Source organism: Phyllostomus hastatus, unplaced genomic scaffold (genome assembly GCF_019186645.2).
Source record: "Phyllostomus hastatus isolate PE091 unplaced genomic scaffold, TTU_PhHast_1.1 phas_scaffold_555, whole genome shotgun sequence".
Taxonomy (NCBI): domain Eukaryota; kingdom Metazoa; phylum Chordata; class Mammalia; order Chiroptera; family Phyllostomidae; genus Phyllostomus; species Phyllostomus hastatus.
In genome coordinates this window covers 3,745,737-4,020,173 of record NW_025334036.1, presented here as the reverse complement: position 1 = coordinate 4,020,173, position 274,437 = coordinate 3,745,737, and the positions used below count along the sequence as shown (strand labels likewise).

General features: G+C 59.8%; 6 protein-coding genes, 1 long non-coding RNA gene and 1 other non-coding gene across 15 annotated transcripts; 4 read left to right on the top strand and 4 right to left on the bottom strand.

Annotated features, from left to right (window-relative positions):
- Positions 1-7,202: 7,202 nt before the first annotated feature.
- ACAN (aggrecan) lies at positions 7,203-31,629 on the top strand. The gene is made up of 17 exons (XM_045825038.1): positions 7,203-7,278; positions 9,019-9,402; positions 10,184-10,358; positions 10,891-11,018; positions 11,406-11,699; positions 13,097-13,489; positions 14,249-14,423; positions 14,894-15,021; positions 16,288-16,581; positions 17,399-17,614; positions 18,169-21,267; positions 25,420-25,533; positions 28,498-28,656; positions 29,115-29,197; positions 30,059-30,203; positions 30,764-30,946; positions 31,493-31,629. Exons 1-17 carry the CDS (start codon positions 7,203-7,205, stop codon positions 31,627-31,629), a joined length of 6,183 nt encoding a protein of 2,060 aa, XP_045680994.1.
- An 8,974-nt stretch (positions 31,630-40,603) lies between these two features.
- MFGE8 (milk fat globule EGF and factor V/VIII domain containing) lies at positions 40,604-53,548 on the bottom strand. Its single transcript, XM_045824923.1, has 10 exons — positions 53,403-53,548; positions 51,478-51,626; positions 48,521-48,643; positions 47,993-48,124; positions 45,927-46,108; positions 45,330-45,485; positions 44,519-44,663; positions 42,514-42,698; positions 41,418-41,573; positions 40,604-41,298 (listed from the first exon to the last, which is right to left on the bottom strand). Exons 1-10 carry the CDS (start codon positions 53,456-53,458, stop codon positions 41,161-41,163), a joined length of 1,422 nt encoding a protein of 473 aa, XP_045680879.1. The 5' UTR covers positions 53,459-53,548; the 3' UTR covers positions 40,604-41,160.
- A 23,416-nt stretch (positions 53,549-76,964) lies between these two features.
- LOC123809688 lies at positions 76,965-80,192 on the bottom strand. 2 transcript variants are annotated; one of them, XR_006784062.1, is made up of 4 exons: positions 80,085-80,192; positions 79,098-79,295; positions 77,963-78,507; positions 76,965-77,476 (listed from the first exon to the last, which is right to left on the bottom strand). It is a non-coding gene; the product is annotated as an uncharacterized LOC123809688 (long non-coding RNA). The 2 variants fall into 2 exon arrangements; XR_006784063.1 differs by having other exon boundaries at positions 79,116-79,295.
- Positions 80,193-80,434: 242 nt separating this feature from the next.
- On the top strand, positions 80,435-141,360 carry ABHD2 (abhydrolase domain containing 2, acylglycerol lipase). Of its 5 annotated transcripts, XM_045824741.1 has the most exons (12): positions 80,478-80,568; positions 83,963-84,033; positions 95,141-95,241; positions 97,778-97,977; positions 120,285-120,460; positions 121,944-122,111; positions 126,441-126,624; positions 130,045-130,137; positions 131,303-131,413; positions 132,533-132,602; positions 133,768-133,852; positions 135,689-141,360. In XM_045824741.1, exons 4-12 carry the CDS (start codon positions 97,784-97,786, stop codon positions 135,883-135,885), a joined length of 1,278 nt encoding a protein of 425 aa, XP_045680697.1. In that variant the 5' UTR covers positions 80,478-80,568; positions 83,963-84,033; positions 95,141-95,241; positions 97,778-97,783; the 3' UTR covers positions 135,886-141,360. The 5 variants fall into 5 exon arrangements, with proteins under 5 accessions (XP_045680696.1, XP_045680697.1, XP_045680699.1 ...); XM_045824740.1 differs by lacking the exon at positions 83,963-84,033 and having other exon boundaries at positions 80,435-80,568; XM_045824743.1 differs by lacking the exons at positions 80,478-80,568; positions 83,963-84,033 and adding an exon at positions 94,159-94,180.
- Positions 141,361-143,793: 2,433 nt separating this feature from the next.
- Positions 143,794-154,309, bottom strand: RLBP1 (retinaldehyde binding protein 1). Of its 2 annotated transcripts, XM_045825100.1 has the most exons (10): positions 154,138-154,309; positions 153,562-153,638; positions 152,702-152,765; positions 151,946-152,223; positions 151,573-151,701; positions 150,265-150,469; positions 148,263-148,441; positions 147,280-147,438; positions 146,352-146,462; positions 143,794-145,977 (listed from the first exon to the last, which is right to left on the bottom strand). In XM_045825100.1, the coding sequence occupies exons 4-10, from the start codon at positions 151,955-151,957 to the stop codon at positions 145,819-145,821; spliced, it is 954 nt and encodes a 317-aa protein (XP_045681056.1). In that variant the 5' UTR covers positions 151,958-152,223; positions 152,702-152,765; positions 153,562-153,638; positions 154,138-154,309; the 3' UTR covers positions 143,794-145,818. The 2 variants fall into 2 exon arrangements, with proteins under 2 accessions (XP_045681056.1, XP_045681057.1); XM_045825101.1 differs by lacking the exon at positions 152,702-152,765.
- Positions 154,310-157,333: 3,024 nt separating this feature from the next.
- FANCI (FA complementation group I) lies at positions 157,334-188,457 on the top strand. Its single transcript, XM_045824722.1, has 38 exons — positions 157,334-157,360; positions 158,707-158,809; positions 159,872-159,944; positions 160,198-160,328; positions 160,725-160,881; positions 160,961-161,018; positions 162,365-162,406; positions 162,757-162,880; positions 163,537-163,622; positions 165,181-165,307; positions 166,707-166,796; positions 167,445-167,581; positions 168,735-168,915; positions 169,354-169,441; positions 170,819-170,949; positions 171,271-171,341; positions 171,561-171,675; positions 173,108-173,230; positions 173,334-173,402; positions 173,628-173,729; positions 174,682-174,849; positions 174,927-175,048; positions 175,611-175,775; positions 176,413-176,592; positions 178,040-178,206; positions 178,518-178,594; positions 179,457-179,573; positions 181,575-181,626; positions 182,211-182,338; positions 182,430-182,498; positions 182,680-182,773; positions 183,051-183,235; positions 184,141-184,194; positions 184,280-184,339; positions 185,872-185,943; positions 187,152-187,247; positions 187,515-187,631; positions 188,324-188,457. The coding sequence occupies exons 2-38, from the start codon at positions 158,726-158,728 to the stop codon at positions 188,387-188,389; spliced, it is 3,978 nt and encodes a 1,325-aa protein (XP_045680678.1). The 5' UTR covers positions 157,334-157,360; positions 158,707-158,725; the 3' UTR covers positions 188,390-188,457.
- On the bottom strand, positions 188,242-202,778 carry POLG (DNA polymerase gamma, catalytic subunit). Of its 2 annotated transcripts, none has more exons than XM_045824724.1 (24): positions 202,599-202,778; positions 201,964-202,062; positions 201,141-201,833; positions 198,418-198,613; positions 197,496-197,660; positions 197,250-197,396; positions 197,006-197,085; positions 196,211-196,393; positions 195,962-196,116; positions 195,719-195,845; positions 194,783-195,019; positions 194,157-194,268; positions 193,873-193,959; positions 193,479-193,586; positions 192,954-193,114; positions 192,472-192,525; positions 192,267-192,384; positions 191,800-191,935; positions 191,465-191,711; positions 190,829-190,951; positions 190,531-190,699; positions 190,202-190,410; positions 189,165-189,325; positions 188,242-188,714 (listed from the first exon to the last, which is right to left on the bottom strand). In XM_045824724.1, exons 3-24 carry the CDS (start codon positions 201,758-201,760, stop codon positions 188,638-188,640), a joined length of 3,672 nt encoding a protein of 1,223 aa, XP_045680680.1. In that variant the 5' UTR covers positions 201,761-201,833; positions 201,964-202,062; positions 202,599-202,778; the 3' UTR covers positions 188,242-188,637. The 2 variants fall into 2 exon arrangements, with proteins under 2 accessions (XP_045680680.1, XP_045680681.1); XM_045824725.1 differs by having other exon boundaries at positions 191,492-191,711.
- A 227-nt stretch (positions 202,779-203,005) lies between these two features.
- On the top strand, positions 203,006-203,078 carry TRNAR-UCG. The gene has a single exon. It is a non-coding gene; the product is annotated as a tRNA-Arg (tRNA).
- The last annotated feature ends 71,359 nt before the right edge of the window (positions 203,079-274,437 follow it).

The following is a 274,437-nucleotide window of genomic DNA, read 5'->3' as shown; positions in this document are numbered from 1 at the left end:
CCTCTCATTGACAGGGGCTCCCCCTCTCACATCATAGGGCTGATTCGCACATCTCCCCTCCCGTCCCACCCCACACCGTGAGCCCCTAGGTCAGGGGGGCGGGGATTCACACGGGGCCATCCCAGGACCCTGCCCCGTGCCTGCTGGGAGTTTTCCACATGGTCGGAGTTGGACAGAGGAAAGGAGGAAGGAGAAGCCAAGAAGTGCTTGGAACTTCTCCAGATGAGAAGCAATTAATTATCCCTTCCCCGTGAGGGCCAAGAAAAGAATGTTCTGCTCTTCAGGGCACGCGCCGCAAGAAGGGACAGCGGTGTCGCTGAGGGACGGCCGTGGGCCGAAGAGGCCCTGCCCGCTGTCCACTAAGCCCACTCTGGACCCTCTTGCGCAGGACAGGCTGACCTGACAGAGCAGGGAAGGTGCCATTTCAGGAGGTCCCCGGGGCCACCCTCTGGTGCGGTCATTCGCAGGACTCCCAGAACTCAGCGGAGCTGTTACACTCACAGAGGCGCTTTACAACAAACAGCACGGGCATAGAGCTCAGAATCTGCAAAGGGAAGAGGCACGTGGGGCAGGGTCCAGGAGACACCAGGCCCAGCGCCTCCAGCTCGGCTTTCCCGGGGAGCCCTGTGGACCGTGCTGGCCGATGTTACAGCCCACGCAGGGTACCGCCCGCCAGGGAAAACTCGCCTGAGCCTTGCAGTGCAGGGTTGCACGGGCGGTTGGTCACGCAGACAGGGCTCTGACCTTGGTTTCCAATGTCTCCAGAGGTCAAGTCGATACCACGTGGGCCCCAGATCTGCACCATAAATCACACTCTTAGCATAGACTATGCAACATGGCCCAAGCCCCGCCCCCCGGGTAAACAAGGGCTTAGAATTTACCTTCCGGAAGCTGGATCCAGCTCCCATTGGCTCCCAAGAGAAGCATGACCCAACAGGAGTGATGTGCGTGTTTTCTATGATGCCTTTCCCAGACCCGAAATCAGGGCATGCAAACCAGGGTCAAAAGAATGAGGTTTGACTCCAAATAACCCATTTTCTGTCTTACTTGGTCTTGGGCCAAACTCCAAGAACCTGAGCATCTGCCCCAAAAGTTTGAGAGATTAGGCCAGCCGCCCTGTTTCTTTTTAGTTGTGCCCCGGGCACCTGGTCCTCCACTTCGCCCAGGAATTCGGCTGTGACCCCCCAAACACCTGATAGCCCTTTCGGGCACACGGTCATTTCCACCAGGACCCTCAGCTTCCAGAAACCTTTACCAAAGATTGTTTCTGAAGCCTGGGCTCCGTTCCCGCCCAGGGAGGCCACCGAAGTGTCCCTCTGGGTCCACAGCCCCTTCCCGGATTCCTGCAGCCAGCAGCCCTCTGCCCTGCCAGGTCAGCGGTCAGCGCTGAGCAGAAGAAACTCGGCCCCTGGCCCGAGCTCCCCGCCCCAGGAAAGGTGCTGTGCCCGATGGAAAGTTTGGGCTGAAAGACACTCCTTTGCAAACTCCCGGGTACGCTATTTACACAACGTCTGAAATTAATTCGAGAACCTCTCCAAGTGCCCGGGCTGGAACAGGAGGCTGAGAACAGGAAGGGGCAGGTCCCAAGCAACAGGGGTTTTTCCACAAAAAGAACAGGGCGAAGCGAATGTCCCCCGGCGAGTGACTCAGACGCCACTCATGGCGCCACGTACCTTTCCACTGTAAACTGCGTTCGTGGGGCATTTGCCGTGGAGAGCAGGCAGAGGTGGGAAGCCCGGGAGTGTGGAGCCGAATTCTTCCCTCCAGTGCCCAGCCTTGCCCGGGCGCACGCTTCGGGGTCAGAGGTGGCCACGGCGACCCCACTCTTAGGAAGCACCGCCCCCAGCCTGCCTGCCTTCCCCGCTGCACTGCTGGACTCAGCCCCACTCCCAGCGCCTTGGAAATGCAAGCTTCCTCAGGCGCCAGCATGGCTCTGAGTCCTGTTTTGTCCCTGGGGCTGTCTCTGGGGTCCCCCACACCTCCCTGCTTTGCCCAGCCTGCCCGCACCCGCTCTGTGAGACCTCCACCTAAGTTTTTGCCGTAAGATGCTCACTGTTGCCTGAGAGGAGAGGGGGCTGGCTGTCCTCCCTCAGTGACAACAGAGATGCTCTGAGAGTGACAAGCCTTGTGTCACTGGAGAGGTCGGTGGTAGCTCTAGGATCCTACCTTACAGTCCACAATTTCATTTGAACCTACATCCTGTGCACACCCAGGTTTGGGGGCAAGTGCGGGAGTGAGCACAGTGGGGGTGCCCGTCGTTGGCTATCGTAGATAGTAAACGACCGTCCACAGGGGGCAGCATTTACATTAGATCCCGGAGAAATTAATAAAATGGGAATAAGGAAATCAATTATATGAAAAAAGAGAGAAGAGATAAGGAAGAGAAGGAAGGGAGAGAGAAAGGAAAGAGAAGAAAATGCAAAAAAGAGGATTGGCATCCACAGAAATGACCACTGGCTTCCTGGCAGTGAAGCCTGTGTTGTGGTCCCATTTCACAGACGGGAAAACTGAGGGCGCGCATGAGTATCCCTATGACTTAGGGCAGAGAGAGACCTGGAGTCAGCTCCCTGGCTCCCTCTCCCTACACCGTCCCGCCACGTCTGCTGAGCAGATGTGGCAAATTAGCAGGTGCCGTTGGGGTCCCTCTGGCCAGCTGTGACCTTCGTGCGGGATCCCCCCGCCTTCCCCTATGCCAGGTTTAAAATCCCGCCTCAGGTGCACGTGCCACTGCTTCCCCGCACGGGTGTAGGGTGGCCCTGGTCCGTGAGAGAGCAGAGACACTGTTGGGAGCTAGGCCTGCAAAGAAGTGATGGGCTGGAGGCTGATGGCTGGGGGGATGCGTGACCTTGGTCCTTTCCAATCCCTCCCCCAAGACTGAAGTCACTCGGTTACCGGCAAATCTTACTGGTCAGCCAGGGTACCAAATGCCAAGGTTCGCCCATTCGTCCAATGCATAGATGGCAAACACCATTTTTTTTCTCGTTGTGCCTGGCTCTGTGTGAATTAACAGGGAGGGGTGTTTTTTTGTTTTGCTTCGTTTTGTGTGTGTGTGTGTGTTTTTTTACCTTGGGGCTTGATTTTCAGCCTTGAGGGGGTCACAGCCTGCGTGATGAAGCTGGCGCACATTACGCACCATAGAAGCAGCCCCAGGAGAGCCGAACCTAGGGACCAGGCCAGCTGAGGCTTCCTGGGTGACCCAGGAGCCTGCCGGGCCAGGGCGGGGGCAGCGCTCACCTTCCCGTATCCAGCCACCATTGGCTGCGTCCGCACTGACGTAGCAGGAATGGGCGGGGCCCCGGAGTATGACGTAGAGACGAACTCCACCCACCCTGCCCTGCTTCGAGGCTGGCAAACCCGGTCAATGCCCCAGTGCCCCCTGGGACTCGTGTAGGGCGGCCCACCCACTGGAAAGGGAGGCTTCGTGAGGCAGAGAAGGAGAGGCGCCCGTTACCCTTCCCCTGGGTTTTTTCTTTATTTAGCACTAGTTCCTTCAGGAGCGTGCTGGGAAGCCCTCTCTCAAAAAGCGGGGGCAGCAAAGCCCTCGTCTTCAGTGCCTGCTGAGTTCCAGGCTATGTCTGTACTCCCACCAACTTCAAGCTACCAACATGACATCGCTGAACACGCAGTCGGGAAGGAGTCTCTCAAACGGGCGCCGGGGAGCTGGTGCAAGCCAGCCCCAGCACGCCTTTGGTTCTGGGGACCTGGGAAGGAGAGACCTTAGTGGTCACACCGCTAGGCTGCCCGTAGACTGTGTCCTTCCCCAGGTCACCTGCTGCACAGACGCACTGCAGGGATCGAAGCAGCCATGCACAGCACGAGCAAGCGATATGCATCTCTCTCTAGCTGAGAGGTACTGAGTACAAGACAAGAAAGGGTTACTTCAGACCCTGGCCAAGTGGCCCAGTTGGCTAGAGCATCATCCTGATACACCAGGGTTGCAGGTTCGATCCCCCATCAGGGCACCTACAAGAATCAACCAATGAATGCATGAATAAGTGGAATGACGAAATTGATATTTCTCTCTCTCTAAAAAAACAAAACTCTGACCTTCTGTGGCTCCAGGAGGGGAGGGGAGTGGAGCTCTGGAAGCCCCCTGAGGAAGAGCTGAAGGAACTGGGAGCATCTTCACGGGAGAGCCGATGGGGCCCCTGAAGGTCTGCCATGAGCCCCACGAATGCCACGAGCCCCACGAAAGAGCAGCGGCCATGTGCGGCGTGGTCCCCGAGGGCCGAAGTCCTGGGTGGAAATTATAATAGGGGGTGGGTCGTTTGGATTCCATCTCGGAAGGTGGTGGGCACGGTGAGAACTGCGCAGGCCCCTTGGGAAGGAAGGACCCCGTTCTCCCCGAGCGGAGGCTGAAGACCTCAGCTGCATGGACAGGATCCCTGGTGGGGAGGTCGAGACGGGAAAACCCCAGTCATCCGCTCTGAAGGAACAAACAGTCGTTGGGGCCACCGCGTGACGTGGAAAAAGCCAACAGGACGCCGAAAGGTGACAACTCAGTGACACCCGAGTGAGCACAAGGCCAGACGGCAGACCACCAAAACGCAAGTCACGGTCGCACTGGGATGGAGGGCGACGGTGACCGGTTTTCTCTACGTCCCCAATGTTCAGCGATAGCGTGGCAACACGGTTTTTGAAACCAAGGCTGTTTTATTCTTTCTGGAAAGTCATGGAGTCCGGCCCCTCTTCCCAGGACCAGGAGCCCCCCCACAACCACTGAGCTCTCTCCCGGTCCCCACCTTCGGAGCGGGAGGAGACGGGCGGGGACAGATGGATGCCCACAGAGAGCCAGGCCCTGCGCTGGGGACCGGGCCAGAGGGGGCACCGTCCCCGCCCCCAACGAGGGCTCGGACTGGCGCCGAGTCTCGCCCGGGCTTTGAAGCAGCCCTGGGGCTGGCTCCCGTGTTATTAAAACAGTAAGTGGCTGAGCCAGGACCCGGGCCCGGGCCTGGGCCTGGGGACCGTCCCTGTGCTTGAGGAGGGGTTCCAAGCAAGCGGGCGAGCTGCACATTCAGTCCCATGATTGGATGGAATGAAGGCCATTGCTGGGGCCAGGCTGGCGGGTATGGGACAGAGTCTGGCGGATGAGAAGGGGGAGGGGTTCCCTGTCTGACTCTCTCTCTCCCTCTCTCTCTCTCTCTCTCACACACACACACACACACACACACACACACACACAGCAGCCTTCACCCAGCAGCATTCACTTCCTGCCCTCAAAGTCCTCCTTTTGCTCCATTTCAGGCGCCCCCTCCCCCTCCCCCTGCCCCAGGTACACAGCTCCCCTCGCCACCACCTGACCGTGCTCCCGCGGAGAAAGGTCTCCCTGTTGACGGGGCTGGCAAAGCCCGTGTCCTCGCATAAAAGCCTCACTGAGTCCCGGAGACACTTGGAAGCCAGACAGAATGGAATTTCTCCCTATTTTCTTTACAGCTAAGAAAACACACACGAACACAAGAGCATATTTATGGCGATATTTCTATCCCAGAGTTTGTCTTTACCAAAAAAGAAGAAGAAGAAGAAGAAGAAGGAAAAGAAATAAAATGAGTTTTTCTGCCCACTCCCCTGCCCACCCCAAACCCCGTTTCGGTTCTGGTGGAGGAGAACGGGGAGGAAAACAGAGCAGGCCCAGGCCCCGCGGAGAAGAACCACAGCGTCCGGGACAATGTCACGTTTGTTCGGAGAGCGAGGGGAGGAACGCGACCCCGAAAACACACACCGCGTCCCGGGGAAGGGTGTTCCGAGGGAAGGAGGACAGGCGGGCCTTGTGTCTGGACACGGCCTCCCTGAGGCTCCGGGGCGAGAGGAGCCCGCAGGTCTAGCCCCGTCCCCAGAGTCGGGGGGGGCGCCACGTTGCCCTCTTGAGCCTTCCGGGGACGGTCCCCCAGCTGTGAATGGGCACGCCGGGCCTGAAAGACCTGGAGCCCCGGGTCATTTCTGAAGGCGGCGTCTAGGGAGGAAAGTCCCCGAGGCGAGGCGGCGGGCTGCCGCTTAGGCGTTCGGGGTTCTCCAGACTCCCTGCGTGCCGGGGAGACACGCGGTGCGTTCATCTCTCCGCACACGCAGCCCCTTCGCCGCTCGCAGGGCGTGTGCGCGTGGAACAGACGACTGTGGTGGGAAGATCACTCAAAACGACGGGCAAGCCCTGGCTGGCGCAGCTCAGTGGACTGAGCGCGGGCTGCGAACCAAAGCGTCTCAGGTTCGATTCCCAGCCAAAGCATCGCAGGTTCGATTCCCAGTCAGGGCACATGCCCGGGTTGCAGGCCAGGTCCCCAGTGGGGGCCATGTGAGAGGCAACCACACATTGATTCTCTCTCTCCTTCTTTCTCCCTCCCTTCCCCCATCTCTAAAAATAAATAAATAAAATCTTTTAAAAAAATCGACAGGCAAGAGTCACCCAAGAGAGTCCCCTGGAGTCCTGGGCCCTGCCCACCCCTCCCCCATGCATCCCTGGGATGGGAACCCCAGCCTGGCAGGGAGGCATCGGCCCCAGCAGACGGTGACTGAGCCCACAGCGACACCTGCTGGGCCATCAGATTCTGGTGGAGCTGAGATCGGGGACGCCAGGGGCCACAGCCTCAGCTGGGGGCCGCTCCATTCTTGTCTGTAGTTGCAGCTGCGCCATGACACGCAGGCATCTTAAACCAAGAGCAGCGCTCCAGGACGGCAGAGGAGGGTGGGGGCAGTGCCCATGCCAATGCCAGTCCGCCCAGGAGCACAACCAGTAAAGGTCACTGGGCACGTGTCACAGAGGCGCAGGTCCCAGGGGGAGGCCCAGGGGCCTGCTCCATCTCGGCTGCCCACTAGATCCTTCCGGGACGCTTTCCAGACACCCGAGGACCGGACGGCAGCCCAGGCGATGTCCACGGGCCACTGCAGTTGAGAGCCAGCAGTCTGCTCAGCCCCCCACGGCTCCGCTGGGCTTTCCTGGGGTGCGCCTGCAGCTGTCCGCTCGGGGTCGGGGTCCCAATCACACCGCAGACACCCTTCACGTTGTGGTGGTCACAGATTTGTAGGCCTCACGTGACAGTTTTCCGGCAGGTGACTGCGGGGACCCCGTGCAGCCTCCCTAGCGCCGTGTGATCTCGTGTTCTTGGGCGTGACGTCTCTCACCAGGTGCCGTGTGTCCGGGAAGCTCCTGGACCTCTCACTGCACGGGAACCCCCAAGTAACACCGCTGCCTCCCCTCTTGCAGGTGAACTATGACCACTTTACTCTTGGCGTTCGTGACTCTGAGGGTCATCGCCACCGCAGCAGCCGTCTCCGTAGAAGTTCCAGGTGAGGACATTCCCGCGCCGGTCTCGTTCGCGCGGGAGGCTCTGTGGGCCATCACGCCCCCGGTGTGAGCCACCCCGAGGCCCGAGGTCGAGAGGTTGAGAGGTGGCTGCCTGGGCGGGGTGTGGACAGAGCTGGGATGGGAGGCCAGGGTGAAGGCCGCCCCCTCGCAGTGCAGAGCAGCGGTGGGGAAAAACGGGGCCCAGTTCCCCTCCTCCCGCCTGCACCCACATCCCGACGCCAGACTCTAAGGAATCTGAGGGTTCTGCGTTTGCGTCTGGCTTTCCGTTTTGAGAGGTATCCGTGTCCTGGCTGGCGTAGCTCAGTGGATTGAGCGCGGGCTGCGAACCAAAGCATCGCAGGTTCCATTCCCAGTCAGGGCACATGCCGAGGTTGCAGGCCATGACCCCCAGCAACCGCACATTGATGTTTCTCTCTCTCTCTTTCTCTTTCTCCCTTCCTTCCCTCTCTAAAAATAAATAATAAATAAAATCTTTTAAAAAAAGAGCTTTAGAATAAATACACAACTTAACAGAAAGGTATCCTTGTCAAACAGGAAGATAGAACATATGTTATTTAACAGTCTGTTCACTTGATTTATAACTGGTAAATATTTAGGCACAGGGTATCTGGGGGTGTCCCTTTGTCCTCTCGCTCGGGGACCCACACATGCCCACTCCCAGCCATAACCTGCGGTGGTCCAACCCCCCGGGCAAGCCAGTCCCCGGAGCCGTAGAGACAGCAGAGCTGGGCGTCACCATCGCCTTCGGCGGCGATTCCCGGAGGACCACCGCCTGTGAACCCGTGCTGTGTCGTAGAGCGTGCAAGGGGAGGTGTCTGTGGAAGGGCCTGGTGGGGGCTGCCCAGGACATCAGAAGGTTAGCGCCGGACCCCAGGCATTCCTGGCTCCCCGCTCCTTGCCCTGTTATGTACCCACCACCCACAAATATCTGAAGCATTTCTGAGTTCAACCGGCACCCCCTCCCGCACAAAGCGTCTCCTAAGCAAATGACTCACCGTGAAAGGTGCCGTTTTTTCTTTTTTCTTTTTTCCAAAAGCTGTTTCCTTCCCTTTCCAGGAAGACCTTTACATCTAAAAGCATTCGGTAAACCGCGTGTCTTCCCTGAGAATGCTCCGTGATGTTTTATAGAGTCCAGCCATATCACACCCGCACCCCGTCTGACTCTCTGCAGACTTCAATGTCTGGCTGTCTCTGGTGCATCTCCCACTAGGCCCCCCAGTGCCCCAGCAGTGGAGGAGAATGACCTGTCCTCCAGCAAAGCCAGGAACCAAGCCCGAGGCCGACCTCCGTCCATGGGGCCCATCTCTGAAGTTTTGACTCTTGGCTTTAAAAGTTTTGTGGGGGGTTTTTTTCTTCCCCATCCTAATCTCTCCACCCCCAAATAGTTACTCCCCCAAGTCTGTGAGTCAAGCTGCCACTCCAGGAAGAAGGGCTCTGTTTATCCGGTGGCTCCGCAGCCCCCAGGACACCTTAGTTTCAGAAGCAGAGAGGTGGTCTCGACTCTGAAGTTCGTCCCGCCCTCCTCAGGGACCCTCCCCTGGCTCCGTGGCAGACACCGGGGGTCTTGAGGAACGCTGCTCTGGACAGGGTGTCGAGAGGATGCCTGGGAATTCCAAATCGGGCACAGGAGTGTCCCCGACACAGGCGCACGGGCTCGCTGGGTCGTGCCTGGGAGGCTGGGCGGTCGTCTCTGCGCTCTAACCAGCCTGTCTCCCCCGCAGGCCCCGACAACTCGCTGAGCGTCAGCATCCCCGAACCGTCCCCGCTGCGGGTCCTCCTGGGGACCTCCCTCACCATCCCCTGCTACTTCATCGACCCCATGCACCCCGTGACCACCGCCCCCTCCACCGCCCCCCTCGCCCCGAGAATCAAGTGGAGCCGCATTTCCAAGGAGAAGGAGGTGGTTCTGCTGGTGGCCACGGAAGGCCAGGTGCGGGTCAACAGCGCCTACCGGGACAAGGTCTCGCTGCCCAACTACCCGGCCATCCCCAGCGACGCCACCTTGGAAATCCAGAGCCTGCGCTCCAACGACTCAGGGGTCTACCGCTGCGAGGTCATGCACGGCATCGAGGACAGTGAGGCCACCCTGGAGGTCGTGGTGAAAGGTGAGACCGCCCCCTGACTCCCACCAGAGACCCTGGTTCACCTGCAGAAAGAAACAAATGGCCTCTTCCCCGTGGGGACCCAGACGGGCTGGCTCTCCAATCCCAGACCCTCCCCCTGCCCGTGTGTGCACCTCCGTCGACTTACTCGACTCCAGGTGTAACGGAGAGCTGGGAACACCATTCCTTCTGGACTTCGAGGGAATTACATACTTCCTGGCTGCGGTCACACGGGGATGACGGCTGGTGCTTGGCCGAGATCCTGTGGTTGTGTGGCCTGTGGTCATTCGTCCCCTGTTGTGCGGACAAGCAGTCTGAGGCTGAGTGGCTTGCCTGAGCTGTCCCCGGAGGTGACATGGGCAGCCCCCGGCTCTTCCACCAGCCGTCTTTTCTCTCCCCCAGCCCCCACCCCCATTCTCAGTCCCGGAAGACACCCTGGTGCCCTTTCTCTCTCCCTGGAGTGACAAGAAAAAGGTGTAAGGAGGCAGCTTGTCGTTCCCTTTAAAGAACTTCCTGATTATCAGAATCATCCTAGGTGTTTTTAGAAGGTGCCTGGGGAGGTAGTGAGGCCCCTGTCACTGGAGGTATTCCAGCAAAAGCAGGAAGGCCGCCAGCGAATGTAGGAAGGGGAGTCATGCCCCAGGTCCCCAGTAGGGGGCGAGTCAGCTAGAGGCCTGCACCGGAGGGCCGGGAGGTCCCTTCTGCGACGGCCGTCACTGCGTGAGCCCCTGCAGGGACAAGAGGCCGTGCCTGACGTGCTCGCTGGGCCGCGCCTGGCTGGCAGGCGTTGTGTTCCACTACAGAGCCATCTCCACGCGCTACACCCTGGACTTCGACAGGGCGCAGCGGGCCTGCCTGCAGAACAGCGCCATCATCGCCACGCCCGAGCAGCTGCAGGCCGCCTACGAGGACGGCTTCCACCAGTGCGACGCCGGCTGGCTGGCCGACCAGACCGTCAGGTGAGCCCCCGGGCTGGCCGCGGAGAGTGGGGTGGCCGATGAGCTGGAGCGTCGACCGGCACCGAGCTGGTGCCAGCGTGACACCATGGCCGGCCCAGGTTGGCGCTGGAGGGATGCCCTGGCCGACCCTGCATCGGGCACCCGGTGTCCTGCGGTAGAGCGGGTGGCTGCCAGCAGCTTTGCCTCTTGGGAGCATTCTCCGCACACTTCACACATACACATCGTCATTCTCCTACAGCCTAAAATATTTACTCTCTGGCCTTCTACAGAAAAGGTTCGCAGGCCCCTGAAAGACCACGTGGGGTACCGAGACATACCCAGCAAGGGGGCTGCCTCTAGTCACCAATAGCTACACAAACACACACGTCAGTAACGCTGCAGGAAAACCTGCCGACACAAAGAGTCCCCACCCCCAGGGCAGGCCCCGGCAAACGCATCAGGAGGTCGCCGCTTCCCCCCATGAAGGGAGAGGACACGGGTCACAGGCCCCCTCTGTCCCCTGGTGAAACGCCCCACCGTGTGTCCCCGGCAGGTACCCCATCCACGTCCCTCGGGAAGGTTGCTATGGAGACAAGGATGAGTTTCCGGGCGTGAGAACCTACGGCATCCGCGACACCAATGAGACCTATGACGTGTACTGCTTTGCGGAGGAGATGGAGGGTGAGGACGCCCTGGCCCCTTCCCCGGGAGTCCACGAGCTGCCCCCTTCTCCCTAGTGACACTCGGATTCTGGGACAGGGCACCGAGCCAAGGCGCCCCCTGGGCCATGCCCGGAGGGGCGGGTAAGAGAGGAGGGAAGCCCCCAGGTGCCCCAGGTGCCTCCGTGGCCTCGGGTGCCTGCAAACTGGTGCCACACCAGAGTGCTTGTCACTGGTCCCTCACCTGGGACGGCCTCTCCCAGCCAGGACCCCCCGCAGCTCTGCCCAGCCACCCATGTCCCAAGTCAGAACGGGCTCCAGACCTGGAGGCCCCCCCGTGGACCTCCCCAGGGATGGGGGAGGCGGGGGCGGCGGGAGGTCCTCACCCTGCCTGCTGTGTCCATCCCAGGCGAGGTCTTCTATTCGACGTCGCCGGAGAAGTTCACCTTCCAGGAGGCCGCCAACGAGTGCCGGCGGCTGGGCGCCCGGCTGGCCACCACGGGCCAGCTCTACCTGGCCTGGCAGGGCGGCATGGATGTGTGCAGCGCCGGCTGGCTGGCCGACCGCAGCGTGCGCTACCCCATCTCCAAGGCCCGGCCCAACTGCGGGGGCAACCTGCTGGGCGTGAGGACCGTCTACCTGCACGCCAACCAGACGGGCTACCCCGACCCCTCGTCCCGCTACGACGCCATCTGCTACACAGGTGCGGCGGGCGCCTGGGGGCCCGGAGAAAGAGATCCGGGAACGGGGAGCTGTCTTGTTTTTACCGTTTCAAAGGGCCCCTGGATCCCCGAAGCCCATGTGTTAGCAACCCCCATTCCCGCTGGTTCCGAGGAGCTAAGGCAGAGTGGCCGGAGGCGGCAGGGTAAACGGGTTACGAGCGTGAGCGTCAGTGCCTGGGTTTGCTCAGGCTGGAACCTCAGCTCTGCCGCCTGCTGCTGCACAACCCGGGAAAGCCACGGCCCTGAGCCTCGGTTTCCTCAGCCGTCTCCTAGGGAGGTGGTGGCACCACATGGGAGATGGGGGAGCCCAACAGGAGGCCGTGCCCCCCTGGGGTGTCCTGTTATCTGCCCTCAGAATGGGACTCACGGAAAAGAAGGGAGGGAGGTTTCCGCAAAGGCTTTATTTGGAAAATGTAGGCGAAACATTTTTTTATCTTACATTTGACACAGTCTAGGTAATAACCACAATCGAATGAGAATTCTTGGAGGGACAAACAATTGAATGAATGCAGAGTTGCATCAACTTTATGTTAAAATTAGCGGCCGTGGAGTGATGTAGCTCACTTCCTGTTAACTCCCACAGCCAGGTCTTAACGTGAAATAACGAGGATGTCTGCCCTGGCTGGTGTGGCTCAGTGGATTGAGCACCGGCCTGCGAACTAAAGAGTCACTGGTTCGACTCCCAGTCAGGGCACATGCCTGTGTTGCGGGCCAGGTCCCCAGTAGGGAGCGCATGAGAGGCAACAACACATTGATGTTTCTCTCCCTCTCATTCTCCCTCCCTTACGCTCTCTCTAAAAATAAATAAATAAACTCTTAAATAAGAATAAGAATAATGAGGATTTCCCCCTAAGCCTCTCTCAACCTTTCCATGGTCTAACCACCCTCTCTGAGTCAGCACACGCTGGTGGGTTTTCTCTTTATCGGTGATTAACTGGCTCGTTTCCGCCAGACCCTGAGATTCCCATGAGTCGTTCTCTCGTCTTTCATCCATGTCACGAGCTCCTTCATCCTCAGCGCCGTCTTCCCATGTCCCTTTATGAGAGGTTTACGTTGTCCCATTGGCTGCTCAGCGAGGTGCCCGGGGGACAGACAGGTCAGGAGGCCGAGGTCATGGGTCAGGAAGAGACGCTGGAGCTGCACGGGTTTCACAAGCAGCGGGACGATTGGTCGATGCCTCGCGCTACGACAGCTCCGCAGTCTTCTGCCACCTGGAGACCGTGGGGCCCCCTGAAGGGAACCGTCGCCCAGACGAGGGGCCAGGCGCACAGTGGGTGCTCTCCCTCCCGGTGGGGAAGGAGGTGGAGCTGGGGCTCCCCTCCCCCCTGTCAACCCCCGGCTGAGTTGCTAACTGGGGCTCGTCTTCGTCCCCGCCCAGGTGAAGACTTCGGGGACATCCCGGAAAACTTCTTCGGGGTGGGCGGGGAAGAGGACATCACCGTCCAGACTGTGACCTGGCCGGACGTGGAGCTGCCCCTCCCCCGCAACGTCACCGAGGGGGAAGCCCGGGGCAACGTGATCCTCACCGTGAGGCCCATCTTCGGCTCCCCCACGGCCGCGGAGCCCGAGGAGCCCTTCACGCTGGGTCCTGACCAAGAGGCCACCGCCTTCCCTGGGGCCGAGAACGGGACTGGAGAGGCCACCGGGCCCTGGGCCTCGCCCGAGGAGTCCACGCCCGGCCTGGGCCCCTTCACCGGCGAGGACCTGGTCGTGCAGGTGACCGCAGCCCCGGGTGAGGCCGAGGTCCCCGGGCGGCCACGATTGCCAGGGGGTAAGTGCGCCCTCCTCGGGGGGGAGGCTGCAGGGGCAGGTGGGAGGGACTTGGCCTGGGGATCTACACTTTCACCTGCACCTGGGACCGGGGCCAGGCCTCTCTCCCTCTCAGAATGCGTTCTCCTTATTGATGAGACAAAGGGGATTGGCCAGGCCAGGGACGCGCATGCTCTGTGGCCACAAAGCATTTCCTTCACGTGAAGTCGTAGGTGGGAACCAGTGTGTATGTCAGGCAGGTAAAGGTGCTCGTAGGGCCCAGGGGAAGTGGAGGAGAAAACCAGGGTTCTTCTATCCAGGACCCTCCTGGCCCCGTCAGGCACCTCCACAGGACAGAACCACTGAAACCCGCCACACTCGGAGACTGGCGGGGGGGGGGGGCATTCACGGCGCTGACCCTCCAGGGGTCCACAGACGACGGCCCACAGACCGCATCGAGCTCGCCACCTACTTCTACACAGCTGTGCACTCAAAATCATATTGCATTTTTCAATAGTTGCAGGACAACTAATAGTTGCAGGGAGTCATGAGAAGAAGATTTTGATACGTAATGAAAACTACATAAAATTCAAAGTTTGAGGTCCGCATCTCCTGGGAGTGGGATCGGAAGTAGGGAAGGAAGGAAGGGATGAAGGGAGGCTGCTCCTCAAGAAGCCGGGGTTCCCTCCGTGCCCACAGAGCCGTGGGGACCGGGCCCTATGGCATCCTGAACCTGCTGTGTCTCCTTCTTTCTTTCCCTCCGCCCCGCCCCCGCCCCCAGGGGTCGTGTTCCACTACCGCCCGAGCTCCACCCGCTACTCGCTGACCTTCGAGGAGGCCCAGCAGGCCTGCCTGCGCACCGGGGCAGTCATCGCCTCGCCCGAGCAGCTCCAGGCCGCCTACGAGGCCGGCTACGAGCAGTGTGACGCCGGCTGGCTGCAGGACCAGACCGTCAGGTGAAGGGCCCGCCGCCCCCAGCCCAAACCCAACCTGGGGGTCAGGCGAGGGGAGCCCCAGCCTGGCCCTGCACCCGAGACACAGCGGGCACCTGCTGCCCCTGAGGGTTAATTAATTAACCAGTGTCTCCACGGCTGCTCCCTTCATTCCCGCGCCCCCAGAACCGAGGCAAATTCAGAGAGGGTGAGGAAGGGCCCCAGGTGACATTGCGTTCCAGGTCATTTCCCCTGAGAGACATAGAGAGGGAGACCCCATCCTCAAGCCCCCCAGCCCCTTCCAGTGCTCTTGCATGCAGTGGGCTCCCCTCTGAAGCCAGGGGCACCCCAATATGAGGCGCTGTTTCCTGGTGTGCATCCCCCTGGACAACCGCATACCCTCCCCGCCTGGTTCCCCAAGTGGCCTAGCGGCCATACCCTGCACCCCGAGGCCCTGAACAGGCCCTCACCTGCCCCTCCTGCCCTCCTTGCAGATACCCCATCGTGAGCCCGAGGACCCCGTGCGTGGGGGACAAGGACAGCAGCCCTGGAGTCAGGACGTATGGCGTGCGCCCGCCGTCGGAAACCTACGATGTCTACTGCTACGTGGACAAGCTCGAGGGTACGAGTCCTGTCCCTGCACTTCGGGCCCTGGATGGGCAGGGGGCTGTCGGGGGAACACAGGAAGGAGAGAGAGCTCCACCCTCCGCCCACTCCCGGCTTTGTCTTCGGATCAATAAATCCCTTGTTTTAAAGATTTTATTTATTTTTAGAGAGGGAAGGGAGGGAGAAAGAGAGAGAGAGAGAGAAACATCAATGTGCGGTTGCTGGGGACCATGGCCTGCAACCCAGGCACGTGCCCTGACTGGGAATCGAACCTGCGATGCTTTGGTTTGCAGCCCGCACTCAATCCACTGAGCTATGCCAGCCAGGGCAAATCTCTCGTTTTAAATGCCAACCTGGGCAGAGTCCCGACACCCACGGGCAGATCCATGGCCCTGAGGGAAGGCGGGAAGCACAAACAGGCAGAAAAACCTCTTCCCCAAACATTGTCCGAGCTTGTTGAGCCGCAGATCCTCAGCTTTCGCTTTGGGTCATTTTATTTTAACTCTCGTGGAAATTGCCAAATCGCTCTTCCCCGGACCCCGGCTTGGGAAACACTGGTGTCCTGGAAAGGTGTCAGCGTTGCCACCTGCTGACTGCGGGGCCTGAGGAAGCGATTTAGCTGTTCCAGGCCTGGGTGTGCTCGTCTGTGGAGCAGGCCTGACTGACCCCTCCGGTCAGGGGCTTTTTTTTAGTATGACATGGGGTATGTGTGAAAAGTGCCCAGCACAAGTAGGTATTTATTCAGTAAACTCGAACTGCCTTCCCCCAAGTCAGACGGGCCCCCAGGTGTCGTTCCGGGGGCCAGGACCCAGCCCGCAGCAGCGGTCACTGGCCCGAGGGGAGGCCCCGGGCGGTGGGGTGGGCCCGGCCCCGCGGCATTCACGGTGCTCTCAGACAAGGGCTGTGGTGCAGGAACCACAGGGGGTGTAAGGGTGCCCCGGGCGGGGGTTCCTAGCTCAGCAGGGAAGGGGTGCCTGGGTGCGACTGGGGAATTTAGAACGGGCCATGGAGGGAACGTAAGGGACCATCCCTTCTCAGTTGAGCTGCCGCTTTGCTGGTTTTAGCGCTGAAAGTCCCGACTCCTAGGACATCCCAGCTGGTCACCCCATTTCCCAGCGGCCCAGGAGATCCAAGGGGGAGTGGTCCAACAGGGGCATATTTTCGGGCTGGGTGGAGTCTTTAACCCGTGCTGGGGCAGGGGGTTTGGGCAGAGGCCACCCCGCCCGCCCATGGGGTCACTGCAGGGTCACTCACGCCGGCCGCCGGCCTCTGCCCCCCGCAGGGGAGGTGTTCTTCGTCACCCGCCCGGAGCAGTTCACCTTCCAGGAGGCCCTGGAGTTCTGCAAGACCCACAACGCCACGCTGGCCTCCACCGGCCAGCTCTACGCCGCCTGGAGCCTGGGCCTGGACAAGTGCTACGCCGGCTGGCTGGCCGACGGCAGCCTCCGCTACCCCATAGTCACCCCTCGGCCGGCCTGTGGCGGCGACAAGCCAGGCGTGAGGACCGTCTACCTCTACCCCAACCAGACAGGCCTCCTGGACCCCCTGTCCCGGCACCACGCCTTCTGCTTCCGAGGTACGTGGCCGCGGGAGGTCCGCTCCTCCAGTCCCCGCTTCCGCCCTGGGGTGGGGGGACTCCCTGGCACGGACCCCGCCTGGCTCCTGTCCGCTCTCCCTGTCCGTCAGAACGAGGAAAAGGTCAGTCCCTGGGTGGGGGGGTGGGCAGGGCCAGCTCTGGAGCTAGCGGGACCTTAGGCTCCCACTCCGAGGCAGACGCATCCTCCCGAGGTTACCCGGAGACACGTCGAGAGGAGTGAGGGAGGCCTTAGGCTCTCAGATCAGGCCGACTTGAAGTTCAACTACGACTCTCGCTAAGCAGCCGTGTGACCCTGAGCGAGTCACTGACCCTCTCACTTCCTCTGCCTCATCTGTGAAATCGTGATATAATCGTTGCGTTCAAAGAGCTGCCACTTACAAGCCACTGGCTCTGGGGAAGCCACCTGATCCTGTGCCTTTGTTTCCCCATCTGTAAATGAGATCATGGTATCTACCTCACAAGGCCGTGATGGGATAAAAATGCTTCTGTGGGCAGAACGCCTTTAAACCCTGCTTGGTGATATGATACCTGATGTAGAAGAGAGGCCCCCAGCCCACCCAGAAATAGAGTGCCGATGGTGTGTGAATATTGACAGTGTGGTCGATGCCAATAGCTCTTATGAATGGGGGAGGTCAAAAGTGACCTCACTGGACTGCAGGAGGGAGTTGGGTGGAGGCCCAGCGAGGTTCTAGCCCAGGTCTGGCTCCCCTCAACGTGCCCCAGTTGCCCTCAAGAAGGGCCAGCTGGGATCGGCCCCTGGTAAGAAGGAAGGCTCACCAACCCGCATTCCCTGCAGGAGTCTCAGCTGCGCCCTCTCCAGGAGAAGAGGGGAGTAGCACGCCCACACCACCCTCGGGTGTGGAGGATTGGATCACGGCCGACGTGAGGCCGGGCGTGGCCGCTGTCCCCTCGGGGGAGGAGACGACGGCAGTCCCAGATCTGACCACTGAGCCAGAAAACCAGACGCGATGGACACCAGCCTACACCCCCGCGGGCGCTTTCCCGCTGCCAGGTCCGTGTGGCCTTCCCTGCCGCGGAGGGTTTGGGCTAGAGTGTCAGCATCCGGCATCGTCCCAGAGTCGGATTCGGGGGGCGGGGCTTGGAGCGGCGTCTGAGGCTGTGCCTGTCTATCAAGCCACTGGGTGATGGCTGGTGCTGCTGGTCTCCGGACCACGCTGTGAGAACCGTGGGTTTAGGCAATTCAGGGGATGATGTGGAGGAACTTGAAGGGTGACCTGGTGGCCCTCAGTGATAGTCAGGGCGCCCCCACATCCGGTGGGGCGGTGGACGGCACCCCTTCCGGTCTCCAAGCACAGCCCGAGGGTGCTGCTGCGGAGTTCGCTGGTAGCTGCCCTTCCCCTCCCCTCCCTCCCTCCCTCCTTCCCTTCCTCCTCCCTCTCCAGAGATACTGTGCAAGGTTCCAACAGGAAATGCCTGCGCACATGTCTGAACTCTTGAGAGAAAAATTTTTGCCAGGAAGGAATGGGATGCAGCTTCTTTGCAGCAGCTTGAAACGGGGTAGCATCACTGAATCCGCACCTCGTCTTTCTCCCTCCTTTCCTGCAGGGGTCCCTCCTACAGGGCCTCCCACCGGCGCAGCCACCGAGGAGAGCACAGGCAGCCCGTCTGCCACGGAAGTGCCCTTGGTCTCGGAGGAACCATCCCCCTCGGAGACGCCATCCCCCTCGGAGATGCCGTTCACCTCTGAGGAGCCGTCCACCCCCTCACCCCCAGCGCCCAGCGGGATGGAGCTGCCAGGGTCGGGGGCCACATCCGGGGTACCGGAGGTCAGCGGCGACTTCACAGGCAGTGGAGAAGCTTCAGGACACCTGGACTCCAGTGGGCAGCCCTCGGGGGGCAGTGCAAGTGGGCTGCCCTCGGAGGACCTTGACTCCAGCGGCGCCCCCACGACAGTGGGCTCGGGCCTGCCGGTGGGAAGTGGACTGGCCTCGGGGGAGGAAGACAGAATCACGTGGTCCAACGCTTCTCAGGTTGGTGGGCTGCCCTCTGGCGGTGAGGGTCTAGAAGGCTCTGCTTCTGGAGTAGAGGACCTCAGTGGACTTCCTTCTGGAACGGAGGGTCTAGAGACCCCTGCCTCTGGAGTAGGGGACCTGAGTGGACTTCCTTCTGGAGAAGGTCCGGAAGTCTCTGCTTCTGGAGTAGAGGACCTCAGTGGACTTCCTTCTGGAACGGAGGGTCTAGAGACCCCTGCCTCTGGAGTAGAGGACCTGAGTGGACTTCCTTCTGGAGAAGGTCCGGAAGTCTCTGCCTCTGGAGTAGGGGACCTGAGTGGACTTCCTTCTGGAGAAGGTCCGGAAGTCTCTGCTTCTGGAGTAGAGGACCTCAGTGGACTTCCTTCTGGAACGGAGGGTCTAGAGACCCCTGCCTCTGGAGTAGGGGACCTGAGTGGACTTCCTTCTGGAGAAGGTCCAGACGTCTCTGCTTCTGGAGTAGAGGACCTCAGGGGACTTCCTTCTGGAAGAGAAGGTCTAGAAACCTCTGCTTCTGGAGTAGGGGACCTCAGTGGACTTCCGTCTGGAAGAGAAGGTCTAGAGACCTCTGGTTCTGGAGCTGAGGACCTCAGTGGGTTGCCTTCTGGAAAAGAAGACTTCACTGGATCCGCTTCCGGAGCCCTGGACCTGGGCAGAATACCCTCTGGAACTCTAGGAAGTGGGCACGCTCCAGAAGCGAGCAGCCTGCCCTCTGGATTCAGCGGTGAGTATTCCGGAGTGGACTTTGGAAGTGGCCCGTCCTCCGGCCTGCCTGACCTCAGTGGGCTTCCCTCTGGGTTCCCGACCGTCTCCCTGGTGGACACCACGCTGGTGGAAGTGGTCACGGCCACCGCGGCAAGTGAACTGGAAGGGAGGGGAACCATTGGCATTAGTGGCGCTGGAGAAATATCCGGGCTGCCCTTCAGTGGGCTGGACATCAGTGGGGGAGCCAGCGGACTCCCTTCAGGAGCCGAACTCAGCGGCCAGGCATCTGGATCTCCGGAAATCATCAGCGGGGAAACGTCTGGACTCTTCGATGTCAGCGGACGGCCGTCGGGACTTCCCGACATCAGCGGGGGGACATCTGGGCTTTTTGAGGTCAGTGGGCAGCCATCAGGGTTTCCGGGGGAAACGTCTGCAGGGACCGAGCTTAGTGGGCTGCCTTCCGGACTCCCAGATGCCAGTGGAGAAGTTTCGGGAGACCTCTTCGGCAGTGCTCGGCCGTTCGGCATGACCGACCTCAGTGGGGAGACGTCCGTGGTCCCTGACCTCAGCGGGCAGCCCTCGGAGTTGCCGGGCTTCAGCGGGGCCACACCCGGAATTCCTGACCTGGTCTCCGGCACCCCGAGCGGCAGCGGCGAATCTTCTGGCATTACGTTTGTGGACACCACTCTGGTTGAAGTGACCCCCACGACGTTCAAAGAGGAAGAAGGTTTAGGGTCCGTGGAGCTCAGCGGCCTCCCTTCCGGGGAGACGGATCTCTTGGGCACCTCTGGGGTCGGGGATGTCAGTGGGCGGCCTTCCGGAGCCATCGACTCCAGCGGGTTTACATCCCAGCCTCCGGAACTCAGCGGCCTGCCGAGCGGAGTAGCCGAGGTCAGCGGAGAAGCCTCTGGAGCCGAGGCGGGGAGCAGCCCGCCCTCGGGAGCCTATGACGGCAGTGGACTCGCATCGGGTCTCCCTACGGTCTCCCTCGTCGACAGAACTTTGGTGGAGTCTGTCACCCAGCCTCCCACGGCCCAAGAAGCAGGAGAAGGGCCCTCGGGAGTTTTAGACCTCAGTGGGCTGCAGTCCGGGCTGGTGGAGCCCAGTGGGGAGCCTCCGAGCACCCCGTATTTTAGCGGGGACTTTTCTGGCACCGTTGATGTGAGTGCAGAGTCTTCAGCAGCCACGGGCAGCAGCGGGGAGGCCTCAGGATTTCCGGAAGTCACTTTAATCGCTTCTGAATTTGTGGAGGGTGTTACTGAGCCAACCGTTTCCCAGGAACTCGGCCAGAGACCCCCTTTGGCACGCACCCCCCCGATTTTTGAGTCCAGTGGAGAAGCCTCAGCATCGGGAGACGTCAGCGGAGCCACACCGAGGTTCCCTGGGTCTGGAGTAGAGGCGTCGTCAGTCCCGGGATCTGGCCTCGAAACATCTGCCTATCCTGAGCCTGGGGTGGGGGCGTCTGCTGCTCCCGAGGCCAGTGGAGGAGCTTCGGGGTCCCCCGATCTGAGTGAAACCACCTCTGCCTTCCCTGGCGCAGACCTGGGCGGGGCCTCAGGCCTGGACGCCAGCGGCAGCACCCCCGCCTTCCAGGAAGGACCCACAGAGGGCTCGACGCCCTCGGGAGTGAGTGGCGAGCCGCTCCATGGGACCAGCACCTACGACGTGGTCACAGAGACATCGGGCTGGGCTTCGGCCACAGCCACGGCTTCTGGAGACAGGACCGAACTCAGCGGAGACCCATCCGGTCACACCTCAGGGCTGGATGTTGTTATCGGCACCGGCGTCCCGGAGTTTGAACGGACCCCACAGACCCAGCGCCCCGCAGAGGCGCGTCTAGAAGTCGAGTCCTCCAGCCCCCTGCACTCAGGAGAGGAGGTGCAAACAGCCGAAACAGCCACCTTCCTAACAGACGCGTCCACCCCAGCCTCTCCAGAGGGGACAGAAGAATCCGGGGCAACCACTACAGGTATTGTTGGCATTCCCCCCCGACCCCCCAGTAAACGTGTTTGTGCAGTTCAGATGGTAGCATAGTAGCGGGAGGCGGTGTAGATTCAAGGTTCTGAGCACCACTCCCCCATGGGTTAGCTGTGCAGCCACAGGCAAGTTTCTTAACCTCTCTGATTCTCAACCATAAAATGGGACTAGTCCCAGGGAAGATGCAGCAACGTGTAAACATATATAAAACAAGTACTTAGCATCTCAGTGTGCACGCGGTATGTGCTCATAAAGATCGGGGAGTGTTGCCGTTACAGCGATGTTACATCACGAGAACACATATGTGGGGGCTCAGTTACGTGGACTTGGTACAGAGGGAGGGAAGGATGGCGGGTTACACGGTGCCAGAGATGACACCCCCACGCCCTTCCCACGGAGCGAGTGTGAGATGAGACAGTGTAGCTACTGGTGACATTTATGCCCAACTTTGTGCCAAATTCAAACCAGCCCAGCTGAAGGAATGACAAAGTGTCATTTCGGCTGAGTGGTGACTTTAGTCCCTGCGTCCCCACCTGCACCCCGGTACCAGGGACTCCTCGGCCCTGTAGTGATTGTCTCACCCCCACCATCCCAGCACCGGCACCAGGAGCTGACCCTTTTCCACATTTTGCTCTGGGCTCGCTTGCATGTCCCCCAGCGCTGAGAGACCTTTCCCAGTCAGAGAGCCCGGCCCCCAGAAGCCGAGGCCAGGTACCCAGGAGGGCCCTCAGAAACGTGCTGACCCCCATTCAGCCTCCTGAGCTTGGGGGACCACGTGCCCCGACCTCGAGGTCTCAGAGGCTTCTCCGTGTGCCAGGATGCTAGCTTCTCAGAGCTCAGCCTCTCCCTGGGGGTTGCAGCCCCCGCCAGGCCCTGTGCTGAGGATCCCTGTGGTGCTGGGACCTGCCAGGAGACGGCGGGACACGCCACGTGCCTGTGTCCCCCCAGCCACACTGGCGAGCACTGTGACATAGGTAAGCCCCTCCTTGGGGAGGGAGGGGACTCCTTCACCCCCAGAAGGATCTGCAGGCGCAGGCAGCGACCGAGGTCCCCCGAGGCTTGGGATCCTCAGGGAAGAGGAAGGAGAGAGAGGTGCACAGTGACCTGTGGGGGCAGAAGCCTCAAGAAAAACAGGGCAGGTCTTCCCAGGGCATCTGTTCCACCTGGCAGTTTAAGAGAGAGAAAAAAAAAAGTCCGGCTGAGTGATGAAACTGGGAAGTAGTTGGTGCTTTGTCCAGCCACGGATTGTTTGAGGAGCAGGAAGCAGAATGCACTTGAATTTTGAAGATGAGACTTGAGACTTCACAGAAATGTTGAAGGAGGGAGCCGGTTGTGCCCGGCAGCCCCTGGTGGGGACGCTCAGAGGGGCTGTGGTGCATCGTGGAGACCAGACCTCCCCAGAACGTCCCCTACCCGCTTGGGGCCGGGCACGGTTTGGGTCCCCTCCTTGCCCTGAAGGAAATGACACAGACTGTACTTGTCATCGGGTGGTCAGCATTCTCAGCTGCAGGTCAGGGGTGACCCGGCGACACCCTGCCCCTGAGCACGTACCACCCAGGGGTCTCGGCTGGTCCTTAGCTGTGGGTCAAGTAGCCTATGGGATAGGTGAGGCTCTGGGGGGGATCCTCTGGTTGGAGGTACCCCCCACCCCCGCCACACCAGATGACTAGAACCGACCTGCGGTTCCCGTAGGGCTGCTGGGGGCGTGATGTGTGTGCAGACACAGCTCCGGGAAGATTCTGAGTGAGACGCTGGTTCCCTCTCTTACCTCTCTTCCGTCACCTGGTCTGTGTGTCGCCCAAATCTGCCCCGTCCTCCACCTGCCACCACCCTGTGGGCGGTCCCCCACTCTGCGTTTGCGCACAGTAGGGCCCAGACAATGCCTCTCGTGGTTCCAGAAGCCGGGCCACGTCCTAACTGCCCTTCGCAGAAAGAGGTGGCGGTGCAGGGCCAGAGTGGCCAGTGGGGACACCCCGCACGGGACCCTCGGCCCCCTTCTTACTGCCGGAGCCGCTCTTGGCCACCCCCCCCCCCACTAAGCTGCCCCCGGGGCTCCCCCAGGCTGTGTGGCCTTCAAGATCGCCGCCCCTCCTTCCCTCCTCACCCGTGACTCCGGGGCCCTGTGCAAAACCGCCACCTTCCCAGATTCTGGGCCTTGGCCAAACGCAGAAGGAAACACGATGCTGCCCCCTGGGACCTTGGGCCGCCTGAGGGTGGGCGATGTGAAAAAAGCTGCTGGGACACCTGGAGGCCACCTGGCCTGGCCTCCCTCCGGGCCTCCACCTCTCCTGCCCTCTCCTCCGTGGCTGGCGAGGGCACCCCCCCCAGTCCGATGTCTGGCTCTCCTCCCCACAGACCGCCCCTGTCCCCTGCTCTATACAACTGCTTTGGCGCCTACATTTGCCTAATCCCCCCCTTGCCCAGTGCTTCCCATCTTCCGTAATGACGCTAATGGACAAAAGAGAACCCGGAGCTTTCCCGTAGCAGGACAGCCGCCCCCAGCTTCCCTGCCCCCGGCCCACCGGCCTGACCTATTGCTGCTACTGCTGCTGCTGGGAATCCAAGTGCATGCTGGGATGTCCGTCAGTTCCTCATGCATTCTGGGTTTGCTTGGGACCGGCCCAAACGGTCGGCCTCTGGTCCACGGCGTGTGCTCCCCCGAGATGACGTGAAGAACCAACCGCGTGGGGAGAGGAGACGCCTGGGGACTTGAGATTTTCCGGGCTACGCCTGGCACAGACCCAGCTCCTGTCCAACCAGACGCTGTCTGCTAGGCCCCAGCAAAAAGCATCCAGAAGAAAGTGCCTTCTCACCAGAGGACTGGCTTTAAGGCGTCGTCTGTTCTTGTGGGTAGCGGGCCCTGAGGCCCAGTAGGGGACGCCCCCAATGACGTCGCGTCCGGAAGGTTGCGTGAACACAGAGAGAGGCACGTCCCAAAGCGGAGCCCCGGGAGCTGGTGGAACCCGTTCACGGCAGACGTTCATGGATCTCCCGGGAAGAGGAGCTCCACGGCCCCTCGGATCCCATTCCCAGGGGACGCAGCCCGGGAGGAAAACCAGCAGGAGGCTTTGGAGTACAAATGCAGAGTTCTCTCCAGCTTCTCAGAAAGATGCAGAAGGACCAGATGAGGCGATTCAGTGCTTACTGTGGCCAGTGGAGGAACATGGCAGGCAAAGGCCAACGACTCCCCAGTCCCGGTCCCGTGAAGACATGGGATCAGGAAGAACAGAAGGGACGAGCATGCCTGGGAAGGAGAGGCCGACGGGCGCCTGCCTGTGCCCCAGGCCGGTGTGGGCGGGCGGTCACTCACTCAATACCCGGAGGGCTGCAGGCGCTGCTCTCTCCCACCACCCAGCCCGGAGCCGCCCCAGACGTGCTGCCTCCCCGGAGTTGCCCACGTTCCGAGCCCTTACGCTCAAAGGAGACTGCGCAGGGGAAATGCTGGGCTGGGTTTCCGTCGCTCCCCCCACCCAAGAGAACAATGCTGGATTCATCTTCACAAGATGCTCTAGGATCTTAGTTACTAAAGGCGAGACCAGTGTCTGCAACCCCCAGAGTTTCCGTGAATCCCGTGCAAACACGCCCCGCTGCCACCCTCTCTCGGTTCCGCCCTCTGCCGACCGCCCACGCACTGCAGCGCCGCACAGTCCTGCCCCGCTCCCGCGGCGCACAGCCACAGAGGAGGCGAGGAGGAGGAAGCGTCCTAACCAAGCTCCAAGCACTTGACTTCTGGTGGCCTTGCTCACCGCTGTGGCGAGCCCGTTCAAACCCCATGGCTTTCTGAATCCCTCACGAGAGAAGGCGTCTTGGAGGAACTCTGTGCACACTCTCGCCAGCGAGAGGCATCTGGCTTTAGAAGCACCGAATCTCTTCACCCGCTGGGCGGCCAGGCTCCGACGCTCCACGGGCCCGTCGAGAACCACATGCATGCACGAGACCCCCGGTGGGCCTTTGGCTTCAGTACTCCAAGACGGCGGCGGCAGCAGCAGCAGCAGCAGCAGCAACGGTGCTTAGGAAATGCAGCCGCCCCTCCTGGGGCTCTGGAGAGCCGCAGGGCTGGCCGGCCGCCCGTCCAGAGGCTGCGGTGCTTGTGAGGCTGGAGGTGCCGGCGGGCGTCCTAATGGTGGCCCTTGGTTTCTTGCAGACATTGATGAGTGCCTCTCAAGCCCTTGTCTGAATGGAGCCACCTGCGTGGATGCCATCGACTCTTTCACATGCTTATGCCTTCCCAGCTACCGAGGGGACCTGTGTGAGACCGGTACGGCCGTCTCGGCTTCAGCTAATGTGACTAACGGCTGCACACTCCCCCCCACCCACCTGCCGGCCTCCTCCCTCACCCTTCCCTTCTAACCACAGGCTCCAGCCCCCTGCTGGGGCCAACTCAGGAGCCACCGGGAGCAGTCTGCCCCGCCCCCCGCCCCCTGCCCCCTGCCCCTCATGCACTCCCACTCCTTCTCTGGCCGTTCCCCGTGAAAACCCACCTCTGGGGCGTGGGCCAGTCTGGCCGCAGGAGAGACGTGCAGCCCAGGCCAGCCTGCGCTTCCGAATGTAGGGCTCTCGGGGGGACCTTGACCACGCTAACCTGCTCCAGGGCTCCCAGGCCGGCTGACGCCGCCGTCCAGGCCGCTGCACACGTCAGACTGAGAGGACCGAGCGCAGTGAGCGCTCCTGTCTGGAAGGAAGCTGTGGGTGGGGGTAGCAATTGGCTCTCACTCCGGATGGTGGCCACGGAGCTTCCTCGTATGGTCAAGGGCATGTGTCATTGCTGCTTCATTGCCTACAGGACCGTGGCTTCAGGGGCCACGGTGCCACGCTGGCCAAGCGGCCGTCCTCTTCTCCCCTGGCACACGCTGCGGTTTGTCTGCCTGAGAGCCCCCCCCACCCCCGCCTCACCAGCATGCTCGGTCACGCATGAACAGGGACCGCTGCATGCCACCTCCTCCTCCTCACCACTGTGACAGCTGCCGGTCAATGCCACTCGGGCCCGCACTTCTTCCCTCCCCTGCGCCAGGCAAAGGGCTGGCCAGAGAGAACAGAGGCTCTTGGCCCGGGGCAGGGGCCGAGTGCGGCCTCCTGGGACTTGCCGGCCCCTCTGCTTCTGCATCTGGGCCGGGCTCTGCCCAGGGGGGCTGCGTGCCAGGCCACGCCCCCAACCCCCTCTCCAGGAGCCCCCAATCCTGGATCCCACCTCGGAGTGGGGGAGGCGAGACTCAGGGTTGCTCGTAGTAGCTGGGGCCCGCACGGAACTGGAAGTATGCAGGGGCTTCAAACTGTTTTTAAGGAACTTTCAGGCTGGACGTGCCAGAAACTTCCAGCCAGCAGCGGAAGCCCTGGGGGCCTAGGCTGTGTGGGGGGCAGGTCTGGATGGCTTGCTCCTGGGAGGCACCGCCGAGGTCACACGCCGGGGGAGGGACTTGAGGCATCTGCAAGAAAAGACCTGAGTCCTCCTCCTCCCTGCTGCCTCCCACGCTCCACTCTCACCCCAAGACCCCAAGACATTGATGCATGGGATCGTGGCTGGGGTGGGAAAAGAGTTATAAGGACTTTCTTCCCAGGGTGCCAACGTATTTGTCATCAGAGAGAAGGATCTGGAAGCTCCCTTACAGACAAGGGCTCTCGGGTGCCAGGCTGGGAGAGGAGGTGCCCTGTGGGAGGGCACGCAGGGCTATCACAGGGCGCCGCATCGGATGGGGCAGGGAGATGGCGCCAGAGCCGCCCAGCTGGCCCTGGGCCTGGTGCCCAGCTACGCAGGGCCGCATCTGTCCTCCCGTTCCAGTCCTGAGCCCCCACCCCCACCCCACGGGTCCTCGTGCCTCAGCTCCCTTCCTCCCGCTGCTCCCAGCCCTCCCAGAATGCCCCAGGGCCTCCATCCCGCACCGCCCGCCCCACCACACCCACACACACACACACAGCCTCCAGCTTTGCCTGCCCAGCTCATCTCAGCCCGCAGACCCTGCTGGGGCCCAAGAACGGCCCCCACAGCCAGCCCCGGGGTGAGATGGGGGCCGCCTTCCTTCTCAGGAGGCCTTGGCCTGAGGGGCCCCCCTGCGGCATCCTCCTTAGACCTCCCGCCGCTCTGCCTCTTTCTCCTCAGCCTGCTGGCCTCCCACTCTGTCCGCTCTTCCCGACTGTGTCTCTTCCAAACCTGCCTCGCCTGCACCCCTGCCCCTCCCCGCTGGGACGGCCAGACTCTCCAGGAGGCGGCCAGGCAGCCTGAGGGGACCACGGCTCTAGGCTCAGCCCTAGGGCCCAGGGGGACAGGGAAGAGAGGGTCCTGGAGTGCCCTCCGCCCGGGGCTGTGCTGGCAGATGTGTGACCGTGGGCTCCAAGGGGCGCCCCGGCCGGTACAACACTCCCACGGGGCCAGCGGAAAGCCTCCGCGGTGCTGTCACCGCGGGTGGAGTTGGAAGGACACTCACATAGTGGCTCTCCCACGCCTGGGCGAGCGGCTGCAGCCTCTGCGTCCTGGCCCCTAGGCTGCCCTGGAGCCCCAGCCAGCGGGTCCTCCAGAGCTCAGAACCCACTGCCAGCGTAGCTCTGGGAGGAGAGAGCCTCCTCCCCGCTGGTCTCCTGCCTCCTAGGAATAAAATACCGGCCGGCCGGGACCCCCGGCGTTGCCGCCTTGCCCTCCAAGGGGTGTGCTCAGCCGGAGCCGCCCCTGATGGACGGACTGAGCTCTGCGTCCTCTCTGGACCCAGAGCAGATGCATTCCTGGTCCTCTGTGCCCACGGCAGGCGCCATTTCTTGCCTCCAGCTCTGCTTGCTGCTGCTGCTGCTGCTGCTGCTGCTGCTGCTGCTGCTGCCGCCGCCTTCACGCACCTCCCCCAAATCCCCTCTCTCCCAGAGACCCCCAGGGACTTCAAACCATGTTTTGCCTTAAAGCTCCACACCTCCCCCCTTCCCACCTCCTTTTTCTCGGCCAGCTGAACTCGGCCAGGCCTGCGGAAAGCTTTGGGGGCAGGGGGTGGGCGGCGTGGCATCCCAGAAAGACAGGGTCCCTGGCATTTCCCACAGGATGGGACAGTCTCTGGGGCTCCAGGGACCAGGCCCAGGCCTCCCTGGCCTCCAGCTCCAGCCTCCATCCAGCGGGGCCTGCCCTCTCCTTTGAGGGCGGGCGTTGGAGGCGGGCAGAATGCGGGCATCGGCGCTGTGCGCGCGTGGCAGCCGCCACCTTCCGCCCTCCGCCCGGCCCCGCCCCTCACGCGCCGGACCTATGTTGCAGACCAGGAGCTGTGCGAGGAGGGCTGGACCAAGTTCCAGGGCCACTGCTACCGCCACTTCCCCGACCGTGAGAGCTGGGTGGACGCCGAGAGCCGCTGTCGCGAGCAGCAGTCCCACCTGAGCAGCATCGTCACGCCCGAGGAGCAGGAGTTTGTCAACAGTGAGCCTGGCGGGGTCTCCAGAGAGGAGAGTGGGTGGGCACACGGGCCAAGGGGGTCGCTGGTCCGGAGCCCACAGGCCTGGACCCAGCGTGGCTGCAGGGGTGGGGGCCAGGAGGGGGGGAGGGCGCTCTGCGGCCTGAGCTCCCTGAGCGAACAGGAAAGAGGAAAGGAGTTTTGGGGACCAAGGAGTTTTGGGGACCCACGGCGCCCAGAACAGCCCCACAGTGCCTGTCACAGCCCCAGAATAACCGGTGGCTGCCACTGGCCCGTGCCAGCTTGGCGAGGGGTTCCGAAGGCGCGGAGACCCCCGTCAGGGCCTCGGAAGGAGGCGGCACGCTCCTCGGAGCCCACCCACGTCCCCCCCCCTCCTCCACCCCCTCTGCCTCCATGAGCCCAAGTCTCTCGGACATCCCCAGGGGGCTCCGGGCCACACCCAACACCCGTGCCCTCTCCGCAGACAACGCCCAAAACTACCAGTGGATCGGCCTAAACGACAGGACCATCGAAGGGGACTTCCGCTGGTCAGATGGGCACTCCTTGGTGAGTTCTGCCAGGGGCTCCGGGCACAGTTGGGCACCCCAATGACGGTGGGGGGGGTGATAAAGACCCCCCAGACAGAGACGCATTCAAACCACATGCAAACCCTCCCCGAGTGAGCAGCTGCGGGACTGGCCCTCGGCGCAGGGAGGGGGTCTGCTGCGTCTTGGGCGTCTCCCTGCCTTCGGCCGCCGGCCCGGGGCTGGGAGAGCTGAGCGACGGAAGGGGAGGGAAGCGGACGGCAAGGAAGGAGCGAGGGCAAGCCACCCCGGGAGCCGTGTGCAAGCGTTAAGGGGGGGGCTCCCTGGAAACAGAGGGCTCGAGGCTGCTCAAGAATGCAGACAGACAGACAGCACCACAGACGCCAGACGGACAACACGCAGAGTGAACGCCGTCTCTCCGTGAAGGACCTCCGGGGAGGCTTCCCCGGAGGGGTGACCACAGCCAGGGTCACGGGCGAGGGATCAGTTACACTACGGGAAAGGGGCGGGTCTGTCATCCCAGGGCCGGGCCAGAGGGAGGAGCCCGGGGAGGCTGGGTACACTCGGCAGCTACGTCTCTGCCACCCCAGTGCTGCCCAAGCCAGGCAGCCTGCGTGCCCACCCCCTGCTGGCCTCTGTGGAGCCGGAGGGATGACACCAGCTCCTTAACAGGGACCGTGACACCTTGTCCTTGCGAGGGGCTGAGAAGGACCACAGCTGGGGCAACCCTGACCAGGCTCCCAGCAGCCTTTGCACCGCTGCCAGAAGACACAGGCGATGGGGGCGGGGCTGGAAAGGGAGGGAAACTGGGGGTCAGCCCCAGCCGTGAGGCCCCTGCCTGCCCTCACTGCTTCCCCCCCCCCCCCCCCGCCCCGGCCCACAGCAATTCGAGAACTGGCGCCCCAACCAGCCCGACAACTTCTTCGCCAGCGGGGAGGACTGCGTGGTGATGATCTGGCATGAGAAGGGCGAGTGGAATGACGTGCCCTGCAACTACCACCTGCCCTTCACCTGCAAAAAGGGCACAGGTGAGGCGGCCTGGGAGGGGCCCGGGGGGCGGAGTCACCACGCTAGGTCCCTGCTGTGTGAGGGGATGAGGGCCAGCCACCTTGTCTCCTGGCTGCGGATGTCACCTCACCGCCGCCCAGCAGACCGGAGCCGTTCGGGGGTGGGGGGGGCGTCTCCCACAGCCGGCCTCCCCGGCAAGGGCAAGTCCCCTCTGGGGACCATCCGGGTCCCATCATCCCCCGAACCAGGATGTTTAGACGGTGTGCCTGGCTCTCGCCCTCTTTCCCTGCCTTCCCTGCCTCCCTCCCTCCTTTTCTTTTCCTCCTCTCCGTAAGACCCTCCTTGCATTCCCTTCCGGCTGCTCTAAGTCGGCCGGCAGCCCAGCCGGCCTCCGGACTCTGAGCGCGGCCTGCCAACGCCCCTCGGTCGGCAGCCGGGGCTCACGGCCGGGTGTCCCGGCTCCAGGCTGTCTCACCGCAGCCGGAGGGGGCCAGACACTGGCTCGTCCTCATGGGCAGGGGCGATCACAGGAGACCCCCCTCCCCCCAAGGCCCCTCTCTGAAGGCTGTCCGCCCCGCAGTGGCCTGCGGAGACCCCCCCGTGGTGGAGCACGCCAGGACGTTCGGGCAGAAGAAGGACCGCTACGAGATCAACTCGCTGGTGCGGTACCAGTGCACAGAGGGCTTCGTCCAGCGCCACGTGCCCACCGTCCGGTGCCTGCCCAGCGGGCACTGGGAGGAGCCTCGGATCACCTGCACAGACCGTGAGCATCATCCCTACCGCCCCCTGCTGGGCGGGGCCCAGCATTACAGCCCACCCTCCTGTCCCCCCTCCCCAGAGTACCTGGGGGGTCCTAAACCCACACGGGCAGCACCGTCTGTGGACAAGGTCACCTGTCACTGCGCCCCTGGCCCCCCAAGGAAGGAGAAAGCAGGCAGCCCACTTTCCTTTCCAACACCCGCCCGAAGCCCCTTAGCCCAAGTCGGTTCAAGAGCAATCAAAAGCAGGAGGCAAGCCCTGGCTGGCGTAGCTCAGTGGATTGAGCACGGGCTGCAAACCAAAGTGTCGCAGGTTCGATTCCCAGTCAGGGTACATGCCTGGGTTGCAGGCCATGACCCCCAGCAACCACACATTGATGTCTCTCTCTCTCTCCCTCCCTTCCCTCTCTAAAAATAAATAAATAAAATCTTAAAAAAAAACCCAAAAAAACAGGAGGCAGAGAAAGAAAAAAGCCTCAGGCTGCCTCCACTAGCCCAGGTTCCCGCAGGGAGGGCGGCCCGCACAGAAGGGGCCAGACGGGTGGGGCGAGGCTGGGCCGGCCTGCTCCATCCCAGGGCTCACGGAGACCGTTCTCTCTCCCCCCTCCCAGCCGCCGCCTACAAGCGCAGGCTACAGAAGCGTAGCTCCCGGCCGCCCCGGAGGAGCCGCCCCAGCGGGGCCCACTGAGAGGAGCGCCCAGGGGGGACGCGCCCAGGATGCTGAGCCCAGTGGCCTCTCCAGCCCGACGCCCCACTCGGACGGTGTCCCCTTCCTGCCGCTTTCTGCCGTATAAGGAATTCCATTAAAGAAGGACGAGATTCAATCCCACACTGTGTACGCACCCAACGACCCACCCGCCCGCCACACCCCCCCAATTGCCAAGCATCTGACTTTCCCCCCAAATGCCAAAGCCGAGCCAACGTATTGTACCCCGAGGACCGAGTCTAGAGACGTTTCTTCATTCTCCCGATGTGCCTTTCCGGGGACCAGTGCAGGGACAGGGGGAGCAGGGAGGGGTTAAGTTAAATAAAGAAGATTATTTTTTGTTTGCTGACTTTATCGAAGAGCAGTGCAATCGTCGGTTCTTTGGCCTCCAGGGAGAGCTAGGGAGGAGGGAGGAGGGGGCAGGCGCAGCTGGAAGGGGCGGAGGCCCAGGGCGTGAAGAACTGGGGACCACAGCTGAATGTACGGGAGGAGGAAGGCCGCGGCCTCCGCATGGGGAGGCGCCAGGGGGCGGGCGGGCGGGTGGGTGGGCAGGAGAGCGCCATGGAGGACTCTTTCACCCTCCCAGGGGTCCAGCTCCCTCCAAGGGTCCCTCTTCCAGGTCCTCTCACCCGGGCTGCCACCCTGACAGGTGTCATCGCTCTCGGCAGGGCTGGGTGGGGGGACACTCCCTTCCCTGTGGGAGGGCCGCCCGCCCACCCCCTCCCCTCCCCCACCCCCCGGGACCGTGCAGGCACCAGGGTTCCGTGCACCTATTTATATTTTTGAAAATTGAAGATGATGATGATTATAATAATAAAGACATTGGAAGAGATCTATTTCTTTTCCCTTCTTTTTTTTTTCTTAATTTTTATTTTATTTAAGGAGAGGGTCACCATGGTCTAGGGTCGACAAAAGGGGTCCTTAGGAATGGTGGCTGTGGAGACAGGTTTCGATCAACTAACCCCAAGCTGGTGTGAATCCCGGCCGTTCAGAGAGCCCGGGGCAGCCACCTCTGGTGCGCTTTCATTTTATGAGGGTGCAGGTGGGTTTGATGGAGTGTGTGTGTGTGTGTGTGTGTGTGAGTGTGACAGTCGCCGGGCCACTGGGTGTCAGTCACACTTCGCCCCCATGGAGGTGAGCCCCGCAGTGCGGGGCAGAGGAGGGCTGGGGTGGAGGAGAGGTTCACAGCACCAGGCACAGTCCGGTCAAGCCCACAGACCGAACTGGGAACAACACACAGACTCTTTCCACCGAGAGCAGGGGGGGAGGACAGGGGCGTCCGCCCCCCTTCCCCGGGATCTCACACAGACGCCTGCGGCCCCCACCTCCTCAGACGGGCAGGGGACTGCTACAAGGCTCAAAGCCCAGCCCCGAGTCCCTGCATGTCCTCTCCCCACCCCACCCCCGGGGGCTGAGGTGGAGTGAGAGCTGCAGCCACCGTGCCCTGGCCCCCGTGTCCCTGCCCCTCTGGACACCAGCCTCCCCGGGGCAGGGAGAGGGGCTGGACCAGTGACAGCAGAGAGTCCTCGCGAGCCCACGCAGCTCACACGTGCCACAGGACACGGGCAGGATGATCCCCGGCCCCGGGGGAGCCTTGGGGTGTCCACCGGAGCAAAGGGAGACTTGGGGATCTGTTGGACTTATACAAATAGTAAATTTTTGTTTAAATTTTAAGTTGAGAAGTATAAAAACCATCGGAAAATTGCTCCCCCCCCCCACCAATAGGGAAAATGAGCCACCCAATAAACACAGCCCGTGAGGCTTGGGCCCTAGCCAGTGCGGTAACAGCAGACCCTGTACTTGCAGCTCTGAACGTCTGGGGAGCCAAAGCTCCGGACGCCCGGCTCCAGGGGCCTGCAGGTGGGCGTGGGCGGACCACAGGGTAGCGGGCACCGCCGTCGGCCGGCCAGCCCGCGTCGCAGCGGTCCAGGCCACGGAACTTCCAGGCGGCGAAGAGCTGGCCCACCTGGGCGATCTGGGCGCCGTCCTCCCAGCAGGCCACCTTCGCCTCCCGGAGGGTCAGCCTCTCTGGGTGCTCCAGGTAGGACACCTGCCCAGTGGGAGGGCGGCGTGGGAGGGCTAGGGACCGCCGCAGAGGACAGCTGGGTCTGCAGCCAGGTCAGCCCGGCCAGACATCAGCAAGCAGACCCTTGAAGATCTGTCTGTGCCCAGGGAGCCACCATGCTGTGGACATCGGCTCGGACATTTTGAGGGGCACCTTCCCACGCCTCACCCTCTCTGAGAGCTTCCTCCCACCTGCCACGGGGCGGGGGGTGGGGGGCCCTCCTGTCATGTCTGAACTCCCCCACCCCTTCCGTCATTGCACTCTAGGGGGCGCCCCGTGCAGCCTGGACCAATCAGCGTCTCCAGCTGGCCTAATCTTTGCCGGAGAACCTAGATGTGTCCGGGAGTTTTCTAGATGCTCAGGTATGGCTCTGAATCACTTTCTGTTTTCCCTTGACTGTCTTCCCATGGAATGAGCCGCTTCTGAGGGCAGACTGGGTTTTATTTGTCTATGACGCCCAGGGCCCACCCCGCCCAGGCCCCAGCCGTGCACAGGAGCTCAGGGGCGCTCGCTGAATGAGTAAACGGATGATTGGCGTGAACAGCAGCATCCAAGCCCTCAAACGCAGCCACACGTGCTTCCACATCTGCAGTGCTGCAGGCGGAGGTGCCCCAGGGCAGGAAGAGGGGGCTCAAAGCTCCCCACACCCACCCACAGGCTGTGCTCAGCCACCCCACTCACCCTTGAGGGCGGTGGCGAAACAGAACACGTCGTAGCAGTGCGGGCGGCGGTGGCGCAGCCGTAATTTGTTTAGCCCCGGCTGGTGTGGCTCAGTGGATTGAGTGCCAGCCTGCGAACCAAAGGATCACTGGTTGGATTCCCAGTCAGGGCACGTGCCTGGGTTGTGGGTCGGGTCCCCAGTAGGGGGTGCTGACTTTCTCTCCCTTTCTCCCTCCCTTCCTCGCTCTCTAAAAATAAATAAATAAAATCTTTAAAACATGTTTTTTTTAAAAAGCTCCTGCCCCAAGCTATGAAGCTGGGAAGAGGCAAAATTAAGATTCAAACTCACGTCTGTCTAACCCCAAAGCCCCTTGGCACTGGGGAGAGACCAGGGGAGGTCACCTTTTTAGGCTGGATCCTGACTAAGGGGCAGCACTTGGGGAAGAAGTGAAAGAAGTGATCGTCCTTAAGTGCACCGGGGTCCATCGGAGGGGCCGGCAAGCACAGAGTCCCTGAACCATCGCTTCCACTCGCCTTAGGGGTGAGGCTGGTCTGCCACAGGGGCCCAGATGGGGAAACGGAGGCTGGCTCCATGCCCAGTCCCCTCATCCCGGCCTGGAACCTGCATTTCACCGAGGGAACCAGGGCACGTCTTGCTCACCCTTCGAAGCAAAGAGCCAGACCGGGGAGGCCACCCACCTTCGCCATGTCCGGGCCGTGGGGACAGTGGGAGTAGTAGAAGCCGTGGTAGAAGGGCAGGCTGGAGGGCAGGGGAGCCAGAGCAGCGGGCCCAAGAGCAGCGGGCCCACGGCATTGCACACAGGGGCAGTGCCAGTGCGTCCTGGGCAGGGCTGTGGCCCAGCAAGCAGGAAAGAAGAGAAAAATAGGCCAATTAGCCCTGGCTGGTGTGGCTCAGTGGATTGAGCACCAGCCTGTGAACCAAAAGGTTGCTGGTTCAATTCCCAGTCAGGGCACATGCCTGGGTTGCAGGCCAGGTCCCCAGTAGGGGGCGCATGAGAGGCAACCACACATTGAATTGATGTCTCTCTCCTTCTCTTTCTCCCTCCCTTCTCCTCTAAAAATAATAAATAAAATTTTTTAAAAAACAATCTGACCCTAGGGTGAAGTCATCTTCTTCTTAAGACAGGGGACAGTCTTCACAACTTCATCTGACTCCTAGTTCTTTTTTTTTTTAACCTCACCTGAGGATGTGTTTATTGATTTTAGAAAGAGGAAAGGATGGGGAGAGAGACACACACACACGCAAACATCGATGTGAGAGAGAAACATCGATCGCTCACCTCCCAGATGCCCTGACTGGGGATCGAACCTGTGTATGGGACGACTCTCTGACCAACTGAGCCACCCGGCCGGGGCCTGCCTCGTAGTGTTACCAGAAAACTTTATGTTGTTGAATTCTATGAAGCAGCTAAACAAGGCATGCAGGCGTCCTGCCCTCTGCAGATACATGGCATCCGTGAGCCAGGATGGCGAGAGTCTGGGTATCGAGAGTTGGGAGAATTCGGGAGAAGGAGATGCGGTACTGTGCGATCTATTTCGTTCCTGAGTTCTGGGTGGTGGCCAGCAAGAGTCTGTACAGTGAGGGACACCTGTCGTCACAGTAAAGAAAGGTATCTCCAGGACTCCTGAGTCACCATTTACCTTAAGAAATTCACACATCACTAAGGCTTGACGATCTTAAATTGCGAGCAGTCTTGTCGCAGTCACGCCATGACATGTGGTGCTGGGGAAAGTAGCCACTGGACCGGTGTCATTCCATGCTATCCTGACACTGGCCCCCTGTCATTCTCACCAGTCCCGAGGGAGGTAATTCACGGCTCAGCAACATGCCCTGGTGTCCTCCAGCAGTTCCCTCAGTCAAGGAGAATTTTACTCTCCCCGCTTAACCCACAGGTGAACAGAGGCACAGAGACGTGGAGCCACCACGCCAAGGCCACACAGCCAGGAGGCAGGAGAGGCAGGACTGGGTCCGGCATTTTGCAGCCAGCCGCCCACAGCGACCTGTCATATTGCTTCCTGCTTATCGACGCACCTTCATGGATGTCACCGCCCAGGAACCTCGAAACGCAACAGTTATTATTCCCATTGTACAGACAAGAAGACTGAGGTTCAGAAATACTAGGTTGCTTGGCCGCCTGGATTAGGTTTTGGCTCCACCCACTTACTAAGAGTCTGCCCGGGGCTTGAGTCACTGAGCCTCACTTTCCTGGTCTGACGATGGGAGTCGTGACAATAACCACCAGGAAATAAGTGTGTGAAGGTTAAGGGAGGGCGGGTCTGCAGAGTCATAGACTACCACCAGGTAGGGCGGGGGCAGCACTCAACAACAATAGTCACGTTACTGTGGGGAACAGGTTACAAAGTGAGCTTTCTCTCACTTTCTCCTCTCTGCTTGTCTGGGAGAGAAAGCAATTCCCTTCTTTACAGGTGGGGAAACTGAGGCCAAGGCCTTGCCTTTGGCAAATAGATGGAAGTGAGAGAAAACTGAGGTCTCCTGATGGACCAGCCTTCTTTGCTTTTCCCAGCGCTACTCGTCTGGGGACCCCTCCACACACCAGAATAAGCTGCACCCCAACTTGGAAGAAAGACCGAACCCCACCAGCCTTCAAGTTCCCCGGACACCAGCAGAGGGCAGCATTGCCCTTCGGGTGTTCAGCAGTGGGGAGGAATTTGACCTCGGAGACCCAGTTTAGACAAGGCTTACCAGAACCTTTGAAACCTGCGGCCCCGGGAAAGTGGAAACCGCAAAGCAGAGGCCGGAGGTGACTCCTACCAGCCTTCCCAGCCCGCTGGGCCATGCAGGGCCCGGAGAGGGGCCATGGCGCCCCTCCATCACCGGCCCCTGCAGCAGAGAGCAGGCGCACCCCCGAGGGTCAGCGCTGGCGACCGCCGTCCGGGCCGGGTCACAGGCTGGCCACAGAGCTGAAGGGAGTCCAATGACCCTGCTGTTTCCTCCTGGCTGCTCACAAGCCTGGAATTTCTCCCAGAGCGACCCATATTCCACCCAGGCCTCTACCCTCCGTCCTTCCTTCCCCTTCCGGTCTCACTGTCCCCAGGGCAGAAACCCCAGAGGACTGAGGCCTGAAACCACGGGCACCCAATGCATTTGCGCTGGGAGTGCAGGTCCGCCCGCCCGCGGGGTGTCCCCAGTGTGGCCCCGACTGAGCGTCGGACGGATGCCCCGGGTCAGAGCCAGCCCAGGGCGCGCTGTGCGGGCGGCTGCAGGACCCCGACGGGACCAGACGCGATGGAAGGAGTCAGGCGGCCCCCAGCGGGGAGGGGGCTGGACCCGGGCGGTGGTCTCAGAGGCCCCAGGACGCGCCCTGGCGGTGCCTCCTCGCGGTGCGCACGCGGCACAGCTCTCACCTCACTTGCGCCCCGGGCGCCCCCGCCGGTTTCTGCAGCCAAGAGCCTCTCAGCCCTCTCGCCTGGCCACTACCCCAGGAGGCATGCGGTCTGCGGGAGCCCCGAAGGCGGGAGGGAGGAACGCACTGTCCCCGCACAGCTCCTCAATACCCCAAGGGCTCAGGGGGCTTGGGTTTGGGGACGCGGGCTAGCCGGATTAGAGGAAACAGGAGGATTGGGGTCCTCGAATGGCCAGAAAGGAAGCGGCTGAGGACAACCCACCCACCCCCCCACCCCAGCTCCCGCCGGGCCTGCCCCTTAAAGGAACACACGCCCCTTTCCCTACGAGGGTTGGGTCCAAAGGGAGGAGGTGCCACGGCCTTGAGCATGCTCCAGGCTGCAGACCAGCTGGGGACCACGCGCACACTGCGAGGCTGCTGGCAGAGGTGCGAAGGGAGTGTCCAGGAGCTGAGGCCGTCACATCTTGGGGAAGGAGGTGAGTGGGGGAATGGAGAATTTGAGGGGGCAAATCCCATTAGGATGCTCTGGTTTGCCCTAAACAGTGGGACTAAGCCGGGACAGCCCTCTGCAGGTGAACGAGGAGGAGGGAGGGTTCTGTATGCCTGCCTTTCCCCACTCGAGACTGGCCATCCTGAAAACGCCAGCCAGACCCTTCCGTGTCGGACACAGAGATGCTCCCCCTCGTGGGTAGGTGGAGCTTGACTCAGTGGCCCTGGAGTCAGGAGAGACACAGGCATCTGGGCAGCCACCTCCCAGGACGCCTGTCTGAACAGGGTGTTTTCTTTCCTGTCCAGACCCACAGGGGTCCCGGGCCGGGCAGTTTCCTCAGCAAAAAAGCCTAAAGCGAGCCATGGGGTCACTGAGCCCAGAGAATCCTCCTAAACACGCCAACACAGCTCCACGCACGTGCTGCCTTCCTGTGTGCGATGCGCATGCGCGGCCGGGAGCCAATCAGAGCAGAGCTTCGGGGACTGGCGACGGGCCAGCGCGCAGAGAAGCCGGGCTTGATGGGAGCCCAGGAAGAGATGACCGACCGCGATGTGCAGGATGGATTGGAAAGGGGGTAAGAAGTACCACCTAGGACACCTTTTTTTTTTAAGATTTTATTTATTTTATTTTTAGAGAGGGAAGGGAAGGAGAGAAAGAGAGAGAGAAACATCAATGCGCGGTTTGCTGGGGGCCGTGGCCTGCAACCCAGGCATGTGCCCTGACTGGGAATCGAACCTGCGATGCCTGGTTTACAACCCGCGCTCAATCCACTGAGCTACGCCAGCCAGGGCCCAACTAGGTCACTCTTATAAGCATCTCTGAGAGGGCCGGCTTCGCCTAGGTGCTGTTCCTCCTATTATTTTTGAGGCTTTGGGGATTTCAGTAGATTGTCAAAGGTCATTCCGAGCCAGGCTGTCCAACTTCCGGCCGGGCCCCCTAATCACCCCACTACATTTAAACCAGGACGGGAAAGGAGACTGGGCTCGGGGGAAGGGCAGGTCAACCAGCTGGCGGCCACAGGTGCAGGGAGAGGGATGGACGGCCAGGGGAAGCCAGCTTTGTCACAGCAGAGTTTAATGTGCCAGCTGGAGGCGGCGCTGGCCAGCAGGTGCATTCTCAGAGCTGGCCTTGGCAACTGCAGATGGGAATTAAAAAAAAAAGGGAATTCGTGGAGGTGATCTGTTAGTGCAGGAGGCTGCCTGGGGAGAGGAGCCGAGGACAGGAGGGCGGAGGGGGAGGGGAGCCCGGTCCAGGTTCCCCCCTCCAAGGCAGCGAACGTGAGCGGGAGGAGGGCCTGAAAGGTGGCGCAGGCTATTCCAGAGTCCCTGCGGGTCTCCGCAAGCACTGCCCACCAGCCCACATGGCCGGTCGCCCGGTGAGACGGGCCGCAGAAAACCTCCAACACCACAGGGACAGGGGCACACGGACAGATGGGAGTGACGCCGGTTCCCCTTCGCAGGTGAGACTCCCGGGTTCTCTCCAGGATGCAGCCAGAACTGTCCCGGGGCAGAGCTTCGGGGCGAGGTGCCCCCGCCGCGGTGTGCTGGTTGGTGCCCAGGGGAGGCAGAGCAGGGCTGGGGTGGGGACGCTCCCTGGAGGGAGTCCTGCGGCCAGCGGCCATCCAGAAAGGCTGACTCTGAACCGTGCAGCCCCACAGAGAGCGAGCTCTGAAACTGGAAAGGGTGGGCCCAGGCCCCCCGCCCCCCTCCGGTCTTTGCAGACCTCTTCCATCCCTTCTTCCATCCCTGCCCAGCAAAGGAGCCCTGGCAAGGGTGGTTCTCTGGAAGGAATCGCCTCCAGACAGATTCCCCTGGTGGGGCTCCAACACCCTCCACCACACCCTCCCTTTGGCAGGTGGCTGGTGTATATCAGGGCGTGGCTCCCAAAGTTTGTCCCTGAAAATTTGCCTGTGTCCCAAGGCCTGGAATGCTAGGGGGTCTCATTTGCCCCTTTTCCAGCTCATTGGTATCCCCACTATAAGACTCCCCTTCCCCAGATTACCAGGCACCAGCCTGCACACCCCCCTGCCCATAGCCACATCCTGGTGGCCCCGGCCTGGGGGAGGGCTGGAGGGGACCCCTGGGGCGTTTCTCCCTGTCACAGAGCGAATATGCCGACCTCTCAGAACCAGCACCCTCAGCCAGGAGGCCCTGCGCCCACTCAGCAGAGTGCTGCCCACCCCCACCCCCATGGGGTCCCCCAGGAGCCTCCTCCTTCCTCCAGCTGTTAAACTGTCTGTAGTCTGGCAGCTGATGAGACCTCGGGGGCTGTGGGAGGACAGAGGATGGAGGGCGGGGGGCCAGCACAAAACAAAGCCCATTTCAACACAGCGACAATGGACCACACAGCAAGTGCTCTGGGGAGTGACATAAATATATTTTGGAAGCTGCCAGTGCGCTCGGACCCCGGTGCCCACCCACGCCTCTCCACAGACCCGCTCCACCCCCTTCTGTCTTTCCGGGCTGCGGCACAGGGGTCAGAGGGGCCTCTAGGGAGATGGGGTGGGAGTGGCCTCGGGCCAGGCAGAGCACAGAGAGTGGCAGCGTCACCCCTCAGGGCTGGGTGGGAGGGCTGTTATCTCCAGCCTGGCCCCTCAGGGCCTTCCCGCAGGGCCAGGGGGACCGGAGTGGGGGTGGGGTGGGCTATGGAGGACACAGAGGTGCAGGCAGCCCACACCCCGGCCTCGCTCTTCCCTGTCCGTCCCAGACCTACTACTCCGCTCCCACAGCGTGTGGGCTGGGCGCCGAGGGCAGGTGGGAGGTGAGGTGTGAGGACAGAGGGAGGGACAGGTGACCGGGGCCCCCGCCAGGCACTACAATCAGGAGGGGGGTGGGTGGAGGAGGGGGCAGCAGGTCCACAGAAGGTCAGGGGGCGGGAAGGGGCAGCTGCCCCGGCCACCGGAGCCAGAGCCACTAACAGCCCAGCAGCTCCACGCGCAGGGTGATGCGGTTGTGCCAGGACACGGGCAGGATGCGCACGAAGCGGGCCAGGAAGGGCGTCTCAAACACGTTCTTCTTGTGGGAGTTGTTGTCCAGGTTGCCTGGGAAGACCTGGGGGCGGAGAGGGCGTCAGGAGGACCCCCGAGCGGGCCCGCCCACCCAGAGTCCCAGGCCCGACGCGCAGGGCACCCCCCGGCGTGGCGCGGGGCGGGCGGCAGACAGACACTCACCTTGCTCTCTTCGGCCCCCTCGTCCTTGTACTCGGTCCAGGTCAAGCCATCGTCACTGTGGGCCACCTTGTAGGCTGCCACATACTGGATGTGGCCGAAGTCTCGGGCCCCCTGCGTGATGATGCCGGTCACTTGTTTCTGGGAGCCCAAGTCGATCTACAGAGAAAACAAAACAAACAAAAAAACCTGCATTTTCTTTGCTTGGACCCTTTCCAGTGCAGTGGGAAAAGGCAGACACCCAGAGACGTGAACTGTAGTTTGGGAAAGGCTACTTCACTTGGCAGGGCCTCAGTTTCCTCATCAATAAAATGGGCATAAATACCACCGACTGTCGGACCAGACACAGTGAGGCAATGTGGGGCAGCGGAGCTCCGGCTTCGGAGCCGGGGCCCTGGCCAACCCCCCCTGCCCCCGAGGCCCCCTGCAGGAAGCCGGCTCCACAGGCTGATGCTGTGTTCCTTGGGGCCCAGAGACAGACGCTCTGGCCCCAGTCCCTGACCGCCCTGGGCGGCCAGCCACCAGCCCCTGCGCACGCAGGGCAGCCTCGAGGCCCAGGGGGCAAACTCAACGCACCGCCAAGCAGCAGGTGAGCCGGGCAGGTCCTCACCCCGCCAGGACCCGGCTTCCTCCCGTGGAACCCGAGTGGAACCCCTGGGGTTCCGAGATTCGCTTGTGTTTCCCAGTGTAGGCCGAGGGCTGTCCCCTGGGGTGCCTCAGACACCGAGTCAGAGAGCACGTGCTCTGTGCTCCGGCAGAGAGGTCCCGAGGTGCCTGTCTCAGGTGTCCCTCCTCCACCCGGGCCTGCTGTCTGTCCGTGGGCCTGGCCTTGTCACCCTGTGCTGGCCAGGGGAGGTGGCTCCCCCTGACACACACACACTCACACGCCCTTCCTCCATCCAAAGCAGCACTCAGCATCCCCCTCCGCCTTGGAATTACTTGGAATTACAGAATCGGGAGGAAGGTGGGGCACTTGGCAGGAAGAAAGGGAAAAAACAAGGCTTTTCGGAAATTCCCTCGTGGGGAACAGAAGCCTGGGCTGTGAGGAGGTCAAAGGCCAGGCGGCCTCACCCGATCCCGCCCAAGGGGCCCGGCCCACCTGCAGCCACTCGGAGGCCGAGTTTCTCTCCGCAGTCCAGGCGTTGAACTTGCCCTGCTTGTCCAGCCGCGCGTAGAAGGGGTACCAGCTGAAGGAGTTCACGCCCCAGGTCTTGTAGGTGCTGGAGGCCGTGATCTGCCCGTCGGAGATGGTGTAGTCCTTCAGGCCCAGGGGCTCGGAGCATCCTGCCAACAGGGGGCTGTCACTCAGATCTGGGGTCCACGGCCCCCCAGGGGCGTGAGCACAAGGCGACGCGGGAGAGAGAGCTGTGTGGATCCGACCGGCCCCTGACATCCTCTCGGACGACAGCCAGAAGTGCCTGCGTTTTAGAGCCAAACCACCCTCCTTCCTCACTGCCCGCCCCACCCGCTGCTCCCCCTAGCCGGCTGCCCTCAGCTCCCACCCCCACCGCCTGACATGTCTCCTTGGCACCAGGGCAGGCCCTGATCCACCGCTTCCTACCCTCCTTCAAGGCCTGACTTGTGAGACACCTCCTCCAAGAAGCCTGCCCTGACCACCTCCCTTGGGCAGGACTCGTCCCTCCTCTGGACAGATGGCATGTCCTCCATCGCTCCTACAGTACTGCTGAGTCCTGGGACTGTCGTCCAGCACGTGAAGAACAACCCTCTCATGGACTCAGTGCTTACTTCAGTCATTTTTATCTACCACCCAGAGACCTGAACAAAGAGATTGGCACCCCCGTTTACCAGATGAGAACACTGAGGCCGAGAGACAGACGCTGTGCCAGGTCACACACACGAACCCCTGATCGCCACACTGTGACATCACCTCCACACCGTCCACACGCCCACCCAGGGCCATGCTGCCTAGTGGAGGCCCATCGGAGAGCGCGGCTCCAGCAGGCGGACGGAAGTCAGAGCCGGAAGGACCCCCCACCCCTGCCACCTTCATTCTGGTCTTCACCACGCTGCTGTCTGTGTCTCTGGCTTTCTTTTCTTCTTCTTTTTCCTTTTCTTTCCTTCCTTCTTCTTTTTTTTTTTTTACTTAATCCCTTAACCTTTTGCACCCAGAAGGCAATTCCTTAACTTCCCACTTAAATGATTAGGCTCAAAATGTTGGCAGTGACCCTTGGAGCTCATACTATAAAACATAAAAAGACTCAACCCAGCCAGGCACACAGAACTCGGCTCTGAGGGCTCCTGGGTGGTGTGGGAAGTGGGAGACCAGGAAGAAGGGCCTCGGGGGGCAAAGGGGGCACAGAGGGTGGGTCTTGGTAAGATGAGCAAGGCAGAGTGCGATCTCCACTCTGCAGTCTGCCCTCCAGTTCCGCCAGTGGCCAGCAGGTGGCACTGTGGCCGCAGAAAGAGGGAGCTGCTTCGTAGCTGGCAGCTGGCACCCTGACCACCCGCCCCCCACCCCCACCCCGACCCTCCCACCCGGTGAGTTTTTTTCCTGGCTCACAGGAAACCTGTCCCTTTCTGGTCCCCCATTCCTCTCTCTGGTGCTGTCTCTGGCCACGGCAGTAGGAAGCGCCAGCTCCAGCCCTACGACCCTGGAAGCCCCATGGTTCTCTTCCATGCAGGCAACAGGAGGTTGGGGGCAGGGAGAGGAGCAAAGAACCAGATGGGTGGGTGTTCGAAGCCCTGGGATCTATACCAAGTTTTAATACCTACAAGCTGCGCGCCCTTGATACATAATTTATCTGGGCCCCGCCACCCTCACTCACTCACCAAGCATTTACCCGGGCTCTGGGAATGACGGCCAGCCCGGCCCCCTGCTCCCCTGGAGCTGACATCTGCCCGGCGGCAGCACGAACCCTACACGCTCCAGGAGCTCGGGGCGCCGATGAGGATAAGTGAAAAAATACTTCGAAAACGGAGGCGGCGTCTCTCTTGCTCTCTACCCACCGGAATGCCGTGGGTCGGCAGAGAGAGAGCGCCTGGGCAGGGCTGGGGGTCCCTCTGGGGTGCTGGGGCCGGCTGAGAAGGGAGGCCGTGCCCGAGGCTGGACCACAGCCCCCCCGCCCCCGGCCGCCCGCACTCACCGTTCAACTCACAGCCGAGGAGCTCGAAGCGCAGGGTGCAGCTCCAGTGGCAGGTCACCGGCACCAGCCGCACGTACTGCGCCTCCAGGGGGGCGTCCAGCATGTTGGTCCTCAGGCCGTTGTTGTCCACGTTGCCCACAAATATCTGGGAGGAGGACGAGGTGGGTTGGGGGAACGGTCAGTGTGGGCAGGCCCCTTCGCCTCTGGCCCGAGGGGCGGGGGAGGGGGCCGAGCAGAACCACCGGGGGGCTCGGCCCGCCTCTTGCCCCCACCTGATATCCTCAACAACCCAGGGTCCCCTGGCCACACCTTCCCGGGCCATCGGTGCCTGGGCATAAACTACCCTCTCTGTCACACGGGGCCACCTGCAAGTCACAGGGTGCCTCTGTGCAGATCAGGAAAAGGCACTTGACTGTGACGATTTTCCCACAACACATGACGTCTACGCTGGGAATGGTGCTCGCCTGCTTGCGGCGTCCTGGCGCTGGGTGTGAGCTGCACCTCTGTGCTCGGGGGCCCCTGCAGGCTCAGCCCACACCCCAGCCCCACCCCCCCACCCCCAGCCACGCTTGATGGGCCTCTGAAGCCTTCTGAGGCTCACGATCCCCATCGATAAAGTGGGGTCATTACTTGTAACCACAACTCACGGAACAGTCTGGGCTTCCCTGTCTCTGGGGGACCAGGCTGCACCTGAAGAGCCAGCTCACGGCCATCCACCCAGGGCACCCTCGCCCTGCTGGGGGCCCTCAAACAACGCCGCAGCCCCAGGCACGCTGACCACAGTCCCTCCTTAGGGCCCATGTGGCCTCACCTTGTCTCCAAAGCCCCCGTCCGCCTGGACGAACTCGAACTTCCTCCCGTTGAGGCTGTACGCCACCTTGAAAGTCTTCACGAACTCGGCGCTGCCCGCGCGGCTGGCGCCCTGCGTCACCACGCCTGTCACCCGCATCTTCCGCATCAGGTTCACCTGGACCCAGACGGGCGGGCGGACAGGACACTTACAGCTCCCTCGTCCCCTGTACCCCCTCCCCTGCCCCACCCGGAGAAGGGACAAAGCAGGCAGGACAAGGGACGGAAGCCTTCCCATCCCGCCCCCGCAGGGCTGTGGACCCAGGGCTCCGGGAAGCACCTGAGGACAAACGAGGCCCCTGTCCCCGCCCCGGAGAACTCGCCCAGTGCAGACAGGCCCTGCACAGCCTGGGTCCGCCCCCCGCCCCCCACCCACCCACCCATTCCAGGCACCCCCAGGCTGCCCTCCACCAGACACTTCATCTGAGGGAACCTGCTTGCTCCCTTGCTACGGGGACCCCCATATGAACCCTCCCATGGTGGCCCCCAAAGGCAGGCACGCCGTTGCCCCTGCTCCCCTCCCACGGTGCCACCCGCTCCGGGGCTGTCCCCTCCTCACCTGGATCCAGGGCTTCTTATCGTAGTTGCTGGCCGTCCAGGCGTTGACGATGCCCGAGCGGTGCAGGCGGGCCAGCTCCGGGGCCCAGCGCTGCAGACCCATGAAGCCCAAGAGCATGGACGAGGCGGAGATCTGCCAGTTGGCGATGGCCCCGGTCTCCATGCCCAGCGGCATTCTGCAGACTGCAGGGAGGGAGGGGGGTGGCAGTCGGCCGGCCCCCCGAGCAGGTGGCGCCCGGAGGACAAGAGATGCAGACGGTGGGGCCCCCGCTGAGGGCCCAGAGCAGAGAGCACAGAGGGACACGGTGGCCCCAGAGGAGACCCCAGGAGGAGGCGGTGAGGGGGAGGGCGGCGGGCAGAGTCACGGGGGTAGGACCCAGGCCTGTACACATGATGCGGCTGTGACAGCAGCCTCCCGCCAGGAGGGCCACCAAGCCCAGCCCCGCCCTGGCTGCCCAGGTTGGCCCTGGGAGGAGGGGCCCCTCAGTAAGGCCATAAGCACATCTGTGTGGGGTTTTCTAGAATCCCACACGGCAGGGGTTTCCTGGGTGGGGCGTGAAAGCCATCCTGTGTTGTCTCGGACGCCCCTGCCCTGTCCGCCTGCCGGTCCTGACCCAGCCACTGGGAAGCTGCCCCAACCAAGGCCCCTGTCACCTTCACCATCACCCTGGCAATGCGGTGGGGGGGGCGGGGGGAGCCATTCTCCTGGCCCCCAGGCAGAGAACCCAGCAGCAGTGGCAGATCGCCCCCCTGCCCTCCCCGGGCTCGCGCAGGGGCAGTGAGGTGTGAGTGGGGCCGGATGCCGGAGCCCAGAGCCGGCCAGCGGCCGAGCGGAGGTCTGAACCAGGTCCGGCCTGTCCTCACGCCCCATGTGTCCGCACCTTAGGGCCCAAGCGTGCATTCTCTAGGCCCGTGGGACCCTTGTGGGCTCCCGGGAAACACGGCGCGTACCACCAAGGGGCCTCGAAGGTCTCTCCGAGGGGCTGTTCTACCTCTGTGGTCGCCTCCTGCCCCTGCCCCAGGTGCCACCAGCCAGGAGGCTAGGTGGGTACTTCCACCTCAGGCACACCCACGGTTACCCCGGCTCCCAGCACAGTAATTAGAGGGCCCACCTGGCTGTCGGCTTTGGCGAGCCCCCCGCCATACCCCTCCCACACGCCGCTCCACCCCGGGCGTCCAACACGCTGGCCTCAGCCCAGGGCCCCGGCTCCCAGCCAGCTGGCCCAGGCCTCCCTCCCCCTTCTGGAGGTCAGCAGGGTCCCCGGATCTGCCTGAGGGGAACCGCCTGCGTCCTCGGCCCGAGACACTCAGTGAGAGAGAGGCCCAAAGGCCCGCAGAATTCTCCCCCGCCCCCCAACACCCGGCCCTGGGCCTGGCTGCCGGCTTTCCAGGAGAGCCCTGGCCTGGGGGGAGGGGCTCCCGAGCGGCCGGGAGTGAGGACGCTGAGAGCCACGACCGCGGGCAGCGTCAGCTGGGCACCGTCCCAGGACCATTCCGAGGCTGTGGCCAGGGGGATGACCGAGCAGGCCAGGCCAGGCCAGGCCAGTCAGCCCCTCTGCACAAGCCCGGCCCCTGACCGCTGGCTGGGAGGGGAGGGCCCGCCAGACCAGGGCCCTCTCCCTGCTCACCAACCTCGGCCGGGGCCGCAGGTCACACGTGGGCCGGGAGCCGCCCCACCCCGGGACTCGAGCTCCATGTACTGACCCCCTGGGCCCCAAAAGGTCAACGACATGTTTGTTTTCCCCTCTTGGTAGAAAAACCCCAAGACTTGACCCTCATGCTATTTGTCTGGTTCACGGGGCCCCAGGCAACCGCACTGTCGGGACTGCAGGGGCCCCCATCACCCTCGGGGACATCAGGCCCGGCCTGCAGCCCCGGGAGAGAGGGCCAGGCAGAAAGAAGCCAGGGGAGCAACCACGGGACCCCGGCCAGTCCCTGGCCTCACTGGGGCCCGGCCCCACCTCCATCTCCCCAGGAGGCCCTGACGCAGGAGTAAGGCCAGACTCGGCCCAGCGGCCGGGACTGTGGCTTGGGGCTGTGCACCCGCCCCCCCCCCCAGATGCTCACCGGTCTCACAGTGGATGCCTGTGTAGCCTTGCGAGCACTTGCAGATGTACTGTGTGAAGACATCCCCGCGCTGTGACTCATCAGTCACCTGGCATTCGGCATCGTGGTGGCAGGGGTTTGGGAAACAGGCACCTGGGGAGGAGGAGGCAGGTGAGATGCGCAGGTGATCAGGAAGGAGCTGGGGACAGAGGCAGACAGCAGCATGCACCTAGCCCAAAAGGACCCCCTGCCCAAACTCAGCCCACTGCCCGTCTCCCTCCACCATCCCCTCCCCTCCCCCCCACTCTGCCTGAAGGAGCCCAGACCAGCCTGGCACCAGGGTCGGTCGTGTGTAGGTGCATCTGCCCCCGCAAAGGAAGCACCCAGCTTTTCAAGTGGCTCGGGAGCTTCCGGGCCAATGCTGGCTGACAATGGACAGCTACTGGGGACACTGTCCCCTTCAGGCCAGGCCAGTAGTAGCTCCACCCAGCAGCCTGGGCCGCCACTGGAGCTAGAGGTGGGGTGGCGGGCGCAGCCCGGGGCGGGTACCTGTCTCAGTCTCGTTGCAGGTGGGGCCCGAGAAGCCCTCGGGGCAGAGGCAGTAGAAGGGGAAGTTGTGCTGGCCCACCAGGCAGGTCCCACCGTTCAGGCACTCGGGTTCACACAAGTCACCTGTGGGGGCAGCTCTGGCTCAGGACGATTTGTTCATGCAATAAACATTAGGCGGGGAGGGGCAACTACCAGGAACGTGCGAGCTGGGCCCCCCAGACAGAGAAATCAGGTGTCGTCCAGGCCCCAAGAAGCCTCGGGAAAGAGGCGGACAAGCCAATGGGAGCGACAGGCGCCAGGCGCTCCAACAGAAGCCTGCACGAGGGGCCCCTGGAAGTGTGGTTTGTGCCGAGGAAGCTGCGGTTTCGCGGAGGAGGGGACAGGCGCACTGGCCTACGAGGCAGAGTGGGAGCGTGCCACGCTGAGGAGTGAGGGAAGAACACTCTAGAGCCCTGGCTGGCGTAGCTCAGTGGATTGAGTGTGGGCTGGGAACCAAAGTGTCACAGGTTCGATTCCCAGTCAGGGCACATGCCTGGGTTGCAGGCCATGACCCCCAGCAACCGCACATTGATATCTCTCTCTCTCTCTCTCTCTCTTTCCCCCTCCCTTCCCTCCCTAAAAATAAATAAATAAAATCTTTAAAAAAAAAAAGAAGAAAAAAAAGAACACTCTGGAGAAGAGCAGCAGCAGCAGAGAGCGTGGCATGCTGGGAGAACAGTAAGACGTAGCTGGACAGGGCGGCCGGGGCCAGACGGCGGGGCCAGCGAGAATGACAGGGTCAGACTTTTCCACCTGCCCACCAGGCGCTCGCGACCTTCTCTCCTCCTCCCCACCACGGTCCGCCAGGAAAAAAGACGCCAGACATTCATTCCCGAGCCTGAGGCGGGGAAGGTGGGACCTGGCTCCACGTCGGAGAAGGGAGCTGTCACCTGTGCAGATGGGACCCGCTCGCCGGGGCTGGGGAGGCGTTTTGTGGCGACGAGAAGATCCCTCCGGCTGCTGGGGGGCAGTGGGACAGGACAGGACCGGGGAGGCGGGAGGCAGGACAGCTTCAGGAAGGCCACCCCAGGCCTCTGGGCGAGAGGGAGCCAGGAGGAGGAGAGAGGAGGGCAGGCGGACTGGAGAAAGGCTGGGCCAGGCCCTCGGAGGTGGAAGGAGGGCTGGTGGACATTGCAGCTTCCGGCCGGGGGCCTCCTGGGAGACCGGTGTGCGATGCTTCCCGGGGCCCTCGGCCCTGGTGACCTGGATGAGCCCGGCGCAGGAGGGTCCTCTGACCTCAGCGTCCCCGAGGGCTGCCCGAGACTCCACGCCCGCCTGGGGCCACACGTGAGAAACATCTTTTCTTCCCCGCAGTTTCGCCCTGCGGGGCTGGAGGGCCCCCCGGAAACCCCAAAGCCCCAGAGCTGGGTCTGGGCTCCGGGGAAGGGAGTACCGTTACTGAGCAATGGAGCCCTCAGAACGCCACCGCGGTGCGGGCCTCAGGAGCTTAGGCGGCTCCCTCCAGAAGAGCTATTAGTCACTGGCTTTAAATAGCAGATTAATCCCCTCGCCTGACCTGGCTGACGGTGGCTCAGGCCACGGAGTTTTGGGAATGTCCAGCGTCCCGGGCTCCTATCCCAGCAAGGTCCGAAGGCGGATCCTCCTCCTCCTCCCAAAAGCGCCCCACCCCAAACTGCTCCAGGGCAGAGCGGTCCAGCGGAGAAAAGGGAAAGGTGTCCCTTCCTGGCCGGCCTTAGGCTGACTCACCTGCGGGCAGCGGTGGTGGCCCGGGTGCTTCCCCCTCCCAGGAAAAGCCTGATCCCTCCCTTACTAAACCACACTTGGGATTTCAGGGTCCTACCCTCTGGGCAGATGTCACCAGAGACATTTTATCAAGGCTCGGGCTGCAGGGTCTGAGAGGAAGGGAAAGGGACAAGACCCAGCCGCCTCTCAGGGCTTCCGGGAGAGCCACCAGCTCCCCAGTGCGGGGGAGTCTGGAGTGCCCTTAGAGGCTTCCGCTCGGGGCGCGGGGGGTCAGGCAGTCTCAGGGCGCAGGGCCAGGCCTCCGCGGGGCTCCACCCCCTCCCTTGCTTCAGTCAATGCTGCTTCCATGAGAAAACGATGGAGGGGTGCCCGAGGAGTCCCTATCACCCTTCCACCCCCTTTTCCCAGCCCCGGAGGGGGCCTGTGTGGCCCCACGGTGAAGGGGATGGGGCATCCCCCGGACCCCGCCTGCTGCTGGAGGCCCGGCGCTGCTGGGAGGCCTCCTGGGCGGGGGAGGAGGCCCCAGGAAGATACTGCACAGCAGGCCAAGGCCGTGGAAGGAGTCGGGGGCCCGAAGCTGGCCGCAGCGGGAGGCAGCCCGCTTCCAAGCCCTTCCCCAGGCTCCGTAGACGCCTCCGTGGCCCCATCCAGAGCCTCCCATCCCACCCGCTCCCCAGCCCTCCCTCCTCTTGGCCACTGGACATGAGGGCGGGCGGAAACGGACCGGCGACCAGGGCTGGCAAGGGACTCGCAGGAGAAAGTTGGCTGAAGACCTATCAGTGCACGAGTCGTAGGAACTTACGGTGGGGAAGGCGCCCACGAGTCTGTCCCGGTCCAGTGGCCTCACTTTACAGGTGGGCAAAGAGGGGCCCTACACGGCGGATCCCTTCGTGATGGGTCAGCCACCTCCGTGGGGATGCCCGGCTGTCACCAGTGTCCCGAGCCACCGCCCAACGCTCTAGCCTCTCTCGCCGGCCGAACTTTCCACCTCCCCGGGGCAGAGACAGCGGGAGAGACCGCAGGAGAGACGGAGCACAGCCGCCCGCCCGCCACCCCACCGGGGCGCAGCCCGGGAAGTCGCCCCTCTGCCCTGCCGGCCCCGGCGGCGACTCTCCGCCCAAGTTTGTCAACAGCGGAGGTGGAGGCAGGGCGCCGCACCGAACTTCCCAGCGCAGAGGAGGGGCGAGAGCGCGGAGGGCGGCGCGATCACTCACCGGAGCCAGCGAAGAGGCCGGAGGCGCAGAGCAGCACGCCGCAGAGCGCCGCCAGCGGGCGGGGGCCCGGCATGCTGAGGGTCGGGCTGCCGAACGAGGTGCGGGTCTGGGATCGGGCCGTGCGGACCGCGGGGCTCTCACTCCTGCTCCTGGACAGGAATAAATCGGGCAGCGTTGCACCTCCCACGGGCCCACGGGCTCCGCCCAGGCTGCCTGCGGGAGGCGGACTCAGGGCGGGGCTGCACGCCAGAGTGAACCGGGGGGACCCAAGGGTCCCCGCCTCCCGCCGGGCCACGCCCCGCGTTGCCGCTGGGGCCGGGAACCAAGCCCCCAACTCTAAGCAGGCTAGACAGGGACGGGCTCAGATGGGGTTGTTTGGGTTTTAGTAGTTGTCGTTGTTTTTCTGAATTATTTTAGACTTAAATAGCTAAACCTTACTCATCATAATGAGATGTACGAGTACAACGAGCAAGGCGTACCCCCCACCCCCACCCGGCTTCGCTTATCAGACGGGCAAGCAGCGAGGTCTCGGTCGCCAGGGCCGGGCGGCGGGGAACAGGCCCCAGCACGCTGCGCGGGAGGGAGTGTGAATCAGCTCAGCTCCCCGCAGCCGCTTGGCCAGACCCGTCCAAGTGACAAGGGCTGAGACCGTGAGACCCGGCGAGTGGACTCGCAGGGATTCATCCCACGGAAACGCACGTGTGTGAAATGACACGCGTGCAGAGAGGGCACAGCATATCATGCCTGTGACATGGGGGTGAAAAGCGAAGGCATGTGTCAGAGCGGGGGTGGGGGGGGCCACCCAACGAGATCTGTGGGGAGAAGCCTCGGGCAGGACACCCAGGTCCGGGCTGAGCAGCTCAGCGGGTGGTGGCGACCGGCGGAAATGCACGGCCTCTGGCGTCAGCCGTCTCACCCACCCCCCACCCCCCGGCGCGGGCGAGCTCCTGACCCCCAGACGTGGGCGCAGTGCCCGGCACACAGGAAGCGCGTGCCCTGAAGTGTCTGTGGGATGAGCGACAGGACTGTCCCCGCTGGGCAGAACCGACCGGACCGAGGGTGGGGAGGTGCGTGCAGAGCAAGCAAGTGCACACAGGAGGAGGAGGGCGGCCCAGTGACCGCGACTACATACAGTGGGGGGGGGGGCCCATGGGGGGTGGCCAGAAAGGGCCCCCTGCACCTGGAGGGCTCTCAGCAAAGGACCCGGGTCAGGAGGACTCTGTAGAGGACCAGGGAGGAAGGGGGACCTCGAAGCTCAGCGCTGTCTCTCAGACGCCGGCTCATGATCACTGCCCAGCGCCTTCCAGCTCCATCCACGGAGAGGCTGCCTGGGCCAGCGCCTCTGCCGCCTCCTCCTCCGCCTCCGCCTCCCAGCACCCGTGGGCACAGGCATCCCCTGAGCTCGCAGGACCGCACAGCGGCCCCATGCCCACGCCCTCCCCTCCCCTCGCACGCCCGCCCTCCCTCCCGAAGCCACCGCGCCGAGCGGCACGCGGTGTGATCTGGGAGCAAACGTCCCTGCCCCGGGACCGAACAGCCGGCTTTTGTTTACGAGCCAAAGGCCAGGGGCCAAGGGGCCAGCGCTGGGGAATAGACACGCTTTTAAGTTTCAAAAGGCAGAAGTGTTTTCTCGCGGAAACCAAAAAGGTGGGTCAGGTTCTGAGGTTCCTTTATGTGGTTTGGGGCTTCAATTAACCACTGTCCTGCCTGGTTTCTCTGGCAGCTGCCCCCCGCCCCGACTAATTTTCCCTCCTCTGACGCCGGCAGCCAGACGCTCGGAGCCAGCCAGCGGTCTCCCGTCCACCGCGGAGCGGTCTCCTGACACACCTTCTTCCCGGTGCGCCCGCCAAGCCTGCAAGCTAGGTGCCCCGCACGGGGCAGCTTGCGGCCGGCGCCTGGATTCCGGCCCCGGCTTCGCACCTTACCTGCCTGACGGCCTCTGTCTGCCAAGCTGCTGGTCAGGAGCCTTCTCTTTCTTCATTCAGAGCCCATCTCCCTTCTCCCTTCCCCGAGAGGCTAACGACATGAAGCGGCTTCACCGCCCCACAACGGCTCCAGAAGCCTGCATCTGCTGTGGAAAAACAAAAAAACACGCCGACACCTGCGTCGGGTATTGGGTTTGCACAACGGAAAGGAAGTGAAAGGAACGCCCCAGGAAGGTCTGTTTTTGCAGGGCTCCACTCAAAGCCTTTCTAACCGGGCCAGCTGGACATCTGGACAACCCATCTCCAGCCCGAGCCCAGAGCAAGGCCGCTTCCAGGGGAACGTCAAGTCCTTGCTCGGAAACGGAACACGGGAAGGCCCGGGGCGAGAGCCCGAAGCTGCGCAGGGTCGGGGGGGGCAGCAGAATGCAGGCCAGGAGCCTGTGTCTGGCCGACCCCCCCCCCACCAGCACCAGTGGCCTCCCCAAATCCTCCCCCCTTCCCATCCCACAGCTGGAAGTGAGGCAGGTGAGGAAGAAGCCAGGGAAATTCCTCGGCAAGTCAAAAGGGGGAAACCGAGGCGGGCAGAGGCGCACACTGGACGCGAGATTCACAGCCAGAGGATAAAGCACAAGGTCTTGTGTTCCCTGACGGAAGGCACTTAGGAGCAAAGGGTTTACGCATTTCCAGGCCGTGCCAGGGCCAGCTGGCCTCGGTCCCCGTCCCTCGCTGGCGGCGTTCTTTAAAGGTGGAACTGGCCAGAGAGTGACCCTGACCCCCCCAGACGCTCATTTTGATGAGTCAGCATATTGAAGCCGATGACTGTTGTATGGAGACCCTCCCCTGAGACCGCCCCTGAAATTCCCGCCTTTGGAAATGAGGATGCGGGGAAGCCCGTCCCGGCGGTCCCAGGAGCCTGCCTGCGCCCCTCCTTTTCTCGGCCGTGTGTGTGTGTGTGTGTGTGTGTGTGCGCGCTCCCCTTCTCCTAAACTCCGAGGGTCCCCATGAGACTTGCACCCGGGGAGCAGACGGCCGTCCCAGGCTAAACCCCCAGGACCCGTCTCCAGGGCCGCCTGGCCTCTGGCTGCTCCGTGAGTCCACGCAGCCCCAGGTGGCTCACTCCTTTCCTGCGGCGCTTCCACAGGCCGGAAGGAGCCCCGCCTGGGCTCTCCCCTGCTGCTGCTGCTGCTCCTGCCCCAGGCCCTTCCTGTGTTTCACCGCCCCCAGCTGTAACAGCCATTCTCTCGAAATCACCTGGGCTCGGACTGTGAAATCTTTCCTGCGTGAAGTCAAGAGCCCACACACCAAAGGCTGGACCGAAGCAGTCCCACTCTGGCCCGGTCCCTTCCTGGTGACAGAAGAAACTCTCTTCGCGGGCCTGGGGGCCTTTCCCACGCAAAGGACCCCCGACCAGTTCGGGAGCTGGGAGTTGTCCCTCTCTTAGTCACTGGCCCCCTGTTCAAGCCGGCAGTTCCCATTTCCTTTTTTTTTAAAGATTTATTTGTTTTTAGAGAGAACGGGAGGGAAGAAGAGAGGGAGAGAAGCATCGATGTGTGGTTGCCTCTCACACACCTCCTACGGGAGACCTGGCCCGCAACCCAGGCATGTGCCCTGACTGGGAATCTAACTGGCAACCCTTTGGTCTGCAGGCCCGTCCTCAATCTACCGAGCTACACCAGCCAGGGCTTATTTCCCCACTTCTTTCAAGAAAAAAGTCACCCTCTCAATGAACTGAGTTGTCAGCTATTTTGCAAGGTTGCCAGTGAACAGGTTGGTTGGCCCAGCCTCCCCCAGATTCCAAAGGTACCCCCGAGTCTACAGGGAGCCCGGCCCAGCTGCGTGGGGCAGCCTCCTCAGCAGAGAGGGGACACTGGCCTACACCTCTTGCCTCCAATCCAGCAACCTCCCTACTGCAGTCATTCATTCATTCATTCATTCATTCAAAAATAGTCACCAAGCAAGCGCCAGGCTGCATGGTGTGAGGACCCACTCAAAACCCCAGAGTTGGTATAAAGAATATTTTAAGTGGAAGACATTTGAGATTCAACAGATACAAAAAGCACCTTTCCCTGTCTGAGTAAAAACAGAAACTTCTGGGTGGAGGGGGTTGGGTGGAGGCAGGCAAAGTGGGGAGACAGCAGGGGCATCTGCAACAGTGTCGACAACCAAGGAAAATAAAATAGGAACTTCTGGGAAATGAGGACAGCCGGCCGTCCACTCTCCCTTTGGGGCTGGCCGGCTCCCTGGAAAGAGACCAGGAGTCCACCCGCCATGAGCCCCTCCTCTGGAGGGGTTTCCTGGCCCCGGAGGGGACGGAAAGACCACTTGTATCTCTAGAGGCACAAACATGATCACATTCTCGTGTCCCCTTTTCCGCTCCCGAAGAAACATACTCGTTCTTCACAAAGACGCTTTTTACTCCCGTTCCCTTTCCCCTGCAGAGTTAGACATATAAGCCCCTAACCCTGACCCCTACTTTGAGTTACTCCTCCTTGAGTAATTCGGTGTGTCCATAAAGTCTTTTCTCTGGCTAATCTGCTTTTTGTACATTGAATTCGCGGGCCCTCACACAGATGCAGAAGCTAAGAGCGGAGAAAACAGGTTTTTCTGCCCCCAGCAGTGATTCGGACTCCTTCTTGCTTTGCCTCCGGTTCTTGGCAGGGCCTGGAGCCCCTAATCACCTCGCCTCTCACCCGGGGCCTGGGCCCGTGGGGGCACCTCAGCTCCGAGCCTTGCTCCTCCCACCCCACAGCCGGCCCTTCCTCCCCCAGTGCCCGCTGACCTCGGCAGCCGGCCTCCCGGGCACATGGGCTTCGGGCCAGGAGCCGCTCCTTCCCCAGCACATCCACAGGTCAAAGGTATGTGTCTTTTTGGAATTTAGATTCCAGTGCCTGTTTGTCTTTCTAGAATCTAGAACGCTGATGCACGCCCTGGGGGCTCCTGCCAGACCCTTTGGCGCACCGTGGGTCTCCCCAGCCAGGAGACGCGCAGAGAAGCCCCTTCCTTTCTCTGATAATCGAGCTCAGCATTGCGAATGAGACGCCCGCGCGTTTCCAAAGGGCAGACATTCACTCTCCAAAACAGTGTTGCCTGTATAACCCGCAGTAGGAACAGGGCGCTGTAACCAGCGCGGCTGCCTCTCGGATACTGAGGAAGCTCTTCACACCGCCCCCGCCCCGGCCCCCACGGCCTGCGGGGAATGGGAAAGGGCCCCCAGGATCCCAGCCCCAGGCAGGCCGCTCTCCTGCCACACACGCAGACAAGCGGCTGAAGCTTTGAGATGACCACTTGTAAAGGCGCCGTCGCATTCTCAGCCCTCCCCCCGCCCCTCCGCCACGCTGGGGGGGGGGCATTCTTTCCGGCGGTGATCTCCGTGTTTGGGAATGTGAAGTTGAGATGTGTGAACGTGTGAGACATCCGTTCAGTTGGAAACAAAACTCTTCCGGGAGCCAGCTGCCCCGGGCCGATAGAGAGGTGTGAAAATCCTCAGCTCTAAGGGGGCCCTCGGGCTGTGAAAACGGGGCCCTCCCTCGGGGGCAGGCCCAGGGAGAAAGCAGAACCTCCGTGTCGGCAGCTGCGGGCTCTGCCTGGGGCTCCCCCCATCGTCCAAGAACAAAGGGCAGGAGGGAACCGATAACGTAAGAAACGTCCGAACCTGTAAGGCTTTTATGAGCTTATTGGAGCCAAACTGCCAGGAAGCAAAACCTCGAGGGACTGAGGAAGTGCTCCAGAGAATGGCAGTTTTGCGTCTTATTTTATACATTTCAATCAAAGGAGGAAGCCTATGGGGGTTACGTGAAATCCACTGGAGAGAGATTAGGGACGGGAGAAAAGAGACCGGGTGGGAATGGATAAAAAGCAAACACAGAATAGACCCCTACTTCTTTTGCATTTGTGGGTAAAGGATAGTTAACAATTAACAAAGGACTGGATAAAAAGTTAAAAAAAAAACACAACAGAATAGACACCTACTGCCTTTGCATTTGTGGGGGAAAGCACAGTTAACAATTAACACGATCATGATGACAATGAGACAATGAAGGGTTTTGTGGTCGGGGCTCCGGGGACAGAGACTGTGCCCTGAGGGGTGGGGGAAACCACCCCACAGTCAAAGGCACCTCATCCTTAGATGCAGAAAGACAGGCTGAGTTAACGTACAGAGTGACCTCTGTCAGGGCAGATACTCGCCTAGGGGAGGGCGACCCTCCCTCCAAGGCTCGCTTTCAGTTAGAGAGTTTTAATTTCAGGCCATCCTGTGTGGTTGCTTTTGATCTCTGAGTTGGGAAGGCCGCCCTGCGGCCTCCCCAGCGCTTGTCGGGCTTAGTTCTGTGGCCCCTCTTTGGTCCACAGAACCGGGAGGTGCCGAGTGCCTACTGGCCACAAGGAAACATCGGGGTATGCAAAGGCCCTGGGGTTCTGAGGCCTCCGACCGGGGAATGACCCTGTGGCTCTCCCAAACGAGGACCCACATCATGTGTGGGGCCCAGTGCAAATGGAAAACTCGAGACCCTGCGCTCAAAACGCAGCATGAATGTCCTGATGGTGGCGGGGAGCTGAAAACCAGCGCGGGTCCTTCTAGGTGAGGGGCCTTCTCCCGGGACGGCACAGGCCTCGCACCCATGAAGCCGCCTGGGGCGACCTCGAGGTTCCTTCCCTTCCCTCCGATTGCCGTGCTTCTCCAAAGGCTGACGTCAAAGGACATCTTTGTGACCTGCACAGGGCCAGGTGCCTAGAAGGGGCTAAAACTTGTTTTGTTCCCACATCCTTTCTTTATCCGCAAGATCGTTACAAACGTTACCGAAAGCTTCCCATTCGCAAACTCTTGATTAACTGGAGTCCTGCCTCTGTTTCAAAGAGGACCCGTCTTCCAGCCGCTTCACTCAGTACCCTGTTTCAAGTCACAGAGACCTGGGGCTGCCGACTCCCAGAACCCGCATCCCTACCCCAGGCATCAGCCCATTCACTCCTCTCGCTTTCTTCCACGGATGGAATCCTAGCCACGTTTTTCCTTCCAGTTATAACTCTCGAGAAGGTATTACAGATCCTGCCCCCTATCTGGAAAAAAAAATCCCACTAGTCAGTCACGAGTTTCAGACGGGCACAACGTTACTTTCCCTGGGAGGACAGGCTCGGGCGGAGACCCACGCGGCCCTCTTCCGCTCCGGGGTCCCTTCCTATCCCCCTTCTGTCCTCTCCACCCTCCCTTCCAGCCTGGCTCTGCCCTGGCAGCCGCCCTGGGTGGACACAAGAAACGTCCAAACATGCAGGGAATTTTTATGAGGTTATCTGAGCCGCACTGACGACACTTGCCAGGAAGCGAAATCTCAACGGCCTGAGGAGATGCTCTGGAGAACGGCAGTTTTGCAGCTTATTTTATACAGGCTCCAGCACAGTTAACAACCACCCCCCCTTTTTTATTACAAACTCTTTTATTACAAAACCATAAGCATGCAATTCTCTAACAATATCACGCTCAAGCACACCATGTGACATTTTAGGTGAAATGTTCAAATGGAAACTATGCCTTCTGACACCCACATTATGACCCGACCAACCGCACTCAGGCAGGCCTTACTTCTGCCGGACCCTGTAGAATCGAAGGAGGAGCCATAAGGAGGATAACATGAAAGCTATTGGTGGTAGTCTAAGGGGGTGGGAAAAATCAAAGCAGGGAAATCGCTGAGACTGGATAAAAAGTAATACAAACAGGCACATACCTTTTTTACATCAGCTGGGAGAACAGCTAATTAACATTTACTGCACAAGAGATGGCATTCGGGGAACAAGGTAATAGCAAGGGTAGGAAGAGGCTAGGGAAAGTCCTTGGCAAGTGGAATGGGGAAACTGAGACAGGCAGCTGAGCACAATGGCCAAGTAATTCACGGCCAGGTGTGGATGGTCACCAGGGCGGAGGGCCCCCAGTGCCTGGCAGGGCGCAAAACTGGAAAAAGGAGCTCACCCCCAGGGTAACCTCTTCCCCTCCAGCCTTCCTCCCTGGAGACAACATCTAGGATACAACACCCAGGCCTCAGTTGTGTTTCAGCTCCAGGCCCAGAAAAGCAGCAAAAACCATGTAGGAGATGCCAGGACCAGCTGCAATGGCTGATGACCCCCTGCCCTACCACTGGCCAATCAGAGGCGACCATGACCCTGAAAGGACACACGTGGAGAACTGGTGGATATTCTGCCGAAACTCTTCCCCAGACCTCCCCTAAAAGTCCTGCCCGCAAGAGAGACAAAGGCCTCAAGACAAAGGACTGCGGGGAGCACCCCACGCCACTCCCTTTCTCCTTGTCTTCCTCCACTTCTTCACAGGCACGCATCTCCTAACCTCGAAGGAAACGGGCAGCTGGCAGCCTGTCCCAGACTAAACCCCTGAACCCGTCCCCAAAGCCCCCTTTCCTCTGACTTCCCAGTGAGCCGAGGCAGCCCAGCCCAGGCTCTCCTGTTGCTTCTTCTGTGCTAAGCTCCTCCTTGTTTCCCTGTCCCCAGCTTTAACAAATGTATCCTCGTAGTCACCGGGGCTCATGTTGTGAAGTCTTTCCTACACAAAGTCAAGAACCCACAAACAACCAGTGGCCCTAGGCAGACCCACTCAGGGCCAGACCCCTGTCCCGTAAAGGGGGGGTTCCGTGGTCTCATGCTTTGGTGCATGGTTGTGCCCCCAAGGAGTCTGGAAAAGGCTGTTACTTGACATTTCAAAGATATGTCATCTTAGATGCACAAAAACAATACACAAGCTCACCTAAGGTGAAGACTGACTTTTCCACCAGGGGCTGGTGTAGCTCAGTGGACTGAGTGCCGGCCTGTGAACCAAAGGGTCGCTGATTCGATTCCCAGTCAGGGCACATGCCTGGGTTGCAGGCCAGGTCCCTAGTAGGAGGTGCATGAGAGGCAACCACACATGGATGTTTCTCTCCCTCTCTACCTCCCTCCCTTCCCCTTTCTCTAAAAATAAATAAATAAAATCTTTAAAAAAGAAAGACAGGACCAGCAGCTGGGACTGCATACTTCACACCCCATGTCTCTTCACGTGCCTTCCTGCAGAAGCTCCAATACTTTTCAACTCAGGGATCCCAGCAGAACTCTGAAAACCCATTTTCTCTTTGAAGTAGCAAGTGGAGGGAGGCCCCTTTATGGCCTAATCCCCCCCTCCCATGAATGTGAGGAGAGGGGGTCGCCCAAGGCCATCCCCCTTGGAGTGACAGTCCCCTACTTGCTTCCCCATTATTGTCCTGGGTGACCCCCTCCGCCACCACCCCCCACCCCGAGAATTGGCAGCCTCTCTCTCGCTCATTCCAAACACCCTGACCGCTGTCCCTGCTATTGAAATCTCCCTCCTGCAGTGCCTCCCTCCATGAGGCCGCCACCAGCTGCCCACTTGGAATGGGTTCTGACATGCGTCACGCTGCTCGATCACCAAAGTGCAGGCCTTGCATCCAGAACACTGGGTACCCCTCCTTGCCGTCCCCCAGAGGTCAGGCCCATTGCTGAAGACCCCTGGGCCATGTTTCTCCAATGCCAGGTTTAGGGGCCTACTTCTCCGAGGGGAGGACTGTGGACCCCAGCATCACAAAGCCCTAGTCTCTTCCCACTCTGCACGTATTTCTGCTCTTCCAGTAAAACTTCTCCCATTGGAGAACTTGGCTGTTGGGCACCCTCGCCTCCAAATCTCGTAATTGTCCTGCGGGCCCGGAGAAGACAGATTCATTAGACGTGAACCTCGAGAAGGAATTTATCTGCTGAGATGAAACTCCCCCATGGTCAACTGAGGGCCCAGATTTTATAAATCATGAGAGTCTTTACAGGGGCTTCTCACATATTCTGTGTACCTGGAAGGATCTCTGAATTCTCGGCTTGCCACGGTTTGCCCACTACTTCAGGACCTTTGAGTCAACTCGCACAAGAAGTTCCTGGTTTTGTCTTTTGACCAATGGACTTCGGCCTGCAATGTCCAATCAGAAGTGCACTACTATAGCCTCATTTGTATCTAAACCGACCAATCAGATCGCGTAATGCTGACCAACCAGGACGGCGCAAGACGTCACCTACATAAACCGGAACCTGGGCCTGGGCGGGAAATTTCCCTACGAAGGGCAGCCTCCCCTTCCTCTCAGCAAGCTCATTTCCGGTTTCTATCATAGGTTCTGTCTTCTCGTTTCCCCAATTGACTCCAGGACTAAGGCCTCTCAGTTTCTTAATAATTCTTTTCGGGAATCTTGGGAAGCCACCGTTGGGAGGGCGGCTCCGCTGGGAAGACCGCTCAGAGCTGTCAGCTGCGGGCAGCTCCCGGGCACCCCGCACCCCCCTCAGCCGGGCGCTCGGGCTGGGAGAAGGCGCCAGGAAGCACGCGCACCGGAAGCTGCCTGCGGCCTCCCCGCGGACCTTAGAGCCCCTGCGGACTTTGAGAAGAGCTTGCGACAGGTAGGCCGCTAGTGGGGCCCTCCGTAGGGAAAAGCTAAAACACACGTCGAACCACCGCGGGCGTTCACACCTTCACCCCTCCTGTACGTAATTTAAATTTGGGGTCTTGCCCGTAGGAAGACTGAACACCAGATCTTTCTTTCTCTTTCTTTTCATTTCATTCCTGTTCCTTTTTAAATCGGTTTGTAGAACAAGGCAAACTTCTGATTACGGAACACGTGCTCTTCTCGTCCCGCGAAAGACCCCCGCTCTGTAGCCCTAAGGCGCCTTGTCTCACCCTTAACTCAGAACGTCGGCTCTGCCTCATTTCCCCTTCTGTCTCTAAACCTGTCGCGCCGGTGGGCTTCGCACGCGTCCGTATGGAGTTAGACTTGGTCATTTCGTCTTGCACATCTGTTTTCGTGTCGTTTCGACTGTGGCAGTAGCTGAGAGAACCTCGGAAGGTCCAGGGACATTTCCCCCTTAGCCCAGAGCCCCGCCCCGCACGCCAACCCAGGAAGCGCGTCGGCATGGCGCATGCGCATCAAGAGTGCCTGCCCAGTATGGCCGTTAGATGCAGGCGTGGGAGCAGATGTACATCCTCGGGGAGGCCAGCGCCGCAGGCCTTGGCAGGGACCACAGCAGCTGCCCATCGCCAGCAAGGCTGTCAAAAGGAAGTGAGGCGTGGGAGCAGGCCCACTGGAGGGGCCACCCCGGGACCCGCTGGGCTGCCATCAGGTCTTGGCAGGAAGAGGAAACGTCTTTGCTTTTCCAGAGAGTGAAGAGAAAGGCAGCATGGCCGGGCAGGCCAGCTCCTGCCAGTCTTTGGGGGCGGGTGGAGAACAAAACCCTCTTTTTCCCTCCAGGCCCTCGAACTCTCTGCCAGGTCCAGCCATTGGTTGGTTCTTTCCCAGCTCTCTTGGCACCGGGCGGTGCGGCGATCAGAGCTGCCCGGGACGCATTGAGGAGAGGCCCTGAATAGGCGCATCCAGGAGGCCCCCGGCAGCTGAGGCTTCCTCCTGGAGTCCGAGCCTCACGGGCTGTGCATTCTGAGAGACCTGCATTCACCGCGCGGGCTCCGTCATCCCTGGGAACGGCAGGGTCCTCCCGAGTAAAATAGGGCGTCTTGTCAAGTAAAACGGAAGATGCGGAACGCCTGGATAGTGTGCTGCCATTCGTAGCGGGTGGGAGGGCAGACCTAATATTTACACATGCCTGCTCGTGCGTGCCTAAAGAGTTCCTGGAACCATATAAACAAACAAACAAAAAAAGGCTGTTTGGGGGGCCTCCAGGAAGCGAAATTGAATGGCCGAGGAGTGGGGGAGGAGAGAAACTTTATTTAGAGTATACCTTGTAGAGCTTTAGAATTTTGAAATTCTTTTTGGTTACCTGATATTACGAGATAGAATTTGAATCGGGAACAAAGCACCAGGGTTACAGTGAGCACCTCACTGGATTGCTGGGAGGATAAAGTCACCACCCTGTGTCTTTAGGGTACAGTTTATCCAATTTTTAAGCCCTGGTTCTGTATACCAGATTACTTGGCAAAGTGGCCATAGAGTCAGGCTGAGAGCCTAGGATTTGGCTGGGGTTCGAGATGCCGTGAGGCAAGAGGTCCCGATTCAGGTTTCCTTTCCAGAGCCTCGGGTACTCAAGGGGTCTGAGGGTGTACCTCCTGGGTTCTCTGTACTCCCAGCTCAAACCGTCCATCCTGGCAAACCAGTTCTCCTCATGGTCTTCTCAGCATTCCCTCTTGCTGCCGTCCTCCCAGACAGAGCTCCAGTTCCCCCCAAAAGGTCTCGGAATCCCCGTCTCAAGAAATGCTTGAATGCAAACAAACGAGCGTCTATGGTTGAAAAAGTTCGGGGAATTCTGCTGACCCACATGCGACCTCCTCCTCTCCCCTGCTCATCCAGGAAATATGCAACCTGATGAGTGGGGGTGGCGCAGTGGCTAAGAGCACGGTTGGGATTGTTTTTTGTTGTTGTTTTTGTTTTTTAAGCAATTTTCGAATACACACGAGTACAGTAAGTAGTAAAACAAAACCTTTGACTGCGTCGCTCACCTTTAGCAATCCTCAACATTTAAGAACGTGGGCGAGGAAGGGTTTGGGAAGCGACCTGATGTCGGAATTAAATCCCACCACCAGTTAGTGCCCGGCTCTAGACAGGTTCTATGTCCCTGAGTCTGTGTTCTCACGCATTAAGTGGGAATGTTGCCTCAAACCTGCAGGGATTGCTCCGGAGTAAATGACATGGTAGTTCTGAGGCACTAGCTAAATGCCCAGTGAGTGCTCAATCCGTAGTAACAGTCGTTGCTGGAAGCGGGCTGGTGTAGGCTGAGAGTGTGTGGATTCGGGAGCCAGATTTCCTGAGTTCAGATCCCACCTCCCATCGCGTCCTGTGTGTGACCTCGGACAAGCTTCTGGCTCTCTCTGTTCCCCAGTGTTTTCATAGCAGTACCTACCTCGTGGACGTTTTATTAGGGAAACTTTTCCCTTCGTCCCGTCTTGGTTGTTCAGCTGGTCTAATGTTGCAATCGACACAGAACGGATTAACAGGAGAAAAACCTTTAATTTGGCACGTAAGGGAGTCCCAAAGAGATGAGGGATCCTATCTTTGTGATCACAGCTGATGGCTTTTATACCTTTTAGACAGTAAAACAATAAATTTGTGAAGAATTGATAAAACAAGGCATGTAGGTTTTTTATAGTCTTCTCAGCCTGAATTGTCTGTCTCTGGTGATAAGGATGCCTTCCCCCCTCCTGGTACAGGGAAGGCACCTTCCCACGAGAGATTTATTTCCTGCTTTCACGGGGAGAAAGGAGGGCGTTCCTCTTCTCTGAAGCCCCGAGGTGCCTTACCTCGTCCTTAGCTCAGAGTGTCCTTCTTGCCCAGGCTGTTTCTCAATAACTTAATTTGAAAATAATAAGCCAAGGTGGCACATTTGGGGCCGGCATGTGTTGCTCTTTTTCAGACATTCAGAGCAGTGGGAACAGGGCTTGGCAGGTAGCGGGGGCTCAGCAAAGGCTGTTTTTGTTGCTGCTGACACACCCTGCTGAACTGTATCTGGTTTGGCGTTTTGTGAGTCCCATTTGCATCTGTAAGCACCTTCCTCCTGAGGCGGAGTCTCACGGTACCCCTTTGGGGAAACGAAGAAATCAAGCCTGAGGAGTCCCCCGTTCACCATCGACGTTGCTGTCCTGTCCCAGCAGACCTTTCAGACCCGCGGCCCCAAGAGTTATGTGCCCTGACACGCTGGCTCGGTGTGGGGGTCATAGATGGTTCGCAGGACCTCCGGAAAAGCTTTTAGGTTGAGTTGATGCAAGCTTGATAAGCTGGAGTCACAAACCAAGGGGAGGCTTCATGGTGCTTCTCCCCCACCAGAGCCGAACAAAGGGGATCCCAAATCTTGAAGACTTTTGAACTGCTCTCTCACCCTTCACCGGGCGCCCTGCCACCTGGAAATCCCGGAGCGAGATTTATGGATGAGTTCAGTTCTTCGTCCTGACCTCGTGGAGTGAACACACCCAGGTCCTACTAGGAGCCAGGCACTGGGATGATCTGATGCAGCGTGCCCGGTTTTCCGTGGGGCACCTTGGGCTGGTCATCACATCTGGGCTTTCTTTTCTTAAATTGTCAGCACCCAGAGGATTTCCGGAGTCCCTTTCAAATGTTTTTTGTGTTTATACAATTCTATTTTTAATCTGAAGTTCTGCTATTCTAACAACCTGGTTCTTTTGTCCAAACAAGGGAAGCAAGAGAGAAGTCAGGCCCCATGTCTTCCGAAGAAGAGCGTGGTCCCCCTCTCAGCCGGCATCTGCCCACCCCGACTCTCACATCCTGATGTTTACAGCAGCCGAAACCACAGCACTTCCTTAGCTTCCAGACAGTGTGGCCAGGTCATCCCGCTGACCCCTTGCTTTGTTTATTAGGGGAAAAAAACCAAAACAAAATACCAACTATCAAAATCCCAGACAGGGTGAACCTGTAACCCCAGGGAGGGCAAGTGCCCTGAGGCTGTGCCAAGAGGAAGTGCCCGCGGCCCTGAGGACAGTTGACCTCCTTCCAACTCTCTGACTGCATTGTGATGAACTGCAGACAGAGCCCCTGTTGCCCAAGTTCTCAGCTTTTCACAGCTGAGTCCAGGTGCTGAAGGTCAGGTATCTGTGAAACACTTGTGTGGAGAGGCCGAGCAGGTAGAAGGAAGTTTGGGTCTGAAGCTCATGAGGGTTGCAGAGAATGGCATTGCGGTTTGGATGGGGAGAGCTAAGGCTGTAGGAGGGAATGCGATCATCCAGAGGGGAAGCAGTGAGTGACAAGCAGTGCTCTGGTTGGCTGCTGGGGAAACTCGCGCACTCCACAGATGAGCAGATAAATTCAAAACAAAACAAAACAAAACAGGGACATGAGGGGCCATTCATCTGGAAGTTCCAAAAATGGAGAAGAAAGGAAGAAGACAGAGAGGACGGAAATAGTGGAAAGTATCTGTTCATTGAAACAAGGCATGACTCTTCGTATTGAAAGAACTCAAGTGTGAAGCAACATAGGGACAAAATAAACCCCAACAAAACCAGACACAGTGAAGGTATTACAGCACTCTGAGGGTAATTTACAGAAGTCCTAAAAGTTCCCGGAGAAGGAAAAACTAGTCAACCTGCTAAAGGATAAACATCCAGCTCCCCTCAAACTTCTCATCAGCAATGGTGGACTCTACAGGATATGGAAACAATGCCTTTCAAGTACCCAGTGAATAGTTTTGATCCTGTAATTGTATGCACAACCAAAACTCCTTATCTGTTTTTCAATTCTAAATGATAGCTTTTTATCATTCTCATTCTATAAGTAGAGTAATCTTGGTTGTAGATCCTTGCTTTTCATCACTCTGAATACTTCTGTGAGAAGTCAGCTGACAGTTTTATGAGAGCTCCCTTGTAGGTAACTATTTTTTGTCCTGCTGTGTTTAAGATTCTCTCTTTGTCTTTAACCTTTGTCAACAGATAATATTTATGACAGAGGGTGATCTTTATCTTGTCCTCAATAAAAACGGGGAAGCCAATAAAAAAAACAAGGAAAAACAGAACATTATGTCAAGATGTGACCCAGATATGAGGTAAGCTATTTACTTTTTATTTAAATGGAGGCATAATGGACATGTGGAGAAATGAAGAGGCAACCCAAAGAATGCAAGAAAATTCTTGCAAATTACATGTCTAATAAGGGTCTACTATCCACAATAAAAAGAACTCTTATAATTCAATAACAGAAAGACAATTGAATTTAAAAATGGGCAAAGCTAGCCCTGGCTGGTATAGCTCAGTGGATTGAGTGCGGACCTGCGAACCAAAGGGTCGCCAGTTCGATCCCAGTAAGGGCATGTGCCTGGGTTGCAGGCCAGGTCTTCTCTGAGGGGCGTGTGAGAGGCAACTACACATTAATGTTTGTCTCCCTCTCTTTCTCTCTCCCTTGCTCTCTCTCTAAAAATAAATTTATTAATTTTAAAAATAAGCAAAGGATTTTAACAAATACTTCTTCAAAGAAGGACATGAAAAGATGCAAATCAACCACAATGTGAGACTTCTTCCCACCAACTAGGATGGCTGTCACCAGAATACAGACAATGAAAAGTGTTAGTGTTACCATACGACCCCCACAAATCCACCCTTACTGTGTATATTGGAGAGAAGTGAAAACATGTTCCCACAAAAACTTTCACATGAATATTGGTAACATTATTCATGACAGCCAAAAAGTAGAAACAATGCTAATGTTCATCGACTGATAAATAGATAAACAAAGTTCCATTATATTATACAATGTAACACTACTCAGCAATAAAGTAATGTATCCTACAACATGGAGGAGCCTGGAAAACCTTATATTAAAGAAGTCAGCCACATATTATATGATTCCATATAATGTTCAGAAGAAATCTACAGAGACAGAAAGTAGATTACTAGTTTCCAGGAGCTGTGGGGAGGGAGGAGTGGAGAATGACTGCTCAGGGGTACAGGTCTCTTTCTGGGGCACTAAAAATATTCTGGAATTAGTGGTAGTTGTTGCCCAACTCTGAATATATTAAAAGCTACTGAATTGTACAGTTCAATAAATTTCACGATACATGGAAAATGAAGGAAGAAGCACAAGAGAGAGAGGAAGAAAGTGAGAAAGACAGGAAAATAGAAAGGAAAAGTTTGAGGGAGAAGGGAAGGGAATTCATGACTCAACAAGGCCCTTTGTTGTCTTAATGGAACAGTCTTTCATGGCACAGAAGACGTTTTGCATAGCGCACCTAACAAGTGCTTCCTGACCCAGCAGAAGCTCGGTAGCTGCTTCTTTAACAAGAAGGCAATGGGTTCTGCCGACTTAGAAGATAGCATGGGGTTGAGGGGGAGTTTCCATCGGTGTGTTAACTGCCCCGGGCCACGATCTGCCTGTTGACCACCCTGGGCCGTGGTCTGTTGCCCTGGAAGGCTTTTTAAGGGACAGGTGGTCCTTGGCTTGGCTTGTGCAGTGAGTCACCTCACCAGTGACGACAACAGGGCAACGGTACAAAAAAAGACATTTCCACTTCCTGGGCAAAAAGTCTCCATGGTTTCGGGGAGTGAGTTGAGTTGACATTTTCCTAACGAGTGACTCATTCTCCTGGAGGCAACTCCGTGGGCACTTTCTGGGCACCCGTTCACCTGGAAAAACTGGGGTTGCTTCTGTCCTAAAGCAGGTCTGCTGCTACCTGCTGAGCAGACAAGCAACCCATTATGAGTAGAAATGGCTGCCTTCTCTCCTTCATGCTTCCCTGATCCCCACATGGTCTGGGGCCCCTGGCCTCAGTGCCAGAATGAACAGAAGGAACATAGATTTGTCTTGGTAGACAAAGCAAAGTGCTGGTTCGGACAAAGAGGCCCAATTTAAACATTTAATGAAGCTAAAAGACGTCCTTATGTGGCTACTGAAGCTTAACCACAGAGGTGGAAGGAACTTCCTGGCCTTTCCTGGTAGCAGAAGCCGTGAAATGCCCCAAGCATAACACTGGGCATGGCAGCTTTGTTCCCACTGAATCACTGCTGGCCACGGGCCTTGGTCTCTATCTGCACACTGGCCCCACCTTTGGCCTGTGGATGCAGTGAGGGAAATGCGACATCCCCGTTTGAGATGTCCCGCTCCCCAGTGCCCTCTAGTGACTGATGGGGCCCACTGCTTTCTCACCTCCCCTCAGCCACCCAACTCTGGTTTTCAGATCCGAAATGAAGGACCCTTTTTTTTTTTTTAAGTCAAAACACTTTCCTGGCGGTATCACACCCTCACATGCCCAAGGCCACCTCACCATGTACTCAGGACAGTCAATGTGCTTTTAATATCCATTACACGAGGAAATGTTTTTGAAAAATTGCAGTTACATAAGCAGATAAAGCGTGGTATTTTTCTGCTCACTAGGTCCTTGATACGTGTATTTATATCATGTATGCCCCCAGTCCCCTCGCTCTATGTTCCGGAGCTTTCTAGCCTTAGGAGAGGGACCCAGTAGCCAGTCTAGGCCACTCTGACCCTTGTGTTCAAAATTGACTGTGGCCGTGGCCACCGCTGTCAGTATTTAGACTCTCACTGCCCAGTGCTCCCTTCGTTGGGGAGGTTCCAGAGGCTGCCTCCTCTTTAGCAGGGGCTGCTTGAAATTCCTGGGGGAGGGGGAAGTGCTGTGGGGAGTCACGTGCACTCTCAACTGCCAGGGCTGCTGGCAGAGGGGTCTCCTGTCATGTCACCTTGTCATCCTGTGACTTGTAGTCTCTCAGTGGTGGCAGCACTGACAGCGTGTTGAAAAATGTGACAGCATGTGAGGTGGCGGGCTCCTCTCATGATGTGGTCGTTACGATCGTCACAGCCCTGCATTTTGTGAGTTCCTACTATGTGCAGAGCACTTTCTGGGAACTTTGAAAAAATGGAAAACAGTATCTTTGTCTTCCAAAAACAGAGTCTAATGGGGGTGAGAGAGCAGTGTGATGACGTGAGTATGTAAGAGAAAACAAAAATGCTATTTAAGTCCATCAAACCAGTTGAGCACATTGCATAAGGCACTTTAAAGTTGCCTTAAAAGAACTTAGTTAGAGCCCTGGCTGGTGTAGCTCAGTGGATAGAGCGTGGGTTGCTGGTTCGATTCCTAGTCAGGGCACAGGCCTCGGTTGCCTGCCAGGTTCCCTGTAGTGGGCGTGGGAGAGGCAACCACACATTAATGTTTCTCATGATCCCTCTTTCTCCTTCTCTTCCCCTTTCTCTAAAAATAAATTAATAAAACCTTTTTTTAAAAAAAAAGCTTAGTTAGAAACTTGTGAGGGCAATAAGAATAGGGAATGGGGCAATATTAAAATAGGTAAGGTCATGCCTATATAACCAGGATGTTCTACTGCAAATACCATTTAGTCAACTTAAATGCACATAAACAAACCAAAAAAAAAGTGTTTATTGGGTCATCAAAAGGATAGAAAGGGTAGGAACAGGCCAGCTTCAGGGACAGCTGGATCCAGGACTCAAATACCAGGAAGAAGTTCCCCTTCCCACCAACCCCCAATCTCCGGGCTCCTCTCTGTGTGGCTTACACAGAAGGGCTTTCTGTACAAAGCAGGAAAAGGGCCCCAGGCAGATCTGGACCCATACCTTTGGCTCTCTACCAAAGAAGAAAAGAAGTCTTTCTGGTCCCACTCAAAAGGAAAAAAGCAAAAAAAAAAAACAAAACAGAGCAGGACTTGATATACTCACCCTTTTGGGTAGAGTGGGGTGGGGTACTTCTATTGGTAGCCCATCTCGAGCCAAATAGTTGGAATATGGAGAAATAGCCTCTGGGAAAAAAAAAAAAGGGGAATGGTGGTCTTGGTAGACAAAGCAAGGGAAACCAGTATAAGCCATGTGATTGCTTTTCTTGAATGAGGGTCCACAGTTTTAACCAATGGTCAAAGGGATCCCTAACCTGAAACCTTGGCTCTAGAAGTAACCTTAGTGACCAACCAGGTTCCACTGTCCCATTTTATAGAAGGGAAGATGAGATGCAGAGGTTTAGGTGATTTGCCTAAAATCACACAATTATGAGGAGATCCCATATTGATTTGATGGAAGTTGAGGAAGGGGATGTGTAAGAAGGAAGAGTCAAATGCAAGTGCAATGGTTAGAGACAAGACAAACATTTTAAAAATAATGGTAGTGTACCATAAGAAGAGCATAGAATGAGGTGAGGCTTATTTAAAAAAAAAAAAAAAAAGCCTCTAAAGTCAACAAGGGCTGCTTTGGTTAAGCTCCAAGTCTCCATTAGTGTTTTTAATCTGAAGGATTTTTTAAAAATAGATTTTATTTATTTATTTTTAGACAGTGGGGATGGGAGGGAGAGAAATAGCGACGTGTGGTTGCCTCTTGCACGCCCCCCACTCAGAGGCCTGGCCCGCAACCCAGGCACATGCCCTGGCTGGGAATGGAACTGGTTCGCAGGCTGGTGCTCAGTCCACTGAGCCACACCAGCCAGGGCTAATCTGAGGGGTTTTTAAGAATGGGTGGGCAAATGTTCTGATCTTCTAAGAGGAACAAGCTCATCCCGGGAATGACAGGCTGGTGACCTGGACAGGGCTCCAGCGTGGGCTTAAGAACAGGCCATTCCAGACAGACCTCATTTCTGTGCTTGAGAAAGTTCTCACCCTGGCAGATTCCTCAGGGGAATACGCTAGACTCTGTGACTTCTGACTTGTTAAATCTGAAAAGAATCTTTAAGGATCAAAACAAACAAACAAACAAAAAACCCTAGGGGTGGCACACTAGTGGACCTCCAGAAAATTCAACCCTTGGACATTTTAAATAGATGAGGGCATTTCCCCTTGAACCCGAGCTCCTGGCTTCGTGATGACACTGCTGTCCATTCCTGCCCCTCGGTGGGTGTCACTGCCCTCAGTAGGTGAAGCACACACACGCACACACCAGTTCACCGCAGACCCTGCCACTCCCTATTGCCTCACCATTAGCCAGCTTCATTGGTTAGTGTTATCTGTCTCTTCCAGTGGGCCGGTGAGTGTGGGGTTCCGACCTAATATACCCTTCATTACTTTAGAGAGACTCAGAGGGAAGAAGTGGGGTTGGAAGCACTTCTGATTCCTTGGAAGGTGGGAAGCAAACGTGGGCTACAAGCTCCCATCCACCAGATCAACTCTGGAGAAACCCTAGAAGCTTAGATCTGCGAGACATACCTAAGAACTGGGAGTGCTCCCAGGACAACCGAGTCTGCTGTGAACAAGTGTGAGCGTGGCGTGGGTTCGGAGGATCAGGGGCTGGGCATCCACCTGGGTGGGGGCAGAGAGGGCTGAGAGAAGAGTGGGGGGATGGCCTGGCAGAGATCTTTTAAGTCTAAGTCTTTCTCTTCTTCCCCTCATTGATCGGGACAGTCACTCATCGGGACACTCTGCGTGGCAGAAGCCAGGAGCAATTAGCTCAGGTTTCAGGTGGGGGTGGGGTGACATCAGGGCCCCCCAGTGGGACTGCTAGGATGAGCAGCCGGGGAAAACAGTGTGGGCTGAGCAGCTTCCCTCAGACATTCACTGGAGGAGAACGAGACGTCTTAGAGAGAGTGGAGGGAGCCAGGCTCCTCCTCCTCCTCCGGCGCTGGGCACAGGAGGCAGGAGAGGTCGTGGGTCCCGGAAGGAGTGCAGACCTGGCCTGGCCTGGCTCCCTGACCGACCCCAGAAGCCACACACTGGACCCCCTGGGAAGGATGGCAGGAGAGTGGTCTAGGTAGGGGGCTGGTTTAGGTGAAATGCACAGAGTTTCGGGGTCTGGGGGCTGCGGTCCTGGACTGCTCAGCAGTAACCAAGGAGACATTTGTCCCACAGGATGGGCATTGAAGAACAACCGTGGGGCGGGGGCAGGGGAGTAAGCTTCCCATCGCCATGAAAACCGCGGTTGTTGCCCGAGTTTAGCAGAGGAGTTGATTTATGAAAAGCAAAGTCAAACCTCTGTGCACCTGGATTTGCAGACTGAGATTTCCAGCCGGTGCACCTGTTCTCACATTATGAGTCCCGGGGACCCCATCTGTTCCTGTTCTCGGTGATCGCACTAGGTTCCATCTGCTGGGGTAGAGGGTGGAGAAGAGAGGGCTGGCTTCCCTTCAGACACCAGATGACGGTTCCCCCGGGAGCCCGGTCCCCAGGGAGGCAAAGGCAGGGTGAGTCACAGCTGTGGGTCCAGGCGCAGACCGAGGGGAAGGAAGCTGCCCAAAGGTGTCACAGCGGGGGACTTTCCGCCCAGTCTAGCATCACCTGCTGAGCACCTACCTCACGCCTGGTCCTCGGCTTGGTGCTGGGGCGTAAGTAAAAGAAAGAAGGTCAGAAAGCGTAGCGTCAGAGCTTGCTTCACAGTGAGCGCTTCATAAATGCCTTGTGCTCTTCTGGAAGGATGCAAAGATGAGGAAAACAGTTTAGCCCTCTGAGGATCCTACGATCCTGTAAGAGGTCAGGACTCTTGCGCGCAGTCTGTGTAACCCAGGTGAGCAAGGTAAACGCTGTCGCCCCGGCCCAGAGACCCAGGGGTTCGAGGGAGGGGGAGAGCAGTGGCTGAAGCGTCCCAGGAGAGATGCCATGTGAGGGCTGGGCCTGTGCACAGGGGAGGTGGGAAGTGAGGAGGGGGCCAGGGGACCGGCCCGTGGGAAGCTGTGAGAAGACTGAGCCGCAGGAGAACAGTCTGGCAGCCCCTAACCTCCAGAGGGAAGGTTCTTGTGCAGATCAGTTGTTTGGAATTTGGAATGCTTTTTCCCATGGGAACAATACTGTATGCTGGCCAAGTTCTTCAGCCAGTGGATGGAAACGGATTTACCCCACGCCAGTATTCAACCAACAGGTCACTCGCTGCTCTTCCCTAGATCAGGGCTCAGCGAGACAGGAGTTCTGTGGCATGAGTCCTTTCTGGGGGCTGGGGCTGCTTAAGGCCAGGGTCTTTTTTCTGGGGTTCAGTATGGTTTAGAAGGAGATTAAACTCGGAAAATCATAAAGCTAGTTTTAATTGTATTTAATCACAAGGCTACCAGCTAACAAACATTTATAATTACATATTAAAGGAACAGTCAGTTTGCAGGAGGGAGGGATGACTAAATAAATCAGCAGGTAGGCTAGTTTTAGAATTTCATAGTTGCCCACGCAGCTGTGTTTGATACAGATGCCTTTGAATCCCTAATACAGTATGACTGGTGTTCTTTTTTTTTTTTTTTCAAATATTGTATTTCCAGAGAGAGGGGGAGGGAGGGAGGGAGGAGGAAGACAGGGAGAGAAACATCAATGTATGGCTGCCTCTTGTGCACTCCCAACTGGGGACCTGGCCCGCAACACAGGCATGTGCCCTGACTGGGAATTGAACCGGTGGCCCTTTGATTCGTAGGCTGGCGCTCAATCCAGTGAGCCACACCAGCCAGGGCTAACTGGTGTTCTTATAAAAAGAGGGAATTTGGACACAGACACACAAAACGCAGGGAGAAAATAAAACGTAGAAACTCGTGTAGCTGCGGTGGTGGAATCAGGGAGGGGGCCTGTCTGGTGCCTCAGGCTCACAGAGGCAGGCCTCCTTGGGATCGTGGACCCCTGCTGCTATTCCCACCCTGGCCTCAGGGTGGCACTGCTCCCTCTTCACCGAATGCATTGATCGTAGCCATTCTGCTAAGTTGGAAACCCAGCCTGAACTTTCCAACAAGACATCCCTAAAAGCTGAACAATAACGAACACCAGAAAGAAAATAGACTCAAGACACAATAAGTTAACACCCAAGCTTGCCAGGTCTCAACTCAACGCAACCCAACTGTGGTTAAAACTCAAGCCTGCAGCTCACAGCCCTTTTCCTGACCACCAGGCACCCGAGCACGAGGACCCCCAGGACTAGACCCTCTTTTCTGCTGTGGACCCCGCTCATGTCCAGTGATTGGCACCAGGGTAGACTTCACCTGCAGGCAAGATCACAGCGGCCAAGTCTTTCTCTCGGCGCCCTCAACAATATCTCAATAAAAGCTGCAACCCAAGTGCATGTGACCATTCGAGGTCTGCAGTAGGGAGGCGTGGAGGTAGGAGCTGTCCTCCCGAGAGTACAGAGTGCCCTTTCTCTCTCAAGGGACAGATAATTCCAGCCTTAATGCAACCCTTCGTCTGCCCAGGCTCCAGCTGATGGGAAAGCTCGCTCCCGAAGCAGCCCAGTGAGAGATAAGAGCTCTTTGCCTGAAATGAAAAATTCATGAAGAAAGACTAGGGATCGGGCACTCAGATAGCTCTGCCAAGCTGCTCTGGGGACGTGTCAAGGAGATGGAAACACCAAGTGGAAATTTTCTCTTCCGTCCAGCATCTCCCATCGCGCTCCCCTTCCGTGGCCCGTGCGGCTCCCTCTGTGGTTCCAGGTCACACCTCCTCCTCCTCAGTCTCATCGAGCCCCTGGGCCTGCACCACCGATGCCCACGACCAAGGCCCATGAGTTTCATACGGATGTTTTCTCTTGTCTACTTCATTGTTTCAGGTCTTATGCTTAGGTCTTTGATCTTTTGAGTTAATTTTTGTACATGGGGACAAACAGTGGTCTAGTTCCATGCTTTTGCGTGTGGCTTTCCAGTTTCCCCAGCGCCATTTATGGCAGAGGCTTGTTTTTCTCCGTTGCATGTTTTGACTCCGTGATCAAAAACTACTTGCCTCCGTGATCAAAAACTACTATGTGGTTTTATTTCTGGGCTCTCAGTCCTATTCTGTTGGTCTGTGCATCTGTTTTGCTCCCAGTACCATGCTGTTCTGATGACCATAGCTCTGTAGTATAATTTGAGGTCAGGTGGTATTACACCACCATTTATAGAAAGTGCCCTGTAGAGGTGTAGCATTGCTCATCTTTTATACTGTGTTTTTACTGAGACTTTTCAACGTGTAGATATGTTTAGAGACACAAACACCATGTGTCACCATTATCTACAGTATTCAGCGCAGCAACATAAGCACAGGTTTGTGGCACAGGAGCGAGAGGCTGCATCAGAGAGCCTAGGGGTGGAGCAGGCTGTACCGCCTAGGTTCTTGTGTGTCCACTCTGAGATGTTCGCGCAGTGAGGTGATTGCCTCAGTCACCTGTTTCTCAGGACAGACCTCCGTCATTAAATAGCACATGACTGGGTTAAGCGGGCACTAGAAAGATAAGGGCAGGGCGATGGAGGAGATGCGCAGATGCCTGGAGCCTGCCGTGCACTGTGCTGGAGTAACAGCCGAACGCTCAGGCCGCTGAGAGGAAGCCATGAACAGAGGAACACAATAACTGGCCGCCATCACCGGCCCTGTCTGCCTTTCCATCTTCCCGCCCACTGATTCTGCGCTTGGGCTCCGCTCTGCACACACCAGCTTGTGCTCTTCCACCTAGAGACCCGTGTCTCTGGTGTCCTCACCGCCCGGAATGCCAGCCACCCCACCCCCATGCCAGTCCCAACAGTCTAAGCCAGAAGAAACTGTTCCCGCCTCTGAATAATCGTTCATGTCATTGATTGCTCTCTGTTGCTTAATGTTCAGTCCTTTTGGTTATCTCTCAGAGCGTGTCCCCTTTGTCCTGTACGGGGATGGGACTTTGCTCTATGGTTCTGTCTACCTCCCTGGTACTGTACATCTTGCTCGGTAAAAATATTTAGTTTCCTGTTAATTAATTCAAATGTATGGTAAAACAATACAGGGATCTGTGGTACGATGCAAACAGCTTTAAAAATAGCTCCAATAACATGAAATTATATAGGGTATTTGATGCCGTGATTTAATGACAAGTTTTATGGACTCCTTTTGAGTTAACAGCATGAAGAACTCAATTCTTATCACTGTAATTAAGGATGACGTCAGGAAGAGGAATGCATGGTGACTAAGAAGTCACCCTTAGCCAGCCGCCCGTCTGACTCTGTATGTATGTGATTATAAGACTGGAACAGCTTTTTAGCACCTGTGTGTGTGTGTGTGTGTGTGTGTGTGTGTGTCATAAGCATTTGCAGTGCTGGGCCCTATGTATGTTAGTATAAGTATTACCATGTAACTCATATTTTACCATCCAGACTCTGAGACTGTTTGAGAATGAAAAGGGGTGCTATTAAAAATTTGCCAAGGCGATAGGCATAAACCAAGACTGTCCTGGACATAAAAGCACCCTATGGTTTTTTATTGTAGGCAACTTAACACGTAGGTGTAAGGAAGCAGCCCAAATCACAGACTGAGGCGATTACTCATCTCTGTGTTGAATAGCCAGCAGGAAGCTTTTCTAATAACAGAAGGAGCCAAACCTTTGAATTTCATCAGTTTGTCCCTGTAGAACTAGTGCATGCTGGGACCTGGAACTTTCCAAACTCTGACTCCAGTATCCATAGGAAGCTGGCCGGGAGGCCGGGTCCTCAGCCATTCTGCACTCACTGCTGGTTGCACAGAGGCAGCACGGGGTGTGGCGATGAAGTGACAGTTGTGGATTTCCCAGAGCCCGTGCCATCTCTGGCCTTCCAGGGGGTTTCGTGAGCCTCCAGGCCTCAGCTTTTGGTACTGCTCCCCCAGCCTCGTCCTCTCCCATTTCTCTCACGGGGGTTCAGTGAATGAGGTCTGGTCTGGAAAATCCGAACTCAGTCCTCGGGACCCTCTTTGGATGAGGGCATTCCAAAGGAAAAAGTGTCTCACCAGGTGGTAGATGTTCCTAGTTAAAAGAAAAAAAAATCCTCCATGTGATGGGGGGGATGGGTGGATAGGAATTTTGTGTCCAATTTTGCTGTGAATGAAACTATTTCTAAAAAGAAAACATATATGAAAAAAAAATCTTGAATCCTATGATCACAACTTCTGGTAACAGAACTTAGAAAGTGAGTTAGCGCCTTAGAGAAAGACTGAAATGGGTTCCTGGATGTGCCAGGCTCTCTCTGATGCACTTGAACTCATTTGCTCCTCACAGCACCCCATGAGGGAAGCACAGTTCCTGTCACTGGGATTTTAGAGAAGAAGGTGGGACACAGAGAGGGGAGGTGCTTGCCCAAGGTCACAAGGCCAGGACGGGCAGAGCCAGGATTCAAGCCCCAACAGCAGAGGTTCCTGGTTGTTCTCCATCATCCCCTAAGGATACAGATAAGTGAACAGGAACTAAGGGAATCACTGATTTTGCACAAAGAGAATAAACAGAGCACACTACCTGCCACGGCCACTGCTGCCTGCTCTCCTCCAGGGACTTCAAGGGCTTTCTCGAGGGTTAGGAAATCCTGCTGAGAGTCCCCAGGAGAGTTTAGAGCCGGTTCCACTTTGGTGAATTCCTTCATTCCCTTTATAACACGGCACTCACACGCTTTGAAAAGCCCTTCATAGCCTCGTCCCAACTACTAGTTATCCCACACCAAGCCTCGCTTAACTCGAAGGCAAAAATGAGTCCATTTTGTCTCCTAAATGGCCTCCCACAGCAATGCTTTATAGAATGAAATAATATGATTCCACTGAACATGGCAAGAGCCCAGGCAGAGGGGAGGAAGCCGCCACCAGAGACAAATAAGAAAGTTGGAAGTGTTGCAGGTGGTCATGCGCCATTCCCGAAGCCGGCAGAGCTGCAAAGGAGATGTGCGTGTCCTTCCTCCTCCTCTGCTCGGGCTCATCCTGTGCTTCTCTTGCAGCCTCTGTGACACGCTCGCGTTTCGAGTTCATGAACTGGATGGACCGGAAATCTTGGCTGAACCTACGTTCCTAGACCTGGGGGAAAAATCAGTCTTCTCAGTGGTAAGTCCATCCGCAGTTCACTCCTCACATCTGCTTTCTGCGGCTTTGAATCAGGCTGGCGGAATCTTCCCCAGTGTTGGGAGCTATCTCATGCCTTTCAGTACCTAACAAGACGCCTCATTCTCCCTTACCAAACACAGGCAGGGGCAGCCCGGAATCGGGCAAGGCCTGCTTCCCTAGCAGCGGTGCAGACATGGACGTCCACCAAACAGAAACATTTAAAGACCCAAGAACTGGAAAACGGTGGAGTAGAACCAAGCACACAGGCACACTTTCAACTGGCAACAAATCTGAAGCTCTTTTCTGGAAGCCCAAACTGTTTTAACACAGAGAGTCCTTCTCTAAAATCCTTCACTAGTGAGGCCTGGATTTTTCTTACCCAAGATGGAATAAATAAATGCTGAGGTGAATTTTTTTTTTAGCTAAACATGACAACTGAATTAAAAATAGAGCCATGGCCAAGGATTCTTTCTCCTCCTCCATGCACATGGGTGCGGGTCCTCTCAAAGGCAGACCTAAAGGGTTCGGGGCTAAATTCAGGCCTGAGAGGCTGTTCCGCTCACCTTCCTGCACGTCCGCACCTTTAGAATGGGGGGATGGGCTCCGGGAGTCCCTGGCAGACAGATGTCAGGCGGTGGTTTCTGGTCCAGTGCTGATGGGCCTCCAAGGGGTTATTTGGTCACGTTCCATGAAACTGGAGCCATTGGACACTTGAATGGCTGAGCAGGATAAAGGAAGCTCTGTTTTTCCTTGTCATGAGTCTAAAACATGTTCGAAAAAATTTAACATTGTGACAAATACCACTTCCCTCCTCTGGCTAAATTGCTCCTCCCATCCTTTCCAGCCCTTTTGTGCCCTGGCCGGGTGGCCCTGCCTACCCTAAAGGGGTTGCATTTCAAGTCAGTCAAGTGTTCTATTCTTGGTAAAGCCCATGCCATTGCAAAAGCAGTTTCAGGCTCATAGCATTTTAGCACTGGGCCTGGTTCCACAGTGAGTGAGTGGGTGAGGAACCAGTCTTGACTAGATGCCTCCTGAGAGCCAGGCACTGTCATTGTTTACAGAGTTACTTCATCTTACTAACTGCGATTGTCACTCCCGGTTGCCAAATGAGGAAATCGGGGTGCGTGCATAAAGGTTGAAGTGACTTGCTCAGCAGCCTGTGTGTGCCAACAGCGGGCTCAGTTCGAGGTCTGACAACAAAGGCTACATTCTTTCGGGCTGCCTCCAGCCGAGCGAGGGTCGTCTTCAGGACTGAAAGGACAGTGGGACAATGAACTGAGGTCCACATTGCCCAGCACGTCCCCATTACTCTTTCCTAGCTGCCCGGCAGGAAGGGGCCAGAGGCCGCTGTCTCCACATCCTTTCCTATCCTTGACGTTTGGTCACTCACTTTCCTCCCTCTTCTCTCCCCCACTGGCCGGACACCTAATTCCGCCCCTGGTGCCCTGGGCTACAGGTGAGCCTGTTGTTCGGCTTGGAGCCATCAGATCCCGCAGGTGAGCTTCAGCTGGCCTCCTCCTCCTCCCAGCCCAAACGACCCCAGATCTTACACTGCCCTCCCAAACCAGCTAGAGGTTCCAATTGCCTCCGTCTCGGCATCCGCCCCCAGCAACATCAAACACAACCCATCTCTTAGTCCTCTTCCCTTTGCCCGCCCCCGGACGGGCTTTATCCAATAAGGTCTTGGCCCACAGGCCAAAGACGTCAAAAGTAACCAATTGTCTTTGCTAAGGCTCCACCTTACGCTGAGGAGCAGCACCTCCGTCCAATGGGTTATCCTCCGGGTGTGTTGAGAGTTCGGGGCTCGAAGAGCAGCGGCTGGGCTGCCCAATGGACAAGTAGTTCCCGTGGTTAGGGGCGTGGCAGAAGCGGTTGTCAGGGGCGTGGCAGCAGTTGCTTGGGCGGGGCCGGTAGCCGCGGGAGCTGCACTGGCCAGGGGTTCCGGCTGCATTTCCATGAGCGCCGCCGGCAGCCGCGGAGCTGTAGGACCCCAACCGGGGGGTGAGCTGGGCCTCTGTAGTCAACCACGCACAGGTAAAGCCATAGCCAAGCAAGCTCCACTAAGCAGGGATCGCGCCTCGGATCCGGATCCGTGGGGCCAAATCCCTGAGCCCCTTAGTCCTCTTCGTGGCTCGGCCCATCGCGCTCGTCGGGGATCCTCGGGGCCTGTCATCTGGCGCTGTTGGGGGGGCGGGCGGCGGGCGTGCGGGTCCCAAGGTCCAATTTGCAAAGTGGGAGGAAGGGAGGCAGCTGGGACCATAGCGTTTGGAATATGAGTTCCTGAAAGTCCTTTGTCCCCTCCTGCCCCAGGTACTGAGGTTGGGAACATATCCGACTGTGGCCAGTCTGCCATCACTCCATCCGTGCTCACTCTTGGGACCTCTGGGTGGGGGGGGTGTCTGCTCGCCCAGGTAATGGAGGTCTGGGATACCGCACCTGGAAGGAGTGGGCCACAGGGCCTGATAATGGCCCGGATATCCAAGGGTCCTCTGCGTTTCTGGGCTCCGGGGGTGCACCCAGAACCGATGAGTTCAAGTTGTAGGAAGGCAGCTTTTGACCCACTTGGAGGCGCATTTACTGAGCTCTCTCTGCTCGGGCACTGCTCTAGGCGCTTCCTGTTCCCCACAAGGAGAGCTGTCCAGTGCCTCGACCTTGGAGGTGTCCAGGCAGAGGCCAGATTACAGCCACCTTTCAGGGATGCTTAGAAAGGACTCCCGAGGGAGCACTGCATAACCCACCTGTGAGGCCTTTCTCCACTCACAGATGCATTCTGGGCGACCTTTAATGTCTAGTTTGAGGGTACTTATGGGGGTACCTCAGTTTGGGAGTGGGTGTTGCATTCACCCACAATAGATTGTGTAGTCTCCACTCTCAAGAGTGGGTATTAGAAAAGAGAATGGGCTATACCAAGAAGATATGGTTTGTTTAGCCATCGTGGATCTCCTTAATTTGAACTGTGGACTGCCCGTCTTAATCTTCCACTTTCTCTCATTCAGCTTGCCAGTTTCATCTACATTCCATTAACGGGATTTGACTCCGGTTCCAAGAACAGGCTCATGAGAGGGGGCTGGGGAGACTGCAGGTTTGGCAGAGTGAATGTGCTCCGTGCCCAGAGCTTTCTGAGGGCCATTCTGCTACAACCACATTGCGTCCAAAAGAGAAACCGTACAGTACCGCTTCACTACCCTCTGTCACGTGCCTGAAAAGACAGGACGTAATGATCTTTTGAAGGTCAAGAGGCAGGGAACCTTCATACCACTGCTGCCTGTTTTAGGATGAATTAACCTTTGAATAAGCAGTCAGGAAGCAGATCAGTCCATGTGCAGCAGGGACTTGAGGCATTTTAGAAGAAACTAGGGCCAGGGGAGGCCTCAGGGCTGAGTGGTCGCCACAGAGCCGTGAGTGAAGGCTGATACGTTGATCCTGGATCCATCAAGGTAGTGACTTGTGCTTCACTCCCAGCCCAGTGATTTCAGGCTTGGTGTTTAAATTCTGGGGGAGTCCAGAGAGGTCAGGGGCATCGATTGTGGTGCCATAGTTTTGGTGCATGGTTCTGGATTCGAACCCTTGCTCTGCTTCTTTCTAGCCGTAACCTTGGGCAAGTGACTTACCCTCTCCATGCCTCTGTTTGCTCACCCCCGAAACAGGAATAATAATGGCCCTTACGAGGCTGTTTTGAGGAGTGCGTGAGTTGCCGTATCCGAAGCATTTGAACCACGTCTGACACGCAGTAATAACCACTGTAGATTTTCTCGGTGTAACGTTCCATTGTCCTTTCATACAGTTTTTCGTTACATCTGCCACCCTGTATTTTCTACCAGGAGCTTATTTTTTCCCCTGCCTGCCTTCCTACAGTTCATTACACATATTCAGATTTTACTGTAGCGCGGATGTCAGTGGGGTTTTCCCAGTCACGTTGCCTTGTGTTTATTTTTCTGCCTTTTATTGAAACAGGGCTCTCATTTTTCTCTGTTAGCATTCTCCTTGTGACTGCACTCCTTTTAGACTCCAGATCTGTGTTATTCTCTTTAAAAAGGGGCACGGGGGAACCCCACAGAGTGACAGTCCCGGGTGACACCAGTTTCCACGCAGTCTTTCAAACCTCTCTTCCCTCTGCCCGGCCCTCCTTCCCGGTTGTCGGGGTGATGCAGCTTGATTATAAATGCATGAACATTTTTAGATTAAGATTTCATGAGCCACTGTATTAAGTGCTTTTCGGAAGTTCAGGGATCATGTGTCAAACGCATTTAAGCCCGTTCCTTAGTCATCCGAGCAGGGGGAGCCCAGCAGCACCGGCCTCGCCGGGCAGAAACACAAGTGTGTGGCTGATTCTCGCCGGCGATCCCGCTTGTTCACTGGATTTCCAGCGTTTTTTGTTTTTTTTTTTCTGCTCATTTCTTCAGCTTGAAATAAACCAGATGGCGTGTGCCATGGAACAGCAGTCTTTTCCTCTCGTTTTAGGTGGGGAGGTGCTCTCTCTTTCCTCGTTACTTTCTTTCACCTTCATTTCCTTTATCGCCTCCGCAGCTTCGACGACTGCCTACTGTTTGCCCGCCGGTTCCCTTTTAGTTAGAGGTGCCCGTCACCTTTATTTCTTCCAGAACCCGGTCACCTTTGTTTTTTTCCTTCTTTATTTTTTTCATGTTTTCTGGAATAAACCAAAGAGTATTGCAGTTCATTGATTGGCACCTACGTAAGAGTGGGTTCTGAGTTTTGGTTTTTTGTTTAGGACATTCTGGAGCTTGGCCATCTTAGAGTAATTGCCTTGTTTCCATTGTTTGTGTATTTAATAATGGGTCCCTTTCTCTCTCTCTCTCTCTTGCTGTCTTTTCTCATAATGTCCTGGTGAAAGGGCTTCTCATTTACTGTTATTCTCTAATTCCCTACTCACACCTTCCTCCTGGTAATCTCTGGCGGTGCCCACAAGGAGAGAGGGTTCCCCACTGCCCTTGTCCAGGACATGTAACATTTCTTTGGTTCCATGGAAGACAGGCTCAGAGTCTGTCTTGTTTTTTTGCCTGACGCCTGGCTCTTTGAAAAGCCGTAGCAGAGACAGACTTCCAGTATAATGGGGTTCCATGTGGCAGAACTCGGCCGCGACCTGCTGCTTCGACTAGTCCGACTTCTAGCACAGTGTGGGATCATTTTCATCTCCGCACATTTGTTTTTGTTGCCTTGGTTCCAGGGCGTCGTGTCTTTGTATTAAACGTTTTCCATTTGTAAAATGGCCGGCGTGGCCAGGAGGCCAGACCTGTTGTTGCCCTGGAAGCTTGTGCCCTGGACCCGGGCGGGCACGGGCCTCGCTGCGCGAGGACCTGTCCTCTGGTCCCTTGCAGTCCAGTAGCGCACAGGTAAAGGGCTCGTCACAGAAGTGAAACCTTGAGGCCCTTGGATTTGCCTGGTTCTGTTTTTCCTTTGTTTTCGTTAGGCGGAGGTCCATTAACTTCAGCAAACTGAGCATCTGGTGTGCGCCAGCGACACAGCTGTCCAGATTAACAGGTGTGTTTGGTTTGCTGCATAAAGGCCATTTTGTTTGCATTTTACATATTAAACATTTTTAATGTTTTTAATTCCAAAATAAATTTTAAATAGATAATACATTTTACATGAAAAGCACAAAAGGTTAGATAGTAACTATGTCTCTGTCCACGGGGGTCCTGCCACCCAGTTTTTTTGTTGTTTTTCGTTAGAGGCAACAGTGTTACTGCTTTTCTCCTCCTCCGGGGTGTTCCATGCACAGCCAGGGTGTTTTATACGTCTGTCAGCAAGTTCGTTATGGATACCCCTTCCCTTTTATGCCCATGGCAGCCTACTATTGGGAACCCTGCTTTTTTTCACGTAATATTTCTTGGCAGTGTGGAAAGAGCTTCCCCATCATTTTTTATAAAGTCTGTCTATTTTAAATGCCCTTTTTTGTTGTTGTTTCTAAGGATGCTAAGAACCAGTCTTATTTGGGCAGCAGCTTTGCTTGAAGATCTTTCAGCATTTTATAGATCTTTGGGGGCAAATACTTTTCTTTTCTATACCCTGCAGCTCTGAGCTTGGGAAGAGGCCGGGGAGGTGGAGGGCTTCTCCTAAAGGTCCCCGCGTGGAGGGAGAGTGGGAAAGGCTGGAGGTCGATGGGCCCTGCGCCTCGGGCCCTTCCCCGGCCTCCTGTGCTGGAGTGGCCCGGGGAAGCCTGCGGTGTTTTCTCTGGTCTCCAGCGAAGGCTCCAGCCTTCCCAAGACACACGTCGGCATCTCTCTCTCTGTCTCTCCCTGTGTCCTGCACCCAGGCGGGCTCTGTGTGCCCTCAGCCTGGGCAGGTTGCTTCGTTGGGTGCCCCACCCTGTCTTTTCTCCCACTGTAGGGCGACCAGGGGCCACACCTGTGCCTCTGTGAACGGTCTTTTCCAGACCGGCCTTTGGGAGTAGAGTTTCTGCTGCTTTCCCTGGGGGTGTCTCCCAAGTTCTCCAAACCGCTCGACCAGTCCCCAGGTCTGAACCTGACACGGCCTTGGCCTCCTTGCTCAGCCTTCGCTGAGGATGACTCTGTAAGGAGTGAGTTTCGAGTTCTTCCTATTTGAATTCCCTGTGATGACGTTTAGGGCTTGTGTGACCACACTGATGTCAACCTTTTCTTACAGCTTCTGTGGCGCCCAGCTCTTGCTTTTTGTGTCCCTGCTTCCTTTAATGTGCCTTAATCCACCTTTGTTTACCTCTGAGTCTAATTGAGTCGCCTTGAGAATCAGATGGAATCTTGAAAGTGTTAGTCAGCCAGTCTAATCAGGAGCCGTGCCCTGCTGGGCTGTGCGCGGTGCGCCGTCAGTCAGTGGTACCACAGATACTGCGTCCTGTGACCTGGGACGGGGGAGTGTTATCAGTGACACTTTGTCCAGCCTCTCCGGGGCATAAAAGAGACGGAAGCTAGGAAAACCGGCCCCGCCTTTGCTCAGTCACTCTGCCACACCCTGTTGAGTGCTGTTTACGTAGTCACAACAGGGAGAGCAGTGAAGAACAAATCAGGAAGTCCAGCAGAGGGTTGCCAAACCGTCATTTCTTTCAAATAAGAAAAACAGTGCCCGATCTCCTATTATTGCCATCGTTTCAGAAAAGATACTTTAACACCCAAAATGAGGGAAGGTCAGTGTCCCACAATGAAGAGCAGCCTTCTAAACAGAGCATATTTAGATGGGTAAAAAGGCCGAGTTAATGACGCCGACACAGGGCGTTGAGTCAGCTCTTTGAAGGGGCCTAAGGTGGGGAGGTGCCTCACCTCCGTGCACTCCCAGAGCCGACCCAGGGCCTGGCACGGGGAGGGTTCCTGGGCCTCAGCATCTGCACACACTGATGATAACTCACAGGACTGTGGTGAGGAGCAAATGAGGTAATGTCTGTGGACATACTTTGTAAACAGTAAATTCTGGGGTCGGTCCGCTCTGTCTGCACCAGTGCATTTCGTGATGTGTCTGAGGAGTAGCTGAGGTCACATGCATCTTATAAACTGTAGAGTGTAGTTACAGAAGTAGGAATTTTTACTATCACCCAGTTCTGCGCTGTCATTTTGAAAAACATAGGAACCTGTTAGCATCAGCCAGAGCACAGGGATGGACCCCCTCACCTGTGGTTCACAAACTTAGTATTTTTTCTGGGTGCCCGATAGAGAAGCCAGTGGTCTGGAATGGGGAGGAGAATGCGTACGTGCACCATCCACTCACCCCCCGGCACAGGTCAAGTTGGATGGGCAGTGACCGCTCACAGGCAGGTCCCTGAGTGGGCCTGGCGGACCCGACCTCTGGCTCCCAACCAGCGTCCTCCGGCCTCATGGGGTGCAGCAAGCCCCTCCTTTGCCCTCTCTGGTGAGCGCTCCACTGCCTGGTCAGCGTTGTGTCTGCGTTTTTAATTTTCACTAAAATAGCAGGACGCTCTTATTATCCCCACTTAACAGGTAAAGAAACTGAGGTGCAGAGAGGTTAAATCTGCCCAAAGTGGCACAACCAGTAAACGGTGGAGTAGTGGTTCGGTCCGGATCTCTCCTTCCCCCAAGCCTGCAAGTCTGTCGCCGTGGCGAGCGACCGAGCGACCCGGGCCTCAGGACCCCCCCCCCCCCCCCGAAGCATCACTGTGGAGCAGAGACCTTTGTAACACTGGTTGTTCCAACCGATTTCCAGGAACCGGTTTCAGATAGCGCAGGAATTTGAGAAGGAATTTCTCCATTTCCCCTGGATGTTAAAAGGGTTCCTATTTAGTAGGAGCACTTGCATCTGAGCCTAGGTTAACCTAGGGTCAGTTGTAATCAAATTTGTAGTTTCTGGATCATGTAAGTTCACGTCAGGCAGGAGATACCCCGCAGGCGGCCTGGCTGCGTTGGGTGTCTGGGAGGGGCTGGCAGAAAGCACGCGCCTGCCTGCCGGTGGCCTTCCAGTGTTTGTCTGAGCGCCGGAAGTCAGCTGGTGAGTCCTGTCTCCCTTCTCTTTGGGGACCTTTCCCTCCTTCCGCTGCCTCAAACAGCCTGTTTTTGCTTTGAATCCTCTTTGTTTGTGAGCAGTTTCTGAAGCAGATTTAGAATTCTTTGAACCTAGTAAGAGGTGCTTTGAACAGACAAAGAAAAGGGAAAAAGAAATACGGCACTGGGCAATAGCTTCTGCACGTGACAGAAAATGGAACGCTTTCATTTAGTCGGATAATTGTTTGTCTGAACGTTGAGGCATTCTTCAGGACGGCCAAAAGCTGCGGACAGCCCGGGTCACACTGAGCTTTCTCTCGCCATCCTCAGTGGCGTGGCAGTTATTCAAAAGGCCCGTCCCTCTCAGCTCGGCCTAATGCAGCGATCGTGCCAGAAGATTCTGCTCAGGGGGTCAGAGTGGTGATACACAATGCCTCTCCCACAGACTCGATCAATAAATAGTTTCGGGGTGCCCACTGGGTGCTGAGGACCATAAACTTAAACTTGTGTAGAATGTACACGTGAGGGCTGAATTAGATGGGTAGAGACCAGAATCCCCAACAGAGGTGAAAGGGACACGAATCGTCACTTTTGTGTAGACCCGAGAGTTTCAGATTCTCTGGATATGAAAGGGCCTTGGGAAAATGCGGAGGTGGGAGGTGGTGTGATTTTAGGGCCTGGGGGGGTGGGCCCCGAGTGAAGGTCCCCGCCCAGCTCAGCAGGTTGTTCGGACAGCACGGAACTGTCTGGGGGCCACCGGGGGCTTGCAGTGCCGTTCACACGGGGAACGCCGGTGCTTGTCCAGCGTCCGTGGGTCAGGTTGCCCCTGCCCGCACCCCGGCCCCAGGTCAGCAGCGTCAGCCCCGCAGGCGCCCGCCCAGCTCGCCTCCACGTGTGGCTGCATCTCCCTGGCGGCTGACCTTGTAGTGAAGCCCTGGAGCTTCGTGCCACGGTGACTCACTCCCACTGCTCCCAGCCCCGGCCCTCGTGTCCTGTCTGCCAGTGTGCTGACTGACCGGCATTCCTGGGCCTTGGCTCGGCCTGTGGGCCCGCCTGATGTCTGCACCCACCCCTCCTCCTCACCTTCTCTTCTGTTCCGTGTCTACCTGTGGCTCTCTGGGCCACCTCCTGCTTCTTTCTGCCTCCTTAGCTTGCATTCCTCTAGCATTTGTAGGTGGGACTTCAGGATTTTATACTTAGGTACACATGGGTTTGCACTGTGCTCCAGTTATTTTACGGATGCCCCGTATTGTGCTCTGTCCACAGCCCTGGCAGAGCTTAGAATGAACCCGATGCCCTTGTACCCACAGGGAGTGCAGTTTTGCAAACACCGCCCCCCCACCCAGTGGTCTTGACACACTTTTGGGAGGGGTCTGCCCTCCTCACTTATAAACCACTGCATTATCCATGCCGCAGCCACTTTCCCAGCTACGGCGGAGCATTTCCCTCATTTCCGATGAAGCAGTCTCCCTTGGTGGCCGTTCCTCCCTTCCCAGGACACACGCCCGCCGAGGGAACGTGTCCCCGGGACTGGAAGAGCTGCCGGAAAGTGAGCTAGCGGCTGAAGCTGTGTTCCGTGTGAGGCGTCCCTGCTTCGGATGTGGCCTGGGCAGGAGTGGGTTACCCGCAGGCAGGAGGCGCAGGCGACAGGCGGCTTTCTGTGGGGAAGGAGGGGCCCTCGGCAGGAGGTGGGGGGCGGTGTCGGGAGGAGGGTCTGGACTGCACTGCCAGGACCCTTTGTAGCACACAGGACCTGCCTTGAAACCATTCGTGGAACTCGATGGCAGATGCCTATTGTGCCGTGATTTACTAAGTCCGCCGTGGTTCCACGTTACAACAACAAGAGTGCCCTGGGATTAATCTCAGACTTCTTGGAGGAGCCGGGCGGTTACTCCGCTAGTTATTGCACTCTGTGAGGCCTCCGTGTCTGTTAGGAAAGAGCGTCTTTTGCGGTAACTCCTGTTTATTGGTTTACTCAGGCAAAGGGGAGGCGGGTCCCGTAGTGGTGATGGTGCAACTAATATGATGGGGCACTAAGTATTCCACGGATTTTTAAAAAAATACCCCGTGCACTGACGTGTTCACATGAGTTAAACAGCTGGCCCAAGGACCAACGTCATGACTGAGGGGCCAGGGTTTGACACGGGGCTCTCTCACTCCAGGGCTTGAACCCAAACAAAGCCCACATTTCCAACCAGCTTCGGATTAGAAGAGAGAAGTTTTTTGGGTTTTTTTATTTTATTTTATTTATTTATGTTTGGAGAGGGAAGGGAGGGAGATAGAGAGAGAGAGAAACATCAATGTGCGGTTGCTGGGGGTTATTGCCTGCAACCCAGGAATGTACCCTGGCTGGGAATCGAACCTGCGACACTTTGGTTCGCAAGCCCGAGCTCAAGAGAAGTTATTTTTTTAAAGAATTAATTAATTAATTATAGAGAGAGGGAGAAGAACATCGAAGTGTGAGGGAAACATCCATTGGTTGCCTCTCACACTCCCCCGACCCGGAGGCCTGGCCAGCAACCCAGGCCCGTGCCCTGACCAGGGAAGGAACTTGGCGACCTTTCGGTTTGCAGGACAGCATCCAATCCACTGAGCCACACCAGCCAGGGCGAAAGACAGAAATTCTCTAGCAGTTTGTTTTGGTTTGTGTTTTCTTGAGAGGTACTTGCATGCGACCCACATAAGTATGGAAGCTTGTTTGCTCCTTTGGGTCGCAAGGGAGAGAGACCCCCTTCCCGAAGGGGCCTCGATCTCGGGGCTCTCTCACCGACTGACTGAGAGCCGGAGAGGAAGAGGTGGTTCTGACCGCTGAACCGCGGAGGCAGAGCGACCACGCCGATAAATACCTGTGCGAGGAATACGGGTGTTAACAAGTAGCCCGGGAGCCTTGTGTGTCCTTAGCTGACCGTGGTCTCTGCTGGTTGGAGCTTGAGTAACAAGGGACCTTGCGAAAACATGTGGCCAAAGGCTTCTTCGTCCCCTCAAGGACGGGACTGTGAAACTGCTGAGTCACGAGTGGTAACGAGGGCGCGTGCTCTCCCAGCAGAGTCGGAGGTCTGAGATCAGGGCGTCACGGGCGGTTCCTCCCTGGGGGCTGGGGGGGAGGCTGCTCCAGGCCTGTGCCCTGACTTCTCATGGTCCTTGGCTTAGGGACGCATCCCTCTGATCACCACGCTCATCTCCTCCTCCCCCGCGCGAGTCTCTGTGGGCACCCAATTTCCCTGTCCCCGTAAGGACACCAGTCATGGGGTTAGAGCCACTGTAACCAGCCTGACCCCACCTAACCTTGAGCGCATCTTCAGTGACACTCTTTCCACATAAGGTCATGTTTGCAGGTTCCACGCACACATGAATTTTAGGGGGAGTGTGCTCACCCCACTGCATGAGGTGGTGAGTTATCTGTGTTTGAGGTCTCTTCTCAGATCCTTCTCTCTTCACAGTGCGTTCTGGGTTGTCAGGGGACATCACTGTTCCAAGGCTGCAGCCATCACTCGCCTGTGGGGGTGGAATGAACGTGATGGGCTTATTGGCATCAGTGGCCCAGCTGAGGATATATCACGGTCCACCCTACCTGAGGGAAGAACAAGGGCCCCGGGGGTTGTAGCTCTCGTGAACGGCGCCGTCCCCCGGTCCCCGAAGTAGGCCGGGAGTCCGCTGTCCGCTGTCACAGAGCTGGGAGTCTTCCCTGGGCGCCTCAGCCAGGTTCTGCAATTCTATCCCTGGAATCTCAGACGTTTTGAGCCGAAAGAGACCTTTGGTATCATCTACTCCTAATCTAACCTTCTCGTTTTACAGATGAGGTCTTCAGGGCCCAGAAAGGTTAAGTGACTCGCGCAAGGTCACCAGCTAGGAAGGGGCAGAGCTGGCCCTGAGACCCAGGTCTGAGGACGCCTAGACGAGAGCCCGTCCCAGCACAGGGCCTGTCTCTCCCTGTGTCCGTGCCTCCAGCTTGAAGCGACGCCCTTGGCCTGCAGAAGCCCAGGCCTCGCGCTGGGGGATGTGCCGGTCCAGCACGTCTTGGAGGCCGAGGGCGACACTGAAGGCTCCTTCTCTGTTGGGTGTTGGGCAGCACCGCAGGTTTCTTTGTTCACGCAGAGACTACAGACAGAATTTTACCTGTGATTACAGCACCTAAACCCCACTCATAAAATGACGGAGGGCAGCAGGGGAGGTGTGGGGCTGCGGTCTGAGGCAGGCGCAGGGGGTGGGGGTTGGGGAGACGCTTCTGCCCCTCGCCCGCACGCCCAGCTCTCCGGCTATGCTGGGTGACTTCCCTGTCTCGGCTGCCTGATGTTCATTTTCACTGGACTTCACCTGCCTGGAAGAGAGGGACAAACAGAACAGTGCAACGGAAACTGAGTTTGTTATGTTGGGAGCAAATTCAGAATGTTAGTAGGTAGTGGCAGGCTGAACTTGGAAAGAAAGCACACATAAAATAAAATGCAGCAAGATAAAGTTAACTTCAAGAGTTCTGTTCTAAAATTGCCAGGTAATTATTGGCTTCACACACACACACACACACACACACACACGTATATCTCACACACATGTTCATTCTCTCACATGCACTTCTAAACCCTAAGGCCCAGTTTCAGGTCTTGCTGCTCCGTAAGTCCTGTCATTAATTACTTCGTGGACCAATTATTTGTGTCCCTAAGTTTCATACATACATAGCCTTAACAGAAACTTCTCCCCAGTTAAAATGAGAATTCTACTTAATTGCAGTCCCATACAATGCTTAGTTTAGTGGTAGGCACACAGTAGGTCATCAGTTCCTTAAGCCCACTGAAGATCAAGGGGAGGGGGCTGGCCCTAGTGACATGGGGTCGAACTGCCCTGCTTCCCGGGACCGCAGGCTCAAGCTCTGGGCCAGGGCTGGGTATCGGACCGTAATAATTACAGACTTCTCACAGGGCTGCCTTCTCTGAACTGAATTCAGTTTTAAACCCTTGCCACTGTCAAGGGTTGAGCACATGAATTCTCTGCTGCATTTGCTGTTAAAGAGAGCTGTAGGAGGATGCTGCCTGTCACGTCGCTCAAGGGCCCCTCACATAAAGCCCCACAGAGCTCCTTTGCAACCCCGTGGCTGAGAACCCTGCTTTCCCCGAGTGAGTGCCTGCCCTGCCTCTGGGGCAAGCACACCACGCCTGTGTTGGGAGAAAGCCCCAAACTAAAATCGGGACCAATTCTGGAGAGTCGACATACAGCAGTATTCAAATTCGTAAGCGCTTTAATAGGGCAAACTTCCATCAACAGCAAGGCGGCCACTCTCAGGCGGCCGGGGGGCTGTGAAGAACCCCTCCCAGGACAGGGTGTCTTTTCTACAGAAGGTTAGTAGTGAAACCAGTGCACTCCTCGGTCAACAGATAACATCAGGCAGTTGTCGCACTCTGTACGTTCATCACCCTCCTTCCTGGGGGCATGGCGTGTGTCTTTGGGTGCGTTCCAGCTTTCAGGGGAGCCCGCCGAGCCAGGGGCTCCAGAGCGTTAAGAGCCTGACATTTCCCGGACGCCTTATTGCATCTCAGCGCGCTCTGCCGTGCATGTTAGCTCTCCTTCCGCTTTGGGGAATCGTGGGTCTAACTGGGTCCCCCCCTTCCCCTGGCATTCACAGCCTCCAGTCCCTTCCAGCCTTAGTGATGTAGGTAACTGTGTATGCTGACAGGTGTTCTCCGTGTTCAGAGGTTCTTAATTTTTTAGATTTGCTGGTTGCTATTTTAAAGCTTCTTTCTAATAACAAAAGTATTTGTAGTCATAGTTTTAGAAAAGAAAAATTGCCTATAATCTAATCACGCAGCAATTGTAGCATCCACAAAGATTCAGGTATATAGTGTTTCCTTCTGTGTCATTAGAAACTGCAGACCAAAGGAGTCTAGAAATAGCAGTGGCTTAAACCTGCCAGGGTTTCTTCTCTCACGTGAAAGAAACCCTGAGGTTAGGCGGTCTAGGTCCGATACGGTGGCTCCAGGACATCATCAGGGACCCCAGGCTTCTGGCTTTCTACTCTGCTGTCCTCGTCCTGTGGCTCTGGGAGTGACCTCAAAGTCACTGCATGGCCCAGGGTGACTGCGGAGGGGCAGCCGTGCTGCCTGCATCCCAGGGATACGGGCAGGGAGAGGGCAGGAGAGCTAACGCCCTGCCTTCAAGGAGTCTCCCCAGAAGGTGGACCAGCCCCTCGAGGAACGGTCAGAGTTTAGTCCCATGGACTCAGGACCCACTGATCTGCAGAGGAGGGTTTTTTGTTTTTTCATTTTTTTTTCCCCCAACAAGGCACATGTTCCAGCTTTTCATTACAAGGAAGGAGGAGAGACTTTGTTTGGGGAAGCACTCAGCAGACTCTGCCACATTTCCTAATCTTCCCCCCAATGTGTGTATTGCGTATCTGCCATGTTTGTTGTAGCGGTCGCAAGCCGTTCGTGGAATGAGTTAAGTTGTAAACAAGCAGTGTAAATACCAATGAGTAAAATGTGCCACATCATTTGTGACCCTGCCTTTCCACAATCCTGTTCTGTGACTTGATCATGTAGTCACGTACACAGAGAGCGTGTGTCTTGAGTATTAAGTCAGTGCTGACTTACCCAGGGTTGGAAGGGACCTGAGGCAGATTCTCCCACAGTGGCACGTTCCAACACCTGCAGGAAGCATCCAGATGCCTAGGAGGTTAAGGAGGCCAGGGGTCAGTGGTGGTGAGGACCACTGCAGAGCGTGGCAGGGCCTGCGGCCTCCCGGATAGAGCATGCTCTGTCTGCAGGGCATGGCTGCCGTTCAGCGACATTTGTTCTGGCTTTTTTTTTGTTGTTGTTGCTTTTTTAGAGAAACCAGGAATCCAGATTTTTATCTGAAATCTCCTGGCATTTATAACTTGGTAGCTAATAGATTTAAATTTTTAAATACCAGCCAACTGCAACGCCATCCGTGGGCTCCTGCTTTAGGATCCATCTTTGTTTCCCAGCTGGCAGTGGAGCCCCAGGGAGGCCCAGTGGCTCCTGATGTGGCTGCAGACTTTGCTCTTTGGCCTCCACCTCAACAAAAGCCTCGTCCCCTGGGACTAATTTGTTCAGAATACAAAGAAATAATGAAAAGTTCAAGTTGAGCAAGCCTATGACAAAGGTTGGGCCTCCCCTGCAGCTGGCTTTCGTTCTCTGTGTAAAGAATCATGTTGGTTGGGTGGTGGAACCAGAGCCTGCGGGGCTGGGGCCCTGGCCTGACCACAGCGAGGCTTGGTGATTTAGGGCAAGCCCCTGGCGTCTCCTCTGGCTTTCCTGCACCACCACCCGTTTTCTTTCTTGCTTGCTCCTCTGCCTCTCCCTCTCTGCTCTTCCCCCTTTCGGATGGCATAGCGTGTTGGCTAAGACAAGGGTCTCTGGGGCCGGACGTGAACCCTGGCTTCTCTGCCTGGCTTCTTTCTGTGTGACCTTGCCACCTCATGCACGTTTTCTCTGCCTCGGTTTCCTTGCCTGTGAAATGCAGATAATGATGGCAGCTACCTCATAGGGTGAGCAAGGGTTCAATGCATGAGTGTACCCAAAGGACGGGGAGCAGAGCCTGGCACACGGATAGTTAACATTCTCTTGTTTGCTGCCTCCGCTGGTTTGGGAGCCGTGGACCTTCGGCACGGCGGGCTCGCGCTGGCTCCCCGCCTCACAGGAGCACTTGTGGCTCCGGGCACCTCTCCGCAGCCAGCTGCCCGCCCGGGCTGGGACCCAGCCGGCAGGCTGTGCGGCTCCCCGCCCGTCCTCGAGGCCCCGTTCTGCTCCCAGCGCCACGCTTTGAGCCTGTCCGTGCCCTTTCATTTCTCCGTCACTGCTGTGTGTTGGGGAGAGAAAGAATGAGTCACCCAACTGCTGTCTTGACCTAAAGCCTCATTAGGCCCTATCGCTGGTAACGCAGAGATACCTGTCGGGCGTTCCTGAAGATCCCGTTCTGCGATAGAGGGTGGAAGCAGGGTGCATGTGCTTTGGCCAGAGTTCTGAGGCCGCAGACAGCCTGTCCTGGAGGCCAGGGGGGGCCTGCTCGTCTGTGGGCTGATGAAGGGTCCCCCGCAGGTTTGCGCAGACGGCCGGCAGCGTGGCACACAGGTTAATTACAGAAGTCATCTTTCCCCTGCAGACCTGAAATGCAGAGAACATAAGCCTGCTTGTACTTCCATTAAATTGCTTCCTTCTTGTCACCCATCTTTTCAGCTTTTAGGTAAACCTGAAGGAGAGATCTGAGCTGACCGGCCCAGCTGCACAACACTTCCAGGACAGTTCCTATTTCCCGTAGACAGGAACAAAGGACACAGGTGGGTACTGTCCAGGCCCGTATCTTGACTTCTCCTGCCTCCCTCATGTTAATCAGTAGTGAGTGGCGGCGGGGAGGGGGGACCTGCTTTATTACTTTATTTTTACTGGGGAAGTCTGCTCTAGGCCAACAGGGACATGGCGGAGCCGCCTGCTGCTTTCCTGGGTTCTCTTCCCGGCGCAGGGGCCAGAAAGAGCACCCGTCCGGGTTCCTCCGCATCACCAGGGCCACGTCACCAGAATGTGGAGCTCCTGCCAGAGCTCACGCTGAAAGTTCCGTGGTATGAGCGGTGTCATCGTGGACGTGTGTTTCTCGTTGGCTGGACTGGCCCAGGTGGTGGGGCTCCTGTGAGGGGCCGGCCAGCACCACAGGTTGAACCCGTGGAGCGTCTTTGAATGTGGTGCTGTGGGCGTTCTGGGCCGCAGACCCCTCGGAGGACCGATTAGCTCTGCAGACCCTCCCTGTCAGAAAAGTGTGCGTTACACAAACTCCCACGGGGTTGCTGGGCTGTAGAATCCATTAGAGCAGCGGTCCCCGACCTGTTTGGCACCAGGGACTGGTTTGGTAGAAGACAGTTTTTCCATAGACCTGGATGGGAGGGTGGTTTCAGGATGATTCAAGTGCATTGCATTCAAGCTCACCTCCTCTGCAGCCCGGTAGTGGTCCACGGCCCAGGGGTTGGGGACCCCTGCTTTAGGGGACCCACAGATCCCAAGTTAAGAATCCTTGTTTCAGTGATTTATACATAGCTAGTCTTTAGGGGAACATGTCCCCAGAGGGTTGAGTTTTAAGGGAACTGTCAGTTCTTAAAAGTTCAAAGGTGGTTGCAGCTGAATGTATAACCTGGATACGAAATTGTGTCAAGTTAATTTACAAAATCATTTCCTTGCCCTGGTGACAGAAGGCGACTTAGGGAGCAGCGGGCCTTTGGTCGCCTTCCCCACTGAGTCGGGGTCCCGGCCAGAGGTCAGCTGCAGTGTGGTTAGGTCCCGTGTTTGCCAAAGCCCCCCGGACGGTAGACAGGGGTTTCTGCGTCTCCTGTGACCCCGCCCTGGGTCTCAGAGAGTTCTTTGTCGCGCCCCAGTCCTGTCTGTAGGGAGAGTGTTTTGTCCTGCCTGTTCTGTCTGCGCTGTTGGCCGCCAAGTTCTCGGGCTGACTGTTTTTAGCAGAGGCTACTTGAAGCGATTCCCGGGGAAGCTGTTGCCATAGCTACCTTGGCTGTGAGAGTTCCCATTTTCTCCTTTTTTGTTAGCTTGTGGTTTCCCTAATTTTTAAGGTGACAGCTGAGGTTCTGTTTTTCTGCTGAGCAGCAAGGATTTTTTGTTGCTTTTGTTGTGTTGTTGTTTGGTTTTATGTGTTGGGAGGTGTGGGTGCGCGCGTGTGTGTCTGGTGTATGAGGTAGAGCTACCTCAGAAGATAAAATACTAGGAGAGCGTGGGAAAAGCCAGATATGCGCGTACAAGTTCCTTGCTCTGTGGTCCACTTTTAGCCTGTTTTTGGACTAGTTGGGGGGAAGTGGGCCGAGCTCCGTTCCACACTCCCCGAACCCCGAGGAGCGAGGAGCAGGGGTCCCTGGGATCTGGGCTGGGTCTGAACTTGACACCCGTGCCCTGAGGACCAGATGGCCGAGTCGGGCCCCAGTGGCTTTGTCTCATCCTGCTCTAAAAGTGGAGGGGTGGCGCCAGCAGTCAGTACAGCCGCACCTGGGGGCCATGGCCGTCCCACTTCACGTCCGTGTCCCAGGCTGTGCCCAGGGACCTTCATAGACACCTGCTGCACCTGGTGTGGGCTCAGCCCGCAGAGAGGCCCCGGGCTGCCTGTCAGCATCACACGGTGGCCCTCGGCCCCGCTCGTCCTCGCTGCCCAGACGCTCTCTCCCGCCCTCCGAAGGGTCCTGTTCGCAGGTGGTAAATCCTGGCAGGAACACCGGCATGGCGATGGCCGGGACAGGCCTGGCCCGGTGTGCGCCCCTTTGCTGACAGGGCCTGCCAGCCGGCGGGAGCTGTGATGGTGAGAAGGACACCAGAAGCAAGCGCACAGAGCAAGCGCAAGGCCCGTCTGTGGGCTCCTAGGGGGCGTTCCTTCAGCTGAAGGCGGCCGTAGCCGTCCCCCATGCTGGGGAGCCTTGAGCTCTCACTCTGCTACTGGGGGCGCCAGCAGCAGGCTGCTGCGAGACGGCATCACAGCACGCTGACACGGCTGTAGGCGGAGCACCGCGCAGGGCACCCACGCGCCCACAGCTCCTTCGCAGTGGGGAGCAGAGACACGGCTCGCCTCGCCCAGCTGCCACCCGCCTTACCCTTCATTAGATTTAAATAAAGCAACAGCACCCTACCCAGCTTATCAGTGTCCGGGACCGTTTGTATTTGGGTTGTTGCCAGTCCCTCGGTGGCTGTAAAGCCCTGATGGCAGTCTCCCTGGGTGGGCCCCGGGGACACATCTGGGTAGGGCAGGTTATCGCTGCCTTTGTCTCATAGAGCGTGGGCCCCGCCCCTGCTGGCGGAGCTCTGAAGCCAGCCCTGTGCTCCGCTCCCCAGGCCAAGATGAACGCCATGCTGGAGACGCCCGAGCTGCCGGCCGTGTTCGACGGGGTGAAGCTGGCCGCGGTGGCCGCCGTGCTGTACGTGATCGTCCGCTGTTTGAACCTGAAGAGCCCCACCGCCCCGCCTGACCTCTACTTCCAGGACTCGGGGCTCTCGCGCTTTCTGCTCAAGTCCTGTCCTCTCCTGACCAAAGAGTGAGTAGACCCTGCCCGCCGTGTGCCCGCCTGCCGAGCCGTTTGGCTTTGCGGTGTTCAGAGAACCTTCTCATGCTGTGTTGTCAAGGTCGCTGTACTGACTGACACCGTGCTGTACGTTAAACGAGCCCCAGTCTCCGCGGAAGTCTGCGTTTGAATCCCGGAGGGCAGGAGACAGAGTCCGATCTTGGTTGCCTGGCGCCGTCATTCGGGACACGGGCCTCGCAGAACACGCTTGCCGTTTTTAGGTAGATGCAAAAAACTTGGACATTCTAGGCCTTGATCAAAGGCTCTGTTTCCAACCCTGTTGCTGGGGCAGGAAAACCATCCCTACCCAAAATAATCAATAAGCAAAAACACACAGACGTACGAGCCAGGTGCTGTTTGCCCCCTCTCTCACTGGAAAACGAGCGGCACGAGCCAAGAGCCCGCTCCAGCAGAATGCCTTCGCTCCAGGTGAGCGAGCGCCCGCCCCAGGCCAGGTGGGCGTCTTGGGCGAGCGCTGCCTCCGAGCAAGGACACCGTGCTCGTGAAAGGTGCGTTTTATGTCACACTGGCCGTTGGAGGGACGCGCAGTTAGCCGTCATCAGAGGGCGACGGAGCCTTCCTTCAGGGCTGGGGCCGGGCCTCGGGCGTGAAGCCTCCCGGGTCCTCCCGGGTCCGACTCCCTTCCTCCTTGCTGCTCCTTGCTGCTCCTTGCTGCTTCCCTCCGCGCCCCTTCAAGCTCATTCTCTTCTGCCAGGGGCGCCTTCTCGGCTGGGAGCCGCTCGGGGAGCTGTCGTGACCCCCGCTCAGCGGGGTTTCCGACACCCCGCGGGTACGACCATCTATCCCCTCCCCTGCTGGGGGCGGTGCGACAGACACACCTCAGGGCTTGGGTTCTCGCTCGTCTCCTGTGACCGATTCATGTTCTCATGCTGTTGGCCGAGGATGCGGAGCCGCTGTGGGCTTTGGGGGTTGGTAGGTTTGGGTGCGGTTTCCTCAGGTTGTAGCGGTAGTGCTCCGGCCCAGAAGTTACTGTGGGGAGACGTGAAACTGGGTCGTGGAGTGCCATGCACGGTACAATGTCACCATGGCGACCTGGGAACTGTCCCTGCTGGGGAGTCTCGGTCCCAGGGGCTCCACGCCAGGTGTCGGTCAAGGACACGTTGTTCTCCCAGCGGCGTGTCCGTGGGAAACGTCTCCTCCCGGAGAGGGGGGTGCACAGGAGCTGCGTGCTTTTCCAGCTGTCCAGCGTGTGTTTTCAGTATTTACGGTAGAGCGAATGCACGGTGTACAGTGCGGTTGGAGGTCCTGGGGACGGGGGGGGGGGGGGGAGTAAGTGGCAGCCACGCTAACCTCCTCCCAGGACCAATCTGGAATTACGACTGAACTGCAGGTTCTGGGGGAGGGAAGCACAGGGGGACTACATGGTAATGGGAAAAAGTACAGTGAAGATTGGACAACAAAAAAAAGGAATGTAGATAATTCTCCAATCTGGACTGGCAAGTAACATTGCCCCTGCCTTCAGGCTGAGTGGGGCCCTGCAGTGGGACCCACCTCCTCAGCCATCTCCGCTTTGGAGCTTTTGGAAAGCAAGGTGTTAAAAGCCTGTAAGTTTACACCGAGATGAGTGCCAGTTCCCACGCTGAACTGGTTCCCGAGCAGTTAGAGGAAGTCCTGCAGTGGCTTTCCGTAGCTTTGATTCTGTGCTCCTAGTTCAAAGGGGAAAGGAAAAGCTGATTAGGGCAGGTTGTTTTTTGTTTTGTTTTATTTTTTGTCTTGTTTTTCTAAAAAAATAAATAACCTACAGACAGTAAGTTTAAGGGCTTCCCTTTGCTTTTTCCCTGGCACACTTTCCCCCTGAGCTTAGGGTGCTGGCCTCTGCGGGGGCAGCCCTGCCCTCCGCTGGCAGGGAGTGCATCACAGAGTCTCCTCGGACCTCACTGCCCTGTCGCCCCCCGCACGCCCCCACCCCTGTCATTACCCGCTTGCTCCCTCCTGGAGAGACCCAAGTGACAGAGGCATGCGGCGTGGGGGTCAGTGCAGCTGCGTAGCTGTGGTCTGAAGGTGGTACGAAGGGGCGAGCTCCCCGAAACGATGGTCTCCCGAGCTCTGCCCTTCGGCGGGCAGCAGCAGCCCCGCCAGAGTGCCTGGAGTCAGGGTGCCTGGAGTCAGGGTGCCTGGAGTCAGGGTGCCTGGAACGAGGCTTCGGAGGCTGAACCCCAGCACCCGGGCTCTCTGGCTTGGACGTGACCCCGGCTTAAAGGGCAGAAGGACGCACCTTTCCCTCCACCTGTTTGCTGGCCTCTCATTTTTTATTTCGGTGCTAATTGCAGGGATGCCTGTGTCCTGCACCCAGGCAGCGCCTCCCCGAGATGTCTTCACGTCCCCCGGGGGTCCGTAATGCTGCATTTTATGTTTGCTAAGTACCCCTCGTAGGCATTGGGCCTTTTCTCCCTCTCAACAACTCCGAAGCTGGATTCACTTTCCTTCCAACTCGAAGGACGGGGAAACCGAGAGGAGCGGGGAGGGAACGCGAACCCAGTTCCTGACTGCAGACCAGGTCCCGTCTCACGGACGGGGAGGTGGGCAGAGACTGTCCCCACGGCCCAGGTGGGGGAGGCCCAGGTGGGGGAGGCGAGGCCCAGGGCTGCGAGGGCCCCCCCTGCCGAGAGGCGAGGCGGCCTGCCCCTAGGAGCCTTCCAGGTCCGGCGTGGCCCTGCTCTGTTGCACCCCCTCTGTGGGAAGCCACTGTCCTCAGCGCGCTCGCACTTCTGTCGCAGCCTCCCGCGGTCAGGAAACTTGTCTGTCAGGGCGAAAGTGTTTCTTCTGGGACTTTGAAGACTTTTTTCCCAGAGGAAGCCCATCTGCAGCCTTCGCCAGGCCAGCCACCGTCCGTCCGGGCCAGCCAGTGCAGCCGAGTGGTTTCCAGCCGGCCTCGCCCTCGCCCTTGCCCCGGGGCAGCCTGTCAGTAGGGGTGGGAACACTGCCTCCTGCTGTTCCGGGAGACAGAGAGCCTGGATGAAAGGTGAGCCCTGACGTCAGGAGAATAGGGAGTTCTTCCCTTTCAGCACTGAAGTCCTTTTTAAAATCTGTTTTAAGGTCCTTTCCCCGACCGTGTATTATTAGAAATGAACCTTTCTAATGTCTTGAGGAAGACTCTGCTTAGATGGCGGTGATACGTTTCTTGTTCACTTAGCAACAAGTCAATATTTACCTAGTGATTCTTTTTTTTTTTTTTTTCCCGGTTCTCAAGAAGCGTTTGCTTTCAGTGAAACTCGCAGGCTAAAAGCTCAGTTCGGAATTACGAGACAGCAGGTGACAATACAAGTCTCCATTTTTTTTCTGAATAAAAAATGTAATGCGTGTCCATTTTTTTGAGCTGTCACTTATATACAGTAAAACACACAAATCTTAAGTACAGCTCGGGACTTTTGATAGGTATTCACCTGGGTAACTACCGTTCCCACAGGCTCTTATAGGAGTGTCCCGAGTCACCTCCCCCAACCCACTCGCCGGTCACCGCACCGCCTCGGCCGGCCTCCTCAGGCAGGCCAGCGCCCAAGGCACACGGCAGGGCCGCCCCAGCCCGCCCGCCCGGCCGGCCTCCCTGGCTGTGGCGCTGTCCCTCTGCCCAGGAAGTGCCTGCCCCCGGCCGGTGGCCCCTGGCTACCCCCACGTCCCCTCCTCTCTTTCTTCACCCAACTGTGCCTTATCCTGTAAGCGATCTTAAACAGCATGAGTTCTTAGAAACTTCCCCTAACTTGCCTCTGCTTCTCCTCAGTCAGAATGTGCCCCTTTCCTCCCTCCTACGCACGTCCTTGCCCGGGGTGTAGTTCCTCTGCCCACTTAGCACGGCCCGCCCTGTCGTATGGGGGTCTGTGTCTGCCTCTGCTCGGTGAGGAGAGTGTCTGCACCCACATCAAGGGCCTCAGGACCCCTGGAGCTTCCAGACCCTAAGTGTGACCCCGTTCTGTCTGTGTCTCATCTACCACAGACAGACAGAGGTGAGCGAGGTCCTCATTTTGGCAAAGGCCACGTGCACTCCGTCCCCGGCCCATGCAAGCAGTGCTGCCGGGCATTCCAGGGAGCCGGGGCGCCTTCAGCTCGGACGGAGTTTTGTTTTTTGGGAAGTCACTACCCTGTCTCTGAAAAAAAAAAAAAGTGGGTTGGTTTCCATTGGTCTTAAATTAAGTCAGGACGGCCGCCAGGTAGATTCATAAAAGCAGCTGGCAGCCTCCGCCCTTCCCTTTGGCCCAGCTGAAGTTTCCATCCAGAGCAGAGAGGCGGCGAGGCGGGGAGCGGGGCGAGGCGGGCAGCGTCTCTGAGAGCCGGCTGGTAGCACTCACGCATCCCCTGGGGGAAGCCAGGCCTCTGCTTCTTCGCTCATGAGCAGGCTCGCCAGTGTGGGGGGCGGTGTGGCTAAAGACACAGGCATTTAGGAGGCACGTGGTGGGGGGGGGCTTAGCTAACCCACCAGCCTAGAGACAGGTAGCAGGGGGGTGGTGTTCCCCTGAGACACCTCGGCACCCCTGGGGGGCCCGAAGAAGGGAAGCGGTGCGATCAAAGCCACTGCCCCACGTTTGAGGGCCCTTTCTTCCCCAGAGACAGACATGGAATGGCTTTCTTTGGCAGCCAGCTGCCACCTGTTCCAGTGGGAACTGGGCGTCATTGTTTGCCGTGGGTTTGAGAGGTGCCTGAAACCTGGGGATGAGGTTGCGCCCATTCCAACACCAAGCCAGAGAGAGGAGTTGACTGCCTGTGCCCCGGTGCCCTCGCCGGACATCTCCCCAGAGGAGAAGGGCAGAAAGGTCCCCAGGACCTTTCCCTGGGTCGTGGTGGCGTCATCCTCTGGCTTTCCCTGTTCCTGCCTTCACTCACCAGAGTGCAGACCCCACCCGAGACGCCGACTGAAACGTGCCCACCGTTGTGGGTCCGCGCGGCCAGTTTCCTGCCCGGAGTCCCCCACTTGCCTTGGTTAGTGAGCCTTGGAGGGTCCCCTTCTCTGAAACCCCTTTGTGGGGAGGTATTAAAGAAGACCATTTTAAAAACTTGTCCGTTGCAGAAATTTTCCAAAGGCACTTTTTAAACTGGTCTCTGCACAACTGTGCTTCCTGGCGATTTCGGGTGCGGCAGAGCGAGCAGACCGACTTCGGGTTTTCCTCTCAAACAGTTCCCACTCCTTCTCCGTCACTGTCGTGCGTGTTCGCTTCCTGGCAGTAAAGACTCCCCTTGCTCCTATCTGCCCCCAGTGAAGGCCTGGAAGATGCCGTGTTTGTCACAGATGTGTAAGACACACTGCTTCTGCCCTCGTGTACAAGGGACACGGGTGTGTTTGATCATTAGGAGTGCTCTGCAGGAAGGCCCTCACGCAGATCTGACGCTGCCGTGTATGGCGTTTTGTTCCAGTCCTGGGGAGTGTGGGCCTCTGTGTGCGTGCCCTGTGGCCCGCTCCCCACCCTCTTGCCCCCCAGCCCCCCACCTCCCCACCTCCCTTCCTTGCCCCCTGTTGCAGTGGCCGTGCCCTCGGGGAAGCGAAGCTGAGGGCTTGGGTGGGGACAGTTGCCGTTTTCTCAGTCTTTAATACAACATCGTGCAAACACAGCTTCACACACTCCCTTTGGTTCAGACCGCCACCCCTAGGCCCTGCCTAGTTGGGAACTTTGGAGTCAGCACAGCTCAGTTATGGTGAGGTAAAGCTGAAAAGGATTTCATTATCTTGGGCTTAAATTCCTCTTAATTCCCTCTTGTTCCCGGAGACATTCCAGATCAGATTTAGATTTTTTTTCCTCCTTGGCTGAACACTATAGCTTTGTCCTTTTCAATAGGATAAACTTGTAATTGCCAAGAGTCTTAATACCATTGACCTGATTTTACCCATTTTAAGAACGTGCAAATATTTCCTTAGACGCTTGTGATTACAAGCTGGTGAGTGGGTCTGTGGCGCTTTGGTGCAGGTAGGTGTTGGGATGCACCAGACCCGCAGAGCGCATTTACCTGGAAACTTCATTGTGAGAGAGCTCTCGAAAGACGAAAGGCTCAAAGATCGTCGTTACCGAGACCGAAGACCGGTGGTCAGCATCAGTGAGGTCACCTTTCCATCTGACTTCATCTTCCAGTAGCTCATATGTCCGATGAGGTCGCCCAAACCCAAACTGCCAAGGGGAAGAGGTTGCGTTACTAAATCCAAGCTACTCGCCGTCCTCTGTAACCAGACTGGCCGAGGGCCCAAGGGCCCGGCTTTCCCAGGCCCGACAGGCTCCCCAGCACGTGGGGTTTCCGGTGCTGAGCCGAGGCGACCCCAGACAACCAGGGGTGGCTCGGCACCTGCTCTGTTGCTCGCCGCCCTCTGCCGTCAGACGGCGAGGTTCTGCCGAGTGGCCGTGCCGAGTGGCCGTGCGTGGCGGGCGGGGGCTGTGGAGGTTCGGTTTGACTCTCGGGTGCTGCCCGTCCGCACTGTCTCCGCTCTGGCAGCTGGCCCACCCAGAGGCCGTCCAAGCCAGGCAGGGGAGTGCCGCCGTCTCCGAGGCCTCCGGGATGGAATCGAGGTGACCAGGCCGGGTCTGTGGGGATGTCCGCCCCCTCCTGTAACCCTGTGCAGGTCGTCCCTTCTCCTGAGAGACCCCGCGCCCTCGGGCAGGAACTGTTGAAGAGCCCGAAACACTCAGAACCCCAGATGCTCGAGAGTCCTTGGTTTCGTTGAGATGGAAGCAGGTTCATCACCCATGTGCCATGTCCTGCTTAGAGCCATCGACCGCAGTTTCCAAACACTGACGACCATCCTGCAGCCCTATTCACCGTGACTGAGTTTTTTCGTCAGGGTTTACTGTGTCTACGAAAAAGAAAAGCAAAAGAAGCGTGTGCTACAACTGACTCCATCACACGGCGTCACACCCGGCACACGGGGACGGGCAAGAGGCTTCCCCCGTTGCTGAGTCGCCTTCCCGCCCAGGCTTGCCCGGCCCGGGCTCCGGGGGCCCTCGCGGCCCACCAGCCCTCCTGAACTTTACTTGTAATTTCGCTGAAACCCAGTGTGCTCTCCAGGGCCTCCCTGGGAGCAGACCCACTTCTGTGGGCCTCGCCAGTGCGTAGTTGACTGAAAATTGGCCCTGCGTCCAGAAGCAGGGAGCGGGCCACGGTGTCTAGAAAAGTCTAAAGTGTCCAAGCGTAGCAGTTTTTGTCGGCTTCGCACGCTCCACGGTCCCGCCAGTTCAGTGGTTCCCAGTCCTGATCTCAGACGGTCCCTCTCCCTCCGCCTGCTCCCTGGCACGTGGCCCGCTTTGTGCCGTACGTCGGTGTGTGCTTTGCCGTAAGGCGTGAGCGAGACGGCAAGCTGACTTTGCAAGCATGTCCTGGAGGGTGGCCGAGCCTGGTTTCTCAGCGGTCAGCGCCACATCCGTCCCGTGCCATGGAGGGTTGACGGCCGACTGTGGTCTACCCCGCATCCTCGCTGGAAGCGGCCGTGCGGGACGTGGTGGGCTTTGGAAGCACAGTCGTCTTCCACAGTCAGCAGGGCACCTTCCAAGCCAGTGGGACGGGGCTGGGGAAAGCACTTCCCCGGGTTTGTGAGGAAATCTGCCCCCTCTGCGAAATTCTAGGAAGGGAAGCTGTCACTGGCGCAGGGAGCTGTAGCCCTTGCTGCGTGGATTTTCCCATGCCCGGGTGAGGTGCCAGCCCACCCCACTGTCTGCTGGGCCTAGCAGAGCCCTCTCCCCAGGGCCACATGCCCCTCAGAGCTCTTCGTCGGCGCCCGGTGGCCGCCTACCACGCCCTGACACCCTGACACCCTGAGCCCTGGAAATGAGTCAGCCCGCTGGCAGCTCGGGAACCGCCCCAAGTCCCCTCCCTGTGTCAGCTCCTAATCACAGAGCCGGGCCTCCAGGTCAGCGTGGGCACGTGGCGTCAGGCCAGACGAGCTGCCATCTGAGGCGGCCATTGAGAGTCTGTAATCCGGAGCATGTGGGACACCCTGCTGGCAGGTCAGCGGTTCACCCGGAACCGCCTGTGGCCTGCAAAGCAGCAGGTTGTGTAGGTTTCCATTGTTCCACTAGGGACTGATGCCCTCGCCACAGCCCACCTGACCTTCCGGCGACACGTGGCACCAAACTCTGCTGGCGAGACCCCGAACTGGCCTTTTCAGCCGGATCACAAGAGCTTGATGGCCGCTGCTGCCCACCAAGTCAGGCCTGCGAACGTGGTTAAGTGTCAGAATGACCACTTAAGACAAGTGATAAAGGAGCTTGCAGAAAGGGAGCCGGTGCTGTGGCGGCCTGCATGTGAGGGCTTGCGTGACCCTGAAAGGCAGTGGGCAGGCGCAGAGGTCACTGTGAGTGTGGGCCAGGGAAAGCCGTCAGCTCAGCAAGCGCTCCTGGGAGAAACTGGCTCTGCTCTGCCGGCCAGCTCTGTTCGCCCGCAGTGTGCTGCTTTCTGCTGTGGGCCTTCGGCCAGCCCACCTGGGTGACCAGGTGACGGAGGCCTCCCTGGTTGGGCACGTTTCCTCACTGTTGCTGCTTTGCCCTGACCCCATAGCCACTCTGCTCGTGTCCCCTGGTTCCCGGGACCTTCGTGTGACTAGACTTGGACCGTCTCTCTCACAGTCCCCAAACATCTGTGTGCTGTTCTTTGCGTGAGCTTTGCGCCTGCCGCTCTCTCTGCCCTTTGCTCACTGTGCCCTGGGCTTTGTTTGCAAATGAACCCTGGCGCCATCTCTGGCCTGGTTTCCACAGCTGCCTCCCGGCCAGCTCCCCGTGCCATGATGTGGTGCGACAAGAGCTGTCTGATCTCAGGGGGAGCCCCAGGTCTTTAGCGGGGAACCAGGAGGTCATTATAGGGAGTTGCAAATTCCCTGAAAGGAAGAGTTTGGGCTTGATCCCCAGAGCATGTGGGGGGTGGAAAGGGAAGAACGGCTCTCGCTCCAGAGGCCTTTCAAGGTCGCATCGGTAGGTGTTGGTGGATAATGGAATGGCCTTGGGCTTTGGAGGAAAGGGCTGAATCACAGATAGCGCAGAGGTTACTGGGAGTTGAGAGAAGAACGAGTCATTGAGAGACAGCAAGAGGTCAGATGGGGAAGCTGCTTTCTCGGAAAGTTGTGTGGTTTAGGGCGCTCTGTGGGTTGGGTACACGGGCAGGTACAAACTAGAACTTAGGTGTGAGCTTAGGCCAGACTGTGCCGATTCCTCGATTCCTGATGGGCAGAAGGGCAGGGGGAGGAAGGCAGCAGGGGAGAGAAGCCTGATGGGAGAGGCTGATGGCCGGGGCGGGGGTGGCGGGGGGCGGGGCGCGGGGAGGCAGCCAGTCGGCCAGAGGTAGGTGGTAGGGAGGTTAGGAGGAAGACCAGGAGCCTCGCATGTCATGGAGGGCAGAGAAGCAGTGCCTTGAAGAAGAGGGGGCGAGACACCACAGAAAGTCCAGAGGGAGGAGGACTGACAAAAGAGAGGCCTTTGAGCTGGGCCAGAAAGGACTGGGGGTTTTTGCGGCGGGATTTTCAGTAGTAGGGTGAAAAAGGAAGTCAGCTGAGAGAAACCAGAGAAACAGGTGAGGAAACAAAAGCTGAGAAAGGAAGGAGAAAAAAATAGGAAACCAGAGGAGAAAGCCAAATTGCGGGAAGGTTTCCCCCGGAGTGAGAAGGTGAGGGCAGAGGCCCTGCGGACAGGGAGGGGGGAGCCAGGGAGGGGGGAGCCGAGGCCCACCTGGGCTCAGATGCCACCTCTGCCCCCTGCTGGCCGGGTGACTGTGCCTTGCTGCGTCTGCTTCCTCACTTGTAAAATAAGAGTGCTAATCTCATAGGTTCAGGATGAGGATAAAAAGACAGCACATGAAATGACTTACAGGATGCTTGGCACGTGTAAGACTTTAATAAGCATAGCTGCTATTATTACAGCTATTTTTATATCGATGTTAATACTAGCTAGATAGTTGTATACATGAAACAGGTCATACAGTGTACCCCAAGTTCATGCATTTGAACATCAGTAAGACCTCAGTGGATGAGTGGGTAAAGGATATGACTAGGGAATTTCCACAAGAGGAAATACTAGTAACAAACACAAAATCATGTGCACTGCCTTGGTAACAAAGAAACTTTTAAAAATGAAACATTGTTTGGTACTCAGAGGAAATTAGGGCAGTTGTATCAATATAAAATTGATACAGTGTTAGTCAAGATAGCATAGTTTACGCTACGGTAACTAATTACCCCCCAAAATAGCTAGTGTCTGGGACTTCCATAATGCAGTTTACATTCATTTGCATTGGAATTATTTATTAGTCTATATCCCATGATAAACTGCAAAATAACTTTATTGTATAAATAATAAAGTTTCATCTGGCTGGTTCAAACTGACCTGACGTGAAGGAAGACTGAATGTAAAACACCTCGTCCTTCATAGCTTGGAAAGTCGCAAATACTTTATTGCTAGTAGTGAGTGTAAGTGCTGACACCAGCCACCGTCCTGCGCATTTGTCTTCTGCATGTAAAGAGAGATGGACTTTGCTTTAGCAGGACTTGCTAGAGCCTGCTTGTCGCTGTGGTGTCGTGATGCCCTCCTGGTGTGTGGACAGGAATGAGGATGTGGGACCGCAGCTGCTGGGGGTTTCACAAGGGCAGGGTTGGGGACTGTTTGAGGAAATACTTTCCTGCCTTGTCACGCCACGGGAGAAGCCACGGGAGAGGATTGCCGTCTGGGTGGGGCTGAGCCCCACCCACCCACAGCAGCCTCCCTCAGCCTTTGGAGCCAGGGGAGCTCCGGGCAGCTGTAGCGCTTGCTTCCGCTTACATTTCTGTTCGTGGCTCAAGCAGTAGTGGCTGCATTTCCCCGTAGTTCTCTCTTTTATCTTTTTCTCTATTTTTACACTTTTTAACATTTTAAAAAATAGATTTGTTTGTTTGTTTGTTTGTTTGTTTATAGACAGAGGGCAGGGGAGGGAGAAAGAGAGGGAGAGAAACATCCATGTGTGGTTGCCTCTGACGTGCCCCCCAGTGGGGACCTGGCCCACAACCCAGGCATGTGCCCTGACTGGGAGTCGAACCGGCGACCCTCAGTCCACTGAGCCACACCAACCAGGGCTTTAATGATTTTTTTATTGTATTTTCCCCCCGCAGCTCTCTCAATCGAGGTCATAGTAGAATCTGTGACCTTGTTTTTTCCTTCAGCGTCAGCCTTGCTGTCAAAAGGCTCCTGTGTTACCAGAGTAAATGTATAATAGCTATGCATGTCATAAGCATCCTTCACTCTAGAGCTTATATTTATTTCTCAAAAACAGGTCATACATTTACATTAGAAGACTTCCCCAGCCACCACCCAGCTCCCTTCAGCTACTGTTTCCAGTTTCTTGATTGCAGAAACAGCAGTTGCTCACACACAGGCACACACGCTTCTCCTTTTATTGCACAACTAGTAGTGCATGTGCCGTGTGCTCTCCTGCACCTCGAGTTTCTCCGTGGAAGAGCACTGACTCTCCAGTAAGATCATAGGAAGAGCTTCTTCCTCTTAAGTCTCGCCTGCTTAGTGTTATGCAATGGGCTGTCATCTGTTTAACCAGTTTCCTAGATGGAGGTATGGTTTATTTCTAATCTTTCGCTTCCCAGTGCTGCAACAGGTAACTGGGTGTTTGCATGCTATGCACCTGTGTCAGTGCAGGAGCCGCCAGAAGTGGAGCCAGCATCGGAGGTTGTATGTGTGGGAAATTTTGTTGCCCAGTGCCCTCGGCTGTCCCCACCCCCCCCCACATGAGTGTCTGTTTCCCCGAAACCTGGCCAGCAGTAGGGGCTGTCCTACTCTGTGATATCTGCCTATCTGGTAGGGGGTAGAACTGTTTTCCTCACTGTGTGTATGTCTCTGAGGAAAGGTACTGGGCCTCTCTTTCACATTTAAGAACCATTTTCCTTTCCTTTGTGGTGGCCCCTGCCCATTTTCCGGACGGCCGTTGGTCCTTTTCCTCGTCATCTGAGAGAAGAGCCCTTTGTGTGCTGGGCAGTCAGCCCTCTGTGCTGGGAGTTGCAAATGTTTGTTCGCCGTTTGTCCGTTGTCTCTCGGCTTTGCCCCCGGTGGTGTTTGCTCTGCAGAATTTTTAAAAACGTTTGCATAGTCAAATCTGTCGATCCTTTCTTTTATGGCTTCTGGGATTTCTGTTTTCCTTAGGAAGGTCTTCTTTGTAGGATTATTTTTTAAAAAATCTAAACTTTCTCCTAGCACATGTATGGTTGCATTTTCTATTCTGAAATGTTTTGTTTGATCCCACTGGAATTTATCCTGGTGGGAAGTGTGGCTCCAATTTAATATTTTCCTAGATGTCACCCCTTGCCCCACGCCATTTGTTGGACAGTCCATCATTACCCCGTTTGCTGGCACGCCATCTTGCACTCGTGCTGAATTTCAGGAGGTATGTGTGCATATTTCAGCCTCTCCTGGCCTGTCCATAACCCTGAATGTAGACACTGTTCGCTTATTTGTAGCTCTTTACGTAGGCTTCACTGTGGACAGTGGGGTGGTGCTAATCCCCCCTTCACGACTGTCATTCTCACCACCTTTTGGGCTGTCATGGCTGCTTCATTTTTTCCACGTGAACTTCACAGTGCTTGTTTAAATCCAGACGTAAACATCCTGTTACTGTATTGACTGTATACCAGTTAGATTCACAGATGCTGAGTTTCCCAGCGCAAGTTCATTTCTCCCGGTCTCCTAGGCCCTGAAGGGCGGTGTAAAATGTTTTTCTTGTCTCCTTCTCCTAGGGGCGCGCTGCCTGGGGACAAGGGAGGACTCGGGGTTTGGCTGTGGGTTATTAGCAAGGATCTCTCTGTGCACATACGGACTAGCAAAAGATGAACTTTTTTATTGTTGTTTTGTTTTGTGGTTTTTTTTTGTTTTTAAGATTTTATTTATTTTTTTAGAGAGGGGAGGGAGGGAGAGAGAGAGAGACAGAGACAGACAAACAGACATCAATGTGCAGTTGCTGGGGGCCGTGGCCTGCAACCCAGGCATGTGCCCTGACTGGGAATCGAACCTGCGACACTTTGGTTCGCAGCCCACATTCAATCCACTGAGCTACGCCAGCCAGGGCAAGATGAATGTTTTTAATGACGTATGTTAAGAACCCATCTTTTCTCTGACTTCATTGCTTGCCATTTTGTGAATTCTCTTCTGCACATCAAAGAAAGGCCAGATATGTGCTCACGGTGAATGCCAGCGTCTTAACCTTCACAGTCATCTCCTGATTAGAGTGTCCGCAAAGGGCACTCCATGTAGACAACGCGGGAACTCCCCGCTGGATGTTCGCGCTTCCCCGCCCCCGGAACAGCAGCAGATAGGATGTGCGTTTCCCGCGCTCGTCGTCCCTCCCCCCCAGCCCAGCCCCTCCCCCCCAGCCCAGCGGGGTTCTGGAGGTAGTGCTGGGCTTGCCGAAGGGCAGACCGCTGACGTGTGCGTGCGTGTTCCCCAGACTTGGGGGAGTGAGTGGGGTGGGGGACACAGGGACACATCGAAGGTGTTCTGCGTGCTGTGCATCGGCGTACAATGGGCGACCGAAAAAAACTACTTATAAATACTGTGTATTCTTCCATGTTTAGACTTCAGTCACCTTCAACGTACTCTCCATTTGATGCCATACAACTATCGAGACGTTTTTCTCACTGCTCAGAACAGTTTTTGAACTTGTCGATTTTGATGCTTTTTAGTGCTTCTGTCATTTTTTGTTTTACCTTCTCTACATCAACAAAATGTGTCCCTTTGAGGACTCTTTTCATCCTGCAAAACAAAAAATACCGCTCGGGGCAAGATCGGGTGAACAGAGAAGGCGGGGCATGGGGGTCGTGCCATTTTTTTAGTCAAAAACTGCTGAGCACTCAGCGCAGTGTGGGCAGGTGTGCTTGTAAATCACCGACATGAAACGGGCAGACCCGTTAAAAGAGTCTGCAGAAAAACTTCACTGAAGCCGAGCACAGCCTCTCACAACCACACCAGCTGGTGCACTGGTCCAGACGGGTTCCTAGGACACTCACCTAGTGGGGGGAGGCTGTATGTACCACAAGGGGCTTGCCCTCCAGAAGATAATCCCTTTTTTTTTTTTTTGGTCCCCGTTTGTATGTCCTGTTTTGTTAGCACTGATGGTTTTTCCAAATCCATAACTTCACCGCAGGAAAGGGGAGGCCAGCAGCAGGGCCTTCTGCGGGCAGTCCGGCCGGCAGGTGGAGTGAGGGGCCTCTGGCCCGAGCACCTGGGCCGTGGGGCTCCAGGAGCTGCGATGCCTGCTCCCAGTTAGGTCACCAGTGTCCGACTGGCTCTCAGGACTACTTCAGTGAATGGCATTTGTTGGGTGGAACCCTGGAGCCTCGTCACGAACTCCAGGCCCACGTAAAGCATCATGTGCGACCCGGGTTGAGACACACGTGGGCAGAGGGGGCTGTGCTTCCGTCAGTGTATGAGGAGCCTGCACGCTGTGTCTGGGACGGGAACACGGTGGGACCAGACGCATTTAAGATGTGATGTAATTCTGAGGCATTTCAGCCGGTTTCCTCTGAACTTTGTGATGGAGTTTATCTTTCCTTAGAGCAAAAAAGCATGGGTTATTTTAAGTGGTCTTGTTGTCACTCAGCCGTGTGCTGTGCTCTCTAACAGTTGGGTTCCGTAGCTCACACGGTGGGCCGCAGAGGCGCCAGCTTGCCCTCGTAGCCTCTGTCCGGTGTTTAGACGCCAGTCACCGGAAGAGATGTTTTCTGTCTCTGCCATGCGGCCACTTGTAGTCATTTCAGGCAAAAACAAAACAGTCTCTGCACTGGAATTTTCCTGTGCATAAAAAGCCTGCAGTTCAGGAATAGAACATCTAGCAACGACAGTGAAACGTAATGTGTGACAGCTGCGAAGAAGTATTTGCCTGCAGTGGGGAAATGCTGTGTTCACAGCCTATTTCTGATGAGCCTGTTAATGAGTGTTTGGGAAGCTGAATGCGCCACTTGTCATTTGAGATAAAAGGTCCAGGGTGTTTGTTTCCGAGGTTAATGATGTGGCCGTTTCCCAGGCTCAGCCTTGCCCCAGCAGGACTGGGGTGATGCGGTGCAGAGTCCACTCCACGTGCACGCCACATCCGGCCTTCTGAAAAGGAGGGGCTTGCAAGGGGCTATGTCCTAGCGGGGAAGGGGGAGTCCAGGGTGCCGGTCTCACGAGGAGGCCTGCGCCTGCCCTCCTGGCTCCAGGTCCGTCAGGCTGCGTGGGGTCTGTGGTGGGAGCAGCAGGAAGGAGTCCTGGGCCCCAGGCTTGTGGAGGGGAGCCTCTGGCAGGTCAGGACCCAGGATGAGCATCTGCAAAACGTTGCCCTGGACTCTAAAGGATTTTCCCCATCTCTGCATTCTCAGCTCCCCTGTGTGCACACGAGCTTGCACATGCTCACACATGCACACACATGTACACACATGCACACACGCAGGCCTGCAGCTCAGGCGTCTGACTTCTGACGCTTCCATGAGCTCTGTTCCCAGTGTGCCACCCCCCCCACCCCGCCTCTGCTGGCGCTCATCCTGATTGGTTTACTCTCACTCACGAAGGTGGGGTACAGTGCAAGCCCCCCAAGTCACACACCTCTCACCTTTCCCAGAGCAGCTCCATCCTCTCGCTGTCGCTGTCGTCTCTCTCCCAGGCCTCGTCATCTTTAGGGGGACATTCAGTATGATTTTATTAGTGTTCCGGCCTCATCATAGGAATACTCAAATGTGAGTTTTCTCATTAATTACTCTCAAAAGGGTCATCTGCAGAAAAACTGCAGTCCCATCAAGAAGTTGGTTACAGTTGTGCAAAATCATGTAAAATCAAAGAGATGCTGTGTGTGTGTGTGTGTGTGTGTGTGTGTGTGTGTATTGTTTGTGAATGATGCCAAAGAGAAGCCCCAGCGAACCCAGCGGTGGGTCTGGAGAAGCAGGTTTGATATAATGTGCCGACAGTTGATCAGACAGGACGAGGTAGACGGGACGAGGTGAGGGGAACCAGGAACAAGATTAACTTCCAGTTGAGGGCACCGATGGCAGCCTTGAGTGTGACACAGAAAGAAGAGTTCTGCATGGGACTCAGAGACCGGACCTTGAGTCTGGACCTTGTGACACCAGGCGAGTCCACACTGTTTTTCTCGTCTGTAAAGTGTGGGCAAGGCCACTGCTCAGAGCCGTTGGGGGACCAGAGGACAGACGTGACATGACTAGCCCCGTCCTCGATGCAGGGACTGGGGCTCAGAAGCGTCCCCCCTCTCAGAGGACCTTCGGCTCCTGCGGGCTACTGTCACAGGACGCCACAGGCTGGGGGCTTGCACTGGAGCCTGGAAAGTTCAAGGTCAAGGTGCCAGCAGATTGGGTTCCTGTTGAGGGCTCTCTTCCTGGCTTGCTTTGTCCTCACGTGGTGGGGAGAGTGAGCTCCGGTCTCTCTTCCTCTTCTTAGAAAGGCACCAACCCCACCACAGGGCTCTGCCCTTGTGAGTTCACCCGGCCCTAATTACCTCCCAAAGGGTGCACTTCCAAATCCCATCCCATCGGGGGCTGCAGCATCAGCGCGTGAAGATGGGGGGACACAGACTTGCAGTCTGTGATGCGCCCCGTCATGCCAACGCGTCTCCCGCCCTCCCCCCCCACCCTGCCCGTCCCGTTCTTTCCCGCCTGTTACCCACTCCTTGGGGGCGTGCACACACTAAAGAGGCTTCTGTGGGGACATGTTTTCTGGAACAGATTCTGCTGAGCCAGTTTTTGATTCCACGATTAGTCTTTAATACAATACTTAACATTTTTTATCCAGTTTTTTCCCCTTTAGATTTTACTACAAAGCTAGGAATCAGTTTTTTGTCTGTATTCTATATTACTGACCACAGCTTATGCCGTAGCAAGTTCTGTTGTGGCCATTATTGCCACTAGGTGCAATTCTCTGGGTTAAATTTTGCAAATCTAAGTGCTTTTGTGAAAACTAGATTCTATTAGTTTTCAGACAGTGCTAAACCCTGCCACGTGCGCTTCTAACCATTGCCAGTTTTACTCAGATTCAATTCTGCCACTAACAGCCATTGGGAAACAAACAAGAGAATGATCATATGTATCAACTAATCAATTAAAAAAGTGATTAATATTAGAGATAGAGATGGCAGCAGAGACAGTGGAAGAAAATGGCCCAGTAAGGGTGTTCTGTATCGCTAATCACTGAGAACATGCAACTCAAAACCCACCTCTGCATCCCTCTGATCAGCCCCTTCTCCAGTGAGTCACAGTCCGATAGTCAGAGTTTGTTGTCCCCTCGGAAACAAACCGGAAACGCCAAGGAGGACCGGCTGCAGGCATGTGGTTTGCAGGGAAGGGCTTCCCAGGAGTGAGAGCGCTCTGTCTCAGGCTGAGCCCCTGCACACGTCCTACTGTGCGCCGGCCGGTGCCGACTTGGTAGAGGGGTACTTGGGAGAACCAGGGAATGGCAGCTAAGTCTGGCTTCAGCAGCTTTAAAATGGTTTGATCCACAACCAAGGGACCTGGGTCCCGTAGGGAAAAATGGTCGCCCAGAGATTTAGGGCAAAGATGATGAGCATGGGTCACAGCAACCGTCTGTCCTTGCTCATGTGTGTATGGAGCGGTGGGGTGGGAGGGGCCCAGAGTTACCCCTGCGGTCTTTCCAGGGGCAGTTCTGTTAGTGTAGCCAGATGTTGGCCATAAATAGGCTCAGAGGATGAGGACAGACTGGCCTCTGTGTTGTGTTGTGGTCTTGCCGTTTTCTCAGTGACGAGCACTTACTGGCCACCGGCCACAGCACAGCACTGGGCAAACCCCCGTGCGGTTAGCAAACTGGACAACATCACCTCGGCCTTTGGGGAGTTAGGACTAAACGTGCCCAGATGCTGATCCTAAGAACAGCTTTAAAAAATACGTGTAGAAGTGCATGTGGATTAGTGTAATTAGAACCGGGCATTGAAACGTGTAGTGAGCTGTGAAGTTTTACTGTGGGACATAAATACCCCAGCGACGGAGAGACGCTCCACGCTCTCCAGTGGGGCCCGTCGAAGTCGTGCAGGTGTCAGCTTTCCCCAAGGTAGAATAATTATGTTCTGTATGTTTCCAGTTAGAAATCCCACGATTTTTAGAGATCAGGCCGCTGCTATAGTTCATCTGGAAAACAAAATGGCAAAAATCGGCCAAGAAACACTGAAAAAAAGAGTGGGGGAGCCCTGCCCTCTCCAGTCTGGAAATCCTCCGTGGAGCGGCCCGAAGGAAGCGGGGTCACGCTGGCACGCAAGGAGCCGCGTGGACCGCTGGACCGGGGCGGAGAGACACAAACGGGCCCGGCTGTTCCACTGGGCACTCGGCGTGTGTTTAAAGGGACAGTTTAAGTAAGGAGGGAAAGGGTGGGCCATTTATGGTGGAAGGACAATTCGTTGTGAGGAGAAAATGCATTAGATCTCTGCTTCCCGTCCTTTACAAAAGTAAGTGGATTTAAGGGCACTGTAGTTTTCAAGCTTGTAGGAGGAGTGGAAGGGAATATTGGGGAATATGTAATTGGGTGTTAGACTAGGTCTTTTTAAAACTAAGTGCAAAACACAAAGGTTTTAATAGAAAAAACTAGCAAATGTAAACACAATGTATACAAGTTATGTAAGACAAAAGATAAAATTAAGATATACAAGAGACTGAGCGAAAACCTTTGCAACATACTATATAAAGACTTAATGTAGAGGTGATAAAATGATACCTACAGAGTGAAAGGAAAAGTAATGGAGAAATGGACAAAGGACACAGACAGACCATTCACAAAAGAAATACAGTGATGAATAATTAATGAATTGGAGAAATGCAAATAAGAAACTTTCTTCTTTTTTTTTCACCATAGATTGGATCAAACATAAGAAAACACATTGAAATGAAATACCGTTTTGTTTTGTTTTGTTTTTTTGCCTGTCAAAGTGGCCCCAATGTAAAAGGTTGGCAACACCAATGACTGCTGAAGGTGAGGGAGACAATAGGTCATTTTAATGCACAATTGGTGGGAGTGCCCCTTGGCCCATCTGTTGAGGGAGGCAATCCAGTGATCCTCTGGGCTTCGAAAAGCGCACAGCTCCCTTTCCATTCGCAGCCTCCGGGCCCACTCCGTGGCACCCCTCCTCGCAGGGTGATCAGGTCCCAGCCCCTCACCTCACGGCGCCAGGTCCAGGAGGTTCGGGCAGACGCCCCCTGGGCCTGTGAAGGGCCAGGCCCCGATCTGACGGCATTCCTCCGCTGCAGCCTGCCAGCCCAAACACGCCACCGGACAGCCCGCACTCAGGCGGGGCGGGAGGTGTCTGCCTCCTGGTGGGCAGATGGGCTGTGGGGACAGGAAGAGGTGGGGCCTGGCAGCTGCGTTTTCAGACACGCCACCACGCAGGTAGTGAGAGTCAAGCCTGTTCCTCCATGAACATTTCTCATCCCCTCTCTTAAGTGCTTATGTGTTTATATAAATTCCAAAGTTTTCCATTGTTTTGGTCCGTATTTCCTTTCCAACCTAAACCAAGTGACTAGGCACGTATTCTGGGTTTTTTGTTTGGTGTGTGTGTGTGTGTGTGTGTGTGTGTGTGTGTGTGGTCTGTGGGTAAGTCACATAAACAACACATGGAAAAACCCCACCACAGAGAATTCTGCCCGCAGTTTCAGTTTTGTCAGCCCTGGGGTTGTGTTAATGTGAAATCAATTAAAAACAGTGCTTGCTCAGTAGGTGGTACTGCCGTAAAATTAAAGATCGTGGGACTTCCCCAGTGCACCGCTGACCTCACGTGCACTGAGACGGCCGCAGGGGGTCCGGAGGCAGCCTCTCATCCACACACACACACACACACACACACACACACACACACGTACACACCTTGAGAACTTGACCGCAGCCCAGGCTCAGAATGGGGCCGGGTGCCCTGGGAAGAACACAGCACCTGGGCCCCAGTCGTGCCGCAGCCAGATTCCCCTTGTTATGGCGATTATCGTTTCGTAAGTGCGAGGTCTGTCCAGAAAGTATCCAGCTGTGTGCTGTGGAAAATAGAGATATTTACTGAAGAAGACACAAGAAACGTTGTACAGAGGACAGCGACACCTCAGTCCCCTTCAAAGTAGGCACCTTGGGACCTCACACAGCTCGCCCATTTGCCATCAGCTGCCCCATCGTATTTTCCTGAATCTCATCGATGGTCTGAAATCTCGTCCCTCTCAAAGGCGACATTGGTTTTGGGGAAAGCCAGAAGTTGCAGGGTGCCAGATCTGGGCCCTGAGGGGGCTGAGTCACCTGGGTGATTTGAAGTTCTGCCACAAACTCGGCACGAGAGGTGATGCAAGAGCGGGCGTGTTGTCGTGATGAAGCTGCCAACCACCAGTCGCCATGGCTGCGGCCTCTGAATCATCCAAATGGTTCCCTCAGCGGAATGTTCAAACTTAATGCAAAATTTGATGCAGATTCGCTGCTCTCCTCGCTCAGTCATTTTGAATGTGACAGTCACACAGTACACGTGCTCACTCAGTAGCACCTACCGCCCCCACTGACTAGTGCAGTGAAGTCCTCATTGTTCACGCATGCGCGTTCTAGTCCGCTCTCCTGGGCTGCCAGGTCACGTCCCCGCCACGTACTCTGGTCCCATTACATTTACAACGGCTGGGCTTCTTCCGGACAGCCCCCGGTGTATATCTTTGTGTGTTCGGATTTGCTGTGCGGGTCGGCTCTGTGCTCAGGCAGCACGTCCGCCCCACGTGCTCACTGGATTGGATGAGCGGGCCTGGCACCCACGGGCGGCAAGAGGAGTGTGCTTGAAAAGGGTCTTGACGTTCGCCGAGCCACCCGGGGAACCGGGTCAGAGCTGCGCGCCGGGCACGTCCCCCCTGGAGCCCTCGTTCAGTTTCTGGGCGCACGCCCCACCCCCCCCACCCCCCGGGTACCGTGTGTCACCCAGGTCCAGAGTCTGAAGCCTTTCTTGGATCCTGTGTCTCAGTCTCCTGTAGTGTGCAGTCGTCCAATTGACACGGTTTTCATTAAGATCGCTCTTTGTTCTTTTAATCCACCCATCCTTATGAATGTCTCCGCCTGCTTTCCACACGCCGTGGCTCCCACTCTGAGGTTAGCACCGGTGGGTCACGTTGGCGAGCGGCTTCACGCCCTTACGTCTTAAAATGCTCTTCCCCCTCCTCCCCGTCCCCAACGAGGAAGCTCCTCTGGGAACCGGATTGCTTGAGGTGACAGCTTCACATCTCTTCAGTTTGCATAGGTTTAATGAATTACGCCCCCATCCAAAAAAAAAGAAGTAAACCTGATTTAATTTAAGAAGGGCATCTGGGATCACCTGGTCTGACAGAAATGACAGGCACGACTTGACTAATAGCTTAAGGTAAACGACTGATAATAACACAGTGCCCACCACTGTGATGTAACACAGAGATGAAGGGTCGATGTCGTCACCACTTTATATTGCGTGACTCTAGTTTGTGTGGGATGCACACCCTGGCCAGCCGTCCGGCCTGGGCTCAAAGCCGCAGAAGAGAAACCAGCAGCAGCTCGGTACAGGGGATCCATCCTCTTGCACTGTGGTCTGAACTGCAAACATTTCCTAACTGTAACTTGGAGCGCCTCGTTTTCCCAGTAATTAGCGTGTGGTTTTCTTGTTTTCTATGAAGAGCCAGTCATTTCCTGCTTTCACAAAGGACAGTTGTGAGGGTGACGTCATGCCTTGCCCACGCTAACCAGCCTTTTCCCTTCAGTGATGCAACAAACATTTACACCGCTCTGTCCTTCCGGTGTATTCCCTGGGGCGCACCGTGCCCCGCTTCTCCTGACACGTGCACGTACAGGGCACTCAGAGGCTCTTGGGAGGGTCTGCAGCCCTTCCCACTGTAACGGAGCAGCTCTGGGGATGGCGCGACCCCTGCAGCCGTGGACTGTCTCACCAGGGGAAGGCAGAGAAGCGACCTTTAGTGAGTGTCAGCTCTGCTTCTGTTTTTACAGACCTCAGCTCGTTGGATAATGAGGCTAACCCTGTCACGTAGCACGTGTTTAAAGCGTATCACTTGCTTTCTTTTTATTCTGCGTTGTGGAAGTAACCCACGTGGAATTACTTAACTCCCTGAATTTGACATCCTGTCCATGTAAGCATGTCCTGGTTGACTTCTAAAGCTGATCTGCTGCGGGGTATACTAATACATGGGGACAGCGAGTAAGTCGCCGCATGGATGTAATGCGTAAAAGTCTCATTTATGTGTAGTGCGGAATTTGTCAGAAGAAATCTTAAACAGTTTTAAAGACTTTTGCTCAAAGGTTTTTTCGTAGCATTATTCAAGGAATGTGGAGTGCAAATTGACTTCTGGTCTCCTTCTTTCTTAGATACATCCCCCCGTTGATCTGGGGGAAGAGCGGGCACATCCAGACGGCCTTGTATGGGAAGATGGGAAGGGTGAGGTCGCCACACCCGTACGGGCACCGGAAGTTCATCACCATGTCTGATGGAGCCACTTCGACCTTCGACCTCTTCGAGCCCTTGGCCGAGCACTGCGTGGGAGGTGAGCGGGTCGGGGTTGTGTGATTGGGCCAGCGTTTGGGGAAGGAGCACCAGTCAGTGGGGGAGCACTGGGCACGCACTCGTGCTGCCGACTGTACCCAGGGCCTGGTGGGAGGTCTGCTGAGACGCCTCACTCAGGAGCGCCTGGCAAGGACTAGCTCCAGCCTGTGCCTGCCAGTCCCCGGGGACAGCTTAAAAGCAGTGTTGCCTGCCATTTTTAACTGTCTTGTGAGAGCGTGGTGTAAGGGGACACGGGAGAACTCGGAGCCCAGGCGGCCCGGGACCAGGCCTCTGGCTTGATGACAGTGACAGAAGCCAGACTGTTCTGTGTGCTTTGTATATACTGTCACCTCATTTAGTCCTCACCGGGACGGTGCCTCCTTACCCCTGCGCTACTGATGAAGGGCCTGCCCTGCAGCTCAGAGAAGCAGCGTAGAGTGGTCCTGTTTGCTGGGTGACAGCAGGTGACGAAGGCGCTCAGCACCCTCTGCTTAGGTTCCTTGGACAGGCAGACCCATTAAGGTCGTATTTATCAGGCAGGGGTCCGGGACCCCCGTTTCTCAGAAGCCCCTCCCGTTTCCATTGCTCTGTCCAGCCTGCACAACCCACACTCCCAAAACGCTGCACAGCGAGGACTCGGTGGAGGTGGAGTTAGGTGGCAGCCCCTTTTAAATGCCGCCCCAGCCCCACAAGAACACGTCCTCTGAGTTCTGTGGCACGCAAAGGAGGCACCAGTTTGTTTGTTTTTTTACGGGAGCTCGGTCAGTATCTATGGGTGGATTCCAGGAACAAAACTCGCAGTCACTTAAAGCAGTAGAGCCGCTGAGTAGCTCATGACGAAGGTTTGGCTGTGTTCACTCCGTCTGGAATGCCTGTCCCTGACTTGCATGGGGCTGCCGCCTCCCTGTCGTTCAGGCCTCAGCTCCGACGCCACCTCCTCAGAGCGCGGCCCCCGCCTCCCCTGCCTCCCCTGCCGCGTCTCCTCCCCAGGAAATCCATCACGGCTTCCCGCTTCGGTTCCTCAGGGCGCCCGCCACACTTTACCTTACCGCGCGGGTTCTTACTGTCCGCCTGCTGGAGTGGGAGGCTCCCCAGAGGCCGGCACGGCAGGTTCCCAACAACAAACGGTCACAGAAGGAATGAATAAGAGACGGGTCAGGAGTTCACACTGTGTTTATAAGTCTTGTAGCTGATCTTTCAGATATTGATTCCTCTGCCCTTTCCACTGACACGTTTTTTCTCGTTTCTGATACTCACACTTCTTCTACCACGAAAGCACAAAATCTAATCTAACCAGACTGCTCTTCCCGCCAGGACGGGGGTGGAAAGTTGAAAACGGGACGGACGCTCTTCCCCAGAGAACCGCGGGGGAGATGTGTGTTAAGCTCCCCGCTCCTGTTTCCTAAGCCGGGGCCGGGTAAGGTGCCCGCTCGTAGTGTCGCTGCCCGCGGGACCCAGCCCGGATCTCTTTCTCCGCCCTGCAGATGACGTCACCATGGTCATCTGCCCCGGCATCGCCAACCACAGCGAGAAGCAGTACATCCGAACCTTTGTCGACTATGCCCAGAAAAACGGCTACCGGTGTGCCGTGCTCAACCACCTGGGCGCCCTGCCCAACATCGAGCTGACCTCGCCACGCATGTTCACCTACGGTAAGCAGGGGGCGTGGCCGGGGGAGTCCCCCTGCTTCTGTGCCCACCGCACGTGCCCTGTGACTTCTGCCTGCCTTTCCTCCGTGTCGGCCGTGCGCCCAGCTGCGAGGGCTGGTGGGGCACATGGGTGGGCCCTGTGACCGCCCCTCTCACGGGGGCAGAGCCTGAAGCTCACAGCGGGAGGTGGACTTCCGTTTCTACACCGAATGCCATTATTAACTTTCAGTTATTGTCGCTTTGTGATGCGGCTTAATATCCGACAGCATCACCCTGACCCATTGCTTCTTTAGAGCGTGCTTTTGTCTCCCTGCCTTTTTTTCTCCCGGTTGAGCCTGAGAATGGGTTTCTCAAACTCTGTGTTGAGTTTCTGTATCAGTCAAGATGGACTGGATTATGCTGTAGACACCCCCGGCGCCCACTCTCAGTGCTTTGGAAACAAAGATTGATTTCCTCCTCACAGTACACACCCATCCCATGTTGGCTCGGGGTTCCTGTGTCTCCGTCATCACTGTCCTCACACAAGGACCCGGGCTGATGGCACAGCCGCCGGTTGGAGCTCGGCCCCCTCCCAGAGAGCTGAAAGGAGCGTTAAGCTTCAGCCTGGAAATGGTAGGGGCCACACCGCTCACCGTCCATGAGCCAGGCCCGATTTCACGGGGTGGGGAGAGGCAGTCTCCCCAGGGGGGAAAGGTCAGTTTTGGTGAGCTCGAGCACAGCACACCACAATATGTATTAGGAATTATAATGTTTACATTAACTTGGAAAAGTTCAGTTTTATAGTATTTACATCTCTTGTGCAGTAACATGGTGTTTTCCTTCAAGTCTGCCTTCACTTCCGCCGTAAAGGACTCCCGGTCTCCCGGTGCAGGTCAGCGGCTGTGCCCGGGGCCCTCGGGCACCCCGCGGGTTGAGGGCCATAGATGCTTACAGGTCTACACATCCCTTGTTTCCTCTCCAGGGTTTTTTTTTTAACTTTTTGCTATAGAAGTGTTTAAAATACACAAAAGAGAGAGAATCCTAAAGTGAACCCAGGGAGACCCCTATGGACCCACCGTTCGACCTCAACAATTGCTCAGCTGATGCCAGTCTCATCTCGGCTCCCCACCAGCCCCTTCCTGCGCCCCCGTTTCAAAGGCGGTTGGAGCAGGTCCCAGACAGCCCATGGTTTCACCCGCAGCTGTGTCAGCTGTTGTAGCGAGGGACGTGAGGACACGCAGGCCCTCGGGAGACGGTCGGTGGGCTGGGACCACCACGGCCGAGTGCCGGGGTCTGGGTGGCCAGGAACGCAGCAGCTTATTTTCTCCCCGCCGCCCACGTTCGGGGTGTCGCAGGTTTGGTTTCTTCCGAGGCTTCTCTCTGGGGCTCGTGGACGGCTGTCGTCTCCGTGTTGTCACGGGCGGTTGTCCCGCTGCGCGTCCCTGTCGGCCTCTCTGTGCCTGTGTCCCAATCGCCTCTCCTTAGACAGCCACCGGTCACATGGGACTGGGCCCGCCCTGACGACCCCGTTTTCCCTTAGTCCCCCTTTGAAGGCCCCTCCTCCCTCCCCGTGCAGCCACAGTCTGCATGTGCTCTCACTCCACGTGACCCAGACCGCCCTCCTGCCCCCGACCTCGGGCACACACCCGCCTCGTGCCCCGCCCAGGCCGGTGTGGGGGGCGCAGCAATGACTCAGTCAGGGTCTGCAGCCACCCGGAACACCGAGTCTCCGGTTTTGCATCTGCACCCACTGAGTCGTGGTGGTGACATTTGGAGCAGTGGCCTTCAGGCAGGTTTAGCTCTGCCCTCGCGGAGGGCGGGAGCTGGAGAGAAACGGGCTTCCTGTGCTCAGTGGGCGGCCTTTCCAGGAGGGCCCCTCGTCACCTTTCCAAGGCCGGGCTGGTGTCTCATGTTTCATCTCGGCTTTAAAAACTTGCAGCAAGATTAGAAACGTAAATCTTGTTACTGGTGCTAATCCCACAAGGATTAAATACACAGCACCTCATCAAAATCCTCCTAGCATTAAAACACAGGTTGCTGTAGCTCTTAGTAAAACAGCCCGGGGAGGGGCTCCCCCACACTGTGGCCGTCAGGTGACCCACATCAGGGGGGATCCCGGGAGGACCTCGCTCTTACCAGAAGGCTGTCCCTCGCTGGGGAGAGACGGCTGCTCCTCACCAACACCCAGCAGCTCGTCCATGATCAGGCAGGGCCTGCCTTCTGTCCCGCTCCGACACATCTGAGTTTAAAGGTCGAGGCCCCCGAAGTGCCAGCACAGCTAGCCACGATTGCTACTCAGCGACCCGAGCTTGTACCTGCTGCCGTGGCATCTGCCCTGGGTCTCCAGTAGTTAGCCTCACAGCTCAGGAACAGTAGGTGTGTGTAAAAGGAATCAGGTGGTGAGAAAATAAGACTTTTACTAAAATGCAAACCCCCGCGGTAACAGTGCTTACTTACAAACTCGGGAAGCGAGGCGAAGGACTTGGGCGCTGGGGTCTGGCGCGGGTCCGAAGGCCGGTGGTGCACCCGCTCGCTCACTTTGTGGGGTTCGGCGAGTCCATTATCTGTTCAGTCGGCCCCCCCCCGTGTGCCGGCCCCAGAACGGGGCCTGGGGCCTGGGCAGCATCTCCGGCCACGCATCGGGGTGCCGCCGGCCGAGTGCCCACTGAGTGCCGGGCCCCTGGGGCACGGTGCTGACCAGGGCCAAGAGCGTCTCGCTGGACGGAGCTGGAAATGTAATAGAGGCTCGTTCAATGTTAGGACAAAACAGAAAGAAACAAATAACTATCCAAGGAGGAACAAAATTAGGAGGCACCCCAAGGGAGTGGTGAACAGTTAAAGAATGCACCTGACCTTGAAGCGAGTCCCTTGGCGCCATTGCTGAAGCAGACGAGCAGCACGCCCACCCCGAGCTGCACAGACCCTGCCGTCCACGAGGGAGGCGGGGGGGCCTTCAGCACGGGTGAGACTGGTCCGGGGGGCTTACACACCTTTCAAAACCTTTTTCTTTATTTTCGCTAGATGTTTTAACCGCCTGGATTCTTTACTGATAAAGCAGTGTACACACGCAGTGAGAACGCTCCAGCAGTGCAGACGCCCAAATACAAGGAGTAAAACTGCGTCCCCGTCCCACCCTGGTCCCCCAGGTCTCCTCCCCAGAAAGTCAGCGTCTGCTGCAGTTGGTAGTGATGACTCGGTCGGATGTGCGTGCCCCTCGAATCCCCTTGAACCCGGTGCCCACCTGGGACGGCGCCGGCCCTCCCCCGCCCCGTGTTTTCGTCCCTCAGCAAGACGCTCGGCCTCGCTCCGCGTCAGCCGTCAGACTCGACGCCATTCTCTTTCACGGCAACTTAACCAGTCCTCCGCGGAGGGAAACTTGGGTCCTTGCCGGCCCCGTGCTGCTCCAGGCAGGGCTGCAGTGGACACGTGTGCACACGCGTGTACATCTCTGCATACATCTGCAGTATAAAGTCCCCGAAAGTGTCGTTTCTGGACCAGAGATCTGTGTTTTTAAGAACAGGCACAACATCCAAACTCTCTTTATGCTGGTCTAACTCATACATGTTTCTTGCCACAGCCCCTAACTTCCCCTGTTGGGTTTTATCTCAGGCTGAGTCTGGGGCTGGGCCTCAGAAGGACGTGATGAATTCCTCTCTCCATGCATGGCCGCTGCCTGCTTCTCCTAACAGAGCTGCTGAGAACATAGCCTGACTTCGCCAGCTTCCCCAGGGGGCTGCTGTTAAGATCATCCCTCCAGGGCAAGCGAGGCCCACACGCCCTCTCTGTCCACAGGTCTCCCCTGTGCGTTTGCGAATGGGCCTGCCTCCCTCGGCACCCTGTCCTTGCGTCACCGAGAACCTCTCCCAGTCCTGCAGGGCACCCCAGCCGTCCCTCTGGACTGAAGCCAGTCTCCCTTCCCTCCTCCACGAGAAGACCCTGCACATGACGTGCACCTGGTACCTTTCCTATCATCGTGAACTGTGACGCACACGGGCACGGCATCCTGCCCTCTCGTGCAGCCTAAGAAGCTGTAGGTCCAAAGGGTTTTGCTCTTGCCGTTGTGTGCGCCTGCAGGCGAACACATGTGCCCGTGCACATGCTGAGCATCCAGATTTCTCACCGCCCCCCTTGAACATGTTACACGTGTGTTCGCTACCCAGGGCCTTGCTTCCCAGGCACTACTGACACCATACTCCCTCTTCTCGTGGGGGCACCTGGGAACTTCTCTCCAGGTGGCATGCACACACATTTCTGTCACTATCTTGGCGTCTGTGCCCTGACCTTCCAGCTCACGTTGTCTCCTGTCTTGGCCGCACCTGACATGACTGCGTGCCCTTCCCTTTCCACCCGCAGGCTGCACCTGGGAGTTCGGAGCCATGGTGACCTACATCAAGAAGACATACCCCCTGACCCAGCTGGTCGTCGTGGGCTTCAGCCTGGGCGGGAACATCGTGTGTAAATACCTGGGGGAGACTCAAGCGAACCAAGAAAATGTCCTGTGCTGCGTCAGCGTGTGCCAGGGGTACAGCGCACTGCGGTGAGCGAGCCCCACCCCCCGCCCCCGCTTCCTTCTGCCGCGGGCCTTTCCGTTCGCACTATGTGTTGGGGTGCCCCAGTGGACCAGCCAGGGGCTGCTCCGTGAGACCACGGGGGATGCTGTGGCAGAGACCACGCAGAAGTTCCTGGGTCGTTTGCTTCCACATCGTACGTGGGGTTGTCCTGTCCGACCCCCAGGCCTGCGACATGCAGCTGTATTTTGGGATCAGGTCTGTAGTTGGGTAAACCAGAGCTCCCTTAGAGCTGCCGTTTCCCTGCGGAGTCTTTGTGGAAGGACTTAATCTGCGTGTGGTCCAGGAGTTCTGTCCAACCGTGGGTCCACGCAGGAACACAGGAGACCTCGGGCAAACCAGAGTCTGTCAGCGGGGCCTCATGCCCCAGACCCCCCTTGCCTGTGGAAGAGCTGAGTCTCAGAGGGCGTGGGAAGGGGTCTGTGGAAGTCATTTAATCTCTGCCCTCACTTTCAAGCACCCGCCCCTCTTGGGCGTCCCAGCCATCACCACCAGGGAGATGACCTCCTGGGTAAAGGTTTATTTTGCTCCTTAGTCTCCTGCCAACCAAACCCCCCAGGATGAGTCACAGGATGCAGCCTGCTCCGCGTCGCCCGTGAGACCGGAGCTGTCCCAGAGGTCTCTCCCCACACACGCATCTCCCCGCACCTTCACATGCATTCATGTTTTTTCCCGTGCTCGCCCTGCACTGTGATGTCTTCGGTGTTGCTAATGGGTCTGACGGATGAGAAAGGGAGGCAGTAACTGTTACTGTCGTCGTCGTCCTTGTTCACTGAGAAACAAGCAGCAGTTCCATCCGTGGATCCCAGAGACCCGCCTGGTGAACTAGCGATTGACCGTCTCACCTCATTAAGGTTTACCTGGGGGATCGTGTCAGAAGTAAATTCACCTCCGTGGGCCCCAGCCCTGGAGACTCTGGTGCAGGAATCTGGGCTGTGTGGCCAGGAGTCCGCGCTGGACACATTTCACAGGGAGTCCTGGTATTTGGTCGTGGTTAGCCGTCACCGGTCTCTCCGCGGTCTCCCCAGCGCTAGCCCCTCGCCCTCCTGTTGGTGACCCTCCCCTCGCTCCCCTTGGCTCTCCAGAGGGCCCGCTGAAGGGGCGTGTCCCCTTGTCCTGGCTCCACCAGACCTGTGCAGCTGCCGGTGCGCTGTCACCATGTGCCCGGAGTTAACCAGAGTCCCCTCCTGCCCGGCCCCTGGGGTGACGGAGAGGAGAGCGGAGGGCCCAGCCTGGAGACTGGGCCCGCCCTCACCCGACTTGCAGGCCAGCCCTCCGCAAGCCTTGAGCCATCTGTAACGTTGGAACCTCTGGAGTCGCTCCCCAGACCCAGTGCTGTGAAATCACTGTGAACGTTGGCTTTGTGTGCAGAGAGCACCGGGTTTGATAAGCAGGAGGATGTGGGGCGTTTTTTTTTTACTGAGCAGACTCTTAAGCGACAAGGAGCAGCCTCATTTCCTTCTGCTGCCGCAGCGCCATCTGCTGTTGGCGAGAGCACACGGTCCGCCCGTTGGACAGGCTGAGGTGCTGGAGAGGCTGAGGACACGGACTGAACCGGCGTCTGCCCGAGGGGAGGACAGAGGGCAGTGAGCAGGAGAGGTGGGGGGAGTTGACAGGCCCGGCCTCGCAGGCACAGGGCTCGGGAGTCACGAGGGTGTGCCGTACGGCAGAGGGGTCACGCTCGCTGGGCTAGACGCACGGCAGCAGTCACTCGGCCAGGTATATAAACGCTGAACAACTGTTGTAGACCTGAAGTTAGCGTGATATTGTATGTCACCTGTACTTGAAGGTTTTTAAACAGATGTTTTAAAAAGGAGATAGGGAACTACCACCTGTGAGATACCATGCATTCTGCAGGCGTGGTCCACGCCACCCCTCTTTGAGGCCGCAAAGATCTTCGTGCTCAGGATCACGTAAGAGTCACCTGAGTGTTTTGCCAGGAGGAGGCAGGCAGGCAGCTTTGTCCTCGGAGCACAGGGCCCCAAAGCCGTGCCAAGGTCCTGTGCAGGTGAGGGAGCCGCCCCCGCCCTGTCTGTGCTGCGGCTGCCCGGTCCCCAGTCCCCCCAACGCTTGCACGAGGACCGCTCGCCGGAGGGCAGTGCCTTGCTTCACACCAGCGAAGCCCTTTTGTCCCGCCGAGGCTAGAGGGCGCTGCGGCTTCCTGGCAGCCCTGCTTCCCGCACGCCGAGGCGGGGCGGGGAGGACTCGCCTGCTCCTGCCGGGGCCAGGCGCGGGGGTCTGGCTTCCGGCGAATCTCTCCCGGTAGAGTCCACAGCGCTGCCCACCCGTCCTCCCTCCCCCACCTCTGGCTTCTCCCGGCAGCATCTCCCCCCGAGCCAGAGCCAGTCCACGGCCCAGACACCAGCACTGCTTCGCTTGCCGTTGTCGGCAAGGGCTGGCTGCTGCCCCCAGACCCCCAGACAGGCTCATGTTGGCGGCATGCTGAGCCGCGAAGGCGGGGCGTCGCTGCCCTGGCGCCATGAGGTACCGCTGATGGGACACGTTCCCTCAGCACCGACAGCTGCCTGCCGGCCCCGGTCGTGTGTGTGGTCAGACTCAGGCCAGCTCTCCGGTTTAATTGGCCATTTGCAACTGTTATAAATGCTGAGGCCAGAAAGCAGACTCACTCTTAACCCCACTAGTTGGCCGGGCACCCCGGCCTGTAGAATTCCCTGCCTGCAGAATCCCACCCACCATCAGCAGGAGCAACGAAGACACCGCCGAGGCCCCCGGGGGGGCCTCCGCCAGGGAACTGTCTGGGTACCTCAGCCCTGGAGCAGTCGGGGCGTGGAAACAGATTCTCTGGATCAACCCTCAGACATGACAGATGCGGAAACTGAGTCTTGGAGAGCAGAAGTGTCTGGTCACGTCAGATGGGCTACAGTTCAGGTTCCCGCTCTAATTCAGTCCCACCGCGGCTGCTGCGCCGGGGCTTACACCAAACAGCAAATAAAGTTTCTTTAGGTCTCTCCCCGCACTGAACCTCTCCACACCCACCCACACCTTACGCACTCAGGGTATTCAGCCAGAAAATCGTGTTTGCATGGTAGGAAGCCAAACAAAGGGTTCGGTCGGAGCGGACTTTGGAACCGGCAGGTTCCGTGACTGCGAGGAGGCCAAGGTGCTGGGGGCGGGTGTTGGGAGGGTCCCTGACAGCGCCTGTGTCCCTGCAGAGGGGTCTCCCTGGGGTCTCGGGTTTCTGCACTGTTTTGGCGTCTCCAAAGGTTTCTGCGCAGATAGCGTGAGTGCCCTGGGGCCCCGTCCCCCCGGAGGGCGCCAGCGCTCTCCCCGCAAGCACTCCTGTCACAGACGCCACCGCTGCCGCCGCCCACTGCCCCACGGTGCCCTCCGCAGGAGGCGGCCCTGTCACTCTCCTGTGCTCCTTCCAGGGCCCAGGAGACCTTCATGCAGTGGGACCACTGCCGGCGCTTCTACAACTTCCTCATGGCCGACAACATGAAGAAGATCATCCTCTCCCACAGGTGCGTCGCCTTCCACTCTCTCTCGGGAGACGGGCTGTCCCTTCGTGGCTGAGTCTGGAGTCACTGGAAGCCAGGACGCTTGTTTCCCAGGGGAAATGAAGGGGCAGGGGTGGTGCAGGTGCTCTGCTGACTGCTTTGTGACTTAGAAGCAAGTCTGTCCCCGGCCCTGGCTGGGTCACTCCGTTGGTGAGAGCGTCCTCCCCATAGGCCAAGGTTGTGGGGTCAATCCCCGGTCAGGGCACATACAAGACTCCACCAACGAATGCTTCAAGAAGTGGACAACAAATCAATTTCCCTCTCTCTCTTTCTCTGAAAATCAACATATACAATTCTTTTTTTTTTTTAAAAAGAAGCAAGCCCCCAAATTCACCAGATTGCTTTTGCCTTTCGTTGGTCCCGGTCAAACCCAAGAGGTGGAAACACTTCGACACCATCCTTCCCCAAACTCAGCATCCTGAGGTGGCTGGTGATTGTTTGGGGGCCTTCTCCTCACCGTGCTGTGCTGTCTGGGGGTCCTGGGGCTCTGCCTGGGCAGCGGTGTGACCGGAGTCCAGCTCCTGGTGCAGAGCGTGGTGTCCTCGGACCTCCCTGCGCCCCCTGCCCCTCCCCTGCTCAGAATCCTCGCTGGGCCGGCCCCCGACCAGCGCTCAGAGCGGGCCTGGCGTGCAGTGGCTCTCAGCAGATCTTATCGGTGACCCATCACGATTATCATCAGTACCGTCTGCCCATCCTCCTAACCGTCCAGCCCCCGCACCCTCTGGCCTCTGCCACACCACTGGGCTCTGGGGAGAGAGCCCTCCCCGTCATCTCTGCTTGTCCAGTTTGTGCAGCCACCCCTGAGAAGGAAAACTGGGCCTTGACCTCCTCCTTCCGCAGCCACTTACAAGTCAGCAGTGCCAGCTCTCCCTCGGAGACGCTCTGAGGTCCGAGGGCATCCGTTCCTCGCACCCCCGGTCAGACCGCCCCCGGCTGGCCTCTGGGCCGGTAGCAGGCTCGGCTGCGCTTATTGTCTGCGTTAGAATTTCTTTAACGAAAATTTGTTTTCCAGCTGTGCCGAGGCATCACTGACACACAAAACGGAAAGGTGTTCCGGGTGTGCCGTGTGATGATTTGTTTGGGTCCTCACCCGCATTTGTTCTCCGTTTGCGTCTGTGTCTCGGTCCAGGCAAGCCCTCTTCGGAGACCATGTGAAGAAGCCCCGGAGCCTGGAGGACTCGGACCTGAGCCGCCTGTACACGGCCACGTCCCTGATGCAGATCGACGACAACGTGATGAGGTGCGAGCCCACGCGGGGGGCCACCCGGCACGGGGTTCCCTCTGCCCCCTTCCGTGTCCCTGGCTCTCCCCTCTGGACACGTGTCCAGTGTTCAAAAACCACAGACGGTTCCACGGACAGTGGGACTCCCAGTGTCTGTTGGGAAATGGGAAGCGGGTCTGCCCCCTGGTTCTGCGTCCCTGCGTGGCAGGACCGAGCCTGAGCTGGGGCTGGCGGTCCACAGCCCCCTCCCCACTGTGTGCGGAGGGGATCTTGGCACGTGGTACACCCCACCCCCGACGGAGGGGAGCCGATAGTCTGTCTCGCTCCAGCTTTCTGGGCCCCTCCCAGGCGGAGAGGCGTCCGCATCCTGGTGCTGGAAGAGACCCACAGCTTCAGGGGCGGGCGGGGGTTCTCTTGTTGAAGACCCCAGTCAGAATAGAAAGGCCAGAGGCCCTAACCTGCATCAGAAAGAAAAGAGGTTTTCAGAGAGCTTCTGGCCAGGGGTGGACTCGGCCTGCTGGTGTTGGAGCTCCGGGCCGCTCGGAGCTTGGGGGGGGCACGCTGCAGTGAAGGTTCCGTCCACTGTCATTTCTCCCTGACCACTGCCCCTCGGCTGGACAGAGTGACTGACCTGAGCCCCTCGCTTCAGTCACAGTGGTCGGGATCACTCTGCCAGGACAGTCTTTTGTAAAGAAAGTTCTAGTAAATGCCTTGGGACTTTGATTTCTGAGTGTGCGTAGAGACGTCTGACTTTATACTGTCTTGAAAGACGTCACATCTGCCAATAGTTACTACAGGTAACACTTAGTGAGTGATTGCGCTGGGGGGGTGGCCACACTGGGACACACTTCGACGTCGTAAATCTCATAGCGCCTTAAGGAAAGTCCTGTCCTTAGCTCCGTTTTATGGATGAGAAGCTCTGGAAACCCCTTGCCTAAGGCCACACAAGCCAGTAAGTGGCAGGGTCAGGATTCGAACCCCATGCCGAGGCCGGTGCTCTTAACCCTAACTCTGGTGCCTGCGAGCAGCCCGCCGACGCAACCAGTCAGTACAGGGGCCGGAGCGGGAACCAGACGCATGCAGTGCTCCCGTCTCGTGACCGGTATTGCTTTGTCCCTCTCCTTTTCGGGCGCCCAGGAAGTTCCACGGCTACCGGTCCCTGAAGGAGTACTACGAAGAGGAGAGCTGCATGCGGTACCTGCACAGGGTGAGTGGCAGCCCTGCCGGCAGGGCCTCGGCCTCACACCCTGGTCCCGAGCACCCCTCCCGGGCCTCCCTGTCAGGGGCTCAGCTGGGGCCTGGCCCACAGTGCTCCGGCCGTTCCCCTGGGTTTATCACGGAACCCAGCCCTGGCCCTCCGGGCCTCCATGTGCGGATCCCAGAGCTGCCCGCCCCTTAGCACGGTGCAGGACCGGGCTGCTCCTGCGTCTGCGCAGCAGCCCTTCCAGCACCCGTTGTCCCCGAGTCGCCCCGTGGCCGTGGGCCCCTGCCTGACCCTGCCCTGGTTCCTCGCAGGCAGTCCGTAGACTCCTCCCAGTCCTGGACCCTTTTTTTGGCCATGGTGTATGTAGTTCATTAGTGCTAGTAAATGCTTTTTTTTTTTTTTTACTAACTAGGTCCTATTTACTAAATCAGACCAAATTCAAGAGTCCAGCCGTGATCTGGCGATCGCAGTAGAATAGGCACATTCGTGTCCCCAGTGAGGAGGGGCATGTGTGTTGGCGAGGGGACTGGTGACACTAGTGCGGTGTCTGGCAGCTGTGATGAGCTTCATGGACACCAACGTCCGTTTGTGGCCAGCATAACCTCCGTGTATTCTTTGCCTGAGCCCCCACCGGCCGGTCTGTCTCGTTCTCTCTGTACGGTCGCTCGTTTTACTCAAACACGGGGCTTCCCCTTACCCCCTGCCCGTGCCCGCCTGCTGGCCTGGCCCACGTGCCCAGCTGACGCAGGCGCTCGAGGGCTGCAGCTCGCCGCTGGCCATGTCAGCCACCCGTCCCCGTTCAGCATCCGCACCCAGGCTCTGGGGCCCTTGCTGACACCATCCCAGCACCGTGGAGCTGTCCAGAGCCAAGGCCAGAGACCCCAGTGGAGCACGGGGCGGTCTGACCCTCCCTGGCCGGGCTGTCCGGGAGTGTCGGCGTGCCCCCGCCGGCACACGCCCGCCAGGGCTGGGGCCGCAGCAGCCGCCAGTGGGGCTGTCGCTGCTGGGGACCCAGGCTGTCCTCAGTCCCCCCGGTCGGTCAGTGCGCCGCACGGTGGCCCCCTTCCCCCTGCCGCAGACGCACGTCTGGTCGTGCCCTCCAGCCTTGACTCCGCGGGGTCTGCAAAACAGAAGCAGTCACTTAATTCTCTGTGTGTTCTTGGCCCAGATTTACGTGCCTCTCATGCTGGTGAACGCAGCCGACGACCCGCTGGTGCACGAGAGTCTGCTGACCATTCCAAAGTCTCTCTCCGGTGAGTGTCTGCCCCCGCCGCCCCCTCAGCCACTCAGCAGACGGCCGCAGTTACTCTGTCACCGTCCCGAGCTGTCCCCTCCCCGCTGTGCTTCCACTCAGCCTGGCCTGGGAGCCCCGGGGCTGCGGTGGGGCCTGGGCAGGACCTTCTCACGCTCCGTCCTGGTGCAGGGGGCAGGCCCATCATCTGTAGCCCTAGACAGGGGCACAGCCAGTCCCCTGGTGCTCGTGAAATTCTTGTCTCGGGGTTCTAGTTCCCTTAAGTCGGAGAGTTTGACTTAGAGAGATAGTTACACTGAAGACTTGACCTGAAGAGCAAAAAAAAAAACAGGAAAGAAGCCAGTTGTGCTGCCCCGTGACAGCCTCCCCATCTGCTTTGAGGGTAAAAATATAAGCAACGGAGCAGGCCGCCCGTGGCTCACGGGAGCGGCACTGCGCGTCCGGCCGGCGCAGCCTCACCCAGCCTCGCCCGCACCGGACAGGAGCCGAAGGGGAGACTAGACAGAGGGTGGCAGCAGGAAACCTTGGGGGGGGTCCCGGTACTTCCCCCCTCCCTCCCCGTCCTCTGTGACGACGTTTCCTCCGCATACCCCGCGCTCCCCGGGCGGCAGAGGGATGCTCGTGGTCCTCTCGCAGCCCCGAGCCGGAGGGGTAGACGATGCAGGAGACGGAGGACCCGGCCCGCCTGAACGGCTGCCAGAGAGCTCTGGCGCGCACCACTCAGCACACGCTGCGCGTGGGGTGGGAGCGGGGCGCCCTCCTGTCACCCCCACCAGCCACGCCGTGGGCTCCCCGCACAGACGCCACCCATGCAGCTGCGCGCGGGCGGCCGACAGAGCAGGCGAAGCGTGGGCTTTCCCCCGCCTCCAGCCGTAGCCCCCTCTGTCACACAGAAACGTGTGCGGTGGTGGCTGGGAGGAGAAGAGGGAAGGGGGTCGGGCGAGAAGAGAGCCCTGGGCCCACGGGTGAGCCAGGAAGCACCACGGCGTGGGCCCGGAGCAGCCAGCAAGGGCCCCGTCGGCCCTTCCCCCGGGACCGCAGCTGCTCCCGTTCCCTGCCGGCTGCCCACTTGAGGGGTGGCCTTCGCCACCCGCACAGCCAGCCTCACCCGTGCAGTCTGGCACCCCGTCAGTCACCTGCAGGGAGTCACTCTCAGGGTGGCCACGGGAGTGTGGGCTCCTTTTAGTACCACCGGCAGCTTTATGTCTCAGCCTTAAAAGATAAATGTCTGTCGTGCAAAGCCACGGACTCCATTGAGGTCCCCTGGTTCTCCCGTGAATAACAGTATAAACGCTGGGCAGTGCGCCCTCCCTCAGCACCCCCTCAGCACACCCCAGGCTCTGCCTGCAAGAGCAGAACCTGCATTTCAAGGTGCTATCCCAGGGGTGTGGATGCACAAAGCTGGAGAGCTCTTGGCTGTAAATCGAGTCCCTTGGGGAGCTTGAGCAGCATCAGTGCCTGGGCCCCCTCTCACCCCACCCCCGCAGAGGCCCTGCTGTAACTGGTCTGGGTGCTGCGTGGGGGTCCTTACAAACCCCGCAAGTTGGACTGTGCAGCCATGTGGGAGAAACACTTAGACATCTGAGGGTCTCTCAAGCTGGTGCCCGTGCTGCCCCAAAGCCCAGCTGCTATTCCCACACCTGCCAGGTCCCAGTGTCGTGTCTGCCCCACGCTCCTCCCTCCCACGCTGATGAACGGGGCAGAGGGGAGGTCGCACGCCCTTGCAGGGGGCCCTCACCGGTGGGGAAGGCCGAGCCACCCCGACCAGCCAGTGCTGGCATGCTGCCCCGGAGCCCCGCGGAGCGCAGTGACTCACCTGGCTGCCTTGCCCCTGCAGAGAAACGGGAGAACGTCATGTTTGTGCTGCCTCTGCACGGGGGCCACCTGGGCTTCTTCGAGGGCTCCGTGCTGTTCCCCGAGCCCCTGACGTGGATGGATAAGCTGGTGGTGGAGTACGCCAACGCCATCTGCCAGTGGGAGCGGAGCAAGCTGCAGTGCTCCGACGCGGAGCAGGTGGAGGCCGACCCGGAGTGAGGCCCCCCGGACTCCGGCGCGCTCCAGCCGCCCTCCTCCGGAGCCCGCGTCCCTCACCGGCTGCTCCAGGTGCCCCGCTCCCCCAGTGACCCGGACCTGACCTCGCACCGTCAGCGGGCACCACCGGGCACACCTGTCGTGGGGTGGGCGGCCCTCCCTGGGCGCCCAGGCTATTTTTGTGCTTAGTTACTGGTTTTCTCCATTGCATTGTCAGCCGTGGCGACGAGCGACAGGCCTCTCCCCGTCTGTCCTGTTTCGGCATATCACGATTGCTTTCAAGCCAATTGCTTCTGGTTTCCCTACGAAACGTGTGTCGGAACAGCCGTTGTGCTTTGCCAGCCAAACGGCTTGTCCCCAAGAACGGTGAAGGATGTCTGTTATTTCGTGGTGGTCGGACGTGCCCTTATGCAGCTCTGGAAAAGAGCTCACCAACCTCAGCCCGCGCTGCAGATGCAGGTCGGCCCGGGCACCTTGGGGGGCCCCGGGCCCCCAAGGCCACACTGTGGCCCCTCACATGGCAGAGCAAACTCCCCGAGTCACAAGCCACACTCGTCCCTCACTATCTCCCGAGATGGTTTCCCTGCACTTTGCTGGTGACGAGGGTGACCTGGGACACTTATTAAAAATTCAGCCTCCCAGCCCCCTCCCCCTGGAGAAGCTGATTCAGTGGGTCTGGGAAGGGGCCTGGGGATTTTAGTTTTTGACAAGTGCCCCCGGTGGTTCTCATCACCAGGCAAATTTGGGCAACAGTTCTCCGCAAGGCCTTTAAATTGGGAACATTTCAGATTTGAAACTGTGTTAAAATTCACAGTCCCAGATGTCACCCAGCTCCCAGGAGTCCCCGGGAGAGCGAGGTCTGCCCTGCACGGCGGCCCCTGTGGGTGCCAGCGTGGGGGCCCGGCTGGGGGTGAGGCTCGTGGGCTGCCCCCGACCCTGCTTCTCCCTGGCGGCACGACCCTGGGACAGTCCCTCTGGACTCGAGTTTCTTCCCCTGGAAAGGGGGGGACCCGGACCAGGTAACATGCCAAGATCGCTGCCGGTCCTGAAGTTCAATGACAAACGCACTTTCCCGGGGTTTGAGAGAACATCCCTCCGGGGAGCCTGGGCGCTCCCCTCCGTCCGAACTTGCAGAGTCCTCGCTGCCTTTCCCCGTCTTTGTCCTCGGGCCATCGAAGATTTTGGTTTTTTGTTTTACCACGCCCTCATTTGTGTTTTCATTTTCTTAACCCAGGTCTCTGTAATTCTGGCTTTTGATACCAAGCAGTTCAAAAGTTGGACCTGTGTTTGGGGAAAGGTCTTTCCAGCTGAAGGAGGTGGGGTTCTGAAAGCAGATCTTTATCTTGATAGCCTAGTGTGACCTGTTGGGGGGGGTCTTTCCAGAGGGTGTCTGCTCAAGTGACAGTCTTTCGAGCGCTTCCTTCTCCAGTCCTGGGGTACTTGGGTGTTAAAACCCTGCACTTTGAGAAATCAGCAGCGTCTGTCTGGAACTATGAGCAAAATTGCCTGCATACTTTAAGATTTCTCCCAGCTTCATCTCCTTTGCTCCAGGACAGGCAAGAATAGAAAAAGTGGGTCTGGGTGGATGCCTAAAGGGTGCAGGGGGGCCACCTGGGGGCTTGGGTGCTGCCCCTGGTGGCCACAGGTGGGTACAGCGTGGGCGTTGGTCCAAGCGACTAGGACAGTTACGTCTGTAGCCTGAAGAGACCATTTGCTGACCATCACCAGGTCATCTTAACAGGTCACATGAAAAACAGCCATTCTCTCCGGAGACGGAGACTGCTGTGGCCTCGGCTTTGCGTTGGCTTACCCGAGCACGCACATCAGACTCATCCTGGTGACTCTCCGCCAAGTAGTTACTTTTTAGTGCTTTTTCCTTTCCGTGTTGTCCAGCACACAGTGGCACTTTACCATCTAACCCTCGGTGTGGGCGCTAGTCCTTGCCCCTTGTCACTTTTCCCTCCGCCTGACAATCACAGCAGTAATCTGGAAGGTTTGCAGTCCTATTCCCCACAACCCCTCCGCCTCTTATGACTTCCCCTGAAATTAGGTGCACGCAGCCGTGACTGACGGGTTTGCGTGACCGTCCCGGGAAGCGGGTGGCTCCTCTCCATTTGCCCCAGGTTGCACCTCTGGACTCGCGCTGAGAAAGGAGTGGCCAGGTCCCAGCTCCGTTCAGGAGGAGAGAGGACAGTCCTGTTGTCACTTTCGGGACAACAGGAGTCCTGGGGGCCTGCCCTGCACAGCAGGCTGGGTGGCCCCGTGGAGGAGAGGAGGGGCTGGGGGCGTCTCCTGCGTCGCCACACACCCGGCGTGCGCCCCGCGGCACTGCGGGGGCCGTGTCCCAGCTGCACCCCCTTCCGTGTGCGCCCCGGAATGGCGCTCAGTTCTTCGGTCTGGCTCACCCGGAGGCCACTGGAGCCCCCTGCTCGGGCCCCAGGCCCTCGGGCAGGGAGAGGAGGATGGGACCGCGGCTGCTGTCGCACGGGAGAGCGCTCGTGGGCCCCTGCGGGAGAGCACAGGGGCAGGGCACCAGCAGGGAGGCGCGCTTGCCGAGTAAACGGGGGAGGGGCGTTTACACCGGGCCCGCTTGGCCTGCCCCCAGCCTGCCTTTGCTTTTCCCCCTGAAGTCGTTCGTTCCCAGTGGTAGCGTGAGTGCCGTTCCTGTTAGTAAGGTCCTGCTCGGGCTGAAACTAGGCTGAATTTTCAGAGGGCGCTGGAGCGCTGCCTTTGAGCATCCGGTTAAGGCTGTAGGTTGCACAGACCACTCTGCCGCAGGAGCGACACAGTGAAATCCAGGAGGGAGGGAGGCACCCACGCCCGCCCCGGTCGGCCTCCCTGCCTCCTAGACAATTTTGAGGCCACTGGCGACAAGCAGCTGGTCCGAGTCAAATGCGGATTTTCTGGAAAATGGTGTTGGGTCTCCTTGATGCGTTTATGGCAGAAGAGAGTTTAACAGCCTTGAAGAAAACCTCTTAACTTCCCGCTGTGAGTTTGCGCCAGTGATTCCAGAGCAGAACAGAGAAGGCGGCTGTTTGCAGTCCCGATAATCTCGCCAGCTCTCGGTGGCATTTCACGCTGACAGGGGTCCCCGGGACAGACTGTCTGGTGGCAATGCACCTTTCTCGGCTTGGCGTTACGGAAGCAGGGTCCAGGAGACTGTCCCTCACTCACACTGGATGGGGGAGCGATCGCCTCCCCGCTGAGCCCCCGTCACCTTAGACCGTCTGAGACCACCCCCTCTGCTCGCACATCACGTCCCTGGACATTCCCACTCGCCCTCCACAGCTCGTGGAAACGGGTGGGTGCAGGCCCCCGGCCCACCTCCAGGGGACTTGGAGAGGGAGCTACTGCGTTAGGCCTTGCTGGTGAAGACCCTCCACCTTGCCCTTGCCCTGTCTTCAGCTTGGGGGCACCACTGCAACCAGGCAGATACCCCGTCCTTTCGTGTGACTCAGGCGGAGCCCCGAGAGTTGCCGCAGCAGAAACCCCCCCAGCCGCCGCCTTCACTGACGCCGGCCCTCTGGGCGGCCGAGCGTGTGCGCCTGGCATCCGAGTGAGAGCGCTGTTTGTCGCCGCCGTGTGACCGGAGATCATTTTGCCAGCTCCAGGGAGACCGTGTGCGTGTTCTCGTTTGTGCCGGCCAGGCCAGCAGACGTCCGAGATGCGAGAGGCTCCCTTTGCTGTGGCGTCGATTCCGGCTCGGAGCTCAGCTGAAGGCCAGAAACATCACGCTGAGTTGAGGGAGCTCTCGGGTGTTCATCTTCGAGGCAGGACAGGAGAGTTACCGAGAAGCCCTCCCCTGCAGCGTCTGCTCACAGCACATCTGGACTCACTTCCTCTGTCCCGAAAGCCTTAACTCGAACATCCCCTGGTGCCACGGTGTCGTGGTGCTGGGATTCCCGTTCTTCTGCCGAGGACGTCTGCGGGGAAGCCACGCGCAAAGCCGGGGGATTTCTCCCTTCTCTGTGGCCCGTTTGTTCCTTGTTGTGCCAGGAACCCCCACCCTCGGTGACCCGAGGGGCCCAGAACCCACCGACCACCACGTCCCTGACGCCTTTCTTCCTTCTTGGCCTCACTCTGTTGCTCAGAGCCGCTCTAGGCGGCTCGGATGCTTCCGAAACCATGAGAAACGGCCTGTCTGGGGCCCGCAGAGGCCCAGCAATGGAGGGGAGTCAGCTCCCACCTCCATTCTCTTAGCAGAGGGGAGTGACCCCTCTTCGGGGGGACGGATTGCTTCTGCCAAACTATCTGAGGCTGAGGGCAGGGGGAGCGGCCCCTGCTGGCGGCGAGACCGGACTGCTCCCCCAACAAAAGCTGCTCCTCCTGCCTGTGCTGCTGCTGCCGCTGCCCCCGGATGCTGCAGCCGGCATCCTTGGGAGCAGGCCGCGGAGTCCAGCTCACCAGCCATTGTGGACCCCCAGACAGTGCACAGCTGCCCTTTGGCAGAGTTAGCACCCCGCTCCCCATGTTTTCTGAGCTGTTTGTTTTTCCTGGCAGGTATGTGGGTGTCTCTAATGAGTGAGAAGACATTACTTTCTATTAATACTGGTCGGTTAAGCCTTCTTCTTCTGTCAATTAGTAACAAGATCTATAACCTACCTTTTCCCCCTCCCAGTCCCCACAAGCCAAGAAATCTCCTATTGCCATAAGTTGGGGACCGTCCACGTATCACACCTGCAGACACACCCTTCATCTCAGTGGGCGTTCTCTTCCCAGCCCACCCATGCTGAGCAGCCCACCATCCCCTAGAATCGTCGCCAACGCCCTCGGGCCCCAGGCTGTTCGTGTGGGTGTAGAGTTAGGTGTCCTTTGGCGTTTGATTTGGCCTCTTCGGTTTCCCCAAAGCACAAGTCCATGTAGAACCCTGTCACCTCTCCCAGCAGTGCAGGTGACCCGGGCCTCTCCCGCTGCCTCAGGAAGACCGTCACTGTACCTGAGCTTCTGACTCCTGCCGCTGCAGCTGCCTTAGCAACACCCGGGGGAGGCGAGGGGGGCAGGGACCCGGCGTGCGTCTCCCCCTTCCTGGCTGGACTCCCCTCAACCACGTTCTTCTGTTGGCAGATCTGCTTCCAGACTGATTTCCAAGAACCGTCACTTTCACATTCCTAATTTTGGTTTTGTTTGCATTTTCTGAAACTTAAAATGCTGCCCTGAAAGTAATGTGTTTCTGAGTTTGTGTTCTGAAAGCCTCCGTGCTGCCGGATTATGGGGAGAAACGCGGGATCCTCCAGCATCGAGGTGTTTAAGATTTGCAACTAGCAATGCAACTTTTTCTAAATATGAGGATATTTACCTTTATTAAGGAATTATACTAAACAATGATGTCCTTGGTCACTTTATGTTCTTGTATTAGTTTGGTCCTATTTTGATTCTGTGTGGTGGTAAACAAAGATCATTACAAGCAAAAACTGTAATTTTGTTATCTTTGATTCGATGGGATTTCTTTACTTAAAAAAATTAAAGACTAAAAACGTGGCACGGCTGTGTGTTTTCTGTATAGGGGGGCTTCTCCATCTGAAAGGACGCTCGGCCCCGGCCAGGCAGCTCAGCTGATCAGAGCACCGTCTCAATACACCCAGGTTGCAGGTTCGATCCCCGTCAGGGCACATACAAGAAGCAACCAAGGGATGCGCCAGTAAGTGGAACAACAAAATCGATGTTTCTCTAAAAAAAAAAAAAAAATCATAAATAAAGGGATTCTTCCTATGTCTTCACTCAAGTGTAAGCTTGAAGAAAACGGGCCAAACACCAAGTTCTCATCGCGACTTATCTTAACTCAGCCTTGCAAGCAAATACCGGGGAAATGACCAGCCCACGGGTGTCTTCACAAGCCCATCTGTCCAGGCAAGGGAGCCGAGGCCTGAGATGAGTGAGAAATCGCCTTTTAATCTATAAGGGGAACCGCATAGACCAGGCGGAGGTTAGGTGGAACTGGCAGTGGCCGAGGGCAGTCCCGGTGCTTTTCCGCTCGTGCTCGTTGAACAGACGGGGCGGCCTCTGCTGCAGTTGAGACTGGACTGGGCTGGTTCGGTGGTGGTGGTGTCTGTCCTCCTTGCTGCCTGCCCGAACCCAAGCCAGGGGTCTGCCAGGGCCGAGTGCTGGCCCCTCCGGGAGAGTTACCCATGCTCCCCACCCGGGAGCCTGCATTCCAAGGCGTCTCCCCCCCCAGCCGTGCAAAGCCTTGGAAAGGTGGGGCGGCAGGGCGCGGGGGGGGCGGCTGGCTTTGGACAACGTGTGTTAACACACAGCCTGAAAATGGCCCGCACCAAATGGCAAAGCGCACCCCTCTCCGGGAAGCAACTCCCCCCCCCCACACCGATCCCTCACGAAATAGCCAGAATCTGGGTCCGAGAGGACCAGCTCGCAGAGGACACTGCCGATGAAAAGCACTGCAGGGAAGACGCCTCGGGTCCAGGCCGCCGGGTCGATGCCAGCGGCTTGCCGACGTGGTCCGCTCGCAGCCGCGCCCATGCTGCGGATTCGTCCTCGGCGACCTTCATCTCCAGTCACCCGCTGTCCCGATGGCCCTAACACATCTTTATCATACTTTCTGCTAACAGGCCCCTTAGCCGTAGCCCTCTAGGGAGCACTTGCCCAAAGTAAGGACCAGACACCCACACCTGGATGGCCCGCCATAGGTACGACAGCCCCCCCCCATTTCCCTCTTGGGCATTATCCCCCCACCCGCAAAGGGTGGCCTGTCGCGGAGTGGCTGGGAAGACCTTACAGGCTGTTTGGCCTTGGACTGCTGAATCTCCTCCCTCGCTCCTCGCGGCTATTTGTGCCAGAGCTTTCGGCTTTGCACTTGCTGCCACGTTGGCAATTGCCCCGGCGTCTCTGCTGAAGACTGTCTGGTTTTACTCTCAAGAGTGATTTCCTCCTCTGTCTGATGATATTGGCAAAACCGACCCGGGATATGTGGCGTTCTAATGTCATTGTTCCTCGTTCCCCTCCTACCTCCACCTCCCCTCCCCCCAGGAGAAAAGAAACGTTGGAGACAGAGCCTGAGTCTGACAGAGCTGAAGGGGGCTGGGGTCAGAGCTGCTGGGCGAGGGTCGCTTCCTGGCCCCTTCCTAGTCCTTGGGCCCTGAGCATTGAACCTTGAGATTTTGTTTTTGACCTGTAAGATGGGAAAGGTTATAGTATGAATGCCTGCCCCTGGGTATGATAGGAGGGAGTCTGTGTCACTAGCAAGCTCCCAAGTGGGGCAGACGCCTCCATCCCGGGTCACTTGGAGCGATCCGGCTGCCAGGTGGCCCGTGAACTTCAGGCCCAGCACTGATCGTCCAGCTCCCCACAAGTCCCTCTTCAGCTCTCTCCCGGGCCGGTTAAGAGCCGGGCGTCCCCCTTTGGGGAAACTCGGGTCTCTGAGACGCAGCCAAGCCCAGGCAGAAGCTCTGAAGCTGGTGGCCCACTTCCCCACCGAGACTGCCCCCCCGCCCCCCACTGACAGACTGCCTCCGTCTGCCTGTGACTCGGCGCTCCTCAGAGGGCCGCAGCGAGGGGGCGGGAGGGGGGGCTGGCAGGAATGCATCGCGTCGACTTCCCGGCTCTCCTTCCGCTCACTTGCCTTGGATGTGGTGGAATCCGTACTTCGTACCTCGTCCCAGATGTCTCCAGCAAGGAAGCTTTTCTGGGCAGCACATGTTTGTCATTGAAATCAGGTTTTGTTATTCCCCTTCCCATATTAGGTGGCTTTCTGGAGTGTTTTATTGTCCCTCTTCCTCTCGTTAATATAGTGATGGCCGCTTGTAGGAATCCAGTATGTAGGCAGCTGGGGTTTTTTTTGTTCTTTTTTTTAAAGGTCAGGGCCTTCTTTTTTTTTTAAGATTTTATTTATTTATCTTTAGAGAGGGAATGGAGAAAGAGAAAGAGAGAAACATCAATGTGCAATGTGCAGTTGCTGGGGGTCATGGCCTGCAACCCAGGCATGTGCCCTGACTGGGAATCGAACCTGCGACGCTTTGGTTCGCAGCCCGTGCTCAATCCGCTGAGCTACGCCAGCCAGGGCTGCAGCTGGGGTTCTGTGAGACTGAGTATGTCAGATTTAACAGCAACATGCATGGGCTTGGGACATGTTCCCCCAAAGGCAGCACCACCTTCCTCCCTCACAAGGTCAGGGTCAGCCTCATTGCTGCTCAGTGTGTCTCTGAACATGGAGGAGCAGTACCAGGTCCAGGCCAGCAGAGGGCGGTGCCAGCTCACAGTCCGTGGGTTCAGTGGGTCCCAGCCCTCCAGTTTCTGCCCAGAAAGTCCCTAGACTTTCTTAGCCCCAGAAGTTCTAGAAGATCCCTCCCAGCTAGGCTACTGAGCCTCCTTCAGCCAGAGTAGCTCCTCTTTTCAGGCTTAAATACCAGAGTTCCATGCAACATTCCATTTGGAAAAGCAGAGCCGCACTTTTTAAAGGGTCTGAAGAAATCCTCGCTGGTCAGCCACCCACGAAAACTTGCTGATTCCTCCCTCAGCTCCGAAGCCCTAGGTAAACACCACTTCCGCCCGTGGCTTGTCGGCTGAGTGCTGCAAAGAAGGAGGTGGCCCGGGGGGATGAGCGTATACTGCAGACCCCCCCAGAGACGGAAGCGAGAACATGAGAAATAAACGCCCACGTGTGCGCACATTCCCGTGTATGTGTCCCGGTGTGCGGCCATGCTGGGAAACGAGAACTCAGCCGGCCAGAGATGTGCCTGAAGGAGCGAACGCAGAAGACACTGGATGGAGCCCCCAGCCCAGGAAATGCGGCTGAAGATCCTGTTCCAGAAGGTGGGTGCAGCCCCAGGGGTGCTTCATGCCCACAAAAAGTGGGGTGACCCCCCCCAGGCAAGAGCAGAGAAGTCTTGGCATGATGACGGGGGTGCCTCAGTGGGAGCGGCCAGGCCAGCCGACCCCCACCCACCGCACAGCCCAACAGGGACGCCCGCGGAGCATCGCCCGGCGAAATCCACAGCACGAAACTTCTGACCGTTCAGCTGGTTGCAGCACCTCCCCCAGGCACGGCACACATCTTTTTTCATGTTTCATTTGCGTTTTTACCTTTTTTGAAGTAATAGAGCTAGTATGCCGGAAAAGTTGCTTATTTTCTTCCATCTTCAGTATTAAAATGGCTCCACAAAAATTCACCGATTTTGATAAGTTTTTTTTAAACACACGCCGACAGGACAGCTGTCACAATACAGTCTAACGAAATTGTTTTGAATGATGTTAAAGGCAACAAGGCACTACTAGAGCCACCTTATGGAAAAACAAAATAAACTTTCTGGCCCACCCACTCTCTGCCCCCCTGTGCAGAGCTGGACAGTAGGCGTCCATCATTGTAACGTGCCGGAGCTGAAGATACAGAAGCACCTTCACTGTGTCCCTCAGGGGCTGAGGGTGCCGAGAAGACACCGTCTGTGAAACCGCCCGTGAGGCAGGGGGCCTGGAGGACAGCGCCTCTGGTGGAGAGACCCCACAGACAGAAGGAGGGGACACAGCTGCCACCCTGGAAGGAGGCCCAGGGTCCTGGCCATCATCACTGCACACGCGTCAGACTGCGCCTGACCTGGGGGGGCGGGGGCGGGCCACCCCAGGATGGAGCTGCCGAGGCGCCGGTGCCTGTCAGATCGTGTGTTCTCAGATTCCCTCCCTGCCTGTCCTCACAGACTCTAAGCAGCAAAACCCCGTTAGGAAGGAAATCGAATCACTAAGAGACTTAGGGTCTTTGAAAGAACCTCACACAAACCAGTGTCCTAAAGCCTCAAAGTCCGTAGGAATGGAACTGCTCCCAGTTCTTCTGGTTCAAGTGAATTCCCCCTGCCTTACTGCCCCCCCCCAAGCTTAGGGAGGGTCAGGGGAACCTCAGTCACCCCACGCAGCCCTTGTCCAGCTTGCTGGGTCCAGGACAGCCGGGGCGAGGCCCAGGGATGCTGACTACAGGGCAGGTGGCAGGCGGCATCCTCAGAAAGCAGTGCTCTCGGCTTGGGCCCGGGGGCCAAAGAGCTGCTCAGCAAGGACCCGGCCGTCGTACTTGGGCAGCGTGCCCCCAAAGTCAGTGGGCAGGATGTCCCTGTCAATCTCCTGGAAGAAGCCGGAGAGGTCATCTCCGTGGACGAAGACCTGCAGGAAAGGAAAGGGGGACAGAGCTGAGTGGGGAGGTGGCCCTGAGGAGGAGGGGTCCAGGGGCAGACAAAGATGCAGTGTGACCTCTCTCTGCCTGGTGACACCCCTCTGCACAGTCCTCCTTGTTGTGATGTCTGCGGGATCCACGTAGTTAGGGACTATGGTAAAAGTCTGAGGGGAGCTCTGGGGGGACCCCTCAACCCCCTACCCTCATCCCTCCTGTCTCATGAACCCTTTCCTGCCAGAGCCCCATTCACTCTTGCTCTCACCAGCCAATCCCTGAGCGCCGCCCCTTCACCAGCCAATCCCTGAGCGCCGCCCCTTCACCAGCCAATCCCTGAGTGCCACCCCTGCGCCTGCCAGGCACTCACCCTCTGGAGCATCTTGCTCTTCAAGAAGGGCCGCACCACGTTGTAGGTCGTGGTGAAGTACCACGGCTGGTGGATGAAGTGGATGGCCTTGAACCGGGCTGGGAAGGAATCCTGTGGCGACAGAGAGCGTCCCACCCCGCAGCCCCAGTGACCCCCACTGCCTCTCCCGGGGGCCCACTGAAGGTTCCAGCCCCAGGCCACCCACTGGGGGGAGCCCTGGCTTCCCTGTGGGGCTCCAAACAGCGGGAGGCCACGCAGCCCAACCCTCTCCCTCTCCCAGCGGGTGTGTGAAATCCTGCGCCTCAGTGGAGTGAGGAAATGAACTGGCAGCCTTGCTTGGTTTGAAGGGGGCTGCGTTTTTCAAACGCACTTGCCCGCTGGGCAGACTGCAAACTGCTGTGGACCGCAGGGACACCACTGTCGCGCCTCGTTGCCCTTCACCCCCTCCCGCGGCCCTGGCCTCCCCTCCCCCCACCCTCTCCCAGGTGCACATAGAGCCGACTTCAGGTGAGCTCCAGGGGAGGACTTCTGACCTAAGAGGAGTGAGCTGTCAGGAGTCAGCGATCTCCTTTCCCAGGACAAACTCACTTCAAAGAGAGAGGCGGCATGACAAATATGGGCTGGGAATGGGAATTCAGGCCCCTGCCTCCCTGCCACTGTACAGTTTTGTGACCTTGAGACGTCACGCAAGTCTCTGAGCCTCAGTGTGTCGGTTTTTGAAATGAAGCAAGAAGCCACGAGAATGTTCTCTTGGGGAAAATCGATCAGTCAGTGTGCACACTTGGCACAGTGCTGATCACCGAGCGTTTGTGGTTGTCACTGCCCTTTGCAGTACCAAGTGGTGGCACCATCCAACCGGGACCCCCGGGCCGGCCCCCCAGCCTCCCACCCGGTGAGCGGCCCACGGGGCAGCGCTCCGGGGCCCCACCTGGAGCATGTCCACCATCTTCCTGAGGTCCGCAGCCCGCAGCCCGGCAGCCTGCTGCACAGTGAAGCCCTTGAAGTTCTCCACGATGCAGAAGCCGTTAATCTGAGTCTCCTCGTTCTCCAGCAGCTTCTCCAGGATGAAACAATAGGCCTGCAAGATCTTGGGCAGGGAGCGAACAGGCTGCCAGACCGAACCCCCAAAGATCACGGGCCCGAGGGGAGAGCGAACTGGTCCACCCCTGTCAGAGGTTAAGTTGTCACAGGCTGAGACCTGGGGCATATTCCCCTCGTGAAAGTGTCCCAAGGAAATGACCTTGCATGGCACGTCCATGGTTAGATGCCAGAGTGTTGATCCCTGGACCCTTATAACGTCCCAAACTAAGGGACTGGTGAAATGATGGTGCATTCGTGCCGTAGACTGCTCTGGAGCAGTTAAAAACTGTCTAAGACTGTAATGTATAGGAAAATGTTCACTCTGTGGTATATCATTGTAGGGTCTTGCCCCAAATTTATGAGAAAACATGTGTTTGTGTGGACACAGGGCAGCTCCCTCAAGGGCCTGCTGGGGGATACTGCCTACATACACGTGCAGAAGGGTCGGGCCAGCCATGACTTCTGCTGAACAGGTTGCAGCCGGGGCTCTCCCTGTTCTGTGCGTCACTCAGCTTTCAGCAGTGGGCAGTGCTGACCCCAGCCCGTGGCCCACAGCGGTCACCCCACACTTGGCAGGGACAGCAGGGGGCAGCCGTGTTTTGGCCAGTGGGCCCCGCCTACAAAGCCGCTGGGTTTGCCAGCCGCCCCAGCACACCCTAGGAATCCTGCCCTGCCTGGAATGGGCCTGGTGGCACTGGCCGCCTGCTACCCTCTCCCACAGGTGTCGCCTCCTAGGGAGCCAGGGGTGAGAGCCCAGGAGAGGCCAGGGCTGGGGGAGGGGCCAGCCCAGAGGGTGGGAGAGAGCCAGGAGAGCCCCCTACCACCACGGACCTCGTCAAAGGTGATCTCTTCACAGTCCCAGTTCTCGATGTTGAAGAGCATGACCACTCGGCCGTACTTGTCCCGACTGGACAGGACCCCGGGGTAGCCGGCCTCAATGGTGCAGCGGACCGCCTCCAGGGATAGGCTGTCGAAGAGCTCGGGGTGCTGCTGCCGGAAGTGCACGTAGCCTGGTGCAGTGGGGGGGGGGGCACACACAGAGGAGCCCTCAGGGAGCCAGCCCACCCTGGGGTGGGACCCAGGCGCCCGTGTGTGACCGAGCAGGACACACTACCTTCCAAGGATAACTGTCTCAGTAATCAGATGAGATTCTAGGCATGAGCATTGTTTGTTAAGTGGCCGGCGGGGGAGGTGTATGTAACCCGGAACCTGAGGACAACGGTTACTGGTCCTTTCTCTCTCCCGTGGGCAGAGGCGCAGGTTTCTCAGGGGGCGAGGGGTGAGAGCTGAGGGGGGAGTGTTGGAATGAAGTCCAAAGCCCAGGCAGGACTCAGGCCCTGCCCGGGAGCAGCATTTGTACCACCTCCACCCCCACGCCATCGTGGCCCGTCCTGGCCAGGTCCCCACTGCTCTGCTGCTGAGTCCACCACCCCCCTGGCGGGGCCAGGCCTGAGCAGGTGGTCGGGAGAGTCTGCTGAGGGAATGCCACCAGCCTCCTGCACCGCTCCAGGTCCCCCATCACCTGGCCTCGGTCCTGCCCCCACCTAGGTCCCCACCACTCTGCCCGCCCGCCCACATCTCATTTCCTTCGGGTGTTTCTTCAAAACTCCCCTTCGTACCAAGGCCTTCCACTTTACCTAAAACTTCAACCCCTCAATGCTCTATCTCCGCCTCCCTTACTTTTTATCGTTATCCTCTCTTACTGTCTAACACTCTATAGACTTCTGTTTTATCCGCTTTACTCCTTCCACCGTTAGAATACCCAGTCCCTGAGGGCAGGCAGTTCTTGCCTGCTATGTTCTCTGCAGCACCCTGTGGCCGGAAACAGCAGATGGCACACAGGGAAGTGAATGGACATTTGGGGAAGGAAGGAAGGAAGGAAGGAAGGAAGGTAGGTAGGGGAGGAAAGGAAGGAAGGAAAGGAAGGAAGAGAGGCAGGTAGGAAAGGAAGGTAGGCAGGGAAGGAAGGGAGGTAGGGAAGGAAGAGAGGTAGGCAGGGAAGGAAGGAAGGTAGGGAAGGAAAAGAGGTAGGTAGGGAAGGAAGGGAGGTAGGTAGGGAAGGAAGGAAGGTAGGGAAGGAAGGGAGGTAGGGAAGGAAGGAAGGAAGGTAGGGAAGGAAGGGAGGAAGGGAGGGAAGGAAGGGAGGGAGGTAGGGAAGGAAGGGAGGTAGGTAGGGAAGGAAGGGAGGGAGGGAAGGAGGGAGGGGAGGGAGGGAGGGAGGGAGGGGTGGGCAAGAAAAGGCCACCGGTCGGCCTGCAGAGGGTGTGCTCAGACCCCGTCCCCCCGCCAGCACCAAGGACCCGTTTCCCGAGGGACCCTGTCACCCCGCGCCCAGCCAGCAGGGCCAGTCCCCGGCTCCTTCCCAGGACTGGCTCTGTCCTCATCTCCGCTCTCTGCATGAGGCTCAGGTGCCTGCGCAGAGCCAGGCACCACAAGCACCCCTTCCCTGCAGCGCTCCAGAGCCAAAGCCTAGCCTTGGGGTGGGGGCTGACAGGTGGGGGCAGGGGATTCCTCCCCTCCTTGGGCACCCAATTTGGGTGACTCAATTCTACTCATTGAACCCTAAGTCTGAGAGAGAGAGAGGGGCCCAAACTCTGGGAATCTGGTCCAACGCCCCTCATTCATTCACTGCGGGAGCTGAGCGGGATCCCCCAGACCAGTCTCACAGGTCAGGACAGCGGGGCTCAGAGCCCTGCGCAGGGCAGGGAGTGGGAGGGACGTGGAGGGGTCGCTCTAGTCGGTGGCTGCCTGCGTGAGGGTCCGCACCGTCCTCATAACCCCGCTCCCCCACCCCACACCCTTCCCAGCGCTCTTTCCCCAGCGCGGGCCTCACCTCTGAGCAGCTCGTAGGCGCGCCCCACGTCAAACTTCCGCGCGCGGATGAAGCGCAGGAAGAAGGCGCTGTCCCGGCCTTGCACCTTCTCCGCCACCGCGCAGGCCAGCTCCTGCCCCGAGGCCGCCTGCTGCCGCACCAGCTCCCGCAGCTCTCGCACCGCCTCCTCCCTAGACTCCTCCCTCTCGTTCAGCTCGTCCTTGGCCTGCAGTTGGGTGGAAGCAGGAAGTCACAGGTGTCGCGAGGGGTGGGGCCGGAGCTGGGCCGACGCTGCTCCGCCCACAGGGCCGCGTTCGTGTTGGAGGAAATTAGGTCCGACTGCGCTCGCTTGCAGGAGCTAGCCAAAGGTCCCAATGTTTCTCCATCGTAACCGCTACACTTACGGGAGCCCCTGGTTAGCGCCCCGCCCAACCCTTTAAATGCGCTGTGTTTTTCCTTCTTTGCCACAGCCCATCTCCCTGAGGTCGGTGTTCTTCTGCCCCTGTCTCAGGATGAGCAGACCGAGGTTCCGGAGTGAAGCTATCCTTGCCCAAGGTCAGCCCGATGGAAAGGAGCGGAGTTGGGAATTAATGAAAAGTCCTACTAGGGCTGGGCTTTTAACCACTTGGCTCTGCTGCCTCCCGCGCTTCATTCTGATCTTTTAAAAAACGGAGATACGGGCCATAGAGCAGCCTGCGCTGCCCCCCAAGCTTCACACGCCTCCCGGGGGGGGGGGCTGGAGAACTCAGCGTGTCCCGAGCAGCCCTCCCCTTTGGGGGGGGCGTGAGAAGAGAAGCCAAAGCAGGGGGCTCAGGTCGGGGGGGGCGGGGCTCAGAGCACTGGTCCCTTGGGCTGCCCGGGGGGAAGCAGAGATGGAAGCCACGAGCCCAGCTCAGCTCAGCCCCAGACAGCTCTGCCAGTCCCGACAGAGCTTCTGAGCTGGTCCCACAACCGTTTGTTTATATAGATTCGGAAGACAAGACCCAGAGAGGGAAAGCCGTTTGCTCCAGGTCACACAGCAAGTTGGAAGTAGATCCGAGTCTCGAACTCGGGCCTCTTGCCTATCCAGTGAGGGCAGCATTTGGACCCTGTTCCCCAGGGCCACGTGCAAGCAGCACTGCTACTCTCAGAGCCTAGGACGATCCCGGTCAGGGGCCCCAGGACCCCATTGGTGCTGTAGTCTTGGATCGGGTGGCCTTGCTGTCTGGTCAGCTAGGTGCTGCCATGGCCGTGACCTTCAGGACCGCCCCTCAAACGGGCCAGTCTTTTAAGTTCGGGATGACATGGAGAGCTGGGGCCCGCCTCCCCCTGCATCCCAGGCCGCCTCACCTTCTGCAAGGTGTGGGGGGGCAGCTCGCTGCACGGGCCAAAGACAGGCCCATGGTCCTTGGTTGTAAGCCGCTCCAGCCGGCCCCGGAGCTCCTGCTCCTCTTCAGGGACCACGCGGAAGGTGCCCGCCTGGCAGAGAGGGGTCGGGAAAAAGCAGTGACCGGTTCCCATCGGCCTGAGCAAGCCAAGCACGTGGCCTGCTCAGACCCTGTACGAGTGCTTTCGCTCAAGGCGGCTGTTAGGCCTCCTCCCTTTGCGTGGGGTCCAGGACCACAGAGCGGTTGTAGGGGTGAGTTCCAGTAACTGTGGGAAGACCAGGGAGGGAGAGAGGGAAGGGGGAAGGAGCACAGCCCCAGGCCGCAGGGGTACTCACCCCCTCTGACATGCTGCTCTAGGAGACGGAGTCCTTGTCCTCGGAGAAAGCAGGCCCTCCTCCTCGGTCCTGGCCTGTCCAGGCGTCCCCTTCCCCGGGAGAGGAAGTCAGGGCTGCAGCAGTATGGGGAGGTCCTGATACTGTCTCAGAGCGATGGGTCTCAAACTCTCACAGGCACCGCAGTCGCCCAGGGCGTCTGCTGGAAACTCGCAGGCCTGGGCCCTGCACCCTGCGAGCTGACGAGGAGGCGGGGCTCTGAGGCAGCAGCCCAGGTGGCTCTGAGGAAGAGGGAGGATTCTCCGGTTACACTTTGAGAAACACTCCTCTTAGGAGGAACCCACGCAAAAACCACTCAGAAACCTCAGTTCTTAAGACGCAGGACAAGGCATTCCCTCTTCCACCTGAGGCCTCCCGCCCCAGCCCAAAGTGGGGAGTGGGGTGAGGGGCTCAGGAACTCCCCAGCCTCCTGGGGGCCCCTGGCCCAGCACCTGCCCCTCAGGAGGGGTGATGGCCAGTTGCGTGACCATCACACTGCGTGTGTGTGCTCTCTGCTCTGCGACACACAAGTATCTTCAAGACCACTATCTCAGAGCCTGGGTTGGTATTACAATTCCCATCTCACGCACGAGGGAACGGGCTCAGGAGAATACATGTTTGTCCGAGGCTACACCCCCAGGAATAGCCAGGGATCGGGAGCCCAAGCAGCGACTTTCCCTCAGCACCCAGAGGCAGCGCAGCTGTGGCAGAAAGTCAGACCTGGGTTTAGTGTCTGTCTCTTCCACTTTCAGGCTGTGTGATGTAACCCGAGTCTGGGTCGTCTCTGAAAGGGAGACGGGCAGGTTTTGGGAGATGAATTAAATAATGGACACAGAGGTACTGCAGGCCCCCCAGAGCGCACCTCTGGCCTGCTCACCCACGGAGTCCTTTTGGAGACAGCTTTCTGTTTCTGGATTTCCCCCTCTCCCACCTGAATATCCCCAGGGCCCTCAGGGACCACCCTGGCGCCACGAGGAAGTGGCAGAGGTGGGACTTGACCCGTTGTCCGTCTGACACCAGAACTGCTTGGACTCCTGGAACCAAAACATCCCCAGGCAAGCTCCCCGGGGTGAGCTGAGCTGGCCGCACAGAAAGCCCTTCCGGGTCAGAGACACCTGGGTCTGAATCAGGCTTTGTCATTCACCACCTGTGTGACCTTAGGCATGCTATTTAGCCTTTGCGAGCCTCAGTTTCCTCATCTGCCATGCCGGGAAAATAACCGTACCTACCGAACAGAGCTGTGATGAAGACCAACCACAGGATTTCCGTGAGGCGCCCAGCACGGTGTTCTGCTCTGACCCACAGCGCCCCTTCCCTTTCCTGACGTCACACGGACCACTACCCCAGTCTGACAGCCAGGAATATCTGAGGGTCTCCGCTCTCCTGCCTCTCTCACTCCATGCAGCCCCAGCCAGGGCAGGGACGTTTTGAGAGCCCTCACCCACCCATGGGAACCAAAGTTAAGCCCCTTCACTGGCGAGCAGACCCCCAGACCTGCAGCACGGGGGCAGGCAGACAAAGTACAGCTATGCTCCCACTTGGGTTTTCAAGAACAGGCGTGGAAAGGCCGAGAGCAGTACCTCAGGAGCTCACGCAGCAGGCAGGGCAGCCAGACAGCCCCAGCGGGCAGCGGATCGGCCGGACAAGCGCCTAGGTCCTAGGAACAGAGAATGACACTCAGTGCAGTAATAACACTTTTTAAAGTAGGCCCAATCTATTAATGCTGTTTTTTTTAAGCCCTGATTTATGAGCTGTGTACAGTGAAAACGTACCCACCCCTCCCTCCAGTGTGGGCTGACCCCTGCTGTCTGGGGTTGCCAGATAATATGCAAAATGCACAATGACAGGGGAAATTTGGATGCACGACAAACATTTTGCAAGTTTAAGTAGGTCCCAAATGTTGCACAAGGCAGACTGATACTTCAAAAGTATTTGTTCGTCTGAAATGTCAAATTTACATTCACATGCACATTCAGTTCACATTTATTTGCTAAATCTGCCATCAGATGGGTTTGGTTCATCCTGGAAAGTAGCCCGTTGGTTTCCGTGATACAGGTGTCTGGGCTGTGGCCCCTTCCACCCCAGACTCCTCACCCCAGTCCTGGGCTTCCCCGGCCCAGCCAGGCGCCCCCCCCCCGCCTTCGGCACTGACTTACCTGCCGGGTGGGCAGCTCCTCCTTGGGGCCCCCGGTTGCCTGAGTCCTCTGGGAGCCCTGGAGTTTGCCTCCACGAGGGGCATGGTCCAGTCCACAGGCTGGGATTAGTGTGTCACAAGGAACTTCTCAGGGCCCAGGTTTCCGGCTAAATCGGGCTCCCGGGAGGCCCAGACTGGGGCAAGCGAAGCATGGAAGGGGAGAGGGGATCGGCCCGGCTCTGGCTGGGGCCGCCTCAAAGCCTTCCTTTGTGTGTGCTCTGCTCAGAGCTCCTGCTCAGCCAAGTGGAAGCTGTGCTTTGGGGGGTGGGATCTGGGCCAGCCCCATCCCATCCTCCCTGCCCCCTCCCTCAGTGCAGCGGGCTCTGGCGGTCACCCCCCAGGATGAGACAGACAGGAGGCACGGGGAAAGTGAGTTTGGAACAACTTACGTGTGCAATTCTACTTTCCCAACTGGAAATCTTGTGATCACGTGTTTCTGATGAGAGTCCCAAGTGAGACATGCTGTACGAGTAATTATAAACTACCGACTAGATTTTGAAGACTTAGTAGAAAGGAAGGAGTGTAACATTTTTCATTGATGAGAGCTTTATATGGCTTAATGTTCTGAAATGATAACATTCTGCATATATTGGGTTAAAAATATGTTAGCATTCATTTCACGTGTTTTCTTTTGACTTTTCGGGGGGACAGGGAGGGCTATTAGAAAAATGTAAATTTTTCCAATTTCGGTTTAATTTAATGGCTCCCGGTATATTCCTAACCGACAGGGCTGCTCTTGACCTTGCTGTTCCTTGAAGTGCGGCCCTTAGACCCCGGCCCCCAGAACTGCCTGGCTGGGCGTGCGGACCGTAGAGAAAGGAGGACAGAGAGAGAGGGTCTGCGGACCTGATTCCAGGCCCGGCCCTGCCTGCTACGGCTGTGAACCCCTCCAGGCCTCAGTCGCCACACCTGGAAAATGGTGTTATCGGCCTAACTGTGCCACCCCCCCCCCAAAAAAAACTCATGTATTAAAGTCCTATCCCCTAGTACCTCCGAATGTGACTGTATTTGGAGATAGGATCTTTAAAGGTAATGAAGGTACGTGACCTTAATTCAGGTCATCGGGGCGACCCTAATCCAATATGACTGGTGTCCTTATAAGAAGTGGAGATCTCAGAGATGCACAGAGGGACGACGGTGTGAAAACACAGGAAGGAGACGGCCGCCTGAGACGGCCGCCTGCAAGCCAAGGAGAGAGGGAGGCCTCGGGAGAAGCAGCCCTGCTGACACCTTGATCTTGGGCTTCTAGCCTCCAGGACTGTGAGAAGTGAGTGCCCGTTGTTGAAGCCCCTCAGGCTGTAGTGCTGTGTTATAAGAGCGTTAGCAAACTAACAGAGGTGGAATATTGCATTTCCCCCCCAGGCACTTCACAGGGAGATAATCAGGGTGGGGGGCAGGGGCAGTTGGAGAGCTCAGGCTGCCCCATGGGACGGAAGCACAGAGGCTCCGGAAGAGTCTCTGTCAAAGCTGGGCGAGGGGCTCCAGCGCCAAGAAGGACATTCTTGTGCACCAAGAACACCTCTGAGTTCATGCCACCATCCTGACCGGAGTGGCCTGCATGGAGCTTTTCAGGGTGCTCGCAGGCCACGAGGCCCTTTACAGGGAGCAGGGCTCACGGCTCTTCTCCTGCCTCTGCCCTGCCCGCCCCCACCCCCACACCCCAAGAGTCACGTTCGTGTCTGGCTCCTCTGACTGGAACAATAGTGCCACTGTGTGAGAGACGCTGCCCTCATTGGCCCGGACACCTGTGCTGGCCCCGTTGGCAGGCAGCTGTGGGCTCCCAGGGGCGCTCTGCCAGGCTAGAGGCAGGGGAGGAGGGCGTCCAATTTCGCTGCGCCTGCATTCTGTACTGTATCAAGGGCCTTATCAGCATCATTGCATCCAGTCCTTCCAGATGTGAGGCAGAGAGGATGATCCCCCCTCTTTTACAGAACGGGGGACTGAGCTTAAAGCCACACAGCTGGTAAGGAGTAGAGAGGCGGTCACTCTAAAGCTCTCCCATTGTTCAGCACCCACAGCTGCCCCCTGGTCTGGAAGCGAGAGCCACACAGGTGGGACTGCCCAGGGAAGTCTCAGCTGTCCCTGGCTCCTGGGGAAGGTGATGCCACCTCACTTTCTTGGGAGCAGCCCCAGGGGGCAGGAGTCTGGCCACTGCCTTTGAGGGAGGACCGTAGGGAATGTCCAGGCCTCAACCTCTCCTTTGAGATTTGGGAAAACCCAGGTCCATGGACATTTTGCACCTTCCTTAACATTACACAGCAGTAAGGAGAGCGTCCTGTCCTGTACAGGCTAGCTGGCCACGGCCTCTCTCTCCAAAGCTCCAGTTCCTCTGGGAGGCACAGCATGCTGGTTCTGCAAGGGAGGCAGGTCTGCCCTGGGACAGGTGGGGGTTGGCGGCTGCCAGAGATTCTAGCGCTGAGGCACGGAACAAGCAAATCGATCAGCATGCTTCTTCAAAGAGTATTTGCAAGTTAAATGTCCATAAGGTCCTCGCTGAGAAGATGGAAGAGGGGGACCCAGTGGTCCTGGGCCTGGACACCTGAACCTCGTCCCATCGCTCCGGGAAGCGGAAGGAAAGGATCGTTGCTGATAACGGTGACCTTACAGATTTGATGGGAAAACTGAGGTCATCTGTCGAGAGTTACGGAGAAGACAGAAGGACCTGAAATCATCCTCATGAAGGCAGGAATAGACGAGAGACTCTCGGCCCCACTGTCGTTCATATAACACATACTGAGCATGCACTGCTTTCCCACGCTATGTACCGAACGCTGGGGTTTCTCATGGGGACCAACGAAAAGCCCCGGCCCCGCGCAGCTTATAGCAAAGCGGTTACTGGCACCTCGGATGGCACCAGGAGCAGGACATCGGCCTCTGCCCTCCAGGCCCTTCCAGGGTGAAGACCCGCGGGGCCAGGCCACACTGCGCATGCTCGCTCTGCGGACCCGCATTCGAGTTCTCAAGCCGCGCCTCCCCCCGCCCCCGACTGTGAATGGAGACGTCCGAGGTCTCCTGTCGGCTCTCTCGTCCCCCTCTGCCTTCATGGTACAGCCCACCGCGAGCGCCCGGCGGCGGAAGCGAGGCGCGGGGGCGGGGCCTGTTGTCCCGAGCGACGGAAGTGCGGGGGCGTGGATTGCGCGGGAGTTTTGGAAGGCGGCGGCAGCGGCGGTGGTGGTGAGGTCCAGGTAACGGAGCAGACAGGCTTCACGCGCGGCTGGGGCGGTGCGGTTCAGCCCCGGGGACGAGGGCGCGGGTTTGCGAGGGCGGAGGGGCCCGTTCCGCGGTGATGTCCGGTGCTTTCTGTGGCCTGGAAGGTCGCCGTGCGCTGCGTCCCCGGGCTTTCGCGGCTTCTTCCCTCCTCTCGGGGTGTGTGACACACAAGCTCTCGCGTTCAGTTCTCCCCCCGCCTCCACCCCACCCCCCCCGGCGAGGATCAGCGTTTACCCCGAGACATTTCCCTGAACCCTAATTCGGGCCGCTGTCGCTGCCACCAAAATAGCCCCAGGACCTCCTAGTCTCTGCTCCTTTCGCGTGGGTGCGTTTCAGTTTCTTCAAATGTTGTCTCGAGTTTGTCAGGTTCTCTTTGGCTCCAAAGATTTTCGTTGGAACCAAAAGAGACTCTGTTATTTGCAGAATAAAATCCAAATTCCTTGACCTGGTATTTTGACATCTTTCCCAGTTTATTCCCAACCTGTCTTTATAGCCTTCCTCCTCCATACTCCTCTCCTTGAACTCTTTCCCTCCGACAGTCTTTTTTTTCCCCAAAGAAGTTTTTCTATGAATGCCTTTGTTGATGATACTCGCCTTCCCAACAGTGGATAATGAACACCAGTGTTTAACTTGACTACATAGATTTAGCCTCTAGTACCAGCTTTCCTCTGCAGGGAAGATTTGAACACATTTATTCCTTTAACCTTTTTTATGCCATTGTGTTAGCCTTTGCATTTACAATGCTGTTTGTTTTTTTACTTATCAAATATGACTTTATGTTTATCATACATGTTTTTGTCTATATATTATAATAATTATGTACTTGACATAGTGTTAAGTGATAGCTCTGTTCTAGGCAGTGTTCTGGGTAGGTGCCAAAAAGTTACGAATCAGCCCTGGCTGGCATAGCTTAGCGGATTGAACGTGGGCTGCGAGCCAAAGTGTCGCAGGTTTGATTCCCAGCCAGGGTATATGCCTGGGTTGCAGGCTATAACCCCCAGCAACTGCACATTGATGTTTCTCTCTCTGTATCTCCCTCCCTTCCCACTCTAAAAGTAAATAAATAAAATCTTTAAAAAAAGTTATGAATCCACTTGATTAGAATAAGTTTTTAATAAGGATGTTCCAGGGAATTCTTGAGATGATTTTGTTTGGATAAGAATCACCCATTCATACTATACAGTAGTCCTTAGCCTGTGAGTACCCACTGTGTATGTTGCCCATGATATCTGTGAAATACTCAGGTAACAGGCATGGAAGGAAAAAAAAAATCTTGTTTATTTCCGCGAGTCTCATCAGCTCTTGACTTTTTGCCTTTCAGTGCCTTGGTATGTGCAGCGATGGAGCAGGAAATTCTGTCTCTCGCAGCAGAAAAAGCAACAGGCAGGCTGCGGGAATTTCTTCAAACCCTGGGGGAAGACGATGTGAGTACGGGGAAGCCTGCTGTGCTGAAAGCAAATGGCAAGCGCGACAACACATTCAAAGGTCACAGAACAGTTATTCCGCCACGTCCTCTACTCCCCACCCCCCTCGGAGACAAGGACTTCAGTGCTGACAGTTCACAGATGTAAAGAAGTGAGGGCGAGAAGTGGACCACTTAAGGGCATTTGTGTACATTTATACAACTGTATAACCTTTAAGTAATATTTCTGCAGCTGTATGCATGTGAGCACATGAGTGTGCTTTTGTGGTCCTTAGAGCAGCCCTGTTCGGAGATCATGTCCAGACCACAGGCACTGAGACATTAGATTTGCCTATTGGTGCCCCTTCCTCCCTTCCTCCCTCCCTCCCTCCCTCCCTCCCTCGCTCCCTCCCTCCCTCCCTTCCTTCCTTCCTTCCTTCCATTTCCCCTCAAGAAGATAAATTTATAAGCAGTAAAATATTTGAAATTACTAGAAAGAGAATACCGACCTGTCTTCGCTGGAAGTATGTGATTATGAAATGGGACAATAATAATTGATCTCAGCTCATTCAGATCCCGGCATGGAGAAGAATCCCTCCTTGAGGTTTACCCAGTCGAGCCGAAATTCTCTCTCCCTTTCTGCAGTTATTGTCTGTCTGAGCCTTCGGTTTGTTCCCTTTACACATATTGTTTTCTGAATTTTTTTTCTGTCGCCATTTCCCTTCCTGCTCTGCTGTAAACTCTCTGAGTCATACAGCCACGTTCATCTTGTTCATCCTGTGGGCCTGGAGCCAAGGAAAAAGAACGTGCCCTAAATATTTGTTGAGTGAATAGCCCGGGAACGTTGCTCAATACTTAGTGCTGGTTAAATACTCTATAAATGTTTGTTGTCTGAATACATTTCAGTCTCAACAGCCTGGCGACGTGTTACGATCTACCCTGGTCGATCTCAATAAATAATCGTTTTTAATCCCTGCAGTCTGTGAAGGGTGTGGACCTGACGAGTCTTGTTCACATGGGGAGTTTAGGTCATTGGGGTAAAGAGATTGTTGCCAGAGACTTGCAGTGTTTTGCTTCTTTGCAGCTGGCGAAGCTGCTCCGGAAGGAGGCGGTGAGGGGCAGAGCTGTGGGAGCCCTGCTGAGGGCCCTCTTCAGAGGTAATCAGAGTGAGAGAGTTGGGGCGGGTGGGGGGGTGGCCATTGGTAGACTCGTTTGCTTCTGGCGCATGCTGCCTGAATCGCTTTCCCAAAACTCCTGAACAGTTCTGTCCTAAACACCATGGTCATCAGGATTTCCATCGTTCTGTTTCTGTGTTAAACGACACAGCCGGATGTTGCCCTATTTATTTACCTGTCAGCCCTGTAAGACTTTTTCCTTTTTCGTTTCTGTATTCCTCTTCAAAACCATAAGGTTCCCCCTGCTCTGAGGAAGCGGGAGCTCACAGGAGACTAAAGATATACATTTGTTGTATCCAGTTGGTGGAATCTGGGGATTTGCAGAAAGAAGTGGCATCTGAGATCATAGGGCTGCTGATGCTGGAGGTGAGGTGGGGGACAAAACTGGTTTCGGGGTAGATTGTCGGGGGTGTCATTTGCCGAGGAAGGGAAACCAAATGGGCCGAGCCCAGCACAGTTCCTGTGTGTGGTTAGAAGGCCGCTAACCACCTAGATGTCTCCACTGCGTTTCTGGCGTCAGGGACTGTATCTCTTTGAGGAGCTGCTATGTTTGAACACATGGGGGAACTGGGGGAGGTCTCTGGCCTTTGCAGTCCTTTATAGTTATGAGTTTGTACCAGAGCAGAATGGTACCCTGACTCCCTTAGAGGATCAGTTCGGCTTTCATTGCGAGTTCTAGCAATTCAGCGAAGAACTCTTTCTCACAAAGAACAAACGTTTAGATTTCTGCTTAATATTTTCTTTATCCCCGTGAAATTGCAGGCCCACGCTTTTCCAGGACCATCCCTAGTTGCGTTAGCCAACGAGTTTGTTGGCGCAATCAGAAAGGGCAGCCTAGCGAATGGGAAGTCTTTGGAGTTACTACCCATCGTTCTCGCCGCCCTCGTTACCAAAAAGGAAAGTCTGGCTTATGGAAAAGGTAACTTTCTTCCCATTTCAGTGGCGTTTTGTCTGTTCACGTAATTAAATTCATTTCTCAGTGTCTTTTGCGTTTCCAGATGAACTGAGCGGGGAAGAATGCAAGACACAGCTGATTAACGCCCTCTGCTCTGCCAGGTGAGTCTCTCTGGGTAACGTGTAGAACTTTCTCAGGACTCCACGTGTCCAAGTGAAAGAATTATCACTTGTGTCAGAACTTCATGTCACTGAAGTTTTTAAGTCCGTTTATAATGTGCTACTTGTCTAAAACCACGTAGTCTGGGATGGATTCTTGAGAGGTCATCTACTGTGTTCTTTGTTCTAAGATTAGACCTATAATTTCAACTCATCCGGCAGTCTGTCTTGACAGAGCAGTTCAGTCTCTATCATGTTTGAGTCCTGAGGTCCTCAGGGCTGGGAAGTCACCCTGTGGCTGCAGCTCTTATGTTTTTCTGAGGGAGTTGAATATATAAGTGATGTTTGTATCTTTAAACCAGAACCATGGGAATTACCGTAAGAAAAGAGTCCAACATAAAAGAAAATTCTCATACGTGAACATATTCAGCACAGGAATTTGTGACCAACTTAAGCATACAATAACAGAGACACGAAATTTATACCCATTAAAAATGAAATGTGTAAAGACGTACCTCGAAAATGAAAAATGTTACTCCATGGTCGATGAAAAAGAAAGCGAATACCACATTGTGTAATCCCGTGGGGACACACGAGCGCATTACAGAGAAGCAGGAGGGCGTACCCGAGACTGTCTGAACCAGGGGTGGCCGCTGTTACGGCTCCTTACGTAATACCTTTTCGTAAATAATTTTAGGCACGTAGCAGCACGTGTATGTTTATCCATCAATTCGTTTGTTTTTAGTTACACATAGGAGCTTCTTCAGCACGTACCGTAATGTGCCTTGCATTTTTCCTTTAACACTGCTGTTCGTGTCAGTGTGTGCGCTTCTGCACTATCTGTGAAATAGTTCTGTGGTGGTCTGTTACTCGGCTAATATCCCATTGTTACATTACTTTTTCTCCCCAACAAGTAACATTTGGCTTTTGGCTGAAGTGTTGCAGTGAACATACATGTATCTGGGTGACCTCCTGTGTGCATGTACACGGGATGTGTTTCCAATAGCAAGCGGGTGGGTCTGTGGTTCTGCGTATCATTATAGTTGGTAGGTATGGTTATGGTCAGCGTGTCTTCCCAGAACGGTGATACCAGCATACACTCCCCGGCATGCTTCCCAAAATCTCACCAGCATTGGACATCATCAGTGTTGGATTTTTGCCAGAGTGATAGGTTAAAACCATTTATTTCATTGTTTCAAATGTTATTCCTGTGATCTTGTTTCCCAGTGGTACCAAGTCAAACTTGAAATGGTCCTAATTTTTTTTATCATAACTCATTTTATAAAGCAATATGTAAATGAGTGAAAATGAGATAGACTTACATATTCTTGGTCATTATCTTTAACCAGGTGGGATCAGCAGTATGTGATCCAGCTCACCGCCATGTTCAGGTGAGTGTGTCCTGGTTCCCTTTCTCCTCCTGTCCTGCTCCGAGCACTGCCCTGCCAGACGCCGGAAGGTCGCGGGTGCAGCCCACTCTCTGCCCAGGAAGGGCGCTGGTTCCTTGGTTTTCTGTTCCAGCCTTTCCCCCCAACCCCCGCCCCCTTTTTACTTTAATCGCTCACTTAAAGTACAATTTAGTGATTTTTTCCCCAAGACATCGTGGCTTGGGTAGGGTTATTGGTTTTCTTGAAGGTTCTCTGTTCAAGCAGATTTAAGAGGGGCACTGACAATATGCTAATATCTCCCAAGTCAGGCGCCGGCGTAACCCGGCTCTGGCCTTCCGAATCTCTGCCCACAGGGACGTGCCTCTGACCGCAGAGGAGGCGGAAGTCGTGACGCAGAAAGTGCTGAAGATGTTCTCCAAGTTGAATCTTCAAGAGATACCGCCTTTAGTCTATCAGCTTTTGATTCTCTCTTCAAAGGTATGATGAATAAAATATCTTTGTTTTGTTTTTCTTTAGCTCTGGTGGAACGACCGGTCAGGGCCATTCAGCTTATTTGTGCTCTTGGCTCACATGCGAGGGGGTGGTTGCTGTCTTTGTGTGTTTGATGGTTCCATCTGGTCGGAAGCTCGTGCTCCCAGCCAAGGCTGCACTCTGTCTTGCACTGACTACCACGGGTCTTTTGTGTGTGCGATAAAAAGAGTGAAGATCTCACACAGGGTGGGCTATGAGCCCCTTATAGTCTGGCATAAAGATGTATTTCAAACCAAAGTTTTGTGTTTTTTTTTTAAGATCTTATTTTTAAAGATGGGAAGGGAGAGAGGGAGAGAAACATCAATGTGTGGTTGCCTCTGGAGTACCCCCTACTGGTGACCTGGCCGGAAACCCAGGCATATGCCCTGACTGGGAATCGAACCAGTGACCCTTTGCTTCACAGGCTGGCACTCAATCCACTGAGCCACACGAGCCAGGGCTTAAACCACATTGTAACGTGAAAGTGTCCTGTAAATTCTTACTGTGACTCTAGGTTGTAATTTGTTTACTTAAATTCACACTTGAGAAGCTTCAAAGCTGAAAAGTTCCACTTGCTGATCTTGCCCTTTTGGTGGAGACCTTACCTGTTTTGTGTTTTTCAGGGAAGCAGAAAGAGGGTTTTGGAAGGAATCATAGCTTTCTTCAACGACCTGGATAAGCAGCACAAGGAGGAGCAGAGTGGTGATGAGTGAGTAACACAGAAACAAAATCATTTTTGCATGTCAATCGCATTAGGTGTTTTAGTTACTTCACTGTTACCTAGGCGTTCGGCCCCCGCCTGCCCCTCCCAGCACAGAACTCAGGAATCCTCTCCTAGCTGCTCGGTCATACAGTGAAAAGAGTGGTGTGTCCTCCCAACTCTTCCGTCTGCATCTTCCCGGGAAAATGGCAGTAATCGTCCTGGAAGTGGTTCGGTTTGAAACAGTGTGTTCTTAAGTGTCTGCTGTGCGCCAGGCATGGTGCGGCCCTGGGTCTGCAGCGGGGAGTCGGTCAGCCGGACCAGGCCCCTGCTCTCGTGGAGCTCCAACTGTATTGAGAAGAGAACAGAAATAAGTAACAAGAAACGTACTAGAGTGGGGAGTGCTCTGCACGTAACTCCAGCCGGTGATGTGAGTCAGGTGGCGGCACAGCTCCTTTGGACCAGGTGGCCGGGGCGCCCTCCCCAGGAAGGTGCTGTTCGCGCCGGAGGCGGAGTGGTGGGAGCCGGGCTGTGCAGACCGGGAGAAAGGACGTTTCAAGTTAGAGGAGCAGTTAGTGCTGAGCAGGAGGCGGCGTGGCCCAGGAGTGCTCTATCTGTGCCAGTGCTGTGCATGCCCGGTAAACCTCACGGCAGCCTTATTTTGTCTCTATTTATGGATGCAGAAACCAAGGCAACGAGACACTAAGGGGTTTCCCTAGATCGTACAGCCATAGCGTGGTGGGGCTGGGTTTTGAATCCGGCAGTTTGGCTGCAGAATTCACACTGTGAATCCTGTTGCAGCTGCTGCTGCTCTAGAATGACCTTCGGTTGCTGGGCTGAGCAGTTGACTAGAAGGTGATCTTGTCCACCTAGGAAGGACGGCCGGGGAAGTAGGACTGGGGGGAAGTAAGCTCCGTTTGGACCATGTTCAGTTTGAGGTGCGCGTCGGCATCCCGTATGGAGGTGTAGAGCAGGCGGTCCTAGTTGCAGGGGAGGTCAGGGCAGGGTACAGATTGGAAGAGCCAGATGGGTCATCTAGGCAGGTGTGAAGATAGGACGGAGAGACGCAAGGCCGAGCTCAGAGGCATCCTACCGTTTAAAGGGAGGATGAACCAGCAAAAAGAAAAAAAAAAGGAGAGACCAGTGACGATGCCCCAGGAGCTAAGAGAAGAAAGTATGTCAAAAAAGGAGTGGTCAGCTGGGTGGCATTTGCCAGGGTGTTAAAATGGGGCTGACGCTTGCTTTTGGTGACCCAGAGGTGGGTGTAAGTAACCCTTGCGGTAATAGTGGCATCGTGTGCATGTGTTGGGTGGGGACAGAAGCCTTACCGAATTGGATTTAGCCGGGAAGAGGTAAAAAATTGGCAACAAGGACCATAGACACCTTCCCAGAAGTTTGGCTGCAAGAGGCAGCAGGGGATGAGGCGGCGGCGGCACCTGTGCTTGCTGCCACCCTGACGCCCTGACGCCCTGTGGTGCAGGGCCCTGCGCTCGGCCCGAGCGGTCCGCTCGCTCACGGGAGTGCCTGCACCGCTTTCTTGCTCACACGTGTCTGTTGGGTCCTCCAGGCTCCTGGACCTCGTCACCGTGCCGTCGGGCGAGCTCCGGCACGTGGAAGGCACCGCCATCCTGCACGTCGTGTTCGCCATCCAGCTGGACTGCGAGCTGGGCAGGGAGCTCCTGAAACACCTGAAGGTAGCGCCACACTCTCGGGGTGCCCTGGGGTCCCCAAGGAACAGGGGCGTTCGGACTGGAGCCTCTCGTGTGCCGGTCAGTGGCGGGGAGCAGGGGAGACGCTGTGGGAGGCCCCGGGTCTCAGGGATGCTCGTCTGACTCCGGAAGTGGGGACCGTGTGGCGCCTCGCATTCTCGAGCAGGTTCCACTCTAAAGCCTCGTTGTGAATGTTCTGGTTTTTAAAGAGAGGAGAACTGTTCAGCAGGAAACCGGAAACTTGATCTTAGCCCCATTATTGCATCATGTTAACTTCCACCCTGGCCTGTTCCCCGTTTATGAATTGGGGTATCGCCCGTTTCTAGGACGTTTCGAGCTTTTGTGAAATTCATCAAATATTTTCGAAGCACTAAGGGAAAAGTCAGGAGTGGTTCAAAGTCTTTCGAGGATGTCTTTTCTTCCGACCTCACGTTTTGAAGTTTTTAACCCACAGAAGAGCTGAAGTGCTTTAGCAGGATGAACATCAGTGTACCGTTCACCTGGACTCGCCGCGTCCCCCCATCGCACTGTCCCTCTCGCACACAATGTGCCTCTGGGCCGGTTGAGGGAGGGAGTCATGACGCCTGGGCCCCCTGCGTCTCCTGAGAACGAGCCTCAGCATCTTTTCGGTTTAGCGAGGCACCCAGTCTAACTTTTTGGTGCCTCACGTCCTGGGGTTGGTCTGGTGTGTTTCCTTGCGTTTGGAGTCAAGTCAGACATTGTCAGCGAGGACATGCCCTGAGGGAGGCCGGCCACGCTCGGGAGGAGCTGGGCGCCGCGTCCGGCCGCTCGGCCCTCCCACTGCAGCAGGGAGGCAGCCAGACAAGTCAATTCGATTTATGCACCAAATGTTTTTCCAGTTGGTAGCTTGTCTTTTCATTTTCTCAGAGGTGTCTTTTAAAGCACAAAAAGTTTTAATTCTGATCATGTCCAATTTATTCATTTTTTTCTTCTATAAGGTTTGCTATTAACATTGTGTATGAGGATAATCTTTGCCCGATCCAAGGTCTTGAAGATTTTCTGCTATGTTTTCTTCCAAAAGTTTTATAGTTTTAGCCCTGACGTAGTAGGTTTCTGACCCGTGGAAGGACCTTTTTTTTATTTAAATAGCGTTTCTTTTTTTTTTTTTTTTAAGATTTTATTTATTTCTAGAGAGGGAAGGGAGGGAGAAAGAGAGAGAGAGAAACATCAATGTGCGGTTGCTGGGGGCTGTGGCCTGTGGCCTGCAACCCAGGCATGTGCCCTGACTGGGAATCGAACCTGCGATGCCTTGGTTTGCAGCCCGCGCTCAAGCCACTGAGCTACGCCAGCCAGGGCAGGACCTTTTGTTTATAGGCCGTGCTGCAGGTCTAAGAGGTAAGCAATGGCTGTGTGGTTGTTCCAGGCCGGACAGCACGGGGACTGTGCTGCCGTGTGTCCCTTCGGCGTGGCCCTGCTGCTCTCCGCGACGAGGATACAGAGGTTTCGGGAACAGGTATCGCCTGCCTGCGGGCTTCCTTCTGTGCTTGACCAGGTGGACCAGAGCCTGTTTGTTCTGTTCTATTCTGTTCTGTGTTATCCTTCCCTAAACCATCCGACCGTGGCCCCGCCAGCAGCAGAGTCCTCTGAGACAGAGGGCGGGCCCACACCGCTGTCGGGGGCTGCCCGGAGCCTGTGTCAGGTACTCGGTACCTGGTCAGCCCTCCGTTTCCTGTTGTTGGCGAGCCAGGGGTGACATGGGAGTAGGGATGGAAACCTCACACAGTACAGGTTGCAAGAGCGGGGAGGGAGTTTAGCTGAGTCTTCATCGGCAGTTTTACTGTGTTGTAGCTTTTCAAGAAATTGTCCCCGTTTCAGTTGAAATTAATGTCACCAGCTAAGTTGCAAGGATGACAAGATAAAACCCTTCGCCCCTTCCTCTCGTGCGTTCCCTCCTCGCGGGTGATATCAGGGTTGGTTTTAGCCCATTTTCTCTCTTAGGTAAGGCCTGTCCTCCACTCAGTCCCCATGCAAGAGTCACAGTGTGTGTGTGACACTCCTCTAGGGAGACAGCTGTCCTGGGGCTGTGCATACGGCAGCAAGCAGGAACGGGCGCAGGGATACCACTTTCTGCTTCGTTTTTTTATGTCTTTCATTGTATTAGGTGTTTGACCTTTTAAAGGCTTTGGTGTTTAAAAGCTTTAAGGACCTTCAGCTTCTCCAAGGCTCAAAATTTCTTCAGAATCTAGTCCCTCATCGACCTTGTGTTTCAGCCATGATCTTGGACGTGGTCAAGAACAGGTGAGTTCATGAACCACACCCCAGCGGGTGCCCGAGGGATTCAGTGTTAGAAAGCGCAGTATGTTGATGGGAGGTAGGTGTAAGGGGACTCAAAGGTAATGTAAACAAAAAAATGCAATAAAAAAAAAAGGAAAAAGTCTGGTGCCATACCCACGGCCCATCAGAGAAAACTGCTGACCACAGCTGCTGACATCATGTGTCAAGGCTTCGTCCCTTGCAGTGGCCAGGCAAGCTTCTCCTGGTGGAAGGGTCCTCGCACCCCGAGGCCACCCTGGTAGCAAGAGCACGAATCCGCAATAGCGCCCTCACTCCTCTCACGGAGTCACAGCTCTGTGTGGTGGGCGAGCGAACGCGCTCACGGTTCTGTTTACCTTGCTGACGTGTGGGGCTGGTGGATGGAACGGAAGGAGCAGTTTCAGACAGCGGATGAGCAGTTTCAGGCAGACCTGTCTCAGACTGAGTTGAAAAGACTGCTAAGCTTACTGGCCGTTACTCGAATTCCAGGATCTACATTAGCTGCCGTAACAACCTTCAGCGCGCCTTGCCGTGTAATGTTCTTATTCCTTCGCGGGTATCCATTACACTTTTAAAGTCTCCTGAGCGTTCCGTTAACCCGCTCCTTCAGATGTCAGTTCTCTTTGTTGGGCTCGGTGCTTCTCTTCCAGGGCGGGGTTTTTGGTTTGGTTTGGTTTGGTATCGTGGGTCACTGGGTGTCTCCCTGTTGCTCCTGGCGGCCCCTGTTAGTCGGAGAGGGCCGCCTCTGCCTCACTGGGTCAGTCTCTGGGGTGAGGACGGCGTGGGCGAGCCAAGGGCTCATCTCCCAGCTGCGGGAGAGGGGCCTCTCACCTCCGGCGAGTCGCCATGCTCGCCGAGTGCTGCTCAGCCCGGGCCCGGGGTCCTCTACTCCCACGTCCCAGCTCGGGGCCGGCCTCACTGTTGCTCCCTTCTCGGCACGAGCCGGGGGGCTGGTGGGTCTCGGAGAAGAAAGCAGAGGAGGAAGTTGGGTGCCGTCAAGATGCATGAGCAGAACAGGCTCGCGGGAAGAGTGTTGGTCGTCCGGGTCGAGTGTGGGAAGTGTGCAGCGTGGCCAAGGAGACAAGGGTAAGGTGTTCGCCTGAGCTTCTCCTTCTCACTCAGCTGTGTCTCCTTGCAGCGTTCACAGCTGGGATCATGTGACTCAGGGCCTGGTTGAACTTGGCTTCCTTCTAATGGATTCCTATGGGCCCAAGAAGATTGTCGATGGCAGAGCTGTTGTAGCCAGCTCGGGTCCTTCCAGAACTCCGAACCAGCAGGCGTGCCAGCTGGGAGCTAACATCCTGCTGGAGACTTTCAAGGTAAGGCACGAGTTTGGCCGCCGCTTCCCAAGTTTGTTAAGTCAGATCGCACATCGGGCACGGTGTTTGCTGGGAGTCTGGGGACACAGACATGTGGGTCCTGGGACCAGAGACGGGGAGGGTAAGTGAAGCGACACAGTTCCGGGTCAACGGAGCTCTTTCTGTCCTTCCATTCGCACGAAGCAGTGTCTCCACGGGACCTCTAGTGGGCTCGTGGACACGGTGGGGTGTCCCGCTGATGCCTGGCCTGCGCACAGGCCGAGGGTGGGGCTGCGTGCTCCTGTCTTTCCAGGGGCTTCTCCTCGTGTCTGTCTGGGAAAGAAATGCTTGAGTTCCACGCGTATCAGGACTGCTCTTCGTTCTGCGTAACACGCGCTGACGCACTGTAAGCTGGAAGGTCACCGAGGAGGGTCCTGTGGGTTCTTCTGTCCTTTTCAGATCCATGAGGTGATCCGACAGGAGATCCTGGAGCAGGTCCTCAGCAGGGTTGTCGCCAGAGCGTCCTCGCCCATCAGCCATTTCTTAGGTATTGAACTGGGGAAGGGCGGCTCACGTTCTCAGCCGTGTTTTCGTTTAAGTGCCGTAATGTTTCGCTCGTGGAAAACAAACTTAAGTGCAGCAGTTCAGCGCAGTGATTGCCCGCCGGCGGCCCGCAGCTCACTGGTGCGCTCGCTGCAAGGGTTTCCGAAGCGCGCGGTCCCTGGCACGCCGTTCAGCCGGGGGGCTCTTCCCACAGCCCCGGGCTCGCGTTCCCGCCGTGTTCCCCTGCGGTGTCTGTTTTCGCTCCTGTCTCAGGTGCAGGACAGCGTCCTTCAGACAGATTCCCCCTTTCTACGGTCACTCCTTCTACGAGCTGAAGCCTGCCTCTCCGAGTCCCAGAGGCTGGAATTCCTTCTTGTCTTCTCAGATGGAGTCGGTATCTCCATTCTCTCATGCTCTCCCTCCCACTGTTCCTTTTCTCTCCTTTCTTATCCCCACCCCTCACACACTCCCACTGCCGAGCCCCTACCCTACAGCCTGGCACTTAGACCGCTGCCGCGGCTTCCTCTCCTGTCCGCGGCAGTCCATCTGAGTATCGCCGCCAGACGGGTGTTCCAGAGCACTGCCCCGGCGCTCGGGGGCCCTCGTCCTCTGGTGATAACCCTTCAGCTCCTCTCGTGGCACTTAGGATCCGTGACAGTTTGATCCGCCGTTACCTTCAGTGATTCATTCTGGTCCCTCACCCCAAGCCCATGGCATCGCCCCGTCCACTCTCCGTTGCTGCACCCGCACTCCTGCTTTCCCCAAGCACGCAGCAGCCCCCGTGGCCCGTCCTGCAGAGCCTGGCTGGGCGTCCTCCCCTCTCCGCTCTGCTGCAGCATGCCCACCGGGGATCTGCCTTTGAACTCTGTGCGGCCTCCTTTTCTGCGGTTTGCTAGGCAGTAAACTGTTGGGGATTGGTAGGCATTTGGTATTACTTTGTTATTTACCTCTTCCGTTCTTTTAAAATACACTCGGCTTCCAACTACGTTAAAATTCTTGAAGGGAGAGAGACCACGTTTTATGCCTTTGTGTGTTCAGTAGGGGACCGTCACACTTTCAGTCGCACGTAATCAAAGTGTGCACGTGTGTACCCGCTTCGCCCGGAAAGATACCGACGCCACGTGCTGCTTGTCTGGGCAGCGCAGAGGGCTCCCGTCTTTCGGGCGGGTCAGCTTTTGCCGTCTTACACTATCGCAGGAGAGGGTTAAGTATCCTGGTTACAGCTACTGTAGAAAAACGGATAGGGTCAGCAAGAAGTTGTTTATACTGCAGTGTATTTGACCCCAGAAATGAAACAAACTTTTTACCACGTCTTTCCCCATTTTTCCTTTTTTTTGAAACTGGTTATTTGCGGCAACTCATTGTAGATTCTGTTTTTCAGAACTGCTGTCGGATATCATCACGCATTCACCCTTGGTTCTCCAGAGTTGTTCTTCCAAAGTCACTGAAAGCTTTGACTACCTGTCCTTCCTGCCCCTTCCGGCTGTGCAAGGGCTGCTGAAGGCCGTGCAGGTGAGTCTCCCGCGGAGCCCGTGGGGCGGAGTGTGAGTGTGAGTGTGTGTGACTGAGAAATCCCGCTTCTCTTGATTCTGAAACTGGGCTGTGTGTTGAGGACAGCAGACTTGGAGGCACGCACAGCTAGCTCCTGTTTGGCATTTCCTATGTAGCAAGGGCGCCGCTGTCCTCACTGCTCGGGGTGCCACGCACTGGTGGGTGTGTGTAAAACAGACCCAGAGGGCCCTGGGTGAGCCAGACGACAGGACGGGGCAGAGAGGGGCTGAGGCTGGCAGACAAGCTCCCTCTGGCCTCACCCACTGCTGCCTCCCCTTGCAGCCCCTTCTCAAGGTGAGCATGGCAATGAGAGACTCCCTGATCCTCGTGCTCCGGAAGGCTATGTTCGCCAGGTAAGTCGCGCCCGTGAGACTCCGGGGCCTGGTGCCGGCCACTGTGGATAAAGTCCTCCGCCCCCCCTGCATCCTTGTAAATTGAGTTTGCGTAGCTCTCTGCTTCACTGTTGTCCCATCGTGCGTCTCCGTACAACACTGACTGGGGTTTTTTGACCCGGGAAGCCCTTGCTGTGAAATCAGCACTGTTAATGACTTCTCTGTCTGTCCCTGAGCCAGGCAGCTGGACGCCCGGAAGTCCGCGGTGGCCGGCTTCCTGCTGCTCCTGCAGAACTTCAGAGTCTTGGGCAGCCTGTCATCCTCCCAGTGCAGCCAGCCCGCCAGCCTCAGCCAGGTGAGGGTCGGCCCCCGCTCGTCGTGGGCGCACAGGTGCAGGAGCTGGTGACCTGCACGCGGGTTCCCTCCGCCGGGTTCCGGTTGTGCAGACAGTGGTGGAGCAGGGTCGGGACCATGGTGATGGGGATGGTGTCATCGCTGCTGTGATCAGTGTCACTTAACCATCATCACTGACGGCAGACCTGCGGCCGGCTGAAAGGCTCTGTGCTGTGGCAGCCGCCAGCTCGGTGCAGACCCTCGAGCTGCGGCCAGTCCCAATGGAGTCGTGCCGCACGTGTGAAATGCACGCTGGGTTTTAAAGACACAGTGCGAAATTTAAGGATGTAGACTCTGGTTGTCATGGTGAGCCCATGTGGAGATAACATTTTGGATATGTTGGGTTAAATAAAACGGAGATAATCCCATCAGCTTCTTTTAACGGGTCACTAGTAGGTTTTAAATTACGCGTGTGCGTGGCGTTTGTGGTTCATCGTGCTGGACGCCGTGCTGAGTGCTGCGGGTCCCTTAGTCTGCACGGCAGTCCTCGGAGGCCGTGCGTGTTTGTTGTAGCCCTCCCTCCTCAGCCGTGTCCTCACTTTGCACACGAGCATCTGTTAAATGCCGTGATCGGAGAAAATGAAACTTTTTACAATAATCTGGCAGTGTGGGCTTTGGAACAGTAAAATTGTCTAGTTCAAACTACATGCCACATGATTGCACACTACGGCCATCAACATGCCAGTTTCACCGGGAACCCTTTGCTGCTCTAGTGCAGCCGTGCGGGGCTCTCGCCTGCGGCGCAGATTGAACATCAGGAGCCCTGGGCATCCTTCCTGTGTCATCGCCATCTCCCTCGTAATGATGAGAAAACCGAAGCCGAGAGGGGCAGTAACTGGCCCGAGGCGATACCACCCGGACAGGCTGGAGCTGGAGCTGGACCTCCCTCGGCCCTTACGGCCCTGCTCGCATGCCAGGGGCCGGGGTCAGGGGTTACTGCTCTGTGGCTGCTGGGTGTTTCATGTAAATGAAACAAGGGGTGTTACCGTCGTGCTCGCTTGCGAAGTAAAAGCTAGTCACTTCTAACCCTTTCGGGATTTTGTGGAAGCAAAAGGCTGGGTTCTCCCAGCTACTGAGGACAGTTAAGGACGGCTTTTAGGCCTTGTGAGTGAAATGGAGTGTGTTAGGGACGGCCAGCCTGCAGAGGCGGGAAATACTCCGCTTGCTTCCCTGAGCAGCCGCCACTGCCGAGAAGCACCGCGGGCGGGGGGGCGGCGGGGGGTAGGCTTCGTCGTATAAAATGCCTAGAACTTCCCTCATCCCAAAGCGGGATCGGTTGGCCCTCGTCCCAGCCTGGTGGTGACGGGGACACCCGCCGCTGTCCCGGGCTGTGGCGTCTGGGGGAAGCCGAGCACCGAGGCTTGCCTCGCCCCCGCTCCGGGCGTCCCTTCCAGGTCCACGTGGACGTGCACGGCCGCTACAGCTCCGCCGCCAACGAGGCTTTCTGCCTGGAGATCATGGACAGCCTGCGGAGGTGCCTGGGCCAGCAGGCGGACGTCCGACTCCTGCTGTATGAGGTGAGCTGTCTCCCGCTGGCCTCCCTCGCTTCACGGTTCTTTCCCGACCGTGAAAGCACGGCACACACACGGGCTCACTCAGTCTCTGCTCGATCCCTCCCAGGGGTTCTACGACGTTCTCCGGAGGAACTCGCAGCTGGCCAGCTCCATCATGCAGACGCTGCTGTCGCAGGTGAGAGTGGGTTCCGCGGGTGCGGAAAACAGGTGGGGGCACGGGGCCTGAAGCAAGGGCGAAGGGTGTGGGTGCGCCGGAGCGGTAGAAACTCCCCTGCGTCCTTTGCACTTTTGGAAATAAGTCCCAGAAGGTGTTACGCATGAAGCGTGCCATTAGCTTGACCGGTCACCGAAGTGGCAGGCGGTCGTGAGCGCCGGTGTCTGTCCCCCTTGCCACCTGCAGCTGAAGCAGTTCTATGAGCCGCAGGCTGACGTGCTGCCCCCCCTGAAGCTGGAAGCCTGTGTTCTGACCCACGGAGATGAGATCTGCCTGCAAGAGCCACTGGTGAGACCTCATTCCCCCCGAAACCGTCACTTTTACCGTTGAGTGTCAACCCCGTGGTTGGGGCTGGTCTTCAGAAGGAGGTGCTTCTCCCTGTGGGATTCTTTCTGTGCTGCTCCCAGTGAGTTTCCGCCCTGACATCCTCCCGGCTGGCCTTTTCCGAGCTGTCCCTGCCGCCGGGTGCCTGCTGGCGCGACGTCTCTGTGTCGGCATCTCATCGTGGGGCACCCGCTCCCCGCCCTGGGCAGTTTGTCCCCCGTTTGCAGCCCTTCGATGCCGGTGCTAAATAAACGTCCTTTAGGAAGGGGGGGGTGGGGGTCACCGAGGAGCAGATGAACCCAGGGGCCGGCTTCATTTTTCTGGAGGGCGCCTGTGGTCCAGGCTGAGCTGGAACTGGCGGTCCATCGGCCCTCCAGCAGAACCGGAGCAGGCTGGTTTCCCGTTCTGGCTCTGTAGCCTCGGAAGGACGGGAGGAGAAGATAAAATTGAAACTCTCCCCCCACGTCCCCACGATTTGGAACTCGAGCTCGCAGAGTCGCCGTGTTCTGCCTTCATACCTGCACCTTCTCTGCCAGGAGGTGCCGTGGTGTCTCCCAGAGGTTCCTTCAGCGCAAACCCCCACCTTGGAACAGCCTCCGGGACCCAGAGCGCCAGGGAGGGTCTGGCTGCCCAGCCCGGCTCCCCGGTGTCCGCGCCGGGTCAGAGGCAGCACGCCAGGTGCTGCCGTCGGGGGCGCAGCTGCTTGTGAAGCCAATTCCTCGGGGAGAGGCCAGAAACCGTGCCTCTGCATACTCTGTGTGTTCGGGTTTTTTCCAGTTGTGTTAATTCGTATTGGGTTACTTGGTGGTGCTAGCGAATACCTTCCTTGCAGACGAGACATACTTGTTGATTGGCGTCAGCTCCACCAGTTAGCCCTGAGCACTCGCGAACGCGTCATTACCACTTCCTTCTGCAGGACCATCTGCTGTGCTGTGTTCAGCACTGCCTGGCCTGGTACAAGAGCAGGGTGATGCCCCTGCAGCAGGAGGAGGAGGAGGAGGAGGGATTCTACCAGGAGCTGGACGACGTGCTGGAGTCCGTCACGAACAGAATGATCAAGAGCGAGCTGGAGGACTTCGAGCTGGTAGTGGCCGGGGCCCGGGTCTGTTGCGCGGTGGAGGCTCTGCGCAGCCCGTTAGCGTTCACTGCTGTGTCTTCCAGGACAAGTCAGCGGACTTTTCTCAGAGCACCGGTGTCGGCCTCAAGAATAACATCTGTGCTTCTCTCGTGATGGGAGTCTGTGAGGTGCTCATGGAGTATAACTTCTCCACCAGTAACTTCAGGTAAGGAATCGGTGTGGCTGTAGCGGCAGTTTCCCTGGGACTCCGTTTGATGGGACTGGGGTTTTGTTCTGTTTTTTTTTTTTTTTTTTTTTTTTTCTGAGCTCTAACACTGGGCTAGGTATCGAACAGATTCCAGAGCGTGGCCCCGTCTCTGGTATCGACATCTAGCCCGAGAGCAGACACTGTTCGTCCAGCCAGAGAACTCCCAGGCCTGTCTACGCCAGACAGGCTGGTGAACGCCGTGCCCCCGGCAGGCTTCCGTCCATTCGGGGTTCCCCAGACCCGGACTCGAGCACTCCGCGTGGTCAGAGGGGCCTTTTGATTGGTGGCGGTGTCGGGCTTCGTGCTCTCTATTGGCCGGTCCGGAGAAGGCAGGGAAGAATAACCCAGACCGAGCGGCAGGGCCGGGAGTCCCCCGTCCGCAGCGAAGGCCCATTCGCATGCGACGACGTCGTGTCTGAGCTGTAGGAGCACTGTGACTTCCCTATGACCGACCGTGTGTGACACGGGGCCGCAGCGTCCTGACGCTTGTCCTTGGCCGTCTCTCTCTCCCTTCGCACAGTAAGAACAAGTTCGAGGACGTCCTGAGCTTGTTTACGTGTTACAAGAGACTCTCTGACATCCTTCACGAAAAAGCTGGTAAAGGCAAAACCAAAACGGCCTGCAAGACCACTGACAGTTTTTTGTCCCTGAAGTTCGTGTCCGATCTTCTCACCGCCCTCTTCAGGTAAGGCCCCCACGGGGCGCCGGAGGGGGCCGCACAGCGAGGGCGCGCCCGCGGACCTGTGTGGGCATCGTTACCTGGCTGGGGTTCGTGATTCTTGCTGCACACGTGTGTTTCTGAGTTTTGTGAGAGCGTTTCAGCAGCTACGTGGAGCCCCAGGAAGGGGCTGTGGGAACCTCTGACAGCCGGTCAGTCAGAAGTGCAGATAACAGCCAGACGGTCTTCCGGAACCTCTGGGACACGGCCAGGGTGCTGCCTGGCCTGGCAGCTGGTGCCTGAAGTGGGGGGTGAGGGGAGGCTGGCAGGACTGACCTGGAACCTGTGGGGTCTCTGCACTCTGCAGGTGGGCAGTGTCGGGGCAGAGCTGACCGCTCAGACACTCTGCTGGTGTCTGAGAGTTGGCCTGGTGGCGTGGGGCAGAAGTCACCCCCACACACGCAGGGGATAGGGTCTGGGGAAGGTAATTTGGGCAGTCTTGGCACGGGCTCGGGCCTGGGGTCCAGTCTGCGGAGCCCACACTGGGTGCTGCAGCTCTGGGCAGTCCCTGGAGAGCCCAGTTCCAGGTCCCAGGAACAGTCAGGGACCGTCTCTCTTTCCCTCCCTCCCTCTCCCCTCCTCCTCCTTCCCTCCCCCTCCCCAGGGACAGTGCCCAAAGCCACGAGGAGAGCCTGTCTGTGCTCAGGTCCAACGGTGAGTTCATGCGCTATGCGGTCGGCGTGGCCCTGCGGAAGGCGCAGCAGCTCAAGGAGACGGGGCGCGTGAGTGGCCCCGACGGCCAGAACGCAGACAAGATCTTCCAGAACCTCTGCGACATAACTCGGTAAGGCGCGCCCCCCCCCGAGGCCTGGCCCTCGGGCTGCAGGCCCTCCCAGGAGGAGTGACTGGGGCAAGTCTGAAGTCAGGGGACAGAGAGGACTCACGCTCCGGGTGTCAGGGCTTCCTCGTACGGGTGCTGCGTCTGAGACGGCGTGGAACGGGCAGAGTCGGGGGCAGAGTGGACAGTTCAGAAATAACACACTTTATGGTTACCTGGGTTACCTGACCTGACAAGCCTGCTGAGGTGATTTAATGGGGAAAGAAGGTCTTCTCTACAAATGGTTTTGGAATGAGTATTCATATGCAAAAAACCCCCAAACTTTTTTTATCCATGTCTCAACTCATCTGCAAAATATTAACTTGAAATTGATCAGAGACATAAATGTAAAGAAGAGAAAAATCTTTTTGATCTTGTTTTAAGTAAAGATTTCTTAGGTGTGACACCAGAAGCACAGTCTTTTTAAGTAATTGTGCCCTTTGAAAAACACTCAGGGAAATTACAAGATAAGCCCCAGATTGAGAGAAGACATTTGCAAATCACCTCTGGTGAAGGGATGGTCATCAGAGCCCAGAAAGAAGCCTTTTTTCCAATTAAAAAAAAAAGGCCAAGTTGAAAAGTGGGTGAAAGGTTGGACACCTTAGCGGAGAAGAGACGTAGACGCAGCCACACGAGGGCAGAAGAGGGTGCACATAGCTCTCCAGTGCGGACACGCGCATGAAGGGCGCAGGGACCCAGCCGCCACGTGTCTGTCGGGCGCCTGAACATGGAGAGGCCGACTGGGCCTCATGCTGCCCTGGGTGGGGAGGGGCCGGGACGGCACAGCCGCTCCGGAAGGCGGTCGGGCAGCTTCCCAGAAGGGCCCTCCCAGGAGGAGTCTGGGAGGACTCCTGGCCCTGCCGCGTGGCCTGCACATGCCGCTCCTCGGGAGACACGAGAGCACAGACCCAGGTCGGGGGCCTGCCTGCAGCAGCTGCCCCTGCGGTGGCAGAACACGAACATGGGAGCAGCCTGCGTGCCCGCCAGCAGACGGCTGACAGGACGGGTGGCTGTGGCACATCCACGCTTCGGGGTGACTTGGGACGAGCTGCCGACACGTGCAGCCGCACAGGTGGCTCTCGGAAGCGAACAGTCAGGAACAGAGCCTGACTCCCAAGGCTGCGCGCTCTGTGGTGCCCTTTCACGTAACGATTTGTCGGTAAAACCGTGGGGACGGGGACGAAGGGATCGGTGGTCGCCTGGGGAACCAGGGAGAGAGGACCGACCACAGAGGAGTGCGAAGGAGCTTTCCGGGTGACGGCAGTGTCTTGAGTGTGGGGTGATCACACACGTCGGGTTTGTTAAATTTCACGGAGCTGTGCGCCCGTCTGCGGGGTGTGAAGTTGACCGTGCGGAACTTGCACCTCAGGGAGGCTGGCTGTAACAGTAACAATACCCCCCTCTGCCCGTGCAGGGTCCTGCTCTGGAGGTACACGTCCGTCCCCACCTGCGTGGAAGAGTCGGGGCGGAAGGAGAGAGGGAGGAGCGTCTCGCTGCTGTGCCTGGAGGGCGTGCAGAGGATCCTGAGCGCCGTGCAGCAGTTCTTCCCGCCCCGGGTGCCCCTGCTCCTCCGCGCGCTGGGTGGGCCTCCCGTTCTCCTCCTTAACCGGGCCTCTGGACCCTGTTTATTAACCCGTCAGAGGTCACGTGAGGACAGTCCTGCTGTTGCTGGCGGGTGACCGTGGGTTCGGAATCGGCATTCACTGGATCCCACGTGACCACAAATAGTGACTGGAACACGGAACGTGGTGAAAATGAGGAAATTGCAGAATTTCTCTTCCGAATATATTTAAATCTGTCTCTGGATTTTCGACTTTCTAAAATTTTAGCTGTTAAAGCGAAAACGCACAGTAAGTCCGTTTCAAAGAAGGTGAGCTCTTTTCCTTCCCTAGACGTCCCGGACAGCGAGGGCGAGGAGGCGGACGTCAGCGTCACCCAGCGGGCCGCGTTCCAGATCCGGCAGTTCCAGGTGAGCGGCCTGGGCGGCTGCCAGCCTGGCCCAGGGGTCCTGGCAGAGGGGCTGTCCACGTGGCCGGCTGGTGGGAACAGCCGACAGGGAACAAGTAGGACAGGGACTTTTTCTGAGTCATCATCCAAGCAAGAGGACGGAGCTCTTAGAATGGAAGGGTCCGCGTTTAAGAGGGGGCTGGGCCGGTGTGTGGGAAGCCGGCCCACCCTGCCGCAGTCAGTGCCTCCAGGGCCCACTCTTGGGGTTGGCACGCGGAGGCAGCAGGAGCCGGGGAGGGGTGGGGTGTGTCTTGTGTCCCTGGTGTCAGATGTGCAGAAAGACTGGACAGCGAAGCCTGTTAGTTTCTAACCATGAGGTCCGTCCGTGGCCACAATTCCAGGGTCTTTTTGAGGTTCCCACTTCAGAGTGTCCCAGGGACTGTGCAGGTGCCAGGGATCACACCTCGAGACAGGACTCACGTGGGGGTGGGGAAGAGGCGCACCAAGGGCAGAGCGTTTCAGGCGGTGCGAGGGGAGGAGGAGGGGCAGGCGGAGGGTGTGAGGGGAGCGCCGGGGCCCTCGGGTGGGCTTCGGGGGGCTGTGAACCCCCCAGGCCTGGGCGCACAGCCGTTCCTGACGTGTGTGGGACGGGGCGGGGGGTCCGCCCGCCCGCAGGCAGGTTTTTAAGGAAACACTCATGTTGGTGGTGGAAAGCAGGGCAGGAAAGGAGCTGTGGATCGAGTTTAGGTTCCGATTCTGTCCTCTTGGGATCTGGGTGGGTCTGGATGCTCCGTGTCCCAGCCCGGGGAGTCTCCGGCTGGACGCTTCTTCTCCCGGGCACGGACGAGTCTGCCGACACGGCTCCGTGTGCTTTCCTCCCTCAGAGGGCCTTGTCGAACTTGCTCAGCAACCAGGAGGAAGACTTCAACAGCAAAGAAGCCTCCCTCCTCGTCAGCATCCTCTCCGGCCTGTCCAGGCTGCTGGAGCCCGCCTCCCCTCAGGTGCGTGCGCCCCGCTCCCCCTCGAGGCTGGGGGCACTGCGTCTGGCAGGAACGTGTCCGAGTGTCCGCTCCACGTGCAGCTTATTTTAACTGTCATCCTGAGCTGTGCTCCCGAGTTACCGTGAGATCTGGGAGGCGTACCCGGTCCTGCGTGGTGCGTCTGCCGTGACGTAGGTGCCCGTGGCCGACAGGGCGGGAGCGCGGCTGCCGCGTGGCTGCCGTCCACGCCCGCAGTGAGCACCGCGGGAGAACGTCTTCGCTTGGGCGCCTCCCCCTTCCATACCTGTGCTTTCACTCCCTCTTCCTGTTTCCTCTTTTTCAAGTTGGAAACACGTCAGTTATTTAGAGAGTAGGGGACGTTCAGCAGGTGCCTTCCTCAGCAGGGTTAGCTGGTGCTGATTTGGGGACAGGTGCAACAGGGTCATTGGGCCAGGGAGGGATGGCGAGGACCCAGGAGCAGAGCGGCCCTGCCGGGGTGAGCTGTGTGGGTCAGCGTGCGGCTGTGTCGGCGTGTCGGCGTGGGGTGTGGTGCGCGAGAGCGCTCACGCCCAGAGGAGGCGGAGCAGGGCTGAGTTCTGGGGCTCAGCTGCACTCGGGAGTGACCTCCCAACGGCCTGACGGAGAAAATCCTCGAGCGCCCAGGGCCCACCCCGTGCTTCTCCTGCATCACTGCCTGACCCGGTGGGGAGCCTCGCCGGAGCCCTGGGCGCGGGCGCCCCGGTGGGCCCCTGCTTCAGGAGGGCGGGCCTTTGGGAGACGCAGGCCGGGGTGTCAGGTGCGAGAGCTGGAGAGCGGGCCTGATTATTCCACCCTCTGAGCTCAGACGGCCGGGGGCCGGGGAAGCACCTGGCGGGCTCACCCCCACTCTCACTCCATCCCGTCATCCTGTGCTCGCTGCGGAGCGCAGGGGCCTGGGAAAGACCTGCGGTGACAGGGGGCGAGGCGGGGGCGTCGGGGGTGGGGAACGAATGGGTTTGGGAAGGCTGATACACCCAGGAAACGTTAGTTTAAAGTCCATCACCTCCTAGCCCCAGCCCTTTCAGGGGGTCTTTTTCGATTTTATTTTAAACAGGTCGTAAGGTCCTAGTATCTAAAAACCAGAGATTATAAAAATATTCCTAGCACGTGGTCTCCTTTCTACCCTGTTCCTGCCGCCCACCCGGTCAGCTCCTCCTCCCCCCAAATGAGCAGATACCTTCTAGAAAGATGACGAGGCCCTCCAGGGTTTCTGTGTTCCTGCAGAAGCAGGTAGGAGTAGAGACCCTTCTGCCTGTCCCTGCCCTTCACACAGAAGAGTGTTCCTCCTCCTCCTCCTGGTGACATGTCACACTCTGCCTGGGGACCTTTGAATGCCAGTTCACAGAGAGCTCCCAGGGTTAGGCTGTGGACTGACCGTGCCCCGGAGACCAAGAGCGAGTCCCCGGCTGCCTGGCACTGCGGGGTCCCCGCGGCTGAAGGCCTGTGGGGGGCGCTGCTGGAGCAGACGGCTCCGGCCACGCAGGCTCCTCCTCCGCCTGAGAAAACTGTGTGGGTTTTGCCTCTTTCTCTTTTTCTTCTCCCACTCCCTTCTAGCCACCTCCAGCCTCTGGGCTCTTAAAGACCAGTTCTACTGTTCTTACGGCCAGGATCTTCTCCCCTGCACCTCTCCACTGACCTAATGTCCTTAAAGACGCCTCCAGACAGTGGGGCGTGGGAAGGAGCACGGGCACTGCCGCCCCAGACGTGGCTGTAGGGGAGGGGGAGGCGCGCGGGTGAGCACGCAGACCTGACCCCGGGGGTCGGGCCCCTCCTGAGGGCCGGGCCTGCGAGTCTCGTGCGCTGCAGGGCGAGGAGAGCGCTCCTGACGCTCCTGGCTGCGGGCGGACTTCCTGCTCGCCCCGGTGGGAGCGCGTCAGACCCAGACACGAGTGTGTGAGGGGGGCGGCTGGAATCGGACGGGTGCAGGGCTCCTCCAGGCCCGCCTCCGGCCGGGTTTGCTAACAACGTCCGACTGGTCTCCAGTTTGTGCAGATGCTGTCCTGGACGACCAAGGTTTGCAAGGAGAACAGCCGGGGTGAGTCTCGCCCCACATTCCTGCTTTCAGGCTTTGTTTGGGGTCGTCCTCTCCAAACAGCACGCACCTGTGCGGCCGAGTGGCCAGAACGGGACGGCCGCACGGCACTGACGCCGAGTGGGGGACGGTGCGGAGCAGCTGGGCCGCTCGCTCACGGCTGGCGGGGCTGCTGACGGCCACGCTCACGTGTGCTTCTGGCCGGCTGGCCGTTCCCGCCGCAGCACCCCCTCGGAGAGGAGACCAGCCCAGGTGGTCTTCAGGGTGGGGGCAGAGGGGCTGTGGTCAAAACCACACGCTGCTAGATGCGAGGTCAGAGGTCAGGGGAGCCGATTCCTCCGAGGGGCAGTGAGGCAGGGGCCTTGGGGGTGCTGGTTCCAGTGGTCGGTCAGGGCTGCCTCGTAACGGGAACATCTCCCTCCTCCGGGCCGTGGAGGGACGTGCGAGTCGGTGGGTGAGCGGCGTGGGGCGCGGGGGCAGCGCTGGGGCGCTGTGCCCAGCAGGACGAGTGCAGGCTCCACCCGAGTCACCGCCCCGGGGCCCTGACTGTGCTCTGGCCCGTGGTGCCTCTCTCCTTCCCGCCCCAGAGGACGCCCTGTTCTGCAAGGGCCTGATGACCCTGCTGCTCAGCCTCCACGCTGCGTGCAAGAGCCCCGTGGCCCTGCTGCGCGACCTGTCCCAGGACGTGCACGGGCACCTGGGAGACATAGACGAGGTGCCGCGGCGAGCCCCCCGCGCAGCGCCCGGGCCGGGGTGGGGGCCGGCCGCGGGCCCCCCTCACGGCACGCTTCTCTGTCCCGCCCCAGGACGTGGAGGTGGAGAAAACCGACCACTTTGCGATGGTGAATTTCAGAACAGCGGCCCCTACTGTGTGTGTGAGTCGTCGCCCCGGAGCCCCGGGAAGCCGCCTTGTGCTCTTGCCCTTCTGTTTCTCGGGGGGGTCCGTCACACGGGCCCCCGCCCTGAGGCCTGGGACCCGCCGCGGTGGCCGGGGTCCTGCTGGGACGCCAGCCGCCGGGTGCAGCCAGCCGTGGTGGGCGTTCTTCTCTTTCCCAGTTGCTGATTCTGAGTCAGGCTGAGAAGGTTCTAGAAGAAGTGGACTGGCTAATCACCAAGCTCAAGGGACAAGTGAGCCAAGAGACCTCGTCAGGTAAGGTTCGCGCCAGGGTGGGGCTCGGGAGTCGTGACGAGAGCGAAGGCACCCAGACCCCGCCTGGGCCCGCGCACGACTGTCCGAGCTGACCGTGGACAGCGCTGCGGCTCGTGACCGCTGCTGTCCACTCGCGCTGCGTGGCCGGTCGCAGGCCCACCGCCCTGCACACTCCCTAGCTCACTCCCCGGGTGGGGGTTGATTTCTAACCCTCCCTCGCTCCCACCAGAGGAGAAGGCTGGTTGGGCTTGAACGTGGCGATTTCGTTTCCCTGCAGAAGCCTCTTCCCAGGAGACCCCTCCCAACCTCCCCGGGGAGAAGGCCGTCGTCCTGCAGCTGGGCACGCTGCTGACGCTCTTCCACGAGCTGGTGCAGACGGCCCTGCCCTCGGGCAGCTGCGTGGACGCCTTGCTGAGGGCCCTCTGCAAGATGTACACCGTGCTCACGGCCCTCGTCCGATACGTGAGTGACCGGGAGCGGCCGGGTCACTGCCATGGGGGCCCAGCCAGGCCGGAGGCCGGGCCGCGTCCTGCTTCGGTCTCCACAGGCCAGGAACCGGCAGTTCACGGCCCAGTTTGGAACCTGCCCTCAGAGGCCCTTGTCCCCTCGGCCTGTGTGGGTGCGGCTCCTGTGTAAGAGTGAATGCCCCTTCCACCACCTTCCGGGGCTGCGCCTAACCTGTAGCTGCAGAATTCAGCCGGGTTCCCCACTGCAGAAACAAGCTGCAGTATTTCGGCCAGTCTGGGCACTAACAGAGGTGTTGGTTCCCTTGTTTTCGCCTTTAACAGGTAGATAGGTGTTCAGTGCTTTACAAGTCAGGTACTGGGGTGGGCAGGAAGTTCATGTTTTAAAACCAGAAGGCATGTTCTCCGTGGAGTTGAAGTTAATGCGTGTTTGTATCTGTCAGCAAAAACCGTTTCCTTGCACACGAACGTCGTGGTCCTCCGCCGACGGACCCGCAGAGGGCGGTGGCCTGCCCTGCACACGGAGGCACGGATGGGCCGGCGAGGCCCCCAGCTCCGAGGGCCTGCGGCTCTGGCTGCACTGCGGGGGCTGGCTGAGCTATCTGCAGTGGAAATGCTGGGCCCCTCTCTTTACCGGCGTTTTTTAAAGGAAGAGTAGCCAGTTGTTTTTTCCCCCTAGATGGAGGGTTTTAAAGCAGCGAGCTGAACAAACGCGAAGCAGAAAGCCTCCCTTGCCTGTTGTCGGCGCAGCTCGGGGGCTTGGAGGGGGGACGAGGGAGCCATGGGTCTGGGGCGCTCGGAGACGGCCCGCCCCGGTCAGAGCGCCCAGTCACGCTCCGTTGGCCATGGTCTCGTGGGACGTTTACACGGGGCGGGGCGCTACACCCAGGGACCCTCTGTTAGTATCTCCAGGTGTGTCGGAGCTCCAGCGGGATCCCCAAAATCATGGAGAAGCTGGTGAGTGGAGAGCACCTCTCGGGGGCGGGGGTGGGGGCGTGTCATCCCTGCCGCGCGTCAGCCTCCTGGTCCTCCTTCGCTGCAGGTGAAGCTGTCGGGCTCGCACCTGACCCCTCTGTGCTACTCCTTCATCTCGTACGTGCAGGTGAGCGGCTCCGGGTCAGCACCGCGGTAGGCCTTCGCGTGCCGAGGCCTCCGCACGGTCCCAGGGCGTGCTGGGTCACCTGAGCTGGCCCAGACCAGGGCTTTTCAGCCTCTGCACGGCTAACGCTGTGGGCCAGGTAACTCCCTGTCTTGGGGCCTGCCCTGTGCGCTTTGGGGCACAGAACAGCATCTCTGCCGACAGCAGCCCCCAGTTGTGACAGCCAGAACGCCTCTAGAAATTGCCAGGTGTCCTTAAGGTGCAGAATCAGCTCCGGGTGAGGACCGGGCGGCCTGTCCCCCAGGCCCCTAGTCGCAGCAGTCGGAGTGCAGCTGGGCTGTTGCCGAGGGGGAACCGGAGGACGTCTGGGGCGGGTCCGGCTGGTGCTGACTGAGATAGTCCTCCAGAAGAAGGGCTCTGGGAGAGATACTTGGGCGTGTTTCTCATCTGTAAGGCGCTGTAGGCATATTAAAGTTTCCGGCAGGAGGGGCAATAATATACACGTTCAGCCGTCATTGTCTGTCCTGTTTGAGAACTTCTGTCTCAAGCAGCACCCCTGTTGGACAGACCGGAGCACTTCACAGTGGGGAGCTTGGGGACGCGGCTGGAAGGCCGTGTCCACTGGGTTGGCCCAGCCGGCGTCCGCCGGGCCCTCTTGCCTCCCCTCCCCACGCCGTGTGGCCGGCAGCTGCCCCGCGTGAGTCACGAGAGGAGGTCAGGGGGCTGCGCGCCAGTGCAGAGGGAGCCGAGGTGTGAACCCAGGTCGTCGGTCTCTGGAACGGGCTGGCAGCTCTTCTGCCGAGGGCCGGGTAGCAAACATTTGGGGTTCTTTGGGCCATGCCCTCTGCCGCCACTGCCCAGGCCCGCCCGTGTCGGGTCCGAGCAGCCAGACGGTGTGCAAGTGAGAGAGCGTGGCTGGTGCCCAGTAGCCTGTTTTCTGAAACAAGCAGCGGGCAGGTTTTGTTGGCCCGTGGCTGTCGTCCGCCGGCCCCCCGCTCTGGAGTCACGTGGTCCTCGCGGACACGGATGTGGACGCTGCAGGGGGGGCGCGGGGTGGGGGGGCTCGGGCCGGAGGAGCATTCCTTGTGCGAGTCGGCAGGCCCCCGGGCCACCTCTCTCTCCGCACGCACCACAGGAAAACGGGTTTGCGTGTCCCCGCACTCGCGGGTGGTTTCCCTCTGTCCCTTCAGACTCTTCGGCCTCGTCGGGGTCCTGTGCTTCCAGTTAGTTCCCTGGGTCAGTTCTTACTGTCTCCAGGAGCTCCTCGTTCTCCCGTTGTCTGCCGCCCAGCGAGGTGGTCTATGACCTTTAATACCCCTCCCTGAGCACGTGACCAGCCACAGGGCTTGTAAGACATCGGGCGGTGGCCTCTGAGCAGAAGCCCACAGGCCCGGGAACAGCCTCTCCAGCCTCCTCCCAAGTCTCCAGACTCGGGCCCCCCAGGGGCCCCTGCACTCGGCTGTGATCGCCTTCCTGGGACTGACCACCGTGCTGCCGCAGCCTTCAGGAATGAGAATTTGTTTCTGTTTCTCCAGAACAAGAAGAGCAGGAGCCCCAAATGCACGGGAGGGAAGAAAAAGGCCACGTCTGCTGTCGCCGTGGCCATGGTAAGCCACGGCCCACACTCACGGCAGGGTGGTTGCGGCTGGAAGAAGCCAGTCACGGGAGTTGTGCGGATGAGCGGTTACCTAGAGCTGGGAGTCCACTGCAGAGATTGGGGGGGGGCGCCTGCTAAGGGGGGTACAGCCTTTATCTGCGGGCGTGAAGGTGTTCTAAATCTTCGGTACGAAAACCACGGAACTGAGCGGCACACGGGCAGACGGTGTGGTGCGTGAATTACATCTCGACAGCCACTACCGACACGTGTGTGTGGGGCCGGACAAGCGTGTGCGGCTGCTTCTCAGCCAGTGAGTTTCATGGTCAATGGACATCTTTTGTGCTCTGAGCCAAAGAGCACATGCTTCCTGTAGGAAGCACCAGAGGACCTCGAGGTCGCTCTTTAAGAATGGAAGTAAGGGACGATATCGACTGGGAAGGGTTCTCGCAGCAAGAGGGAGTGGGCGCAGAGGTGCCCCCTCGAGTGCGGGTGAGAGCCGCTCTGGGTGCAGAGAAGCAGGGACCCGGGGACTCCGGAGCGCGCCTCCTGGGGCAGCGCACAGCAGCTGCTGAGTGAGTTCCGGGGGGTTCGGACTCGCGCGCGTCCATGCGGCCGGTCCGCCTGTGGGAGCTGTGTCAGAGGGCTGCAGAATGCCGTGCAGACGTGAAAGATACAGAACTACCTCCCAGACCGTCCTCCTTAGGAGGAAAAAAGGGAGAAGTGTCCTCGTTTGTGGGGGGAGGGTCAATGCACTAAAGTGTGAGAAATTGCCGGAAGGCTCTGTAAGCTGTGCTTGAGACTGGAGAGGGAGACTGTAGCCTCAGTGAGAAGTCCGCGTGCAGACCAGGAAGCAGCAGAGCCCGTGCAGAGCGAGCCCGGCTGCTTGTTTGAGGATGGCCAAGCCCGCGAGGCAGCCCCCGCTCGCAGATGGCCTTCCCCTCGGCCAGCCTCTAGGGGACAACGAGGGCGTAGGAGTTGCGGTAAAGGGAAGGATCATGTGATCTCCAGCGACATCCAGGTCCTTCGGTGAGACCGACCCGCCCAGAGCTGGCGCATGGCTGGCGCCGAACGAAAACCGCGTGTGACTGGAAGGCAGCCCAGCCCCCCTCCCCCCCCCACCCCCGGCAGGGCCGTGAGCGGGTCTCCTGGCGGCCTCAGGAGACAGGCTCAGAAGCCCTGGACCCTGAAATTGGGGGTCTTTTCTTCTCTGCCCTGTAGGCCAAAGTTCTTCGGGAAACCAAGCCAATCCCAAATCTCGTCTTCGCCATTGAACAGTATGAAAAGTTTCTCATCTTCCTTTCCAAGAGGTCCAAGGTAGACATACTCTGTTACTTTCTACCGTATCATTTACCCCACAGTGGGGGTGGGGGGGAAACCTGGCTCACGGAAGCAGCCAGGCCGCAGCAGGGAAGCACTGCAGCCCGTTCCTGTTTCCGACCTGATGGCCTGACTGCAACCGTCACGGGGGGGTGGGGTGGGCGGACGGAGAAACAGGCCCAGGGGCCGTGTCCGAGGGTCAGCGGAAAGCGGGGGCTGGGTGGCGGGGCCCGCGCCCATGCTCACGCCCACGCCCTGCCCCAGGTGAACCTGATGCAGCACATGAAGCTCAGCACGTCCAGGGACTTCAAGATCAAAGGAAACATCCTGGACATGCTCCTCCGCGAGGAGGGCGAGGAGGAGGAGGAGGACGACGGGGAGGTCAGTGCCTGTTTCCCGTTTCCCGGCCCCAGCCAGAGGAGGGGCTCAAAGGGTCCGGCACACAAAACTAAGAACTCACAAGAAGGTCTGTGGGCGCTGAGCCACACCGAGGCGCCCAAACTAGTACACATCTTGGGGAAACTGCTCCAGAAACAAGGCCTAAGTGTGGGCGAACTGTGGGAGGAGGACGGATGAGCCCCAGCGTTCGGGCCCAGGACCCAGTGCACCTCCTGCCGTCACCACCCCCTCCCCGGGGTCCACCCCGCCCTCTGGCCTCAGCAGGCCAACCGCAGGCCTGAGCCTGCGGAGCAGAGCCCAGTGTTGGGGGCGTGTGTGAAACACCCTCGCCTCAGGCTTCTGAGAAAGCCCGCCCCTCCTTTGCTCAGACCGTTGGGCCCCACCCCTCCCTGTACCGACTCGTTCTGTACCGTTTTGACCCTCCTCTGTCATCTGGTCCCGTGACTCTCCCTGGGTCGACAGAAGTCCAAAGAGAAGGCACCCACCCCCTTAACTGGACTCAGAATCCCCTCCCTCTTCAGGGCCAGTGAGTAGGTCCCCCAACCCTTCAGGGCCAGGGAGTGGGGAGGGGAGAGAGCGCGAGCACACAGACTCCAAGAGAAGAGAAGGTTCCATTTATTTCCAGTGGCTCTGAGCAGGCGGGCCGCACTAAAGCCCGGCTCCTCCCCTTCCAGGACGCGGCACCGGAGCCCGGGGGGCAGAGCAGAGAGCCAGCCAAGAAGAGAAGGAAGAAAGAATGAAATGCCTGAGTTAATGCGAACTTTGGGGCTTCTGCTGTCTTCTCACCCAACAAGCCACAACCCCCTGGTCCCCCAGCCTGCACCGAGGCTGGCATCTTGGGTCGGAACCCACTGAGGTCAGCTGCGCCCACAGCCGCAGGCAGCCGCTCCTGGCGGGTCCTGCTGCCGAGCAGAGCACAGCCGAGGGCCTGAGGGTGGGCGCCCGGCGGACGGAGCTCCACGGGAGCCGACACGGGGCCTGTGCGCGGCTACGGCCCCGGCTGGCCCCGCTTTGCCAGGGAGCCTTTGGTGAGGTCGATGATCTGGTAGATGTCCAGCGCTTCCCCTGGAAGAGAGTGCAGACTGGTGATGCCACTTTCTCAGGAGCGGTTCTCAGAGCTCAGGAGTGGGGCGGGGGGGGCTGTACTGTTGGGGTCAAAGGGGAGTGGGGGGCCAGAATAATCGCCACGTTATGTCAGGAGGGTCCGTGTCCTTCGTGCATAAAACGTTTGCCTTACAAACTGTATATAGAAGCAAGCTCTCGAGTGTCATCAAAGCACATTTTTTACCTAAGAATGCACTTTTGACTTTACACAATAAAGCTTTAAACCAGAGCTTCCAACGTCCCTTCCTTCCCTCCCTCCCTCCAAACACGCCGCAGAAACACGGCCCTTGGTGACGCGAACCTCACGATGCCCGCCCTGGCCCCGGGGCTCGCAACGGGCAGGCCGCCGTCCGGTCCGCCTTAACCCTGCGGTCCTGCCCGCCGCGGGGACCGCGGGGGCGTGGGGCTCACCCTGGGGAATCCCATATCTCCTCTCCATCCCGGTGGGGTTGGAAGGGGTCTCACAATCCATGGTCACTTCTTTCCTGAGGCAGCGGTCCACGTCGACCGCACTGAAGAAGGCCACCGACTGGGGCAGGTCGCTGAGGCCCAGCTTGTGGGCGAACATGCACCTGGAGGAGAGCCGGCCTCCGCTCAGCCCCACGGGGAGCGCCCCACATCCCTGAGAGCGGGCGGCACGGGCCCTGCCCCCCGGCCCCCCCGCCGGCAGGGAGATAGGGAGAGGCAGGCCCGACTCAGAACACGGCCTTTCCCCGCCTGCGCACACGCGAGCACTTCCTCGTGATGACGCGTGCACACAGGGACTCTGTTCGCCTGCGAGGGCAGCCCCCCCAGGACACGGTGGGGACAGTGCTGAGGACCGCGAGCACCCTCGTTCCCCGAGCCTTCGGGGCGGACCGCGGCTCCCAGGCTGGTTCTGACTGGCAGGCCGACTGGCAGGCCGACAGGCAGCCGCAGCGTCAGGTGCTTCCACCCCACGGACTACACCTCACCACGAGGAGACACGAGCCGGCGTATGAGCTACTTCAAAGCCACGTTTGAACTAACTTCCTCCTTAGCCGCGTGCTCCATTAGCAGTCAGAGCAGCAAACTTTTGGCACTTAGGAAACATTTACAGGTTTTAAATATCTCCACTTCCTATGAACCGAGAAAAGCCCCCCCGTCCGGCAGAAAGGGGTTCCCGTGCCCAGGGGAGCAGAGCCTGCAGACGGCTGCTCGGGGCGCGTCCCCCGACCCGCCGCCTCTGTGGTCCGGTCTCGGGCCGAGACACTTCCAATCCAAGGAACCTTTTCCCGGAGTCGAAGGCCAGCCCCAGACTCCACAGTTTTTTTTTTTTAAGTTAGAGCAGCTGGAACATTCACCTCTGGGGAGGCGAAAGCTCACACACAGGCCCCACTCCGCTGGGTGCACAGCCCTCGCGTGGCCGGGCAGCCGGGTGCAGAGCCCGCGCGGGGCCCAGCCCGTGGCCGGGCCGCAGGCGTGCCTACCTGGTCAGCAGGTTGGCGATCTGCAGGGCCAGGGCGGCGCGGTAGCGGTCCTCCTCCTGCACCAGGTAGCGGACCTCGTCGTGGATGCTGATGCAGAAGCGCCCGTCGATGGCGAACTCCTCGAGCAGCCACTTCATGGCCACGAGCATGAGGTGCAGGTAGTCCACCGCCGAGCTCTGCACCACCCAGTTCACGCGGCTGGTCATGAACTGGGGGGCGGGGCGTGGGCACAGGTGAGGGGCGCTGCCCCACCCCAGCTCCAGGGGCAGGAGCCCGCCCTCCTGCCCGCCCGCTCCGTGAGCTGCCCATGCCCCCGGGGTGCGCCGTACCTCCCCCTGGGCCACCGAGGGCTCCAGGGCCCGGCTGATGCGGCAGCCCAGCACGGGCGTCCGGGGCTCGTCCGACGTGGCGATGCTCTCCAGCTTGTTGAACATCTCTGACTCCGTGCCGCCCGTCCACGCGCGTTCCGCGACCACCTTCCAGGTCTTCCTGCGGGACCTGGGGTCCCGGGGGCAGGCAGACAGGGCACGCTTCGCCCGTCAGTGTCGCGGCTCGAACCAGAGCACCCCAGCTCTCCGGGGACCGCCCGGCCCCTCCCCGCACCCCGGACACACAGAGGGGCCTCACTTCCTGGAAGCTTCCCTCTGGACCCTGCGCAGGTCCTGCAGGGACACGAAGCCGTCCTCGGTCCTCTCCACGGGGATGCGCAGCTGCCTCACCAGCCACTCGCCCTCGTCCGACAGCCGGTACCTGGGGGCAGCGTCAGCGCCGTCGGTCCCGCGTGAGTGCCTCCTCCGGGCCGGGAGAGGCCCCCCAGCGCCTCACTCCACTTCCACAACCACCACGGGGCCCCGCCAACCCCTGCCGGCTCCGTCCCAGGGGAGGACAGGCACAGAGGGGCCGGCCCGCCGGGGTCCCGCAGCCGAGAAGACACAGAGCCCAGATGGGAGCCCGAGCTCTGGGTCACGCACGCCATGGCAGCCCACCAGAGGGCACCACTCCCGAAGCTGTCCCTGTCTCGCGTCTTAGATGCTGCACTGCCAGTGACCCGCAGGTCCAGCCCCGTGAGGACACCCATCGAAGGCCCACCGCTAAGTGAGTGTCCCAGCCCCCGGACAAGCCGCCCTGGAGCTCGTGAGCATGCACAGGTCTGAGGAGAGGGGCCCGGTGAGGGCGCAGGCGACGGGAAAGGCGGCGACGATGGGCAGCGACGCGGGCCTGAGGCCCCGGGGGCGGGAGGCTGGGGCCGGGAGGGACCCTCACCGACGCAGGCCCTTGGTGACGGCGTACATGTGCTGGGCCTTCTCGGCGGCCTCCTGGCGCGTGAGCCGGTGGTTGAACTGCATGAGCAGGCGCTCGGCGAAGGGCTGCCCGGCCCCGTAGATGCGGCCGTAGTTGAAGACCTTGGCGTGCTCCCGGCTGATGCCCACCGTGGAGGCCGTCTTGCTGTGCAGGTCGGTGCCCCTGCTCTTCCGCCCCTGCAGGGTCATCCACCCGAAGGCCGTGCAGCCTGCGGGGCGGGGCAGACTGAGACCGCAGCCCGGAGACCCCCCGCCCCCAGCCTCCCGGCCTGGGCCTCGGGCCCGGCCCCTGCTCACCGTGCATGCCGGCAAAGTGGGCGTCCCCGAGCACCGCCGCGATCCACAGCTCCTGGGAGTCCACGTCCGCGCCCACCAGGACGTAGCCGGGCGGGGCCTGCACCATGGCCTTCAGCTCGCTGCCCACGCGGTCCGGCTGCAGGGAGAGGGAGGTCGGGCCCTGCCCAGGCACCCGAGGCGCTTCCCACCCCCGCCCAGCCCCCGGACGGCGGCCCAGCAGTGGCGGGGCAGACAGGCGAAGGGACGTCCATGCAGTGCCCGGTCAGCCCCCGCCATCGTGGCCGGCGGCAGGAGCCCAGCCCGTGTGTGCCGAACAGCGATGAGTGAGGCCGGACTTGAACCCGAGTCCTGCCGGACCCAGTCTCGGGTTCCGTCCCATGCTGCCCCCGGAAGGCCCTCTGCAGCCCGCTTCTAGAGACGGCAGGGAGGGAGGGAGGGAGGGACCGGGGGCTGCAGCGGGCGCGTACCCGGGCGTTGCTGGCAGTGAGCCAGGTGGGCTCCACGGCCCGGCGCGTGATGGTGCCGGCGGTCACCACCTGCGGCAGGATAGCCCCGTAGTGGCCTTCCTCGTCGTAATCTGGGTGCCTGCGGGGAGGGGAGAGCATGCACCTCAGCTGGCGTTGGTCCAGGGACCCCCTACTGCTGTCCCCACGACCCCCTGGCAGGTCCTACCTGGTCACGGCACGGGGCAGAACGGACCGGGGCAGCCACACCACCATCTGGGAGCTGTGGGGACAGACGCCATAACCGAGGGGGCGGAATCCACCCCTCCCCACCCAGACCCTCCCTGCCCAGCCTGCCGCTGCTGCCCGACGCACTAACCACTCCCAGTCTAGAGGACCCAGCTCCCAAGGTCCCGGTCGTCATGCCAAGAGGTCATTTTAGGGCTGGGAGGGGCCACCAAGGTCCTCCATACAGACCCCTTGACACACAAACTGGGAAGCTGAGGCTGGCCTCGGGGGGAGGGGGCTGGCCGGTGCTCACCAGCACGGGACCCCAAGGTCCAGCCTCCAGACCGCAGCTGGGCGTCCGCCACAGCACAGGCCGACTGGGGGTCCCTGGGGCGAGGCGGGGGACGGCAGCCCCAGGGCCGTTCCCAGAAACCCGGCCAGGGGCACAGACGGGCGGCCCTCGGCCCTCCCGCGATGGCTCACCTGATGCGCTTGTGGGCATTCCTCCAGAAAGAGATCATTTTGTTGATTTCCAGGGCACGGGTCCCGCTGGCACCTCCGGGGCCGGCCTGCAGGGTGCCGTCCTCCATCTTGGGCAGGAAGTCCTTTGCGAAGGGGCTGCCCACGTTGCAGCTGTTCCCGTCCTGGGGAGGCCAGCGGAGGCAGGGGCTGCAGGCCCGTGCAGCTGGGCCCCGCCCAGAGCCTCCTCGGGCAGAGCAGTGTGGGGCATGCCCTGCCCCGACAGCCGTGCGCCCAGGCAGGCTAGTGGGCAGGCACACCTCCCGCCCAGACCCCGCCGCGCAGCAGTTCCGGTGCCTGACACCTGCCCCTCCCCCACCCAGCCGTCGGAGGGGAAACAGGGTCAGAGACGGCGCCATCTGCCGTGAGGCCGTGCCCTGCCCTGCAGCTGCCACAGCCATTCCTGCAGAGGGGGCTGCCACCCGGAGGCCGCTGTGAGCCTGGGCACAGCGACGGCCCGCGGGACGGCGCCAGAGCCAGGACACACACCTTGTGAGGCAGCTTGAAGAACCAGCAGCCGGGGATGTCCACGTCGTGGTAAGGCCCGTTGCCGTGGTGATAGGCTGGCTGGCTGCCCCTGGGGCCGCCGGCACCCGTCTGTGGGGCCGCACGCCGAGGTCAGGCCCCGCTCCGGCGCCTGCTTTCACAAGGGCCGTGGGGCGGGGGGCCAGACACGCGGAGCGGGCATGCCGGGAGGTGACAGGACAGCCACCAGGTCTCGGGCTTCCTCCTCGGCCGCCCAGCGCGGGTGAGGCCACCAAAGGCAGGGCAGAGCCCCCCACCCCAGGACCTCGGGAACTCCGGCGGAAAGCTGCTCCTTGGGCGTGAGGAGGGCCGCCCGCCCAGCACCCACCCGGGGAACCCGAGCGTGCGCCCTGCTCACCGGGGCTGGGGTTTGGGCCGCCTCGGCCACCTCCACGGGCTCCACCTTGGCCTCAGCCTCCGCCTCTAAGCAGCCCAGCTCTTCCACCTGGATGGGCCGGCACCAAGGGGGTGAAGCAGGAGGCCGGGTCGGCCGGGACCCACCAGCCCCTCCCTGCGGCACGCAGGCAGCCCTGGCCGGCCGGCCGGGGGGTGAGAACCGGGCACGCCCGAGCCCCGCCCCCTTCCCTGGAGGGACCTGCGCCCACCCCGAGCCCAGGCCCCCAGGCCGGCGGGCGCCCTCACCATCTGCCACTCCTCGGCGAGCAGGAAGTCCTCGGCCAGGCCTGCCCCCTGCGGCTCCGGCTGCCGCTTCCCCTGCTCCAGGCAGTGCTTGCGGTACAGGGACTCGATGGCTCTGGGCAGAGAACAGCGGCAGCGGCCTCTGGTTATGGGCGCCCCTCCGGGCGGGGCAGCTGGCTGGGGGCCTCCGCCGCACCCCGGTCTAGTGCTCAGAGCCCGCTCGGAGGCAGAAGCAGACAGCACTCTCCCTGGTTTTCAGACAGCGAGCGACAAACCGAACGTGACACGGCGCCCCGGTGCAGGCCGGGCTCCAGGCCCCATCTGACGCGGGTCCAAGCCCCACTGGCGCCACAGAGCTGCCACGGCCCCAGCCAATGCTCTGGGGCAGAGCGGTGGGAAGTCAGGCCCCAGCCCCGCCCCTGGCTGGCTCCTCAGCCCCCCAACTCCATGCCCTTAGCCCCCTCCCCCCGGGCTCTGCAACCTCAGGGAGGGGTGGCTGTGGCAAAGACCTGGAGCCCACAGTCCCGGCCCCCAGCTCTCCCCGGCAGCCTGAGCTGGGCTCGGCTTCCTCAGCAAGGAGAAGGGGCCCTGAGGTGCCCGGCCCTTCCTCCCCTGAGCCGGGGCCTCACCTGTAGGGGCAGGTCACCCCAGTCGAAGCTGGGTCGGTGCCCTCGGGCACCTCGGCCAGGTTGTCCCGCCGCCCAGGCACCAGGTAGCCCCAGCCGTGCCGCTCGGAGAAGTGCAGGGGGAAGCCGTCCCAGGTCAGCGCCATGAGCTTGGGCGTGACCCGCATCTGCAGGCTGAGGAGGCTGGGGCCCGGGGCCCACGCAGGGTCGTCCAGCCGCGGACAGAGCTTCCGGTACCACCTGGGTGCCCACCCGGGAAGAGAACAGTGTCACAGTGGTGACGTGCTCCACCGCCCTCCAGGGTCCCAGGGCCCCAGGGCCTGCTTCTGGTGACCTCAGCCTATGGTCACCATCCCCTCCCTCTGAGATGTGGCCTGGACCCCCATGGAGTCCCTGGAACAACTCAAAAATCCCAAAGAAAAGACCCCCGGTCGGGCCCGCTGAACGGGTCAGAAGCCGGCCCCCGGGGCAGGGCTCCTTCCCACGCTCCACTTCCCGCGGGGTAACTGGCCAGGGGAGCGAGCCGATCTGCCCTTCTGCCTCCGGGCCCCGTCCCTCCTGTGCCATCCCCCAGGACTGACGCGAGGGTGAGGCCAGAAGGGCACCCAGGGCACAAAACTGAGGCTCCAGTGAAGGGTCACCTCCTTGAGGAAGCCCCCCTGACTTCCCCAGGCAGAGCCAGGCACTGGCTGCACCCTGACCCCTCCCCGGGCCATTCTGGAGAGAAACACCAGCGGCACAGGCTGGTTTGTGTGCCCAGCCCCGCTAGGGTGCAGGAGCTCCCCGTGGCCCTCCCGTGGGCCGGCACGCAGCAGGTGTGCAGTGCACTTGCGACGGGTGAGCCGGGGTCGGGCCACCCGCTGGGAGCAGGAACGAAGGGCGGCACCCAGAGGTGGGGGTGAGAGCAGACTCTGAACGTGTCAGGGGCACAAGGCTCACCCGGGGTGTCCAGGGAGGTGCTGGGGCCGCTTGGGCAGGAGCCCTGTGGTCCCCTTCAGCTGCTCCAAGCAGGTGCGGGTCGTGACGGCTCGCTGAGACTCCTCCTCCTCGCTGGGCGGGCCGGGGTCTGCAGAAGGTCACGAGGTGATCAGAGAGGCCTGCCCAGCCCACTATCCCCAAGGCTGGAGCAACAGGTTCCCAGGGCCGTGCCCCCTCTGCCCACCGGCCATGCATGGGCCCCACCTTCCTGATCCTCGGGGGCTCCAGAGGCCTCGGCCCCCTCGACGGGCAAGGGGCTGGCGGCCTCCGGCTCCTTCCTCTTCACCTTCTTCGCCTTCTTCTGCTTAAACTCTTGCAGGTCCCACTCCAGGTCCCAGAGCCAGGGGTCTTCTCTGTACCTGCACAGCCAGTCCACCAGGGCGCGGCTGAGGCCGGGCCCCCCGCCTGCCCGTCCCCTTCCGGGGCCCGCCCGCCCGCCCGCGCCCGGGCTACCTCTCCCCGGACAGCAGCTGGCAGGCGTCGTTGGCCAGGTCCATCAGCGACTTCTTCATCTCCCGTTGCAGCTCCTCGTAGGTGCTCTGCGCCTCGGCCAGGTAACGCTCCCAGTTCTGGTTGACGGGCAGGTAGGAGACCCCCATCTCCAGCATGCCGGCCAGGGTCACTGGGTGGGGACACCTTGGGGGCAAACACCAGATGTCATCAGTCCCCGCAGGAGGCAAGGCGCAGGCCTCGGACCCGGCCGCCCACACCGCACAGCTCCTCGGTCAGATAGACAGACGGCGCTGACCCCAGGCTGACCGCCGCCTGCCCGGAGACCCTGGGAATCCCCTGCAGCTCTCTGCACACTGGGGGCGCAGCCACGCACCGCCCGACGACCAGGTCGTGTTCCAAGAAATGCACGGGGGGCCGATCCTGCCGCAGTGTGACCACCACAGCGCACCATCACCAACACCACCGAGGCGGCACAGCCCACCACCGCGCTCCCGGGCTCTGTGGCACAGCCGGCACCAACCGCCGCCAAGACCGGAGCCGCGTCCGGCCGACGCTTCTGACGCTGAGCCCACCTGGGTCTGACTCCCTGGCTAGCACAGCCGGGATGCAGGGGGCCCCGAGCTCTGGCCCTGGGCGCAGGGTGGGTGCCGAACAAGCTGGGACCAGGCCCAGGAGGCTCCGGCGTGGCCCTCGGCGCCCCCTGCAGGACCTCCGCAGAAGCCCGGGGCCTGGGGCAGAGGGGCCCCACCCCTGCCGGTGACCGTGGCCCAGGCTCCCCCAGGGGCCCCGCCTCACCTCTCCAAGAAGAGTGGCAGCTGCTGCTGGAAGACCTGGTAGGTGGCCCACACGTCCTGGGCACAGTACTGCATCAGGTCCTGGCACGGGCGACAGGGAGGCACTGGGCGGGCGGCCATCCCACTACCGCCGCCGGGCCCGGGGTCAGGGCTGGCGGCCGCAGGGCTCGGACACCGCGGGGGGCCTGCCGCAGCCCACCGCCCAGGACCGCCCCCCGCCCCCCGGAATCCCCGCAGCACCGTACCTGGAAGTTCTCTCGGACGTCCCTCATGCTGCCCTTGACGAACAGCTCCCGGGGCTCCTTCCGGAGGGGGGGCCCGCCCACGTAGAGGCTGTGCACATCTGCCAGGTTGTTGACGCTGCTGATGTCCAGCCAGTCCCAGGAGGAGACCTGAGGGGGCCGGGGCGAGGGGCACGGCCGGTCAGTGCAGCCCCGGGGCCAGACGGGTGGATGCGGGGGCGGGTGTCGTCGCTCCCACAGGGCACTCACCACGGGGCCGTTGGCTTTGTGCCGGGGCTTCTGGCCGCGCTGGGTGTCGAGCAGGGCCTTGCGCTTGCCCTGCCTGGCTGCCATCCACAGGCTGCGCTGGAAGCTGCTGAGCCCCGAGATGGCCATGTGCATGCTCATGGTGTCCAGGAAGCGCGTGGGGGAGCCCTGCGCACAGGCTGCCGCTGAGGGGCCAGCACCCCGGGGCCCCGCACACGGCCCCCCTCCCCACCACTCCGCTCCGCCGCTGAAGACGGCGTGCCTTCGTGCTCGCTCACGCTTGTTCCTTGACCCGCGGGGGACCCGCCCTCCTGAACTCCAGCCACCCTCCACGGCGCAGGCCAGGCTCCATCCCAGCACCCACGTCCTTCCTGGCCTCTGGCAACTGCTCAGAGGGGCACGGGGTCGCCCCAACAAGGCCTCCCGAACTACTGGGCTTGGCCCCTAGCGCCGCCACTCACAAGCAATAGACTAAGGCCGCTCTCCCCGCTGCCTGTCCCCCGGGGCTGCCGCAGAAGGCACGGCACAGCACCTTCCACAAGACAGGGAACCGCCTCGCCGGGGCAGCAGGCACGGTCCCCGGGGCCTGACATGCACCTGGGTCGGGCCCTGCACAGAACCCCGGGGGAGCTGCTCTTTTCTCTTCGCGAGAACAGGGACACTGAGGCTCAGGGTGCCAAGGTGCTCACGGCGCTCATCCGCGGCTGGGCCAGGGCAGACGCCCAGGCGGCGTGGCCCGGAGCCTCCGCAGACCCGCGCTGAGCTCGAACGGGCCACACGGAGAGAAGGGCCACGCGCCTGTGGCACCTCGGGCTCTGTAGTGGGCAGGCCCTGGGGACAGAGCAGCAGGGTACGGGGGGGGGGGGGGCCCCCCAAGGGCGGGGCCCGCTCCATCACGGAGGGCAGCAGGCCCCGGGACCCTCACCTGGACCAGGTACTGCTCCCTGATGTGGGCTCGGTCGAAGGACACGTTGTGCCCCACCACTAGCTGCTCCTGCCGACCCCGCTGGCCGGGGCCGCCCGCCCGGGCAGGGGCCTCCAGGGGAATGAGGTCAGCCGGCGACAGCTGGCTGGTCCAGGAGTAGCGCTCTTCCACCAGCCGCCGGCTGCACCAGGAATACCTGAGGGAGGCGAGAGACAGGCAGGTTCAGCCCAGGGGCACGGAGCTTCCGCCCTGCAACGCCCTGCGCACACCTGCCACCGAGTGCCCGGTCACACTGGCGGCTGGGGACCCCAGGGGGTGCCCCTAGCCCTCGCAGAGCTAGAGGTCAGGTGGAGCTATGGGTCGGGGGTGGTGCCAAAAGCTTCTTTACTTCCACAGGTAAAGACAGCTCGAAGCGGCCCCGCTCGGGGTGCCCCGAGCTCAGCCTGCGCGCCCGCCGCCCAGTGCTCGCCGAGTCCGGGCTGGCCCCGCAGTGCTGCGTAAAGGCAACCGACCCCTCACGCCTATAAACGCAGAACAGCTCAGTGCTCCAAGTGCTGGTACATGAGAGAGGCAGTTATAATAGAATCCGAGGTGGAAGTTTTTTTTTTTTTTTTAATTGAAGGTGGCAGAAAAAAATAACAAAAAAAGACCCACGCGGCACCCAAGTGCATGATGAGTCACCTGGGGGCGGGGCAGACGCTAAAGGACGCAAAGCGAGTCACGCACAGGGAGGGTCTGCGCAGCCGCACTCAGGAGGCCGGGAACGTGCCAGGATGGACGGAGGAGACACCCCCCCCATCGCATGGGTGGGGGCGGGGGACGGGGGGCCGCCTGCGGAGGGCCCTACGGGGACCAGAGAGGGCCGGCGTCTGCCGGGCTGAGCGTGGGGACTGCCGCTGAGGGAGACTGTGCCGCAGGGTCAAGGCCGGTCAGCGTCGCAGTGAGTGACGTGGCCACCTGGGCGGCCACCACAGCTGAACGGAGCTCCCTGCGACCCTGATGGTGGGGGGGGCCGTTATCTGCCACCAGTTTCAACAAACACTAGGTTTTGTCGGGGGTGGGGGGTCTGGCCAGGGAGGGCGCGGTGAGCAGACAGAGGTTCCCAGTTTGACAGCTGGTAAAATGCAGCGGGCCCCCCAAGGGTGCAAAGGCGCTCGGGGACCCCCCCTGCCATTTGGCACGGGAAAGCCCATGACAACTAACCCCCAGAGGGACGGGCTGAAGGGGGTCAACGGTCGGAGGCTGCGGTGATGGCAGAAACCTGGGTCGCACTGGTGACAAGGGGCAAGTGTGCAGCTGTGCATGACAGCTGTGTGAGTACAGACTGATGGGGGACTAGAACAAGACAAAAAGCCCAAACACAAACACCTTTGGTAAATGGAAGGTGAGTCAGAACCAACGCCATTAATGCTCCGTCTGCCCCGAGAATCTCAGGTGGACGCTGACGGCCGGCGCCCTGCCCAGCGGCCTTTGGGAGACTGCCCTAGAGGCTTCCCCTCCCACTGGACACTGAGGGCCGGTCAGGCATGTGATGTTTAGCAGCCACGTGGCAGGGACGTGTCCAGGTTGAAAGGGGACCACTATGGTGGCCCCGTCATGCCCCCCCCCCACCACAGTCACCGTGAGCCCGGGCCTCTGCACCCGGCACCGCCAGCTAGAATGGAACGGGAATGAGGGGATGGACCTTCCGACTGACAGGCGAGAGAGGCCACAAGTCAGGAGAGGGAGTGAAAGGGGGACTTCAGTTAGACTGTCCCAAAGCTGCCAAGAGATCAAAAAGCAAGTCATCCTTGTCGGTTTCCCAGTCGTCTTCCGGCCACCACAGCCTCCCTGACCCTCTCCGTCGCCCGGCCGGAGCTAACCCGAGGAGGAGGCGTCCAGGTTCGCCCTTCCAGCCACTGCTGCTGACCTCACCCACTCAGCCCTGTTGCTGCCGTTTTCGGCGGCACATGGAACATTTTGCAGGTTTCTCTGCAAAGATGGAGTCTCCCAGAGGAATAAAAAGAACTGCCACCTTTTTGGCTGGCCACGCCTGAGAGCATTAAGGTTGCAGAAAGTATCTGAACCCTGGAACGAAGACCGGGAAAGGGCGGAAACGGGGCTGCCGCCCTTGCTTCAGAGACTTGGGTAGCACCTAGAAAGTTACTCAAAAAGAAAAGGAGGCTGAGTATTTGGGGACCACCATGCCTGCTTGGGAGGCCAGGGGAAGGAAGCAATGTTTCTCAGCTGCGGCGGTCAGGGGGATGCCACCATCTGGAGATGCAAAAGGCGGGGGTGGTCTGGCATTTAAGGGAGCAGCAGACATGCTAATGTCTTTTCTTGCCTAGGACAGTCCCCCAAAAGGGAGACTTCTCCTGCCCAAAATACCCAACAGCACCCCCAGAGAGAAGTCTAGCACTGCCCAACGGTCCTGGACTAACTTGTCTGGAAGCTGTTTAGCACCAGATCAAGGCATTCACCAGGGGTCTCCCAGGGCGCCTCCAGTACAAGGGTCTCCTGGGACCTAACCCCTGTCCCCACCCAACATCTGCCTGGGAGTTTGTTTCCCGCCCGGACCTTCTATCCATGAGCGCTGGGGCCTACCCTGTTTGAGCTCAGGGGGACACCCATCCGCAGGCGCACCCGCAGGGCACACAGTGGGAGCTCAGAAAACGTTCACTGAACCGGGGGCTAGGCTGGGCCCCCCACACGCCATCAAGTCCCCGACCCCGACCCACGCTCACCAGGCCGAGGGGGATATGGCCACCGCCAGCGTGGGGCACGTTCCCTCTGCCAAGCAGACCTCCACGTCGAACACCAGGGCCCGCTCCTCGGGGGTGGCCACGGGTTCGGCCTCCCCCGCGGGGCCGTACCGGGTCCAGCCCTCCGCCCACGCCCAGCTCGGCGGCCTGGGGGGCAGCTGGGCCTGCAAGAGCGCGTTGGCCGCCTCCAGGTAGGGCAGGCTCTGCTTCTGGGCCAGGAGGCGGAAGTGCTGGTCCAGGTCGCCCCCGTAGAGCGGCGGCAGGCGCAGTTCCACGTCGGGCAAGGGCGCGTCCGGCTGCCCCCAGAGCCCGTGCTTCTGCAGGTGCTCGACGCTGCGGCGCACCTCGGCCTCGCTGGGCGTCTCCCCGCCGCGCCCGAAGATTTGCTCGTGAAGCCCTCTCGACAGCATCTGGATGTGCAAGGGGTTGTACCGCAGCTGCCCGCCCTCTGAGGGCGGCACTTGCAGCTGCGGCGGCGGCGGCTGCCCGTCGCTGGAAACGGGGACGGAGGCGGAGCTGGAGGCCCAGCGCCTCGGAGCTGGAACCGGCCCGGGCCCGACGACGGTGGAGCCGGCCACTTTCTTCCAAAGCAGGCGGTTCATGGTTGGTGCAGGGAGCCCCCCGCTGGGATTCAGGACACCTGGCTTTGGGCTCCAGCTTGGCTGCTTTTACTGGCTGAAAGACGTGGAGAGAGACACGTCTTGCCTCGGTTTTCCTGTCAGTGAAACGGGCCTGACCATGCCTGCCTTCCACCCACAATCCTAAAGGAGACAGACGACAGGAAGTGTTATTACGTTCGCGTCACCTGTTGCATTAGAAGCCATCATTCCTTGCGCGCTTATTGCGTCCCAGGCAACGTGCCAGGCACTTTGGGGTACATTTTCTCAGTTAGGCCTCAGACAACCTGGGGAAATAGCAACACCCCTGCTGAGTAAAGCGAGGTCCACGCTGGTTCATCAGTGAACTTGAGGACGGTGAAGGCACACGTGCTGGCTAACAGCCCGGGTGTGGAGTAGGACGACGCGGGTTTGAATCCCGGTCCTGGCTCTCGGGAGCTGCGTGACCTTGGGCAAGCTCCTCAGGCCCTCTGTACATGGGGTGAAGGACTCTGTCGTACAGGGCTGTGGTGTGGGGGGCAAAGGAGACCAGGTCGCACGGCCCCGGCCCTCGGCAAATGTGGCTGCGGTGATCGCGACCGCCACGGCCCGGGAGCCTAGCGCCAAGAGGTGACAGCGCCCGGATTCGAACCCTCCGGGCGGGCCGCCGTCCCCTGGGCCCCCACCCAGGCGGCCGCCCGCTGGTGCCCGGCGGCGGCGGCGCCGCGGTGCGCCCTGGGACCAGCCTCCGCCCCGCTCCCCGGCCCCGCTCCCAGAGTGCAGAGGGAGGGGCCGCGCCGCCGCTCCACGGCCCGGCCTCTCCGGCTCCGAACCCGCCAGAAACCTCGGTCCGCCTAGTGCCTCCAGGTCTGCCGCTCCCGACCCCGGGCGAGCGACGCGGCGTCTCCCTCCGCGGGGCCTACGCAGCCTCGGGGTGGCGTGTGGCCTCTTCCCGACCAGCCCGCGTCGGTGGCAGCTGCAACTTCCCGTCTGCGCCGTGCTGGGTCCAGCGACTTAGCCGACACGCAAGCGGGGAGACTCCCCGTGCGGCCAATCGCAGGGCCGCAAGTGGACCGGTCCTCACGCGGGGGAAGAAGGGGACTTCCGGGTGGTCTCTCCCTGCGAGACTCCGAGAACTAGGGTCCAATCTCCCCTGCTCAAGAACCAGGTGGATCGGTCCCCGGGAAAAAAAAAACCCGGCGGGCGGTAAAGAGACTTTTTAGCTCATCCAGAACACACCAGCTACTGGGCGGCCGCGTGGCCTAATGGATAAGGCGTCTGACTTCGGATCAGAAGATTGCAGGTTCGAGTCCTGCCGCGGTCGTAGGGGTTCGGTCATACTTTTTCCCTTCCTTCCACTTCAGGAATGAAATACTCGGACTGCCCGGCACACGGTGCCAGTCACCACCCCACATTAAAAGCCTGGGAACGCCCGGGTAACGGCTCCCACACAGCGAGCTCAGCACGTCCCTGTGAAACTGCTCGCCTACGTGTCTCGGGTGGGAAGGGGCACAGCTCAGAAGCGAACCAGCCGCGCGTGCCCCACGGCGATGGGAGGAGAGTGGAGAGCAAGCGCACCGTCTGCGGAAATCCCGATTTAAATTCAACTGATATAGAAGAATGGCAGGAGTTCCGCGACTGACGGGAGTCCCCCCTCTGCTGGCTGGGCCCGTGCGGCCTCCCCTAACCCCGGGCAATTCTAACGGGGGAAAACAACGCTGCGTTTTGTTGTGTGTAAGCCCAATTTGCCCTCTTGCTGTGAACACCTCCCCATCCGCCTAAGCGCGTCCTGCTCCCTCCAGTCTGGGGAGCAGACGAGAGGATGCGTTTCGTCGTGGTCTCTGCACCCACCTCCCTCCTGTTGCTCCAGGTGCCTCAGCAGCTGGGCTCTCCGCGCTCCGCGGTTGGTTGATAAACCGTGGAATACGGCGCAGAATGAAGCCCGAGTGAACAACAACGGGAGCCTGGACACCCAGCTGCGCCGAGGAGGAAGTGCGAGGCTCGGACAGATAACACGACTGACTGGGGACAAAATGCAGGCCTCACCCCACCTCCCAGCCCGTGCATGTGCCAGGACACCGTGATCTGATGGGGGCACGTGAACATCAGTATTTTTCAGGAGGAGGCTGCAGGGATAGCCAGGGACACACACACACAAACACACCCATCCGCCAGCCCGCCCCTCTTGCAGCCCCGAGAGGCAGAGAAAAGAGCCCTACTGTTCTGGGCGTATTTAACATACACACAAATGTTTTCCTGTTTTTTTTTTTTCTTTTGGCAAAAAGATCCAATCAACTGAAAATTCACCATTTTTTAATCCGTTTCCCACACACACACACCCCTAACCATGTACCATGGACATTTTTACAAAACACCCAGAGGGGAGACTCCGGGTGTACATCAGGGAGCCCCTGAGTGAGGAATCCGTTTTCATGACTTACCCCTACGGAAATTCAGCATTTCCGTCAATGATGAGGCTAGGCAACCAGCCACAGTGGTGTCGGCAGCAGTGCCTGAGACCATTCGTGGATATTTTCCTAACACATTGCAATTGCTGCAGATTTTTCAATATGTTGTTTCCACTAATATATATATTATATCAGCTATTCTTTCTACTATTTCATTGTCTTTGCTTTCCTGCATAAGCATCTGTGTTTTGTGCATTCAAAGACGTTGTTCTAAGAAGGAGTCTATGGCAGGAAGAGGCCAAGAACGCTTGGCCTATCTGAGTGTCACTTCCAAGGGACGCTGTCGTGGGGCCTGCCTGGTGTCCACCGGGAGGACAACCCAGGGCCAGGCAATGTCCATCAAGATGCGTGCCCCTCTCACAAGGCGACCTCAGACCAGGCAGGGGTCCTGCCCCTGGAATGAGACTCCCCAGCAAGGACAAAAACCAGTGGACGCCGGTCCCTGCTGGGGGACATGAGCCCTTCCTGCCCAGCTGCTGCACCTCCCCTCCTTCCCTTTCTGGGAGCTCCCCCAAGTCCTCCCAGGGAAGTCCGTCCCTGCTGGTAATGCCAGAGAAAGCGGATACATCTTCCCTGGACCTCTCTCCTTCCACGGTAGCAAGAGACAAAGTTCATGTTAGTGAACTTTCATGTTAGTGAAAGTTAGGAACTTTCTTGCAAAGCATGTATCTCAATTGTAACAAATGCTGGGTTTCGTTTTTTTGTTTTTGTTTTTTGTTTTGTTTGTTTTGTAATCTTCTCCTGCCACTGCTGTCAATTTGTATGCCGTTTTTCATGGCCTGGCTGGAGCTTCCGGATAACCACCAGCGCTTTACATGCTATGCTTGGTGCTGAACTCACACACCCAACTAGATTAATCCTCCCATTGGCCCTAAGACAGAGGTCCTGTAACTACGCCCTCTACCGGTGGGGAAGCAGAGGCACAGGGAAGTGAAGGATCCTGCCCAAAGCCCTACAACCAGGCTACACACTTGAGAGCAGCACCTCATCCCATCCTCTCAATGACCCCAGTGGCACTGTGGGTGCACAGGTGCGACCACTCCTCCGTTTCACGGAGAAGAGAAAGCCTCCAAGAACACGCACGAGGTGGACTCACTTATCCAAAACCCACACAGCCCGAGGCCTGGATCAGAACCCAAGGCCTTTGCGATTCCAAAGCCACGAGGCACTTCTGCAAGCCCGCTAACCACACCACGGGCCAGAAAGCAGATGTGAGAAGCTAGAAAGGCGGCCACATCATCGGTGGGCTATGGCCCACACCAGAGTGGTCGCTCCAGGATCCCAGGTCACACTACTATCTGCCCTTCCAGCATTTGTCAGAAGGCAACCCGTGAGTCTACGAAGGCTTTTCAGGAGAGACTTCCTCCTTTGTGCTACACCAAGGGGACCCCCAAGAGATCCTCAGACCCAAATAACGTCTTAATTTTATGAGATCCTACAGGTATGAGAGGGACCGGGGCTGGAAGGGACGCTGCCGAAATGGGGAAAGGGAAATGCCGTGGCGACAAGGGGCCCAGCGGCCTGGCTGCAAGAACCCTGGGGAAGGAGGTCCTGAGCCTGCCCCATCCGCCTCAGTCTACCTGGGACCTTCCCGAAGGCTCCGGTCGAAGAGGAGCTGAGGTTTTGGCCCGGAGTCTGGCGGCCGCCGCGCTGGACGTGCCAGTTTCCTAACCGGTGGGAAGGCCTCGCACACGAGCGGGTGCCCTGCGCGCAGGCTGAGAGGCAGAGAAGAGCCCGGAGGGGGAAGAGGTGCCCGGGTCTCCCCGGGAGACTGCATCTGTCCAAACGCTCAGACTGACGCTCCGCGGGTCCGGAGTCTTTACCGCCCCTCCCGCGGCGGCCCGGACCACGTGCGCCTGCACCTCCCGGGAACTCCCGCCAGAGGGTGCTGTTGGATAGCGCGGGGAACGGCGCTCGGGCGCGGAGACTGGCGAGGTCAGCACGGTCCCAGAAAGGGCCCAGGTCCGGTAGGAAGGACGGAAGGAGGAAGACGTGGGGTAGGAGCCTGGGAGACCCTCAGGAGCTCCCGTGTCCCGCAAGAGCCTCGGCGCAGTCCGGCCAGGTCTTGGGGGGTGGCGGGCTTCGAGCTCCCTGGCTTCAGGTCTGGAAGCCGACGGGAAGGGGGATGGCAGAGCGCGAGCTCCCGCTGAGACGCCAGGGGGCGGTGGTCTGACCTCCTCCGCTATTCGCCCAGGCCGCGGGGGGCGCCCTGGCCTCCGCCTCATCTCTCCTAGGCCTTTTGCAGGCTCAGAGAGCGTTCACCCCCACGACTGAACCCTGCGGGACGCTCTCGGGGGCGCTCGAGGTAGGAGCGTTGCAGCCGATCCCCAGGCAGCCACTGAGGAGCTGAGTCCCCGCGGGGGAGTGGGGGAAGGGGGCCCACGCTCTCGCTCTCTGTCTCCTTAGGACGTGGGACAAGAGACGGTGGGGCCCCGGGTGCCCTGGCACCCTAGAAACCTAGAAGTCACATCTTGGGTCAGGGCGCCTCGTGTCTCCTCCCCAGTGAGCCGTGCTGGGAAGACCGGCCTTTGAGGACAATTGGAGGCCCCTTGCGCTCGGGACAGGCCCCCCAGTGCATCTCCCGCCCCCAAACCGGAAGGCCTCCTTGCACGCTCTTAACTCAGGAGAGACTCGAGCCAACTAGCAGCTGGGGGTGTCAGTCCCGAAGAAAGAGAGGAAGGGGGAATGCAGGCTGCTGCGACGCCGGAGGAGGAGGAGGAGGGGTGATGTTGGCTGTCCCCCCATCTCATTCCTGAATCTGGCTTCCACCTCTTCAAAAGCTACCTAGCGGGTCCCGGAGGAAAACAACAGGGTGTCCACCGGACCCGGGTGGAGGGCACGCAGACAGAGGCAGATTCTGAAGAATCACACCCGGCCTGCACCCACGCCCAGTCCCTCCAGACTGCGTGAGACCCAGATAACCAGGGCCCATCCGTGCAGCCTCCGGTCACCGCACCGCGGCCTCCCAAGGCTGCGGGGGGAGCAGAGAGGACAAGAGGGGCCTCCGGCAACCGGGTTTGGCGGGCGCCTCAACGGGCCGCAGGGGCCGGAGTGGTGGCCTAATGGATTCAGGCCTGCGCGGCGCAGAGGCGCGCCCGCCCTCCCGCCCCGGCTCTCAATAGTGGACAATGGAGTCCCGGGGTGACCCGAACAAAGAATTTGGAAGTAGTTAAATTGCAGAACACGTTCTGGGCCTGGGTGCTTCCTTTCAAATAGAGCGCAGGGAGAAGAAAAGAAAGCGCTGGGGGGTGGAGGGGTGAGAAAATGCCCAGGGGGAAAGTTGGTGGGTCGCCCCAGTTGCCGCCAGCTACCAGACGCCAGGGATTTCATAGGAAGTGGGGGGAGGGGGAGCATGGCCCAGTCGGCCTGACCGCTGCTGGGAGAGGCTGAGAAACTTCTCCAGGAGGTGGCTGGGGTTCCCCCACGGGGCAGAATGTTTGCCTTGTACAGGGACCCCCACCCACCCGGCCACCCCCAAGGCTTCCACGCGGGGCCAGGCTCAGGACCGGGAACGCCTGGGCTTTGGAGACTAGAATGGGGCCCGTGCGTGGAGAGAGGGGAGGAAGGGCCTGGGCCCTGCACTCTCTGTCTCTCTCTCTCTCTCTTTCCCTCTGAGCCCGTGCGGAGCCCTCCACCTCACGGGTCTCTGCTGACCCCTGCAGCAGGAGCTGTCTGGACTGGTGTCCCTTTCCCATCGCTTTCTTGGAGCTGGTTTTTTGTCTTTCTTTCCGCAACCAGTTCAGAAAGGCTGGGTCCCCCCCCCACTCTCCCTGCCCACTCCTCCCCCACACCACCAGCAATCTGGACTCTCCTAAGGAGAATACTCTCTTGTTTTCCTTGTAAAGGTAGGCCTTGAAGTGTAGAAATTAGGGCCAATTAATATTTTTCTCTCTCATTCTTTTTCTGAACCTTGTCATTTTTTCCACACACAACGAGCGCCGTCGCAAAATGGGGAATGGGGAAGATATTTTAAAAAGCAGTCAGTCACGCTGGGGTCAGGCTGATTTAGGGGGAGAAAAGAAACTGGGGAGGTTATGAAGACAAAAGTGTAAATAAAAACGGTCCAAAAAAGGCCAGAAAAAAATGCTCGAGGGTGAGGAAGCAAATCCTCTTTCCCTCTTCTAGCCCTCCCCTCGAGTTGTTTGGGGGAGAGAGAAGTAGGGAGGAAGAAGGGCGCAGCAGCGGCCGCTGCTTCTGAGAAGCGACGCCTCCGGAATCGGAGAGCGCGCGCCCGCCAGGCAGGTCCCCCCTGTGGGAGGCGCTCGGTTTGCAAAGGGTTAACAGCGTTGCTCGTGAACTTGGCCCGTCTGTCTGGCTCGTGATGGATGTTGAGACCCGCTGACAAGTTCAGGCGGAGGAACGTCCCCTGCTGTGGCGGAGGGAGAAACACACACAGGCGGAGGGGACCCCGGGCGGGCGGCGGGGACGCACGCGGAAGGCGACCGATAGGGCGCGTGGTTCTGCCAGGCCTTCTCTGCTCCCCACCCCCGCGCGACCGCTCGCCTCCTCCCCCGGAGCTTTCCGACACCCTCCCGGAGCACTCAAGTTTCCCAGGGCTTTGCTCTGTGTCCCAGAACGTCCTGTCGGCCCCTGCGGCCACGCCGAGCGACGGGGGCGCATCGGGGAGCAGGGCGTCCGGAGCCGCTCTCGCAGGAGGCCGAGTTCAGCATTTGGACAGCGGCCCCGGGGCGCCGTCCGCCCAGCGAGTGGAGTTCGCAGGAGCACCGCCCGGGGCGGGAGGGCACGGGGGCCGCACGGGGCCTCGGAGAAGCAGGATTCAGCTTGGAGAGAGCAACCCTGCTTCCGAACGGGACGCGACGCGTTTCCTCCGAGCTGAAAGATCCTTTCGGAGCTCACGTGGGGCGCCGGGATCCGCCAATCCAGCGCGAAGACCCTCAACCTAACCAACACTTGGGGAAAGGTAAAACGCCCCCTGGCAGCCTGGAGAGCAGACGCCGCGCCCCCCATCCCCACCCCAGCCCATCCCCTCTCCACGCTCGGCAAAGCAGCCCGGGTCCCTGAGCTCCGAGCCGCCAGCGAGGCTTCCAACCCGCCTCCCAGGTCGGTGCCCGCGGCTCTGCAGGAGCCTGGCGGCGCGAGTGGGAAGGATGGGGTCGAAGGCGCGGCGACTCCCCGGCCAAGGCTGGCGGGCGAGAGAGGAGAGCGGAGGGAGCGCCGGGGCGCGAGGCCCGGCTCCCCCACGGCGCGCCCCCGCCCCCTGCACCGCACGCCGGTCCCGGGCGGGGGCGGGGCGGGGGGGGAGCCGCGCTGACGTCACTGCGGGCCGGGCCCGCCCGCGAGGGCGGCGCTGGGAGCCGCTCAGAGCTCGGAGGAGCCGCGCGCTGCCAGGAGCCCCCGCGCCGCCGCCGCCGCCGCCGCCGCCGTGCCCGCCTCCAGCGGCTCGCTTCTGGGCGTCCGCCGGGGCCGGGGAGCCGCGAGAGCGGCCACAGCCGGGCCCGAGCCCCCGCACGCTGCAGATCAGGGACCTCGGAGAAGCCGTCGCCGCCGCCGCCCCACCCCCGCCGCTGCCTCGCGGGCCCCCGGCCCCATTCCCGGTCCGTAAGTGCCGCCGCCTGCCGCGTCTGCGGGAGACTGGGGAGCAGGGCTCGGGCGCGCGCGCGCTGTGGCTTCGGCTGGAGCAGCGCTGGGGAGCTGGTCTGCCCTGGGAGGGGCGGCTGGGGCGCCCCTGCTCGGCTCCTTCGGGCTGCACGGGGCGCTCCGGCTGCGGGGCGCGTTCAGGGGTGCGCTCCGACCGAGCGCGGAAGGCGGGGCTCAGCCTCTGGGGCCTGACCCCTCATCCCCAACGAACCGTCCAGGCCAAGGTCAAGGGTCGTGGGGCAGTGGGCAGCGCCCAGAGGGGAGGACGCAAGGTGTGCAGAGAGGGAAGGGGCGCGGAGCCAGAGGGGAGTTGTGGCGCTGCGGGCAGGTTCCACCGAAAGGAGGGGATGTTTCCCGAGTGAGGTTCCCGGGAGTTTCCGGGCGGCCCCCACCCACCCACCCAGCTCACCTCCGCCACTAACTGCCCTCTGTCTCCTCATCCCCCTCCCCACCGAGAAAACCAGGCAGAGAGTGGCTTCCCGAAAAAAGTACTTTGAGAAACAATACAACACGCGGCACCCACTCTAGACAAGATTTATGGAGCACGCTCTCCCGCCGCTGCGGTGGGAAGTTGTGGGGAAATCCTTTCTGTCCTGCTCTGCCCGCCGTGCCCCAGAACAGGCCTGTGGGTCCGGGCGGGGGCGTCTCTGCAGCCCCCTCCAGGCCCCGCTCCAGACTCTGGGCAGAAAGAGGGCGACGGAGGAGGGGGAGGCCGTGGTGGGGGGCTGCTCTGGGGGAAGGCTGGGGGTGGGCCGGGTTCCGGCGGCCTCGCTGGAGCAGGGCGGGGTGGTGGCAGACGCTGGCGGCAGAGGCTGGGGTCCGAGCACTCCCAGCCTCGGGGGGAAGTGTGTGCATCCAGAAACACACACACATCTGGGAAGAGAGCCTTTGGGGCTGAGAGGGGCCCCTTCTGGAGACCCCCACCCCGCCCCCATGTCCTGGAGGAGGTGGGCTCTTCAGCTGCAGAGCAGGAGAGGATGGAGTTTGAGGGTCCGGCTTCCCATGGAGGGCCAGAGGGTGGGCTAGGTGGACACTGGGGGTGCGGTGTCATTCCAGGTTGCACGGGAGGGACCCCCACTAGCCACATGAGCTGCTGGAGACTGGGGTGGGGGGGTGGGTGCTGCTCTGTTCAGACCTTTTCAGGACGGTGTTTCGGGGTTCCTGCCCAACCTGGGCCTCCCCAGAGCCCACAGACTGAATGCCTAAGCCTCAGCTCGAGGAACAGGAGGCCAGAAGTGGGAGCCGGAGAGGGCATTGCAGCCCAGCTGACCACCAGTTCCCGCTGGTGGGTGTGTGGGGGTGGTGGGGGCCCTCTGAGCTAGTCCAGTGCTGGACTTTTAGACTGCAGACAATAGGGAGAGCAGCGTAACCAAGATCAGGTCCGAGGAAGGAGCGGGGAGGGAGGCAGCGGTGGGGAGGGGGCTGCCCGGACCCCACCTGGGCTGTGGCAGGAGAGCTGCCTCCTAGCAAAGGCCCAGGCGGGCTCAGGAACGGCTCGAGAGTCCTGGGCCGGATGCTAGGTCTGAGCTGGGGCTCAGGGCGCTCCAAGGGTCTCGGGCTCTGAGCCTCTCTGGCCTCGGGATCCCGGGTGCCCGGATAGAGGGCCGTTCTCGAGAGTCAGAACTGCCCCCTCTCCTTCCACCTAACCCCGTAAGTGGCTGTGCCCTGAAGTGGTGGTGGTGGGGGGGCAGCACCCTGCAGTGGGCTGCCCCGGCCTGGCACTGAGCTGTGCAGCCAGCACAGGAAACAGGCACTTGGGCCAGAGCCAGCCGGGAGCCCCGCAGCTGAGGTTGCCAAAGGGAGAGCTGGCCGACCTGTGTGCACGGGCGAGGTGTGTGCCGCCTGCCTCAGGCCGGCCGCTGGATGGGTGTTTGGCCAAGTGCGTGGGGGGCAGAGGTGCTGCCGGTGGTGTGACTCTGAAGGGGCGCAGGGCGCACATGTGACTACAGTGGAGCAGGCGTTTCTGTGGGTGCAGGTGCGGGGGCTTGGGAGCTGGCTGTCCCTCGTGGAGGTTTGAATTTGGCAAAGGGAGTCTCGGGCCTTTGGTGGAGCCCTCTGGGAGGGCAGCCTTCTCTTGAGGGGACAGCTGCCACGGGGCCTCTCTTGGCTCCTGTGCCTCTGTCCTGGGAGCTGCTGGTTCCCCTGGAGCTCAGGTTTGCGACTGTGGGGGCGGGGGGGCGCCGAGGAAGCCTGGGCCGAGGGAGCGGAGCAGCGGTGGAGAGGGAGGCCGGGCAGGTGGCTCTCAGCACCATGGCCAGGGCTTGGCCGCCACGGTTGGCGCTCCGGTCTCTGCACCCAGCACTCGGCCAGACCCCAGTGCCCACCCTCCCGGGGTTCCGGGCCTGTCGGCCAAGGCTGTGGGCTCACCGTGGGACAGGTCGCTTGGAGCCCAGACCCCCTCCACTGTGCATGTGAGCCGGAATCGGCCTGCCCAGCAGCCTGCCACCCTCAGCCGGCCATGCCCGGCCCACACAACGCCCCTCTGGCCGGCGTCACCTGGACCCCTCCTGTCTGAGCTGTTCGCGAAGGCCGGCCACCAGCCCCGGAGCCTGCAGCCGGTCCTGACCCAGCGGAGCGGCCCCCTCCCCGCGGCCTGCACCTTCCAGACCGGCTCTCTCGGGGGGCCTCCTTCCCGGGAGCCGCGCTACGGTGGACACGGCGGGGTCGCTGATTCCAGCGCGGTCCCAGGCAAGCAGGGCCTGAGAGCCTCCGGGGCCAGCCCTACCTGCTCCCCTCCGAGGGACTCAGTTTCCCAAAAAGGGGTAGCAGGGATGCGGCCCTGATGACCGTGGCCTCCCGCATGTGAACCGAATCCAAACCGAGCTTTTAGTTCTCTCTCCCGGAGCCCCCATCCGCCCTCCGCTCGCCAGCCAGGCCTCCGGCGCCGCCACGTTACCGGGAGCCAGCCATTTTGTGCGGCATCCTGCTCCGATCCCACTCTGAGGGGCTCCTTCCCGCTCCCCCTCCCCCCACACCCCAGCCTCCCCTCCCTCTCCCACAGGTGAACCCTGCCTCTCCGCCCCTTCCCACCTCCACAGCCCCACGCTCCCTGCCCGCCGGGGCGGCCCTGAAGGACTGGGGCTGTGCGGGCCACCCACACGCACACCCAGAAGGGGAGACGGTGCCGGTTCCAGGAGCTGCGGGAGGAGGGGAAGCCAGGGGCGCCTCCCAATTATGGTAATCCCGTGGAATTAACCGTCTCGAGTCCAAATTCGGGCGGTTCCTCCCCCAGGGCTGCCGCCGCCGCCGGCCTCTCCCGGCCTCTCCAGTTGCCGCTGTGGCTGACTCCGCTCGCCTTCTGGGAGGAGGGGTGTGAGTGTGTGGAGTGGGACTTGGAGGGGGGGGGAGAGTAAATGCCAGGCCCGGGCTGGCACGAGCCGGCTGGCACGAGCCGGCTGGGATGGAAGGAGGATGCAGGTCGCTTTGGATTTGGGGTCAGGATGGAAACAGAGCAAAGCGGAGACGAGCGTGCACGGGGGCAGCAGGCCCTGGACGGAACCGGGAACCCGGCAAAATGGAGAGGTGTCACGTTTGAGAGGAGAAAGGGATATTTAGAAAAATCATGAAATCCGTGCGGAACCATCCTCTTCCCCCCCTCTTCTTCGCAACCCACCCTGCGAGGATTTGCCATGGCTCAGAGCGTCTCGGCCTCCCAGGCCCTCCTGAAATGGACCCCCCTGGGCACCTCTGCCCAGGCTCCTGGTGCCCCACGGCAGCGGAAGTCCAGGCACAGAAAAGCTGTGCGTTGACCGCTGAAAGCCAGGAGCCCGCCCGCCTGTTCACTGCCCAATCTCTCTCCCTCGCTCTTTGCTCTGGGAGCAAAGACATCGCATTTTTCCTGTTTAATCCCTCGCCTCCCCAGTGTGGCTGGTGGGGGGTAGGGAGGTGAGTCCCTGCACCCAAGGCTGGAGGGCAACCCCAGCATCAAGGAGGGAGGGGGTGATGGCTGAGGTGATCAGGAAGGGGTGCGTGTGGGCCGCTCACCTCTGGAAGACTGCTAGGAGGCCTCCAGGGCCGCCGTCACACGGCTCAGTGGGGTGACTCTGGGGGCACCCGTCAGTTACGGCAGCCCCTTTCCCCTGTTGAGCCACTGGCAGGGGTGTGATGAGAGCCCTAGGAGGAGGGCCAAGGTTGGCTTTGTGCTTTCGTTTCGTGGTGCATCGTGAATTTAACCAGTAAGCCTAGTTTGGGCCCAGGACATCTCCAAGAGGCCAGGCGCACTCGGTTGTAAGCTCCTAGACGCTCTCAGAGAGAGCGGGGACCCAGCTGTCCGGCCCTGAGCGCCGGGGCCTGGCCCCAGGGTAGCGTGGCTGGAGGACCTTTGCGCGCCGTGGACTGTGGGTGGGACACGGACCCGTGCACACCAGGGGCACTTTAGTCCTCCCTCCTCTCTAGGTCTGCGCGCGTGGGCTCGGGCACCTGCAAGGTGCTGGGCGTGGGGAAAGGAAGTGGGAAGTCAAAGGTGAAACGGCTCCTATACTCGGTTCTCAGTCTCCCAAGTGCGCACACGGTCGCCCCGGAGAGACCTTCACCACGCCCCGCCAGGCGCGTCCCCAAACCTGGTCACTGGAGCTCCCTAACTCCGATGGTCCGCGGTGGCTGCAGGGCTTCCTGAGGCTTGGTGGAAGGCAGAGGAGTTTGGAGCAGAGGCCAGACGGGGCGCGCCCAGGCGCGCAGCCCTGACGCTTTCGAGGGCAGAGGGGGCACTGCCCTGCCCTCCGGCAGGGGAAGCCGTGAACGCCGAGGCCATTGTAAGGCTGGGTGGTGCGGAGCGCGGGAAGGGGGCTGGGATTTGAATGCGAGCCCGTGATTGGCCGGTCTCTGGACTGACGTCACTTCCCCGCGGGGCGATTAGCCTGCGAGAGGAGGGCTGGCGGGCCAGTGCGCTGGGGGCGGCCGGGGCGCCCGAGGCTGCCGGAGCGCATCGCGCGGGCGCCCTCCGCGCGCCCCGGGACGCCGTCGGAGCGGGCAGCCGGCGCCGGTGCCCAGGCGCACAGATCGGGGAGCCGGGAGGGACGCGCAGGGAGGGCGATGGAGGGAGGGAGGGAGGGCACTGGGCGGGGGCTGCCGGCCTTCGTGGTGGGAGTCAGTGTGTCTGTGTGTCTGTCGGTCCCCTCTGGCTCTCCGCGTGCCCCCGGGGCTCCGCGATCGGCGCCCGCTCTCGACCCCGCGCCTGGCGGGCGGCGGCACGTGGGGCCCACGGCGCGGCAGCGGCGGCGGCGGCGGCGAAGGGAGGCCCGTTTCTCTCTTTGGTTATCTAGCTGTATGAGTGCCACAGAGCCGTCATAAAGCTAGATAACCGAAAGTAGAAATGACTCTCACAACTTCTGCGTGCGAGCGCCCGCCCCGCCGGCCGCCCCGGCCCGCGCGAGCCACAGGAGCTCGAAGGAGCCCGGCGCCGGCCCAGCGGACTCCAGCCTGGCGGATCGGCCGCGCCCGGACCAGGTACCTGACCTCGGCTCTCTCTCCGGGACACTTTGCGTCCCCGGGAGGAACTTGCCAGCTGTTCCCTCCTCCTCCTCCTCCTCCTCCTTCCCCGCTTCCACCACGTCCCCCAGCGCCGGAGTGGGAACCCCAAAGTGGAGCGGGCCGGGGGAACGGAGGGGGGTGGGGTTGCAGAGGGGTCGCTGGCGGGGAAGGCGCCAGCGTCCGCCTTCACCCCATAAATCAGGCTGGAACAATCCTCTCCCGGAGTCTCGGACGGGGATTTTGGGATGCAAATGCGATGGGAGAGAGACAGCGGCCGGTAGGGGGTGGGGGTGGGGGCAGCGAAGGGATGGACGGGGGGCTGCCCCGCCGCTAACAATGCGGCCTTTATCGAATTATTCGACGAGTCAGCCCTGAGCGCCATTAGCATACGGCTTGGGGGTTGCCGGAGCTTCGCCCCTCCGTGAGGTCAAGTTCTTGATAATTTGATCACTTTTCACGGGCTCTGGCAGCTGCCTTTGTGTGCAGTTGGGGGGTCTGTGTGCAGCGTGAAGCGGAGCAGAACTGGCGAGGAGTGAGCTCAATGGCTAGGGGCCGGGGCGGGGGACTCCCTCCCCGACGGGCCGGCCCTGCCCTGCATACAAACCAAGCGCAGGCGGGTGGGCGGGAGGAGGAACTGAGCTCAACCCAGCGGCCACCTCTGGCACCAGACCTGGCCGGCCACTCCCGCCGGTGCCTCCCCAACTTCCCGGAGCGCTTAAGGTGCTGACAAGCTCCTGGCAGCCCCTCCCCCTACTCCCCCCCCCCACCCAAGCCACAACATAAGATGTATTACAATGTCTAGCAAATAAAAAAGCAATTGGGGGAAATCTGCATTCCGTTTCCATGGCAACCCAATGCAGCATACCCGGCCTCTCAGGCTCCCAGCCCCTCTTATCCGGGCCTGGGGAGTGGGGCGCACCCTTGCTCACTGCCTGGGGATCTGTGCCCCCTACGGAACGCAGCGCTGGGGCCCCCTCCAAGGTCCTCGTCTGCCTCCAGGTCCGTCTCCTCCCTTACACCCTGACGGGTCTGGGGCAGGCTCCCGTGAGCTTGGAGCAGGGCCTAGCCTCCTGGGCAGGAGTGGCTGCAGCCCCAGCCCCAGATCCGGCCTCACCTCAGGAAAGAAAGGATGCAGTGTGGATCCAGAGCCCCTGGCGGTTTGTGGGGGGGCTTCCTAGGCATGTGGGTGTGTGGGTGCTAGGACCTGCAAGCTGCAAGGGGCCTGAGCCGCCCCCCAGACACCGTCCCTGACCCCCGTTCCCTGCACACGGTGAGGAGGCGGACCGCGAGGCCTGGAGGAGCAGCTCCACCAGCCCCGCGCGGAAGTGCGGAGCGGCCGGGGGTCACTGATTGGGCCCGCCCGTGCCCGCCCGTCCCTGGGACCTGCCCAGGGCTTTGTGATGACAGAAGTGTTTTTCCATTTTCATTCCCTCTTTTCTTTTCTTCTTTCCTTTTCGGCCTTTGCTTAACACACTCATTTTTGAAAATAGGTTATATGTGTGAGAGGCGCACATTCCAACAGCACAAAAGGGCTATCTGTGGTCTCCGGGGCGAGGAAGTGCCCGCCTGGGGCGGGTGGTGGGGGACACTCTTCCCTGTATCACCTTTCGGGTTCGGAACCCTGTGAGTCTGTTAGCTACTGAGAATAAAATTTGAATGAGGAGAAAACAAAAGACCGGGCAGGAAACGCCACCTGCCCTCCGCTCTGTTCCCAGCTGCCCTCCCCGGAGACAGTCTCCAGGTAGAGGAAGGTTTTCAGGGGTCCCGTGTGGCACCCCCCTCCCCATTTTTCAAGGTCAGTCTCCCGTTTCCCTGGCGAGAGGCTGGCGCAGAGTGACCAGCGCCATCCAGGACCTGCCGCGCCGGCCGCGGGCAGCATCCCCTGGGCCGCCCCTCCCTCCCCAGCGCACCTGGGAGCCTGTGCACAGATCGTGACCTCATTTCGGAGGAAACCGGAGCAGCTCTTCCCGCCCCCTCACCTTGTGCCGCTGCCTCCCTTCCTAGCCAGCTGGCCCTGGGCCCAGGGCTTCCATCCTCCCTCCCCACCACCCCCATCCCTTCGCCCTTTTGCAAGAACTAGACCTACTAGGAGCTCGGTGGCTTTGAAGCCTGGCAGCTGTGTCTACACAGTTCACATGGGTGGTTTATTTTATTTTTATTTTTTTAAACACCAGGGTCTGGAACCATCTGGGGAGTCCTTCAGTCTGGGCCCGGGAGAATGCAGTTTGCTTTCCGCTTTCTACGAAAATCGGTCAGTGCAAACCTCCCACATCTCGGAAAGGAGGGCAGCCGCAGGGCTCTGCGTGCGGGGCAGGGAGCGCCGGGCTCCTGGTCTGGACCGCAGCCCACACCGGCAGAAAGGGCCCTGGGGAGAGGCCAGCCCGGCCGGTCTGGGCCTGGGGATACGAATGACCACCCCGAGGAGAGCCGTGTCCAAATCCTCTCTGGACGTCCAGGCTCCACACTGAAGCCCCATCAACCTCTTCCGGCTTCCAGGTCGGAGGAGCCAGCGGGGCCTTGGGTCTCCTCAGCCCTCCTTCCCCTTCCCCAGGAAAGCCTCCTCCCGACCTCCTCTAGCCACTCGCTCCCCCTGTCCGGCCCGCACTTTTGTGGGGAGTTTGCACTACTCCCCAGGCCCTGGCCCGAAAAGGTGTGGGGGCGCCTGCCCCCGCAATGGAAGCTGCGGTTTGGGAGCTAGAATTGATTAGGATCTCAAAGACGTTCTTCACCCTTTTCACTTGGCCTCTCGAAACGGCGAGCTCAGTAGGGCCCAGTGACTCGACAAAGGTCGCCTAGAAAGCCACTGGCGGGGCGCGGGCCACGGCAGCCCCCGCGTTGAGGGAGACATCCAGGGCTTTCTCCTCGCTGGTCTGGGAGCTCCCGGGCCTGAAAGACGGTTGGACCACGTAGGTCTCTGCCCCAGCGAGTGAAAGGCTGGCGTCGCCGGCGCCGGCTGAAAATCGGGCTGTGGCTCGGCCAGAGGCCTGATCCAGGCTGCTCAGGGAGCTGTCCGCGCCCGCGCTCCGACCTCGGCTAAGTGGGACCAGAGCGCGCAGGGAGCGAGGCCGCGAGGCCTCCCAGGGCCCAGCGGCGACTCTGAAAAGCATGAAGGGTTGGAATTAGGCGCTCATTTAGCGAGCGTTACTAATCCGAAGTTACAGCGCTAATTCCCTGATCCTGCCGCTCCCACACGCAGCGCCGGGATTAGAGGCGCGGCCGCCGCCCCGCCCCGCGCTCACGCCCCAAAGGCGCCGCCCCGCGCCCTCGGGGCTGCGGGCTCCTAATCCGAGGCACTCGCGCTGCCCAAACCTGGAGAGGGGCGCAGCCAAGATGGGCAGGGAGGGCTCCGCCCTGAGCTCCGGGGCAGCCCCTGAGGGATGCAGGCGCTCTCCAAGGCCCAGGCGACCCTGCGCGGGCCGGAAAGCCACCCGGATCTCTCCAACCCGGGTTTGCGCGCCCAAGGCCGCGGCGCCATTTTAACAGCCCTCGATCGCCCCCTTGGCACCGCTCGCACCCTTCTGTGTCGGGGTGTCTCTATCCCCATCCCACCCTGACTTTTGCCCCTCACCGGCAGCCTGGGTGGAGTGACCAATCAGCGCTGGCCTGGGGTGGGATGCGCGTCGCCATGGCGACGGCCGGCGCCCTGGCAGCGCTGCCCATCACAGAGGGCGAGTCTCCACTCCGTCTGGACGTGGGTGTGAAGCGCAGGTGGGGACGGGGGTGGGGGCGTTGGAGGAAGATGTGGCACCTCGAACCTATTCTCCTTGGGGTCGGTCAGGCACGGGAGACGGCATGGTGTGGTCAGGGCCTGATCTTGTCCCTCCATCTTTCTCCTCTGGGGGCAAAGGTCCATCTTGGTCTCTCTCTCTCACCCTCTTCTATCTCCCTCCCCAGGAGCTCTCAGAGGGTCCCCCAAGTTGCCTTGCTGTGTGTAAGTGCTGTGATTTTGGGCAAGTGACTTTCCCTCCCGGAGTCTGTTTTCTGAGCCCTGCGATGGGCCAGTGTGCAGGCTCCTCGTGGAGAGGGCCTGGAATGCCCGGTGGGCGCTCCTCCTCCCTCCACAGGGAGGGCGAGGCTCCCAAGGGTGAGACTGGGGCACGTCCCTTCTTCCTGGGGATGCCAAGTCTGGGTGTCTCCTGGCCTCCTAGAGTCAGCTTTTCATCCCTCCCCCAGGCAGCTGGGAATCGGAGAGGTGGGGAGGGTTTTAAAGAACAGAGCCAGGCCGGGGGCTGTGGCTGGAACAAAACCTTGGTCAGTGGCTCTAAGAACCGGGGCCTGCGGCTCCCAGAGCGCTGGCCCCTTCCTTCCAGGCCTGTCCGGCTGAAGCACCACTTTAAGTGGTCCAGGCATTCACTGGCCGGCCCCTCGCCGTAATTGAGCCGCAGGGGTTTGAAAAGAGGGCCAGGGCCTCAATGACCGGGCCTTGGGCCGGGCTAATTGGTTTTGGTTCAAGGGGATACTGGGTTTGTGAAAAGCCCCGAACTGCCTTTCCCACGCCAGAGCCAGGCCATGGCTTTAAGGGGAAGGGTTCAAGGAAACCGGGACCAGGCCAGGGCGCTGGGAGCCAGGTGCCGCCAGCTGAGGCCCTTGCACGACTTCCTCGGCTGGGAAGGTGGGGAGCTGTTACAAGAGACTTGGGGGGTATGGGCAGGTTCTACCCACCCTCTCACCCATGTGGCTGTGCCCAGAAACGAGCCACCTCCTCGGAGCCCCTGGTGCAGTTGGGAAGGGGTGTCTGTTTTCCTTGCTACACTCGGCTGGTCAGAGGAGCCAGCAGCGTGCTGGTGCGTCCATCCTGCTCGCCCAGGGAGCAGGACCAGGCCTGGGCTGGTAGACTCTGGGGAAGCCCTGGGGTCTGTCCTGAGTGGGAAGGGCGGTTGGTGTGGGGACAGCCCACTTCTGTCCCTCCTCGTGTCCCTGGACTGCCCTGGGTGTGGGCAAACGAGGAGGAGCCGAGACACAGAGCTGTGTGGTGCTTTAAAAAAAAAAGTAAAATAAAAATAAAGTGCCATCTGTTTCTTTACATTAAAAAATTAAGCACTAATTGTATGATGACTTCAGGCTGCCATTCTTGTAGACGATACTCACGGGAAGGCCTTGGAGCAAATCTCTTTGGGTGCACAGACGCCTATGTGTTTGCACCCAGTGACCGCACGCTTGTCCACACGACATGCCCATCTCGCTCACCTGGGAGCTGCACCCTGCGTCACCCGCCTGGGTGACCACCAGTTTGTATCAGGGCCGGACACAGGGCTGGGCGGGAGCCACAAAGACGCCGTCACACTGACAGCCACGATGCTGCGCTGCGCGGGCTGAGGCCAGTGCATGGAAGGAGGCCCCCGGGCAGTCCCCAGCTACAGAAACCCCCCACCCTCTCTCCCATCTTCCAGATTTCCACCACGCTCGCCCACTTGAGGCCTGTGATAAGTAGGAGAGAGGTACTTCGAAGAGAGCTAAAACTCGGTGAATCACATTTTCCAATTTTATTTCAGTTTTTAATTGCCCAGAGCCTAATTTCTTGGGGCCTCTGCTGAAGCGCGCGCATTTGAGATTCATGTGCAAATATGCACGGGGCCTGTGCGCTCGCCAGGGCCTCCTTATCACCGAGTGTGCGCTCCCGGTGTTCAAACACACGCAGTCCTCATCGGCACACCGATGTGGGTTTGCCTCTCCTCTAGAATCGGGTTAATTTTCCCTTCGCTAATCCTCAAACCCATTAAGTTCTCCACCCCCACCCCAGTCCCCCCCCCCTGCACACACACACACACACACACACACACACCTGCAAAACAGACCAGGGGTCTCGCCCCACTCCACTCCCCCAGCAGGCGGGGCGCTGGAGTGCAGGCCTCAACTGGGCAGACTTCATTGACATCTCCACATACTCCCCGGGCCCGTTCCCTCGGCTACAAGGAAGTGTTAGCATCAATAATTAAAATTAAACCGCACGTGCCAAAATACATGAATGAAGTCGAGTCAGGGGTGCCTTTGCCTTGATTTAGTTGCCTTAGGTTTGCTTACGTGCTGATGCGACCTGGGGAAAGAGGGAGCGAGCAGTGAGGAGAGAAAGGACAGGCTGCCGTGGGAAGGGGCCAAGAGATGCCAGAGAGAGAGAGACAGAGAGAGGGAGGGAGGGAAGGAGGGAGGGGGGACAGCCCCTCAATCACTGCCCTCTGGTCCCCAGTCATTAGGGCCCGCTGCGGGGCTGGAATGCCGCCCCCAATGTCGGGCCGTCATGAAATATCGAGGTGTGGATGTGTGAGGAGGGATCCCTTTGTTTACCGAGGGGATGGGGGAGAGGACTGCCTTCGGGGATCAAGGGGAGTGGGCTTTGTTTTTATGAGGGGCCTTACTTCTCTTCTGAAGTTTCCTGCAGCTAACTGATTCAATTCGGACATTCCTCCTCGCCACCCCGCCAGCCGGGGCCACGGGTGCGCCCGGGCGCCCCTTCCCCATCTGCTCGGGCCCCTTTCTCCGCCAGGACCCTCGCGGAGGGTGTGCGCCTTCAGGCGCGGAGCTCACAGGCTGTGGGGAAACCCGTCGGGGGGCGAGACCTCCGCTCGGAGGTGTGTGTGGCAGGCAGCCACGCACGCACGCACGCACGCGCGCGCCGCGGGTGTTATCGGAAGCCTGAGTTACACACCGACACACATCGGAGGTGCGCGGTTCCGCGGGCTCTGGCCACGGCGGGTGCCCCCGGGGAAGCCGCGCCCGAGACGGCATTTCCCTCCCTCCCTCGGCGAACTGCCCTCCTGCCCCTGTCGGGCTGCACCGGGCCTCCTGCCGGTTTCCCTCACCGCGGGCGAGGCTGGCCTGGCCGGAGTGTCACCTCCGTGGAACCCACTCCAGGGCGGGTTTTTTTTGTTCTGTGTTTTGAAGGGAGCACTGTCCTCCGAGACGTGGCCCAGCCAGCGTCCGGGAGCGTTCACGCTGATGGCCACACGTGCTCCTAGTGTGACCGCGTTCCCTGGGATGGGGGCGTCAGGCCCCCGATTAACGGGGGGCGGGGGCTGCTCTGGGCTGGCCCTCTGCCAGGACGGCCCTGCTCTCACGCGAGCGGCAGCAGTGAGTGGGGGACAGGTGAGCCTCGCACGTCCCCGCTCGCCTCCCCTCGGCGGCGGCGGCGGCGGCCGGGCGCCGGAGGAGAGCTATTAATGGAAGGTGCCGGCTTTGTGCTAATTAGAACCTCCTCTCCGCCGCCATCTGCACAGCCCCACGCCGGCCGGCCTCCCCAGCCCCCCACCCCCCTGCGCTGGCAACCTAGTTTCCGTCACCCCCATGAATTGGGGGCTTGCTGTAGGTGGAGCTGCCCTCCTGTGTTTCTGGCGGAACCCCGGTTCTTTGTGCCTTGCGGGAGGGGGGGGTACCCCGGGGGGCGTTTCTCCCGCCTCCTCTGTCTTTTTAGGGTGGAGGACTGCGGGTGGGGAAGGGGGTCAGCACCCTAGGTCAGTCCCCTGTTCCCTCTGGACAGCACCCCTTCAGTCCCAGGCCCCTCGGCGCCCCCACGCCTGGGTGCCCCGCGGTCAGCGGTCCCCGCCCCAGCGCACCTCGACCTGCAGCCCCCCTGGCCTCCCGGGCAGCCTGGGGTCTGGGCTGCCGCCCTGGCTCCGTTCTGGAAAAGCCCGATTTTAATAAAATTCATTTTGCCTTTTTTTTTCTTTCTTTCGCCTCAGGCCCAATCAATGGACATAGTTTTTTAAATGGAGGTTGTCTCTTATAGAGGTTTCATTGAAGAAAAAAAAAAAACCCCACCACATTAACATCACATTAACGTCACTTAAAGAAAAAGCGCCTCTTAGCTTGGAGGTGGGGGGAAGTTGGGCTTGCAGCCTAATTATCACTTGGGATGGATTTCTCTCTCTCTCCCTCTGTCTCTCTATCTCTCCCTGTCTGTATGTCTTTCTCTCTCAGGCAGAGAGAGGGGCATCTCCTGGAAAAGCTCCTCTTTCCAGCCCCCGAGCCCCCTCAGGTCCCCCTAGGGGCCGGGTGTAAAAATACCGCGCCCTCCCTGCCCCTTCACCTCGTTTCCTCCTGCTGGAACCGTCCTGAGAGTAATGCAGGTCACCCACTTCTCCGGCTGTGCGGACTGGGATTTTAAGAGTCAGGAGTGGAGGTGGGGCCAGCGTGAGGCTTGGGCACGTCTCCCCACGGCTGTGGGCCCAGGCTCAGGAGGGCTGGGAGAGTCTCTGGGGTGTTCGGGGGCTGCAGGAACCCCCCTACCCCTGGCCATGGGGAGAGCAGGGTCACTGGCTGCCTCTGTGGCCTCTTCTGCCCAAGGCGCGACCATTCCCGAACTGAGGCACTGGCGGAAGACCCCGCGCCACCCTGGATTGAGATACTAAACTGAGGATCCAAATTCCAGAAGGGCAGCGAGCGGCTGGGGAGGGAGGGAGGCCCACGGCCATCAGGCAGGCGGGTTTGGGGGGCATGCTTTGGCCATGACCACCCAGCGAACCCTTGGCAAGTCCCACCCCCTCTCTGGGCTTCTGTTTCTCTGTGAAATGGGGCAAGCAGTACCTGCCCCTCTGGGGGTCATGTGAGAATGAAGAGCAGTAGGCAAACACAGTGCCTGAGTGAACCGCAGCTCTCTCTGCAGGTGGGACCGGGGTGCACATGAGTGTGGGGATCGGAACTTCTAAGCTGCCTCCCTGGAGACAGTGGAAGCGCCCGTGGGGGTCCTGAGTCTCATGGTAGAACGGGCCAGTGCCTGTCCTGCCAAGCATCCCCAAATCTCGAGCCGCTCCAGGATTCCCAGGAGCACCCCTGGTGGGAGCACTGCCACTCCGGTAAAGTCCCAAGCTTGGCTGGCTGGGGAGACGGGCGTTAGGTGTCTTTAGAGACTTGGAGCTGGGGCAGGAGTGGCCCACCCCACCATGAGGGCATCGCCAGGAGGCCAGTGTTGGCCCGAGATCCAGGATTTCTAACCTTGGGTTGTTGCTTCTGGAAAATGGCCTGGGGTCGCTGCTCTGCAAACACCGAGTGTCAGGACTCCCGGGCACAGCTGTCAGAGGAGGGGGGCGGAACAGGGTCCTCGGGCTGCAGGCGCATCTAGGTGTCCCACCTCACCCGTCTCCACTTCTGCAGCTCCACAGCTCTCAGCGAGCAAAATGGTCCGCTTCGGAGGGCGGCCTCCAGCGGGTATGGGGCCCGGAGCCTAGGAGACCCCCCTTAGCCAGAACCCCACCGGGCTTCCCTCCCGCGTCCCTGGCTGTGGTCGTGACCTGGAGGACGCGCGCGTCCCCACCACCACCACCTTCGAGCAGGAGAGCGGATCTGGGCGGGGGTGGGGGGCGCCTGATGTCTCCCTCTGTTTTACAGCTTCTGCCCTGCCTGCGCCTGCCTCCTCCGTGCCATTCCTGCGCTCAGCGCCCTCTTCCCGGGCACGGACTCGCCGCGGGCACTGGCTCTCCTCCGAAAGCACGCCAGAGAAAGGTGAGTGGCTGGGCAGCCGTCTGCTCGCACCCCAGCTCCACCCCGAATGTGTCCGAGAACGTGCTCCCGAGCCGGCTCCCCGCAACTTGGGAGCCTCCAGGATCAGGTCGGCGGAGAGGCTGTTTCCCTGCGCCACCAGAAAGGCGACCCCCTCGTCCCTAGCCGGGATCCAATGTTACCCCCACCTCGGCTCCCAATCCCTGCAAAACGGCGCTAACAATACAGTTACCGGTTCGTTGTGCTTTGTGATGCAATTCGGCAGAGCTGGCGGCGGGGGGCACGGCTGGCTGCACACAGTAGGCGTACATAAACAGCACCTCTGAGGGTTCCGGCCTCCGACGTGGCTCTTGGGCCGCCCGGGCCCTCCCTGTCAGCATTCCACCGAGTCTGAGGCGCGCACGGTGGCCTTGCCGGTCCCGCGGGGACTGTGCGCTGTCTCCCGCCGCCGGGGCCCAGACAGCCCCCTAAGGGCTCCGGCCGCGCGCCCACCGTGCGGGCTGCAGACACGGGGGTCCCCGGCCCAGCCCCGGGCTCCGCGGGGCGGGAGCGTCCGCACACCAGGGGCCTCTGCGAGTTTCCGCACGTCGCGGGCACCAGGGCGCACGGCCCGCCAGTCCCTCGGAACCCAAGTGCCCGCGCGCGGGTCCGGGGGGGGGCGGGCGGGGGGCGCGCTGCGCGCCGGGAGCCATTTTGAGAGCGCGGCGCAAGATGGCTGCGCGCGCACGAGGACGGGGCGCCGCCCGCACCCCCGGAGCGCCCCCACCCCCTGGAGCGGAGAGCGCGTGGACGGCGCGGCCCGGCGCCCCGGCAGGCCCGCAGGTATTCGTGACCCCGGGAAGCCACAGCCGGTTCGCAGTCCCCCTTCCCGCCAGGACCCTCCGTCGTGGCTGCTGTCCCCCTCAGGTCGCTGCGTGCGCCCCAGGCTGTACGCTTTCCCCCGCCTGCTGCGGAGACCGCGGCCCGAGCCCGGCTTGCAAAGGGATGAGTCGGCCTCCTTGCGGCCTTAGGGGGAGCCACCACCCCACCCTCCGCCCCCAGCAGTGGCGTCATTTTGGGAGCACGGGCCCTTCTGCCCTTTGGTTACGGCCGACCAATGTCAGGCGCGTGGCTGACGCCTGCTTTTTCTTAAAACTGCGAGGCCCGAGGGGCGAGCAGGCCGAGGCCGTCCGTCTGTGGCTGGTGTGGTCAGTGGCCACGGCGCAGAGGCCCCCGTCGGCAGGACCGGCCGAGGTCTGGCATTGACCGCTTGGTTGGGGCTGAGGACCGCGCCTGGAGGCTCCATTCGCTCCTCCCGGGGCTCCGCTCTCCGGGGCTTGGGCCCCTTGGGGAGGAAGCTAGAGGGCGGGGCCGACACGGGAGCGGAGCGGCGGGTGACTGGGAGTTCGACCCCTGCAGGCCTGCGTCCCAGGGTCAGGGCTGCGGCCCCTCTGCGACCCCCTTCCACCTGGGAGAGTCACCGCAGCGCAGCAGCGCTGTTGCTCTCACTGCTCCAGTTGCCCCACCTCTGCCCTGAGGCAGGTCGCACGCACGTGCACGTGCGTTGGTAACAGAGTGACTAAGAAACTCCAGGAATGGTCCTTCCTGTTTCCTGAGTCACCCTTTGTGCCTGGACTGATGCTGCGCAATGTCACATCTGGGCCCATCTGCCCTGGAGGCTGAGTCCCTCTTTGTAATTTTGGCAGGTTGTGGATTCAGGGCCGTTGGCCCCAAAGCCTGACTTTTTAACCCAACACAACACTCTCCTCCCACAAACACCCCACGGGTTCTTCACACCTTTGTGATCTCAGGGGTCCGGTGCCAAACCTCCCAACCCGACACAGCCTGTCACCCGCCAACCTGCTGGCCTAAAGCTCTGGCCTCACAGAGATGTTAGGATTTAATACTGTGGTTGTTCTGAGCCTCCTGGCAGCCAAGATAAAGAAGGAAATACGATGATTTATAACCTTGTTCAAAACAAGGAAGGTCATCAGCATCTTGAGAGATGCGAACACTTTTTCCTCCGTAAGATGTTTAGAGACGTAAAGCTTGGGGATTCGGTGGGTCAACTGCCCAGGTCACAGGTGAGGAGCCAGGCCCAGAGAGGTCACAGACTCTCCCCCAAATCCCAAAGTTAGCTGGCCGAGCCAGGGCGGGCACCCAGGGGTCCTCATTCCCATGCTCTTACGAGCGGGGAAACAGTTGGGTTGGCTGTAGTGGCCCCTCCGCCCATCAGGAGACCCCTCAGAGCTGGGCGCCGTCTTGCTCCTGTCTTTGCCTCTATTCCTCATGGTGGGCTGAGCCTACGGTGTGTGCCGGAAATATTTTGGGCCACGAGTGGGTGGTTCTCAAAGGCTCAGCCTCTGGTCTGGGAGATGGGGGTGTGTGTTTGCAATGTGGCATTTCTGAGCCCAGGGACTGCCCCCTTTGGCAGTGGCCTGGCTCCCCGCTGCCCTGTCACCTCATTGGACCTCACGGGAGGGGTCATTTCTCTACCGGGAGCCATGTTGTGAGTGACACTTTTCAGTCCCTTTATGGGAGCTGCAGAGAGCTTCCTGAGGACGCAGGCACAGTCGCCATGGCACCTGGTGCCCTTGTTCTTTTGTCCTTTGGAGAGGCAGCTTTTCTGCCCCTGCCCAGGTCTGCTTCCCGTGGCTCAAGTACAAATCGCAGGACGTGGTTTGGCAGAGCCCCGGAACGTACACAGGTTAGTACATTTCCGTGGTTCCCAAAAGGTGGCCTTTGAACCTCCAGCCTGATCGCCGGAGGGGCTGAATGCATTTTGGGAGCCGGCCACGGGCCGGACCCTCTGGCAGGTTTGTGGCCCCCGGTGTGGGCAGGAGGCCGGCTTACTGAGGAGAAGCCCCTATTGGCAGAACGGCTCCGGCAGCCAGATCCTGGCCAAATCCCACCCGTCGTCCTCAGGCCGGCTCAGCCCCGGCCAGGCACTGTGGAGGGCCGAGGCCAGTTTGCAGCGAAAGCCCCAGCTGTGGAAGGAAAATAGGGTTCAGCTCCCCAGATTAGTTACTGTCTACAAGGATTAGAGGCCCCAAATAATGGCTGGCCTCTCCCCTCCTCTGAGCCGAGGGAAGACATGTAAATCCAGCCGCATGCCAGCTTAGGCGGCCGACGTGTGTAAATCGAATTTAGCAAATCAGATCATGCTTTAAATGCACTATTTAAAGCAGTCCTGCCGCGAAGCCTTTTACAAAGGGAATAATCATTTTGTGATGCTAATCATCAGCCTCCAATTTATCTCCTTTGTAAGTTCAGATGTTGGTGCACTGGGCGTCCTGAAATCGGGGTGCTCTTGTGCGGGGCTCGGGGATGGCCGTCCGCCCTCCCGCGCTGACCTCTCCTTTTCAGCGGGTGCGTGTCCTCCCTCTCGCTGGGGGCCTCGGGATGCTCGTCACTTAGGCGGGCTGTTCTCGTCCACCCCACTCATATTTTTATCATCTGATAGAGGCCGCCGTTCAGCTGCTCCTGGCTCCTGTTCTGAGATCTGTGCCCTTCCGGGAGGGGGGAGGCGGAAGCCCCACTGTTCTCAGGGTATTAGGCCCAGCTCCCCCTCTGATCCGCACCCCCTTTTGTCTCCCTGAGCTCCCAGCCCCTCCGGCACTGACCCTGCAGAAGATCTCGGCCTGGACCAGACACACAGGCAGCCCCCGGTGGGTGGTGTCCCAGATGCCCTGCCCCACTCACCGCAGAGTCACTGAGGCCCGGGCGTCAGAGTGACTCTTCCCACAAGTTGCAATCCCGACTCAAGGGGGAACCTGTCTCCGAATTGCTATACAAGTGTTTTGTACACCGAGCTGTGGTCCTTTCTCTGCAGAGAGAATATAACCAGGGATCATCTGGGTGGGGCCGAAGGGATGAGGGAAGGAGACGGATCCCCGCGGAATAAAGGCAGTGGGCAGGAGGCTGGGGGTGGGGGGGCGGCGAGGGGCCTGGCCTTGCTGAGCTCACAGGCCCTGATACAGTGTCTTTGTCACCGCGGCCACTGTTGGCGCGCTCCTCGGTAATTATGGCTGTGTGTTGGCATGGCGACTCGGAGCACGAAGACGAGAAGCGCCGGGTAAATGCCGGGCTTGTTCTCGCCTCCCAAAGCAGAGGGGAGCTTTTGTGGGGAGCTCCTCCAGGGAGACGTGGCGGAGAATCCCCCAGGCCCGGGGCTGGGCGTGGGTGTTCCTAACCCCCGGGAGCCAGCTCGCGGCCCTGGGCCGGGCGGCCCACGCAGGGGTCCTCAGCCAGACTGGCCTCCCCTGCCCGTCGGGTGGCCTTCGTTCCCCAGCCTGCAACGTCCGATGTCCACGGCCACTCCGCCCCAGGCTGTCTGCTGCGAACGGGCTGACGCTGTGGCCCCCTGAACTCGGTTTATTCGGAAACGACGATCTGCCTCCCAGGCCGCAGGCGTTGATTGGGAGGCCGGGAGGGAAGACGGATGGGCCCAGCTGTTGGCGTGGATTCGGGGGCTTCCCTCTCTACCCTGGTGGCCCCGCTTTAGGTCCTTGAGGCGCAGCCTCACCCGGAAACCGGGGAGGAGGCTGGGGCCCAGAGCTTCGCCGTCCGGCGTGCTGGCCACTGTCGACCCGTGAGATGCGGTCGGCACGACAGGCCGCAACGATGATACTGGGTTAAATAACGTACATTATTGGTCTTAGTTTTACCTGTTTCGTACTTTTTACAGTTGATTTTGAGAGAGAGAAAGACAGACGTTGACTTATTGTTCCACTTACCTATGCACTCGTTGGTTGACTCTTTTTATGGGCCCTGACTAGGTATCGAACCCGCAACCCTGGTGTATCAGGATGACGCTCTAACCAACTGAGCTACCCAGCCAGGGCTGTTTCTTACTTTTTAGTGTGGCTTCTAGAATTCTACATGTACATGTAGTTCATATTTTCTTTCTTTCTTTTTTTTTTTTTGAAGACTTTATTTTTAGAGGGCTGGGAAGGGAAGGAGAAAGAGAGGGAGAGACACAGCAATGTGTGGTTGCCTCTCATGTGCCCCCCACTGGGGACCTGGCCCGCAACCCAAGCATGTGGCCCGACTGGGAATCGAACCAGCGACCCTTTGTTTCCCAGGCTGGCACTCAGTCCACTGAGCCACAGCAGCCAGGGCCGTAGTTCATATTCTCATTGGTCCAGGCCAGAGAATCCAGACCTCTTCCAGCCCGAGCTCAGTCACTGACCCTGGTGGCTCTACCCCCGGAAGGCCTCTGGCCACGGGGGCCTCTGTGCATAGAGGACCACAGAAAAGCCAGACAGAGAGGCTCAGTCCTCACGGGGCTTTTAGGGGTACCTGGTAGAGCCCCTTAAACTGGAGTCACCCCTCCGTCCTTCGAGGCGGGAGGCCTGAATCTGCAGGAAGCATCCTGGGTTGCAGCCTCTGGGGCTGGGGGGAGAGAGCCAGTGGGGAAGCCCAGGAGAGTCTTTTGACGGAGGCTTAGCAGTGCCCTGGGGAGTGTGCGCGGGCACACATGCAGATGGCAGGAGGGCTGTCCCGGGGGTGGGATGCCTCCCTCCCATCCCCCCCTGGGGGTGGTTTCCCCTCTCCCAGATGTGTGGGAAGCACAGGGCACACGGAAGCAGCTGTGCATCCGGGCTCCTGCCAAGCCCGCGCGAGGCAGGCTCCCCTCGGCCCCAGGGATCCCGGCTGCCCCTCTCCCGCAGCCCCTCCTCCCCTCGGCCTCCGCTGCGCTCTGCCAGCTGAAGCTTCTGGGATGTGCCTTGGCTCGGGGCCAGCGCCTTCTTGGAGAGGCCTCGAGCCCTGGCTCCCCGCCAGGCCCTGGGTCTTCAGAGAGGTTTTCTGGGGAGGCGCGGGGCACACTCTGCTGTCGGAGAGCAGAGGGGCCCCCCCACTCCAGGGGACCCCTGGCCCCGGGTCCAGCCTTGCTCCGAGACCTCCTTCGGCTCCCAGACACTCCGGTTCCCTGCCCAGGACGCCCGGGCCGGGTCGGGGGCCAGCCACCGCCAGCAAGCCTGGGGTTTATGAAAGGCAGGCCCCTCCCACACGCTCACGAGGTGAGGAGTGGCAGCCAGGACCCCGGAGTGAGTGAGTCGGGACAGCTGGGACAAGCACCGCGGGTGGGGCACGTGGGCCGGGCCGGGCTCCGTGCTGGCGCTTTGCGTGCCGACCTTCTTCAGGCCCGGGTTTGGGGGTGCAGACAGAGTGGTGAGGGGAATCTGGGGTCTGCTCCGCTTTGCTGAGCCCAGTGCCTCTGGGGCAACTGCCCGGGGTGCCTCTCAGGAGCTGAGCACCGGGGTAGGGGTATGTCCAGGCCCCTGTGGGTCCGTCCCTGTGCTTGGCCTGGGCTTTGGGAGGCAGAGGGGCGTGTTCGGGGTGCTGGCGCACGGGAGACTCTGCAGGCTCTCTGGCTTTGGGCTGGTGCTCTGCCTGGAGGGTCCGGGGGAGGAGGGCTTGGACTGGGCCCCCAGAGCCATGGCAAGGTGCCAGGAGGGGTGAGGAGCCTCCCACCCACTCCTGGCTCTCTCCTCTTGGTCATCGGCAGGGTCCATAGCCTGTCTGTGCATCAGGCCGCAGAACCAGGGCTCGGCCCAAGTCAGCCAGGGCACCCACGGAGCCAGGTGGTTGCACCTGCCCGGACAAGGTGGAGCCTCTGCTTTCTGCCGCGTGACACCCCCGAGGCGGCACTCAGCATTCTGGAGGGGGGACTGGGATCTGCGTCCTCTGTCCAGTCTCGTGAGGTCCTTAAGCGGGAAGTGTTAGACCCTCCTGTGCATCCAGTTTGGGGGCTCCGGACTGGAGAGGCGGTCAGTGTCCCTGGGGGCTGTCATTTCCTGGGCAGTGTCAGAGAGGGGACAGGACAGGGACAGAGGTCCCCAGCTCTCTGCCACCCCTTCCCTTTGGGCCCACAGCTTCCTTCCCCCACTTCTAGTTGCTTCTGATCCACTCTCTTCTGCCATTGGATTGCGAATCGGGGGTCTGCCTGGCCCAGTTCCGCCCCCTCGGGCTCGCTGTTTCACCTCCCTTTCTGAGCCAGTTTTCTCATCTGTAGAAGTTCGGACGGTAATACCTTGTGGCACTCAAAAAGTGCCCATTAGTGGCCCCCACCTGCCGCTGCAGAGTGGGGGGGACCCAGGGGAGGGCTGCAGGCTCTGCGGTGGGTGACCGTCTCACAGTGGGCGCACATCTGTAACCAGCGAAGGCACAGGGAAGGCGGCAAGCAAGGGACCTGCCTCAGCTCCCTTCCTGTCCCTCCGCAGTGAGCTGTGCCACCCACTGGTCCTGCACGAGCTCTTGGTGCAGAGAGAGCCCAGGAGAATGTGAACCGCCCCTGGCCCCTTGGAGCAGAGACCGGCCTGAGGAGGCGGTGCTCAGCGGGTGGACGGTTCGACTCGGGCCATGAGGGTTAGGAGAGGAGTGGTCTGTTTGGGGTACATTTGCCAGAGAAGGCTCACCGCACCAAGACAGGGCTCCCCGACCAGAGCAGGTCAGGTGGCGGAGGCCCAGAGCAGCAGGGTGGTGGGCAGGTCAGGGGAACCGGCCTCGGCACGGTGTGCAAGCTGGGTGTGCAAGGACCCTGTGCAGGGCGTGGCTGGGGGACCCCCTCCCTGGGCCTGTTCCCACCGATGGCCCTTGCTCCGGCCTTCAGCACCCCCAGGACTGTGCTGGGAGCTGTACCCCAGTGGGTGAAGGAACCGTGGAGCTGAGTCGGAAGCCTTTCTGCACCAGACTGCTTTGTCCACTGCGTTCATTTTCCCATTCGGCGTGTGCGGACCTCACCCTCTGCACTGGGCTCCAGGAGAGGCCTTGGGCTGCAGAGAAGAGAGCACAGCCCTGCCCAGCACCTGGAGCCTGTGTGGAGTGGAGCTTCACCCTTCCTCTACAGGATGGGAAGGCCAGCCTGGGCAGGGGCTGCTGAGCGGGTGGCCATGGGGCCATAACAGCTGTCACCAGTCCCGGCCTCCCTGCCGTTCTGCCTGGCCCCGGACCCAGAAGGAGCAGGGTCAGAGGCCGCGTGGTGCCTGGCCCGTGGCGACCTTGAGCTGCCGTCTAGCTTGGGCTAAAACTCTAATGTTCCACGTCCCATTTGCTCTGTTCAGAACTGTGACGCCTGACCGCCTGTTCTTCGTTTAAAAAGCAGCGCGGTCTCAGGGACCCACACCACGGTGGCGATCGAGGCTCACGTGCGAGACGGGGAGGGGACGCGTCAAAGGCAGTCAGGTAGCAAGTGCCCCCTGGGGGGGTTCAGATGCAGCGCTTTGTCCTCCGTGGAAGGAATCCGGCGCTGTGTGGGGCACGGAGGCCTGAGTCCCTCCCGGTTGGCTCACACCGGACCGAGGGTGCGGCGGCTGGCAGGGGCGCCTGCCTGCAGGTTCGCACAGCGGGCACCTGGCTGTCTTCTTTCAGCACGTCTGCAGTTTGGGAGTCACCCGTGGGGCACCTGGGGCGGGGGGCGGCCCTGTGGATGGCCCCGCAGCCCTGGCTGCAGGCTCTGCCATCAGCGCGCTGGCCCCCAGCAGCAGGCAGGCCCCGTGGGGTTCCTCTCATTCATGGTTACCACCGGGGGGTGTTCTTGTCAAGCCCAGGGGGTGTGCGCGTGTTTACAAAAACAGAGCTCTAGAAGTCACATGGCAGTTGCAGTTAAAACACAGTGGACCCTTGACATGGCATGGGGATTAGGCCCCCTGTGGGAGTCAAAAATGCACCTCTAACTTCTCACTCCCCAGACACTTAACCAGAAAGAGCCGGCTGTTGACCGAAGGCCTCACCCATGGCACAAACAGCCGCTGGCGGGGCTCTGCCTGCCGTGCGGATCACACGCCGCACTCCGGCAGTGCGGGTGGCCAGAGAAAAGGTGTTGTCAGAACATCCCAAGGAGGAGGAAATGCTTCCACAGTGCTGTGCACGTTTACGGGGGAAACCTCGCCTACAGGCTGACCTGTGCGGTTCAGACCCGGGCTGTTCCAGGGTTGCCCCTGCCTGTCAGGATGTGGGAGGGGCCAGCGCCTTTCCGCTACCCGCAAGGTGGTTCCTGCTCTTTGAAGGGGGTCCCGGCTCCTTGGCAACAAGGAGACACATGCCACTGGTGGGCAGAGCGAGCCTCTGTGAGGGGGCTTCCCTCTGTGGACCACCGAGGAGCAGAGGTGAGTTACAGTGCTGGATGCTCCCCCTGCCCCTGGGCCCCCTCCACTCCTTCCCCAGGAAACCCCAGAGCTGTGGAGAGAGTGGTCTCCCAGGGAGATGCAGGGCGCTCCCAGTCCTGTGACAGTGAGTGGTGGGACCAAGGGACAGCCCCATGCTTCGAAGGAGCAAGCCTTCCCCGCGCCAGGTGGCCTGGCGCCCCTCTGGCTCCCCTTGCACAGCTGTCCCCCAGCTGGTCTGGATGAAACTGGCCTTGGTGTTAAACTCAGAGGCCAGTGGACAGCCCAGGCTGTGGTCCGGAGCTGCACGGCGGTGTGTCCTGCAGGACAGAGCGGGCACTCAAACCCGTGTGGCCTCTCTCATATCCCTTCTGTCCCCTCCAGAACACGCCCCACCGTTGGGGGTCAGGGCAGAAAGGTAGGTCCTGGCATGGCACCGGCTGCAGGTGTGTCAGTGTGAGTGTGTGTGAGTCACAGTTCGCTCCAGCTGCTGCTCCGACCTCCCAGCACCATGTTGTCCTGTAGGTTTGGGTCTTGGATTGTTATTTTTTTCTGCTTCAGGAAAAAAAAATAGTTTGGGGAGAAAATTTTACCAAGGGAAAATTACCCACTGGTGGCTCCTGGAGCCAGCTAGCTGCCAATTTGGTTGCCCCTTAAGGAATTTCTTTGCCGTGGGTCCCAGTGTCACTTGCGGGAACTTTCAGAGGGCTGGACCTCGTACAGTCCCACTGCTCTGGGAGGAGCCGGAGCCACGCCCCCTCTCTCCCCGGAAGCACATCTGAAAGGGTCTCTAAGATTCTAATCACCCGTATTCCTCTTCGTCCTCTGCACCCGCCTCAGAGTTACGTCACCCGCGGGGGGGAAGTCACTCCAGCCTGTGGGTGGCACCGCAAGGGGGACCGCCCCAGCAGGGTCCGCCGGGCCCCGACTTCAAGGCAGGTCTGAAACGCAGGACAATTAAGATGACTCTTAAACACCATTTCTCTCCATATGAAAAATTAAAAAAAAAAAATTCTCCAGGGCAGTTTAAACAATCCTCGCCAAACACTGAGTGCAGTTGCAAACTTTCGTGCTCCAGGAGATGCCAGCTCCCTCCTGGATGCCTGAAATAGTGTTTCCCTCCCCCTCCCCGGAGTGGGAGCCGGGAGGGTGGGGGGCGGTGGTCCGGGGAGCTGGCTCGCAGCCACCCGGGTGCCAGGCGACCCGCCACGCAGCGGGGGCTCCGACTGAATGCGCCAGCCGTCCTGCGTTCACTGCGCCACGGTGCGTGCGCCTGTCCGGGGCTGCCTCCGGGGGGTGTTCCGCGTTGGGCCTACGTGCGGGTGTTGGACCGTGCGTCGGTGTGCGTCTGTGTGCGTCTGTGCGCGCGTCTGCGTGCGTCAGCCCGTCTGGGCGCGCTCGGGGCCGCGCGGAGCCGCCCTCGGGGAGCTGGGGAGATTGGTGTATAAGCAGGGGGAGCAGGCGTGGAGCGCGGAGTTTATTCTTGTGTTATTACTTATTAATTATCGTGTTATTTTTCCACACGAAAAACTGTAAGGCCCTGTGTGTGTGTGTGTGTGTGTGTATGCTTATTTATGTATATTTTATATATAGGCTTTTTTTAAAAAATGCCCATTGCGGGGGTCTGACCAGGTGTGGCGGGAGCAGCCACGGCTGCGTGCGCCCCATCTGCCGTGAGCTCACAGACTTGCCCACCCGCCCGCCCGCCCGCCGTCCATGGGGAGCCTGTCCCTTCGCAGCTCACCGTCTCCTCTCTAATTTATGAGCTGGGAAGGAGGAGAAAATGAAACGGTGGAAGACAATGGCCGAGATAGCAGGTCCCACCCCGCCCAGCGCGCAGTGGCTGACGCCTCGCCCCTGGCCCTGTCTCCTGGATAGTCTGTACACTGCACTGCTGCCTCCGAAGTAGGAAAAGCGGAACCCCCCGACCAGTCTATAAAAGCTGTGTCTGGCCCTGGGCATGGAGGAACAGCTAGAGGCTGTTGGCAGAGGGGTGGGGGTGTGGAGGACAAGAGGAGGAAGGTTTGAACCAGAGTCGAATCTGCTCGCCCGCCCGCCCGCCCGGCCTCATCCAGGCCAGTGCCGGCCCCCACCTCTGCTTCCTGGGGCTTCTCCCAGCCACGGGGGAGTGGGAGGGGGCCCGAGGCAGCTGCAGCTCTGTGTTAGTAAACACTTTCCTGGGTTCCCATTTTCGTCGCCCCCCGACCCTTCTCCACTCCCTATGCCCTGTTACAGGCCGCCCCCCCCAACCCCTTTTCTGTAGCTGCACAATGAGCTCATTGTCCTGGGTGTGATTTGAATAAGGGATCGGCAGGCCCGTTCCCAGCATTGTCCGAGGGGCTGGGAAAAACCCCAGCGCAGGCAGGAGGACCAGACCAGACAGAGACAGATGCCTAAATTAGCAACAAAGCTTTGTGCGGTCCCGGACAAGGGCTGGCCTTGTCTGCGTGGACTCGAGGGTGTGGAGCTGGCCGGCTGCTCACACGTCCCCCCATGTTAATTAGTTTTGCATGCATGTCTGAGAAGGTGCCAGGGGAGACGTGTTTGCCTTTCCCTGGGAGGGGGCTGTGCCTGCGGCGGTGGAGCGCGGCGCAGGGCAGGGCCTACCTGGGGAGCTGGGCTCTGAGCCTGGGTGGGGGTCTCAGCTCCCCCATCCCGCTTTCTGTCCCTGCCCTGTGGGGGTCTCAGCCTTCCTCCCCGGACCTCCTCTGCTGCTGCCCCGCTGCATCTCCAAGTTGGTTAGCTCTGGCTACAGGGGACTCACTGGCTTCCGCCCAGGCCCAGGCCGCTGCCTGTCCATCTGGCAGTCTGTCTCTCTCAGCACAGGGCCCCCCGGGACTGGGCAGCAGAAGCGGCCAGTCTGGGCTCTCCCCTGTCCCCGAGCCAGATGGCCAGTCTGCTTATCGCATTACGGCCTCCCCCGGCCCCAGATCCCCGTCACCCACGGTCGGGCCCGGATCTTGTTTGGGATGGAGAAACCCCCTTGTGGGCCCTTCCACAGGCCTGCCCTATTCGGGAAAAGGGTCTGGCAGCCAGGACACAAAACGTGTCCTTACCGCTGATTGCCTGGGCTGGCCGTGTCTCCCCCACCCCTGAACCTCGGTTTCCCCTCGATGACGTGAGTGTATTGAACTGCGGGAACCTCTCGGTTCCTTCCAGCTCAGCTGGTCCGATGGCGGGGACATGGCAGACCCGCGTCCGTTTAGGGCCCACTGACCGAGCGGTGACAGGAGTGGGAACGGGATCAGTGCGTTCTGGGGACAGGCAGTGTGGTAGGAAGGGTGTCATCTCTGTGGGCACTGGAGTGGGCCCTGTTTTTCGGAGAGGGCAGAGGACCAGGAGCTGGCAGGCACAGCCTCTCTTTCCAGGCGCTCCCGGAGGCCCCTCGTTGTCCAAGCCCCTCTCCCTGCCCCTGTCCGGCGGTGACTGGGAGCCAGGCCCTGGCCCAGCAGAAGGGACCTTGGCAGTTGCAGCAGAGGAGAAGCTGGGGCGAGAGAGCAGCTGCCGGCCGGTCCCCCGGACCCTCCGCGGGCCCTGGTGTGGGGGTAGGGCTGAGAGGGGGCCTCCAGACAACTTTCTGGGTCATGCCTTCAGAGTTTGCAGCCCTGCACGGGCCCTCGCAGCAACCCCGGGGGTGCAAGGGGCACGGAGCATGGCCCCTCTTGTTCAGGCCCAAGGGTCTCAGGATTCGGAGGACATAGTCGCCCCCAGGCCCTTCCCTGGACTCCCCCGCTCAGCCCACTGGCCCGGCCCAGTCTGCACAGCCTTGGGGAACTCAGAGCCCACAAGCCCTGTGCCTAGGCCCCGGCCCCTCCCCACGGGCCTCTCTCATGGACGGTCCGCCCTATCTGTTCCTTACGGAGGGGTGACTCCGCGGGACCGGGGGCATGCTGGTGCGCTGCGCTCGTGTGCCGAATGGCTTGGGATGCCTTTGCCCAGGAGACCCCGGGGCCTTAGGGTGGCTTTGAGTGCCCCAGGTCCTTCTCCTGCCCCTTCCTTGTCCGGCTCCCTGTCTCCGGTGCTGAGGGACCCACAGGGACCTCTGGGATCACTGTCGGGGTGCCCAGGGCACCCTCGTCCTGTCCCTGGGCCTTCCCTCAGTGCTCACCCGCCTCCCCCACAACACCCAGCACCCTCGCTCCTTCCAACGGGCTGCCCCTCCCTGGCCCCCGCTCCACCACCCCACTCCCTGTCTGGGGGCCCCTGTCCCTATCCCTGTCCCCAGGCTGCGCCTCACTCCAGCCCTGTATCTGCAGGGGAGTCCGGAGTTCAGGGAGGAAAAGAGTCGGAAGTTGGAGCTCAGGGCGGGGACAGAAAGCAGGGGCCATGGCAGCGGTGAGGGGGACAGCTGCCCACTGGGCTCCCCGCCCCTCCCCACGCCTCCCTCCGGGGCTTCAGCATCTCAGCTGTGGCCCTGAGCTCCTTAATCTGTGATCCGAGAGGTGCCGGGGGCGGCCGGCGGAGGCTTTAGGAGGTGACGGGGGATCTGGGGCGTCGCACTTCGCTGACGGAGCGGCACGCAAAGCCAGGGCATCGCATTCCGAGCGTGCTCCCGGCCCGAGGCTGGACCCTGCGTGGCCAGCAAGGGTGGTGTCTGGCCCCGCCGGCAGCCAGCACCGTCGCCAGCTCTTTGTTCTTCGGAGGAAGGTGCCCCCGAGACCGTGGCTCCGCGGCCCCTTCTGCGAGTGAGGCCCGCATCTCATTGTCTGGTAGCTGCTCACACCCTCCCCCCGACCCTCCCTCACTCCTCGGGCCCCTGTCCCCGGGAGAAGAACTCGGCACAGGTCGTCGCAGGTAGTGCTTCCAGGAAAATGCTGACTGGGGCGGGAGTTTCCTCCAGAACTCAGCAGGTGTGCTGGGAGCGGCACCATCACCGGGGCAGCCCCGGGAGCTGGGAGGCCGGGCGCCATGCTGAGTGCAGACCCTGGAGTTCAGAGGCTCCCGGCCCAGCAGCCTGGTGGTGGCCGGGCTCGGGAGGACGGTGCGGGGGAGGGATGCAGGGGGTGCTGCGGCAGAGGCCCTGTGGGGCTCTGCCTGGGGTGGGCGTCCCTGCACAGTGGGCCCCTGGCCGCATGGAGCCTCTGGGCCTCCCTGTGTAGACGGGAGAATAACCGGTCCCCTCGGAGGGGTTGAGCTCGTGGGAAACACTGGGGAGGGTTGGCTGCTTTTCCTGCCCCGAGCCCCGTAGGCCCAGGCAGGTACACAGGGGCTGGGCTTCCCTGGGGCGGGTCACACAGCCGTGAGTCAGGGAGGACGGCGGTGAGGTGCGGCCTGCTCACCCCTGAGCGCCGGCCGCACGGAGCGGCAGCTGGCGCAAACCGTCAGCCTCGGGAGGAGGGCACAGCTGGGCTGAGATGCGTTCATTTGTCTTTGTGTCTGTGCCCCATCGCCCGTCTGCTCGTCAGCCAGCACACAGACCTCCCCCAAGGGTGGTTCCTGACGGGCCCACAGGACGTGGGACCCCCGGATTCCCTCTGCGTTCTGAGCAGGTCAGGTCTGCCTGGGGGCCAGGGTGTGGACACCCATCTGGCAGAGGACCCAGTCACGTGATCAGGGCCCCTTCCCAGCTCCCGGCCCCCGCCTGGCTGCAGCCCCGGCTCCCACCAGGGCTCTGACCCGCTCCTCATCAACCAGGGCAGGTGGCGGTGCCCACACGCGGGCTGTGGAGTGTGGGCATGTGGTGCTGGGAGCACCCTGCACTGGGGTCTGTCGCCCGGGAAGGCTTGGCCCTTGGGCCGCACCTGCTCCCAGCACCGGGCTCCCAGGCCGGCCCTCCACACCCGGTGCACTTGGCCCACAGTGGCTTCTTACCTGGCCCTCCTCTCCGCCCTGCTGGGGGAAACTCCCACCTTTGAGGGCCCAGACTGGCCCGGTAAAGTGAGAGGGGCTCAGGGAGACGCAGCCCCGCCTCGCTGGGGGTCAGAGACTTGGACTCCAGCTCGCTTCCTGATGAGTGGTCCTGAGCAAAGCACCCCCCTCCCGGGACCTGGGATAGGATGGCTGGCATCTAGGGTCCCTTTGAGCACTGACATTTTATAATCTGGAAGTTCTTTCTGCTGTTTTCTTCCCTCTGTCACCCACCAGTAACCGCAGCCCCTGGCTCACGGGGAATCCAGCCAGGTCCGCCCACTTCGCCCACCTTCCACCAGAAGCTGCAGACCTGAGAGCCCCGCTCCTCGCTGAGCTGTCAGGTGGCATGAGGCTGGGACGTGACCTTCCCGGAGAGCACGCTCTTAGCTGAGTCCGCTCCCAGCCTGCAGTCTGCAGTGGGCTCTGGGGCTCCCACTCACCTGGCTCAGGCGTGCCCTGGTGGCTCTGTGTGCCACCGGGCAGCCCCCAGGGTACATTTGCACCCTGGGATTTGCTCTGTCCCTCCCACTGCCCCACCCCCCCCACCCCACCCAGGGCCAGGACCATTGGATGTAAGCCCCCAGCCCCGAGAAGCAATCCTCGGGAGCAAATGCTGCTTCTTGGTGTCCAGCCGCTCTCCCCGCACCCGGCCGGCGCCCTGCCTCCAGCTGACACATGTGCAGGCCATGGGGTCCTTGCGTGACTGCTGTGACCTCAGACCGGCCCTTAACCGCTCTGAGCCTCTGCGTCCCTGTTTCCAAAATGAGGATGAGCACACCCGTCTCATGAACTTGCAGCATAGAGGCACGGAAATAATGCAGGTGAAATAACCTGGAACTCTGTGGTCGCTGACTCTTACCTCCCAGTCCTGGCTGCACCCGGAGGCCCCCAAGGCCCCAGCCCTGACCTGTTGCCCACCTCCTGCCTGCTCTGCTGCCCGGCAGGTTCTAGGTTCCAGGTCCCAGCCGACCCCCGCCAGCCCCGCCCCCCAGCTCGCTGCTCTCCTGCCCCAGGGAGCAGAACCGCCTACTTTCCGCCCTAATAATACCTGAACGAGATTTATAGGGCACCTTCCTCCCCGGGGGCAGCGCTCCCTCTCACACAGCATCTCTCTCTAGCTCGTCCCGCAGAGTGTGATGGGACAGCCTCTTTTCCAAGGTCACAGGCTTGGAGTGCAGAGCCCCACCAGCCGCCCCGGGACACCCCAGCCCCTCAGGAGGGGAAAGCCAGGCGGGGAAGGGAGCTGCAGGAGGCATGCCCTGGGGCCCGGCAGCCGGGGGCCAGCACAGAGGGGCACGTCTGGGTGGAGCCCAGAGGAAGCTCTGCTGCGGTTCCTGCCCATCCGGCATTCTGCCTTTGGCCACCGTTCCTCCCATCTCCCACCGCGCCCGCCCCGGTCGGAGGTGCTCTGGCCAGGCCTCAGGAACGGAGGCTGTTCACCATCCTCCATTTCCTCCCCTGCAGCTGGCGGCAGCACCCCCAGGGGTCACCAAAGCCAGGGGCTCCAGCCTTGGAGTTCAGGATGCCCTTTCCCTGGCTGTCCTTCCCTCGGTGCTCCTCTTCCTCCCTCGGCTTCCTCCCTCCTCCTGCTCACAGCGGCGGGGCCTGGACCTGGGAGCCAGGCTGCCTGTTGCCAGGGGAGCGCGGGGCAGGTCTGAGCTATGCGGGGAAAGGCCCGGCCTGTCAAAGCGTCTGAGACGGACCGCCGCGGTCCCGTGCAGCTGGGCTCAGGCGCATCTGGGCCCTTGTTCTGTGCCTGAGAATGCTGAAGCCCAGTGAGGTTCAAGGGCAAACGCACTATTCATTAGTCAGGGGTCTTGACGTCCCTCTCACTCACCCAGGGATGGGTTCCCCGTCCTCTTTCTCTCTCTCTTGTGACACACTCCTGGCTTCCTTTGGTGAGGACTGCACACCCTTCTCCTCCGGCCCAACCCCCTCTCCCGAGGCCCCTGAATAAACTCCCCCCAAGGAGGCCAGGCAGGGCAGAGACAATGGCTGCAGGAAACCATTCAGGCGGGACGCCCTCCACTCCCAGCGCCCCTCTGACCCAGGGCGCCCTGGGCTCGCGGCCTCTGAGGGCCTGGGTGGAGGAAGCTGCTGGGTGCCGCCCTCAGCTGCCCCCGAGGCCCGTGCAGCACCCTCCTGGCCACCCTGGTGCCTGTCTCCACCGCCCTGTGTCCCTTTGAAGACACTCAAATGCTTTGGTTGGACTGCATAAACTGTGCAGCGTTTTCTGGAATGTGGCAATACCAAGATGTCAAATGCGCATGCGCCGGGCAGCACTTTACTCTGCGGTTTTAGACACGTAAGTCCCCCAAGACGGATGCGCAGGGAGCCGCGTCGGGGCGTTCCCCTTTCAGAACGTGCAGAAACGCACGCGGGCCTGCGGTCCATTAGGGCCGTGGAGCATTATGCGGCCGTGCAAAAGGGCCCACGGCTGTCCCTCTGAACTGTGGTGCAGGGTGGGCCCGTATATGCTGTTGGGTGGATGCAGTAAACTGCAGAACAGGCAGCAGAGCACCACCCTGCTTGTGCGGGTTTCAACGTCCGTCCTAGGCAGACTGGTATCTGAAGGCTCTCCAGAAATACAGGTGGGAAGGCTGGGTGTGGGTGGGAGGTGCAGATGGACTGTTCTGTTTCTTCCCATGCCCCTGGAATACGTCTGTTGGAGAATTTAGCCTTGGCAGGTGTGGGCCAGTGGATTGAGCCCCGGCCTGTGAACCGAAAGGTCACCGGTTCAATTCCCACTCAGGGCACACGCCTGGGTTGCAGGCCTGGTCCCCGTTCTGGGCACGTGAGAGAGGCAACCGCTGATGTATCTCTGACACACTGGTGTTTCTCCCCGCTCTCCCTCACTCCCTTCCCCTCTGTCTAAAAGCACATGAATAAAATCTTTAAAACCAAAAATGTGAAGGGGCTTGACGGAAGGAGGCCTCACGTGGGGTGGCGGGCACACAAAGGCATCACGCGGACGATGTGACGTGTCGCAGAACCGTACCCCTGACACCTACATCAGCTTATTGACCAATGTCATCCCAATAAATTCAATTAAAGCATTGTTTAAAAAACTGTAAAGAAAAGGTTAAAGAGGGAGTTTAATATAGCAGGTGTGACACCCACGAGCCACCGTGCGGTGGGGGTGGGGGGGCGGTGGGGGGGGGAGGCGGCAGGAGAGAAGGGCCCAGACACTCCGCCACCAGCCCCGCCCCACCTGACCGGCACACCTCCGCTCCGCGGCCGCCACTGTTACCTTCTAAACGCCTTCGAAGCGCCAGGCTCCGTGTGTCTGGGCCTGTGAGGGTGGGCTCAGCGCTCCAGGCTCACCGGTCCTGAGGAGTGTCTGTCGCCTGAGCCCCTCCGCAGGGAAGGCCCGGGAGGGCCCGGGAGGACCCCCCCCCCGCCGCTTCACTGGGAGCAGGTGCCCAGACGAACCCCGCCTACAGGAGCCCCTGTTTTGGGGGTGCCCTTTCCCACTCTGGTTGGTCCGTGGGCCGGGTGGGCAGGGAGGTGCCCCCATGCTCTGCAGCCCCACAGAGGCGTCACTGTGCTGGGGGCCCCCCGGAGCGCTGGGCAGGGGGAGTGGTTGGGCGCTGTGAAAGGCCGTGTCCGATCAGCGGCGTGTGTCCTGCGAGAGAGTCCTCGTCAGACAGCAGCGTGCCAACGAGGCTGACCGCCTGCCCTGCCTGCCTCACCCCCGAGGAGTAAAGGGAGGGAGGCCAGACAGCAGCCCAGGACTCTCCTCTGGGCCCTGATGGTCTGGGAGGGGTGGGGGAAGGGTGCGCTGTCCGCCTGGACCCAGGAGCCACCTGGAGGGGCCTGGGGGATCCGTGGGGGGCTCCTGGTGCTGGGGAGGAGCCACTGTCGTCACCCCACATCAGCTGCAGGGCTTATGGAGAGGGGAGGGAACAGCGAGAAGAACAACCACACGCAGAGAGCTGCTTTGTCACTTCATGGGCACCCATTTTACAGACGAGGAAACTGAGGCCCAGGCATGCTACGTTACAGGCCCCCAGTCACACAGCTGGTATGTGGCAGAACTGAGGTTCAAAACTGAGCCTCTTTAAGGTCCGCACGCTGAACCCCAAAGAGATCCTGTGTGGCTCTGGCCCCCTAAAGGCGGTCCCCTCCTCACCAACCGCACACATGGGGACGTTAACCCCTCCCTCAAAGGCCTCCCAGCCAGCCCCTTGCCTGGGTCCTCCCTCAGTGCACCTAATGCCACCTGCACCGGCAGTGTGCCCAGCTGGACTGGGCCGGGGAGGGGGATGATGGAGCCTCTTACTGCTCGGGGCCTCTGTCTGGGTAGTATCGTCTGTCCTCCAGGGTCACCCAGGGGCGGTAGGGTGGTCCAGATGGGCTTCCTAGGGGTGGTGGCCTGGAGACAAGCATGCAGCCCAGCCGGTGGAGACAAGGCTGAGTGAACCCTGGAGAGCGGGGCTGGGCCCTGGGGAAGGCCCGGCCCTCCGCCTGGTGGGAGGTGGGAGTGGGCGGGGTCTGAGGGTGCGTCAGGTGCTGCAGCCTCCCATCCCCTGGCTGCTGGTGGTCGGCATCCCCGCAGACTCTGCTTCTCCTTTGGGGCCCCTGGTCTGAAGGGGACTGGCAAGGAGATGAGGACACTCCCGCCCCAGCGCTTCCCACAGGCTTGCCCGATGGGTGGGGGCTCAGGGTGAGCAGGGGCCTCACCCCGTGGGGACTCCTCCAAGGCCAGTGGGTGCCCTCCCGCGGCGGTGGTCCTGAGGGAGGGCTGGGCCAGGTTCTGGGACAGAGTCTTCTTCCAACCCTGGGAAGCCCCCCCCCACCTCTTTCTCCCCAGCCCACAACAAATAAAATGTCTTTGCAAAGCCATCCATGTCTCTCGTCACTCCTCCTGGGAAGACACGGGTGAAGGAAGTGGGACTTGGCAGCTGGCAAAGGCAATTCATGGCGAGTCGGTGTGGTGGGGACCCTGGCCTGGATCAGAAGGGCGGAGGAAGCCGCCCACTGAGGCCTTGGGAAGCCTGTCTCCCTGGCCCGGGCTCGGCTCCTCTGGGTGAGAGGGTGAAGGTCGCCGGCTGGCCTGGGGGCTGCCACCAGCCTTGAGGGGGGCAGTCCCAGGGGCACTGCCCTCCGGAGAGAGGTTCTGGGCCGTGAGGCAGCCCCCAACCCCCTCCTCCAGCTCCACTGAGTCCTCACAGCGACCTCATAAACCCGAGCGCCATTGCACAGACTAGGAGCCGGAGGCTCAGAGAGGCTGAGACACCCGAAAAGCCACACACAGCTGGGAAGCCGAGGAGCTGGCCTCCAGCTCTCACCCGTGGGACCGGAGCAGGGTGCGGGGCGTCCTAAATCTCCCGAAAGCCCTGACACGTGTTTTCATTGCATGCAGAATCACAGCGTTGGTTCTCAGGAGGCCTTTGGACCCCAGATCAATAATCCACACTTGCTGGTGCCGGGCACTGTTCTAAGCGCTTGCTCGAGTCCTAAACCACGGTGTGGTCTTCAGGCATCCATATGCATAACCGGGCACTAGTCCCATTTAACCAAAGGACGGAGTAGGCCCGCGGGGATGGGGGGTGTCCAGACGCCAGGCCCTTGACCACTGCCCATCTGCCTCCCCGCTCGCCTCTCCCCGCCCGTGACCTCCGCGGAAGGTCCCTCACCCCCTGGGCAGCCCGCGGTGTTTGGCCCCGAGCGGCGCGGCGGGGTTCACACCACCGGCCGGCAGGCGGCGCTGTCCGGGACGCCCGGCTCCCCCCCGCGGGCCGCGCTCCTCCTGGCAGCGGGCTTGGGCCCCAGGACCCCGGAGGGAGGGAGAGGACTGAGGGGCACAAAGAGCTTTTTATTTAAATTTGTTTAGAGTTTCGCGAATTTGCATGAAAAATGTGTGAGAAAAGCCAGCGCCAGTGACCTCATCGGCACCTGCCATTAATGTTCAATTAGAGGCTCAATAGCGGGCGGCGACGCGACGTGAAGAGAATCCTGCGGGCCCCGCGCAGCCCGGGCCCGGGGTGGGGTGGGGGCTGGGGACACAGACCCAACGGCCTGGTCCGCGCCCCGACTCTCCGAGGGGCCGCGGGGACCACAGAACCCCGGAGCCCGAGGCAGTCGGGGGCGCACGGGGGCGGGGGGGCCTGTGGATGCCCGGCTCCCTTCCCGCGCTGGACGGTGCGCCCTGTGGTGGCGCAAGGGGTTCCCTCGCCACTGTCGGGACAAAGTGTCAAATACAAGTTCAAGTTCAGGGCCAGGCCCCGGGGGCGGGGGCGGGGGGCGCAGGGCCTTTCCCCGCCGCCTTTGTTCTTCGAGATAATCGCTCCGGAGTCGCCTCCGGGCGGGGCCCCGCAGACGCCCCCGCCCCGCCGCGCCCCGCGGGAGCCGCCTCCTCCCGCCCGCGCGGCGCCCGTCCCCCGGTCGCGGCGCCCCTCTCGGGGCCACCGAAGGGTCTGAGGGCTCGGGCGGAGGTCTGCGCGATCCGAGCCCGTGGGAGCCGCCCCGGCCCGCAGTCCCAGCCGCCCACCGAGCTCGGTCGGACGGACGCTCGCGCTCAGGTAAGAACCGGGGGCAGGTCCGCCCGCCCCGCGGTGCCCCGCCCCCCGCCCCGCTCGGCGCGAGCCGGGGAGCCGGGCGGAGGGCGGCCGGCCGCGCCGCGGCGGGAGGCCAGGCAGACGCGCCGGGCCTGCGGGGGGCGCGCTGCTGCTCCCAGCCCGCGGCGGGGCGCCCCCGGCCCTCGTTGGGGAGCCTCTGGCCTGCACTTCTGCGTTGTCAGTGCTGGCTCTTCCTCGCCTCCTCTCGGGAGCTGGCTAGAGGGGCCCGGGGTGGGCATCGCGCCCTCGGGCGCCGAGCGGAGGGGGCGGCGCGCGTGCGGCCGGGCGCCGCGGAGCCGGGTTGCGGGTGTCCCTCCCGCGCCGCCGTGCCCAGCGCCTCAGCGAAGGTCCTGGGGCGCACGGCGGCAGCCGCGGGGGCGCCGGGTGCTCGGTGACTCAGAGGCGGGGCTGGGGCCGTCCGGGGTCCTTGTTTCTGCGCCCGGGAGCTCTTGCTGTGCCCGCGCGCCGGGTTGCTGCGTTCCGTGGGGGCGGGGGGCGGCACGGGGGTTGGCTTGTCGCTCCGCCAGCGGGCCCACCGCCAGGCCGAACGCGGCCCGGGGGGCTTCTGAGGGGCCCCGACCTCGGCCCCCTTTCCCACCGGGTCACTCAGGTCGTCCGCGTGCTCTTGCTTTCCACGCAGTCCCAACCTCCACGATATCCGGGTCCTCCATTCACAGGAAATCAGAAGTCGCCGGTGTAAAAGGGGGAGGCAGCCTTTTCCCCCTGAAGCCACACCGCGCCCCTTCCATGTCCCTTCCCCTCTTCTTTTCAGGGGAGTCCCCAGGTTTCTCTTCCCCGGGGTTTTCACTGGGGGTGAAGTTTCTGCCTTCAGGAGTCCGCTCCTTCCCATCTCCACTGGGTCAAACTTTAGCAAGTGTCACCTCTTCCAGGAAGTCTGCCCAGATTCCACCCACATCTCTCTCTCTCTCTCTCAACACTTGCAGCTGTACTGGCGAACGCTCAGTAGACAATAAATGACATAGGTTCTGGATGAAATAATAAAAAAAATCAAACACATAAATTTTAAAAACATTGAGAATTGAGGTCATCTTCTCCCCCCCCCCCCAGCCCTCCAAAACTTGGCTCCAACTGAGCTAACATCTCCCAGGGATGTTTCAGTCTGTGCACAAAGTCTCATTCACAAGCCAGAACCAGCAGGGAAAAGGCTGGTTCTATGTACTCTGTTTAAAAAAAAAAAAAAAGAGGAGGAGGAGGAGGAAAAGCCTGCACATTGCTTTAAAATTTTAAAGAGAAATGGCAGAAGGGAGTCCCCCACACTCTCCAAGGCTCCTTCTCCATCAGACTGGGTCCCCCAAGGGCCTGCAGGGGCTGAGCTTTCAAGCCCAGCCCCAAGCCCGGGGCCCTCCCGCAAGGCCTCCGCGGGGCCGCCGGGAAGGTGACTAAAAACGGAGACCGTGACCTACCTACGGCTGGTCTCCCTGCTGCAGGTGATTCATCACTGACACTCAGCAGCGTCAGAGGAGCCAGGGAAGATGTTTGCACCTTTTTAAAACGGGAAACCGAAATGCTTCCCCCGCCACCACTGCCCCCCCACCCCGCACAACCATCTGCAAAGGATGCTCCCTCCCTCCCCTCGTGGGAAGATTCTCCCTGGCTCATCGTGACGCCTCGGACCACCCACTGTTTTTCATCCCAACGGCCAAGGTTCCCAACTCCTCGATGAGCAGGGCGAGGATACTGAAGGCAGCAAAGGGCGGCCTGCGGAGTAAATGCAACCCTGTAACAGACTGGGAGAGAAAAACTTATTGATACATATTAACTCATGCAGTGCTCCTCACTGAAGGAGATGGAGCTTGTCCCCAGCTCTCTCTCACAGCAGGGGAGATGAGTGTGCACTGGTCAACTCCAGCGCCTCCAGCGTCAGCTGGAAAGAGGTTCAGGCGGGCTTTGAACTTAGGCGAGCCGGTGTAGACTCCCTGTGTGAGCATCCCAGCTCTGCCCCTTAGCCCATCGCTGGCCCCGCTCCCACGTCACATTTCACACAAACTCTCTTGCTCCCCTTACCGCCCAGAGGTGGAAGGAGGTCGAGGGTGGGGGGTGCACAGACTTTGGAGTCTCGTGGTCACTCACCCACGACACCAACCCCACGACATTTGCCGGATCTCCGTGGCCTCGTCTGTTCGATGGGCTTGCGCACCTGGCTCCTGGGCCTGTTGAGGAGATAAAATAAGATGTGGTGCTGGGCCCAGTGCCTGACACGTTGTAGGCGGATCCCCGAGTGAAAGCCATGATTAGTGTTTTAACAGTAACCACCTTTAACGACAGTGCTACTGTCACTTTGCATTTTCAAAAAAAAAGCAACACCCCTCCCCCTCCAAAAAGAAAAAAAAAAACAGCCACAGTGAGTCTCCACATTCTTTAACCAGGCATCTGGGAAGGTGCCCGGGCTGTGGGAGAACAGCAGCTCTGTCCTCTAGGCAGAAAGCCCAAACCCCCAGGACGGGGACCTGAACCCCCAAAGTCTTGGAAGGCGGCGAGTTAAATACAGGCTCTTGAAATCGAGTCTGCCCTGGAGGCTAGCCACTCGGGGGTGTATGTGCGGAGGAGTCGGTGCAGGGGACTTGGAAGGGGGACCCTGCAGAAAATTGAGAGATTTAGAGGAGAGAAATCAGAGGTGTGTGTGTGTGTGTGTGTGTGTGTGTTTCTCTCTAAGCTATAAAATCTGCCCACCACCTCTTGGTGAGAGGAAAGTCAAGACCAGAGCCTGCCGCAGAAGCCGATCTGGTGAGTGGACTCGTCTTCCTCCTCGCACAGAGTTCACGGTCATTTGCTGAGCGCTTGGTGTTCTGGGCCTGGCCCTGTGCCTCAGGCCAGGGGAAGACGGTAGAGAACAGGACAGAAAAGCCCTGCTCTGGGGAGCTGACACTCATGTGTGTGTGACATTTGCGTGGAGAGAGAAAGAAAAAGAGACATTGATAGTCCTAGGCACTGGGGTCCTCCCTGCCTCTGAGCAGGGTTCCTCCTGGGGGCCGGGTCGCCGAGGTCTCCCATCCCGCAGCGACTGGGGACGTGTGTTCTCACACAGCTGACTCCGCCTGTGGGTGGGACCGAGGCCAGAGAGGCAGACACACACACACACACACACACACACGGACTCACCTTGCTTCCGTGCTGGAAATAGGGAGAGGACTGAGGCCCAGAGATGCCTCAGGCAAGGCGCCCGTCCGGCAGGCAATACACACAGGCGTTCTGCCTTCCTTGCCTGGTTCCTGGGGTGCGGGGACCCAGGGAGGGCTGGGTCCCGTCCTGCCCGTGCGTGGTGCGGAGACGGAATCGGTGACCCTCGGTGCCGGGAACCGAGAGGCCCGGGAGGGGTGAGGTGGCACCCAGGTCTCTGGGCGGCTCCTGGGAAGAGCCGGCCTGTGCCAGGCGTGCCACTTCCAAGGGCTTTGCCTGTGGTGTAGCTCCCTCGGTCCTCCCCGGGGCCCTGCGAGGGAGGGGGCCCCGTTACTCATCCCTGTGTCAGAGACAATGACCTTGAGGCACAGGGACACGCAGCGAGGCGGCCCAAGGCCACGCAGCTAGCACACGGCAGATCTGGGTCCATCGTGGATCCAGGCAGCCTGGCCCCGGGCTCTGTGCTCCCAGCTCCACTCCGAACGGCTCACCGAAGGGTGTTTCTCTGAGAAGTGTGCACTTTTCTAGGGGTGAGCCCTGGCGCCCCCCGAGGGTCCCCCAAGTGTCTTCAGAAGCCTGCAGGAGCTTCCTCGTGCTGCCCTCCCTCACGCTCCTTGGAGCCCCAGGTTCGAGAGCGTAGGATCCTTCTTTTACAACGACCCTCCCTTGGCAGGCGAGGAAAGGAAGATGGGCAGGGACGTCCCCCCAAGTTCATTGCCAGAGCGGACGTGGGAACCACAGTGTCCTGGCAGAGCTCAGCACTGGCTCGCCGCCACGCTGGGGCTGCCCGTCAAGGTCCTGAGAGCGAAGAACTGTTTCCCTTACCGGAGCCTCTTCAACTCTCCGTCCGGAGATGACAGGGAGGGGCGGGCTTCCTCGGGGCTCCCCCACACGGCGGCCCTCCGAGGGCCCTCCCCGTGCTGTCCTGGGGGGGGGGACCCACAGCGGGTGGTGCAGGCGGGGCGGCCCACGCCGGGCCTCCCAGCCCGGCGCCCTGCGGCCCGAACTCGCATTTCAGTGGGTGGCGCCCACCGTGCCGCACTCACTGGACCGTGGACGAGGGGGGGTGGGCCAGGGCAGTGAGACAGATACTCCTCGCCTCCCCAGAAGGCTGAGATGCCACCACCAAACCCCAGGAACGCGGGCACGTGGGGCACCCCAGCTGGGGGCACAGACGCCCAGGGAGACTGCTGCCCGAACTCACTCCGGAATCCGGCGAGGCTGCGGACGGGTGCGGGGTGGGGGGGGGCGCTGCCCCAACCTGCTGGGTCTGAGGCGGGAATCAGGGGCACCCCAGCGAGCGGCTCCAGGTTGGGGGCAGGGGCGGGGGCGGGGGGCCTCACAGCCAAACTCACTGGACTGCCTGAGGGAGACCACGAACTAGAAGCTGGGATGCCCATGCCCTGCCCGGAAATGCTTTGGCCCAGATGGCTTCCTTAGACAAGGGCAGCTTTTAGCGGGGGGGAGCCCACCTGGGGACTCCGGGGCCAAAGCTCACACCTGCGCTCACCTGCTTCTTCCCCAGGAATCCCACGCCGGGCATTTCTACGATGTCGTCTGAATGTGGGGCGCCAGGAAAATCAGTGGTGGGCATTCGAATCCACGGTCCTCCCCCCCCCACCTCCCCTGCATCTTTTGGGCGTGCCCTAAAGGTCTGGGGAACGGACCCACCCTTGAAAGACAGCTTCGCGATGCGTCATCTTGAGTGTCCCCCACCCCACCCGGCCGAAGTTCCTTTCACTTCCTGCCGACATGCGGGGCTGCCAGCCCTCTCGCGGGCGGGCGACCCGGAGGCTGCGCTCCCCGGCGTTTCAGTTCCACTCCGGGCGCGCCCGGCCGCCCTCCGCCTCCAGGCCCCGCGGTCCAGACTCGGGGCCTTCAGGGAGTGGGGCGTGGCGAGGCCTGTTCCGCCGTCTGACGACAGTTGCCCGAGGCCGTCTGTCCTACTGTGAGGCTGTTTGCCCTGCTGTTTGCTGGGCGCACGTGGGAGAGGGCGGCCTCTGGCATCTGGGGTGGGGGGGAGCCTTGGTGGCGAGCCACGTGGTTCTGCAGTCGCCCCGAGCCTTCTCCGAGCAGCGGACTCAGACTATGCATGTAACCAGAGGGCACCCTTACCCCTAGAACCGGACCCTAACTCAGGTCCTGGCGGAAGACGCCAGGGGTGACCAGCTTCTCTGGTGATCTCTCTGAACCAGTCGCGGCCACCCCTCCTGTCTGGCCCCTGGACCCGCCCCGGCTGACGGCTGGCGGCGCAGCGGGGGCGTGAGCCCTGGGCTGGCCCTGCCGGTCCCGGCTGCCCTCCCGGGTATTGCTTGGGGTTTGCGCTCAGGTCCCAGAATCGGGATTAGTTTATCCGCAATGTAGTCTGGCCCCAAGGTTCCCAGAAAACCCGCGAGCGCCAACAGCCGCAGCCTCCCAGTCGGCCGGCCTGGAGCAGGAGAGCCCTCGCCCGGGTTTCCCTGGTGGAGAGGAAAAGAACCCCGCGCGACGGCAAACCCTGCCCCCTGTTCGCCGTCTGTTCCCGAAGGATTTTCTCCCCAGAAGGGGTCAGACTGCTTGGAAACCCAGTTTTCTCCTCTCCCTTGCTGCGGACTGGAGGTGTCTTGGCCTGTGTTTTGAAATGATGGAAAAAGAGCCACAGACCACCTGCTCAGGCCCCCCCACACACACACACACGAGGCCTAGAGTGTCGGCGCTCACACACACAGACGTTCCGGGGCTGCGTCCCCGGGACACCCTCCGCTGCTCCACGTCCCTGGCGCAGAGAAGCCTGCGCCGGGTCCCCCCAGGCCTGCTCCTCCCAGCACCGCACCCCGCCTCCCGGCCCCCGGCTGGCGAGCCGCGCTGCCCTCTCCGCTGCATCTCTTTCCGGGTGCCCAGCCAGGGCCCCAATCGCGCGACGGTCGTGGGCAAGAGTTGGGGGGTCCCTAGGGATTCTGGAGCCACTCTGAGGGCGAGATCGGGTCTGTCCCACGACCTTGGCCCCAGGAAGCGGTGGAAAGCGACAGACCTTAATTTTCTCCCCCTGGAGTTGAAACAAAAAACCTGAAAGCCCGAGGTTACCCGCACTGCCAGAGGTGGCGCCTGGGCGGCGGGGGCGGCCGCGCGCCCCGCGCCCCCGCGCGCGCGGTTCCCAGGCTCGGGTTCTGTTTCTGCGTCTCCCCTCGTGGAGGAGTTCGTTCCCCGGCCGCAGAGCTCAGAGCCAAGCCCACAGGCGGCTGTTACGCACACGCGTAGCCGGGTCTCACGCGGAGTCCTGGGCACCCGCCAGCCGGAGAGTTGCCCGGCTGGACTCCGGGAGAAGGAACGAAGGGGGGAGGGTTCTCGGTAATTAGAGGGGAGGGTTTCCCCGGGACGCCCCTCGGGGAAGCGGCCTTGGCTTCGGAGAAGGCACAAAGGGCCAAGGTGCCCGGGAGTCGCGCGCCCGCCGCCGGGCACAGCCGCACTCACGCCCCCTCCCCACGGCTCTGCCTCCGCGGGCTTTGTGCGCCCCGGCTGCTGCGCGCGGGGAGGGCTGCACCTGCCCGGCTTTAAGTACCTTGGCGAGGCGGCGCGGGCCGCCGTTCTAATCGCCATCTCCAAAGTACCTGCTCATGAATAAACACCAGCCCCATTTACCAGGTACTCAGCGCCCATTGTGAAGGGGAAATTGGCCCTTTTTCTGAAAAGTGACTATCCTCAACCCATCTGCACGGTCGTGGCTGCAGCACTCCCCCCACCGTCTAGTCACGCGCGCGCTCGCCACACGAGGCTCCTGCAGGCTAAAATAGACGCGCTTTTCTTAGGTGGGTGCGTGACTGAACCGCGAGGCTAGAGGGAGGGGAGGAGGCTGCTGGGTCCACAGCCCACGTCTCTCCCGTCGTCGATAGGAAAAGTCAGCAGCAGGAGGGATGGCCAGTCTCAGTGGACCCTTGTCCCGTGTCCCGGCCACAGGGACGTGTGGGCACATTTGCACAAAGCCCCGTGGGTCCCCCCCCGACACACGTTGGACAAAATACTGAAAATATTGGCCCCTGGTGTCCGCCAACCGAGAGAGGCTGGGCCCCTCTGACCCGGCTGTTCCTCCGTCTCAGCCCTGCCCTCTCCCGGGCTGCCTTCTCTTCCCCACTGGGCACCCCCCCCCAACCCGGGCCTCACCAACACACGGGCACGCAGGACGGGGCAACTCCACGTGCACCCCCTCTGGCCCCCGAAAGTGGCTCCTCTGGGTCCCGACTATGCCCAGGGGTATCCCCTCCAAGGCAGCTGAGGCTTCCCAGTGCGCGGAGGGAGATGAGGGGTGGGAGTAGAGAATTTGGGGATGCCCACAAAGTCCCGCCAGCGAGCTTCAAGGCCGCTGGGTCCCGAGGCCTCGCTTGTCCGCCACCCACCCATCCATTCCTCCCAACAGATGTACACGGGGCGGCCCTGTCCGGGGCTCGGTTCTCCCGGAAACACTGTGGGTTTTCCAGACCCGTGAAGTGTGTGTGTGGGGGGGGCGGAGGGGGGCACAGGCGGTTCTGAAAATGAAAGCGTTTGCTAAGGGGGGCGATGTCGCCACGCCAATGGCACTCTCTCAGACGGCTTTGTTGTCGTGCGGCTCTCCCGACTTCATCCTGTGTCTCAACAAGCGGACGCCCAGAGCCAGTGCGGATGCCCGGCTCTGCCGCGGGCCTTTTGCAAGGGTCCGGGTGGGCGTCGCTGCGAGGTTGGGCGGGGTGGGGGCGGGGGGATCCGGGATGTTGGGGAACTCTCCGCACGTTGGGGTTTCCTAGCCTGTTCCCTTCACACCGCAGGCAGGCGGCCTGCGAAAATCCCGCCTCGAGTCTTTTGCCAACGACTGGGTAGGGCCTTTGGGGGTTTGCGGGCAGTGATGGCATGGGTGCCTGGCCGCGTTGCGGGGGGCCTGCTGCGGGGGCTGGGGTGGGGTGGGGAATGGGGTTCTCCTGGGGAGGCCGCGCACGGGGCCTGAGAGCGGGAACCGAGGCTGCCGCGGGGGCCTGCGGGGGTGCTGGGCTTCGGTGTTCCGCGGAAACGCTGGGGGCGCAGAGTCCCCGGTCACCGCCACCCCCGCCGCCCTCCCCGCGGCGCTGGCGCCAGGCCCCGCGGCGGGCCCGCCCCACGTCCGTAGCGCCATCACAAGCAGACCCCGCGGGAGCTCGCCCAAACACAGCTGCTCTTTGGGGGGAATGTTCTGGGGAGAGAGAAAAAGAAAAAACAAAACCAAAACCCGAGGTCCCATTTTTGCTGACGATTCAAGGGAAGTCACTGACGGGGTGTGCCCCGCGCCTGAGGTCAGACACGGGAACAGGGAGACCGACTTCGGGGAGATACGCTTCCGACTAGGGACGCCCCGAAATTCCCACGCCGCCGGCCTTTCGGGCTGCACATTGGACTCGGTCGCGGGCGGCCCCTGCGCTGAGAGAGCCCGGGCGTTTCTGCGGCCCGGCCCCCAGAGCCGCCTCCGGCCCACATGGGTTCTCGTTGTGGCAGCAGAGTCCCCTCCCCCTCACGCCTTGCTCCCCGCCAGGGACCGCCGGCTGGGGCTGGGAGGGCCGCGGGGCGCCTCCAGCAGGCCGGGGTAGGGGTGTTCCCTCCAGCCCCTTCTCCCCTGGCACCTCCCCCCCACCCACCTCAGGGTCCAGAGGCTCAGCGTTGCCTCCAGGGCTTTCTCGTGTTTGGGGGAAATTCTGGGATGGGCCCTTGTGGCTCTCCTCCGGGCTGGATGCCTGTGTGGCCCAGGCGGGTGCCCTTCCGCTGGTGTCTACAGATTTCAGGGTGCAGCGGGGATTGAGGGACGGGAGCAGAGGGTGCCTGGGTCACTGCCGCCGGAGCTCCGAGGCGCCAGGAAGGGCCTCAGTCCCCTCCTGTGGGTCGCACCCCCATTTCCACTCCCCTTGGTTCAGCGCCCGCTGCCCCTCTGGGCCCCAACGCTGGCGACACTGGCTTCTCGGAAGGACCGGGGAGGAACAGCGTGGTCAGGAAGCAGGGCCTGGCAGCTCCGGGCTGGTTTCCTCGCCCGCAGGGACGAGGGGGGGGCTTGCCCTGGGGGCGAGGCCGGGGCCAGGGGAGGGTCTGAGTGGGTGGCTTGGTCCCCAGTCTCTTCCTGCCCACCCCACTCCCCCCACCCTCGCCACTTCACCTGGGTTCTTCCCCATGGGTGGCCCCACAGGACTCCTCCTGTCCCTATGGCCGGAGTGTGGGGAGGTTGTGGGGTTCAGCTTAGGTCCCCCCGGGAAAGAGAGCTCACAGCCAGCCGAGAGTCCCTCAGGTCTGGGCCGGAGAGGGAGCCACACAAGGGCACAGAGGGGACCGGGGGGGGCTCTGGAGGCGCCTGGAGCCTGCTGTTTGGCCTCGAAAGTAGGCGTCAGCCGACCCCTTCTCTCCCTTCCCCCCTCCGGAATACAAGAGGCTCCGGATTTTCACGTCGCCGATACCTTGGGCCCCGTGGAGCGAGTGGGGAGGGTCTCCGGAACACTGTCGTGTCTTCGCAGACCCCTCTGCCCATGGAAACGATTCGACCTGCAGACGCGCCTGGACCTTTAAGCCGTGGGCCTCTGGTGCCCCAGCTCCCGCCACGGGTTAGCAAGCGCCTGGGCGCCCGAGGCGGCAGGGTCTCGGCGGCACTCCCTCCGGCCACCGGGGACCGCGCCCCTTCGTCAGCGCTGGCCTCCCGGGACAAGGCTCGGTGTGGCCTCTGCTCACCCAGGGGCCCCGAGGGAAGTCTTCTGGGGACTCAGGGATCCCTGCCTTTTCTGTGTGGGGTGGGTGAGGAAGGGGCTGGACCTTTCTGGGGCGTCTTCCTGGCGCCCTTTGGCTGCCAGGCCCGCACGGAAAGGCTGAGGCTGGCGGGCGCAGGCCCGCCACACACCCGTGCCCGCCGGTCCTAGAGACCACGAGGGAGAAGGAGGGGCGAGGCGGGTCTTGCTGTTCCCACACTGCCTCTGCCCCGTTTACTCTCGCAGCTTCTGTTCCAGCCTGGCCCGCGGTTCCCTGAGTCCTCCACCTCGGAGCCGAGTACGGGGACGTAGGTTTTTCTGCCACCGGCTCTTGGGGCGTGGTCTGAGGGTCACGTGTCTCCGTCCCGCCTCCGGACGCACCTGGCACCTGCTCCAGATCCGCCGGCAGAGGGAGCCCTGGGCCTGGCAGGAGCGAGTTAGAGCCGCTCTTTTAAGTTGGGGCGCCGCACTGGGGGTCCCGGTGGTTCAGATCCACACCTGACGGCCCCCCACCCCGTCCCAAAGCGGCAGAGTCGCACCGACAGAGCCACTGATGTGCGTGGCTAACGGAGGAGGCGGGGCGGCGCGGCCACCCGCAGTGGGAGCTGAGAGCATCCAAACCGCCCCCGGATGCTCGAGACCGCTGTGTGCGCGGTGCAGGGCGTGTGTGTACGCCCCGACCACTCGGCTGCTCCTAGTTTCTAAGACAGAAGGGGTTTTCCAGAACATGTGGTCCAAGCCCCTCGTCGGAGTAGCAAGAAACTGAGGCCCAGGTGGGGAGGCCGACCCGTCTTCTCAGCCTGCTTCAGGTACACTGAAACCAGACCTGCTCGGGGCCGTAGGGGCCGTCTGGAAGGCTGTGCGCGTGCGTGCGTGCGTTCCCGTCTGGAACGTGTGGCCGAGGGTGGGAGGCCTGCGTGTACTCGTCGGCGGAGACTGGGTCTGCAAACTTTGTACCTACGGAAAGGTGTGTTTGTGAGGCGGTGCGTGGGGAGGGGGGAAGGAGTGTTTGTGTCTGAGTGGCATGTGTACGAGTGCATGCAAAAGGGTAACTGGATAACTGCGCCTTTGAAAGATGTGCGTGTGAGTGTGTGCCCGCACTGGCACAGGCACCCTGGCACCCCTCCTCCTGCACTGGAACCCCGGGGTCAGAGGTCAGGCCCTGGAGAAGGAGGGAGGGGTAAGAAGTTCAAGAGCCGCAGGTTCCGGGGTATGGCCCTGTCCCGAGGCCCCAACAGGCTGGAAGAGGCCGAAATTAGGCGATGCTTCTCCGGGGCCGGAGGGGAGAAGGAGGAGGGGGGAAGGATTATGGCAAATTCATTCCTGTTTTGCAGCCCCCTCAGCCTGCAGCGTGTCCCCGGTGTTAGCATGAGAATGGGCCGGGGCTGGGCGCCCCCCTGCCGACCCCCTAACCCCTCCTCACCACGTGAATGGCCCGGCTCCGCCGCCTCTCCAACCAGCTTCTTGCAAAGCCACGACTCCTAATCGGGGTAATTTAATATATTTTAAGCCCCCGGTGGCTTTATTTTCCCTCCTTTTCGAGTTTGTTTTAGGCATTCAGAGCCCTCACCCCATCATTAGAGGGCCCCGCGTGACGGACGGAAGGAGCTGCTATGAGACCACAGCCCTTTGTGTCTCCCGCAGACGCCGGGCTTCCCTGTAATTAGAACGGTGTTCCCAGCCATTGAGGCCTTTCACCGGGCGGAACAAAAACTCCCCGTGATGAATGCGCCCCCCCCCTCCTCAGCCCCCTGGCTGGGAAAGGGGCTGGGCGTTCAAGGGGCTGCTTGGAGAAGGCAGTCTGGAGCAAGGGCCGCCGAGGTCCCGCCAGGGTGAGGGATTTAGAGGCCGTGGGCAGTGGGCACCAGACAAAGGCTCCAGAGGGTGCTCGTCCATGCCAGTCACCTACACAGCACTCGCCTGAGCCCCCTCCCCCAGCTCGGCCAGCGCCGGGACCTGCCTGGGCTGGGCCTGTGTGATCTGAGAACATGCACACACATGTCCACAGGGCCGGGGAAGTGGGGCCAGATTGGAGGGTGTGTGTAATGCATGCACGCATACACACACACACACACACACACACCGTGTCTTCCAGACACTGGCTCCGATATGACTTCTGCACACACACAACCACTCACACGGGCCCGGGGTGAGGCTGTGGGCACACCTGCACACGTGCGTGCAGGCACGCTCAGACCCAGGTCCACAGCGTCACAGAAGTGGGCTGGGAAGTGCTTGCACGTAAGCACACGTGTGCACAGCCCTGTCCACGGCGCCCAGCGCAGGACGACGTGAGAGCTTGGGGGAGCCCCGCCGCACTGAGACGCCGTCCGTGTTCTGGCACACCCAGGCCAGCCTCTCCCACGCACACTCTCGAGCAGGCGCGCAGGAGGGTTCCGTGGGCTGAGTCCCCACCCACCTACGCACTGTGGGGTGAGCTCCACCCCCAGCCAGCCTGGGCTCTCCTCCGGGCCACGCGTGGGTCTCCCCAGGCCGTTTGGGAAGAAGAGAAGTCTCCCTTGGGGAGATTTCCCCTTTGGACTGGGCGCCAAAGACAGCAGGCAGGCGCCTGGCTCTCTGGTAGATGGGTAGCTTTTCCCCGGTCTCAGGAAAGGCTCCGGGAGCGGGCGACCGTAGGCCTGAGAGGCTGCAGAAGAAGGATCCCGACCTCCCACTCCATCCCCGGGGAAGCAATCCCATGGAGACCAGCACATGCCCATTACTGGGAGGGTTCAAACAGGGGCGGGATGGTCACCGGCCAGGGACCCTGCGGGGGAGTTTGTCTGACTCCACTGCTCCTCTGTGCTTGGGGCTTGGGGTACAGTGGTGACAGACATACAGACTGTCCCCAGAGGAACTTCTGAGGAGCCACCAGACGCGCACACTACTACCCTGGCCTGGGGCGGCCTACAGGGGTGACCCTGGGGCGGAGGGGCAAGTGGCTTCTAGTTCCCACCTCGGAATATCAGTTTCAGGGACCAGATCATTGCTGTCCTGTGCCTGGGGCACAGTGTCGGGGTGGCAGGGGCACCTAGAAAGTCCCCTTGTCAGATGAATGGATGGATTAGCTGGTCTCCAAGGCCTCCCTCCTCTCTCACATTCTTGCTGGCCTGGTCTGGCTCCTTGGCTTTCTCATGCGGGCACTCTTTCCAAGGTGGGGTGGTCAGTCCCTAACTCCCTGGGCCAGGCCATATGCCTCGGTCACAGCGCGTATCACCCGAACCAAAGCCAGGCACAGGCCTGAGGGGAGGCCGCTGAACTGAAGGGGAGGCTGGGATACAGGGGTCAGAGAGCAGCAGGTCAAGTTCCTTCATGGCCCTGGGCTTTTAAGGGTGAAGAACAAAGGCCTGAATCTTTTTTTTTAAGAATTCTTTTTTTTTTAAGATTTTATTTATTTTTAGAGAGGGAAGGGAGAGAGATAGAGAGAGAGAGAGGCATCAATGTGCGGTTGCTGGGGGTTATGGCCTGCAACACAGGCATGTACCCTGACTGGGAATCGAACCTGCGACACTTTGGTTCACAGCCCGCGCTCAATCCACTGAGCCACGCCAGCCAGGGCCCGGGCCTGAATCTTATGAAGCCTCATTCAGTGGCGACTCTGGCAGGAAGTACAATTCTGAAGGGTCAAGGTGGGGATCTCAAACTGCGAGTGGTTTGCATCTTTTATCTATTTTTTAAACCTCACCTCGCCTTCAACATGCAGGCAAACCGTCGTGTTCTTCTGGTGCCACAAGCAAACACATAATCAGGAAAACCCCAACGTCTCCATCTAGATAAGACATTAATCTGTTTCGCTTTCCAGGAGAAATTCCCCAGGGAAATTAGAGAGCTGGGGATGCTTCGAAGCCACTTCCAATGACTTTTTGTTTGTTCATTTGCTTGTTTAACCACAGCGTTGCATGGCATAATATCGTGGTTGGGGCACCGGGCTCTGGAAACACCCAGGTTCCAAGCCACACGCCAAACAAACAAACAAACAACCACCACACACCAGCTACCAGTGAGTGACCTTGGCCGTCTCCCCCTGTGAAGTGGAGATAATAACAGTACCACTCCCCTGGATGGGGGCTAAATGAGCTAATGCACGAAGGAGAGCCATGCAATGCCGGGCGAGCCGTGAGTGCTCAATCAGTGTTAGCCAAAGTGATTAATATCCGAGCACTCGGTAAATATTTGTTGCGTCAATGAGTACATTTTTTCCCACCTTGTTTGCATTTAGGATAAAGTTATAGGAAAATAAGATTTTCCTGGAAGCCTCTTGCGTGTAACTTTGGCAGGAGGCGGGGAGGAGTGGGAGTGGGCAGAGGGTGCTTTGGAGGGCCCCCTATAAATTAAAAGCAGCAGCTCAGGTCATTACCCTGGACGCCAGTAGGGGGAGCCCGAGTCGTCAGAGCGTGGCCGGGCCCGCTGCAAGAGCAGCAGGAGAGAATTAAAAGTTGACAGAGCACCTACTGTGTGCAGTGCACATACTGGGCAACGCAGCACCAGCCCCGGCAGGAAGTTGTGGGTGGAGGTGGAGTGGTCAGGTGCCCTGGGACCAACGCAGACGCGGAAGCCCGACTGGTACTGGTACAGTGCGAGGGAACCGGGTTTACGATCTGGAGGGGCCTGGGCTGGGGAAGCCCAGTGGGGTGGGTACTACCCGTGGAGGGGGTCACCTGTGCTCTGCTTCTCCGCTGCCCCCTCAACACCCAGCTCCAATGAACTGCGACCTGGCCCATCCAATCAGAACTCTACAAATTGTATCCTCATTTGCATCTCTACTGACCAATCAGAAGGGCATGATTTGGAAACCTCATTTGCATGAAATGGACCCTAATGGGAACCACGGGTAGGGAAGTTTTCTATAAAAGGCAGCCTCTCCGTCGTCCGCGCAGAGGCGGTGTCCCTTTCTAAGGTTGCTGCTTGTCTCCTCAGTTTGCAAACCCTCAGGACTCCAGTGTCTCTGTTTGGTAACACTCTTGGGGGGGGGGGCGCGGGGATTTTTTGTTGACAGAAGTTTCTGAAATGGTGAGGCAAGGGAGGAGGGAGGTGGGGGCCTTAAAGTAACTGGCGGAGGGCCACTGTCCCCTGCGCCCAGGGCCTTGGTCTGAGGAACTGGAGCAGGACCCTGGCAGGCAGGTCACCCCCCTTTTCCTGCCTGTGAAGCCGGTGTGAACACGGCCGCCCACCAGCCCTCGGTGGAGGCGGCAAGTTCCTCCGCGGGCGCAGACGTTTTAATGGCTTAGCAACACCTCCGGGGGCTGTGCTGGAGGTGTGATCTGCCTCCGGGCCCATCTCACAGGCGGGGAAGCAGTGCAGTGAAGAGTGACTTGCCCACAGTCCCCTGGGGAGAGGAGAAGGAGAAGGAGCTGGGGCTCAGAGGCGGCCTGGGTCCGGTCACCCCTTCGTGCCAGGAAGCCTAACCTGCTGGTCTGCCTCTTCGTCCCCTGAGGGCGGGGTGGTCCTGTGGGAGCTTGGACTCCTGCCCCTGTTCAGGGGACAGAAGGGAAGGGAGAGGGCCAGGCAGGGCGGGCAGGGTGGCCTGGGACCCTGGCAGCGGTGGGGAACCCCGAACCCGGAGTCAGTTTAGAGAAAGGAACCCACGACTTGTCAGCTTCCCTGACCCAAGACTGCGCCTTCAGGAGGCTGGGGGGACACAGCGAGGCCCCTTCAGCCTGGGGACCCCAGCATACCCCTCCTCTCCAGGGGAAGGTGTGCTGCCCCAAGCCCCAAGCGTGAAAAACCAAGCCAGCTCCAGCGCGTCGGGAAAGGCCAGGTTGGATTCGCGGGGAAGCGCGCGCCCGCCAGGCGGGGGCGGAGCATGGGCTCCAGCCTCCCTGCCCCGGGCGGACAAACGCTGCGGTCCAGCTCTTGGAGAAAGTGGCTGGCTCTCCAGAGCTCTGTTCCCAGGGCCGTGGCCCTGAGATAAGGGGCCGTGCGGGAAATGCCTCGACGTTTGGTCCCAACAACTCCTTCCCCCTGCATTTTTAATTCTCCAACCTCAGGGCAATGAACTCGGGAACTGTGATGGAAACTACTCTCAGCGGCCAGCCCTGCCTTGCAATGGGTGTCCCTCCGCGCTCACAGCGGCCTCATGAGGCCGCCCGTGGCATTGCTACCGGCCTTGGAGAGGGCGGCCCGAGGAGGTCTGCAAGGGCGCCTCACCCTGCTGCGGGGCGCCGCCCTCCCAGGGCTCCTGAGAAGATGAAAAGCAAGAATGCACGTCCACAGCGCTCAGCGCCGTATCTGCTCCCGTTACTATCACTGTGGTCGTCGTGATCATCGTGGCCATGGCCGAGAAGGGGGAGGTGACAAGACGGCTGGAGCTGAGAATTCTCTGCCCCATCACCTGTGCCAGAGGGAGGCCGGAGGACACAGGAGGGACCGCGTGACTGCCCGGGGCTGGCGGGCAATTTACTGGAGGAGCTCGTTGGGTGACTTTGACTCCAAGTTAATTAAAGATGGCCGCTAGGGGTCATCGCCATGGCGACAATTAGGTCTGGAAGGAGCCTCATTAAGGAGCAGTTTTAACAAGGCCTGTTGTGTTTACCCTGAGATCCATGTGAAAAAGGGATTCTTCTGGCGGCTTCCCCTTCTGCCCTCACTGTATTTCGGGGCCATCTCGAGGGAGGCGCCGAGTAGGAGGCGGATGGGAGAATTGCTGGGTGGGATCCCTCCAAAGAATCCACTGGGCAACAGGTGTCTTCTCCCTGGGGCTGCTGCTGCGTCTGGAAGACCTGGGTGCTGAGGCCTAGGGAGGGAGGGGAGGCAGGAGGCTCGGGGTCAGAGCGGGAGGTGAGGAAGCAGGATTTTAAAAAAATTGTTTATTTTTAGGCAGAGGGGAAGGGAAGGAGAAACAGAGGGAGAGAAACCTCAATGTGTGGTTGCCTCTCATGCGCCCCCTACTGGGGACCTGGCTCAGCAACCCAGGCATGTGCCCTGACCAGGAATGGAACCTGAGACCTCCAGGTTTCCGGGACAGTGCCCAGCCCACTGAGCCACACACCGGTCAGGGCAGGTAGCAGGGTTTTACTGCAAGTGGAACTTAGAAATGTCACTTCCACTGCCCAATCTACTCCACTGGAGTCGGGGCCATGGAGAGTCACCGAGCCAGATTTTGCCAAGTCCAAGGAGGAAGTTCAAGGCCTCTCCAAATTCTGAGCGCTTGAAAAATGCATGTGTGTTTTTTCTTATTTCCATAGCAATGTATGCCTATTGAGAAAAAATAGAAACTTCAGAAGAGCCCAGAAAAGAACGCCTCCCCAGCAGCCCCACCCCCACACATAAGGGCTGTTTCCATTCTGGGGGCGAACAGAGGCGGGGCAGAGTCTCCAGGGAGCTGCACTGAGGGGAGGGAAGCGGATTGTATATTTTTTCATTTACAGACCCTTTTCCAACGGTTTGAATTTGTATCAGGGGAATGTCACATAAAACCGAAGCATCATATCGTGGAAGGCCACACCGGGGGCTGCAGTGTGCACGTCTGCACAAGAACAGGGGTCATCTTTTACCTGCGATGTTGAAATCTGAATTTATCACTTCGAGATAACAAGATATGCTGACTGTTTTTCCAGGGTGTTACATTTTCCTCCTGACTTTTTTTTTTTTTAAGCGCAGTATAAAATGTTCCCACGGTACGAAAGGTGGGGGGGTTGGGAGACAGGAAAGGAAGCTTCCAGCCTGGATCCCCTCCCTCGGCTCCGCGCTTTACCCACGACAGACAGTCCGTGAGCAGCGAACAGGCTTCTGGGAGGAGACAGGTGAACGAGTCCACGGAACAGCCCGGGGCGTGGCTGCTGCTGTGGGGGCGTGCCCGGGGCTGGCACCGACCGGACCGGCGGAGGAGGTTCGGAGGTCCGGGAGGACGAGGGCTGGGAGTGGGAGGAGGAGGGTGGCAGGGCCCCCTGAAGCTGGGAGTCGCAGGCCTCACAGATAGACAGCACTTGGTGAATGTTGGCGGGCGAATGAATGACCAAGTGCGGACTAGAGGGGCGGGAGCTGGGGAGGAGGCAGGGCTGTCCGGGAAAGGTGCCCCTGGGAGCCCAGGTAGGACCAGGGAGGGCTGGCTGGCCTGCAGGCCGGCGTGGGGGACTGGAGCAGCGTGGTGGCTGTTCAGAGTCCCGGCCTTCCCTGGCCCTCCCGGCAGGAGCCCTGGCGAAGAAGGCAGGCCCGGCCGAGTGACTCGGTGTGGCCGCCGAAATCGGAAGAGATGCGTCATCTTTCTCGAGAGCAGCTTCCGGGGACAGCGGGTTTGGGGTTTGCCGCCGTCTCATTTCCCAGCGCTGGCAGCGGGGGAGGCGCCGCCCCTCAGGACCTCCCTGCCTTCCGGAGGGACTGTGACAGGCAGGAGCACCTTGCCACTCTGCAGCGGGCATTAAACCCGAGTGAGACGTGGGTGGTGTTGCTTCAAGTCCCCGCAGCTGGGGGGTGTCGCCGTGGCAGTGCGGAGCCTGACTGGCACCCAGGGGAGTCCGAGCAGGTGGCTCCCAAGCCCCTTCCAGGTGCGCCTCTCAGTCTCCGAGTCGGCCAGGCTGCCTGGCTGGGGCCTGGGCTTGCCCATCTGCACTGGGCTTACCCAGGAGCACTCCACCTCAAGGTCTTCCGGAGACCTAGGCTCACGCCTTTCTGCTGGGCCCATGGGGACCCCCAGGACCAAGTCCCAGAGGCGGGAGAACCCGGGCAGACGCCTGTGGCAGCTGCTCCCTTCTGAGCCGCACGCGGCCCCCGGTGGCCCCCAGAGGCTCAGGAACAGCCGTGCTGGTTTCCGCAGCCAGAGGAGGGCGTGCCTTTGCTCACTGCGGCTCCCTCCTTGGGAAGGGGAAACCGAGGCTGTGCGTGAACCCTCACGTGGTGATTATACCCAATATCGGGGCACCACTGCCTCCCCAGCGGGCACACACGCCGCACAGCTAGAGGTCCTGGGACACCAGGGCACCAGGCCTCGGTGAGGCTGCCAAGGACAAAGGCCCTTCGTCCCCATCCCTCACGTCGGCTCTGTCCTCGGGAGCATCCCCTTCGTGAAGGCAAGGTAGCTGCCGCCCACCCCCAGGGCTACGGGGTGGCCCACCTACTCACGCCAGAGAGGATGGGGGGGAAGCACTGCCCCCCAAGTGCATGCAGCCATGCTCACCCCCAGGGCAGGTAGCGCCGACGGGCCCCGGCCCCATCCCATCAGGCCCAGCGCCCCCCCTCTCCGTCACAGATCTGACCCCCCGCCCCGGTGCAGGTCATGGGAAGCAGAACCCACCTCCACAGGTACGTGTGACAGTCCCCCCGCCGTGTCCTCGCTGTGAAGGCAGCACGTCAGGAAGTGCATGACACAACACGACGTGTGTGTGTCGAGACGCGGGCTCGGGCACTCGTGCTCTAGAGAGCCCGCCGACACGGCCTGGTGCGGCGGCCGGGCCCGCGCAGGGCTCTCCGTGCGAGGCGTTGTGTGACCGGAGCCCGCCGTGGTAGGTGCGCTGTCTGGGTGACTTCAGGGCCGCCGTCCGTGGTGACGGTGCCGGAACGGCGACTTTTGGGAGGGTTGTGAACAACGCAAAGCGTAAGCTTCCTCCCCACACACGGGGTGGTCGTAAAGATCATAGCAGATACACGGGGTGTGTGTGTGTGTGTGTGTGTGTGTGTGTGTGTGTAAAAGCTGTGCAGAAAGTGCCTTTCTGTTCACACGTAAAGTGGGGTTCGATTCCAGGCTCACGTGCTCCCTAAAAGTCACACAAAAGGCATCTGAGACTCTCTTCCTAGTAGTGACCACTCCCCCCGAAGTCCCGGCTAGCCCCGCCCCTGTCCACACACTGACCCCCGAGTGGACTGTCAGGGGTGGACCGCCGGCAACCCCAGCCATGACCTCCGTTCACCCCTTACATGGAGCTCAGGACCTGAGTCCTTAGAGAGCCAGTGGCCTGGGGGGACGCGGTGGGACTGCCCCCCTGAGCCGGCCTCTGAGCCGCATCTGCGTCGCCACTGGCTCGTCACGCAGCTGTTTGGGTCGCAGTGCCACCGCCTTCTGGGCGCACACAGTGACCCCAGTTAGAGTCCCCGCCCAGCACAGCACCGCGCAGGCCTCAGTGCGAGCCCCTCCCCCGGCCAACAGGACAAGCCTTGTGCCCGGCTCCAAGGCCCCTTGGTGAATAGGCGGGGTGGGGTGGGGGGGTGGGGGGCGGGGGTGCTGAGCCAAGCAGCTGGGAATCCTGGAGCTTTAGCAGCGGGGGGGGAGCAGGCCTGACTCACAGAGCGGGTGACAGACACACTTCCCTTCCCAGCTCTGAGCCTCCCAAAACGGGGTGGGGAGCGTGGCGGGGAACCTTCATTTCCTGAACGGAGCTCAGCTCCCCTTGCCGCCGTTGCTCTTTTGGAAGCCTCGGCCCCGGCCAGCGGGGAAGAAAGGCCCCTCTCTCTGGGTGGCGCGGGCCTGGCAGGGGGCTGCCTGGGAGACAGAGTCCCGTGTGTGGCTCCCGTGGGCATTCAGAAGCCCGGGGCCTGGCAGGCTCTGCCAGATGCCAAAAGAAGGGGGCATTATCCCGTCCTTACTGGGGCTTTCCCTCCCGGGGCCTTCCCTCCGCTGCTCCTGGGGGCCGGCAGACTCCCTGCTCCTCCCAGGGCGGGCTGGGACCCAGAGGGGCTGGCGGCCGGGCCCACGGGTCTTAGCGCTGTGACTGGCCAGTGGAGGGGGTGGGGAGGGGTGAGGAGAAGAGATGCGTCTTAAGTCCCCCGAGCTGCACCCTGTTTGCAAACCAGCCACCCCTCAGAAGCCCCCCCCCCCCGCAGTAGGCCTTTCGGAAGCCCATGCTCACTGTGTGAGCAGTTCCTGTTCCTCTCAGGGGGATGAGAAAGCAGCATTTAGCTGCCCCAGCTGCCCTTGCTGGGGAGTCTTCTCGTGCTTTCCGGGGGCTCCCCCCACCCTGGGCCAGCTGGGGGGTGTCCTCTCAGCTTTCATGAACCCTCGGCACAGCTGCCCAGGCTGTGAGTGGCTGGAGCCCAGCTGGCCCCTCGCGGCGGGGTGTAGGGAGGGTGCCTGGGTGGGCGGCCAGTGAGCGCCGGCTTCCTGGGGCCTCCCTGGGCGCTGGGCAGCGTGGCCACTTCCGAAGGCCCCTTTGTCCGCCCCTTTATCCACAAGAGCGGCTGCGATTGTGTAGGGCACAAAGCCCCCGTGGCCCTGACTCCCCGCCCCGGCCTGCGGCCCGGCGGGCGGGGGGGGGGGGAGGGGTTTCCCAGGCTCCCTGGGACGGCTGCCTCCTGCGCCTCCCAGGCAGCTGGACCCCCTGGCCCTCCGCTTCTGCACCCGCGGCCTGTTCATCGAGCCCACGTCAGCGACCCCGCCCCCGCCCCCCGGGGACCGCCGGCTCACGGGTCCTCCACTGCCCACCCCGACGCACAAGGCAGGCGGTTCCCACGCTAGCTGCTGGAAGGGTGGGGGCTTTCGGGAAGACGCCGTGCTTTCAGAGGGTTTGCTGACAGGCGGGCAGTTCGGGGTGGATGGATGGAGTGTGAGCCATGGCGAGAGGCGGCCGGACAGCGGGGCAAGGCTGGGGCGTGGGCAGGAGGGCACGTCTGCAGGGCACTCGCGCCAAAGGAGGGAGGAGGGAGGAGGGAGGAGGAAGAGGAAGGAAGGGCTCCTCTCCTCCTCCGAGCCTCCCTTTAGGCCCTGGAACCATGAGCGTGCCTGGCCCTGTGGCCCAGTACGCACCCCCCCCCATGTTGCCCCGCCCCATGCACAGCATGGGCAGGGGGCCGTCGCTGGCTTTCTCAAGGTCTCCCGGCTCACGCGTGGAATCCAAGGCTGCAGGTCCCGGAGCCCAGGGAGCAGGTGCTTCTAACCACTCCGCAGGAACAGAACGGGGGCAGTGGGGTGCAGGGCCAGCAGGACCCTGTGGTGAGGGCAGAGGAGGGGCCGGGAGCACTGGGGTAGGGGGCCCAAAACACCCCCCTCCCACCTGTGCGCCCACCCAGGAGCCCCCCGCCGGAGATGCCACAGGAGTCCAGCACTGACAAGAGCCCGCGGCAGAGGCGGGGACAGAGGGCGGCTGCCAGCCCAACACGCCCCTTGGAGCAGAAGGGCCCTGTCCCTATCAAACTGGGGAGGACGAGGGGCTACGCCCTGCTGAGGGAAAGCACGGAGCTCTGGCCAGCCTGACCCTGGCTGAGCCATCTGGGGGCGGGGGTGGTCCAGCATTCACAGGCCACAGGCCCTCTGGGTGTGGGGGCAGTAGGGGGTCCAGGCAGCCCCTGCTGCCGGCCTGCTGAGTGCCCCAGAGTAAATAAATGCATGCAAATGCCAGGGCCTGCGAGGATGAGTCCATGTGACGGATAAGGAGATCGAGGCCCCGGCAGGGGAAGGGGCTTCCGTGAGTTCGCACAGGCCAGCACAGGCTGTCAGAGGAGCAGATCCAGGCAGGGTCACCAGGGACCCCCTCCCGTCCCACACTGGGCCGCCAGCCCATGAGGACTCAGGCTCCACAGGACCGCAGCTGCAGGGAGGCCGGGGCCACACCTTCCCAGGACGGGGCTGGGGTGGTGGACATGCTCACGGGGGTCCCTGCAGCAGCAGCCACCTCTGTTTGAGTGAGAAGGGAGGACCCCTCTCCCTAGCACTCACCTCCCTGTCCCGGATCGCCGCCGCCGCACCCAGGCTTTCTGACGCGCCCTGAGCAGGATACCCTGTGTCTCAGGGATCACTCCCACCGGGCCGTACAGGGGCCTCGCCTTGACAGCTCTCTCCCGACGTAGCTGTCTGTCCCCCAGGGGGCGCAAGGCTTCTGGGGACATGGCGGGGGCCCGTCTGGCCCCTCCCAGCTGCCTCCCTGGCCGAGTGTCCTCCTGGGTGCCGGACCCTGGCGAAACGGCATTCCCCTCAGCACCTTGGTGGCCCTTCCAGTGACCCTTAGGATTCCGTTGCTAAAAATTAACAACGGGCAGCAATAATCAGTAATAAATGCTATTTTAAGCCCACCCTCCGGCCGAAGAAACTGAGGCCCAGGGAGGTCAGGCGCTTCCCGCTGGGGCGTGTCTGGGTCCCCCACTCCCTGCACTGCCTCTGGGGAGTTGTAGGGGGGACAGGGGGGAATGAACTGGAGACTGAATCCCAGGACCTGCAGGCTGGGCGGGCGGAGCGGGGGACGCTTCTCTCCCTGGAGGGTGGCACCAGGTCCCCACCCCCACCGGGACTGAGTCCCAGCCCAAGGGCTCCAGGACCCTCAGAAACCGGCACTGGGTCCCAGCCTCAGCTCTGCTGGGTAGGAGAGGGCAGGGCGGGGGTTTGAGGGGTCCGACATGTTCCCAGACAGGAACGAGCTTTGGAGACGCAAAGCTTCTGTTTGGACAGAAAACAGCCGCCTGCCCTTCTGGGCTCCTGCTGCTGCCGCTCACCTGGCGTCCAGGGCTCCCCAGACTGGTGGACATGGGGGTGCATGGCCTGCCTGGGGTCACCGGCTCCCCTCTGGGCTGGACCCAAATTTCCCAAAAGTCTTTATGGGCAGGTTGGCAGCCTACTGGAGTGTCCACCTGGGAGGCGCAGGACAGGGGCTCCGGGGCTCCAGGAGACCCCCATGTGCCCTGGAAAAGGGACCATCAGTGTCCCCACATGTAAAATAACAACCTGCCCTGGCTGGCATAGCTCAGTGGATTGAGCGCGGGCTGCGAACCAAAGGGTCGCAGGTTCGATTCCCAGTCAGGGCACATGCCTGGGTTGCAGGCCATGGCCCCCAGCAACCGCACATGGATGTTTCTCTCTCTCTCTCTTTCTCCCTCCCTTCCCTCTCTAAAAATAAATAAATAAAAATCTTAAAAAAAATAACAACCTGCCTGTTTCAGGGAGGCTTGTCGTGGCGACGGAGGGGGTGTGGGGGGATGAACATCCAGTCCCCAAGCTGTGCACCCTGCGAGGGCCCCGTCTGCCCAGAGGGGGGCGCCCTTTCCCAAAGTCACAGGGCCGTCTGGGCCAGCAGCAGGGATGGGCGCCAGGGGCCTTGGCAGAAGAGACGCCGCCGTGGGCACCCCAGACCTCCAGGGCTCCCAGAGGCCAGAGCTCTTCCCCAGGCGTGGACGTCCGGCAGGTCCGGGCGGCAGGCAGGCAGGGCAGGGTGGGCCTCCCTCGCGGCCCACGAGGAGCCTGGGTGGGCGAGCCGTGCAGCCCCTGGGCTGCGGGGTCCCATCTCCCCGTTCTTGCCGCCATCCCACTGGCCATTTCCTGGTCTCGGCAGAGTGTCAGGAGCGTGACAAGCGGAAAGCTGCTGATTACTAAGGCACCCCCCCCCACCCCCAGGGAGGAGAGCCGGCGTCAGAAGGGAGATGGCCCAGCCTGTTCCGGGTGTCTCAGCCTGCAGTGAGTCAGCCTTGGAGTCAGGGGGCGGGGGGTGGGGAATGGGGTGCTGCGTGCTCATCCCCAGGAGGCGGGGAACCTGGCAATGACAGGGACACCACCCTCTCCTCTCTGGGGGATGGAGGCGAGGTGTCAGGATGCCTTGGGGCGGGGGGGGCAGGGGCCAGGGCCGCCCGAAATCAGTCTGGTTATTTTGAATTCAAACCCATATTGTGAGTCTGTGGCTTGGGTCTCCGCGTTCCACACCCCCCCCCCGCCCCCCGAAATCCGTGGGATTACCACTGAGTCGGATTTAGCAGCCTGCCCTCTGGGGGCCTGCATGTTAGCCCAGAAGAGACTGCTGCACACACAGGCATTTAATCCGTCTGGCAGCAGGGACTGTTGATAGAAGCGGTTTTATTTGTTTTATTCCCAGCGTTAGGCCGGCTTGGCAGGGAGGGAACCTCTCCTCTGGGCCGGCTGGTAAACCCTGCTGCTCCTTCGCCAGCTTGCCGTAGGCCGGTGGTACGGCAGGAGCCAGGGAGGCTGGGTCCCCGGCCCCAGCCCTCACTGGCCAGTCGGATTCGTCCGAGTTATTCATTTAAGGGCACTCGTCCGGTCAGATGCACTGCCACCGTCTGGCTGGGGGTCGCCGGCGTTCCCGTGGCTGGGCCTGCACTCGGGAGCCCCGAGCTGCTGGGGCTGCTTTCTGGGGTTGGGGGGCTGCCAGCCGGGGCCCAGGAGGGACGGGGCTTGGAGCCCACGGGGGCTGGCGAGCGGGCAGCGGTGCCCTCCTCCGTGGCCGGATGGGGCCCAGGCTTCTCGGTGGAGGGTGACCTCCGGGTGCCTCGTCCCAGAAGCCTGCGAGGCCGCGGGCCGCGATCATTAGCCGCACTGAGGACCAGGGCGTTCGTCCACTAGAGAGGCCTGGCCTGGCCGTTTGCGTCTCGCTCCTGCTGCTCCCCCGCCCCCCCCCCCCCCCCCCCATCCCCTTTGTACACCCTGGGGCCTGAGGGACCGGACAAGACTAAAACCCACAGAGGGGTCAGAGGGGAGGGCCTGGCAATTAACCCCACATCCTGAGCAGGGTGGGGTCAGGGGTCGTTGCCAAGGGGGGAGGAGCTGACCACCAGCTGCCACGCCCAGGACGAGGCCCCCAGGGGCACACAGGTGGGATTCCAGCCCCGGCCTGAGCTGGGGAGACAGAGTGGGCAGGAAGTTCTTGCCCGGACACCACCTCCCAAGGCACCGGCCCCCGGGGCCTCTGGGAAGCATCTCCACTTCGCTCCAGCACCACGGCCAGGGCCCACCCTGCGCCTGGTGCGTCCTCTTCCTGGGGTGCAACCCTACTCCCCCCCATTCTCTGAGCAGCAGCTGACTCTCCCCCCACCCCCAACCTCCCCCCTCTCTACTTTTGGAGGAGAATAACCTGGGATAATTTTTTCTTCTTCTTCTTTCTGGCAACTAATGGACTCCTTAAATAGCAAAAATTGCGGCCTGTAATTAAGATCTTGCTTTTTAAATGATTAATCATTGTAACCCCTTTGAGCTGCATCCCGGTTTCCCCTCTCCTCACATTGAAATGCAGATCGTTGGCGAGGGGGGGAGGGGCGCCCAAGCCACCGAGGAGCAATTAAACCTTCCCAGCTGTCACTCGTGCCCCGGCTGCCTCCTGGCCTGTCCAGGCGCCGGCGAGAGGGAGCCAGGGCCCCCGGCTCCGCCGCACGCTCGCCAGTGGCCTGGCCCCGGGCACCGGCGTGTCTGCCTCCCCGCCAGACCCCCGCCGCTGGCTCTGGGAAACTCCCAGGAAGGCAGATCGTGTTTGTCCAGCACTTTCTGCGCGCCCGCCACTTCAGTCATAAGATCTCTTTCAACGTGCAAGGCCTCCCCCTCCCCGGGAGACCTCCGAAGGCGCCTCATGGCTAAATACAAAGTAGCAGGGGCCCTGGCTGGTGTGGCTCAGTGGATGGAGCGCGGGCTGCGAACCAAAGCGTCGCAGGTTCGATTCCCAGTCAGGGCACATGCCTGGGTTGCAGGCCATGACCCCAGCAACCGCACATTGATGTTTCTCTCTATCTCCCTCTCCTCCCTCTCTAAAAATAAATAAATAAAATAAATAAATAAATCTTTAAAAAAAAAGTAGCAGGGGTTCAGGCAAGGAGGTCGGGGCTGACCCCAAAGCGAGGCTCCGCCGACTCTTCTGTGTGGTCGGGGTGGGCTCGGGGTGCGGTTCCCAGGGCCCGCTGGCTGGACACAGAGGCGGGGACTCGCCCCATTCCTCACCCCCTCTTCAGGGTGGTCGCCTTTAAGCCGCCCTTGCAAACAAGTGCCAATCATTATGGACCCACAGAAGAGTTTCCCAAGCCTTCCCTCCTTGGATGTACACAGGGCACCACGAGTTTGCAATGGCAGGTCCTTCGAGCTAGAAGGGGACTTGGACGCCCCCCCCTCCGGCCGTCCGAGCCCCTCTTCTCACTCAAGGGAGCGCTGGGGCCGGAGGTCCAGGGACTCGGGGCTACGGCACGTCACACGTAGAGAGCGCGTCTGAGGGGGTGGGGCGGGCAGGCCCCCTTAGGTCCTCACAGGCTCCTTCAGGGAGCAGACCCGGGTCGATCCACGTCCTCCTGCCGGGATCTGCTCTGCAGTTTTCCAAACGGATTTGCGTGTGCGTGCGCATGTGCAGTAGGGGAGGTCGGAGGGAGCGCCCCTTCAGTGACCGTGCCAGAGGACGAAGCAGGACAGCAAGGACAGACCGGCGCGAGCAAAGTCCTGAGCGCCCTCGAGCGTTGGCTCAGCCATCCCAGGAGTTTGTCCGTCCGACAGATTCGCTCTCACGTGAGAGCGGACCTGGGTGCCTGGCGAATTTGTTACAGTTGCATTCGTGAAAGCGAAAGGTGGAAGCGATACTATGAAGCTGAGCGAAAGGAAGGGAAGGGAAGAATCCCAAGTGTGCACGGGCTGTGGACCAGGGGAAGAAACCCCCCTGGAAGGACGCACAAGACATGAATAGCTGGGGTTGTCTTTCTAGGGGTAGCGAGAACCGGGCAGACCGGGGACAAGGACAGGAAAGAGACTCCTGCCTGCAAACCTGATTTGTACGCGCGGTGAAAGTACTAGCTGTTCAGACAAATGAAACACGAGCCATCTTTCATGCTTCGTGGTGAGGCTCGTTCGATGTCCCCAGCCCATCAGCTGGTCCTGGTTCTTTCTAGGCCAGCCCCCCCCCCCACCCCTCCACACAGCGGGCACACGCTCTCCTGGGAGGCGCACCCGAGACGGCAGGCACCACTACCGCCCAGGGCAGGCCTGCAGCCCTTCCCTGCCTCAGGGACAGTCCCGCTTCCCTGGCGTCCTGCTTCGCTGCTCTTGTGCTGGGAGCCCCCCATCACCCAGGTGTCACTGAGGTGACATCACCTTGATTGGCACCTGCAGAGCGGGCGAGTGGCTCGTGGTCCCCCCGGTGCAGCCAGACGCGTCAAAGGCGCATGCGCGCGCAGGCCGCGCCTGAGTCAAGCTGCGGGTCATGGATGCCTCCGCCGCCTTCGGGAATGGGGACTGACCCCAGGACGGAGGGAACTGAAGGAACCGACGAGGGGTCGGGGTTCGTCTGTCCTGGGCCATCACCTCCCACGGGCCCCGGCCCACTCAGGGAACGAGGCCTCACATTTCTTAAGAAATCGAGAGGCTGTGAGCTCAGGGGTCAGACCGGCCTAGACTGAAACCTCAGCCTTGCGGCGAGCCCGGGGCTCGCCTGGAATGAGTCACTAGCGTTGGCAGGTCTGCAAATGGAAGTCCAGGGCAGTCAGCCGGGGTGGGGACTCCCCCCCACGGCAGGGGGCGCCCCCCTGCACCCCCCCCCCTCCGGCAGAGTCAGGACACACCTGGCCGGCTGGCTCAGCGGCTGTGCCCCTCCCCACCCCCTGTCCCCCAGGGTCGGGGGTTTCTGAGGTGTTTGTGCAGGAGCGCTCTGGGGCGGGGCTGGGTGCACGACAGGTGCTCAGTAAGCAGGAAGGTCGTTGTCAGGGAGTCTTGCCCTTCACCGTGTAAGCAGCCTCTCGCTGGCTTCTGTGCAGATCACAACACACGGCGGCCAGAAGGTCAGTCGC

Excerpts from the sequence above, each read along its gene's own strand:
- ACAN (XM_045825038.1), top strand. The coding sequence starts at position 7,203 with ATGACCACTTTACTCTTGGCGTTCGTGACTCTGAGGGTCATCGCCACC. Across the intron at positions 7,279-9,018 it reads CGTCTCCGTAGAAGTTCCAG|GCCCCGACAACTCGCTGAGC; the intron begins GTGAGGACATTC and ends TCTCCCCCGCAG. Across the intron at positions 9,403-10,183 it reads CCTGGAGGTCGTGGTGAAAG|GCGTTGTGTTCCACTACAGA; the intron begins GTGAGACCGCCC and ends CCTGGCTGGCAG.
- FANCI (XM_045824722.1), top strand. The coding sequence starts at position 158,726 with ATGGAGCAGGAAATTCTGTCTCTCGCAGCAGAAAAAGCAACAGGCAGG. Across the intron at positions 171,342-171,560 it reads CGGAAGGCTATGTTCGCCAG|GCAGCTGGACGCCCGGAAGT; the intron begins GTAAGTCGCGCC and ends TCCCTGAGCCAG. Across the intron at positions 181,627-182,210 it reads TTGCAAGGAGAACAGCCGGG|AGGACGCCCTGTTCTGCAAG; the intron begins GTGAGTCTCGCC and ends TTCCCGCCCCAG.
- MFGE8 (XM_045824923.1), bottom strand. The coding sequence starts at position 53,458 with ATGAAGAAAGAGAAGGCTCCTGACCAGCAGCTTGGCAGACAGAGGCCG. Across the intron at positions 46,109-47,992 it reads AGGCATCCACTGTGAGACCG|TCTGCAGAATGCCGCTGGGC; the intron begins GTGAGCATCTGG and ends CCCTCCCTGCAG. Across the intron at positions 44,664-45,329 it reads ACGGGGGCTTTGGAGACAAG|ATATTTGTGGGCAACGTGGA; the intron begins GTGAGGCCACAT and ends TCCTCCTCCCAG.
- POLG (XM_045824724.1), bottom strand. The coding sequence starts at position 201,760 with ATGAACCGCCTGCTTTGGAAGAAAGTGGCCGGCTCCACCGTCGTCGGG. Across the intron at positions 193,960-194,156 it reads TCGCCGAGGAGTGGCAGATG|GTGGAAGAGCTGGGCTGCTT; the intron begins GTGAGGGCGCCC and ends CGGCCCATCCAG. Across the intron at positions 190,411-190,530 it reads CCTCGGTGGCCCAGGGGGAG|TTCATGACCAGCCGCGTGAA; the intron begins GTACGGCGCACC and ends CCCGCCCCCCAG.
- RLBP1 (XM_045825100.1), bottom strand. Across the intron at positions 148,442-150,264 it reads CGCCTACGAGCTGCTCAGAG|GCTACGTGCACTTCCGGCAG; the intron begins GTGAGGCCCGCG and ends CCACTGCACCAG. Across the intron at positions 147,439-148,262 it reads AAGAGATCACCTTTGACGAG|ATCTTGCAGGCCTATTGTTT; the intron begins GTCCGTGGTGGT and ends TCCCTGCCCAAG.
- ABHD2 (XM_045824740.1), top strand. The coding sequence starts at position 97,784 with ATGAACGCCATGCTGGAGACGCCCGAGCTGCCGGCCGTGTTCGACGGG. Across the intron at positions 126,625-130,044 it reads CAGGGGTACAGCGCACTGCG|GGCCCAGGAGACCTTCATGC; the intron begins GTGAGCGAGCCC and ends TGCTCCTTCCAG. Across the intron at positions 130,138-131,302 it reads AAGATCATCCTCTCCCACAG|GCAAGCCCTCTTCGGAGACC; the intron begins GTGCGTCGCCTT and ends GTCTCGGTCCAG.